This window comes from Podarcis cretensis (genome assembly GCF_951804945.1).
Source record: "Podarcis cretensis genome assembly, chromosome: 2".
In the NCBI taxonomy this organism is placed as follows: domain Eukaryota; kingdom Metazoa; phylum Chordata; class Lepidosauria; order Squamata; family Lacertidae; genus Podarcis; species Podarcis cretensis.
The window spans coordinates 128,220,709-128,445,787 of NC_137171.1; the positions used below are offsets into that span (position 1 = coordinate 128,220,709).

Sequence of the window (225,079 nt, forward strand, 5' to 3'; positions counted from 1 at the left end):
GGGCGAGGAAGAGGAAGGATGAAGGAGAAGCTGGGAGGGGGAGCAGCCATGAGGGAAACTCAGGGGGAAAACTCCCTCAGGAAACCGGGCGAAGGAGAGGAGGAGGCCCCGGGGAATCTGAAAGGGGATTGGCCAGCTGTCCAGTGGAGAGGCTTCTGATTGGTCCAGCCCTGCTCTGGGGTGGGAAATGGGGTCTCCTGCCTCCACCGGAGAAACTGGTTTTCAGGCAGGAACCTCGGGGAAAGGATGGCCGGGGTCCCTCTGGCTCTGAACTGGAGTCTGGCCCCCTCTCTCCACCAACCTGGTCTTCCCCTTTCTTTTTCAATCCTTATTATGGATTTGCCCCCCAGAGCAGCCCCCGCCCCCCTCCTGGGCTTTGCCCCCTCCTCCCCCCCCCCCGGGTCGCGTGTGCCTTTCCTTCCTGGCCTGAGACTCCTCCTCCTCCTCTGAAAAGCGGCTCCAGAAGCAGAGAAACCCGTGTTGTCGGGAGGGGAGGGGTCTCCCGGCTGGGAAACCCCCCTCCCTCCCCCCCCTGAGCTGGAGGGGGTGTTTTGGGGGGGTGTCTTGAGGGAGCCATTGCTGAGCCCACGGCACCTCCCGCCACTAGGCAGCCTTCGCCTCTTCTCCCTCCCAGCCTTTCCTCGGGATCCAGGAGCCTCGATGTTGGGGGAGGGGAGAGCCAAGCTAACCCCCCCATGGACCCCCCCCGTCTCCCTTGCAGTTCGCCTGGTGGGATGTGGGCTCCTTGGGGCAGGGGGAGGGAAGGGGGGCAGCCCCTAGGGCGCAGGCGCAGAAGCAGGAAAACTGCCGGCAGGGAGAGGGAGGGGAGGACTCGGCTTGGCAAGGGTTAAAGGGAGCCGAGCGGGATTCCTAGAGAGGACGGGGAGTGAAGGGGGAGGGGCAAGGTCCTCCAGAGCAGAAGCCCCTCCCTCCCTCCCTCCCTCCCTCCCTGCCTCCTTCCTCTCTGGCCTTTGCCTGGGTGAGTCTCCTCTCTCCTCCCCCTGAGGGTGCCATGGGGAGAAGGGGGTCCCGGGGGGCAGGGAGGGGGCGTGGGGGTCCCTGCTCAGATCATGCCTGGGGGGAGAGACCCCCAAGTCGGGGGGCGGAGAGTCAGGGCAGAGGGAAAAGGAGACGCAGCACTGAAGGGGGCGAAGGGATCCCGGGGGCCAAAGCAAGGCGGGGAAGGGGGGGGAGGGAGGGAGGCGCCCCCTGGCTCGCTGCCCCCTAGCCTGGAGGTCAGCAAGGACCTCTTCCTGCTTTAGGTACACTCGCCCCCTTGGGTGTCTGGGGGGGGGGGAATTGGGGGGCCAAGAATCCCTTGACCTGGTGCAGAAATCCCTTCCAAGGAATCCAGGAGAGGGATCCGAGGGAAGCTCCCAGTCCCTGCAAGCATTCCCCAAGGATTTCGCCCTCTGCCCAGCTGAGGAAGGGAAAAGCCCGGAATCCTCGTCGTCTCGTCTGCCTAGGCGGCATCTCTCCGGGCCAGTCTTTTTGGTCTGCCAACCCGATCATCTTTATCCCAATCACTTAGCAGATTATTTCATGCTACTCTTCTAGGGAAGACACCAGACAGAAAAAGACAAGAGTCAAGAAATTAGGAAAGAATGTACTACGGCACGGACAAAATAGGAGCTGTATTTTGTACAGACTGGACTTGGGGGTCAACTGAAAAGCTACATTTTAATATATTATGATACGATGTCGATTTTGACATTATGAGAATCTGTATCTAATTCTAGAGAAGTAGTTTCTAGTAAATAACTTTGCAATTGTTACTATACGGCCTATTACGTTTACATGCTTTTTCAACTGCAAACATTCCAGCAACAATATTGAAAGGAAATCCTCCCCACCTGCTGGATTTCTGCCTGCCAGAAGGATGAAGGATGTAGAAACCCAGCCAAAAGGGGAGAAGGGGACAGTGGGAGAGAGAGAGAGAGAAGTTCTCCTTCACTTCCTCACAGATCCGCATTAACCCCAGGGCACCTTAACAGGATGCATTTTTTGGCCTTGGTAGGCGTGCCTATAAATGAAGGAATACAGTCCACAGGTCTGCCATGATTGACTGCCTAAGAGCCAACTCCTCGGGCCGAGGTCCCTTTGGTTCCCCCCATAAAACATTTGAGCCCCCCTCCCGTTAATGGGCATTGCCATTCAAATGGTGTGTGCACACTGCATCTTGTGATCAGTTTTGCGGGGCAGGGCTTACTTGGGTCCAGGGGCGTCCAATGGGGAGAATTAAATCCTTAATTAACGGAGATTCTGCCCCCTGACATCAATCCTGGCTATGCCCATGCCTGTCCTCCCTTAATATTTTATTCAAGTTGGCACCCCTAATTGACTGCCGTTCCCTGTGCTGTTCCCTGCTGCTATTGTTGTTGTTGTTGTTGTTGTTGTTAAATTTGTATTATGCCCTTCATCCAAAGTTTACAGGGCGATTCACAACATAAAAATGCAAAATGAGAACACCAAATGCATAAAAAACAAAGGCAAACCAATGATCTCTCAGGGCGACTTTTGCATATAGCCCACAAATTCTCAATGGGATATTTGTTGTTGTTGTTGTTTAGTCGTTTAGTCGTGTCCGACTCTTCGTGACCCCATGGACCAGAGAACGCCAGGCACTCCTGTCCTCCACTGCCCCCCGCAGCTTGGTCAGACTCATGCTGGTAACCTCAAAAACACTATCCAACCATCTCGTCCTCTGTCGCCCCCTTCTCCTTGTGCCCTCCATCTTTCCCAACATCAGGGTCTTCTCCAGGGAGTCTTCTCTTCTCATGAGGTGGCCAAAGTACTGGAGCCTCAGCTTCACAATCTGTCCTTCCAGTGAGCACTCAGGGCTGATTTCCTTCAGAATGGAGAGGTTTGATCTTCTTGCAGTCCATGGGACTCTCAAGAGTCTCCTCCAGCACCATAATTCAAAAGCATCAATTCTTCGGCGATCAGCCTTCTTTATGGTCCAGCTCTCACTTCCATACATCACTACTGGGAAAACCATAGCTTTAACTATACGGACCTTTGTTGGCAAGGTGATGTCTCTACTTCTCAATGGGATATATGTCTGGGGAATTCCCTGGCCAATCAGCACCTGTATTTGCTGCTCTGTCATGAATTTCTTCACCACTTTTGGTGTGTGGTGGGGGCTAGGTCCTGCTGCAACATCCCAGTACTGTCAGGATGCTTCTTTTCCAACTCTGGAATAACTCTCTTTCGTAGAACCTCAGTATATTGGGGCGAGCGCATCATTCCTTCTATCGGCTACAGGTTCTGACACCATCATAACTGACGCATCCCCAAAACATCTTCTTTTGAGTGTGCTTGACAGACTGATCGATGTGGTGTAGACAACATGCTTTGTTTCAGTTCATTTGCACAAGGGTGCATCTTACCTCGCATGTCATGTTGCGCATGTCATCTCTTCGCTTCCCTGTGTATGCTGTTCCGTCCTTGGCACTAGCACACACAGTTTCTGCCAGATCATCCTGACGTTTACCATATTCCATCTACATGATCAGTTCACAGACATTGAGTCCATTTTGTGGTGTCTTCAGCCATCTTTCAGGTCCATGCAAGCCATGCCATTCATTACATTTGTATCTTTCCCAAACTTGTAAGAGTGATCTTCTTATATGATTGTAAATCCTTTATTTACTTTGCCTTTATCATACCTTGGCTTCTTCCCTTTCCAAATAGATTTTGAAATGTCCTTCTGTCATTTCTTGAAGCATGCTGTATTACTTATTCCCGGCACTGACTGAAATAAAAATAATACTTTTGGCAGTGCGTTCATCTTGATCGCTGCAATTCTCCCTAATAAGGACAAATTCATTCTTCCCCAAATTTCTAGATTCCTTTTTATTTCATTCAAGGTATTTTCATAATTGTCTTAAGTATTTGACTTTTCTCTGGATTTCTATTTCTAAATTTTTCTGTAATTTTTTATTTTCTCCTGCTGGATTTTTCACTAATAACTTTGTCTTATCTTTATTCAACTTAAAACCTGCCACTTGCCCATACTCCTGTATTTTTTCTAAAACTTTTGGAAGAGAGTTCTTAGGGTCTTCAACTGTAATTACAAGGTCATCTGCATATGCTTTTAATTTGCATATTCTTTTCCCCACTGTAATACCCCTGATGTTTTTGTCTGCCCTGGCTTCTTTCCTGGGAGACAATTGAAATCTAATATAAGAAACATTATAGATGATAGAATACCTGGAAGTGATAGATGCTGAAAAAAGAGTTTGATAACAGCTCATGCGAATTTATGAATAAAGTCCTTGAAGGAATGAGTTTTGGTGAAAAATTTAGTAAGGGGATTCAAGCAATATATTCGGTCTAAAAAGCCAAATTAATTGAAAATCAGGTGGTAACAGAGGAATGTAAGATACAGAAAGGAACATAACAGGAATGTCCTTTCTCACCTTTACTATTCATTCTAGGCTTAGAAGTCCTGACCAGAAACATCAGGCCAGAGTCCAAGGAGATTTGCTCTTAGGTCACTACTGTGCAGACCATGCCAGCCTTACGAAGTGGGGTGAGGAGCAAACAGGGGAAATTGGAACCACTGGAGATGATTAGAAATGGGGCTTCTGTGGGGGAGGGGCTGCCCCATTTGGGCTTCTCCAGGGGCAGGAGAATATCTAGGTCAGGAGAATCCCTGCAGGGCCTCTGAGGCTGCCTTTGCTTCTTCCTCTCTCCCAGGACCCTGCAGCTTCTTTTGGCTCCTCGACTCCTCAGGAAGGATGAAAGAGACGGATCCTGCAAAGCTAGCGAGGATGGAAGGGGGAAGATGGACGGTTGACCTGGTCCGGCTGTCTCCTGCATCCCTCCCCACAACCTCTGAGCGCTCCCTCCCAGGGACCTCAGAGAGAACTGGTGAGTCCCAGGGGAGGGGAGATGGGGACCTGGATGGATGGAGCCAGAGAGGAATTGGGGCTTCCTCAGCTAGGGGGTGGGGGGAGGCAGGCAGGCGGATGGAGATGGAGAAGGGGAGCACCTTTTCGGGCTCCCCCACCTGCCTGCCTGCCTGCCTGCACCTTGGTCTCCTGCAGGCAATTTGAGCTAGGAATAGATTACAGCTCCCCGCGCAACGCGCTGTATTGGCAGCTCAAAAGGTCTAAAACCAGTACCGTGATCTGAAAGACCTACTAATGTCAGACAACTCACTGATCCATCAGACGGCATTAGAAGCCACGACTCTTTAAAGCAACCTGATCCTGCTTTGCAGATTCATTGCTAATGGGGCTAACTTAGTACAGTGGTACCCCGCAAGACGAATGCCTCGCTAAACAAAAAACGTGCAAGACGAAAGGGTTTTCCGATTTTTTAGCCGCTTCGCAAGACGAATTTCCCTATGGGCTTGCTTTGCAAGACGAAATTTTTTTCGAGTTCTTGAGAGTTTTTTCCTTTTTCTTAAAGCCACTAAGCCGCTTATCTGCTAATTGCCGCTTATCTGCTAATCCGCTAAGCCGTTAATAGCCGCTAAGCCGCTTATCTGCTAATTGCCGCTTATCCGCTAATCCGCTAATAGCGGTGCTTCGCAAGACGAAAAAACCTGCAAGACAAAGAAACTCGCAGAACGAATTAATTTTGTCTTGCGGGGCACCACTGTATCTGCCTTCAATGACTCAGAACTCCACCCGCCAAAGCTTGCGAATCGGCATATTTCGGTCCAGCTATATGCCGACGATGCAGTAATTTTATCTAGAACCCCCATTGGACTCCAAAGAGCACTAAGAAAGCTCGCAGCATACTGTGAATCTGAATGTCTCAAAATCAACTATCAAAAGACCAAGATACTCGCTTTTGGGGAAAAACCAAAGCTTAGAAGCTGGGAACTCCAAGGCCATAAATTAGAACAAGTCACAAACTACAAGTATCTAGGAATGGTGGTACAGGCCTCAGGAACCAACAAACTACACATAAACTCCATCGGGAGTTCAGCGGAAAAAACCGCAACTTGTATCCTTAAATTCTTCAGAGCACAAGGGGGCTTCTTCGTCCCCGCAGCTCTAAAATTATACAAGGCCAAAACTTTGGCATAACTCCTTTATGGTTCCTTTTTGGGCCCGCCTTCCTCTGCTTTCTCCCCACTTGAGAGAGCTCAATCTAGACTTCTTAGAGCTCTCCTCCAAGTCCCCAGATGTGTCTCAAACGCATGGGTTAGATTGGAAATGGGGATTCCGGTCAGCGCCAGCGACAATGGCGGATTTCCTCTGATCTCTCAGGGGAACCGCTCCAGGGATTTAGGGCCTGCTGCTGCGGCAAAAGCGGAGACCCGCAAAAAACCACAGGCGGGTGAAGCCTGTGGACCTGGGATCCGGCTGGCACCTTTTGCGCCTCCCTTGCTCGTGAGGAGACCTCTTTCTGAGGCTCCGTTGCGAGGCAGGGTGAGCAGCACGGTGCTTCGGATCGATCGCTCCGTCCCCGGAGTGAAGCCGCACAGCTGTTGTCGGAGAGCGCTGATTTCTTTCTGGGACAATCTGGCTCTAAAAGTAACTACCCGTGAGTAGAACCAATTAAAAGATTTAAGACAAGGACAGAGGCTTAAAGAAATTAAATTTTAATTGGAAATCCTTAAAAAGGAAGAACTAATCTGGCTTTAAAGCAGGGAGGTCTAAACAGGAAGTCCGCCTTCCGCTTTTGTATATAGACTAGAGCAAAGATAAAGGTAAAGGTAAAGGTACCCCTGCCCGTACGGGCCAGTCTTGACAGACTCTGGGGTTGTGCGCCCATCTCACTTAAGAGGCCAGGGGCCAGCGCTGTCCGGAGACACTTCCAGGTCACGTGGCCAGCGTGACATCGCTGCTCTGGCCAGAGCCAGAGCCGCACACGGAAACGCCGTTTACCTTCCTGCTGGTAAGCGGTCCCTATTTATCTACTGGCACCCGGAGGTGCTTTCGAACTGCTAGGTTGGCAGGCGCTGGGACCGAGCAGCGGGAGCGCACCCCGCCGCAGGGATTCGAACCGCCGACCTTTCGATCGGCAAGTCCTAGGCGCTGAGGCTTTAACCCACAGCGCCACCTGCGTCCTTTCAGAGCAAAGATACTACAAGCTAAAATCTTGGAAACTTTGATCTGAAAATCTAAATATTCACTGTTTGAAGCCCCCCCCCCCTTTTGAGGAAATAGGGGGAGACTTTGAATTTGATAAATTTTTGAGATCGGAAACCCCACAGCTTTGACCTGGGAACGAGCTGCCTGGACGTTAAGGAATTACTTTTAAAAACCTTTGACAGGTGGACTTTGACAGCTAATGGAAATATACAGAATTCCCCGTACCCTTCTGTCTTAAAGATGGCGAATTGCAACCATGTTATGTCTTGGTATTTTGAAGCTGAGCTGACTTTTTTTTTTTTAAATAGATATTTATTAAGGTTTTGCAAAACAGAAACATAAGTAAAACAGACATACAACAAAAACAGATATATCAAAAAAGAAAAGAGAAAAAGAAAAGAAAAAATCCAATTTTTTAACTTCATAACTCTATAACCCTCTTTCCTGACTTCCTCACATCTCCCTTTTTTGTGTTCCCCTTTACTCAGTCAAGTTCAGCAAATTCTGACCCTCTTTCAAACCACATTTATAATTATATGTTTCAACATATTATGTCTCTAATTTTTCTTCTTTTTCCACATCATTTTTTACCTAATCTTCATATCTTAATCCCTTATACCACTTTATATACCTTTGACATAATATTACTCTGGTCTTTCCCACCTTTTCTTTTATATACCTTTGACATAATATTACTCTGGTCTTTCCCACCTTTTCTTGTTATGTCTTGGTATTTTGAAGCTGAGCTGACTTTTGGAAATTGTTAATGTTGAGAAATTGTATCCCTTTAGTGGGGGAATTTGAAACTGTTGCATGAATAATTGCCAGCTGCAGATAACAAGCCTGCGAACTAGTTTTTGACCTTCAAATAACGACGCAGGTGGCGCTGTGGGTTAAAGCCTCAGCGCCTAGGACTTGCCGATCGAAAGGTCGGCGGTTCGAATCCCCGCGGTGGGGTGCGCTCCCGCTGCTCGGTCCCAGCGCCTGCCAACCTAGCAGTTCGAAAGCACCTCCGGGTGCAAGTAGATAAATAGGGACCGCTTACCAGCGGGAAGGTAAACGGCGTTTCCATGTGCGGCTCTAGCTCGCCAGAGCAGCGATGTCACGCTGGCCACGTGACCCAGAAGTGTCTCCGGACAGCGCTGGCCCCTGGCCTCTTAAGTGAGATGGGCGCACAACCCCAGAGTCTGTCAAGACTGGCCCGTACGGGCAGGGGTACCTTTACCTTTACCTAGTGGGGGAATTTGAAACTGTTGCATGAATAATTGCCAGCTGCAGATAACAAGCCTGGGAACTAGTTTTTGACCTTCAAATAACCAAAATGCAGATCTCTGAAGCAATGATGAATGCATTGCAAAGGACAAACTTTTTGCTGGAGGAGCTCCACAGGAAGCTGGAGTTTCAGGAAATGGTTTTGTCGACACAACCGGTGGTAAAAGAAGAATTGATGGAAGAAGAATTGGTGGAGGAAGGGCAGTCGGAGCAAGAGGAAGAGGAGAAACTTAATGTAACTGAGGACTATAAATTAAGATCACTTATGGATTACAAACTAAGGCCATCTATGAGGGACTTTGGTAAAGGCCGGACTGTGATGGTTGGATCTCAGTTTGGACTGAAAGGATGGAAGGATCCCATTACATAGGGATTTATGGACTGTTGGAATATGGATATGGGGTTGGAAATGACTGAAGGTTTTGGGGCTACTGGATTTGGATGCATTGGGAAATACCTTTGGAAGGACCATCTAAAATTTAAACCTGAAAACTTGGTTGAAGGGTTTAAAAGGTGCAGCTATTATGTTAGGATGGGATTCCCCAGAGATGTGTTACTGGGAACTAAAAAGTATGAACAAAATCGCCAGAAGGGGCCTGGGGGGGACCTAAGAGCCTCCGACATCAGGTTCCCGGATTAAGGAGCTTTAGGGAATTGACGGAAAGGACTGGCAGTTTTTTGGGACCAGGGGAAGAGCTGAGGGGAGAAGACTGGAAAATTTAAAGTTTTTATTGAAATGTGTTATAAGTTTCAAGGTTATTTTAAAATAAAGTAAACTGTTGGAGAATTTGGACAATGGTGGATAGGCATCCATAGGTTTTACCAGAAATGTTGTGAGAAGTTATGTATTTATAAATTGAGAATTTAAAGGTTAATAAAGTTAAGAAAAGTATGTTACACTTATGTAAAAAATTTGGAAAGATGGAAAGGATTTGCTGAAATAACAATTGAAGCAGAATACTAAAAAGGGAGGTGTGAGGAAGTCAAAGAACTAAGCTAAAGAAAGTTATACTATTGAAGTACATTTTTGTTTTTATGTAATTTTTTCTCTTTTTTTCTTCTATGTTGTTGTTTTTGTGTGTGTGTGACTGTTTATTTCTGTTCTATTGTTGAAAATCTAATAAATATTACTTTTAATTTTTTTTTAAAAAAATAGATTGGAAATGGGGATGATGAGAGTGGAGGCTAGAATCTGCCTAACATCAATCTACAAATGGCTGACATTGAACCGGCTCCCCTGAGGGATAGCCCCATTGATCCTCTGTGACCAATTCCAGTCGGGCTGGCAGACTGCAGTCCTGAACACCCTCCGGAAACTGGGTTTTGCCCCTCAAGCCCTTCTGAGTCTGGGCTTGGGCCAGGCAAAAGCTACGGTCAGGCAAAAAATATTAGACATCGAGAGACAGCAGGACTGTGCAAGGTCCCCTGACTATAGAATTGGAGAAATTGAGAGATATACAGCCGCACCAGCAGCATATCTCTTCCTTCTCGTTTCTAGGGATGCAAGAAGGGCCTTTACACTCGCCAGAAGCTCGGCTCTTCCCTTGCTGGTGCTGGATGGAGCCTTTAGAAGGGTCCCGTATGCACCTGCCCATTGGGAGAGATAGGAAGCCTGGAACACTTGTTCTTTAGACGTCCCTTTTATGAAGAGGCACATAGTAAGATCTTGGATCCCCTACTGATGAGGCTTGCCAACCTCCCACAAAAGCAAAAAATTGACCTTTTGCTGTTAGGCAAAGATCAGAAGATAACCTGGATGGTCGCCAGATTCTGTGTACAGATCTGTAGGCGCAGACCATCGCCCTACTCAAAATAGTCCGGCATGAAAAGCCCCAAACACGGTTCCATGGGTGATTATGAGTCAGCGCCCTGGGACAGTTTATTGTTGTACATTGTTTCTAAATTTAGTGTTGTACATTGTTTTAATTGTCTGTTTTAACCATATTTGCACAGCAGTTTCTAATGTTGTGAGTGACTATTTCAGAGGCTTCTACTCTGCAACCTCTTATAGTTGTTTTAACTGCGAGTCTTTTAGTTCTTATGTTCTTACAGTTCTGTGTGTCTTTGTTTGTTTTTACTTCTTATCTGTTTTAATTATCAGTTTTTTATCCATCCATTATCCGTGTTCAATCTTGTATTTTATTCAGCTGTTTTATCCTATGCCTGTTTCCTTGTCCTCATTTGCTCTAACAATTATCAGTTAAAAAAATCCTAACTGCTATTTTATCTATATGCTTTTTTTAATCCTGGTCTGTGACCATAATAAAGTTCATTCATTCATGCAAATGGGGCCTCCGTGTGTTGCCTTTTTCTTTTTTTATAACTCTTCTTTGCTTTTAAAAACAAGGATCATAGGACTAAGAAATGATACAAATATGTAGACTGAGTCTTCTCATGTCATTTGTATATAAAATAGCAGAATAAATTTGCTGGAATATCTATAACATGTTGTCATGGTAACATATTGTCAGCAAAACTACAGTATCTATGACAAAGAATTGTTGGCAATTTTTGCGGCTTTTAAGCAGTGGAGACCCTTCCTGATTGGGGTGCAGCAGCAGATTCAGGTGCGTACAGATCACAAGAACTTGGAATACTGGCGGACCGTGCACATGCTTTTCCAGAGGCAAATCCGCTGGGTTTTTTGTTTTGTTTTTGCCAACTTTAACTTTAGGATCCAGTACATCCAGGGAGAACAGAACGTGAGGGCAGATATCTCGTTATCTCAAAAACCAGAGTACTTGGAGGAAGAAGGAACCCCCCGTGGCCAGACATATGTTCCAGGAGGACAAATGGACCTGGGGAGGAGCACTAGCAGAAGAAGCAGAACATTGTATGTACCAGGAGAGTCCCTAAGGGTCAGAGTTCTCAAACAACTCCATGACAACCCTACTCCTGGGCATTTTGGGCAACACAAGGCCATGTTGTTAGTTATGCGGGATTTTTGGTGGCCCAAAGTAAGGGAGGATGTGCAAGATTATGTGTGAGGATGCGACATGTGTCAGAGGGCAATGGGGGAGAGGGTGGCACCAGCGGGGTTGCTAGAACCCTTGCCCACACCGGGGAGGCCATGGGAGGTAGTGTCCATAGATTTCATGACAGACCTGCCCATGTCCCGAGGTAAGACGGTGGTCATGGTGGACCTACTGACCAAGATGTGTCACTTTGTGGCATGTTCCCATGCAGTGACAGTGGAGGAGACCGCCAAGTTGTTCGTGCACCACGTCTTCCTGGGGCTTCATGGCTGCATGGGGTACCTGCGAGGGTAATTTTGGACAGTGGAAGGCAGTTCACCTCGCATTTCTGACGCAAGCTCATGAGTTTGTTGCAGGTAGAGATGAGCTTCTCGACAGCAAGGCAGCCAGAAACCAACAGACAAGCCGAAAGAGCCAATGCCATTTTGCAGCAGGACTTGCACTGTCACATCAATCAGAGGCAGAATGATCGAGTGGAGAAGCTAGCACTAGCAGAGTTTGCATACAATAATGCTGAGCATGTGTCCACAGGGATGAGTCCCTTTCTTGCCAATTACGGGTGCCATCCCAGGACCAGGGGAGGAGGCTTGGAATGTGCCAGCCGCGGAGCAATTCGCGGTGGAGATGGAGGCCATACACCAACAGCTCAAGATGAACTTGGAGAGGGCCAAGGAGGCGTACAAGGAGGCCCGACAAGCATAGAAGACCAGGGGAAGTCATTCAGGTGGGGGACAAGGTGTGGTTGTCATCTCAGGCACTGCCCCTGAGGGGGAGGTGCAAGAAACTGCAGCCTAGAAGAGTGGGCCCCTTTGAGGTCATCCAGCAGGTCAATCCAGTAGCGTTTAGGCTGAAGCTGCAAGACAACATGAGGATACACCCGGTTTCCCACAGGTCCCTGCTGTTGCCTTACAGGGAGGGGCACGGCTGCCCAGAGAGGGGGCAGGAGGGATCCACCCCGCCAAACGTAGAAGAGAGGGAACAATGCAACGAAGTGATGTTGATACTTGACTCCAGGTGGAACGGACATCAACTAGAGCAGGGGTGTCAAACTCAAATTCATCGGGGGGCCGCATCAGCAGTTTGGTCACCCTCAAAGGGCCGGTTGTATCTGTAGGGCTATGTAAAGTGGAGGTTTCCTGTGTAGAACGGCCGGCGCCGCTAGAGGGCAGACGTTCTCTGGCTTGTAGGCTGCTGCGCATGCGGTGAAGAGGCGGCTTTCTTGTGTAAAAAAAAAAAGCAAGAATAAAAGGTGAAGGCTGGCGGCCGGTGGCGGCTACACGGGCCACATGACGAGGTCTGGCGGGCCGGATTTGGCCCGCGGGCCTTGTGTTTGACACCCGTGAACTAGAGTATCTAGTTGCCTTGGAGGGGGCGCCCAGTTCTGAAAATGTGTGGATTCCTGAGGGGTGCGTAACAGGAATTTCTCGTAGAGGAGTAGCACTTCATAAGGCAGTGGAGAGAGTCACGCCTCCGGCGAATCAGAGGGGGAAAGGAGGGGCGAAGTGAGGCAAAAGCTCACAGACGTTACTGTGAGCCCTAGCACCTCGCTTAGCCAGCCTGTTCATGAAACAGCCTAGTTTTCGCAAGGGGGTCAAACGTAAGGAAAGGAGGTGGAGATTTGGGGTGTCTAAGTTCTTATCCTGGGGGGAAGAGGAAGAAGCCACTCCCAGAATCTGCAAGTGACTGAGACAAACATGAACTTTGGGTTTCTGCACTGTACATAGTTTGCACTCAATAAAACCTGTAAAAAGCAGGTCTGAGCCCTGGCTGTTTACTTGTGAGCAACCACCTGCAAACAGGACACATATGGTTCATCATTAGTGGTCAGTCTATGAGTTCTGGGTTCATGAATTCCTTTCAACTCAAAGAAAAAAGGGGAAACAGTAGAGAACAGAGAACATTCAACATCGCAACGCCGAATGCCTAGTCAGGAGCTCTTGCGGCTGTTGTGCCTAGATTAATTGTGAGCAATAGTCACTATTCCTCTTTTGTCATCAATGAAACAATACCGAGTTGGTCTCCTCATGAAAATGGGAGGGGATTCAAAGTATGTTACTGTTTGTTTTTACAGACAAGGTGTGGACGTTGCTGGATCCTGACCAGAGAGTTCTGCATAAGGAAGTCAAGGAGGAGAATCGTGGCATCATGGACGCTCTTGGTAAAATTCCATTAGATCATAAGATCAGTTTTGAAATTCCATGTTGTTGTTGTTGTTGTTTAGTCGTCTTCGACTCTTCGTGACCCCCTGGACCAGAGCACGCCAGGCACTCCTGTCTCCAACTGCCTCCCACAGTTTGGTCAAACACATGCTGGTAGCTTCAAGAACACTGTCCAACCATCTTGTCCTCTGTTGTCCCCTTCTCCTTGTGCCCTCCATCTTTCCCAACATCAGGGTCTTTTCCAGGGAGTCTTCTCTTCTCATGAGGTTGAAATTCCATACATACCTCTATTTGATGAACCTCCACTATTTGGATGGAGACCAAGAGCATCTGGGATTCTAACATCTCCACTGTGAACCCTGAATGGAGGGATAACAACTTTGTTCTGTGACTGTTCTTCATCTAGTCATGCATTTTCAAACAATAACCAGGCTTGTCTGAACTACCCAGGCCTTCTTAAATGTCGGCTTCAGGACTTGAAGGGAAATTTAAGTAACTTCTGTCAGGCTTGTTTTTGTTTTGGCTTCAGTCTGCATTTGGTTGACCAAAGAGATGACTGACCTCTAAGAAAGTGGATTTCATGAGTGAGCCAAACAAAATCTATCCCAGCTAAAAACCAAGCAATGTGTCAGTTAATAGCAGCCAACAAAAGTAGGGAAAACTATAGTAAAGCCTCACATTTCTCTCTCTTCAGTTCTTCCTCTGTCACAAGCATTCATTAACTTTGTTCAATAATGGATGTGAAGCACGTCCCCTTCGCTCTGAGTGAGGTTGGGGTCCGGGGCAGCAATGCAGAGTTAGCATGACTTACGCTAACATGGCAGTGCATTGCTGGGGGAGGGGTCAGGTGGTGGAATGGATGATTTTGTGTCACCTGCGCCCCTGTCACAGTATGCTTGCAGTGTGGCCCCACCGGTTTCAAGAGAGTCAGGCGCCCCACAGGCGTGCTCAAATGCTGGGAGGGTCGAAGATGCCACACATCGACAATGACATTAAGTTAGACTTCAAGGATGTCCTCTTGAGGCCGAAACAGAGCACTCTCAAGTCTTGCAGTGAGATGGGGGGAAAACCTTGTTCAATAATACGGAGCTCCATTTCTTTTTGAGGCGCTAAGTAGTTTCTTTCTTCATTGCAGATGGTGATGAATTCAAAGGGGAGAACAAGGGAGAAGTCAACAGAATCCACATATCGGAGAAGTCTTATAAATATTCAGAGTGTGGAGAGAACATCCGTCAGAGCTCCCAGTGCACCTCCCGTCAAAGAAAGAGCTTCATTCGAAGGAATAGCCTCACTTCACACAAAAGAACACAGAGTAGGGAGAAATCGTATCAGTGCTTCGAATGTGGAAAAAGCTTCAATCGGAAAGATAGTCTCACTTCCCATCAAAGAATTCATACAGGGGAGAAACCCTATCATTGCTTCGAATGTGGAAAGAGCTTTAGTCAACGCGCACATCTCACTTCTCATCGAAGAATTCATACAGGGGAGAAACCCTATCAGTGCTTAGAATGTGGAAAGAGCTTCCAGGATGGGACTAGGCTCACTAGCCATCAGAGAATTCATACAGGGGAGAAACCTTTTCAGTGCTTGCAGTGTGGAAAGAGCTTCTGTTGGAAAGTGAGTCTCACTTCCCATCGAAGAATTCATACAGGGGAGAAACCCTATCAGTGCTTAGAATGTGGAAAGAGCTTTAGTCAAAGCGCAAATCTCGCTTCCCATCGGAGAATTCATAGAGGGGAAAAACCCTATCATTGCTTAGAATGTGGAAAGAGCTTCCAGGAGGGGGCTAAGCTCACTAACCATCAGAGAATTCATACAGGGGAGAAACCTTTTCAGTGCTTGCAGTGTGGAAACAGCTTCAATCGGAAGGATTATCTCATTGTTCATCAAAGAATTCATACAGGGGAGAAACCCTATCAGTGCTTGGAATGTGGAAAGAGCTTTAGTCAAAGCACACATCTCACTTCCCATCAAAGAATTCATAGAGGGGAGAAACCCTGTCAGTGCTTTGAATGTGGAAGGAGCTTCGCTAATAGCTACAGTCTCACCTCCCATCACAGAATTCATACGGGGGAGAAACCCTATCAGTGCTTAGAATGTGGAAAGAGCTTTAGTCAAAGCGCACATCTCACTTCCCATCAAAGAATTCATAGAGGGGAGAAACCCTGTCAGTGCTTTGAATGTGGAAAGAGCTTCCAGGACAGGGCTAAGCTCACTAGCCATCAGATAATTCATACAGGGGAGAAACCCTATCAGTGCTTGGAATGTGGAAAGAGCTTCAATCGGAAGGATTGTCTCACTGTTCATCAAAGAATTCATACAGGGGAGAAACCCTATCAGTGCTTCGAATGTGGAAAGAGCTTCAATCGAAAAGGTAGTCTCATTTGCCATCAAAGAACTCATACAGGTCAGAAACCATATTAGTGCTTGGAATGTAGGAAGAGCTTCAGTCAAGGCACTAATCTCACAAGCCATCAAAGAATTCATACAGAGGGAAAACTCAAAAATAAAAATAACAAAACAAAAATTATTAAACAACCCTTACAAAACACAATTCTATAGAAAATAGAAAGGGGGAAGAATAACTAAAAATACCTTTTATCACATTTGTATCATACATATCATTCATCAACCCATAGAAAGACAGGCTCCCCCACCTCTCCCCTAGGTGTCCCCCTCTTCTACCCGTCTCCCACCCTGAGAGATCCTTCCTTCCCTGCGTTCCTTGCAGGTCCCTCCCACCTCCAACTCTCCTTTTCCTGTGTGTGTCCTCCAAAATTCAAAATAAAGGAATCTTAATAGAAAAAAACACAAAAAATAGATGAAAAGGAAACTTCCGTCTGTCTGAAAATTATCTGTTGCAGCAATTATTCAGAATATGCACTCCAGAATAAACCCAGCTGCATTTAGTATCCAGTCTTTTTCCTCCCCTTCAACAAGATGACACTTTTCCTAATTCATCACTCTGGATGGCTTCCAACAAAACACTAAAATACAATAACCTTTTCAACATTAAAAGCTTTCCTAAACAGGGCTGCCTTCAGATGTCTTCTAAAAGTCTGGTAGTGATTTTTCTCTTTGACATCTGGTGGGAGGGCGTTCCACAGGGCGGGTGCCACTACCAAGAAGATTCCCCCCCCCACCCAGCCTTCAAATCTTAACCACTCAGACAGTTCAATATGACTCTTATAATGATTGTCTCATAATCCAAATTAGTATTTCTCCAGTTTCTAGGTCCAGTTTCTATAAAGCCTTTGAAAAACTGTTCCAACAAATCTCAGCCAAGTCACAATGGAAAATTATGGTCTCTTATAATGTTCATCCAATCCTGCTTCCTCTTCTTTCTTCTTTTCCTAATCTTTGGACATTTTAATCCACTGGGGATGGGGAAGCAGGCATCTTAATTCCCTTTCCTCAAATGAGATCACAGCTTGCCTTGTTCACCGTTTCCGGAGTTGCTTTGCATTCTCTGCCTCTCATTCCCACACCAGCTCAGCCCAACCTCCTCTTTCCCTGGGGCTCTTTCTGTCTCCTCCTGCTCTTCCCTCGCCTGTCCAACACAACCTTCTGCCTCTCCCAGCGACTCCTTTCCAACGACTCCCACCTTGTGACCCACACATTCCCCTCCGTCTCTTTTTCTGAGTCTTCAATGCCAAGGCGCTGCAGAAGCTTCTTTGGAGTGGATGCATCTGGTTCCCAATAAATCACGCAGAGGCAAAGTTCATTGGCAAAAGAACTTTCGACTACAGGCTTTTGTAGCTGACAGATTTATCTTTCTGGCTCAGTGTGACCTTGAGATAACAAAACACAAATCATAATACATCTAGCTGCCTCAGCAGAAAATAACAGAACCTTCCAGAAGGAAGCAGTATTTTCCGGTTTCTGCCCTCTAGACTTTAGCCATGACGTTTTGTCTCACTGCCAGAAAAGCATCTCTAGCTCCCTAGTTTCTGTGGCAACACGTTTTGGGATGCGGTTCTTTGCAGGCCCATTTGTATTTCAATAAAGGCCTATCTTTCCACTTGGGAAACTTCCTCCGTTTCTTCTGGGTTTCTGTGGGTAACTTCCAGTCTAGGAACCTCTTTTTGAATTTCTCCTACATATCAATGACTGGATTTAAAAAATAAATAAATCTGAAAGTGATTTATAATGAGACTGAAACACTAAAATTATTGATAGAAACATCTCTTTAAATAAATAAATCTGAAAGTGATTTATAATGAGACTGAAACACTAAAATTATTGATAGAAACATCTCATTAAAACATTCAAAACATGAATCAGCAAGAGTAGATCTAAGATTGTTTATGTACCGTATTTTCCCCTCTATAACACGCAGATTTTTTCTCCTAAAAAGGAAGGGGAAATGTCTGTGCGTGTTATAGAGCGAATGTGTGGTCCCTGGAGCCGAAAAACCAGGCAAAAATCAAATCGCGGCGCTTCACGGAGAAGGGAAATCTGAAAAGAGGAAGCGGCTGCTTTCCTGCATTCTGCCTCAGGGTCTTACTGCCCTCCCTCCACTGTTTCGTTGCTGTGTTTGCTGAAACGGAACAAAGAGCAGGGAAAGCCCCTCCCCTCCAGGCAAGCAGAGGGGAATTCCTCTCTGTGCTCCGGTGCTGCTGGGGGAGAGGGAGAGAGAGGGGGGAAGGGAGGGAGGGGGGAGGGAGAGAGAGGGGGGAGGGAGAGGGAGAGGGGGGAGGGAGAGAGAGAGGGGGAGGGAGGGAGAGAGAGAGGGAGAGAGAGAGGGGGAGAGAGAGAGAGAGAGAGAGAGAGAGAGAGAGAGAGAGAGAGAGAGAGAGATATGGCTGGCTTGGGTGGGGGGAAACATTTGCCTTTCTTTCCTCCCTCCCGTTAAATCCCTCTCCTGCATTCTTAGCCAGCTGCTTCTCTGCACACCCCTCTCATGTCCCTTCTTTGTTTTTCCTTCGCTCCCCACTTAAAATGTGGTTACAAAGCATAGATCCACATGGATCCTCAGGATCTTTGCATTGGGTCACCCCAAATTCACCATCAGATCACATAGCATGTCCATGGCTACAGCCTGGCCCCCCTCAAAATCACGGACCCACTGTTGCCTGGGGCTGCAATGGTGCAAAAACATGGTTAAAAAGCATGGATCCACATGGATCCTCAGGATCTTTGCATTGGGTCACCCCAAATTCACCATCAGATCACATAGCATGTCCATGGCTACAGCCTGCACCAAAAAAATCACGCACCCACTGTTCCCTGGGGCTGCAATGGTGCAAAAATGTGGATACAAAGCATGGATCCACAGGGATTCTCAGGATCTTTGCATTGGGTCACCCCAAATTCACCATCAGATCACAAAGCATGTCCATGGCTACAGCCTGCACCAAAAAAATCACGCACCCACTGTTGCCTGGGGCTGCAATGGTGCAAAAACGTGGTTACAAAGCATGGATCCACAGGAATTCTCAGGAATTTTGCATTGGGTCACCCCAAATTCACCATCAGATCACATGTCTGTGGCCACAGCATGAAGCCCAAAAATGATACATCCACTGTTTCATTCAGAATGTTTTTTCCCTTGTTTTCCTCCTCTAAAAACGATGTGCGTGTTATGGTCAGGTGCGTGTTATAGAGCGAAAAATACGGTATTCCACAAAGGCAGCTAGAATTTTATTTGCCCAAAAATGGAAACGGCAGGAATTACCAACTGGCAAACGAAGATGATGGAGCATGCGGAACTGTCCAGATCTGGAACCAAGACAACCAAGTGTTCCAGAGGAAGTGGAATCAATTTAGAAAATCCTTGTAAAAAAAACAACAGCAAACAAAAAACACTAGCAGGACTGAGATAGAATGAGCATTCTGTTGGAGATAAAAGTGGGGGGAAGGAAAGCCAAAGAGTGTAGATATTATGAATGTGAAAAATAAAGGAAAGACATAAGTAAACCAGAGGAAGGAGGGAGGGAAGTCGAATGCTCAGCAGAGCACAGGGTAAAAAGATGATCTATTATATTGTCATAAAACTGTTAAACGTGGGAAAATCAATAAACATATATGGGGGAAAATAAAATATACTGTATATACAAAAAATGAATTGCGAATATATTTTAAAACAAATTTCATTTCAGTTTACAGAAGGCTGTGGGGGGACAACATGCTGAAGCAGAGCTCATGTTTTTTGAGGGATCCTTATTAAATTTGGGGATCCCATCTCTACAGCTCCCATAAACAGCACAGAGGTGGCCAGAGCCAGAAAGGCTCAGGAACGCAGGCCTCAGGAATGCTTTCCCCCATGGAGATCTGGAACCCCTTCTCCTTCGGAAGGGACCTCCGAGGAGGAAGCCAGGGCGGATCAGTCCCTAGACCTGGGGGGAGATTCTGAGACTCATCAGGAAAGCGCCATTTCATGTTCCTTTCCCCACTTGCCAGGAGCCTGAGCTCCATTTGGGGTCCCTCATTCCGCACCCCAAGGTTCCCCTAAAGCCTTGGGAAAGGAAACTGAGGCAGGCTCTGCTTGCTCCCCAGGGCCCTGCAGGGGATTCAGGGTGGGGGGGCTGTGTCTTCCTCTGGCCATGGCACCCCCAGGAAGCCTTGGAAGAAAGGCAGGAGACCCTCAGCAGAGAACAGCCAAGTCCGGTTCTTCTCTGCAATGGCTTCCTCTTCTGCGAGCTCCCTCTTGTTCTTGTCTGGGCTGGACTGGGAGGACCCCAGTTCAGCCAGTTCCCCAGTCCCCCACTGGGCTCCATTGGCCCCAAGACTTCTCCTGTTGAACTACTGCCTGAGGCAGAGGAACAGACGTCTTAGCCCGTTTTGCAGGCAAGTAAGGGCCGTCCAGAAAAGGCTCCTGGGACTCCGGGGGGGCCAGCAGGGGAGTCTCCAGCCTTGTCTGGGAAGAGCCCCCTTTTCCCCATGGCCTGCGGGTTGATACGGAATGGGGGGGCATGTCTTCTTCACCTTCTTCTTCGCTACAATATATTCATTTATTTCCAATTGTCAATGTCAAAAGGGACTAAAATCTATAAAATTCATAGAAAATCAACGTGCCAATTTGCTCAATTTCTCTAGGACCCCATGACACCTCCCCTGTCCTCCATAATCCCTCAAGCAAGGTGTCAAGGCCCTAATCCTGTCAAATCACTCTGCCAAGCCTTTCCTCTGGGCAATGCCAGGTGACAGACTACGCGTACATGGACCATTGTCTCCTCATCACCGGTACTCAGGATGTGCTTATCTGTGCATATCTCCAGCTCTGCATATTTCCCCCTCCCTCCTCCATACGTTAATCCTGTGTAACCCAACCTCTTCTTAATGTATTCATGATGTAACTGGGATGTATTTTGCACTGTGTTCTGGGACATGGAGGGAAATCTCAAAAGTTCATGTCACCCCTTTCTCGCTGTTCAATCTCGCCTTGAACCTGTTGCGCAATAAACTTGGATCTTCTGCAACTTGCTCCTGTCTCCGGCTGAGCTCATTTTCCTCCGCAGGGACCCGCGGACTTAGTCCGACGAGCTGGGTGGCAGAGCAGCCTCGCACCCAGATTTTACCGTAACAGATGGCGCCTGAACAGGGACTTTGCGGTTCTCCTGTGTTGCTGACCGGGGGCCCTGAAATCTTCAGCTGGCACCGGGCCATTTTGCCTGGGAAGATCCTTTGCACCCCCAGCCATCTTCCGGGCGGTAATCGAACGCTCCAAGGGTTCTGCCAGGGAGCAAAAGGGATCCAGCCGGCTTATTCATCGATCCCGGGACCATAATTGAAGATATGTGAGTATAAGGAAAAATCCAGTGCACTGGTGGGAAAGGGGTGGAAATCTCCTGGCAACTGAATTCTCTGCCCTCCTCTCTATCGCTCCTTCTCGCCTGTCTCTTGGTCCAGTTGGTGAGAGAGACCGTGGACTGCTGCTCGACCCGAAAGGGGGGTTCTGAGCTCTATCTCTTTCTCCTCTCAAAACCCTCCAGTCAGCCGCACCAATTGGGAGCCCGAAAGTAAGACGGAGAGAGGCCTCCTCAGTGGGGCCAACATGGCGAGGAGAGAGGCTGCCCTGCGGAGGCCAAGCCATCATGGCAGGGAGGCGGCTGAGGACCAAAGGTGCCGCCCTCCTTCATCCGGGAGGAGAGACCCCGAGAGCGTGGGACCCCCGAGGCCCACAGGGGAGCCATGGCGTCTCTAGGGAAAACAAAATGGCCTTCCCGCCTTTTTCAGAAAAGGGCGGGAAACCCCTTCTCCTGGCCCTGCCGCCTCCATGTGCTCCTCCTGGGCCTGCCTGGCCATGGGGGGGGGGGTGGAGGTTATCCAGCTGCCCCAAATAATGAGGGGGGGCGAGGAAGAGGAAGGATGAAGGAGAAGCTGGGAGGGGGAGCCGCCATGAGGGAAACTCAGGGGGAAAACTCCCTCAGGAAACCGGGCGAAGGAGAGGAGGCGGCCCTGGGGTATCTGAAAGGGGATTGGCCAGCTGTCCAATGGAGAGGCCTCTGATTGGTCCAGCCCTACTCTGGGCGGGGAAATGGGGTCAGATGGTTCTGGGAGCCCAGGAGAAACGGGTTTTCTGCCAGATGTTACGGCTAAAATCTGGGTGCGGGGCTACACTGCCACCCAGCTCGTCGGACTAAGTGTCCGCGGGTCCCTGCGGAAGAAAATGAGCTCAGCCGGACAGGAGCAAAATGCGGAGATCCAAGGTTTATTGCGCAACAGGTTCAAGGCGAGATTGAACCCCGAGAAAGGGGTGACATGAACTTTTGAAACTTCCCTCCATGTCCCAGAATACAGTGCAAAATACATCCCAGTTACATCATGAATACATTAAGAAGAGGTTGGGTTACACAGGATTAACGTATGGAGGAGGGAGGGGGAATATGCAGAGCTGGAGATATGCACAGATAAGCACATCCTGAGTACCGGTGATGAGAAGACAATGGTCCATGTACGCGTAGTCTGTCACCTGGCATTGCCCGGAGGAAAGGCTTGGCAGAGTGATTTGACAGGATTAGGGCCTTGACACCTTGCTTGAGGGATTATGGAGGACAGGGGAGGTGTCATGGGGTCCTAGAGAAATTGAGCAAATTGGCACGTTGATTTTCTATGAATTTTATAGATTTTAGTCCCTTTTGACATTGACAATTGGAAATAAATGAATATATTGTAGCGAAGAAGAAGGTGAAGAAGACATGCCCCCCCATTCCGTAACACAGGAAAGGCATGGAAAGGGTGGCCGGGGTCCCTCTGGCTCTGAACTGGAGTCTGGCCCCCCCTCTCCACCAGCCTGGTCTGCCCCTTTCTTTTTCATGCGCCCCCTCCCCCCCCCGGTCGCATCTGCGTTTCCTTCCTGGCCTGAGACTCTTCCTCCTCCGTCTCTTTTCTGGGGTGAGAAGCGGCTCCAGAAGCAGAAAAACCCGCTTGACGGGGGGGGCGGGGTCTCCTGGCTGGGAAGCCCCCCTCCCTCCCCCCCCTGAGCTGGAGGGTGTTCCTGGGGGGGTTGTCTGGAGGGAGCCATTTCCTCGGGATCCAGGAGCCTCGATGTTGGGGGAGGGGAGAGCCAAGCTAACCCCCCCATGGACCCCCCCCCATCTCCCTTGCAGTTCGCCTGGTGGGATGTGGGCTCCTTGGGGCAGGGGGAGGGAAGGGGGGCAGCCCCTAGGGCGCAGGCGCAGAAGCAGGAAAACTGCCGGCAGGGAGAGGGAGGGGAGGACTCGGCTTGGCAAGGGTTAAAGGGAGCCGAGCGGGATTCCTAGAGAGGACGGGGAGTGAAGGGGGAGGGGCAAGGTCCTCCAGAGCAGAAGCCCCTCCCTCCCTCCCTCCCTGCCTGCCTGCCTCCTTCCTCTCTGGCCTTTGCCTGGGTGAGTCTCCTCTCTCCTCCCCCTGAGGGTGCCATGGGGAGAAGGGGGTCCCGGGGGGCAGGGAGGGGGCGTGGGGGTCCCTGCTCAGATCATGCCTGGGGGGAGAGACCCCCAAGTCGGGGGGCGGAGAGTCAGGGCAGAGGGAAAAGGAGACGCAGCACTGAAGGGGGCGAAGGGATCCCGGGGGCCAAAGCAAGGCGGGGAAGGGGGGGGAGGGAGGGAGGGAGGGAGGGAGGCGCCCCCTGGCTCGCTGCCCCCTAGCCTGGAGGTCAGCAAGGACCTCTTCCTGCTTTAGGTACACTCGCCCCCTTGGGTGTCTGGGGGGGGGAATTGGGGGGCCAAGAATCCCTTGGCCTGGTGCAGAAATCCCTTCCAAGGAATCCAGGAGAGGGATCCGAGGGAAGCTCCCAGTCCCTGCAAGCATTCCCCAAGGATTTCGCCCTCTGCCCAGCTGAGGAAGGGAAAAGCCCGGAATCCTCGTCGTCTCGTCTGCCTAGGCGGCATCTCTCCGGGCCAGTCTTTTTGGTCTGCCAACCCGATCATCTTTATCCCAATCACTTAGCAGATTATTTCATGCTACTCTTCTAGGGAAGACACCAGACAGAAAAAGACAAGAGTCAAGAAATTAGGAAAGAATGTACTACGGCACGGACAAAATAGGAGCTGTATTTTGTACAGACTGGACTTGGGGGTCAACTGAAAAGCTACATTTTAATATATTATGATGCCATGTCGATTTTGACATTATGAGAATCTGTATCTAATTCTAGAGAAGTAGTTTCTAGTAAATAACTTTGCAATTGTTACTATACGGCCTATTACGTTTACATGCTTTTTCAACTGCAAACATTCCAGCAACAATATTGAAAGGAAATCCTCCCCACCTGCTGGATTTCTGCCTGCCAGAAGGATGAAGGATGTAGAAACCCAGCCAAAAGGGGAGAAGGGGACAGTGGGAGAGAGAGAGAGAGAAGTTCTCCTTCACTTCCTCACAGATCCGCATTAACCCCAGGGCACCTTAACAGGATGCATTTTTTGGCCTTGGTAGGCGTGCCTATAAATGAAGGAATACAGTCCACAGGTCTGCCATGATTGACTGCCTAAGAGCCAACTCCTCGGGCCGAGGTCCCTTTGGTTCCCCCCATAAAACATTTGAGCCCCCCTCCCGTTAATGGGCATTGCCATTCAAATGGTGTGTGCACACTGCATCTTGTGATCAGTTTTGCGGGGCAGGGCTTACTTGGGTCCAGGGGCGTCCAATGGGGAGAATTAAATCCTTAATTAACGGAGATTCTGCCCCCTGACATCAATCCTGGCTATGCCCATGCCTGTCCTCCCTTAATATTTTATTCAAGTTGGCACCCCTAATTGACTGCCGTTCCCTGTGCTGTCCCCTGCTGCTATTATTATTATTATTATTATTATTATTATTATTAAATTTGTATTATGCCCTTCATCCAAAGTTTACAGGGCGATTCACAACATGAAAATGCAAAATGAGAACACCAAATGCATAATAAAACAAAGGCAGGCGAATGATCTCTCCTCCCACAAACATATTTAAGAGGTATGTCAACCGGCCAAAGGCCCAGTTATAGAGAAAGGTTTTTGCCTGGCACCTCAAGATGTCAGGAAGGTGGCAGGCGAGCCTCCCACAAATGGGGATCCACTGGAGAAAAGGCCCGTTTTTGTGTTGCTGCCACCCAGAGCTCTGGTGGAGAAGGCATGCAAAGAAGGGCCGTAGAACAGAGGCTGGATGGCCCTCGGTCAGGGATGGTCTAGTTGAGATTCCTGCATTGCCCCAGTGTGTGGGCTAGATGGCCCTCAGGGGTCCCTTCCAACTCTGCAATTCTCTGGTGCAGGATTGTGCAGAGTTTTAGGTACAAGTTGGATGCGAGGGGTGCACAGGATCCGGTCGCCGTGGAGCGCAACCCGAAAGCGCTCAACCTGAAGCGTATTCAACCCAAGGTATGACTGTCCTTCAATGGCTCCCATGCCAGGCTGGGGGCCACATTTCGAGACCGGCGACATGCAAAGATGGTGTATAAGCACAGGGAATATCGAAGAAGGAGGGGTGTATTAGTCTCATTATATTTCAAAAAATGTGGCATCACCAGCTTCTCTGCTTCCACATACAGATTTGGTCCCCATGCAACCCCAGACCGAGGGAAATACAGTGGTACCTCAGGTTACATACGCTTCAGGTTACATACACTTCAGGTTACAGACTCCCCTAACCCAGAAATAGTACCTCAGGTTAAGAACTTTGCTTCAGGATGAGAACAGAAATTACACGGCAGCAGTCGGAGGCCCCATTAGCTAAAGTGGTGCTTCAGGTTAAGAACAGTTTCAGGTTAAGAACAGACCTCTGGAACGAATTAAGTATGTAACCAGAGGTACCACTGTATGGCCACAACATCTGCCTGGCTTGCGATGAGGGAGCTCCAAGAGTGCCAACGGGGCTCTCTATACAAAGCACCTAGCATGGGGGAACCTACAGGTAATGGCTACTCATCTATTTTCTGCCCATGCTCTGGGGTTGCAGTTTTCAGGCTTGGGGACAGGATGGTGACTGGGTTTGGCACCAAGTTCTGTCCATAAGCCCCAATGAGTTCAAGGGGATGTACTCTCAGGTCACTACTATGCAGACCATGCCAGCCTTATGAAGTGGGGTGAGGAGCAAACAGGGGAAATTGGAACCACTGGAGAAGTTTAGAAATGGGGCTTCTGTTAGGGGCAGGAGAATATCTAGGGCAGGAGTTTCTCTGAGGCTCCCTTTGCTTCTTCCTCTCTCCCAGGACCCTCCAGCTTCTTTTGGCTCCTTGACTCTTCAGGAAGGATGAGTGAGATGGATCCTGTCAAGCTAGAGGAGATGGAAGAGGGAAGATGGACGCATGACCTGGTCCGGCTGTCTCCCGCATCCCTCCTCTCAACCTCTGAGCGCTCCCTCCCAGGGACCTCCGAGAGATCTGGTGAGTCCCAGGGGAGGGGAGATGGGGATGTGGAGGGATGGCGCCAGAGAGGAATTGGGGCTTCCTCAGCTAGGGGGTGGGGGGAGGCAGGCAGGCGGATGGAGATGGAGAAGGGGACCACCTTTTCGGGCTCCCCCACCTGCCTGCCTGCCTGCCTGCTCCTTTGTCATCTGCAGGCAATTTGAGCTAGGAATAGGTCACAGCTCCCCAGTCACCGCGATGCATTGGCAGCTCAAAAGGTCTAAAACCAGTTCTGTGATCTGGATGCCCTACCAGTGCCAGACAACTCACTGATCCCTCACGCAGGACAGAAGCCACGATTCTTTAATCTGATCCTGCTTTGCAGACTGAATGCAGATGGGACCACCGTGTGTTGCTTTTTTCTTTTCTTTTTGGAATAACACTTTATCTGCTTTTAAAAACAAGGATCATAGGACTAAGAAACGATACAAATATGTAGACTGAGTCTTCTCATGTCATTTTTGTATATCTCAAAAATAGCAGAATAAATTTTCAGGAATATCTATAACATATGGTTCATCATTAGTGGTCAGTGTATAAGTTCTGGGTTCATGATTTACTTTAAATTGAAACAAAAAAAAGGGGGAAACAGGAGAGAACAGAGAATGTTCAACATCGCAAAGCCGAATGCCTAGTCAGGAGCTCTTGTGGCCATTGTGCTTAGATTAATTTTGAGCAATAGTCATTATTCCTCTTCTGTCACCAATGAAACAATACAGAGTTGGTCTCCTCATGAAAATGGGAGGGAGGGCGGTTCAAAGTGAAGAAAGAGATTTACGTATAAATTTAAATTTAGAGCAACCAGATTGAGGCAACAGCTGATGGGGAGTGTTCAGGTGAAGGTCCTGCTGTTTCTTTCACAGACGAGGCGTGGACGTTGCTGGATCCTGACCAGAAAGCTCAGCATAAAGAAGTCAAGGAGGAGAATCCTGGGATCATGTACCCTCTTGGTAAAACTCCCTCTTGGATCATAAGATCAGTTGTTGTTTTTTAATTTATTTAATCATTTTTTCTATACAAACAGCAACCGCAAAAGACACTACTGTACAACAAAAACCATAATAATAACAATAATAACACAATTTGACAATTCAGATTTAAATACACTGATATACCTGTGACTGCACCCTTTTAACAAGATTTTCGCACCTCTCTCTCCACCCCCCACTTCCCACCTCTATCCACCTTATTGCTTAAATATTCATTCCAGATTTCTTCATATTTATCCATTCTTAATTTGCGTTGACATGCAATTCTCCCTGTTCCCAATATATTTGTCTTAGACTTAGTAGGCTTAACTCAATTTTTTTAGCTAGTATATTATTCAGTTCTAATGTTAGTTGTTGTATTCTTTCATATGTACACTCAGATGGATTATTTGCCATATCACCCCATAGTGTTTTTAAAGAAATTTTTAGATTATTTTATTTTAAGCTTTGCAGCTTGGCTTTGTTGGCAGAGAAGGATATTATCTTCCCTCTGATGTAAGCTTTATATCCTTCCCATTCCATCAGTCTTGACATTGAAGATTTGGAGTTATTTTTAAAATATATTTGTGTTTCTTGGCTTATATATTGAATGAAGTTTTTTTCATTTAGTAATGATATATTAAGATACCATCTCGTCATACCTTCCTGGGTTTTAGATAAATTATATTCCCGTATTACTGCTGAGTGATTAGCTATAATGGGAATATCAATGTCACATCGGCTACTAAAGGGATGTAATGCTGATGTTAGAAAAAAAATCAATTCTATGCTGGGTATTAACCTTTGTCCTTTTTTCCTGGCTACTGAGGTGGTTTCCATCTGTGGATCTAAAATTTCATTAAAGTTTCCACCCATTATCAAGTGCTGATAAGATAGAAGGGTTAATCTCTTAAAGCAGTTGTGAATAAACTTATGGTCATCAGTGTTTGGGGCATAGACATTTACTATTGCTATTTCTGTCCCTTCTGTTTTAATTACAATTATTAAGCATCCACCATCTTCCTCTCTTATTATATCTTGTATTTCAGAAGGCCAGCCTTTCCTAAATAAAATTGTGACTCCCCCAGCATTTTCGTCTGAGTTTGTTGAAATAACTTCTTTTACCCAGTTACAGATAGGTAGCCGTGTTGGTCAAAACAAAAAATTCCTTCCAGTAGCACCTTAAAGACCAACTAAGTTAGTTCTAGGTGTGAGCTTTCGTGTGCATGCACACTTCTTCAGATACACTGAAACAGAAGTCACCAGACCCTTCTATATAGTGAGAAGGTGGGGAGGGGTATTACTCAGAAGGGTGGTGGGAATGGGTGATTGGCAGATAGCTGTGATGAGCCTGTTGACGACTCTTAACGACTGCAATAGGTCTTACAGGAAAAAGCAAGGGGTGAGAAGGTGAAAAATGGCTTTGTCATGTATAATGAGATAAGAATCCAATGTCTTTGTTCAGACCAGGTCTCTCCATGGTTTTAAGTTTGGTAATAAGTTGCAATTCAGCAGCTTCTCTTTCCAGTCTATTTCTGAAATCCCTTTGTAATAGAACAGCTACTTTGAGATCTTGTATAGAATGTCCCAGGACAGTCTGCGTGCTGTTTGCTCCATTTGGTCTATGACATTTAATCAGCCACATTTAATTGTGGTTTAATCAGCCACAAGAAACACACACACAAGAAAACCTTTTTTGCTCCTTCTTCAGCCGCTGCCCTGCAAGCTCTGATAAGCTCCTCCCACAGCTAATCACCTGCCTCAACAGAAACCCTGCCCCCTCTGACCTTTGCACAGGGAGAGCAGCTAATCAGCCACAAGAAACACACACACAAGAAAACCTTTTTTGCTCCTATTTGAGTGTTAGGATTTGTTTTTTTCTTTTCTTTTAACCCCTTGACATTCATACTTATAATTCTCATTATGACTTTAATCTGTGAGCTTCCTTGTCCTCTATTTTATCTTTAGCAAAATTGTTTGGAAGGCCTAATATAGACCAAATATACTGAAAATTATTATTGCTCCAACCTGAGTCATATATTAACCGTGTGTATATTTAACATGTGGATTACGAAATATATGAGTAATTAACATTCTTGCATATCTAAATATATATGAGGCAGACTCTACCCGTTATACACACTGAAATTAACTTTAAGTATTCCCAATTAAATAATTATTATTTGAAAACATTCAAAGGAAGTAGAGAAAAAAAGAGAGAAAGGTGTAAAGTAGTTCTATCAACAGTAAAAAGGATTCTGAAAGGGTAGGTTCAAATATATACCAATAGCCAACAATTAATAATATAATATCAGCACTAACGGTAAGAAAACAAAACATAAACTACTTAATACACTCAACAATAAAACAGAGATAAATAACAAAAAAGAACAACAAAAAGGGGGGGACCAAATTCATGACTTTCGCTCTATAGGAGATGCAAACATTCACCCCTTTGAGCTCCTAGGTTCACATATGTATAATAGTCAGGAGTATGTTGCTGTTTGTTTTACAGACAAGGTGTGGACGTTTCTGGATCCTGACCAGAGAGTTCTACATAAGGAAGTAAAGGAGGAGAATTGTGGGATCATGGACCCTCTTGGTAAAATTCTGTTAGATCATAAGATCAGTTTTTAAATTCCATGCATACCTCTATATGATGAACTTCAACTCTTTGGCTGGAGACAAAGAGCGTCTGGGATTCTAACATCCCCCACCGTGAACCCAGAATGGAGGGATATCAACTGTTTCCTCTGTGAATGTTCTGCGTCTAGTCATGCCTTTTAAAACAATGACCAGGCTTTTCTGAACCACCCAGGCCTTCTTAAATGCCGGCTTCAGAGTTTTTAGGGAAGTTGATGTAAATTCTGTCAGGCGTGTTGTTTTGGCTTCTGTTTGCATTTGATTGACCAAAGACATGACTGACCTTGGAGATGGAGTGGATTCCAGGATTGAGCCAGAACAAAATCCATTCCAGATAAAAGCCAAGCAATAGGTCAGTAAATACCGGCCAACAAAGGCAGTGAAAACTATAGAGAGGACCCACATCTAACTATTTTTGTTCTTCCTCTATCACAAGCATTCATTAACTTTGTTCAATAATGGATGTGAACCACGTCCCCTTCGCTCTGAGTGGGGTTGGGGTCCGGGGCAGCGATGCAGAGTTAGCATGACTTATGCTAACATGGCAGTGCATTGATGGGGGAGGGGTGAGGTGGTGGGTTTGATGGTTCTGTGTCTGCACCCCTGTCACAGTATGCTGGCAGTGGCGCCCCACTAGTTTCAAGAGAGTCAGGCGCCCCACAGGCATGCTCAAATGCTGGGAGGGTCAAAGATGCCACACATCAACAATGACATTAAGTTAGACTTCAAGGATGTCCTCTTGAGGCCGAAACAGAGCACTCTCAAGTCTCGCAATGAGGTGTGGGGGGGAACATTGTTCAATAATACGGAACTCCATTTGTTTTTCAGGTGCTAATTAACGTCTCTCTTTATTGCAGAAGGTGATGAATTGGAAGGGGAGAACAAGGGGGAAGTCAACAGAATCCACATATCAGAGAAGTCTTATAAATATTCAGAGTGTGGAGAGAACATCGGTCAGAGCTCCCAGTCCACTTCCCATCAAAGAAAGAGCTTTGTTCAGAGGGATAGCCTCACTTCACATGAAAGAGAACAGAGTAGGGAGAAACTGTATCAGTGCAGAGAATGTGGAAAGAGCTTCAGTCGGAAGGATCATCTCACTTCCCATCAAAGAATTCATACTGGGGAGAAACCTTATCAGTGCTTCGAATGTGGAAAGAGTTTCAGAAAGAGCTCCCATCTCACTTCCCATCAAAGAATTCATACAGGGGAGAAGCCCTATCAGTGCTTTGAATGTGGAAAGAGCTTCAGCCAGGGGATCTATCTCACTTTCCATCAAAGAATTCATACAGGGGAGAAACCATATCAATGCCTCGAATGTGGAAAGAGCTTCATTTACAAGCTGAGTCTCGCTTCCCATCACAGATTTCATACAGGGGAGAAACCTTTTCAATGCCTTGAGTGTGGAAAGAGCTTCAGTCACAGGCAGGGTCTCACTTCGCATCAAAAAATTCATACAGGGGAAAAACCCTATCAGTGCTTAGAATGTGGAAAGAGCTTCGGTCACAGGCAGAGTCTCACTTCCCATCAGCGAATTCATACAGGGGAGAAACCCTATCAGTGCTTAGAATGTGGAAAGAGCTTCCGGGAGGGGACTAAGCTTTCTTCCCATCAACGAATTCATACAGGGGAGAAACCCTATCAATGCCTGGAATGTGGAAAGAGCTTTAGTCAAAGCGCGCATCTCACTTCCCATCAAAAAATTCATTCAGGGGAGAAACCATATCAGTGCTTCGAATGTGGAAAGAGATTCATTCTCAGGCCAAGTCTCACTGCCCATCAAAAAATTCATTCAGGGGAGAAACCCTATCAGTGCTTAGAATGTGGAAAGAGCTTCTTGGAGGGGACTACGCTCTCTTCCCATCAAAGAATTCATACAGGGGAGAAACCCTATCAATGCCTTGAGTGTGGAAAGAGCTTTCGTCACAATTCCAGTCTCACTTGCCATCAAAGAATTCATACCGGGACGAAACCCTATCCGTGCTTGGAATGTGGGATGAGGTTCAATCGAAAGGATAGTCTCACTTCCCATCAAAGAACACATACAGGTCAGAAACCCTATCAGTGCTTCCAATGTGGAAAGAGCTTCAGTCAAAGCTCGAATCTCAAGACCCATCAAAGAATTCATACAGGGGAGAAACGATTATGGAGGCCTCCCTCTCTGGTTACAGGACACCCATGAAGTGTTTGGCAGCAGTCCTGTTTCTCAACGACTCCTATCTGCTCATATGAGCATGCAAACAGCAGAGAAAATGAAAGTTGAGCTGTGGGAAGTATGTAGTATCGCTATTTATTGCTGTGTATCAAATCAAAACAACACAAATCATAATGTAGAATATAGCAACAGTGTGAGGAGCAGCTCACACCGACATCCTGTCTGTCTGGGAGACAGAACAAAGAGATGAAAAACAAAAGCACAAAGAACGGAAGTTCTGTGTCTTGAGTTTCCGTTCTTACACTTCCAGAAGTGTGGAATGTAAATAAGGATCACATGATCCAGAAATGGGAGAGTGAAAATACTAGCATCCTACCCCTTTTCATGACAACCATTGCCGCATATTTAGCTCATGTGCACTTTATTTATAAATAGTCAGTTGCTCTTTGTTAACAACATTTGACAACAAATCAGCAGCAATTTCTTTTCCTGGCATATAGGACATACGAGTCCTGTTTGGATACAATCTCTTGCATGAGATAACTTGATCTGCAAGTATTTGGTTCTTTGCTTATGTTAATGGAGAAATCCGAGGGCTCCTTTGGACAAAAAGCAAGGACACCAACCAGGAAAATTGGAGCAAAACAGCAGCCAGTAGGCTTGGTCTTTATTGAGACTATCGCGATAGAACTCCAACTCACTGCAAGACGAAGCAAGATGGAAGCCCCAAACAAAAGAAGACCCCACCTTTTATTAGCTACTAATCCTCCATGCTAGACCCCTAAGACTACATCAGAGCTACATCATTGATACATCACAAAAAGGAGGGGTTGAGGGAGGAGTTGTGGTGGTGACCTGAGTGTCTTGTTCCACCTGGCCAGCTCCTTCTTTCCCCCTCCCCATGAGTACATCCCAGAGGACAAAGAGGAGTTTGTGGTTTCCGGCTTCCAGAGGGAAGGGTTGGTCACTGGTTGTTAAGGCACGGGTTCCTTCTCCTAGGATGTGACCAAGGTCTTTTACTTCCCTTTGGCAATACTGTATTTTCTTTGGGGATACCTTGTGTCCTTTATGTGCTAATGCCGTGAGAAGAGCTATGGCATCCAGCTTACAATATTCTAAGTCCCACCCACATCGTAAGATGTCATCAACGTGTAGAAGGAGGGCGGACCCCTTTGGAAGGGTAACGTCTAGCAGATCCTGATTTAGTATAGCGGAAAATATTGCTGGAGATTCCACATAGTCCTGAGGTAGTCGCGTCCATGTTAATTGTCTGGTTTGCCAGGTGAAGGCATCCACTGGGATGCTGAAGAATACAGAACATAAGCCAATGACAGAGTAAACGACAGTTCCCTCCGGAATTGAGCTCAGATGGTGATGAGGATTAGCCACCACGGCATGGCAGGGAATGACAAAGGAGTTCACGAGTCTCAAGTCCTGAACCAAGCACCCTTTTACAGGGTTCGTGTGGGGCTTGCGGACAGGGAGAAAGGGGGTGTTACAAGGAGAAGCTCAGGGAACTAGAACTCCCATTTTTAAGAATTCCTCAATCATCGCAATAAGTCCTTCTATTGCTTCCTTTGGTAATGGGTATTGTTTGGTACAGGGAATCATAGAATCATAGAGTTGGAAGAGACCACAAGGGCCATCGAGTCCAACCCCCTGCCAAGCAGGAAACACCTGGGAAAAGGCAGGTCTTTCCTGTAGTTCACCTCTACTGGGGTGGCGGACTTCAGAAGTCCAACCGATGTAGATTCAGTTCCCCACAGCCAGGGGGGACCCCATTTAGGAGCTCAGGGGGAAGATCCAGATCTTTATTATCCATCTCTTGTAAGGTTCCTTGCAAGTTGAAGATGGATTCATTGGGCATATGCAGGTAAATCCCCTCCTGCCCACACTGGATGGTGGCATTTAGTTTACAAAGCAGATCCCTCCCCAAAAGGTTGACGGGGCTAGAAGTTAATAAAAAAAGTGTGCCTAACGGACAAAGGTCCAACTGACACTTTGGCAGCCTTGGAAAGGGGGCAAACTCTAAGAATCCCGTCCAGTCCCATTACAGTCCTGGTTTCTTCCCCTGGGGTCAAGTGACTGTTTGTGAGAGTGGAATAGGTGGCCTCCATGTCTAGCAGACAGTCGTAAGATTGTCCGTCTATCTGCATGGTGCAGATAGGATCCGAGGATGATAGTTGTAGAATAGGGCAAAGGAAAGGAAAAGAGGCGGGATCTGCTTCTGATTGTCAATAGTCATTTTATTCCTCCATTACCATTTCGTGGGAAGGGTTGCAGGGCGGTTTGGATGGTTGAAAGGATTGGTGTTCTTGGGGAGAGTCCTAGGTCGCGGTAAAGGAGGAGGAAGCACCCTTGGGGTCTGCATTTGGGAGGACCCATAATCGGGGGGAGTTCCCTGAGCCTGGGGTTAGCCGGTTCCCTGTATTCTGGCCTCAGTGTCCTTGCCTCTCTTATAGTCTGGTCTCCTGGGCCTGGGTTCTTGGTGTCCAGTTAATAATGGGCAGTTCCTTCTGATGTGTCCTTCCTCATTGCAATGGAAACAGACACATCTGTCTGCCTGTTCATGTCCTCTTCCCTTCTGCCTTTCCCTAGGAGGGGGAACCCCGGTTGCGTAGGCTAGCACTTGTGGGGATTCTCCCCTCTGGTCCTTCCTTTTTCGTTCATCTCTTGAATTAGAAACTGACTTGACAATAGAGAGGATCTCATTTATCATTTTCCTGTCATAGCCGAGGTGTGCGTTTAACGCCTTCTGTATGTCGGCAGTGGCTTGGTCTTTAAAGAATCCCTTAACAATAACCTCATGTTCTGGACTTTCAGGGTCGATCCCACCCCAGGTTCTGATTGCGGACACCAATTGGGTATAATAATCGGAAGGGTGTTCATCGAGTCCTTGTAGGATGGCTTGGACTTTAGTCCAGTTCACTGTTCGCTGTCCTGCAGCTTGCAAGCCATCCAAGATAGCTTTCTTAAATATTTTCAAACCCCATATACTCCCAGTTACGTTATAATCCCAGGCAGGGTCATTCAGGAGGTTTTGGGCTGTCAAAGGGGGCATATCAGTGGGTCTGTCTGCTTGATAGTCAGGTCTGCTCAAAGTTTCCTCTGTCTTCACCAGTATCTCCCTCTTCTCAGCTTCATTAAAAAGGGCTCATAACAACATGTGCACGTCAGTCCACGTTGGATTATGAGTGGAAAAGATAGTGGCTCCTTGTCGATGGCATTTATCGGAGTCATCTCGGAGGGAAGGCATTTTACCCAAACAGTTCATTAAATCGTAGGTGAGGAAAGGCTGGTGGGTGAAAACCATGCGAGGCGGGTCTCCTGCTCTTGCCGGGGGTATGGGTAGTGCTCTGAGATGTTGGGTTGAAATAAACGACAGACGAATGACAAGTGTCATATGGGAGGCACCTCTCGAGCATGTTTCGGGAAGTCCCTTTTATTGAATATTACAGCATTGCCACATATGTGCTTGTTGCTGATTGGTTAACACAAATACAATGCAAGGGTTGCATATAGGCATTAATCATCAGTAGATTAAAGGTTGGGAAAGGGAATACAGAATTGGACAGGCATGAAAACCTCCTTATTAAACTATTACTAGTGATTGATATAGCAAGACTTAAAAGAACATAACCATCGCATTCCGTAGATGTGGTCAACCATGTGTTAAGAACAGGTCAGGATGCAATGTTTCATGAACTCAGTGTGAACTAAACATTCTAGGGTGGGTGAGGAAGGAACACTTCAGCTTCATGTGCAGAAGCAAAACTTCCCATCACTGAGGGGGAGCACAGCCTCTACTTCTCCATTGACTAAGTTATTTCTGTGGCGAGTTGGCCTAGAGATCGGTTCTTCAATTTCCTCCTCTGAAGGAGCCCCCGCAGGCAAAGCATTGGGGTCGGGATTAGCTTGTTCCCCCCTCCCTCCTGGCACGTTCTGGAGAAGGTTATTCGGAGCTGGGGTTTGTAGGTTTTGGGAGAGATCGGGGGCAGGATTCCCCGGGCTGTCTACAGCTCCTGCCCCGGCTCTGGCACCGGCTCCTTGTCTGGCTGGCAGGGGTCCCATTGGTTCAGGGTAGTAAAAGCAAACCTAGACAGCATCTTAAAAAGCAGAGACATCACCTTGCCAAAAAAGGTCCATATAGTAAAAGCTATGGTTTTCCCAGTAGTGATATATGGAAATGAAAGCTGGACCATAAAGAAGGCTGATTGCTGAAGAATGGATGATTTTGAATTCTGGTGCTGGAGGAGACTCTTGAGAGTCCCATGGACTGCAAGAAGATCAAACCTCTCCATTCTGAAGGAAACCAGCCCTGAGTGCTCACTGGAAGGACAGATCGTGAAGCTGAGGCTCCAAGACTTTGGCCACCTCATGAGAAGAGAAGACTCCCTGGAAAAGACCCTGATGTTGGGAAAGATGGAGGGCACAAGGAGAAGGGGACGACAGAGGACGAGATGGTTGGACGGTGTTCTCGAAGCTACCAGCATGGGTTTGGCCAAAATGCGGGAGGCAGTGGAAGACAGGAGGGCCTGGTGTGCTCTGGTCCAGGGGGTCACGAAGAGTCGGACACGACTAAACGACTAAACAAAGTAAAAGGAAATGAGTGACCTATCTAACTGTTCCTCTTGCATCCTGATTTCATTATAAGGAGGGGGTCTGGCGGTTCCCAGTACAGCCATCTGCCGAGCGATCTGTGCTTGCTTACATTTAAAGAGTTCGCGGGCCTCCACAAAGGCATTTAGGTAGTAGATCTGTTGGGGTGTTTCATCAGCTGAGTAGGATCTAAGTGCTTGCATCTTCGTAACGTTAAAAGAGCCTTGAGGTGGCCATTGAGACCCTGCCTCTAGGTGATGGGTAAAAGCCACCCATGAAAAGTTACAAAGGTCTCTCAGTTTGGACTTGGAAGGACCCTTTCGCTCCTTTAAACTTTTCCAGTTGGAGAAGACAAACTGGAGAGGCGTATCAGAATCTTGTCTAGGGCAAAGAGGCTTCATGGAAGCCTTGTTGCCAGGAGGAGTCCAGCTATGGGGCTTGGAGAGTTGAGCTCCCATTTCCCTTTTATACCGGGGGGGGGGGGGTTGCTCAATAACAAGCTATACAAGGAGATAGACAAACAGATACAAGAGAGGGACAAAGGCGGGGGGAGAGAGAAAAAGAATGTCTGAACAGTATTCAGTCTAACACTCAGGTGCCTCTCGCAGTCCTTTCTGGGCAAACTCCGACGGATCGGACCGGAGAAATCTAAAGGCAATCCCTGCCTACAACTAAAACCACAGGCAACTGGCCTGCAAACCACGGGTCTCCTGACCCAGAAACCATGGATCCGGAATTCACTCAGTGCTGCTCACAAAACTATTCCATGGGGCTCTTTCTGTCTCCTCCTGCTCTTCCCTCGCCTGCTCAACACAACCTTCTGCCTCTCCCAGCAACTCCTTTCCAACGACTCCCACCTTGTGACCCACACATTCCCCTCCGTCTCTTTTTCTGGGTCTTCAATGCCAAGGCGCTGCAGACGCTTCTTTGGAGTGGATGCATCTGGTTCCCAGTAAATCAGGCAGAGGCAAAGTTCATTGGCAAAAGAAGAACTTTCTACTGCAGGTTTCTCAGCTGTCTTAGTGAAAAAAACTTCAGGACACTTTGCAGACATAGTATTTTCCAGTATTTTCCAGTTTCTGCCCTCAAGACTTTAGCCATGACATGTTGTCTCACTGCCAGGAAAGCATCTCTAGCTCCCTAGTTTCTGTGGCAACACGTTTTGGGATGTGGTTCTTTGCAGGCCCATTTGTATTTCTTTCCACTTAGAGACTTCATCCTTTTCTTGTGGGTAACCTCCAGTCTAGGAACCTTTTTAAAAGTTTCTACTATATATACATGACTGGATTTTAAAAGTAAATAAATCTGAAAGTGATTTATAATGAGACTGAAACACTATAATTATTGATAGAAACAACTCTTTAAAACTTTCAAAAAATTAATCGGAAACAAATTTTCATAGAATCATAGAATCCTAGAGTTGGAAGAGACCACAAGGGCCATCGAGTCCAACCCCCTGCCAAGCAGGAAACACCATCAGAGCACTCCTGACATATGGTTGTCAAGCCTCTGCTTAAAGACCTCCAAAGAAGGAGACTCCACCACACTCCTTGGCAGCAAATTCCACTGTCAAACAGCTCTTCTTCCTAATGTTTAGGTGGAATCTTCTTTCTTGTAGTTTGGATCCACTGCTCCGTGTCCGCTTCTCTGGAGCAGCAGAAAACAACCTTTCTCCCTCCTCTATGTGACATCCTTTTATATATTGGAACATGGCTATCATATCACCCCTTAACCTCCTCTTCTCCAGGCTAAACATGCCCAGCTCCCTTAGCCGTTCCTCATAAGGCATCGTTTCCAGGCCTTTGACCATTTGGGTTGCCCTCCTCTGGACACGTTCCAGTTTGTCCGTGTCCTTCTTGAACTGTGGTGCCCAGAACTGGACACAGTACTCCAGGTGAGGTCTGACCAGAGCAGAATACAGTGGCACTATTACTTCCCTTGATCTAGATGCTATACTCCTATATGTATTTTAAAACATAATGTATTTATGTATTTTAAAACATAAAATTTTATTACCGTGAAGTTGAGTGTACAGATGTGGGGGGAGGCGGATATTCCGAAGCAGAGCCCATCTTTTTCAAGGGATCCTTATTAAACTTGGGAATCCCATCCCTACAGCTACCATAAACACGGAGAAGGTGGCCGGAGCCAGAAAGGCGAAAGCCTTGGCCTCGAACGCAGGACCCCTCCTCCTTCGGAAGGGACCTCCGAGGAGGAAGTCAGGGCGGATCAGTCCCTGGAACTGGGGGGCGATTCCAAGACTCATCTGGAAAGCGCCATTTCATGTTCCTTTCCCCATTTGCCAGGACTCTGAGCTCCATTTGGGGTTCCTCCTTCCGCTCCCCAAGGTTCCTCCGAGGCCTTGGGGAAGGAAACTGAGGCAGGCTCTGCTTGCTCCCCAGGGCCCTGCAGGGGGGGGGCTGTCTCTTCCTCTGGCCATGGCACCCCCAGGAAGCCTTGGAAGAAAGGCAGGAGACCCTCAGCAGAGAACAGCCAAGTCCGGTTCTTCTCCGCAATGGCTTCCACTGGAGAGCCAATGTGGTGTAGTGGTTAAGAGGGGTGGACTCGTAATCTGGGGAACCGGGTTCGCTTCCCCGCTCCTCCACCTGCAGCTGCTGGGTGACCTTGGGCCAGTCACCTTTCTCTGACGTCTCTCAGCCCCACTCACCTCACAGAGTGTTTGTTGTGGGGGAGGAAGGGAAAGGAGAATGTGAGCCGCTTTGAGACTCCTTAAGGTAGTGAGGCAGCCCTGCTTAGGGAAGCTTTTAATGTTTCATAGGTTATTGTATTTTGGTGTTCTGTTGGAAGCTGCCCAGAGTGGCTGGGGAAACCAGCCAGATGGGCGGGGTATAAATAAATTGTTGTTGTTGTAAAGCGGGAGGACTCCCCTGCTCTGCGCCTGGGGGCCCCAGTCCTGCCACTCACCCCCTGGCCTAGGACGGGGCCTGATGGCCAGATGCTGCCGCTGGTCAGAGGGCTCTGTTTTGTTTTGTTTTTTAAGTTGCTGTTATTTTTTACCTATGTCATTTTAAACTGTGATATTAATGCTGTATTCTTAGTTTTAGATTTTGATCTATGTGGAAATTGTTTCCCATTTGGTTGTGTATGTTTTTATGTGGTTGCTTTCTTGTTTATAACTTTTGTAATTACAGTGGTACCTCAGGTTAAGTACTTAATTTGTTCCGGAGGTCTGTACTTAACCTGAAACTGTTCTTAACCTGAAGCACCACTTTAGCTAACGGGGCCTCCCGCTGCTGCCGTGCCGCCAAAGCACAATTTCTGTTCTCATCCTGAAGCAAAGTTCTTAACCAGAAGCACTATTTCTGGGTTAGCGGAGTCTGTAACCTGAAGCGTATGTAACCCGAGGTAGCACTGTATGTAAACCTTGTTATGCTGTGAGCCGCCTTGAGCCTTGTTTTTTTAACTGTGGAAAGGTGGCATACAAATAAAAAATGATGATGATGGTGATGATGATCTCAAATCCAAAGTCTTCTTCCTCTTCTGAGGGCTTCCTCTCTTTCTTGTCTGCACTGGACTGGGAGGACCCCAGTTTGGCCAGTTCCCCAGAGGCCCACAGGGATCCGGATGAGAGTAGTTCTCCTTTGGAACTACGGCCTGAGGGGGAGGAAGAGACGTCTTAGCCCCTTTTGGGGCAAGTGAGGGCCGCCCAGAAAGGGCTCCTGGGGCCCCGAGGGGCCAGCAGGGGATTCTCCAGCCTGGCCTTTCCCCTATTCCTGCGTGTGGAGCCCTTCTGCTTGCGCTGACTCTTGGGGGGACCAAGGATGCTGCTCCGGGGGTCAAACTCCCCTGAGGGAACCCTCCACCTTTGAGGGAAGAAAGCCCTTATTACTCTTCTTCTTCTTCTTCTTCCGAGACAGAGAGGGGCTTTCCCTCCTGGCCCCCTTCGCCTGTCCTGGCGCAGAACTTGGCGGACCCCCCAAGGCCGCTTGCCTGGCGTCTCCCAGCCGGGAGGAGAGACCCCGAGAGCGTGGGACCCCCCAGGCCCACAGGGGAGCCATGGCATCTCTGGGAGCGGCTGGGGCCTCCGGAAAAAAACAAAATGGCCTTCCCGCCTTTTTCGGAAAAACGCCATCTCTTGGCCCTGCTGCCTCCGTGGGCTCCTCCTGGGCCTGCCTGGCCATGGGGGGGGGGGGGAATCCATCTGCCCCCAAATAATGGGGGGGGGGAGAGAAACAGGAAGAGAAGGAAGGAGAAATGAAGGAGAAGCTGGGAGGGGGAGCCGCCATGAGGGAAACTCAGGGGGAAAACTCCCTCAGGAAACCGGGCGAAGGAGAGGACGAGATCCAGGGGAATCTGAAAGGGGATTGGCCAGCTGCCCAATGCAGAGGCTTCTGATTGGTCCAGCCCTGCTCTGGGGTGGGAAATGGGGGTCTCCTGCCTCCATGTGGTTCTGGTTTTCTGGCAGGAAACGCAGGGAAAGGATGGCAGGGGTCCCTCTGGCTTTGAAGCAGCTGTGTCCGTAACAGGGGCAAGCCAAGCTCAGCGCCACCTCCAACCCCGTCCCCACCTTAAAACCACTATTTTGAAAAGAAATACCTATCAAATACAAAGAAATCAGCACTTCCACCTGCTCAGCTTCTGCTTTTCCCCTTGGTTTTCAGGGAGGGCTTTTCTTAGCTTCTCATTCCCCCCCCCCCCAATTCAAAATAAGGGGCAGGCCAGCTGGAGACCCTTCCCCCAATACCCTTATCATTATTTAACGGCATCCCCCAAAAGTTGCTCCAGGAAGTTCTCTTCGGCCTTTGAGCCAGATTGAGCCTGGAGTGTCCTGGGGAACCTTCTGCCACTGGAGAGTCAGACTCAGGCGCTTTCTCCTGGCAGCCCATTCAGAAGACACCCCCACAAGGGAAGGCTCCCCTTGAGGTAGTTTTCAACTTTTTTTGGTGTTACTAAGTTGGTTTTTCTTTTGCTGTAAACCACTGCGGTATATTTTTCAGATGCCACTTCTATCAGTGTTAACAATCCATCTTTTGAGGCAGTTTAGGCTGAGAGACAGGGATTGACTGGCCCCACGACCCCCCTGAGCTTCTCTCTCTCATTCCCAGGTCCCGCTCTGCAGAACAGAACCCATAATCCCAGGATATCCTAAATGAATAAATGCACAGGACGGTCCACTCTGCAGATTGAACTGTTCCAAGGATATACAGGTGAAACTCAAAAAATTAGAATATCATGGGAAAGTTCATTTATTTCAGTAATTCAACTTGAAAGGTGAAACTAATATATGAGATCGACTCATGACATGCAAAGCGAGATCTGCTTCTACTTCCCAGAGGTCCAATCTTGCTCGATTTGCAATCCTTGTTTTGCTGATTTCCTTGAATATTCTAATTTTCTGAGATTGTTAATTGGGGGTTTTCATCAGCTGTACGCCATCATCATCGCAATGATAACAAACCAAGGCTTGACATATCTTGCTTTGCATGTCATGAGTCGATCTCATATATTAGTTTCACCTTTCAAGTTGGAATACGGAAACCAAGAAACTTTTCCACGCTATACTAATTTTTCAAGTTTCACCTGTATGTTTCCAACATCCAAAATGGAACGCAAGAGCATGACAGGGCGGTGTTGGGATCAGGACAGACCTGTGAGATCCCGGCTCAGGGCAACGTTGGCAAGAGGGGAGCTTCCTGCCCTGCCGCAGGGGGGTCAGACTTGGGGGTCCCACCCCACTCTACAAAGGGATCTTTCCAAGGGGAAACTGTCTTTCAGCTCATCCTCACGGGTTCGCGTGAACAAAAACCTCTGCCAAGTTTCCTTTGCTAATGCAATTTATTTCCTTCCTGGGTGATTCCTGCGTGATATGTCTTATTTTTGCAGAGAGGTACAGAAGGAGCCCCCTCTCTCAGCCTCCGCCAGCATCTTCGGGGGGGGGGGGCAGTGAACGTCTCCTCAATGGTCGGGACGGGGGGTGGCAGCCAGTTCACGTGGAGCATGAAGAGATACCTCGGGCTCTGCCGGCAAGGAGAGGGTGGAGTACATGGCCTCTGGGTGGCCCCTACCAGCTCCCCCATTCTAGACTTCTATGACTGGGGGGGACTCAGGAGGATGGAAGCCGCATTACAGGGTGCCTTAGACCCTTTTGCCTGCAGGAGATGGCCGGCCTCTGAACAGACAGGCAGAACTCCGACCGGTGCAGCAGCTCCCCTGTGTCCTTGGGCAATAGGAATGTGCTGAAGGGGTCCCCAAGGGCTCATCTAGACCAACCCCTGCAATTCAAGGAGGGAGGGGCGCATCCCACTCCCAGGTTCCTCAAGCTGGGGGGTGCAGTTGCTTTGGGGGGCAGGAAGAAGATGAGGTTGAGCGGGCGTCCTCGATGGGGGTCGCAAATAATTATTCCTGGAGTGTGGGGCTGCAGCTGAGCTCTCCCTCTGCCACTCGCCAGACTTCGTTGCGCCGGTTGAATATCTCCATGGGGCTGTGGGGGAAGGAGGCAGAAAGAGGGGTAGGTGAGCTCCAGGAAGAGGGGGGTCCGGACCCCTTCCCTCGTGCAACGAGGAGACCCAGCCCCCCCTTATCCCAGTAGGAAGTCATTGAGTCCACTCACAAGGACCCTGCCAGGGAGGCAGTGCTGGGCATCAGCGGTACCACCTGCTGAGCCCAATGGCCCCCGGAGGGTTTGAACCCTGGTCTCCTGGGAGACTGCTCTAACCACTAGGTCATCCTAGCCCTTCGGTCCTGTTTGCTCTCCCCTACCCGCAGCCAGCGGCCATTCAGAGGCCGCCCCCCTGTGGTGAAGGTCCTGTGTGAGTGTCTGGAGGCGGTTGGAAGATGGATGGCGGCTAACAGATTGAGGTTGAATCCTGACAAGATAGAAGTACTGTTTTGGGGGGACAGGGGGCGGGCAGGTGTGGGGGACTCCCTGGTCCTGAATGGGGTAACTGTGCCCCCTGAAGGACCAGGTGTGCAGCCTGGGAGTCATTTTGGACTCACAGCTGTCCATGGAGGCGCAGGTTAACTCTTGTGTCCAGGGCAGCTGTCTACCAGCTCCATCTGGTACGCAGGATGAGACCCTCCCTGCCTGCAGACTTGTCTCGCCAGAGTGGTGCATGCTCTAGTTATCTCCCGCTTGGACTACTGCAATGCGCTCTGTGTGGGGCTACCTTTGAAGGTGACCTGGAAACTGCAATTAATCCAGAATGTGGCAGCTAGACTGGGGACTGGGAGTGGCCGCCGGGACCATATAACATTGGTCTTGAAAGATCTACACTGGCTCCCAGTATGTTTCCAAGCACAAATGAAAGTGTTGGTGCTGACCTTCAAAGCCCTAAATGGCCAGTATATCTGAAGGAGCGTCTCCACCCCCATCATTCAGCCCGGACACTGAGATCCAGCGCCGAGGGCCTTCTGGCGGCTCCCTCATTGCGAAAAGTGAGGTTACAGGGAACCAGACAGAGGGCCTTCTCGGTAGTGGCGCCCGCCCTGTGGAACACCCTCCCTTCAGATGTGAAGGAAATAAGCAGCTATCTTCTCTTTAAAAGACACCTGAAGGCAGCCATGTTCAGGGAAGTGTTTAATATTTAATGCTGTATTGTGTTTAACACTCGATTGGGAGCTGCCCAGAGTGGCTGGGGAAACTCAGCCAGATGGACGGGGTATAAATAATAAATTATTATTATTATTGGACCTGATGCTGGACCGAGACCCCTCTCTCCTCCCGGCAGGCGCCCGCTATCTTGAGGCTGCGAGTTCCGCAGGTCCCTCCCCTCTCACCTGTTGTAGCCAGCGGTGTAGTGCTGGCCGGCCTGCAGAAGGTGCCCGTGGGCGCTCAGTTGCTCGTCCAGGTAGCGCAGCTGCGCCAAGCGGTTAGTGTCCGTAATCCAGCCGCCGAAGACGCGCGCAAAGACGCGCAGTTGCGGGAAGCGCTCAATGAAGACCTGGCGCCGAGGAGGGAGGAGGAAAAGCGCAGCTCAGTCTGGAGAGCAGCCGCCTGGGCAGAATAAGGGGAGCGGGGCGACCCCTGGGCCCCCCTCTTACCGTCTCCTCGGTGGGGGCGGGCGGGTCCCCCCGAAAGGCCTCCGGCAGCATGAAGTAGATCTCGAACTCGCGGCTCTCCGGGTCGTCCCGGACTCGGGTCAACACCGGGCCGGTCATGGGGATGTGGACCCCTTTGGGGAGGGGGGAAAGGGGGAGAGTCACAGAGGGAGGGGTTGCCCTGAACAAGCACGCACCCCCCTCTCTCCACCACAATCCCGGGTCCCCCACCAGGGCGGGAAGCGGCTTTGGGGGGGGGGCTTCCACATCTGCCCCCTTGAACCCCCCCCCCCCAATTGCGCAGGCGTTTCATTCATTGCATGGGACACTCCCTCATCTGTCATCGGGGAAAAGCAAGGAAAGTCTACTTGGCCTGGGGGGGGGGGCAAGCAGCCGGGGGGGGGCTTTATGAGCTGGCTGGATTTGGGGGGGGTGTCTTGAAGGAGCCATTTCTTAGTCTCTTGTCCATCCCAGCCTCTGGATGGAGGCACTATACTGGGGGAGGGGGAGAGCCGAGGTCCCCCCCCCCGCGGCCATCCCTTTGGCTCCTCCGCGACCCCCAAGCCCCATTGACAGAGCTCAGCCTCCGGCGCAGGGAAGAGTCTTCCCCTGCTTTTGCCTAATGGAGCCTCCCGTCTCCGTGGCAGTCCACCGGGGAGCCCGCCTTCTGCACACGCCCCGAGGCTCCCTTACCCGCCGCGTTCTTCCCTTGGATGTAGCGGAAGAGCCGCCAGAAGCCGTGGATCAGGGCCGGGAGGTAAGGCGAGCCGTCGCTGACGCGGGTGCCCGCCCAGACGGAGGGCGGGTAGAGCCGAGCCTGGCAAGGGGGCAGGGGGAGATGGGGGTCAGGATGCGGCCGGGGGTCCCTCCCCCCGACTGAGCAAGGGGGCGGGGGCGGGGGGGCGCTCACCTCGTAGCCGGAGCCGTTGCAGACGAGCGTGTAGGAGAAGCACTCGCGGCCCTTCTTGCAGGGAGACACTTCCCTGGAAAAGGGGGGGGGTGTTCAATGGGGGGGGGACCAGACATGGCTGGATGGCCATCTGCCAGGGATGCTGGAGCTGAGATCCCTGCCCTGAACGGGGGTGGGCTAGATGACCCCTGGGACCCCCTCCCAGCTCTGCCATTCTCTGACCCGAGGAGTCGGGACTGGAATCCAGGTCGCCAAGTGGATGACAGCGCCCCCTGGCGGGGCAAATGACTCTTGAGGTCAGGGGCCAGCAAACTTTTTCAGCAGGGGACCCGTCCACTGGCCCTCACACCTTGTCGGGGGCCGGACTATATTTAGAAGGGAAAAAATGAAGGCATTCCTCTGCCCCACAAATAACCCAGAGATGCATTTTAAATAAAAGGACCTTCTACTCATGTCAAAACAAGCTGATTCCCGGGCTGGATTGAGAAGGCGATTGGGCCGGATCCGGCCCCGGGGCCTTAGTTTGCCTACGCATGCTTTAGAAAGCTGGTCTCATGAAGCGGGGGGGGGGGGGGGGCTACGATTAGCCACGCTTCCTGCCTTGCAGGGGGCTGGACTAGATGATCCAGGGGAGTCCCTGTCAAGGATTCTGGGGGGGGGGGCGCAATACGCCAATCCCCCCCATCTAACTTACCTCTCTTCACAGGCGCCAAACCCCACCAGGAGGAGCAGCAGTGGCAGCAGCAGCAGAGGGGCAGCTTTGGTGTGCAGCATTGCTGAGATGGGGGCTAGAGAGGGAGAGAGCCCCCAATGGGTTAGGAGACCCAGCGACGGAGGCGCAGACCCAGAACCCCTTCCTCCCTAAGCAGAGCACCCCCTGGCCTTCCCTGAACCCCGACCCACCTTCCCTCAATCTGTGGGGTTTCCAGGTGACGAAGATTCAGGCAGGCTCCTCTCTCTCCTCTCGAAGATGCTCCCATCACATCCACCCCGAATTTAAGGCATTTTGTGGTCCCGCCCCAGGGAGGGGGTCGGTTATGAAACTCCCCTCCTCCTCCTCCCCCAGGATCCCCTGGCGCAATCCCAGGAATGCAGCCTTGTGTAACGGGAGAGTTTTGTAAGCTGGAAAAACAGCAACATGCTGGGGCCTGGCCTGCGCTGGGTTGGCAGAGGTTGGGGTGCTTTGGCCCAGCGGAGCCCCTATCCAGGATCACCTAAATTCGGATGTCTGTGCTCTGGTGATCTCTAGGTTGGATTACTGCAATGTGTTACATATGGGGCTGCTTCTGGAGACAGTTCGGAAATTTCAGCCGGCGCAGAATTGGGCAGGTTGCACCTCACACTGATTCTGGTCCAACTGCACTGGCCGCCCATTAGTTTCCGGGCCCAATTCAAAATTCGAAAGCCTTAAAGGCCTCAGGACTGCAACACCTCAGGGACTGCCTCCCCCAATATAATTTCAAAATCTGGACACAGTTGTGGAGCTATTTTTGCCAAAGGAGTTGATCTCACTCTTTTTTTGCAGAATCTCCCCCTTCCAAAATGAAGTTTTGGAGCTCTTTTTAAGGAAATCCACCCAAATTGATGTGGGTTGCCATAAATCTGGATTTTCGTGGACATTTAAGCCATTTCCACCCAGACACTTTTCCCGATGATCGAATCCCAGCTCTGTCCAGGAAATTCCAGACATACGGCAAACCAACCCCCATATGAAGTGGCCTGGAGGCTGTGACCATCCTCTCTCTCGTCCATGAGAGGTCCAGAGGGCGGCAACTGGAGAGCAGGGCCCTCTCTGCAACAGGCCCCCCCCCACTTCTGAGATGCTCCCCCCAGGGAGGTCCGCCTGGCGCCTTCCTTGTGCCCCTATTCTGCTTCAACCAGGCATCTGAATGATTAACAGTTTATATCCTGTCCAGTGTCCTTGTTGGAGGGGCAGCTATTGTTTTGTTTCATTCTTGTTTTTATTATGTGTTTTGTGTTTTCATCTTGTATCTTTATGCTCTGAACCGGCCTGAGAGGTATGGATGAAGGGTGGTATACAAATTTAATAAATAAGCAAAACAAGTCAAGAATCTCTATGCAGTTGTGTTATTCTTTAGCTGAGAGTCCTGCCTTCATAGAATGGCAGAATTGGGGGGGGGGCTCTACGGGGGTCGTCTAGTCCAACCTGTTGTGATGCAGGAATCTTTTGCCAAACATTTGGCTCAAACCCACAACCCTGAGATTAAGAATCTCTGCCTCTACCAAGTGAACAGCGGGTTGGGCTAGAGGACCTTTGGGGGGTCCCCCTTCCAGCTGGACAATTCTAGGGTTCTCTGAACATCAGCCTCTTGGTGGAGGTTCCCAAATGGCAGTAGGTTTTGGGGGGCTGGGAAGTTGGTGTAGAAATATACAAACCGTGGTCGGGGCCACAAAAGAGATCAATAAATATTTATAGAGAAGGTTCAGTTTCTTTGTTTTTTCTTAAAAAAAAGAGAGAGAGACTCAAACGAAGTTAAGTTACAAAAATCTCAAAGGTGAATGGAGGCAGAGAGAACAAGATGCGGAACTGGGGGGGGGGAGCAGATAAACAGCATTAACTCTGGGAAGGGCAATGCAGGGGAAAGTGTTCTGCACCCCACGTTCTCCCTAGAGGGGGGCAGAGAGGCCTCCCCCACCCCGCAATTATGACAAAGGTCCTGGTCTTCCCCCTTTCCCTGGGGGGGCAATTTGAATTTCACAGACACAGACACACACACACACACACACAAAGACATGTTGGTTGGTGGCACTCAGCTCAGAGTTGCCACCTTTCCTGACCGCTGGCTGCTCCTCTGCTTGGTTTCTGGCGGTGGGGGGGTGTCCTTGCTCAGCTGGGGACGTGAGCCCCCTCCCCCAAAGCGCCTGCTCTCCTGAGCCACGGACACCCCCTGCTCTTGACACCCACAGGAGAGACACAAGGGGGCGGGGAGAGGAAGGCTGCTGACTGCTACATGACCCCCCCAGCTGAGACATGGAAGGTGTGGGGGGGTATTTAGTGTTCAGTCCCACACGGGGTCCCTTCCAACACTACAACTCTATGGTTCCCTCCTTACAAGGTGCAAAGATGGGGGACATCGACTGACAACGGAGAAGGGTGGGGGGCTGTTTACAAGGAGCAGCAGGGAGACGGTGGCTGCAGAGGACCTGCTCCGGACGAGGTGGGGGGTCAGTCCAGTGGTGCTGTCCTGCCCACCCCCTAAAACTCAGTCTGAGGTGGGGGACTTGTGCCCAAGCTTGTCTGGGTGGGGGTCCCCAGCACAGGCCGGCTTCGGCTGCCCCCCTGCTCCCCCTCACACCTTACTGCTCCCCGCAAAGCCCAGTTCGCTGCGGGGGGACCTCCCGTTGCCCCACTCGGCCTCGGCCCCCATCCGGGAGGGCGACGCCGCCTCCTTCTTGGCGGCTGCCGGGCCGCCCCCCGCGGGGCCGCTGGCCCCCCCTCCGAGGCGGTGCCTCCTCTCGCAGTGGCCCTTGTGGCGCATGAAGCTGTCTCGCCACATGAACTTCTTGGCGCAGACGTCGCACTCGTAGGGCTTGAGGCCCGTGTGGGTCTTCATGTGCTCGGTCAGGTGGTGCTTCATCTTGAACTTCTTGTTGCAGACGGGGCAGTCGAAGGGGCGCAGGTTGAGGTGCATGTTGACGTGCCGGTCGCGCATGCTTTTGTGCGAGAAGGCCTTGCCACAGTGGCACATGAAGATCTTGTTGCCGTCGCCCGAGCCGGCCGCCAGCTGCACCGCCCCGTGCTCCACCGGGGCCTGCGGCGGGAAGACCACGATCTGGTTGCCCTGCATGTCCATGGGCAGGAGGGCGCCGCGCGGCGCAAAGGGGGCGGCCTCCTCCAGGCCCTCGTAGGCCGAGGGGAAGTCCTCAGAGGACTCGCAGAAGTTCACCTGCTCCTCCAGCTTGCCCCCCGAGCCGCCCCCGCCGGGCTCTGTCAGGGTGCGGACGTCGCTGATGCTGAGCGCTGCCTCGGGCGCCGGCCCGGCCACCTCCACGGGGTCCTCATCCTCCTCACAGGTCAGCACCAGGTCCTCCTGGGAGCGCTCCTTCTTGACGAAGACCCACTGCTTCTGGGGCATGATGCTGGGCCGCACGTAGGCCGGGCGCCGGCCCTCGCTGCTGTCGCTGACGTCGTCGTCCGTCTCCAGGACGAACTTGCTGCCGCCAGCGAAGGGGTCCGGGCAGCGCGGGGGCCCCTTTTCGGCCTGGAAGATGACCTCCTCGTCGTGGTCGTCGCGCTCTCCCGCCAGCGCCCCCCGCAGCGGGTGGAACTTGCCGTGTTCGGGGCCCTCGCCCGAGTCGCGGGGGCTGAAGTAGTTGCTGCTGCTGGGCGACTGGTTGTCGCTGGTGCGGCTGGAGTGGGCGCGGAAGGAGGAGGACGAGGAGGAGGAGGAAGGCCCCAGGAAGGCCCCCCGGCGCTCCTTCAGCAGCTCGGTGCACTTGTCCACGATGTGCCACATCTGCAGGACGCTGCCCACCGTCAGGTAGTTGACGATCTCGTCCGAGGCCATGCTCAGCTTGCCCGTGTAGGCTGAGCCCAGCACCGTCTCAAAGGCCACGGGGTCCATGACACTGGGCAGCACGATGGACGTCATGTTCTTCAGGAGCACCTGGTCGTGGAAGTAGGGCGAGGAGGCAGCCAGCACGGCCCGGTGGGCCCGGAAGACGCGGCCCTGGACGTGGATGGCGATGTCGCACAGCTTGCCCTCCACCCGCTGCTGGTTGAGGTTCTCCAGCAGGGCACTGGTGACCTCGGGGAAGTCCACGTGGACCACGGGGAGGCCGGAAGAGGCCTCCATGGCGCTGGGGAGTGGAAAAAAGGAGACGGGAAGGGAACGTGGGTTAGAAGGCTCCGAAAAGGAAGGCAGCTCAACTGATGGCTCGGAGGAGGAACCAAGAGGCCTCCAAAGCAGGTTGGGGGGATACAAATTAATGGAAAAGGAGAGGGCTGTGAACGGCTGCTAGCCAGGACGGCTCTTCTCCGCCTCCACAGTTGGTGGCAGTGTTAGAAATTTGCCAGCTGTTTCTTGCGACTGGCATGGGTTCCACTGCCCCCCGTGGAGATCTCTGGGTGCCACGTTGGCAAGGGACTTTTCCCTCTGACTGGCCACCCAGCTTTCGGAAGCAGCCAGCAGAAGAGCTTATTTCGTTGCATTTATGAAAGCATATTATCCAGTGAATCCCTACAATGACCCTGTGAGGTAGGCAAAGAGGCTGCGACTGACTCCAAGGTCCTCCGGGGAGTCTGAGTGGGGATCCGAATCCTGATCTCCTGAGTCCGACACTCTCAGCACCACACCCCCCTGGTTTCCTAAAACTCTTCTGCTATGGGGCAGCTCTATGAATTAAGTAGGTAAAATAAATACGAGGAAAGCCAAATGTCACCTAGAGAAGGATCTGAAATATTTTCCTGTGAGACTGATTTCAACAGGCAGGGAGTTCCAAAGGGTAGCTGATGCCACTCTAAAAGATTGAGTATTATGTGGGGTGAGGCGATCACAGAATCGTAGAGTTGGAAGGGACCCCCAAGCATCATCCATTCCAAGCCCCTGCAAATCAGGATCTCGTAGGTAAACTGGTCCCAAACTGCACAGATCTCCGAGGAGCAAAGACGTCCTAGGACTCACTCCCGTCAGCAATTGCACTGCAGCATCCTCCCCAAATGCAGCTTCCGGATCCGGTGTGAGGGAAGCCCCACAGAAAGAGCCTGGCATGAATGGAGCACATTTACTCAGAAGTAAGCCCCCCCCCCAGTCCATGGCGCTTGTTTCCACTTGCACGTGCAATTGTGATATAACATTATTTTATTGCACGGATTGTGATATAACATTATTTTATGTAAGTGCAGCGGAACCAGAGCTGCTTGACTTTTATAACTCCCTGGGCCGGCAGGAGGCTGTTCAGACTCTTGGCACGAGAGCCGGTGATTCATTTCGCTGGCAAGAGAGACGCTCTCGGCTCTGAGACCACCCGGAGCTCTTCGTTTTTCCCAGCCGCTACACCTATTCTATTCAGATAAAACCACCAAAGGGGGTGGGAACTTTGAACCCGCTTCTCAAAATATCCATGACAGGCCTGTGGAACTCCCTGCCTATTGACATTGCTGGGGTCTTTCTGTGGCCTCCTTAAAAAACAGTTATTTAAGCAAGCCCGGTGTTATATACTGAGTTGAATAGGATCCAAAATGCAGCAGTCTGATTGGTCCTAGAACAATGCAGCAGTCTGATTGGTCCTAGAACAATGCAGCAGTCTGATTGGTCCACAGGAGCCACCCAATCTAGCTCCAGGGGGAAGTGAATCCGCGACCTGATTGGCCTACAGGAGAATCCCAGAAAGCCAATCCGTGGGGCCCATTGTGTAAATAATGTATATAAGGCAGACATTCTGGGGGAACTTCCATTCCTCCTCACCACTATGAGCTGAATAAAGAGCATGAAATCCACACTCGACTCCGAGTATATTTCACCCATCCACACAACTTTCATTTCTTCTTAGCTGCTGTCCATTTCAAATACCTGTCTTTAACCTAGCAATTCCAGTATCTAGTTTTATATGTCAGGGGCACATATGCTTCAGCTGCAATTCCGGCACTGCAGGACGTTGGACCACACAACCCCTTGGGGTCTCTTCCAACCTTACAATACAGTTCTAGATTTTTCTAAACTGCTTATAACGGGGTGCGGCTGCTGCTGCTGCTGCTGCTGCTGCTTTTTAAACAAGCAATTGGGATGTACATTTCATTAAATTAACTAAAAAAGGGGCCTGAGTCCCAGGTAACACGACTGCCAACCCACTCCCCATGGGGTCAGGTCATTGTTTTGATCCTTTTACAGAGTTTTCTGTGTACTGCGGTATATTATGAATTGTGACTTGCTGTTCTTTTTATTGATTATATTTTGGTGATAATTTTATTGTGCATTATTACATTCTAATGGGTTATTGATTCTTAGTTTATTTGCTATAGGTAAAGTTATGTTTTTAGAAGGACCTTTTTTTGCACTGGATCCAATTGTCATAAGGCTTGTGACCTTTGCTGTATGTTTTGCCATTTCTCCCGCTCGCAAACCGCCTTGTGCATAAGAATATGGAACGGCAGCGTACAAATTAAAAAGGAAATGGAATGAAAATGGTTCTGCTGAGACGGGGCGTTGCGAACAGAGAATCAGAGGATCGCAGGCTTCGAAGGGGTGCTGTGCCGATGCTTCTGGGGGGGCCGGAGGGGGGCAGTCGAGATGCCGCCCAAATCTCAGTGTTGGAGGGCAGGAGAGGGAGGGGGCTGACCACCTTTGGGGGCAAAAGCCTTTGGGTTTGGTCTCCCTTCCTTGTCCCAGGCCTCTCACCCCACCAGAAATGACCGGTAGCAGATCTGCTGAGTCCTGGATGCCAGATCAGTCCACAATGAAACCTTGTTCATTCACGATCCGATTGTGAGTGAGCAGGCTGCTCTGGCTTGGGGGAGTCATCTGCATGGGCCTGGCCTTACCCAGCTGTGCCCGCCTGTGTTTCTGGTGCCAGGGGGCTGAAATGAGGGTGTTGCCCACCCCCTCCTTGACCAGCGAGCCTCTTGACCTTGCGATGGGCTTGGAGGGCCTGGCCTGATGCTGCACCAGAGGCGGGGGGGGGGGGGGGTTCTGCTGCTCCACTGCCCCCCTGGCGGCACCCCTGATCTGGCTGGCCGAGGCAGTGCCTGAGGGATTGTTGGACCCCAGAACGATAATCCTGGGTGACTTCAGTAACCAAGCAGAGGGCACCTCGAGGCTTCATGGGTCTCTCTCAGGTGGTCCAACACACCAGGAAAGGCCCTCTCTGGATGGGATATTTGCCCCAAATGCCACAGGGGATGGATGAAGATGAGGGAGGGCAATGCACCCCCTTGTCATGGGCGCTGGCATCCGATGCCACTGGCCATGGTCTCCTCTGGGGAATTGCGGGGGCGGCTCTGTCATGCACCAAGTCCAGAGAGCAGCATGGCGGCTGCGCTCTGGGAACTAGATCATCTCCAGTCTATTTAACATCTACATGAAGCCGCTGGCAGCAGGCAGGCATGAGGCCCCGATCTGGTGGAAGGCTCTGTCCCAAGAGACCAGGCCCTGCGGGACTTGACCTCTTTCCACAGGGCCTGCAAGACAGAGCTGTTCCGCCAGGCCTTTGGCCAAGGCGCAGTCTGACCCACTCTCTCCTTCGGTAATCCTCACAGAACTCTAGCCCAATGGTTGCCATGAATTTGATTTTGAATTGATTTTAGAATGAATTTTAACTAACTGATTGTGATTTTAGGTAAACTGTGTTACTTTTATTGTTGTTAGCTGCTCTGAGCCCGGCTTCGGCTGGGGAGGGTGGGATTTAAATAAAAAAAATTTATTATTATTATCATAGAAGGGACCCAGGGGTCATCTAGTCCAGCCCCTGCAATGCAGGAATCACAACTAAAGCATCCATGACAGATGGACATTGAACCTCCAAGGAAGGGGAGCCCACCATCTCTGGTGGGAGTCTGTTCCACTGCCAAACAGCTCTTACTGAAAGTTTTTCTGCTGTGTTCAGTCGCAATCTCCTTTCTTGTAACTTGAAGCCATGGGTTCGAGTCCTACCTTCCAGAGCAGGAGAAAACAAAGGAGCTCCATCTTCTGTGTGACAGCCCTTGAGATCGTATCTCTCCGTCTCCTCTTTTCCAGGCTAAACATTCCCAGCTCCTTCAACCGTTCCTCCTAAGGCTTGGTCTCCAGACCCTTGGTCGCCCTCCTCTGCTCATGCTCCAGCTTGTCCACATCCTTCTTAAACTGTGGTGCCCAGAATCAGACCCAGTCTTCCAGGTGGCGTCTGACCAAGGCGGAAGAGAGAGGGACTCGGACTTCCCTTGATCTGGACACTGGACTTCTGCTGATGCAGCCTAGAAGTTTCAGGAGGGGCCGCCTGTACGCTGATGACCCTCAGCTCTGTTTCTCCATAACATCTGAGTGGGGAGAGGCCACTGCTTGGACGTATGAATGAGGAAAATAAGCTGACTGGATCCTGTGGCAAGAAGCTCCCTGGCTGGGCTGAGGGAGCAGGGTTCACAGCTTGGGTGCTTCTGGATCCAGCCCTGGCCCTGGAGGCTCAGGGAGCCCCTGTGACCAGATGGGCCTCTGCGCAACTGCAAGCGGTTTGGTGGCGCTGGCGACCATTCCTGGACCAGGAAGGCCTGGCCACAGCTGCTCATGCACTGGCTACTTCAGGGCTGGATTACCGCCATGCGCTCTCCGTGGAGGATGCTGCAGCACGATTGCTGACAGGAGGGTGGCCTGGCCTGGCCAGGACTGCACACTTGTGCTCAGAGGTTTGCCCTGCTCTCCAATGTGCTGCTGGGCAGAGTTCAAAATGTTACTCTTAGCAAAGAAAGCCCTGAGCAGCTTGGGACCAGTTTACCTGAGGGCCTGCCTGACCCACATGCCCCCCTCCAATTGACCTGTTTGTCCAGGAGCTGCAGAATACCCATTTCCCGCATTTTTATGCCTAGGCTGCAGCTTTGATCCTCGCAGGGGGTGGGGCTGGATGACCCCCGGGGTCCCTTCCAACTTTGGGTGCGGCAGCAACTGCACTTTGGAACTCCCTGCCTCTTGAGATTGATCAGGTGCCTGCGAAAAGGATTCTTGCTCAGCCGAGCCGACCATCCCCCGTCTGGGCATCGGAGCTCTGGCACCTTGCAAAGCCGGGCTGCGGTCGCTTTCCTCCACGTCCCCGCTCCAGCCTTTCGGTCCAGCGACTCCCGGCTGATTCCGGAGCGGGAGCCTCCCCTCCCCTCCCCTCCCCTCCCCCCCCGGGCAGGTAGACTGCGCCTGCAGCTGGAGGCCCCCCCCCCGCCCTGGCCGCCGCTCCGCCTGGCCCCCTCCTCCGCCTGGCCCCCTCCTCCGCCTGGCCCCCCCCTCCGCTCACCCGCCTGCCTGGCTCCCTCGCTCTCGCTCTCGCTCCCGCTCTGGCCGCGGCCTCTTCCTCCGGCTCGGCTCGCCGGCGCAGCGCCCGCCTCCCGCGTCGCCTTTAAGGCGCGCGCATTGGACGCCCGACGCAAAGCGCGCTCGCGGCGGCCGAGGGGAGGCGGGGCCGCGCATGCGCGCCACCGGCGGAGGAGGAGGAGGCCAGGCGCAGGGCGGGGCCGCATTTGCATACGACTCGCCGGCGAAGCCCCTCGAAAGAAAACCCGGCGCCGGAGCCCGACGGGATCGGGGCTCCGCTGGCCAGCAGCGGGGACGGAAAAGGCGGGAGGTGATGGAGAGAAAGGGCCGAGGAATTCTGTGCGGGTCTCAATAGCGAGCTCCTACAGGTTCAGGTAGGTGGCCATGTTGGTCGGACATAGCTGAAATAAATAATTAAAAAAAGAATAATCTGGTACCTGAAGAAGGGTGCATGCACACAAAAACGTCTACCCAGAACAAACTTCGTTGGTCTCTAGGTTTCCCCATTAAAAACTATGGCAAGTTCTTAAAGAGATGGGCGTGCCTGATCACCTCCTCTGTCTCCTGGGAAACCTCTATGGGGGACAAGAAGCTACAGTTAGAACTGGATATGGAACAACTGACTGGTTCAAAATTGGGAAAGGAGTACGACAAGGCTGCATTTTGTCTCCCTGCTTATTTAACTTGTGCAAAAGGCTGGGGGGGATGAATTAAGATTGCCGGAAGAAATATCACAACCTTGATGGCAGAAAGTGAGGAGGAATTAAAGAAGCTTTTATTGAGGGTGAAAGAGGAGAGCACAAAATACGGCTTGAAGCTCAACATCAAAAAAACGAAGATCATGGCCACTGGGCCCATCACCTCCTGGCAAATAGAAGGGGAAGAAATGGAGGCAGTGAGAGATTTTGCTTTCTTGGGCTCCATGATCACTGCAGATGGTGGCAGCAGCCACGAAATTAAAAGACACCTGCTCCTTGGGAGAAAGGCGATGGCAAACCTAGACAGCAGCTTAAAAAGCAGAGACATCACCTTGCCAACAAAGGTCCGTATAGTTAAAGCCATGGTTTTCCCAGTAGTGATGTATGGAAGTGAGAGCTGTACCATCAAGAAGGCTGATCGCCGAAGAATTGATGCTTTTGAATTCTGGTGCTGGAGGAGACTCTTGAGATTCCCATGGACTGCAAGAAGATCAAACATATCCATTCTGAAGGAAATCAGCCCTGAGTGCTCACTGGAAGGACAGATCGTGAAGCTGAGGCTCCAATACTTTGGCCACCTTGTGAGAAGAGAAGACTCCCTGGAAAAGACCCTGATGTTGGGAAAGATGGGGGGCACAAGGAGAAGGGGATGTCAGAGGACAAGCTGGTGGGACAGTGTTCTCAAAGCTACCAGCATGAGTCTGACCAAACTGCGGGAGGCAGTGGAAGACAGGAGGGCCTGGCATGCTCTGGTCCATTGGGTCACGAAGAGGCGGACACGACTAAACACCAACAACCAAAAGTGCTACTGGACAATTTTTTAAATAAAAATTATATATATATTTTAAAGGATCTTTCTAAGGGATTTTAAAGGAAATTTGAAAACAGATTTTTTAAAGAAAGTTTTTCTAAAAATTAAAAAAATTATCTTTGTATTTATTTCAAGTTTATGCAGGTTAAGTCAATATTCTTAAGAAATGGAAGCTGGATTCTGACAAGAAGGGGCCGTGTGCCCCGCCTGTCCTGGGAGGACTCACTTTCTGAGAGTCTGACTGGACTAGACGGCCCTTGGGGATATCAACGCCCCAATTCCGCCCTGTGCTTGGCACCCAAAGCCCTAAGAGCATCTCCTGCCACATCAACCACCTCTGGGCCCCGCAATGAGCAGCAGGTCTCAGCTGCCCCCTAGGGGCCCGGCAGCAGGGCCTTCTTGGGGGTGGCTCCCCAGAAAGGTCTGGAAGGCACTCCCTGCCCAGGCCCCTCTGCCTCCCCTTGCTAGTAACTTCAGGTCTCCGGGTTGTGGGTTCGAGAGCCATGTGGGCTGAAAGATTCCTTCAGGGGAAACCCGGAACACTCAGTGTCTTTTTCCAGTATTGTAAAACTGTGTATGTCTCCCGTTCCTCTGAGTCCCTGGAGTAGAGCAGGATTATAAAGTGCCTTTCGTCACCAAAGTAAGGGGCTAAACCCACTCCCCACTCCCACTTGGGGGGGGGGGGAGAGAAATGATAACAACAATTATGTTGTGTGTGTGTGTATATGTATGTGTATATGTGTGTGTGTGTGAGATATATATATATATATATATATATATATATATATATATAAAAAAAAATAAAATAAAATAAAATAAAATAAAATAAAAACAAGTTTTCTAATTTAGGCCACCCACCTGACAGAGTTGTCCTAGCCACTCTGGGCTACTCCCATCAAAATATAAAAACACAAAAAAACCCCAATGGAAAGCACAGAAACAAGGAATAAACCTTCCCCCCCCCAGATGTGCTCTCCCCAAACCATCCCTTTAACAGAACTCACACTCACAGCAGCCTACAGAAAAATATTTGCCTATTTTTTATTCCCCCTGCTTTTTTTTTTTTTTTGCAAAATGAGCTCCCAAACAGAACATCAATACGCCCACCCCCTGCCACCCCCCATGGCACCCAGAAGAATACAAACACGGCAGTCCCCGCCCTTCGTCCCCCTGCCCCCTCATGCATCACGCAGAAGCCCCCCCCACCCCCCTGAGTCCATGAAGGCAGAGCCACCATCTTCCAGCAAGATTTTGTTTTTTTTTTGGGGGGGGGGGTTCCACCTGTCCTTCTGCTCCCCGCCCCTCAAAGTCTGTGCCAGATTGTGGTGAGGGGGCTAATCCGAGTCTGACAGGACGATGATCTCCTCCGGGTCGCACTGGGTCGCCACGCTGGCCTGCAGGGGTGGGGAGAGAGGGGGGGTCAGAAGAGGGGGAAACTGGTGCCCTGCACCCCCTCCCTCCCCAGAGCAGCACCCAAAGGCCTCTGGCTGCCCCAGGGACCTCCCTGAGGCAGACCAGCTGGGAGGAGGGGGGGCAAAGTTTAGGAAAACTCTTCTGGCCTGAAGAGAGAAGTTTTTCTTCCTCTCACGTCACAGCTAGAACTCGCGGGCATTCGAAGAAGTTCAACATGGGGAGATTTGAGGTGGGCAAAATAAGGTCCTCCTCAGTTGACATGTGGAACTCCCTGCCACAAGAGGCAGGCACAGCCAACCAGCTGGGTGAATGGAAAAGGATGTTCCTAGGCGTATTTGGCCACTATGAGGAGGGGAGGCTGGAGCAGCCACTGGCCCAATCCAGGATGCTCTGCTCAGGCGCTGACTCCCAGGGGAAGAAGCCGCTGAGCACCCCCAGGGCTGGTGCTGGGAGAGGAAGGAAGAGGCAATCTGGGGCTCCAGATCGGGGCTCTTGTGCCTGGGGCAAATCCACACCCCCCCGTTTAGTACCTTCCAGATGGCTGCAAGGAGGTGGCCCTGATTCTGCGGCTGGGGGCTGCCCTGGGAGCTGCTGACCAGCCCCAGGCCTGGGGAGTCGGCGCAGGTGGAGTCGGCCAAGGGGGCCGGGCTGAGGCGCCCCTCTCCGTCCTCGTCTTCCTCCTCCTCCTTCGAGCCAGTGCTGGGCACCTCAATGCAGCTGCCAGAGAAGAAACACACATTGACGGGGCGCTTGCACAGCCTGACGCCCCCCCCCCCGGCTGAGGCGGCTCAGAGCGTTTCGCAGTGTTGGAGAAGGAACCCCGAGGGATCATCCAGCCCATTCCGCCTGCCCTGAAGAAATCGCCCCTCAAGCATCTCCGACCGTTTCCAAGCGGATGTTGGGAGCCCACCTGACAGGGACCCTTGCAGGGGGTGGGCTAGATGACCCTCCGGGTCCCTTCCAACTCCACCCTTCTCCGATTCCACGACCAGCTCTCAGGGACTCCAGCACATCCCTGGGGGGGAAGAGGGCTGCCCTTCCGCCTCAGGTCTGGGCTGCTCCCGATCCGGCCACCCCAGGAAGAAGAACCCCCCACTGCAGACACACAAACGGTGTCTGGCCAGGAAACGTTCTCTGCTTTGGGGCAGAACTTGGGAAAATGCCGTTTGGGATTTGATCTGGACTTGTCCAAAGAAACCTCTGCTTAAAAACCTCCAAGGAAGCAGAGTCCAGCTCCCTCTGGACTAGGCTAAAAGATCAGACAATGAGTCAGGGCACATTTCAAAGCAGAAATTGGTATCTGGTTTGCCCCGACAGCAGCCTAGCCGTTGGTTGTCTTTGCACCTGCCAGGAAAGTAAGGCCGTAATAATAACAATAGCAATAATAACAACAACAACAACAGTAATAATACGTGGCTCCTGTCCAGGTTTGTTAGTTGTCTTACTTTAAATGTTGTGAGGATCCTATTCCCTTTTAAAAGGTGGTTTTTGGCAGGGGGGATTTGCTAGGTTGTTTTTATTTTGATTATGTATTTTGTGGTTCTATATTTTGATTTTATTCTGTGTAACACCCTGAGACCTCCAGGTATAGGACAGTATATGTAATAATAAGAGCAGTTGCAGAAAAGACCCAGAGGCGGAATTTTTAAAAACGTGCAGATGCAACAGCTCTGCAATTTACAGTGTTTACAGACATATCGAAGTAAGAAAAGGCAAAAACATTCCTCTTCCACCGGACCTTGGGCGCAAATGTGTCAGTGACCGGTATTGTGCTTTTGGTCATTATGTTCTGCATTTGCCTTTTATGTTGTCAAGAACCCTGCGCTCTTTGGATGAAGGAAAGTATATGTTAGCATTTCTTAAAAGAGGCTCTCCCTCTGAGGGCTCAGCACCCAGGCAGGTTCGGGGCAGGACCTATAGATTTCTTCTGGGCCAGCCTGGATCCCTCAGCCCCCTTGCAATCACATAACTGCACTTGGAAGGGCCAGCCAAGGGCCCTCTAGCCCCACCTGCTTGCCCCCCGCAACCATGGAGTCTCCTCTCCCCCTTACCACCTCCCAGCCCCCCGCTCACCTGTTGGAGTCCCACCTGCTCCGCTTGCTGGGGGGCTGCCCGTTCACCCCACGCAGGGGCCCCCCGCCTGCCCCGCGGAGGCTGCCGTTGTCCTGAGCTTGGCTGCGCTTGGCTGGGGGCCTCTGGGGGTGTGGCAGCTTCTGACACGACCGGAAGACGGGTGAGGCCCCCCTGCCCCCCTGGGTCTGGTGCGGGGGGGAGGGGGTGGGGGGCGGCGTCTCGCCCGCCTCCAGCGTCAGGGCCTCCTCAATCTCCAGGAGGAACTGCTGGGAGGGGGAGGTGCCCACGGCCGGAGGGGGGTCCGCAGGGGCCTGCCCCACGCGCTGTCCACGTTCCTCTCCTTGGCGCCCCTCCGGGTTGTGCTCTTCCTCGTCCTCTTCGTCCGGCTCTTCCTCCGAGGAGGATGGCACCAGCTCCGGGGCCTCCAAGTCCATGTGCTGGTCGGCCTCCACTTCCTGGACGCGGGGGTCGTCATCTGGGAGGGAGGGGAGGACAGCAGGGTTATGGTGTTTTGATTTATCGTTTGGACAATTATTTTTATTGATTTACCAAATTACTACAGATCAAACTGAATTAATTCAATTTAATGCCATTTTCTCGCCTTTGCTACAAAATATACCCCAAAGACAGAAGTACTGGTTTTTTTGGGGGGGACAGGTGTCCTGAATCCTGAATGGGGTAACTGTGCCCCTGAAGGACCAGATGCGCAGCCTGGCAGTCATTTTGGACTCACAGCTGTCCATGGAGGCACAGGTCAATTCTGTGTCCAAGGCAGCTGTCTACCAGCTCCATCTGGTATGCAGGATGAGACCTTACCTGCCCCCAGACTGTCTCGCCAGAGTGATGCATGCTCTGGTTATCTCCCGCTTGGACTACTGCAATGCGCTCTACGTGGGGCTACCTTTGAAGGTGACCCGGAAACTGCAATTAATCCAGAATGTGGCAGCTAGACTGCTGACTGGGAGCGGCCGCCAAGACCACATAACACCGGTCCTGAAAGACCTACATTGGCTCCCATTTATTTATTTGTTTGTTTGTTTATAATATGTATCCGTTCTGCTGCATCAATTCTCATTTAGTCTCTAGATGACATCACTTCACATTTGCTGATCCCATGGCATGCATTCAGCTGCTCCTTCACCACCTCATGCCGCTGCCGCCTCGTTGTTGTCCTCTGCCGCCTTGGCCAGGTTCCACAGGGTGCTGCGGAGCCCATGCAGCCGGCCTGGGTGGCAGAGGCAGCCTCCCCACCGCCACCGCCGCCTCCTCCTGCTCGGCTCTTGGACATACGCGGCCGCCTCAGCGGGAGAAGGCGTCGCCCAGAGGTGTCCATGGCTTCAGATTGGCAGCAGGAGCTTCCGGCAGCCAATCCGAAGCCGTGCCAGCGTCGCGGAAGTCAGTCCCCACGCGCCGTGCTGGTTTAGCGCGGGGTCTGACTGGGCGGGCGGCAGGGTCGGCAGGCTGGATTTATGAGCCCGGGGGGGGGGGCTGCATCCGGCCCCTGGGCCGTAGTTTGCCGCCCCCTGATCTAATCCACAAGAGCATGCGTAGCTCAATTCTGGACTCTGCGCTCCTTTGTTTTTTCTCTTTCTGCTTGTGTGTGAAATGGCAGGACCCTCACCAAAATAAGGCCCCTCGGAGTGGGCCCCCAGGGTCATGGAACTCAGCCAAAGCATCCGCACAGCCGATAGAGCCTGAGACTCTTAGGGTGGCGGGTTCGAGTCCCGTGACAGACGGCCTTCCAGCCTCTGCTTAGAAACCTCCCCAGGAGGAGGAGCCACCCCCTTCCAAAGGAGGGACAGACTCCTTCAGAAAGTGGGGGGTCCCTTCTGATGCCCCCCCAGCCCCCAGCCTACCTGGGGCAGCCCCTTCCTCCTCCTCCTCCTCCTCCTCCTCCAGGCTCTTCTGCAGCTCGGCTTCTATGTCCGACTCTGACGAAGACTCTTCCTCCTCCTCCTCTTCTTCCTCATCGTCCTCTTCCTCCTCCGCCCCTGCACTGGCCACGCTCCGGCCGGGGCTGCCCTAGGGAAGAGAGACATCAAGGGTCACCCTCTGATCCTGACAATGCCAGGGATGGACAGACCCCCCCCCAGAAAGCGCTGCGCCCCATCAAGATCCCAGAACGGTGCCCAGAGCAAATCACCCCAGAGAGACCCTTCCCCTCTAAGGAGGGGGGTCTCAAAGCAGCAGCAGCTGCCCAGGCCCCCACCTGCAGGAAGAAAGCCCCCGAACAGCCCCTCCCTGCCCACCCCTGGATCCACCCTCACAGGAGGGACCCCAGGGGCCATCTAGTCTACTCCCCTGCAATGCACACAAAAAATGCATTTATTCATTTACTATGTTAAGCATGCATGTGCATAAAGAAAATATCAGAGCCATCGGGGATCTACGTGTGATGCCTGATCATGAAGAAGAGTTACTAGCAGCAATATTAAGAGAGAAAGATAATGAACTTTTTGTAGCAGAATGGAGGCCCTTTTTTTAATGTCTGGAAAAGCACTGCAAACAAATGAAATCACGGGCAGGATCGTCAATGTATCGCAAACCTCTCTTGTACCTGCGATACATTGACGATATTTTTATCATCTGGACACATGGTCAGCAGACCCTGGACACCTTCCACCAGAAATTCAATGATTTTCACCCCACAATCAACCTAACAATGAATCAATCTATGCAAGAAATACATTTTTTGGACACTACTATAAAAATACAGGATGGGCACATAGACACCACCTTATACCGTAAACCAACTGACCGACAAACATATCTACATGCCTCTAGCTACCATCCCAAACATACCAAACAGTCCATTGTATATAGCCAGGCACTACGTTACAGCCGCATCTGTTCCAATTCTACAGACAGAGACTCTCACCTAAGAGATCTACAGCAAACCTTTTTAGAACTAAAATACCCAGCAGATGAAGTTAGACAACAGATCAACAGAGCCAGACTGATACCCAGAGAGAACTTGCTGCAAGACAGACCCAAAAAAGAAAATAACAGAACACCTCTAGTCATCACATACAGCTCCCAAGTTAAAACAGTACAACGCATCATCAGAGATCTACAACCTCTCCTGGACAATGACAGTTCTCTTTCTCAAGCTCTGGGAGGAAGACCTTTCATTGCCTACAGACAGCCACCCAATCTTAAACAACTCCTAACCCACAATAATACTACAACCAGACCTAACACGGACACTGGCACCAGAGCCTGCAATAAACCCAGATGCCAACTTTGCTGCCACATACACCCGGACAACACCATTACTGGCCCCAACAACATCACACATACCATCTCGGGACTATTTAATTGCTCATCGTCTAACATTGTGTATGCAATCAAATGCCAACAGTGTCCTTCAGCTCTCTATATTGGACAAACAGGCCAGACCTTACGCCAAAGAATAAACGGACATAAATCAGACATCAGGAATCACAAGACAGAGAAACCAGTAGGAGAACACTTCAATCTCCCAGGACATTCTATACAAGATCTCAAAGTAGCTGTTTTACTACAAAGGAATTTCAGAAATAGACTGGAAAGAGAAGCTGCTGAATTGCAACTTATCACCAAACTTAAAACCATGGAGAGTCCTGGTCTGAACAAAGACCTTGGATTCTTATCTCATTATACATGACAAAGCCATTTTTCACCTTCTCACCCCTTGCTTTTTCCTGTAAGACCTATTGCAGTCGTTAAGAGTCGTCAACAGGCTCATCACAGCTATCTGCCAATCACCCATTCCCACCACCCTTCTGAGTAATACCCCTCCCCACCTTCTCACTATATAGAAGGATCTGGAAACTTCTGTTTCAGTGTATCTGAAGAAGTGTGCATGCACACGAAAGCTCATACCAAGAACTAACTTAGTTGGTCTTTAAGGTGCTACTGGAAGGAATCTGAAGTTAGCTTGTAAAAATATAATATATATAATCTGAAGTTAGCTTGTAAAAATTTGGAAACTCAATGAAAATTACATGGGGTGGGGTGGGGAGTGTTACCGTCACAAATCTATTGCAGGAAACTGGTATCCTTAATTTCCCGGTGGAATAGGGAGGTTCTCGGCAAGCCTTTGAAGGATGGCTGGAAGATGCCTGCTGAATCTCCAGGGGCAGGGAGTTCCACAGGGCTGAGCCATCAAAACTTTATTATTATTATTATTATTTGTTGATCAACATAAAAGGCTCCGCTTCCGAGTGTTGTCTGGCTGACTCGGGGAATGGCCATCGACGCTCTTGCAGGCGGGCCCAGATGGGCTGGGAGGGTTCAGGTGCAGGGCTTTGTGAATCCACGTTGAGGACCTTGAACCCAGCCCAGCCCGAGAGGGGGTCCTTTCAAAGGAGGCAGGTGGGGAAAGGCCCCCGCCCAGAAAGACCCCCCTTTGCCGGAAGCCCAGCCTGCCGCGAGGGGCGCCATCTTTTCCCCGCCAAGCCCCCTCACCTCCTGGGGAGAGGCCGGCTCCCCCTGCTGGCGCCCGGGGGCATCGCTGGGCCCGGGCCCGTCTTTGCCACCCCGCGACTCCCTCCGGCGCCGCTGCCCCTCGTCTTCGCTCCTGTCCTGCAGCTGCGCAAACTGGGAGGTCACCTCCTCCAGGCGCTGCAGGGCCTTCTCCCGGTTCTGGCGCAGGCGCCGGGCCAGCTCAGGGTCCGACAAGGCCGGGTCCGAATCTGCAGGGGAAGAGATGGGCCGGGTGTTGCAGTGGGTTGGGATGGATGACCCCCCGGGGTCCCGCAAAGCTCCACAATGCCAAGAACCCCCTGAGCCCCTGCCTGGTCTGGAGCTTTGTCAGTAGGACAATCTAAAATACGCAGAGGTGCCACAATGGTCCGTGCGCCCGGCTTCTAACCAGAAAGGCGATGGGATGGCCGTGGGCAGGAGTCCTGCTCTCCCCCCTCAGAATGGCCTCCTTTGAGGGAAATTTTCAACATTTCCCACTATTTCCATGGTGTGTGCATGTTTCTGAACTCTGAAACATCTCTAAAGCCCTACGGGAATGATGGCCAACTCCCCCCCCCCCACGGCCTCCTCGGAGGGGAATTTCCATTTCCCCATTATTTTTATTATGTGTACCTATGCCTCTGAGGCACCTGTGTGTGTTCAAACAGGCCGAGGAGCATGGCGGCCGGCCTGTTGTGCCCCCTGCGCCCCCCGCCTCCCGCCAGTGCCCCCGGGCGCTCACTGGGCCGGTACTGGTCGGTGAGGTGGCTGCCGAAGTTGTAGACGAGGTCGAGGTGGCGGCGCTCCTGGAGGTGGTTGCCCACCTCGCGGAAGGCCTCGGCCGCCATGCTCTCCATCTGGCGCTTGGGCAGGCCCAGGCTGTGGCGGGTGCTGGCCTTCTGCACGGCCTTGAGGATGTCGGCGTAGTCGGGAAAGGCCTCGGGGCGGTTGATGAGGCGCTCAATGCGCCGGTTGACCTCTGGGTAGCGGGTGCCGCGGTAAGGGATGCGCTGCTCGATGACGCGCCCCGTCAGGCTGCTGCAGTCCTTCAGCTGGCAGAGGCGCTGGAAAATGCGCACCATGCGCCGCTTCAGCCGGCTCTCCTGCAGGTACGTCGAGTCCTCGCTGTCCAGCTCCTCCAGGTCCAGCTCCCGCTCCTGCAGCTTCCGGATCTCCACCTCGTGGAGCCGCAGCAGGTCCTCCAGGTAGCGGATCTGCCGCTTAGAGCCCTCGCCCGGAGCCTTGACAGCGGGGCCCTGAGCCTTCGCAGCAGGGCCCGGAGGGTTCGCAGGGCCAGCAGGGGCTACGCTGGGCCCAGGGGCCTCCGGCGCCGGCAGGGGCGCCTTCTTCTTCTGGCTGTGGGCCCGGAAGACGGTGCAGAGCTCGTTGATGTAGACGTAGACCTTGGTGCTGCGCGCCTGCACCCGTGCCAGGCAGCGGCCCAGGACGTTGCGGAACTCCACCGAGGAGAGGAAGGCGGGCGCTGCCTTCTGGTGCCGCCCCATCAGGTAGGGGATCACCTCCGGGTGGTCGGCCGTGTGCATGGAGCAGAACTCCACAAACTGCGGAGAAAGGAGAGGAGAGGGTCAGGGGCGCAGGGAGCCCACCCTCCCACCCAAGCCTGCACCCACGGGAGTCCCCACCAGGGACTAGAACCTTGGAGAGGCTCCCTGGAACTGGCCAAGAGAGGGGCCATTTTGAAAGGCAATCCTCTCCTGCGCCTGGGGCTTTCTGGTAGGCAGAAAAGGCAGCATAATGGAGGAAGCAGGGAGAGAAAACATTTCTTCTCTCTCTCTCTCTCTCACAACACTCGAACTCAACCTCCAAGGAAGCCAGATGTCGGGAGATTCGGGGCAGATCAAAGAAAGGACTTATCTGCGCAGCACATTGTTCAACTGTGGAACTTCCTCCCAGAGGAGGCAGGCAAGGCCACCCGTATTCCCTCCTCTGGAGCTGCCCGAGTTCTGTGATCTTCAGGCGAGGTCTCAGGCACGTTGGAACAGAAGGAAACCAAACGCATTGAGGACGGAGCCTGCCGGGGAGCGGCAGCCTTTTGACAGGCCCTGCACAGGGGAGGCTGCAACGCCCCTGGAAGACTTCCAGCATGGCTTTGAGAGAAGGCGGAGGGAATGCACAAGGGAGGAGGCCTTGTCCGTGGCGCATCCACCCTTTGCCAGCCCAAGGTCACTCCCAACCTGAACACAAGACACCAAGGGGGGCAGCTTCCAAGTCACAGAATGGTCATCTACTCCAGCCCCCGGCAAGGCAGGAATCTCAGCTCAAGCATCCAGGACAGGATGGCCGCCCAACCTCTGCTTAAAAACCTCCAAGGAAGGAGAGTCCGCTACCTTCCTGCCCTGGGCCCCCAGAACATTTTTGGCAGAGGAGGCACCTGGTTTCATTTCCCCAAAATTAGCCTCCAGAAGTGGTTTCGTCCTGCTGGCCACCTGACCTAGAAAGCTGTCTGTGGACCAAGGCTGGCTCCCTTGGCCTGAAAGCCAGATGAGCGCTGCACCCATAGTTGCTTTCAGCAAGGCATTTGACAAGGTGCCCCATGATATTCTTGTAAAGAAGCTGGTAAAATGCAGACTTGACTATGCTACCACTCAATGGATTTGTAACTGGCTGACTGACCAAACCCAAAGGATGCTCGTCAATGGTTCCTCTTCATCCTGGAGAAGAGTGACTAGTGGGGTGCCACGGGGTTCTGTCTTGGGCCCGGTCTTATTCAACATCTTTATCAACGACTTGGATGATGGACTCAAGGGCATCCTGATCAAATTTGCAGATGACACCAAACTGGGAGGGGTGGCTAACACCCCAGAGGACAGGATCACACTTCAAAACGACCTTGACAGATTAGAGAACTGGGCCAAAACAAACAAGATGAAGTGTAAAGTATTGTACTTGGGCAAAAAAAAAATGAGAGGCACAAATACAAGATGGGTGACACCTGGCTTGAGAGCAGTACATGTGAAAAAGATCTAGGAGTTTTGGTTGACCGCAAACTTGACATGAGCCAACAGTGTCACGCGGCAGCTAAAAAAGCCAATGCAATTCTGGGCTGCATCATCAAGGGAAGTAATAGTGCCACTGTATTCTGCTCTGGTCAGACCTCACCTGGAGTACCGTGTCCAGTTCTGGGCACCACAGTTCAAGAAGGACACGGACAAACTGGAACGTGTCCAGAGGAGGGCAACCAAAATGGTCAAAGGCCTGGAAACGATGCCTTATGAGGAACGGCTAAAGGAGCTGGGTATGTTTAGCCTGGAGAAGAGGAGGTTAAGGGGTGATATGATAGCCATGTTCAAATATAGAAAAGGATGTCACATAGAGGAGGGAGAAAGGCTGTTTTCTGCTGCTCCAGAGAAGCGGACACGGAGCAATGGTTCCAAACTACAAGAAAGAAGATTCCACCTAAACATTAGGAAGAACTTCCTGACAGTAAGAGCTGTTTGGAATTTGCTGCCAAGGAGTGTGGTGGAGTCTCCTTCTTTGGAGGTCTTTAAGCAGAGGCTTGACAACCATATGTCAGGAGTGCTCTGATGGTGTTTCCTGCTTGGCAGGGGGTTGGACTCGATGGCCCTTGTGGTCTCTTCCAACTCTTCTATGATTCTATGCCTTTGACTGAACTTCACCATCCTGGGGTCCTTTACCTTTTCACCTATATGCTGATTGGCTCCCTTTCACACTCTGCTTAATTGCAAACTTTGGGATGCTGGGCTCTAGGCCAGGGTCAGCAAACCTTTTCAGCAGGGGGCCAGTCCACTGTCCCTCAGACCTTGTGGGGAGCCGGACTATATGTTGCCATGATTACGACCCGCTTTTTTGGCCAAAACTCTTATTTGGACCAACCCCAACGTTACCCAAATGTGATTTGCGGGGGTGGGGCGCTGCTTCCTTTGCATTTTCGCATTGACAGTTATTATTTCTCCCATAAGGCAGGGTGGGGGGCTGAGGTAAGTGTGCCATTCTTGGATCCTTTTCCCTCTTCCCCACCCTGGAAGCAAAGATTGCAGCATGCGCATGACGGACAGAAAAGGGGCTTGTTTCAAGCAGCCGCCCACCTCGCTTTTGACCCCCAAGCCTGGATGAGTCCTAAAAAAACATCGCGCGCTGGCTATGCCAGCTGCCTGGATTCCCGGTCTGTCCGTGCGCCGGATCTAGAAGGCAATTGGGCCTGATCCAGCCCGCAAACCTTGGTTTGCCGACTCCTGCTCTAGGCCCAGAGAGGGGAGAAGCTTTGGAGAGCTGCCCGCTGAGGCCTTGCCACAGTGTTAAAAGCTCATATACAGAATATTAGCAAAGCACCAAATGCCACCTTAAACCTAGGCTGCAGTCGCCACAACAAAACATCTAGGCACCTTTTGGCAATGAAATTTAGAAACGCGTTTCTAAATGTCTGGGCAGGTTCATCTGCACAGAAATTCTTTGAGTAGGAGCCAAAAAAAGCACAGCAAACACACCACTCCTGACATCAACAGACAGGGAATCCCAGAGCTGCCGCTAAAAGACCAGTTTCTGTGACACCTTCAACATGGCTAGCAATGACCACCCTAAGAATGCCTGAGGCCTTCTTGGGGCCACGAGGGCTGGGTGCCCTGCTGCCCACCGTGGAATCCGAACCTGCAGACGACCTACACCTTTCCTCCCCCGGCAGCTTCAGGGGGGCCACCCCCAGGAGCACAGACAGACCAGCTCCCCAACTCTTCCCCAAGGAAGAGGAAAGGCCACCCCTCGCCCCCCCCACCAAAAAGCAGTTCTGAGTCACTAAGCCCAGCCGAGAAAGGACTTGGGGAAGGAAGCCCAGCGGGGGGGGGGGGACAAGAAGATCCCCCCCCCGCCTCGCTCCATCCGCAGGCCGAGCAGAGGGTCTCCCCCCATTCCCCCCAGAACTCACCTGGGCAAAGAGCCGCTGGTTCTCGGCCCTGAGGCTGGCGGGGTCCTTCCCCGGGGCGGGGGCTTTCTGCCCCGCTGGGCCGGCGGGCTGGGCCGGGGGCTGCTGAGGCCCCGGGGGGGCTTCCCTGCTGCTGGGGCTGGGGGGCTCCTCGTCCTCGTCCAGGATGATGACGCTGCTGCCGCTGGGGGAAGCCATGGCGGCGCCGGCGGGCGGGGGGTCAGCGGCGGCGGCAGGAGGGGCGGGCCGAGCGGGGGCCCCGCATCCCCGGCGGAGGGGCCAGGCAGAAGAGCACCCTCGGGCGTCCCCTGCCGGAAGGAAAGAGGAGCCTTCTTCACCTGCGATCAGGACCACACCGTGGGGGGGGGTCTCCCCTCCCCCCCCACGCGCCCCCTGCCCCGCCCACCTGGCCCAGGAGCCGAGGCCCCAGACCCGACCCGGCCCGGCCCCGAGGGCTCCCCGGCCGCGGCCCCCTCTCTCTCTCTCTCTCTCGGCGCCCCCTCGCCGCCCTCCGGCTTCGCTTTCGCTTCCCTCCTCCTCCGCGGCCCGCCAAGAAGAAATGCCTCCCTTCCTCGCGGCCCACTGCGCAGGACCGGAAGTTCCAGCCTTTCCCGCCATCTTGCCGTACGGCGAGGAGCCGGGCGCCGGAGGCGGCTTTCCCTCGCTCGCTCTGCGGCGCTTGGCGGCCCTGCTGCGGCCGGGCGTCGGGCGCTTCGCCCTCGTCTCCCCGGCTCCCGCCTTCCCGCCGCCAACGGGAGGCCTAGCCGAGGCCTCGGGGCGCCGCCACCTTGCCGTACGGAGTGGCCACTTCCGGCCACGTGACCGCCGTCACGCGCCCGCGATTCAAACTCCCAAGGAGCCGTTAGCTTGGGCAGCCCCGGCCCGGCCCGGTCCCGCCGCCGCCGCGTGAGGCCTTGCCTTAGGGGAAGAGGCCCCCTCGCCCTCCGCTCCCCGCCGCCCCGAGGAGCGCGCCGCGTCGCCGGAGGCGGGAAGGAAGCCCAGGCCGGTCAGTTCCCTCCATTCCGCGGGAATGGATTCCTTGGCTCTGAGGTGCTCGCGCATGCGCCCCGCGCCCTCTTCCTCTCGAGTTTCCTATTGGCTGCGCAGGGACTCGTCCGCGGTCGCCCTCGTTCCTCGGCCTCTGCGCATGCTCCTGTGTTCTTCCCGCTTCGTGGAGGCAGCCATCATGTTGTACGGAAGCGGAGGGGGCCGGGAGATACGAAAAGGTCGGGAAGGGCTGCTGGATTGGTGGAGACGCCGAGTCCGAGTTTTCAGGGGAAGCCCGCGGGCGAGGCGCCTCTCGCCGCCCCCAGCCAAGCTTTGGCCCGGGCAGCGGGCAGCAGACGGAGCCCGGGGTTAGGGAGGTCTTTAAGGGCTGGTCTTTTGATGTCTTTTTAATCTTTGCTGCGGAAACCCAGCCAGATGGGCGTGGTATAAGTAATATTATTTATTATTATTATTATCATTATCATCATCATCATCACCACCATCATCATTTCTGTCTGTGGACAGCCTGGCACAGAAAACTCTCCCAAAGAGAAAGAGCAGCCTCTCGACAGGCAGAAGTTCAACAGGTGGAGACACAGGAGAAGGTTCACCTGACGAGTTTCTGTCTGTCGGGAAGCTGCCGTTCTGCCCTTGGGAGAAGGGACCTTTGGGTAGCCTCCCGATGCTCAGGCGCTGACCCTAAACCCCAAGCAGCCTTGGCCCAGTAGACCCGAAGGAGCGTCTCCACCCCATCATTCAGCCCGGACACTGAGATCCAGCGCCGAGGGCCTTCTGGCGGTTCCCTCCCTGCAAGAAGTGAGGTTCCAGGGAAGCAGGCAGAGGGCCTTCTCGGTGGTGGCGCCTGCCCTGTGGAACACCCTCCCTTCAGATGTGAAGGAAATAAACAACTATCTGACTTTTAGAAAACATCTGAAGGCAGCCCTGTTGGGGGAAGTTTTTAATGACTGATGTTTTATCGTGTTTTTAATATTTTATTGGGAGCCGCCCAGAGTGAGGGGTTTAAATAGTTATTGTTAAAAGGCAAAAGATTTATACGATCTGAAGAGAAACCAGATGGTTGTCACCAATGGAAGCGAAGGCACAGAAAAAACTCAATATGGAGGCCAAATGGCCAAAATATTGGGAAATTTTGGAACAAGATGGAGACAGAGTAAAACTGCAGAGTTTTGAAAAATTAAAAAACAAAGTGCGAGATTGGCTCCATTATTACCAAATAATGGAGGCATATAATTTGGACAAAAAAGTTGGCTTCCAGGTGGAAAAATCAAAATTGGAAACAGAATTGCTAGATCCCAAAATTAAGAATTTGTCAAGAATGTATAACTTGCTGTTGAAATGGAACACTCAGGATGAAACCGTGAAATCTGCTATGATTAAATGGGCACAAGATGTTGGACATAATATTATGATGGCTGACTGAGAACAGTTATGGACCACAAGTATGAAATTTACGGCATGTAATGCCCTAAGAGAGAATTTAATGAAAATGATTTATAGGTGGTACATGACACCAGTCAAGCTTGCAAAAATTTACCATTTGCCCGAAAATAAATGTTGGAAATGTAATGAGACTGAAGGTACATTCTTTCACCTTTGGTGGACATGCCCAAGGATTAAAACATTCTGGGAGATGATATATAATGAAATGAAAAAGGTATTTAAATATACCTTCCTGAAGAAACCAGAGGCCTTTCTCCTGGGCATGGTCGGCCAATTGGTGCCAAAGAAGGATAGAACTTTCTTTATGTATGTAACAACAGCAGCAAGAATACTCATCGCAAAGTATTGGAAGACACAAGGTTTACCCACCCGGGAAGAATGGCAATTGAAGTTGTTGGACTACATGGAATTGGCGGAAATGACTGGCAGAATCTGAGACCAGGGAGAAGAGTTGGTGGAAGAAGATTGGAAGAAATTTAAAGATTACTTACAGAAACACTGTAGAATTAATGAATGTTAGAAAGATGTTGGAATGAAGTTACATGGCTTTAGCAGAAATGCTATAAAGAATTAAGTACAATAGATTGTAAATGGATTTAAGGGAAAAATAAGGTTAGAATGGGTTAAGATAAATTATAGGACAGAAAATTGAGGAAGATAGAAAGGATTTGCTGAAACAATTAATTGAAGTGGAATACAAAAGAGGGAGGTGTGAGGAGGTCGCTGAAACAAGTAAATGAAAGATAATAATATTGAAAGTATTGGGTGTGTTTTTTAATTGTTTTTGTTTTGTTCTGTTCTGTATAGGTAGTGTTTTTGTTTTAGTATTGTACTGTATTGTTTTGTTATGTTTAACTCTTTCTTTTCTTTTTTGTAATTCTTTTTTGTTTTAGTATTGTACTGTATTGTTTTGTTATGTTTAACTCTTTCTTTTCTTTTTTGTAATTCTTAAATTCTTAATAAATATTATTTAAAAAATATAAATATATATATATATATATATATATATAAATAGTTATTGTTGCCTAAGGGCGCCAGGAGAACCTGCAGCAGCTGGATTAGGCCAGAGGGGCATGCCTGCAGACAGGATCCGAGCGCGAGAGCAAGCCTCCCCTGCTGCGGTTTCCAGCCATTGTGGCTGGTAGCTCCTCCTCCGTCAACTTCAAAGCCGGGCTATCTCCTTTGGGAGGGAGTTCCATAGATTAACCGATAAGTCCTTTTTTACTGAATTCTGAATCTTGCATTGTTCAGCTTCATGGGGTGTCTTACGCTACAGGAGAGATAGAAACTTTTCTCTATCCATTTTCTTCATCCATTATATTAACCATGTCATTTGCCTTTTTACTAAACTGTGTTAGAAATATGTGTATTAGAGAGGCGGCATGCATAATGTTATTGTTATAAAAACAGAGACAGCTCTGGCCGCCCTAACAGATGATCTCCGTAGACAACTGGATCGAGGCGGGTCAGGACTGCTGATCCTTTTAGATTTGTCAGCAGCCTTTGACATGGTCGATCATGATCTTCTGGACCACCGCCTCGCAGACGTGGGGATACAGGGCATAGCCCGTAACTGGTTGTGCTCTTTTATCTCTGGTCGGGGACAGAGGGTGGCACTAGGGAGGGAAATGTTGTCGCGCCATTCATCGGTGTGTGGAGTGCCGCAGGGCGCAATTCTCTCCCCAATGCTTTTTAACATCTTTATGCGCCCCCTTGCCCAGATTATCCGGAGCTTTGGGCTGGGCTGTCACCAATATGCTGATGACACTCAGCTCTATCTGCTGATGGATGGTCACACCGACTCGGCCCCAAACACACTGACCAGATGCTTGGAAGCTGTGGCTGGATGGTTTCATGGGAGCCGATTGATACTAATCCTTCGAAGACAGAGGTCCTATGGCTGGGTCGGGATGGCATGGGGATGAGGGACCAACTCCCTTCTCTTGCGGGGGCCCAATTAGTGCCATTGCCTTCCGTTAAGAGTTTGGGTGTAATCCTTGACGCCTCCCTTTCCATGGAGGCGCAAGTTACAGCAACAGCCAAGGCAACATTTTTCCACCTTCACCGCATCAAGCAGTTAGTCCCTTACCTTTCCCGCCCCGACCTGGCTACAGTGATCCCTGCGACGGTCATCTCCAGGCTTGACTACTGTAATTCGCTCTATGCAGGGCTGCCCTTGAAGCTGTCCCAGAAACTCCAGCGGGTGCAGAATGCTGCAGCGAGGCTCCTCACGGGGTCTCTGCCATGGGAGCATATTCACCCAGTGCTTTTCCAGCTGCACTGGCTCCCGGTGGAGTACAGGGTCAGATTTAAGGTGCTGCTTTTGACCTTTAAAGCCCTTCATGGCCTAGGACCCTCGTACCTACGGGACTGCCTCTCCTGGTATGCCCCACGGAGAGCCTCAAGGTCCATAAATAGCAACACCCTAGTGGTCCCGGGCCCTAAGGAAGTTAGATTGGCTTCAACCAGAGCCAGGGCCTTTTCAACTCTGGCTCCGGCCTGGTGGAACGCTCTGCCTCATGAGACCAGGGCCCTGCAGGATCTGATTTCTTTCCGCAGGGCCTGTAAGACAGAGTTGTTCCGCCTGGCCTTTGGCTTGGAGCCAATTTGATTCCCTCCCTCCCTCTCTTTCTTTTTTCCTTTCCTTCTCCTCCTGCGATGAGGCTACATTTTAATATTTTAATGTTTCAATATTTTAATGTTGTATTTAAATTTGTTTTTAAGTTGTAATCATTCAACTTGTTTTTCTTATTGCTTGTAAGCCGCCCTGAGCCCGGCCTTGGCTGGGGAGGGCGGGGTATAAATAAAAATTATTATTATTATTATTAGAATTTTAAGGTCTCAAATATAGAATAAATATTCATAAATGCACACATATCTAAATATATGAATCATGTGTCTGAAATAGTACAGGAGAGCAATGCTGCAGCCATTTTGACTCTCCCAATGACCTCAAATATTCCTCTGCAGTAAGGGAGGCAAATAGCAAAAGCCTTCCCATTGTCTTTTTGATTTCAAATCCTGTCTTAAGGGCATATTTGTGGATGAATAGGGTGACCCTGTTACCTGGATTCAGGAACTAAAGTATTAACCATCACAAAAGAATGGCCAGGCTGCCCAGGTAAAGCAATCAGTGACCATTGTCAGGTATCCTGGCAGGCAGTATTTCTGCTGGAGACTGCCTCTTCTGTTATGTATGTATGTATGAGGTGTGGTCTTGAGCTACTGGGGGGACAATTGCAAGTCTATATATGGGCTTGCACACCACTGTTCAGAGTTCTCCTCCCTCCTGTGTGCTGAGTGGGGACGCTATTGCAACAGTTCCTTGAATAAAGATCAGGCTTACGAGCTGCTTTGTTTCTCAATATACTCTGGCTGGCCTCTGTTATTTTCTCCTACCAATAGGGAACCCACATAAGGACTCTGTACGGGCTCCGGAATACCCCATAAGGGAAAGGGAGCAGTTTTTTCTGGATACGTATATAGAAGTAGTTAAAACTGAAATTACTGCCTATGCTTAGGAGTCAGAATGGTAACAAGCCCAAACCTGCTGAAAAGGAATGATTTGAAGACGACACCTTAATAAGATAACAGGAGTTTCTAAGCAGAAAACAATTCCAAATATGGTGTGCCCAATTGGAAGGCCAGGTAGTGTGTCCGTGAGCTGCTTACGCATTGCTTTAGCCAATAATATTGCAAAAATGATATGGGCGCGAGGATTGCATGTATTTACCTGATAGAGGAGTGGCATATAAGAGCCTGAGGGCATGTACTGTGGTCAGACCATGATTGTGGCAACAGCCTTGCGGCTGACCATTCAGCGCTGTCTTAATGATGAAGAAATCTCTGTTCAGCCTACCCTGTGTACCTGACTCCTCTTTCCTTAGAGGTTTTTGGCTGTCTGCTCCAAGGAAGGAACCCTCCAAATTTTCCTAACAACTGAAAAGACCCAAACACTGCAAATGAGCAGGTGTGTGTGCGCCCCAAGGGCACATGGAATCCGGATTCCTTGAAGTACCTACTTGACGCTGCTTTAAAAACATCAGCGCTGGTGATCGCCGCTGCATCTTGTGGCAGCAAATCCCACAGTGGCCTGAAATCCCCCGCCTTTCAGCTTCGCTGGGTGCGCTCCTGCCAGGGATGCCCTTTGAAAGGGCTCAGAAAATCTCACTGGCCCAAGCTGCTGCAGCCAGATTGCTGACCAGGACCGGTTAGAGGAAGCACATGGGTCTTGCTAGAACAGCTCTGGGTGCAACCCAAAGGGATGGCTTTCATCTATAAAGCCCAACATGTCTGAAGGATCCAATTGCCTCCTGTGGAAGCTGCCCAGGCTCAGAGATCTCCAGGAGAGACCCTCGCTTGGAAGTGCTACACCCCCAAACAGGCCACTGGCCATCAGACCCCTAGGATGGGGGAACTTGGGGTTGCAGTTTCTCTGCTGCCCCCACCCCATTGCAGACAGATCAGTGTTTTGCAGTATCTCCTCCCTGGCCTGAAAACGAGATGAGTGGCGCAACCCCATCGTTGCCTTGGGCCGGGTCCTTGACCTTTTTATCTTCTCCCTGCCACCTGCAGGTGAGGCAGGGGTTGTACTGGACTCAAGAACCGACTGGATGAGAACCAATCAAGGGAAGCTCCACCCAGACAAGACTGGGACACGGCCTGCTCTTGATGGGGTCCCTCGGGAGGAGCGGGGACATAGCTTAGGGTCCTCCTGGATCCTTGGCTGGCCCTTGAGGCTCCCTGGGACTCTGCGTTCCCCATCCAAGGCCCTTCTTTGTGTGTCTCCTCTGTGAGAGATCAAGGGGGTGGCAAGACAAGAGCAGGTCCTCTTCTGCGGTGGCTCCCCATTTGCCTTCACAAGACACCTTTGGGCACCAGGCGGAAACGTCCCTCTTCAAGCAGGCCTTGGGTTGATTACACAATCTGTGGTCTTTTAAAGTGTGTGCGAGAGAGGGAGCTCCTGTTTTGTTAGTTGTTATGGTATTGTCAGGCATTTGTGTGTTTTGTCCTTTGAAGGTGGCAGGAAGAGGTTCTTGGGAAAGGGCTGGCACTTTCAAGGCAGCAGGCTTTGGAGGAACCTTTTCTATTCTCTGCCCCACCACTGATTTTCCCACGCAAGTGCTGTTTCAGCAGACCTAGAGGAGGACCCTGGCCTGTTTGTGAGGCCAGTCTGGGGTCCTTTGTCTCCTGACCTGACCTGCTGTAAAGCTGCTCTTGCGCCCGAGAGCTGCCCCAGGAGGGGGCTGGTGGCTGCTCGACTGGGGAATGGTCTCCTCAGGGAGAGGGACCCTTCTTCCATGGAGGTTTTCAAGCAGAGGCTGGGTGGCCACCTGTCAGGGATGCTTGAGCTGAGATTCCTGCATAGCAGGGGGTTGGACTAGATGACTCTCAGGGTCCCTTCCAATTCAACAATTCTATGATTCTGTGATCCACAATCTGAGTAAGCAAGCACAGAAGCACCCAAGACCCTGCCCTTGAGGAACTCCCCCCCCTCATTCCAGCCCCCCCCCCGGCTCCCTCTGCTCTGGCCCCCCAAGCAAAGCACAATGGAGAGCTTTGCATCCACCTTCCCTCCTGCTCTCAGCTGCTGCTTTTATATCTATATATATCTGGTGCTTTTGTCTTGCTGGCCATTTTTAGAATTGCACTCTTTCATGCTTGCAAGTTGCCTCGAGGTCACTTGCTGCAAATAAATAAAAGGTGAGGCCTGCAGAAGAAGTGCCACTCGGTATCTCTTGAGTTATCAGCAAGAGGAATTCAAGGGCCCAGATCCCTGCCGCTCGCCCACTTGCACCCTGCATGGCATGGCTGACAGAGCCGGACCCATGGCACTTCCCTCCCTCCGGGAGGCTGACCTTCTAGCCTTGGCTGGCCCTTCCAGCAGCAGTGTGGGTCACCCAAACCACCCCTCTCCCCATAGAGCAGGCTGTCTTTGATGGAAGACTTTGATGGAAGTGTGTGAAAACCCACCTTGCAGCTGCTCCTCTCCTAATAATAATAATAATAATTTATTATTTATACCCCGCCCATCTGGCTGGGTTTCCCCAGCCACTCTGGGCGGCTCCCAACCAAATTTGAAAAACACAATACAGCATTAAACATTAAAAACTTCCCTCAACAGGGCTGCCTTCAGATGTCTTCTGAAAGTCAGATAGTTGTTTATTTCCTTGGCATCTGGTGGGAGGGCGTTCCACAGGGCAGGCGCCACCACCAAGAAGGCCCTCTGCCTGGTTCCCTGTAACCTCACTTCTTGCAGGGAGGGAACCGCCAGAAGGCTCTGGAGCTGGACCTCAGTGGGCTGCGGTCATGGGCTGAAGATGGGGACAAGCTCCAGAGCCTCCTGGGGGCAGCAGAGGAAGGAAGGCCACCCCTCCCTCTATCTCTCCCTCCCTCCCTCCCTCCCTCGGGATGGGGGTGCTTTCGGTTGGCAGCGTAGTGGCAGGTTCAGAAGTAGAGGGTCCCTTCCCAGCCACCCCCTTGCAAGGTAATGCAACCTTCTAAGAAGATACAATCATCATTGAACTGTAGAACTGTAGAGTTGGAAGGGGTTCCAGGGTCATCTAGTCCAACCCCCTGTAATGCAAAAATTGTAGCTGAAGAATCCCTGGCAGGCAGCCACCCAACATTGGCTCTAAAACCCCCTTCCCAGGTCCCCCATCAAACAGATCTTAGGATTACACAGTGACGATGATTAGGAATGTATTGCAAGGATCAGGTTGCCTTTTGGCCGGATCAGACCCTTTCTCTGCAAATGGTCAGCTGGGCAACCATTTCCGTTGGAGACTGCAGTCAAATCTAACTAGCAAACTGAGGGCTAGTGAATGCACGAGGGTTAAGACTCCGGTGACAAAGTGAAGCTTCTTTCTTCTTTCTCTTCCGCCGCGTGAAGCTGACCAGGGACCGTGTCTCCTAAGTTCTTGCTGCTGCATGGAATAACACATGAATCTGACCTTTGGACTTTGTAAGTAAAGCATTCCAAGGGACTAACAGTGGGGCCTATTCACTGCAAGGGGGCTGGAAACAAAGCCCTGCGTATTTGAAAGGTAGAACAGCCTCTTATTCCCGCGCTTCGCTGTGCTGCGTAATTCTGCGATTCTCAACTCTGCTGGGGGCTCCCTCTTGCTGGAGGGAGCATTGAGTCCTGCGCCTCAGATCTCAGGATCCAGAGAATTCTGTTATTAATTAACCTGTCACGCGTCATATACTAACCCCACCCTTTCTTTTTCGGGTGCGCCCCCCCCAATAGAATTATGCCCGACAGAGCTTGCCCCACCTTCCCTTGAGAGTGAGGCCCTTGCACACTCACGCTCCCAAATACTTTGCTCTGGCCACCCACAACTCTAGAAGCCTTCCTTGGGGGGGGGGCAAAGAACAGTTGGGGGGCTTCTGGGTGAAGTTCTCTCTCTCAGCCTGACCTGGACACGGGCAGAAGCTGCCCCCCCCAGCAGCCGGAAACTTGCCAAGTGCCCACTGCAAGGCCGTCCACTCTCTCCTGACTGCAGGAGTGGGGAAGCCCCTGAAGCTGGGGCACTTGCCCCACAGAAGCCCCCCCCCCATCCCACCCCTCCCCCTGCCTTTATGGCTGATGTGGCATAAAAGACCAATTGCTTTTTATTAAACATTTTCGTCTGTTTTCACCACACACTCCAGAAAAAAAATGAGAAAAAAATAAATTTGACATAAAATAAACTTGAGAGCTTGAGAGAGAAAGAGAGAAGATGCCTGGGGAGGCCGGAGTGACCTGAACCCCCCCTTCCAAAGGGAGGAAATATGTACACAGGCTCTGAGTTCGAGAGAAAGAGAGAGGGGGGAAGGAGGCAGAGAGAGAGAGAGAGAGAGAGAAGGGGCAGCTCTTCATATGTACAGTACAAATCCCGCGGTAATTACACCAGGGGGGGCAAGTCCGTGGGGAGCAGGCAGCGGGGACTTCACATATGTACAATCTCTTTATATTATAATAATAATAATTCATCATCATAATAATACGTATAAATATCTACGGTGCCCGCCTGAGCCACCGTCATTGTCCGGGGGGGGGGGGGAGAAAGAAAGAGGGGTGGGGGAGGGAAGGAGAGTCCTTACAAAATAAATATGGGGGTCAAAGAGGGCGGAAATGGTCGGGTGCTCAAAGCGGGGCTGGGGGAGAGGGGCTGGGGCGATGCGCAGCGGGGAGGGGGGGAGAAAACAGCCACGACAACCACGAACTCTTGTGCCGAACACTTCTCACCCTGCAGCAGCTCAGCTCAGGAACCAAAAGCACAACGGGCAGGCGGGCGACGGACGGGGGGCCAGCAGAGCAGCAGCACCACGCCAAGTGGGGGGGTGGCCCCCGCCCCTTTGCTTCTCTCGGGGGGGGGCAGGGGGTCCCCACCCATCTCGAGGGCCCCGCTTTGGGCTGGCTGGGCAGTTCAAAAATGGCTTCTTTGAGAGACAGAGAGAAAGAGTTGGTCAGGCCCCCCCCCCGTCGGAAATGGGGGGTGGGAGCCTGGAGGGGGAGGAAAGGGAAGAAGAAAAGAGTCAACCCCCCCTTGCCCTGCCCTGCGCTGCCCCCCACAACACAGAGGAAAAGAGAGAGAGAGAGAAAGAATCCAGAATATCCAGAAACAAAGAGGGGGGGTCACTGTACAGAGCAGGCAAAGCCCTTTGTCAGAGGATGGAGAGCGCAGAATGGGGGGAGAGGGAGGCACAGCCTTGCCTGGGGGGACTGGGCAGTGCGGAGCTTTGGGGCCTGGGGGGTCCTCCCCTTCCCGCCCAGCCTTCCCTCCCCCTCCCCTCTGGAGAAGAGAATGAGCAGGTGGGGGCGCGGGGGGCAGCCCCACCCGTCATGGCAGCTGGCTGAGGCAAGTGCGCGTGGCAAGGGAATCGGGACCAGCCTCCCCCCTGCGGGCGAACTTCCTGCCCCCCCAGCCCAGGGAGGGGGGCCCAAGAGGGACCAGAGCCCTCCACCCCCCCTTGCTGGGGCTGCTGCCTTGGGGAGGAAGGTCAATGCTGCCATGGGGGGAGCGGGGGGGGGGGAGGAAGGGGATGCCACTCCTGAGAAATACCTGGGGGGAGGGAGGGAGGGAGGGAGGGAGGGAGGGAGGACCCCCACTCTGTTTGGGGGCAGAGCAGGGGAAGGCGGTGCTCTGTGGGCAGGGGTGGGGGTCAGAGAGGGTGTGATGGGGGTTAAGATTGTCGTCTGTGTCCTGCTATAAAACACCCTGAAAATGCTCCCGCCCCCTTCCTGCACCCGGAGGCAGGAGGGCCGGACCCCCGCCCCGCCCCACCCACCCCACGCCGGCTCGGAGAGGTGGGGGGAGGCAGGGGGCGGCCGCTAGTGCTCAGACACGGTGTTGCGAAACTCTCCATTTTCCGTGATCTGGAGTCGCGGGGGCGGAGGCGGTGGCCCGGAGTGGATCCCGTTCCAGGGCTGCCCCATAGCGGCGCTCAGACGCGGGTTTGCTGCACCCACGGCGGAAAGCTGCCTCTCCTGTAACAGAGGGGGGCAAGAGGGGGCACTTATTTATTAACGTTGGGGGTGCTGGCTCTCACAAGACAGCCCCTGCCCTTCCCGCTTGGGCCCCTCTACAGCCCCACCCCCAGAGGCCAATAGGAGGGGCATCCCCCCAGCAGCCCAAGGGGGTCCAAGGGCCTTCCTCCCCCCATTTGGGGGCCGCTTTGGGACTCCAGCTATGGGCTCCATGGGGCTGGCTGGGACACTCTGTGGCTCCCCCAGGGCTTGGCCTGGCAGCCAGGTCAGCCCATGGCGGATCTGTGGGGCCAGCCAGGCGTCCCCACAAGGAAGGCAGGACTGCAGCCCCCCCCATGCCCCCAAGTGGCCCCCAACAAGAGCTGAGTGCCTGAGGCTGGGCTGTGTCTTTGGCTCGGCCCCTTCTTTCAGCTCCCCATAGCAACCCCCGTTGGGTGGAGACGCCCTTTCCTGGCCCTGCCCTGAGCCCCCCAGCAGGATAGGCCCTGTTTGGGTCTCAGGAATCGGGGGGCTCCCCCTCTCCCCCTGCTTTCCCAGAGGCCTCCATCCTGCCCCCTTCCTCCCACGGGGAACTGCTCACCCCCCAGCCCAGCCACTCCCAGGGTGCTTCCAGAGAACTGGCCTTCCTGGGCATTGTGGGTGCAGCAGGCCTCCCCCCCCACTCTGATGCCCCCCATCCCCATCCCCACTGGGGTGGGGACAGGCTTCCCTCATGGCTGTGTTGGGGGTGCAACTGTCCTTCCTTCTCCAGGGCTCCCTTCCCTCAAGGGGGCAAAAGGGAGGGAGCTGTGGGGACACCCCGTGGCAAGCAGAGGGGAGCCGGACAGGCCTTTTGGAAGCCCTCAGGAATCCCCCCCCTTCTCCAGATCCCACAATTCCTTTCACATCTTCCCAGGCCAGACCCTTGTGCAGGATGAGTGCCCCCACCACCTTTGAACCACCTGCAAGGGGGGAGGAAGCTGGGCTGGACTGACCCCTGATTATGCTGAGCCCGGGGAGGGATGAGGCCGTTATCCCCCTCCCTGGTGACCCCAAAGGTGACCCCTCCCCCATCCTGGGGCTCCCTCTCTAAGGGGTGAAGTGTCCTCAGGAGGACTCCCCCCCCACGTGGCCTCTGGCATCCTCGCCCCTGCTGAACCCTGGGGGAGGGCAGCAGTCGGGCACCGAGTTCCCCAGGGACAGCGCCTCCACACACCCCAGCCCCGCATGCCGCCACTCCCACCCCCCTGGCTGGCACTAACCTCTTGGGCCAGCTGTCCACCACCACTCGCCCGGCCCCCCCTGTGCCTGGGAGCGTCCGGCCCTCTCCTTGCCAGACCGGTGGAGGGGATCCTCCCACGCCCTCCCCCCATGCCCACAGGACCCTGCCCGCCCCCCTCCAGGCACATGCACAACCCCCCTCCCGCCCGGGAACAGACAGTGCTGGGTGTCCAAGTGGAATGCGGTGCGGACAGACACAAGACAAACGGGGGTGGGGGTGGGGCAGCAGTGCGGGAGGCGGGGGCCTGGGGTCACGCTGGGGCGGGCAGCATGGGTTGGGGGGCTGAAAAGGCCCTGGGTGCCCCTGTGGTGCTTCCGGCCTCCCTAGGGGGAGGGGGGGTGTCCAAGAGGCTGCTCCTGCTGCAAGTGGACAGAACCGCCCCCTCCCTCTGACTGATGTGGGGAGGGGGCTGTTCAGGGGGGAGGGCCCCCACACCCCACCTCTCCCCCTCCCCCCATGGGCAGCAGGTACCCACTGCCAAGCTTTTGACTTGAGGACCTCCTTCCCCCCAAAAAACCAGAACCCGGAATGAGGCTGTCCTCCTACAGGTGGGCACCCAGTGGGGTCCCCCTAGAGGGTCACTCCCCACACCTATAGGGACATAAAGGAGGATCAGGAAGAGGAAAGGCAGAGGGGAGGAAAGGAGGGGGAAGAGAGGGTCTGCTCCTTACGGGGGGCAGGAGAGGGGCAAGGGGCGTGTACGGGACCCACCTGGTCGGCTACTGAGTGGCGGGTGTCCCCCCGATCCCTCCATGTGAGAAAAGCTGAGTCATACAGAGTTACCTGGTGAACAGCTAGGATGAAACGGAGAAAACACAGTGATTGGGTCAGGGACCCCCAGCAGCTGTGGGACAGGGTGGGGAGGGCCTGGGCAGGGCAAGGAGAAGGGGCAGGTGGGCCTCTCCCACAGCCCCCCGTCCATCTCTTTCCAATGCCAAGGAGGCGAACAAGGGGCTCCTGTGTGCTGGGGGGACGACCCTGTGTGCCCCCCCAGCCAGGCCAAACACCCGGCTGTAAGAAGAGTCTTATGGATGGTTCCCCAGGTGTTCCAGACAGGAGATGGGCTTCAGGGGGCAGAGACTCTGGCCCTGGGCCCCGCCTGGCTCTTCGGGCATCTGCCATGCAGACAGCAAGCCCCCTGCTGCTCTGGGGAGGGTCTCACTTTCCATCGCAGGCACTCCAACCACCCCCAGGGCCCCCCCAGAACTGAACACAGACCCTCCGGCTGGAGGAACTCCTGCTTGGCAGAGGGGGAGCACCCGGGACCAAGGGCATCCCAGGCCAGAAAAGGCCCAGCGGGCAGGAAGGCAGCCCCTCCCCTTCTGGCACCCCCTGCAGCTCAGCGCCCCTCTTCTGACCCCCACTTCCCCCACACTTGGGCAGGGCCAGGCAAAGGGACTCTGAACCCCGTTCCCCCTACCCAGTGTGTGGGGCCAGGTGTCAGCAGACGGGGAGCCCCCTCCCTCCCTGCCCAGGCCCAGCCCCCTCCCGCCATGCAGAAGGGGGGAGAGGCAGAAGCGGACTCAGGCGGTGGCAGGGTGGGGGCGGCATGCCCAGCAGGGGTGAGGGGAGCGGAGGATGGAGGGAGGGAGGGCGGGCGGGGAGACGCAGACAGGGATGGCGATGGAGACATGGGCTAGAACAATGACATTGTAATTTCCACCTGAGCGTCGAGCAGCCGCTTCCGCGTTTCGGAGGCGTCGAGGGCGACCGAGTGATCCCTGCGCAGCTCCTCCTCCACCAGCATCAACCTGCAGGGACAGGCTTCACTGGAGTCAATCCGGGCCCCCCCACCCAGCAGGCAGGCGGCGGGAGCCGGGGCCGCCAGCAGCTGCGGGAAAGGGGGGCTCCCATGGCGGCCCGGCGGGAGCCCCCCTGCCCCAGGCCCCTCCCCGCCAGGGGCCTCTCCTCCTGGGGGATCCCCTGCCCAGCTGGGGGGACCCCTGCCTTCTGCCCCCTCCCCCCGGGGCCTCCCCCTCCCCTCCGGCGGCTCCGACCTGCAGCTCACCTGCCGATGATGCTCTTGATCTGGGAGTCCTTCTCCACCTGCTGCTGCCGGAGGCGCTTCTCGCTCTGCTCCAGCCGCTGCTGGTACTGCTGGAGGATCTTGCTGGTCTGCTCCTCCTGGGTCAGCAGGCGCCGCTCGTACTCCTCCAGCTTCCGGTTGGACATGTGCAGCCGCTCCTTCAGCGAGTGGATCTCCTCCTCGTACTCTTTCACCTGCACCAGGGCCAGGGAGGGAGCAGTCTTGCAACCGAGTCCGGAAGCTGCCCCACCACCAGCCCCACGGAGCCCACGCAGGCCACTCTGCCCCAAACGTGCCCCAGTTACCCGGTCCAGCCGACTCTCGTCCATGGACTTGGAGTACTCCTTCAGCTTGTACTCCTCCCGCTCAATGTGGGAGCTCTCAATGTCTGCTGAGAGGTGGGGCATGTTGGAGACCCAGGCGACTGTCCTCTCGGAGGCCGGCATGACGGGGTTCAGCGTTGAAGGCGTGTGCGATTGCTGCAGGAGCAGAAGGGGCATGGGGGGGGGAGAGCAAGTCAGTCGGGCCTCCAACCCACCAGGCCCCATCGCTCTCATCTCTGCTGTGTTGCACAGCCCTGCTTTCTTCTGAGAGCCTGTTCACCTCCCTTGAAGCTTGGAAACAACTCTCTGAGCAAAGTGATGGTGGGAATTTGGCCTGTCCATGCAAAGAGTGGACTGGAGGACATTCAGCCTCTCCCCCCTGGACTGACAGGACCCTCAAGCCTTTTGCCTCCTCTTTCAGGGGCAGGATCCAGCCTGCCCTCCAGATCTAACTGGCAGAGCTAAGAATGACCCCTCGACCCCACTGGAGGAGAAACAGCCACGGTGACCGTGCCCAGTACAAAACATGCTGCCACAGCAGACACAGACATTAGGAACACCTCCGTTCAAAACCCTGTGAGTCCGCACTCTGTAAGACTAAGAGAATGCAGAGGAAGAAAGGGAGTTCCATTTTTGGCAGAGTGGAGCAGGATCTGCTGAGGACCTCAATGCCAAATACTAACAATCTTCTTAGTGGCCGTCAACCAAAAACAGTGTAAGATAAGGGAAAACCTTTTACTTGATACGGATTCACAAATGTATGAGAAAAGTCCAAGAGGATGTTCTGCAGCTGGCCGTCCAACCTCTGCTAAGAAACCTCCAAGGAAGGAGAGTCCACCACCTCTTGTGGGAGCCCCTTCCACTGTCAGAAAGCTCTTCCGGATGTTGAGTTGGAATCTCCTTTCCTATAACTTGAAGCCACTGGTTCGAGGCCCATCCTCCAGAGCAGCAGAAAACAAGCTTGCTCCCTCTTCCATGGTTCAGCCCTTCAGATATTTGAAGATGGCTCTCCCATCTCCTCTCAGCCTCCTCTTCTCCAGGCTCCTTCAACCATTCCTCCTAAGGCTTGAATTCTTAGAGACCCTTGATCATCTTGGTTGCCCTTCTGTGCTCACATTCCAGCTTCTCAACATCCTTCTTCAATTGTGGCACCCAGATTTGGACACAGTATTCCAGGTTTGGTCTGACTAAAGCAGAATTGAGTAGTGGGACTCACACTTCCCTTGACCTGGACACTGGACTTCTGCTATGCAGCCTAGAAGAGCATGAGCATTTTTTGCTGCTGCATCACACTGTGATCCACCAAGACCTCTAGATCCTTCTCACATGTTCTGCTAGCGAGTCAGGTGTCCTCCATCCAATATTTGTGCATCTGGTTCTTCCTGCCAACACCCAGGACCTGACATTTGTCCCTTTTGAAATTCGTTCCATTAGTTTGGGCCCAGTTCTTCAATCAGTTAAGGTCACCTTGAATCCCAAATCCGTCTTCTGTGGCATTAGCTACCCTTCCCAATGTGGTGTCATCTGCAAATGGGACGAGCATCCCCTCAGTTCCTTCTTCCAAGTGGTTTATAAAGACGTTGAACAACAACAGGCCCAGAACAGCACCCTAAGGCACCCCACTGGTCACTTTTTTCCAGGAGGACGAGGAACCATTAATGAGCGCTCTTTGTGTTCAGCCAGTCCAAGAGCTAAAAATCCACAGATCCTTCCAGCCTCTTAAGCAGTCAGGTGGAAGACGTCTGCCTGAAGATGGAAGGCTGGATCCTGATTGAGATGGTCTGGGAGCAGGGGCAGACGTCCAGGGTTCCCACATTGATAGAGTCAACAGATCTGGAAAACACAGTCTCCTGGGCCAGAATGGAGCTATTACACCCACACCCAAAAAGACGGAGCCCGGGTCAGAGAAAGAGCATGCCCAGTGGTCACCAGGACCTCCATCCCCAAACTGCCCGACTGACAAAGATGGCACCTCGTCTGCAATGATTCGGGAGGCTTTGACTATGTTAGAGAAGAATCAGACAGGGAGGGCAGAAGGTTTAAGACGCTACCTTACATGGTGGCAATGCAAAATGATCAAAAAGGTCTGGGAAAAGACATATAAAGATTTGAAGAAAATGCGGGAAATGATTCTTGTTAAAAAACATTGAAGTTCTGATACTGAGAGGCACAGGACTTGATGGATTGCTTGAGCGAAAGACCTTGTTCCGATTTGTGCGACTGGATGCCAGGCCAAGAAGAGTCAGCCCCTTCCAAAGGAAGAAGCCTCGGCCAAAGAAGATAAAGAAGAAGATTGACAAAATAAATTACCGAACTATGCAGGATAAGTTATTACAAAAATGGGCAATTGTTCAATGCATAATTTTAAAGCTTTGTGTACAGATTTTTACATTAGTATAACTTGTAAAAGTCACTTGTAATAAGATGAATGTTTTAAAATTGGATTGTTAAGTATATACGGTTTTATGGATGTGCACAAACAAGTATATTATAATGGAACTAAAGTCGACCAAAAAATGATGGCTTAATCTGTTTATGATTTTTTCTTATCTGTTTTTGTTGTTGTTCTGTTATTTTTGGGAAACAATAAATTGTTATCCAAAAGGGGGGGAAAAGAAAATGTATTATGGACACAGGTCCCACTTTACGAATATTCACCAAGCAAAAATTCAGTTATCCGAACATGAGGCTTTAGTACCGAAACCTCCCTAGACGCACCACAGAGTCCGTGGTCAGGAACACGGCAGACATTTCCCCACAAGAATCAGTGGGATTTGTTTTTTGCTATGCGAGCAGAAATTGTGGGCTAGCTACGCAAATCCTCACCGAAAACTGGAGTCTGCGGAGCGAATTTCAGGGGCCATTGAATTGAATACTTAGAGAAAAGAGAGGAAACTATTCCTTTTCCATAGCTATAGGAGATGCTCCACAAGACGACAAAAAAGACAAGCCCCTCCTGTGGTTTTGCAGGAGGCCAGTTCCAATCCATCCTCTGGAGAGTGAGGTTTTTCCAACCTTTTCCTCTGGGCCACGCTTTCAGAATAAAAATCTGCTTGCACGGTGGTGAATTTTTTTCTTCTAATCTCAGCTTGTTACATACAGTGAAGATATCAGGCAGCCTGACATCTGGCTGCTTGGTAGGGGATCAAATACTTATTTCACTTATTATAATGCACATCTATCTCTAACTTTTGTCTTCCGGGTTTCTGGGGGTTTTCCTGTTATTCTGTCTCTCACAGCTACAATAAACTTACCATTAAAATTATGATCTGGTCATTTCTTCGTCAGAGGGCAAACAGGCAAATTTAGCAGGTGATCAAATACTTTCCCCCCTCACTGTGTGTGTGTGTGTGTGTGTGTGCATTTTAATCAATGGATTGCTTGTCTTTATGCATGTTGTATTACTTATATGATGTTAGCTGCTCTGAGACCAGCTCTGGATGGGGAGGGCAGGGTAACAAATTTATTTATTTGTTTGTTTGTTTGTTTGTTTGTTTGTTTGTTTAATACTGTCCTTGAATTTTGACGCCCCCCCTTGCCCCCCCAGCCCTCCTTTTGGACTCGTGAGGGAAACGTTCCTCTCTTTCGTTTGGCATGGAGGCGACTGAGAAGGACCTTCTTGTCCTGAGGTCTCCTCTCCTGCTGCAGCACAGATGAGAGGGGAGATGGCCTTCTGAATCCTGCCGGCCTGGCGGTGGGAGAGGGAGAGGGAGAGGCCGCTCTTGGCAGGGAGACATTTGGGGCCTCCCCAGGGGAGGAAAAAGGCGGGAAAAGGCCTCAGCGAGAGAAGGGCACCCACGTCTCTGCCCGCCTTCCTCGCCTTCCTGCCTCTTCTGAGGAGAAAGATGTCTCAACTCAACACTTTTTGACTTTCAGGTAGGTAGCCGCGTTGGTCTGATGCAGTTGAAATATATAAAAATAAAAAAATTGTCCAGTAGCACTTTAGAGACCAACTAAGTTTGTTCTTGGTATAAGCTTTCATATGCATGTGCATCTGCAGGAGCACAGCTGGGTGCCTTCATCTGCCCCAGCTGCAACTGAACACGTCTCTCCCCTATCGGCTTCTGCAGCCACAGCAGGCACTGCAAACTTCCAACAGTTTGACTTCAGTTCCCAAGGCGCACTCCTCCCTTGTCTCCCAAGACAGATGGGAGTGGTCACAGTGCATTACAGGTGCAGCAAAATACAACTTAAAAAATCACCAAGAGAGAACAATCAAATGCAAGGGGAGAGATCCTGTATGATCTCGCTGTCCTAGAGGCTGAAAGCAGACTTCTCTCCCGCTCAAAGCCAACAAAAAGACAGTGAGGGCACCGGCTGATCTCTTCAGGGAGATCCTGCTTCCTGGCAAGGAGAGCTGCCCTGAACTCTGCAGGAACATTTCTGCCTTGATTGGAATTGCCTCTTTCCTCTCTCATGCAGAGACTGACGCACGGCTGTGATCCGCCCCTTCCTCCCCTCGGTCACCAAAACTGCCAGCTCATAGCACAGGAGGGAAGAAGCCAAGAGGACCCTCCTGGCGGGAAGCTGTCTCTCCATCCTCAGGGAGCACCTTGAGAGAAAGCCTTGTGCTGGCACGCGGGGCCAGGAAAAGGGAAAGACAAAACACCCAGGTTTTAAAGACCTAAGGGGAAAGGAAGCTAAAAGGAAGGGACCCCCCCCCCCGCAACCTATTATTACTACTACTATCACACAGTATAACAGGAAAGGCAAACCAGAGACACACAGAAGAGGACTTGAGGCAAGGTGAGGGTAAGAATGGTCACCGTGTCAGGGTAGGGCCCGGGAGAGACCTCGGCCCAAAGAAGCTCAGTGGGGGCCTTGGGACAAGGACCGGCTCTCAGCCCAGCCTGCCTCGCAGGTTGTTGGGAGGGCGAAGCATGCCTGCATTCTGGGGCTCCCTGGAGAAGAAATGCATGCAAGAGTCATCTTGTGACTCGCCCTGAGGTCAGTACACCAATCTAATAAATGACAGTAACGAGTAACTGCACACTTTTAAAAGGGCCTCTGGCTGGAAGCCGCACCTTGGTCCCCTCCCTCTGATCCACTCAATTCCACCTGGTTTCAAGCCTGGGCAGAGGGGCCGGGGTGGGGGGGGCGTGTTTCCAAGGGAGGCTGCTTCTGCTGCCTGCTCACCTGCTTGGTGATGGATGGCTTGAGGGCGGAGGGGGTCTCCTTGCTGACGGACTGCTGGCGGGGGCGCGCCTGGCCGTAGGTGGGCTCGGGCTGCAGGAGGTTCCCGCTGGAGGGCCGGGGCTTCTGGGCGGAGGAGACGGTCAGCTGCTGGGACTTGCCCCGCTGCAGCTGGGGCTGGGGCTGGGGCGGGGCTGTGCGCTGGGGCTGGGGCCCGATGGTGATCTGGGGGGGCGAGAGCATGTTCTGCAGGTTCTCCTGCAGGGAGAGCTGGCGTTTGGTGAACTCGGAGCCCTGGCGCGTGAACTCGTCGCTGTAGCTGTGGCTGTGGATGATGTGCTTGCTGGCCGAGAGGTCTTCGCTCTTGCTGTAGCCGTGGAAGGGGGCAAAGGCGTCCGGGTTGCCCTCCGCCGGCCGGTGCGGGTGGGCGTGGCTGTGGAGGGGGCCGCCGGCCGGCCCGTCGGAGGCCATGTGGAAGAGGGGGTTCTGGAAGGAGAGGGGGATCCTGAGCTGCTGGGCCGCCGAGGAGGAGGTGCCCCCGCCGCCCCCGTCGGCGGTGACCCCCATCTGGCTGAGGCGCAGGCCGGCAGCGATGCTGGAGCCGCTGCCCTGCGAGAGGCGGCTGTGGCGCAGGCCCAGCCCGGCTGTGATGGAGGCCTGGCTGCTGTTGAGCATGTCACCCGCGCTGTGGAGGTTGGAGATGCTGTTCATGCGGCTGTCCTGGAGGTCCAGCATGGAGACGCTCTTGTTGACGCTCAGCACCTTCTGGTCAGGCTCGGTGATGTCGGAGCTGCTGGTGCAGTAGGCCGGGGAGGAGCGGGCCAGCGGGGGGCGGGTCACAAAGAACATGTCCTTGGAGCCCCCCTTCTCGCCCTTGGTGGGCGACGGCAGGCGGGTCATGTCCATGGAGCTGCAGGGGGGGAGAGAGCAATGGGGGTTGGCGGGATGAGGCTCCTCTGTAGGAAAGGGGGCAGCGGCGGCAGCAGCAGCCCCACTGCCCTGGGGAGTGCCCCCTGCCTCTCTCGCGCTGCCTGGAGGGATGGAGGGCGGGTCCAGGAGCCCCGAAGGGGGCACAGCCAGTCCCAAAGGGGAGGGGCAGCCTGCCACCTCCCAGGGAGAGAAGCCCCCCTCTCACTCTGGGGGGCCCGCCTTCCTCTTGGGGCCTGGCCAGACTCACCTGTTCATGCCTCGCATCATGTAAGGCTGCATGTCGACAGAGCTGTGGGGGAAGAGGGAAGGTCAGGCTAGAGACCCACAAGGGGGGGGAGCTTTCCAGGTCCCTCCTGCGCCTGACCCGCAGGGCCCATTCCCACCCCGCGCAAATCCAGAGCAGGCTCAGAAGAGCCGCGTGGGCTGGGGGTCCCTGGCACCCCCTCCCTCCGCCCCCCGTGCCGCCGGCCTGACCTGTTGAGGTCTCGCATCATGTAGGTGGACTGTATGTCGGTGGAGGGTCCCCGGAGGATGACGGGCTTGGCCTGGAGTCGCTCGCCCTGGTGGCTGGGCTGGCGCTGGATGTGGGGGTTCCTGAGAGCGAGGCTGATGTCGTTGAGGAGGCGGGGCAGGGGGCCCAGCTTGATGAGGGCTTCCTGGCGGGGAAGAGAGGCGGGCCGGGGGTCAGAGGGGGGGAGGAGAAGCCGCGGGCCCCGCACCCCCTCCCCCACCCTGGGCGGGGCCAGCACCTTGCTGAGCTGAGGCATGACCTCCCAGAGGAGGGCGTGGAGGGTGGAGAGCTCCCGGCCCAGGTCGATGTAGCCCTCGAAGCTGCTGCTGTTGGTGAGGGTGTCCAGGTTGGAGATTTCGTACAGGAACTGCTGCATGCTGGACCACTCCAGCTCCAGGAACTCATTCATGAAGGCCATGTACTCCTCTTTGCTCCCAAACCTGAGGGGGGCACAGGGGAGGGGAGGGGGAAGGCAGCCATTGAGGACCCCCCTTGCACCATCAAAGGGGGGTCGTGGTCCGTGGAGCAACTCCTGCCTGCTCTCAGTTTATCCCCCCGGTGTTGTTCAGACTGGACTAGGCTACAGCAATGTGTGTGGCTTGCAAATTAACTTTTCAAATTTAATCAACATTTCTATCTTTCCATCTATATTCCTTATCTCAGTTGTCACGCTCGCTAGTTCAGCAAATTCTATTAATTTATGTAACCAATGGTCACTTGTGGAGATAGCCTCTTTTCAACTTTTTGCATAAACTATTCTTGCAGCTGCTGTTGCGTATAGGAACAAGCTTTTCGATAATCATTTTGTTTTTTTTCCTTATTAATATGGAATCCAGCAAGATTTCCAAATTTTGTTGTAACTTCTAAAGCTTTTGGGATACTCTTCAAAAGATTTTCCAGTGTCAAAACTATGTCATCCGCTAATGGTTTAAGTTTGTAATTTCGTTGTCCTACTCAAATCCCCTTGATTCCTGTGTCTACTCGGATTTTCTTGGCAAGGACTTCAAGTACCAAAATGAAGTAGCAGCAGGGACAATGGACAGCCCTGTCTTGTCCCTTTCTGTATACTACATTCTTCCATTGCTTTGCCATTAATAAGTATGTTTGCTCTTGGTGATAAATTGCTTTAATTCCACCCCCCCCCAAGTCCATGGTTTCTAAAACCTTCTCTATAAACATCCATGGAATGTTACTGATCACCTTCTCTGTATCCAGGAATAGGAATACTGCCTCTTTGTCATTCCTCCTCATCCGTCTGTCAGATAAAAAGCCTGTTTGATCTTCCTGCATGCGTACCTTCAATATTTCTCTCAGCCTTTTGGCCAGGATTGCAGTATAATTGTTGTTGTTGTTGTTTATTCGTTTAGTTGTGTCCGCCTCTTCGTGACCCCCCGGACCAGAGCACGCCAGGCACTCCTGTCTTCCACTGCCTCCCGCAGTTTGGTCAGACTCATGTTTGTAGCTTCGAGAACACCGTCCAACCATCTCGTCCTCTGTCGTTGTAGTATAATACAAGTTTATAATAATTATTTAATAAAAAGATAGGCCTAAAGTTTTTTGGGTGAGGTATAGCCAAATCTTGTTTTGGGATTAGTGTTATGAACACATTTTTCCATGACACTGGAATATTTTCACCTTTTAAAGCTCCATCCATCACTTCTTTCAGCGGGAGTACTATGACTTCCGTTAAAGTTTTGTAGTGCATAGCTGAGAACTCATCAGGTCCTGGATATTGTGCTTATTTTTGCTTGTTGAATTGCAGTGTCTATCTCCACCGTTGGAACTGGTTCCCGGAGGTCGTCTCTTTGTTCTTTAGTTGGGCAAGGAGGTTTAGATTCAGTCATGTACCTGTGTATCGTCTCCTCCTTTTCTCCTCCCTTTGTATATAATTTTGCATAATATTTCTGAAATTCCTTATTAATGTATTTTAGGTTGTAAATTATTCAATCTTCGGCTGCAATCTTGTTTATAGTGTTTAAATTTCTTCTCTTTTTTCAGTTGCCATGCTCGTAGTTTCCCAGGTTTATTTGCCAATTCAAATTGTTTCTGTTTGAGTGCTTTATAATTCTTTGCTCTACTTCACTTTGCATGATCATTGCAAATTGTGTCTGAAGTACTTTCAGTTGTCTTTTGATGGTTGAGTCTACTGGTTTTTCTGTCAATCTTTTTTCATAGATTAACATTTCCTTCATTAGTTTTTGTTTTTATTCTTCTCTTTTCTTCCTCTAGTATGAATTTTGTTGAATAAATAACCCCCTTACGATCCCCTTTACTAGCATCCCATACTATTTAGTGGTTGGTCTTGTTATTTAAATTAATATTGAAGTGTTATTTTAATAAATCAAAAGCATCCCATTGAATTGTTGTTGTTGTTTAGTCATTTCATTGTGTCCGACTCTTCGTGACCCCATGGACCAGAGCACGCCAGGCCCTCCTGTCCTCCACTGCCTCCCGCAGTTTGGTCAAACTCATGTTTGTAGCTTCGAGAACACCGTCCAACCATCTCGTCCTCTGACATCCCCTTCTCCTTGTGCCCTCCATCTTTCCCAACATCAGGGTCTTTTCCAGGGAGTCTTTTCTTCTCACAAGGTGGCCAAAGTCTTGGAGCCTCAGCTTCAGGATCTGTCCTTCAAGTGAGCACTCAGGGCTGATCTCCTTCAGAATGGATAGGTTTGATCTTCTTGCAGTCCATGGGACTCTCAAGAGTCTCCTCCAGCACCATAATTCAAAAGCATCCATTCTTCGGCAATCAGCTTTCTTGATGGTCCAGCTCTCACTTCCATACATCACTACTGGGAAAACCATGGCTTTAACTATACGGACCTTTGTTGGTAAGGTAATGTCTCTGCTTTTTAAGCTGCTGTCTAGGTTTGTCATCATCTTTCTCCCAAGAAGCAGGCGTCTTTTAATTTCGTGGCTGCTGTCACCATCTGCAGTGATCATGGAGCCCAAGAAAGTAAAATCTCTCACTGCCTCCATTTCTTCCCCTTCTATTTGCCAGGAGGTGATGGGACCAGTAGCCATGATCTTCGTTTTTTTGATGTTGAGCTTCAGACCATATTTTGCACTCTCCTCTTTCACCCTCATTAAAAGGTTCTTTAATTCCTCCTCACTTTCTGCCATCAAGGTTGTGTCATCTGCATATCTGAGGTTGTTGATATTTCTTCCGGCAATCTTAATTCTGGCTAGGGATTCATCCAGGCCAGCCTTTCGCATGATGAATTCTGCATATAAGTTAAATAAGCAGGGAGACAATATGCAGCCTTGCCGTACTCCTTTCCCAATTTTGAACCAATCAGTTGTTCCATATCCAGTTCTAATTGTAGCTTCTTCTCCCACATAGAGGTTTCTCAGGAGACAGATGAGGTGATCAGGCACTCCCATTTCTTTAAGAACTTGCCATAGTTTGCTGTGGTCGACACAGTCAAAGGCTTTTGCATAGTCAATGAAACAGAAGTAGATGTCTTTCTGGAACTCTCTAGCTTTCTCCATAATCCAGTGCATGTTTGCAATTTGGTCTCTGGTTCCTCTGCCCCTTCGAAATCCAGCTTGCACTTCTGGGAGTTCTCGGTCCACATACTGCTTAAGCCTGCCTTGTAAAATTTTAAGCATAACCTTGCTAGCGTGTGAAATGAGTGCAATTGTGCAGTAGTTGGAGCATTCTTTGGCACTGCCCTTCTTTGGGATTGGGATGTAGACTGATCTTCTCCAATCTTCTGGCCACTGCTGAGTTTTCCAAATTAGCTGGCATATTGAGTGTAGCACCTTAACAGCATCATCTTTTAAAATTTTAAATAGTTCAGCTGGAATATCATCACTTCCACTGGCCTTGTTATTAGCAGTGCTTTCTAAGGCCCATTTACTTCACTCTCCTTGATGTCTGGCTCAAGGTCAGCAACCACACTACCTGGGGTGTACGAGCCATCCATTTCTTTCTGGTATAGTTCCTCTGTGTATTCTTGCCACCTCTTCTTGATGTCTTCTGCTACTGTTAGGTCCTTTCTACTTTTGTCTTTTATTATGGAAATCTTTGTACGAAATGTTCCTTTCATATCTCCAATTTTCTTGAACAAATCTTTGGTTTTTCCCATTCTATTTTTTCTCTCTATTTCTTTGCATTGCTCGTTTAAGAAGGCTTTCTTGTCTCTCCTTGCTATTTTTTGGAAATCTGCATTCAATTTCCTATATCTTTCACTATCTCCCTCGCATTTTGCTTGCCTTCTCTCCCCCGCTATTTGTAAGGCTTCGTTGGACAGCCACTTTGCTTTCTTGCATTTCCTTTTCATTGGGATGGTTTTTGTTGCTGCCTCCTGTATAATGTTGCGAGCCTCCATCCATAGTTCTTCAGGCACTCTGTCCAGCAAATCTAAATCCTTAAACCTGTTCCTCACTTCCACTGTGTATTCATAAGGGATTTGACTTAGATTGTATCTTACCGGCCCAGTGGTTTTTCCTACTTTCTTCAGTTTAAGCTGGAATTTTGCTATAAGAAGCTGATGATCTGAGCCACAGTCAGCTCCAGGTCTTGTTTTTGCTGACTGTATAGAGCTTCTCCATCTTTGGCTGCAGAGAATATAATCGATCTAATTTCGATGCTGCCCATCTGGTGATGTCCATGTGTAGAGTCGTCTATTGTGTTGTTGGAAAAGAGTGTTTGTGATGACCAGCTTGTTCTCTTGGCAGAACTCCATTGAATTATGATCCGATAGAGTCCTTGGGTGGGTTTCTACATTTTTTATTCTTGTTTTAAGTTCTTTAGATAGCCTAACCAAAGCTATTCTGGAGTGGGGTCCATTCAAATTGGAGTAATATGTGAACCCCTGTGTGGGGGTCAGGTGGGATTGCTATGAGGAATTATGAAAATAGGGAGCAAGCCATTGTGTCCGCAATGAAAGCATGGCGTTGGCTGGGCTTGATTCATTGACAATCATTTCTGATTCAATCCCACAAGCCTCTGCATCTCTGCAATTTCCTCTACTGCCCATTTCTCTACGCCTGACAAGCACGTATAAGCATTCTAAAACACAGACTGGTTGCTTCATCCTGGGCCATAAAGAGAGTAGATAGCTTGGATGTACCTTTCCTTGGTTTTGTTAATTCGTAGGGCCAGGAAATAGACTTTCCCGTAGGAGGTGATTAAGATCCCTATCTTTCCTTGCCATCCTTCCTCTCATGTTTACTGCTTGTTTATCACCTCCAGGGTTGCTGGGTGCATTCCTCCTTTTAGTCCTGTTTTATTTACCCCAGAATGTATGCATGCTCAAATTAGCTTTTTGTAGTTTTAACATTAACTTTGTCTCCACGTGGGGTTTTTTTTAAAATGCTCAGAGGAAATCTGATTGGTTCTTACAAACACTGTGTAAACGGTTCTTTGGTTAATAAAACAGCCTGGACGAGGGAGTGGTGATACGCACTCCTCCCAGAGTCTTGCTGGTCAAGCCTCCTGTGTATTTTATTAATCAGGGTCCAATCCTTCCTTGCTTTTGGAACGCAACACTCATGTTTTATACGATTTTTGTATCTCCGTTAGGCCCATCGATTACACCATTTTGAAGAAGGTCTCTGGTAGTTTCCCTTCTTTAGCTTGGCCCCATTTGCTTATTTTATCATGTTCTAATGCTATCCCTCCACTGAAATAGCCCATTATTATTAGTTTGTCATTGTAAAACTTAGATTTGCCTTAGTCAAAGGCATTCCTTGGCCCTCTCACCATGGCTGACCCGGCCTTGAGGGCACCCTCTTTTGGGGGATGGAAAAGTGGAGGGGGGTCACTGCAGGAGGAGGAGGAGCCTGCTGGGGGCACTTGCAAGGGGGCCTGGCCCCACGGATGCTCAGCGCCCACACTTTGGAACTCCCTGCCTATTGACTTCAGGCAAGACAACTTCACTGTCCTCTTTTCAGCACCTGCTAAAAACATTTTTCTTCGGACCAGCCTACCCAGCTATGTGGCACTTGCTTTCATCTCTCTGTGGCTTCCTTTTTTCTTCAATGTTTTAGATAGCTGTTTTTAACTTTTATTCATAAGTTGTTCTGAGGTTCTTTTTACAATCCAGTGGTGCAAAATTTTCACAAAATAAATAAATCAGCTAGACTAGCCCTGCCTCCCCCCCGCCCTGCCAGCTGAACTGTGCTGGAAGCAGCCCCAAGAGCCCTGGGTCTCAGAGACAGAGCTGGGCTGGCGAGGGCTGGGCGGGCAGCCCAACCCTTTCCACAGCTTTGCCCTGCTGAGCCTGCTGCACGGATCATGGCCTGTCCGTGCTGCCCCCTCCCTCCCCGCCTCCCAGCGACTCACTTGGAGAAGTTGGCCAGGTTCTGGATGACCTTGGCGATGAGGGTAAGGGTGCGGGAGGTCTGCTCATCCGGGTACTCCTGCATGAGCCCAAAGAGGCTGGGGGACATGACGGCCGGGCACAGGAAGCGCAGGAAGAGGGAGGCGCTGATCAGGCGGTCGGCAATGTCCTCCCTGCCCCGCTCGGCGCAGCGCAGCCTCCATGACGCAAAGACCTCCTTCAGCTCCCGCGGGAACACACTGGGGGGCAGGGAGAGGGGTGAGCGGGCGGCCGGGCAGGCAGGACCATGACCCTCCCCCCTGTGGACTGCCAGTCCCTGGCACCACGATCCCCGCTTGCCCCCGCCAAACCACCCGCCCGCCCACCAGCCCTGCCCGCTCCCGGCACTGACCAATGAGAGTTGACGACCTTGCAGAGTGCCAGCTCGCAGCACATGCGCAGGTTGGCTTGGTGGTCTGCCAAGGTGGAGGCCGAGCACTTCATGGGGTCCACCTCACAGTTCTCCTCCGACTCATACAAGGCCCGGATGAACTCGCCTGCGGGGAGACGGGGCAGGTGGAGCAGTCAGGAGCCTGGGGCTGGGGGCAGCAGGCCCTCCATGGACACATGCCCCAGTTGGGGGCCCCCTCCTCCTCCACCTCCTCCTCCTCCTCCGCTCAGGCCTGCCCTCCTCAGGAGAACCCCCGCGACACTCAGACCCTGCTCCAGGGTGACTTAGAGCCTGAATGGAAGGACACTTCCTCCCCTCCCCCAACCCATCTGCCCCCTGCTCACCAATCGCATCTTTGAGGTATTTTTGTCCAATCAGCTTGAGATACTCCTCTATGGCTTTGGTGGCCAGCGTGTTCTCCCGGAAGATGAGGTGCTCCCGGTCCATGAAGCGGTCCACCTCCGTCATGGCCATGTCGGACAGGAAGTCCTGCCGGGAGAGAGGCAGAGGGAGGGGGGCGCTAGTGGCCAGGCAGGCGGCTCTCTGCCCAGGGAACCCCCCCTCCCTGCCTGAGGCCCGCTCCCCCACCCCTCCCCGGGGGGTACCTTGGCCTTCCCGGTGCTCTGGAGAATGTGGACCAGGGCGCAGGCCACCTCCTCCTTGCTCTTGACGCTGAGGACGGGCTCCAGGACGGCGCAGAGCATGCGGTAGTTGTTGGTGACGTACTCGGCGAACTCCTTGTAGAGCTCCATGGGGAGGATGCTCATGGTCTGGAAGCGGCTCTTGACGCGGATGGCCGGGCAGCAGCCCGACTTGCTCTTGCTGGCGCTGGGCTGGCTGAGCGGGTACCACTGCTCGGCAAAGTGTCTCCCCGTCACGCTGGCGATGGGGATGCTGACCATGCCCACGTAGTTGCTCTTGTCCTTCTTCCGCTTCTTGTCCGTGTCCTTGTAGAGGTGCAGCCGGATGGTCCGCACCGCCGGCAGGTTGTTGAACTCAAAGTGCTCCCCCCAGAAGACATTGTCTGTCCGCACCTTGCTGGTGGTCCGGGCATACAGCATGTCATCCAGGCACAGCTCGCAGTAGTAGCGCTTCTTGGGGGGCAGGTCCCGCGCCTCGATGATCCACAGCTTCAGGACGTTGTCCACGCGGCGGCTGTTGTCCTGGGCAGGGGGAGAGAAGGCGGGGGTCAGGCAAGTGGGAGGGCAGGCAGGAGGCACGTCCCCTAGAGGGCAGGCAGAGACCCCGGGGGCCAGCGGTGAAAGGGGCACCGCAGACTCGCGTCTCCTGCAAGAAATCCCCCTTGGACTTCCGGTCGGATCACGAGGTGGAAACAGGCGAGTTTTCCCTCGGGAGAGGGTGACCTGCTCCAAAGAGGCAAAGGGGGGTGCTACAAGGGCACCGTAGCCCCCCAAACCCACTGAAAGGAGATTCAGTGGGTCAGGATCCCAGCGCTGTCAGAAGAGCAATTCTCCCGGCCATCAGGTATCCCCTTTTAGAGGAGACGAGAACGGCGGGGCAGAAGGGCCGACAGCGGGACGCCATTGCCAGCCTCCAGGAGCGATGCCCCGAGCCTGCCCACCGGAGCAATCGGCTTTCCAAACCAAAGAAATCGAATTGGCAACTTTAAAAAAGGATTAAAAAATAGCAGATTTGGACCTAATTCGACGCAGACAAGGGACAAACAGGAGGTCAATCTTGTCTGAACTCCGAAGAATACACAGAGACTATTTACAGAGCGAACGGAACCGTGAGTACAAAACAAACGGGGATTGTTTTCGCCAAAAAGATCTATCCCCTGTGCTGATGTAAAAAACTATTTGGAAACTAAGGGTTATTCCTTTATTTCCCTTACTTCGATTGTATTCTTTTTTCTCATCTGAGAGATATATCAGAACGTTGAAAAAAGGATCCCGGGAACGGAGTACTTTACATCACTTTCGATTTCAAAAAGAACTGCGCAATGAGTTTCGAAGCTCCATTTTTAACTTATAATTTTCATCTTCACCTTTGAAAGGACATAGACAAAGAAGAGAAGAGCTATTTTTGTGTTTGATTTGGTCGGACTGTGGATTACAGTTGATTTGAGCTCTGACAACAGTAAAAGCGCTTTCTATTTTAACTTTGATGGACGGAGAAAGAAAGACCACCCCTCTTTATTCCCTCTGCTAAAGGGAACAAAGAACCGCCATTTTAAGAGACCTTTGAACATCGGGATTTGTTTTGCTTTTGCTTTTTCTCTTTTCTTCCTTGTGATTACCATCTTTTCCTGCAACAAGCTGTGGGGATTATATTCTTCTTTTTGGGAACTTATAACCTTTGTTATTGAGAGGAGAACTTGGGGCTAACTGAGGGTTGGAGATCTGAGGGTCTTGAAGATTACAATTTTGAAATTTGGATTTTTTGTTTTTGTTTCATAGTCGGAAGTGGATTACAAATATATTGGTGGAGCGGGACATAACTACAAATATACCAAATATTGGATTTGGCCATCCAAGGGGCGGGGGAAAAAGAAGAACTTAAATATACAAATTTTATGTTTTGTTTCTCTTAAGTGTTATAAAAACACCACTGCGTCAATTAACTTGGTTGGATAGGTTTTGAGCGCCCCCTGGTGGATTTTCATTGTTATAGACATCAAATCATATAATTAGTGACTATTTGATTAACTCCCCCTGGTGGATAAATCTAGTGGTACAATTTAATTTTTTCTTAGCTTTGAAATGGCGCATACACAAAAGAAAGGAGAAGGCACACCAGCAGAAAGGAAAGGTTCTAGGCAAGAATCTGATCTTAAAGGAGATTTAATAAAGATGTTTACTGAACTTAAATCTGAGCTTAAATCAGAAATACATAAAAGTGAGAAGAATATTGAGACAAAATTGGAACAAGTGGATAAAAAAAAAGATGTGACGGTGAAAAAAATAGATGAAACTATTAATGAAATTAAGGGCCAGATGAAAGATATGGTAAAAAGGACACAAAATCTGGAAGAGGGGGCTAAAAAGAATAAAACGGAGATTAAAGAAGGGGAAGGAAAAAATTAAAGCAGAGCTGTTAGAAGTTAACAAAACTCAAGAACTGTGGGATGCTATTGCAATGAATGAACTGAGACAGAGGGAGACTAATCTGAGATTCAGATTGGTCCCAGAAACACAAGGAGAAGAAATAAAGGAAAAACTGATTAAGGAAATTGCTATTTGGACAGAGATGAAAGAAGAAGATGTGGCAAAGACGGTATATAATGCTTTTAGAATTAAAGTAAGGACAAATAAAGCGAAGAAATTCCCAGGAGATTGTTTGGTAATATTTAAAGATAGAGAAATGAGAAACTTAATTTTGCAAAAAAATAGGGAGAGAAGATTGAATATTGGCGGGAATAACATAATCATCTTTAAAGATGTACCACTTCACTTGTTGAAAAAATGCAATCAAGACTTCCGGGTCAGCGCCATCGGCGAATGGTGGAGTTCCTCCGACCGGAGGAACGGGCTCCGTGAAAATTGGGTCTTCCTGCTGCGGTGAAGGCGGGGACCCGCTAGAAATCCCAGGCGGAGAAGCCTGGGAACGTGGGGTTCGGCAGAGCACCAGGAGCGCCTCCCCTACCCGCAGGGAAACCCCTCTTTGGGGCTCCAGAGCGGCGTGGGGTGAGCAGCGCGGTGCTGCGAACCGATTGCTACTTTCACGGAGGGAAGCTGCACAGCCATCGCCGGAGAGCGTTGACTTTTTCCTGATGACAATTGGACTCTAAACAAGTACCCGTGAGTAAAAACAGAAGATTTGATCAAGAAATTTATGAAAGTTATGAATTAGGCAACGAAGCGGGAAGGTCTAAACAGGAAGTCCTGCCTTCCACTTTTTGTAAATAGACTGAAGCAAAGATTTCGCAAGCTAAATAGCCTGGAAAATTGATGTAAAGATTGAAATTTCCTGCATTTATAACCAATAAAACCCCCTTGGCAGCAGGAGAAAATGGAGATTACTACCGGTTGGAATTCCCTGGAGATCCACTCCTCAAGGAGAAAGGGAAGAAACTACGAAAGAAACCAACAAGGGACAGGGAAGGGTGCAAGTATAAACAGGAACAAGAAAATCCGCAGAGGGGGCATAGAAGAGACCTAAGAGCCTCGGACATTAGAACACCAGATTGATGGACTGGATGTAGTGGTTAGAAAGGACTGACATAACCTGAGACCAGGAAGAAGGGACGTTGGATAAAATTAGAGGAAAAAAGTATATAAAAAGGAGAATTTCTTTCTATTTTTGAAATTAGTGTAATACTAATGAAATTTCAGGGAATATGCTGGAAAGGAACTAATTGGCTTTAGTAGAAAGGTTTGAAGGAGTTATGTATAAATATGGCTTAAATTTTGAAATTTTATGGTTTTTAAGGTAAGATAAGGTTAAAGAAATTAACGGTAAATTGAATAACAGAATATAGTAAAAGCTGGAAAGGATATGCTGAGTTAAAAAAAAAAGACAGATTGTTAAGATAAATTATTTAAATAAAAATTGAGAAATATGGGAAGAATTTGCTGAAATAATGAATTAAGTTAGAATACAAAAAGGGAGGTGTGAGGAGGTCCAAGAAACAAGCAAACGAAAGGATGTAATTTGGATTTGTATTTTTCTTTTGTATTTATGCTTTTTATTCTTTTTTCTCTTTTGTTGTTGTATTTTCCTGGTTTTTTTTCAATCTTTTTTATATACCTATGTATTTTTGAAATTCTGAATAAATATTATTTAAAAAAAGAAAGAAAAAATGCAATCAATACCAACAGTTAGTGCAAGCTCTCAGGAAAAACAATATTGAATTTAGATGGGAGTTCCCAGAAGGACTATCGTTTGCCTACAAAGGGAAAAGACATAGAATAACAAGACTGGATGAATTGGACAAATTTTTGAGAAGGTACAAAGAATTGGGAAGTGAGGAAACTGCACCAATGGGGGCAGGAGCTGAAGGAGAGGACTCGCAAGATTCGGAGGAGGAGAAGGCGGAGGAAGAGGAAGAAGAGGGAAAAATAAATTAAAGACTATTATTAAAAATTAATCAGAAGACATCATGGCGCTGAAATTATGGACCTGGAATATCATTGGAAAAAATGAGGAAAAAAACGGAATAAAATTCAATAATATTTGAAAAAGCAAAACTTGGACATTATTTGTTTACAAGAGACTCATGTGATGAGGAGACGTAGAAAAATTTTGGTAAATAAAAAACTAGGGAATGAATTTATCTCATCGGACAAAACTAAAAAAAGAGGAGTGGTTTTATATATAAAAAATAAAATAGAAGCTCATCAGATTTTTAAAGATGAAGAAGGCAGAATTGTGACAGTACAAGTCAAATGGCAAGGTGAAAAAATAATAATTGTCGGAGTGTATGCACCTAATGAAAACAAAATGGACCTTTTTAGAGACCTAGAAGAGAAACTATTTGAATACATCGATCAAAAGATTATAATAATGGGTGATATGAATGCAGTGGTTTCAATAGAGATGGACAGATTAAGAGCAACAGGAAAATCAAAAGAAGGGAAATTACCAAAGACTTTCTTTTCGATGGTAGAGAATTGCAATTTAATTGATATTTGGAGATTGAAACACGCATTGGAAAAACAGTTTACCTATCAATCAGAAGCAAATCAATCAATGTCAAGAATCGATCAAATATGGATAACAAATGATCTTACAACAAGAATTTTAAAGATCGAAATACAACCTAAGGTGCTTTCGGACCATAATCCAATAAAATGTACCTTAAAAGGATTTGAAGAAAAATCTTTCCGGTGGAGAATAAATGAAAACCTTTTTGATGATCAAAAAATAGTAGAGAATGCGCAAAAATATATGAGGGAGTATTTTATAAACAATATGAATCAAGGAACAAAAACAAGTATAGTTTGGGACGCTGGCAAAGCAGTTATGAGAGGTTTTTTTATACAACAGAACGCAATTAAGAACAATTACAGAGAGAAAGGGAAAAAAGAAATCTTAAAACAAATTATGGAAAATGAGAAGAAACTTATTGACAGACCTAATGATAAAAAACTGAAACTTAATATAAAAACATTGCAAGTGCAATTCTCTATGATAATAAACAAGGAAGTGGAATGGAACATCCACTTTGATGACCTGGTTAGTGGGGTAGAAGTGGAAGGATCATTAGGCGCGAGTGATCATGCTCTTCTGAAGTTTACTATACAGCGGAAAGGAGCAGCCAAGCATACTAGGACTCAATTTCTTGACTTTAAGAAAGCCGACTTCATAAAACTTAGGGAAGTGCTGGGTGAGATCCCATGGACAGTAATACTAAAAGGAAAGGGAGTTCATGATGGCTGGGAGTTTGTTAAAAGGGAGATAGTAAAAGCACAACTTCAGGCAATACCAACGAGACGGAAACATGGAAGGTGCCTAAAGAAGCCAGGGTGGTTATCTAAAGAACTTTTAACTGAGTTAAGATTAAAAAAGGATGTGTACAAAAAATGGAAAAGGGGGGAAACCACCAAAGAGGAATTCAAACAAATAGCCAGCACGTGTAGACACAAAGTCAGAAAAGCTAAAGCACAGAATGAACTCAGGCTTGCTAGAGATGTTAAAAGCAACAAAAAAGGCTTTTATGGGTATGTTCGTAGCAAAAGGAAGAACAAAGAAACAGTGGGGTCACTCAGAGGAGAAGATGGTGAAATGCAAACAGGGGACACAGAAAGGGCTGAACTCCTCAATGCCTTCTTTGCCTCAGTCTTCTCCAATAAAGAAAACAATGCCCGACCTGAAGAATTTGGAGCAAATGATTCAGCAGAGGAAACACAGCCCAGAATAACTAAGGAGATAGTACAAGAATACTTGGCTAGTCTAGATGTATTCAAGTCTCCAGGGCCAGATGAACTGCATCCAAGAGTATTAAAAGAACTGGCAGATGTGATCTCAGAACCACTGGCAGTCATCTTTGAGAATTCCTGGAGAACAGGTGAAGTCCCGGCAGACTGGAGGAGGGCAAATGTTCTCCCTATTTTCAAAAAGGGGAAAAGAGAGGACCCAAATAATTACCGCCCAGTCAGTCTGACATCAATACCAGGGAAGATTCTGGAACAGATCATTAAGCAAACAGTCTGTGAGCACCTAGAAAGGAATACTGTGATCACCAATAGTCAGCATGGATTTCTGAAAAATAAGTCATGTCAGACTAACCTGATCTCGTTTTTTGACAGAATTACAAGCCTGGTAGATGAAGGGAACGCAGTGGATGTAGCCTACCTTGATTTCAGCAAGGCATTTGACAAGGTGCCCCATGATATTCTTGTAAAGAAGCTGGTAAAATGTGGACTTGACTATGCTACCACTCAGTGGATTTGTAACTGGCTGACTGACCGAACCCAAAGGGTGCTCATCAATGGTTCCTCTTCATCCTGGAGAAGAGTGACTAGTGGGGTGCCACAGGGTTCTGTCTTGGGCCCGGTCTTATTCAACATCTTTATCAACGACTTGGATGATGGACTCAAGGGCATCCTGATCAAATTTGCAGATGACACCAAACTGGGAGGGGTGGCTAACACCCCAGACGACAGGATCACACTTCAAAATGACCTTGACAGATTAGAGAACTGGGCCAAAACAAACAAGATGAATTTTAACAGGGAGAAATGTAAAGTATTGCACTTGGGCAAAAAAAATGAGAGGCACAAATACAAGATGGGGGACACCTGGCTTGAGAGCAGTACATGTGAAAAGGATCTAGGAGTCTTGGTTGACCACAAACTTGACATGAGTCAACAGTGTGACGCGGCAGCTAAAAAAGCCAATGCAATTCTGGGCTGTCAATAGGAGTATAGCATCTAGATCAAGGGAAGTAATAGTGCCACTGTATTCTGCTCTGGTCAGACCTCACCTGGAGTACTGTGTCCAGTTCTGGGCACCACAGTTCAAGAAGGACACTGACAAACTGGAACGTGTCCAGAGGAGGGCAACCAAAATGGTCAAAGGCCTGGAAACGATGCCTTATGAGGAACGGCTAAGGGAGCTGGGCATGTTTAGCCTGGAGAAGAGGAGGTTAAGGGGTGATATGATAGCCACGTTCAAATATATAAAAGGATGTCACACAGAGGAGGGAGAAAGGTTGTTTTCTGCTGCTCCAGAGAAGCGGACACGGAGCAATGGATCCAAACTACAAGAAAGAAGATTCCACCTAAACATTAGGAAGAAGAGCTGTTTGACAGTGGAATTTGCTGCCAAGGAGTGTGGTGGAGTCTCCTTCTTTGGAGGTCTTTAAGCAGAGGCTTGACAACCATATGTCAGGAGTGCTCTGATGGTGTTTCCTGCTTGGCAGGGGGTTGGACTCAATGGCCCTTGTGGTCTCTTCCAACTCTATGATTCTATGATTCTATCAAAAGGATGAGACAAAAGAATTTCGAATATGCAAATAAATCTGGGAAATTACTAGCGTGGCAGAATAAAAAAAGGAAAGAACAAAATATGGTACATAAGATTGTGGTTGAAGACAAAGAGATTGAAGACCCGAAAGGAATAAGGAAAGGATTTGTGGACTTTTATAGACAATTATAAAAGAAGAAGAAGAAAGATAATTTAAAGAAAATAGAAAAATACTTAAAAGAGAAAGGGGTGCAGAAGATTCCGACGAAAGAGAAAAGTAAATTAAATGAGAGGATAGAAATAGAAGAAATAAGAAATGCAATTAAAGAATTAAAAAGTGGAAAGACTCCAGGGCCAGATGGATTCAGTGCAAGATTTTATAAAGAAATGAAGGACATCCTAGTTGTACCACTGAGAGAAGTAATGAATGATATATTAACAAAAAGAGAAATACCAGAAACCTGGAAAGAAGCATATATTACCTTAATACCCAAGCAAGACTCAGATTTATCTCAAGTTAAGAATTATAGGCTGATCTCGCTTCTAAATAATGATTATAAACTGTTTGCCAATATATTAGCAAATAGGATGAAAAAAGTGTTGAAGGGTTTGATACATGAAGATCAAGCAGGTTTTCTTCCTGGCAGACAAATGAAAGATAATATATGAAAGATAATATTGTTGTTGTTGTTTAGTCGTTTAGTCGTGTCCGACTCTTCGTGACCCCATGGACCAGAGCACGCCAGGCACTTCTGTCTTCCACTGCCTCCCGCAGTTTGGTCAGACTCATGTTTGTAGCTTCGAAGACACTATCCAACCATCTCGTCCTCTGTCGTCCCCTTCTCCTTGTGCCCTCCATCTTTCCCAACATCAGGGTCTTTTCCAGGGAGTCTTCTCTTCTCATGAGGTGGCCAAAGTATTGGAGCCTCAGCTTCACGATCTGTCCTTCCAGTGAGCACTCAGGGCTGATTTCCTTAAGAATGGATCGGTTTGATCTTCTTGCAGTCCATGGGACTCTCAAGAGTCTCCTCCAGCACCATAATTCAAAGGAATCAATTCTTCGGCAATCTGCCTTCTTTATGGTCCAGCTCTCACTTCCATACATCACTACTGGGAAAACCATAGCTTTTACTATACGGACCTTTGTTGGCAAGGTGATATCTCTACTTTTTAAGCTGCTGTCTAAGTTTGTCATTGCTTTCCTCCCAAGAAGCAGGCGTCTCTTAATTTCGTGGCTGCTGTCACCATCTGCAGTGATCATGGAGCCCAAGAAAGTAAAATCTCTCACTGCCTCCATTTCTTCTCCTTCTATTTGCCAGGAGGTGATGGGCCCAGTGGCCATGATCTTCGTTTTTTTGATGTTGAGCTTCAGACCATATTTTGCGCTCTCCTCTTTCACCCTCAATAAAAGCTTCTTTAATTCCTCCTCACTTTCTGCCATCAAGGTTGTGTCATCTGCATATCTGAGGTTGTTGATATTTCTTCCGGCAATCTTAATTCCGGCTTCGGATTCATCCAGCCCAGCCTTTCGCATGATGAATTCTGCATATAAGTTAAATAAGCAGGGAGACAATATACAGCCTTGTCGTACTCCTTTCCCAATTTTGAACCAATCAGTTGTTCCATATCCAGTTCTAACTGTAGCTTCTTGTCCCACATAGAGATTTCTCAGGAGACAGATGAGGTGATCAGGCACTCCCATTTCTTTAAGAGCTTGCCATAGTTTGCTGTGGTCGACAGTCAAAGGCTTTTGCATAGTCAATGAAGCAGAAGTAGATGTCTTTCTGGAACTCTCTAGCTTTCTCCATAATCCAGCGCATGTTTGCAATTTGGTCTCTGGTTCCTCTGCCTCTTCTAAATCCAGCTTGCACTTCTGGGAGTTCTCGGTCCACATACTGCTTGAGCCTTCCTTGTAGAATTTTAAGCATAACCTTGCTAGCGTGTGAAATGAGTGAAATTGTGCGGTAGTTGGAGCATTCTTTGGCACTGCCCTTCTTTGGGATTGGGATGTAGACTGATCTTCTCCAATCCTCTGGCCACTGCTGAGTTTTCCAAACTTGCTGGCATATTGAGTGTAGCACCTTAACAGCATCATCTTTTAAAATTTTAAATAGTTCAGCTGGAATACCATCACTTCCACTGGCCTTGTTATTTGCAGTGCTTTCTAAGGCCCATTTAACTTCACTCTCCAGGATGTCTGGCTCAAGGTCAGCAACCCCACTACCTGGGGTGTACGAGACAATATTAGGAATGTAATTAATATTCTGGAGTATTTGAATGCCAGGAATGATAAGCAAGCTATGTTGATATTTGTGGATGCGGAAAAGGCCTTTGATAATTTTTCTTGGGAATTTATGTTAAAAAACTTTGAAATGATGGATATTGGACAAGGATTTATGAATGGTATTAGGGCAATATATAGAGACCAAAGAGCAAAATTAATAGTTAACAATGTGGTAACAGAAAATATAAAAATAACCAAAGGTATGAGACAGGGGTGTCCGCTCTCACCACTGTTATTTATCACGGTCCTGGAAGTCTTTTTAAGAGCAATAAGAGGCAATGAACAAATAAAAGGGATAACGGTAGGAAGTATACAATATAAGGTTAAGGCCTTTGCTGACGACTTGGTATTAACTCTGGAAAATTTGACAAATACTGTAACAGAAGTTTTGAATGAAATAGAGCAGTTTGGCCAATTGGCAGGATTTATTTTGAATAAGAAAAAGACAAAAATGATTAGTAAAAATATGGATCGAGAAACTATTGACAAAGTGCAGCAACAACTAGAAATAGAAGTGGTAAAGAAAGTTAAATATTTAGGAGTTTGGTTAACCCCCAGAAGTATTGATCTGTATCAGAACAACTACATACCAACCTGGAGTAAAATCAAAAAAGACTTAGAGGTGTGGGGAAGAATGAAATTCTCATTTTCGGGAAGAATTGCAATAATAAAAATGAACGTGCTACCAAAGATGTTATTTCTGTTTCAAACCGTTCCAGTGATCAGGGGGGCAGCTATCTTTAAAAATTGGCAAAGAGAAATTTCAAGGTTTATATGGCAGGGTAAGAAGCCGAGAATAAAGTTTAAGCTATTGACTGATGCGAAAGAGAGAGGAGGCTTCGCCCTGCCAGACCTGAAATTATACTATGAAGCATCTTGCCTCTGCTGGTTGAAGGAATGGATGAAATTAGAAAACACTGATTTGCTAGATTTAGAAGGTTTTGACAATAGATTTGGGTGGCATGCTTATTTATGGTCGAGTACATAAAGGTTTCAAAAACCACATCATAAGAAGGTCTTTGATAGAGGTTTGGGGAAAGTATAAAAATCTGTTGGAAGAAATACTCCGTATTGGTTGTCACCACTAGAGGCGCTGAGTGTGAAAAAAATCAATATGAAAGGGGGATGGGCAACATATCAGAACCTAATAACAAAAACAGAAGGTAAATGGAGGCTGAAGTCGTTTGAGGTAGTTAAGGAATATGTTAATGATTGGCTGCATTATTTTCAAATCAATGAAATGTTTAAAAAAGATCTAAGATTAAGAGGCTTTGAAGATAAAGAGTCGAAATTTCAGAAATAAATAATAAATAGTGATTTTAAAGTTTTGGCTAAAATGTAGAGGTATTATTAGAATGGCATACAAAGGATGAAGAGGTAAAATCGGTTATGATTGACTGGGCCAAAGATTTTGGATATAATATACAAATGGAGGATTGGGAGAAATTATGGAAAGGTTTAAAATTCACTGCATGTACAACAATAAAAGAAAATGTGATGAAAATGATGTATTGATGGTATGTAACACCAGTGAAGTTAGCAAGGATGTATAAAGGATGTAACAAATGTTGGAAATGTAAAGAAAAAGAGGGTACATTCTATCATATGTGGTGGGAGTGTAAGAAAGTAAAAAGCTTTTGGGAAATGATATATAATGAATTGAAGAAAATGTTTAATTACACTTTTGTTAAGAAACCAGAAGCGTTCTTACTTGGTATTACAGGGAATGAGATAAATAAGAAAGAAAGGAAGCTATTTTTATATGCAGTGACTGCAGCAAGAATATTGATGGCTCAGAAATGGAAGCAAGAGGAGCTACCTACACTAGACGAATGGAGAATGAAGATGACGGACTATGCAGAACTTGATAGACTGACGGGAAGGATCCGAAACCGACGAGATCAGAGATTTATAGAAGATTGGGAAAAGTTTACAGAGTATATGCATAAATTAAGTGATAATCAAATAACGCTTGTAAGCTTCAATGAAGCTCTGTAAGAAGAAATGTTAGAATGTGAGTAAAATAAGACTTAATCTATAAAAATAATGGAAGTAAGGTTTTAGAAATGTGTAAGAAATTAAGAAGGGAAGGAGTATCAGTCAAGTTGAGGGAAGTCAAAAAGAGAATGGATATAAAAAAGATGTATGATTTGTATAAATTTTGTATTGGAAAAATTGAATAAAAATATTTTTTTAAAAAAGAAAGAAATCCCCCTTGGGGTTTCAGACCAAAAGACAGGGGAGGCGGCTGGTCTCTGGCCCCTGGGAGTGACTGGCAGGAGTCCTCCTTTCCCAGCCCTGCCTCCCTCGGGGATTGAACCTGGACATCCAAGGAAGCTGAATGTCGGAAGATTCAGGACAGTTAACAGGAAGTCCTTCTTTATGCAGCGCTGAGATAAACTAACAAGCTTGTGCTCGAATCCTGCTCCTGGGTATTCCCTCATGGGTGTCTGGGTGGCCACTGGACTAAGTGATCCATCAGGCTTGTGGTAATACACTGTTCCTGACTCAGACCTGAATGCATTAAAGGGATAAGCCTTGAGCTCAGTTGCCAGTGTGGACGGAGTTAGCAGGTGTCAGGGGCTCAGGAGCAGAGGCACAGGGAAGAGAGGAGATGGAGAGCGAAGGGGAAGAATCCGAGGGGAGCGTAGGAGAAGAGGACAGTGGACCGAGGAATTCCATGAGCCTCTCCAGCGAATCGGAAGATTCACAGAAGGGGGCGCCAGTGGCCAGGGGTAGGGGGTTCCCAAGGGGAATGCCCCAAGAGCAAGGGGGCAGCAGGGATTCCCAGAGCAGTAGCTGGAAATCAGGATCAGCTTCCCCACCAGAGCAGAGTGGGGGGGAAGAGTCCCAAGGATCGGGGCCAGTGCATTCCCCACCAGGGAGAGAAGATAAGGCAGGGCTGACCACGCCTCCATCAGAAAGTCGGACAACGGAGGAGAGGTCAGATCCGGCCAGTGTCCAGGAAGAGGGAAGCAGTGACCGAAGTACTGTAACGGTTAAGAGAAAGGTCACTGGGCTGGTGCGAGAGGCAAGTTCAAATGTACAGGAGCGCGGGACAGCAGAGAATGAGGATTGGGAACCGGGTCCTAAAGCCCGCCGGAGGGAGGGGGAGGAGCTAAGCGACTCAGCGTCGGAAGAGTCCAGAAAGGGCAATGCCCCAGCGGGCAGGAGGACCCAGAGGAGGAGAGAGCAGCGTAAAAGGTGGAGCAGGGCTAGGATCTTAAACTGGTGTCATAGGGGAGGAGACTCAGACGGGACTTCGCCGGTCTAGGGTTTAAGACGTAGAGCTGCGCGCTGCGGCTTTGAAATGGAAACTGAACCTCAATAAAGACTTTTGTACATAACGACAGCCTCGCGTTGGTCCTCTGTGAGCTGGGACCTAGGGGCAGCTCTGACAGCAGGCTTCCAGCAGGTTTTCCTTTCCTTACCCTCCACCTTCCTTGAAGATAGGAGCCATGCAGAACTGCTCCCAGTTGCAAGAAAAACCATGTGAATGGAAAATCTCTCTAAAATGAGATTTTCACAGCCTCCAACTTTGCTAACCCAAAGATTGCATGATCCTATTTCTAAGGAAACCAAGTTTTTTTTAGGTCATTTGGAAAGGTTTTCTTCTTTATTGTACTGCCAATAGTAGGAGACTTGCTTGCTGCAACTTCTGAAATTCGGTGGTTAAAAATCTTAATTTATTTGCACAGCTAATTGCCCGTGATTTATTCCAGCCTAAGTTTGTTTTGTGGGGAATGCTTATTTAAAAGCGGATAGTGGCAGATACAAATCTAACAAAGTTTTAATGTCCTTGGAATAATTGTGCCAAGTCTGCTAGGGGAGAGGAAGCGTCTCTTCCAAGCCTCTTTCTCCAACAAAGAGAGGGGTGATCTCTGTCTAATGGGCTAACTGCACTTGCAACACTCTGTGTGGTTTTAGTAGCCTCGTCTCCAAAAGGATCAAACAAGAGCAACCAGAAACCTCCAATCAGCTGGAACTGACTCCCTTCTGAGGAACAGCCACAAGGGACGGGGCCTTTTGGTCTGGGCAAGCGACTTGGGACATCCCCCCAAGTGATGCCCAGGACCTGGTACAGTATGTAAGAGCTCCTGAACTCACTGGGAATGGTGAACACAGCGCTCTAAATGGACAATGGACAAGAAAATCCAATGCTCGCCACATTTGACTTTGAAATATAAAAAGTCCCCAAAAAGAGGGGATTGAGAAAAAAGAAAGCTGAAAAGCAACATTAGCTTAATGGTTGCCATCAATTTGATTTTAATTAATTTTTATAATGAAATATTTTTAGAATGTTGCACTATTTTATTGTTGTTAGCTGCCCTGAGCCCGTCTTCGGCTGGGGAGGGCAGGATATAAATAAAAGAAATTATTATTATTATTATTATTATTATTATTATTATTATTATTATTACTAGGGTCAGATCAGAATGTTGGGGAGCTGCTTAAGGTACCGCAGATCAGGTGCATGTTCCTGATCTGAGGGCCAAGAGGAACCAGAACCATTAAAGAGCAGAGCCAAAGAAGCTGTTGGAGGCGAGAAGGATTGTCTTGTCCAAATGAAGAGAATAAAGAGCTGGAGGTGACTTGTGGAAGGAGCCAGCAGCCAGCAGCCATTCTGCTTAGCTGATATTGCCGCTTCTGAGACCTTGTGATCAAAACTCGTAAAGGGGGGCGTTTCTGAGGGTGCTGCCTCACGGTGTGCAGAGAACCAAGAGACAGGGAGGGCGAGGGACCTGCTGCAGTGACCTGCCACACCTGTGCTACGTTGGTCTTCCTGCCTGAGAAGGTGCAAAACTACACCTGCAGCAAGTGCAAGCTGGTTGCCTTCCTGGAGGACCTAGGATACAGGCTCCTCTCTGAAAGGCCGAGTCCCTCCTGCATCAAAGGACCAATGCTCAGACTCGGAATAAGGCAGCTTTCTCCAACCCTACGTTCTGTGACAGAAACAGAAAGACACAGGTATGATAGACGACGACGATGATTGATTGAATTTAAATACCAGCAGGTCTCAGATGATGCTGGGGATCTTGTTTTATGACCAGGTGCCAAACTCCAGAGGGCACCAGCACCCCACAGAATCCCTGGCTCCACAAGGTGGAAATGCGGCAAGAAAGGAGACCGCCAAACCTCTTGCCTGGTATGTAACAACACCAACGGGGGGGATGTGCATCTGTCAGACCCTTAAAAGTCTAGCGACGCCGATGTCAGGAAAGAATGTGCCCTGCCAATGCCAGAGGACCTGCTCCCGACAGCGGCTGGAGCCAAAGCGTTTCCTCCATGTGGCTCCCCAAGCAGCTTCTGGCAGACACCCGAGACAAGCCAGAGCCCTACGCTGACGGCTCTCGTCACGCCTGGCGGGAGGTTCTGTTTGCACTTTCCGTTTGGAATCACACGTGCTCCCCAGGCTTTTCAAAGGAAGATGACTGAACTCCTTGGGGACATGAAAGGAGTCCCCGTCTCCATGGATGACAGCCTAATCTACGGTACGTGAATGGGAGACCCTGACAAAACACCGGGACTCTGGGCTCAAGAGAAACAAGGAGAAAGGCACTTTTGAGGAGTGCAGAACAGATTTCTTGGGACAAATAAAACTCCCAAGGTGGGACAAAAGCTATGCTCAGGAAAGGGAAACCCTGTCAGAGAGCTGAAAGCACCAAGCAACACGACAGAAGTGGGGTGCTTTTCGCTTACCAAAATCCACCCCATTCTGGTTGGGAGGACCAGATCAGGAGGTCACCTTCAGGCAGAGAGAAGCCCCCATTTCTCCGGAAGTTGGATGGGGGTGGAATCCTACCATGACTGCCCCGCGTGGTTCAGGATGGGGGCCTGTTGCCTTCTGCTCCAGCCCTCTCCCCCACCAAGAAAGGAGTGCCTGGCGGGGGCAGTATTTGGGCATGCAAACCCTTTCACAGATACTCTTCCAGCACTACAATTCTATGACTCCATGAGGTTCGTTTTCTTGGCTGGGAGTCCTGGACGACCTTGCAGGCCTTCACCCCCCTGGCCTGGGAGGGCCCTGAATGACTCTAGCTAGAAATGCAGAGGCTGCTGAACAGGCTTTTGGGCTGAGGCATCAGTTAGGGGGGTCTGGTTGGCATCTTTAGTTTAGATGTTATTATGATCTATGTGGAAATTGTTCCCTTTGGTTGTGTATTTCTTGATGTTTATGACTATTTTTGTTCTATTGCAATTATGTGTTTTTTTCTATGCTGTAAGCTGCCTTGCGCATGGTTTCAATTATGGAAAGGTGGCATACAGCGAGGATTATCTAAGTATGCATGAATTTGGGCAGTTTTCTTTTCAGCCCCTTTCCTAAGGATCTCTCACATGGCGCTGGCCTTTGCCACGGTCCCCACGCCACCTCTTCACCAAGGTCTCCATGACCCCAAGGGTTCACTCCTGGGCCATCACCTCCCATTCAGATCCCAGGAGCTTGGGCTTGAAATTCAGATTACTAATTTTTGCTCCAAAGTTTACTTTACACTTGCTTACATTGTGCTGCATTCACCCTTTTACCCCGCATCCATGTATGTACTTTTTGTCAGATGCCTCACAGACAAAATAGAAGGGAAAGATTTGGATCAAAGATCAGGATGAGATCCAAGCCAGTCCTGGCCCTGGCCTAAGGCCCCACAGCAGAAGCAGGCGGGTTGGGGGCTGGCTGGTTTGTGAGCCCAATTCATTAGCACTCAAAGCTCTCTGAAAGGCCACTCCCTCCTTCCCCAGAGACCCCTTTGGCAGAAGCGGGCCTCCCTCTTGGTTGTCCCTCCGCCCTCAGAGGCTTGGGGGAGGGCAGCCCAGGAGAGGGCCTTCTCGGTGGGGACCTCTCAGCTGTGGAAGTCCATCCCCCCCGAGGGGCACCTGGCACCCCCCTCGCTGCGCAGCTTCCAGAGGTTGCTGGAGGTGTTCTGCACCTTATTTCTGTGATTGTAAGTTGCTTTAAACTGCTCCTAACATTGCGTTTTGATTGCTGTAATCTGCCTTGGGACCTTAAAAGCATAACTCCCTCTGGATCAGGCCAAGTGTGGATGAACTGTGCAAAGTTAGCAAGCAGAATCCGAAAGCAAGAGGCTTTTCCTCTCCTGCAGTTTCCAGCAACTGGTATTCGGAAGCACGGCTGCCTCTGGCTGGCGAGGCAGAGACCACTGCCTTGTGGCTAGTAGCCATTTGATAGCCTTCTCCTCTGTGAATTTGTCTGATCCTCTTTCAAGCCGGCTTGCTCACGTCCACAGAATGGAAGATAGCAGGATCCCCAAGGACAGGCTCTGTGGGGAGCTGTTTTACAAAGTTCTCTGCAAATGTGACATGAAGGCTGGCAACATCGACCCCGCCGTGCCTGGAGACGGGCAGGCAGGTGGTGCATTGACAGCGGTGACCAGAGGAAGGAGGAGCACAGAGAGAGAAAACGCCGGGGTGATGCCGTCACCCGCTCCAGCCCCAGCAGGTGCTGTAACCTTCCAACAGTTCAAGTTTGACTCCCCCAAGGTGCACTCCTCCATTGCCTCCCAAGACAGATGGACGCCAACAATTTCTGAAAACCATCCAACTTGGTGGCCATCACTGTGAGAGAGAGTTCCACAGATAGATAGATAAAGAGCTCCTGCTCTGCAGTCTTCTTCCAATATCTGATCAGGTGCTTCATGAGATCTGAGCAGCTGAATCGCACCCAGAGAATCTCACATGGTTCTGATGGCCCAGTTGGCTCTGCCATGCTTCCAAGTTGGGTGAACTGAGAGGCCTTGGGGTAAAAAGGAGAACTGCGGATGTATTCATGTTATCTATCTGTCCCCTGCCTTTTCCCCTGATGGGACTCAACCAAAAGAAATCCTCAGACTTCAATCACAAAGGCCTAAGCAAATGCCGTGAGGGAGCCGGCCAGAGCGCTGGCCTCCGTTCTTGGAGATGACCTCATGGCCACATCGTGGCCCACCGCCCTGAGATCTTGTGATGGGGGCAGGATATCAATCTACTGAATATAAATAAGGAACAGACAAGAAGGGGAACCTTTCATCGTGGGACACTTCCTGAGAAGAGGCCAACAGTCGACATTGGCACCGGAAGTGAAAAAACCCTTTCCCAGAAGCACAGAATCGTAGAGTCGGAAGGGACCCCAGGGTCATCTAGTCCAACCCCTGCAATGCAGGAATCACAACTAAAGCATCGCTTGGCCTCTGCTTGTAAACCTCCATGGAAGGAGAGTCCTTTGCTCGCTTTGGCGTCCCAGAGGAACCTGCGGCCGGCAGAGCAACCCAGTTCAAAACAACAAAATCATCCCTGTCCTGAAGCCTGGACACAGAACTGCAAATGGGGAGGAAAGCCAGAAAAAAGAGAGACCCCTTTCCAACCCCAGGAAAGGAGGAGGAGGAGGAGGAGGAGCGGCTCCTCGTTGCAAAGTGGCCTGACCTGGAAAAAGCTGCCACTTCAGCTTACCAGGCTAACCAAGAAGTGACAGGCGCTGCTGCTATAAGTGGCACAGTTCAGGGCAGGAGAGAGCGAGAGCGAGAGCGAGACAGGGATGCCTCACCCACAACTCTGCTTGCCCAGCCGCTTTCCCCCACAAAATGGAACAAACAGTAACCACGTTTTCTGTGGTTTGTTGCCTATTCTGATTTAGCGCTAAAGAGTAAGTTTTCTGGGGAAAGCAAAGGCAAAACCACTTGGAAAAACAGAGCTATGGAAGAGCCCAGAGAGAGATGTATGAAACTTAAGAGAAAGACGGCCCAGTTGACTCTGGCTCCCAGAGAATCATGGAGTCAGAAGGGACCCCAGGGGTCATCTAGCCCAACCCGTGAGATACGGGAATCTCAGCTCCAGCATCCATGACAGATGGCCATGCAACCTCTGCTTTGAAACCTCCAAGGAAGGAGAGTCCGCCACCTCCTGAGGGACACCCTTCCACTATCAAATAGCTCTTGCTGTCAGAAAGTTCTTCCTGATGTTTTGGTCAGAATCTCCTTTCTTGTAACTTGAAGCCATGAGTTCGAATCCAACCCTCCAGAGCAGGAGAAAACAAGTTGCAGCTTCCGTTATTTCATCTTGGGCTTTTAGCTCTCTGCTGCGAATGGCTGTTTCCGAACCACAGTCAATCTCTTTTAAATTTCAAGGCTGAGACAGCACCGTTTGGAGGCAGCTAGTGGAGCCTGGTCTCTTCTGGGGCAGGAGGTGACCCTTCCTTCACCACTACTGGCCCTCTGTGCCCCTGGCCCAAATGGAGCAGGGTGGAAACAGATGCCCCCAGGAAACCCGGGTCCCAGCAGAAGAGCTGCACAACTCAGAGATGAAGAGGAAGGTCTGCAGAAAAGCAAGTTGCCTCCCAGGGAACAAATGCAGCTCTCATACGCCGGACCCAATCCTTGCCACGCTCTGCTAGGGAGCTGGTGCGCGCGTGCACACACACACACACACACACACACACACACACCACACAGCTCGGGATGCTGAGCTGGTCCTCTCCATCTGGGAGTGAAACAGGGACGCCCCAAACAGGATCAGCAAGAAGGAGGATGCCTGCCGCCCCTGGGAGGTTTGGGGCCTGCGTGTGGTTCACGAGGGGGAATTCTCAGTGGCGACCCCAAGAATGTGGTTCTGGTACGGCCTCTGTGGCTGAAGATGCCCTTCCTCACGCCAGCCCCCAGAAGCGGAGGGGAAAGCTCTGCTGCCCTGCCTGCAAGGCTCTGTGTGGAATTATTGTTTCTGCGGTTTGGGGGAGGGGGCAGATTTATTCTCCCGTGAGAAAAGGCTGCAGCTTTGGGGATCTGGAGAGAGCGGAGGGAGGGAAAGCTTTCCTCCCTCCCTCATGACAGCCGAACTTGTGGACATCCAAGGAAGCCACAGGAAGTGAGATTCAGGACGCATAAAACAAAGGGCTTCTTTAGGCAGCGCCTAGTTAAACTGTGGGACTCCCTGACTGCAGAATCCAAGACCAGGGAGAAGAGTTGGTGGAAGAAGATTGGAAGAAATATAAAGACTATTTATTGAAACATTGTAAAATTATTGAATGTTAAAATGATGTTGGAATGAAATGAAGTGGTTTTAGCAATAATGTTAAAAGGATTATGTAAAAAGGGATTATATTAGATGAAAACATGAAACTATAATATGTGATGATAAAGAATTAAGAGAAAAAGAGAGGGTATGGATTTGCTGAATTAAATATTTGAATTGGAATACAAAAAAGGGAGGTGTGAGGAAGTCAGGAAAACAAGCAAATGAACTGCAAGATATAGAAAAAGGGATTTGTTTTTTTTTTAAATTTTTAAATGTTTTTTTAAATTGTTTTCGTTCTTTTTAGTGTTTTTAATTTTTGTGTTTTCTTTTTACCATCTTTGTAACTTTTTTTTCTTTTTCTGTGGAAACTTCAATAAATATTATTTAAAAAACACACAAAAAAACCTAAAAAAAACTGTGGAACTCCCTCCCACAGAGGGCGGCGAAGGCCAGGATGGCTTTGAAAGAGGAGAAGAAAGATTCAGAGAGGAGAAAAAGGCTGCTGATGACGGACAGCCACACCGGAGCCCGCCTGCCTCTCAATATCAGTTTCTGGGAATAGCGGGAGGGTCCCCCTATCATTTGTAGCACCGTGGGGCAAAGCAAGGGGAGGACCCCCATCCCAGAGCAAAGCAGGTGCAAAGGAAGTGACCTCACGGGAGGAAGTGGGGGCTGACTGGCTCCCTGCCCACCTGAGAGCTTTTGGTGGGATCAGGGACGGGGAAGAGGAGCAGGCTCTCAAGCCAATGGCGAGGGCTGGCAGGCGCCAGGGGGCAGTCAAGGGCCAACGGGGGGTGGGTTGTGGGGCCTACCTTGTTGGGCTTGACGGCCCTCTGCAGGTTCTCAATCCACTTGTCCCGCTCAGCAGCCGACCGGCAGGCAAAGCACTTGGTGCCCGAAGACGTGGTGACCTGGAGGGGGTGGCAGAAGGGGGTCATCTGCGCTCTGCACGTGCCCAGGCACCCGCCCTCCCTCTCTCACCCCTCCCCCCCCCCCACGTACCTCAAAGCAGAACTCCTGGCCCAGGATGCTGCTATGGACGGGCTTGATGATGGAGTCCTCGTCCAGGTTGAGCTCCAGGGCCTCAGCGGCGCTGCTGGGGCTGAGCAGGGACTCGTGGGAGTGGGACTCTTTGAAGCTCTGCATGAGGCGGGCCCTGCGAGGGGGCAAAGGGACAGGTCAGGCAGGAAGGGGGTGGGTGGGGGGCAGGCGGGGGTGCGGAGGCTGCGTCCGGAGTGCGGGGGGAGCAGAGGGAGGCGGGTCCAGGGGGTGCCAGGGAGCCTGAAGGAGGGGCGCACGTGAGGCTGCTCCTACGGGGTGGGGAGGGGGAGTGAGGGGGCAGGAGGGAGGTGCCGGTGGCGGCTGGGGCAAAGCCCACCCTCAGGCGGGGTACCTGGCGTCTGCCCCCCAGGGGGACATTTCTGCAGCTGCCAGGGGGCTCCCAGCCTGGAACGGGGTCAAGGCGGAGGAGAGAAAGAGAGAGAGAGAGAGAGATGGAGAGCAGCGTCAGCGGAGAGGCGGGCAGCATCAGCCCCGGACACGGGGGGGGGGGAGAGGAAGAGGAGGTTCCCGGGGTGGGGGGACGGCCCCCCACTCTACCCCACAGCTCCTTCTCTCTCATCCAGGGAAGCCTCTGGGAGGGAGAGAGGCAGGTGGGGGGGCAAAGGGGTCCCCCACCAGCTCCGTGTCTCCAGTCCGAGGACAGAGCTGCCCCCCGCCCTCTCAGAGGACCCCCCTGGGGCTCCCCTTGTGGGCAGCGGGTGCGAGAGGAGGCCTGTGAGCTGGCTCCTCTTGCTGGGAGGCCCCCTCCCTTCCTCAGTGGCATTTCTGCTCGGAGCTGCCGCCCCCAGGAGGATATTTTTAGCCGAGCGGCATAAGCGGAGGGAGAGCGAGAGAGAGCCCAAGCGTGTCGGGGCTGCCGTCAGAGTGGGGGGGGGCTGGGAGGAGGCTAAAAATACACGCGGGGACCCAGGGATGAGCCTCCCAGGGAGGCAGCCAAGCGCAGCCACCGCCATGGGGAGGGAGGGGGGCAGCAGGGGGATCTGGGGGTCGGGGTGGAGACCGTGCAGCAGAGGAGGGCAACCCAGTGGCAAGGATTTGGGGGGGAGGGATACGGGCCTAGCGCCCACCTGCAGGGGACGGGGCACCCCAACCTGCCTCCCCACCTGCCCCTCACTGGGAGGGGCAGCCCAGCCTCTACCTCTCGGGGGGGGGGGAGAGCCCTGGCCCTCTTCGTTGCCGTCGTCATCCCCTCACCTGTCATGGTCGGCGCTGCGGAAGCGGGGCAGCATCTGGCGGAAGCTGCTGGTGCGGTCCAGCTTGGGCTGGCTCTTGGTACGCTTGATGGAGCTCTTCAGGCGCCGGCTGAGGAATCCCTGCTGCTGGGGGGCCCCAAAGGTCGGGGGGGGGGAGACAGAGTCAGAGAGGGAGTTGCCTTTGACAAGTGCCCCACAGCCAGAAGCCTCTCAGCATGTCCCCCACCTCCATCTTTGCTTTCCTGTGGCAGGAAAGGGCCTGTCCCCACATTGGCCCATTAGGGCTGAGCAGCCGGCCCCCACTCCCTCATGCCCTAGAGTACAATGGCAGCCACTTGGAGGGATGGGGTGAGCTGGTCAGCTGCCCCCCTTCCTGTACTGGGACCCCATATCTTGCTGGGGGAGGGCTCTTGCAAGGTGGCTTCTTTGGGTGCCGGCCCCCCTTTCTCCCCCCACTGCCTTAGCTCTGGCTGCTGCCTTGCCCCCTTTGCCTCTTCTGCAGACAGGGGTCTGAGCAGCACCCAGGACAACTGGGCAGGGTCCCACGGGGAGGGGCTCCCTCCCCCAGGCCAGTCATCCCACCCTGGCCATCTGTCAGGGATTCTTTGATGGGGATTCCCACATTGCAATGGGTCAGACTCGATGACCCTCAGAGGCCCCTTGCAATTCTGCCGTTTCTATGACTGGGTGGCTTCCCCTTTGCTGGAGGGAGTAGGATGGTGGCCCCCAGGGATCCTGCAGGGGGGTTGGTCTAGATGGCCCTTGGCTTCCCCTTCTGACTCTCCCATTCCAGGATTCCTCCTCCAGTTGCATGACCCCCGGAGGTGCGTGACGGGGGGCAGGGGGTGTGTGAGAGAGAGGGTGGGGGGCCTTTGCTCACCGAGGGCCGGAAGGGCGGAGCAGGTGGGGCGTCCATGTTGATGCTGTACTGCTTCCCTCCGGGGACGCTCTTCCGACGGGAGCGGGCTGCCTGGTGCTCTGCAAAAGGAGAGGCGGCCGTCAGGTGGGGTGCCCCCTTGTCGCTGTGGGGGGTGCCCTCTGGGAGCCAGTGGAGGAGAGTGGAGGCCGCAGGGGGAGGGGGACCCGGCGGGGCCGTAGGGTCTTCTTGTAGGGATGGGGGGCGACAGCAGAACGACACAGACAGTGCCCCCCTCCGCCGAAAGGGGGGGCACCGTCCCAGCCTCCGCATGTGGTTGACAGAGAAGCGGGGGCGCCCCTTCCCCCAGCCCGGCTCTGGCCCTGGAAGAAGGGGGCTTCCTCTTCTCCCCATAGGCGACAGGGGCAGCATCATGGGGGGGGGGGGCGGAAAGAGGCTCCTGTGTGCTGCCTCCAGGGACCGCCTGGCGTGTGTGGCGCTGGGTGGTTGTGAATGAGCAGCTGGGGGGGGGGAGGGAAGAAGCACGCCGGAGGCAGCTCCTCCTCCACCTCAGGAGGGGCTGGGGGGACACACAGGAGCCTCAAATAGCAGAAAGAATTGGCGTCAGAGCTGGAAATAGCACCAAAATCTGCACAGAGGCCTGCCTGGCTATTTGCACCCCCCCCCCCACAGACACACACCAAGGCCACTTGCCACCTGCATTTGAGAGAGCACCCACCCAAGACACACACACCCCCCCCCCCAGGACCCAGGGGTCTGGGCTGATGCTGCACTCTGCCATCTCAGAAGAGGCCTGGGATTTTTTGATGGAAGGCAGTGCCCTCCCCCTTCCCATCCTGGGGCTGCCAACATTACCCCCTCACAATGGGGCTGCCCTAGAGATGCTGCACCGGTTGGGTTTCTGCCTGTGACACTGCTATCCTCTCTTGCTCCTCAACTTCCAAGTCCCTGCCCCGGACACAAACACAACTCCAGGGAGGTCCAGCCTAGCCCAGCCCAGCCTCCCCTTCTTCTCTCTGTGGGCAAGCAGGCACCCCAAAGAGAAGGGGCCCAGACGCCAGCAGGACTGGAAAGGAGTCAATGGAAGGCCCATGCCGGGATATGACAGGCCACTCAGCCAAAAACGAGTGAAAAGCAGCGTTAAAGGTAACCAAGAGCACCGAAGAAGCCGCCCTGCTGAAGCAGCACCAGCGTGGCTTCTGCAAGAGCAGGTCCCATCTCACAAATCAGCCATATAGACAGAGCTCTGGACCAAATTCCTCACCAAAGACTTCTGAGTCAGCTGAGCAGTCAAGGAACAAGAGGAGGGGTCGGTCCTCTTGCAGGATGTTTCCCAAATGGAAAGAAACGGGGGTCCCCCAAGGATCGGAACCTGAGCTTTTGAACTTGCTCATAAATGACCAAGAGTTAGGAGCCAGCAGTGAGGTGGCCAAATTTGTGGATGACGCTAAATTGTTGTTAAAGCAAAAAGAGATTGCAAAGAGCTCCAAAAGGACCTCTCCAAACTGAGGGAATGGGTGGTACAATGGCAAAGACAATTCAGGATAAATTCAGAGCAAAGTGATGTATGTTGGGGGGGCGGGCGGAATATTAACCTCACATAGACACTCCTGGGGTCTGAACAGGAGGTGACGGCCCCCCGGGAGCGAGACCTTGGGGTCACAGCAGGGACCTTGGTGAAGAGGTTGTGTGGAAGCCATGAAAAAGGCAAATGCCATACTAGGGGTCTTTGGGAAAGTGATTGAAAACAAAACTGACAATATTCCTACATATATACATAATTGTATACGTATGTCACTTTCCCACAATTGAAACCATGTGGCTTATAACGTAAAAAAATACATAACTGCAACGTAACAAAAGTACTCATAAACAATAAATGAAACATACAAAATAGAAAACCAAGCTAAGCAATTTCCACATAAATCACCTCAAAACCTAAAATGTTGATGCCATTCTACAAGTCTACAGGGCGGCCACATTTGAAGCCCTGTGTCCCTGTCTGGCCGCCTATTGCGGAGTTGGAAACGGCTGAGGAAAGGACCACCAAAGTGAAGAAAGGGACTTTCCAGAGGCACCATGGCAGAAAGAGTGGAGAGGCAGAAGTCTTCCTCCCTCTCTCATAGCATCAGAACTTGTGAGCATCCCAGGAAGCTTCATGCAGCCCACACTTGACCTCTGGAACTCCCTCCCTCCCTCCCTCCCTCCCTCCCTCCCTCCCTTCGCAGAGCAGCCCCTCCATCCCCTCCATTGTTTGGGCTGCTCGTTTCCTGAACTTCCCAGCTCTGCAACCTCCGCAGTTTCGGGCTGCAGCAGCTGGACCTGGGCAGCGCATCTCAGGGGTGCTCCTCCCTCCGTCACTCACACGGAGCTGTCACTCAGCGCAAGGCCTGCCTTGAAACCTCCGACCAACCGGGTCAGGGCACAGGAGCCCAGAGAGGGGGCCAGGGCAAGGAGCCCCCAGCCCAGAAGGGCTGCTGGAACGTGAGCCGTCCGTCAAGTGGGGGTGCTCTTTGGCACATCTGCTGAGCAGCCAGATCTTGCAGCCTCCCCCCCCCCCAATTGAGGCACATCTGCTCGGAAGCAGCTTGCCATGCTGACAGGACGGGGTGGGGTGATGGGCGCTTGACAGGCAGGCCGGGAGTAATGGGGGGGGCGCAGTGAGCGAGAGCAGGCGCCAATCAGCTAGGAAGAGCCCCACAGCAGCTGGACCTGGACCCGCCTCCAGGAGCAAGTGGGACCCGAACGCAGCCCCATCAGGCCACCTGGAGCTACCAGCCTCCCAGGAGACCAGTGCCTCTGTCTCTGCATTGCCTGGTGGGCAGGTGGCTGGGCTGATCCGGGTGGTCAGATGCAGAGGCCGGGGCTTTTTGGGGTGGCCCCTGGGGTCCCTCCTAAGCTGACTCTTGGGCCAGAGAAGGGGATGCCTGGCTGCTTCTCCCTGTCTGCAGGGGGTTCACAGGGCAGGAAGAGTCCAGGGGGCAGCTCACCTGCCCCCCACCCCCACCTTCCCTCTGCCCCACGGCTCAGCCAAGGCCAAGCTTGTGACTGGGGTGGGGAGAGGAAAGGGCAGCGTCCATGGGGCAGAAAGCCCCCCACCCCCAAGGAGGAATTTCCAAACCAAGCCAGCCTTCCCAGAGGAATGTCTCCTGTTCTGGGGGCAGTTGAGAGGGGGTGGGGGTGGGAGAAGGGGGGGGGCTGTGGCTGATGAAGAGCTGCCAAACCAGGCCCAGTGTGGGGAGCCATCCCTGGCCCCTTCCTCCCAGCATCAACACTTCCCTCTCCCCCCCTGCCCATTGATGCCCCAGTAGCAGAAGGCGGCTGCTGCCTGACCCCCAAGAAGGGAGGGGCTGTGCCCATTGCCCTCCCCCAAGCACACAGAGCGAGGGATCTGCGCCTCCTTCTCCTCCGTGGGTGAGCCATCTTTCTTTGCTGCCACCCCCAGCCAGCCACTAGTCCAACTTGGCCGGTGCTCCCAGGCCCCCTCTCCAGGCTCTGGGGCACAGGCCCCCCTCCACCCACCCCACATCTGGGTCGAGGCACCTTGAGAAAGAACTGGGCGGGGGGGGGGGGAGCAGCTGCCTCCTGCAGAGTGAGGCCACTGGTCCCTCCAGCTCAGGAGGCCTCTCCCAGCTGCCAGTGGCCCCCTGTCTTCCCAAAAGGCCCCCCATTGAAGGATGGAGCAGGCCTCCCCCTGCTCAGCTTCCCAGGCCAGACCAGGGAGAGCAGCTTCTGGGGGAGGGAGGGGTGTCTGTGGCCGGAGGGTCAGAGCCCTTCCCACTGTCCAGAGAGGGAACCACAGAGCAGCTCTCCTGCCTGCTGCCCCCCCCTCGTGTGCAGCCCCGAGGAGGAACCACATGGGCCTCACCAATGGCGGGGGGGGGGGTCTTTTGAGGCAACATCTCCTCCTCTACCCCAACACACACATTTCAAAAGCCATCGATGGGTTCCCTCTAAGCAAAGCCCACCCCCAGGCCCCACCTGCAGGTCTCCTATGGGTGCCCATTTCTGCCATGGGGTGCCAGCCCCCCCCCCACCATGTGGCTCTTGTAGTGGCTAAAAGGCAGGATGAGGGAAAGGAGGGGAAGCCACGGGAACCCTGCCCGCAAGGGGGGTCTTTGGTCTGCTGGGGCTCCCCCCCCCCTTGGCTTGCTGGCCTGCCTTCAGGGGCTGGGGGGGGGGGAGGCAAAGCCAGCCAGCAGCTTCCAGGTGAGCCTCTGCAGAGCCAGATGGACAGGTTTGTGGCACCTGCCCATGGGGGGGGGAGAGATGCTCAGCTGCTGCCCCCTCAAGGCCCCTCAGCACACCTGCGCCCAGGTCTTGTGCAGGCTGCCATGGGGCTGGGAAGGCATGCTCAGTTCTGGCCCACCCTGAGGCTCCCCAGGAGCCATGCAGCTTCTGCCTGGACTGTGGCGGGGAGAGGAAGGGGGGCTCCCAGGCCTTGCCAGCTTCCCTTTGGGGGTTCACCTGGCTGCGCTGGGCTGGGAGGAGCTGCCACCTCTGCCGCTGGGCTCCCCCGAGGTCCTCCAGAAGGGTCCGGGAGGCATCAGCGGTGGCATCTCCTCCGCTTCCCGAGCCGGTGGCTCCCTGTCCGCCCCCCTCCCCCGTCACGCAAGCAGCGACCCCCTTCCCGGGAAGCGGCCAGGCGGAGCCCCAGCTCCTCTCCCCGGCGCCACGTTCCGTGGGATCGGCCTCCGTCGGCCAAGCGCCCCGGCGCAACCTCGCCTGCCCTCGCCGGGGGCGCGCTTGCCCGCCCGCCCGCGCAGCGCCCTCCCCCCCCGCGGCGGAGCCTCCGGCCCTTACCTGCGCGCCAGAGGGGCCTCCGGGCCGCTAGGGCTCCGCCTCCTCCTCCTCCTCCTGCCCGCGGGCGCGGCCCATCGGGGGGCCGCCGGGCCCCAGCCTAGCTGGCCATGCGGCCGGACCGGCGCCCCCAGCCCGCCCGCCCGCCCGCCCGCCGGGCCGAGCTCCCCCTGGCACCCGCCGGCCCGGCGGCGGCGGCGGCGCAGCTGGCCCGCTCCTGCGCCTGCCTGCCTGCCTGCCTGCCTGCTCCTCGCCCGCCCGCCCGCCCGGTGCCCGCCGCCGCCGCCGCCTCGCCCGCTCCTCGCTCGCTCGCCCGCTCGCTCCCCGCAGCATGCCGAGCCGTTGCTAGGAGACGGGCTCGCCTGTCAGCAGCCGCTCGCGGGAGAGCCGGGAAGGGACGGGCACGGGCACGGGCAGGGCGGGCGGCGGCGGAGGGGCCCGGGACCCCGGCCGGCCCTCCCGAGCACGAGGCCGGCCCTCCCTGCGCGGCGCCCCCCCCCCCGTGGAAAAGGCCCCGTCTGCAGACCCTCCCCCCCCCTCGCTCCCTTCCTTGGGGCCAGGAAAGCGGGGCGCCCCGGAGCAGAAAGCCCCAAGCCTGGACTCTGCGCGTCTCCCCCCCCATCTCTGGGTCCGGGGGGGGGTCCCCTCCCCGCTGCGCCTGGGGCCCCTCGGCCCGAGCAGGGTCACTCGGGGTCACTCGGGGTCAGCGCGCGGGCGAGGGGGCGCCGCCGCTGGAGTTTGGCAGCGGGCCAGCAGGGGGCGCTGGAGGCCCGCGGCAAAGAGGGGGCGTCGCGTGTGCGCCTGTGTGTTGGGGGGGGGCATGTCCCCGGATTCCGCCTGTCTCCGGCTGCCTCTCCCCTTCATCTCTTCTTGGAGTTTCCATGGAAACCTTTTAAGCCAACTTCTCAGGGAGACAAAAATCTTTTTTTAAACCTCGAGCAGGAAAGGGGGGAAGGGAGGATGAAGAGGGAGCGGAGCGAAGGGCACACACACTGCCCCCTCCCCACAAGCCCCGTAGGCAAGGAGGGCCCAGGCCAGAGCCCAAAGACCCCCACCCCCCAGAGAGGGGGCCCATGGGGAGCCAGGACAGGGGACCTGGGGGAAGAAGCAGGACTCCCCATCCTCTGCTGGGGGGCCTGGAACAGAGCCCTCCACTGCAGGCTGCGGGCTCAATGCTCCCGCCCTCCCTGTTGGAGCCAGGACTCCTGGGTCCCTCGCAGCCCCACGGAGCAGCAACACCCACGGAGGCCCAGCTCTGAATAGGACTGCCTGGGAAGGCAGCCAGAGGGAGAGAGGGTTCCTATAGCAACAGTTGTCAAGCGCCCGGGAGCCGTTACCTTTCAATGGAACTCACTATTATGGGATGGGACGCGGTGGGGGGCTCTGGAGTGAATAGCTGAGAAGCTGCTGGCAGTGGGTCACGAGGGCGGGGGCTGCAGCTGAAGCCCAGCCAGGGTCCCCCAACACACTCTCCCACTCTTCCTCGGCGTGGAGCCTCCGTCAGCTTCCCCAGGAAGAAAGAGCACCCATGGGTGGCCCCAGCGATATGAGGCGGCTCCTTTGGGTGGGGATTCACCCAGAAAAAGGCTTCTGCCGCTTCACCTTCCCTTTTCTGAACAAACCAAATGCTGCTACTGCTGCTTTGGCGATCCCTCGTAGCCGAGGAAGATGGTCTTCTGTGAACAGGGTCTTAGCAGTGAGTCCGTAAGTGACGTGGAGGCCAATTCTGGATCCCCACGTCCTTCCACAGTGCCGACATTGGTTTCCGGGAAGGAGTTGAACCCGGTGAGGCTTTGCCAAGCGTGCCTTCCTCTGAGCACGTCTCTCCCTTTCGTCTTAGGCTAGTGTTTCCCAATTGTTGGTGTTTATACTACATTTTTAAAGATTTGCCTTGAGACAGTCTTTAAACCTCTTTTGTTGACCACCAGCGTTACGCTTTCCATTTTAAAGTTCGGAATAGAGTAGTTGCTTTGGAAGACAATAATCAGGCATCCGCACAACATGACCAGTCCAATTAAGTTGATGCTGAAGAATTATTGCTTCCACACTGGTGATATTTGCTTCTTCCAGTACTCTGGCATTAGTTCGCCTGTCTTCCCAAGTGATGTGTAAAATTTTCCGGAGACACCATTGATGGAATCTTTCAAGGAGCTGGAGGTGGCGTTTATAAGTGGTCTGTGTTTCACAAGCGTACAGTATGGTTGGCAGTACTTTGTTGGCAAGCCTTTTGGTTTCCCTGTAAATGTCCCAGTCCTCAAACCAAGAGGACCCACCTGGCCCAGCCCCCTGCTCTCCTCACGGTGGGCGACCAGGTGTCCCAGACAGAAGAAGCAGGACCCAGTAACTTCACAAACACCCAACCATCTCACTTCTCACTTGCCTGTTTTCTACACCAAGAGTCCCTCTCTTCACAGGGGACTGCTCCATCCCTGGGTCACTTTCCTGAACCTTTTCCAACTCTGCAATATCCTTTCTGAGCTGAGGCAACCAGAACAGGACACAGGGCTCTGCATGCAGCTGCACCATCAATTTGTATAATGGAATGGCAAGAGTGGCCCTATTCTAATGATCATAGAGGTCCCTGCTATGACCCCAAGGTCTCGCTCCTGGGCTGTCACCTCCCGTTCAGACCCCAGGAGTGTGTATGTGAAGTTAAGACCCGCCCCCCCCATACATCACTCCGTCCAAAGCTGTTTGGAAGTCCAAGGTCCCCATTATCCAAATCCCCTCTGTCTATAGAATTGGTTTTTTAAAAAATTGATTTTAGAATGCTGTGTTACTTTTATTGTTGTTAGCCACTCTGAGCCCGGCTTTGGTTGGGGAGGGTGGGTTATAAATATATTATTATTATTATTATTACTGAGCTATTGACACCCTCAAATATCTCTAATAGGTTTGTGAGATGGGACTGGCCCTTGCAGAAGCCATGCTGGTGCTGCTTCAGCAGGGCTGCTGCTTCTTCCTCTCCTCCTCCTCCTCCTCCTCCTCCTCCTCCCCCATGGTCGTGGTTATTTTGCCTCTCCAGAGACCAGATCCAAACCCCAGTCCATCCCCACAAACCACCAAGCGGCCATGGGACGAGGACACATTGCAACTCACCCTGAGCCCCTGCCGTGGGGCCAGGGCAGGGTCCTCAGGGAATACTTGGGGTCCCTTTGGGATGGGGTCTTGAAGGGCGAGACGAGGAACATATCCTGAGTCAGTCCACCTCGCTCACTCCAGCCTGCCCTGCCTGCTGGCTTTCTCTAGGATTCCAGGGAGGGGGCACAATCGGCACTGCAGAGCAGCTGTCTCCCCACCAAGCCAGGCCATGGGTTTGTCTGCCCCTATAAATGCCACGTGGCACTGAACCCGGGACTTTCTGCATGCAGAACAGACACTCTGCCCACAGGTCCTATCATGCCTGCCCTTTGACCAGAAGCCCTGGTTGTGGCTGCTCAGGGACCAGTGCTTTGTTCAGGAGCACCTTTGTCTTCCTTGTGCTGCCTATATGCCCAAAGATGTCCTTCCACCACCTCCGGACCCCCATGCGACCCCTCTCCCTGCACCCCACCACAATGCCAGTGCCCCCCACCCATCCACGTTGGAGAGATCATGTTGGGGCGCCTCAAAATCCCTTCTTTGTCTCCCACACCCTGAACAACTGGGTGTCCTCAGCTAATCTGGGGCACCCCAACTCCCTTATCTACTGCCCCCTCTCACCCCATGGTGGCACTTGTGTGGGGAGCCCAAGTGGAATCTCCATGGGGTAGCTGAGGGGGACTTTCACCCCATGGTGACCCATGCAGGGGGTGGACATGGGGAAGGAAAGGAGAGTCCCCTAAGGAACAGTGACTGGGCAGACATCACCGCAGAAGTAGGCTGTCATATCCTGAAGAGCAAAAAAGAGGACAGTCCAAACCGCTGCCAGCCTGAGCCTAATAAATAAATAAATAACCCTCCCCCCCAAAAAACCCCCAGACATTTCCTTTAAAATGTAAAATTCTCCCCAGTCAGGCATGTTGATCCCCCAAAAGAGGACGTGTCTGGGATTTTCAGGACATATGGCAACTCTACGCAGAAGGGAAAATGAGGCAGGCGCCTGTGAACACCCCCACCCCAAATTGGTCTGGATTAGTGGGGGAAAGAGAAGCTCCCTCCCTTTCCCCAATGACCCCCCCAAGAGTCATGGGAGGGGGGCTCCCGTGTGATTTCACACAAGCAGACGAAAGGGACACATCCTCTTGGCCCTGAGCCCCCTGGCCAGCCAGCCTCTGCCAGCTCAGGCCCCATTCAGGCCACAGCATTTCATTCACTATATGGGAATTTCTGCTCCTCCCTTTTCTACCCAGGGGGGCTTTTGGAGGAGGATTTGAGGGACAGAACTGATTGAAGATCCCCCCCATTCTCAACAGCCCTGCAGAGAGGCCTGGGGCACTGCCTGGCGTGAAAACGTAGGAAAAGCCCGCTGGATCAGGCCACCTAGTTCAGCACCCTCTTCTCACAGTGGCCGACCAGTTGTCCCATCCTATCAACTTCTATCCTGCCTCTTCCTCGCCTGTTCTCAAAGCTGAAACGTCCCAGCTGCTGCAACCTTTCTCCGCTCCCTCGCCTGGATCACTTAGTGGCCCTTTCCTCAACCTCTTCCATCCTTTGTGAGGCGAGGTGACCAGAACAGGACACAGGGCTCCGCATGCAGTCACACCACAGATTTGTATTACGGCATCTGTCGTTTTATTTTCAGCTCCTTTCCTAATGATCGCTAGCATGGAATTTGCCTTTATCAAAGCCACTGCACATAGTGGATCACTTGGATCAACCCCCTGTGCTGGGAGCACTTTCACCACCAAATCCCCTGGGATGCACCACCGTGGGGGGGCCTGCTCCCCCCCCCCCACACAGGGAGTTTGTCCTGACTTTGGGTTTCCAACATAGCTAGGTGCGGAGGTTGAATTTCCCTGGGGGGGGGGACCTGCATGGATTGAGATGGGGGGGTCCCAGTGGCCTGAGCACAGCACGCTGCTTTGGTGAGGGCCCTGGTGGTGCTGGAGGGGCATCTATGGGTTTGTAATCACGACCCCCACAGCACTTTTGACATGCTCCGTGTGCTCTAATGTCCCTGGAGGAAGGAGATTTTGGCTGAGGGGAGGGTGGCAGCGTCACCTGTGGATCTCAGAGACAGACCAACAGCTTTGGTACCATATTCCTCCTCCGGGGGGAGGGCAGCCCCACACACAAGTGCCACCCTGCTAGACATGGGGTGGATCCTGCCCTCAAGGTGCTCTCGGTGGCCTTGCTCTTTTCCTGCCAGTCTCCTCTGCCCCAGAGGCTGTGCTCCTCTGCGTGGAACCCAGAACCCCCTCCTTGCAGCTGAGAGGAAAAGCAGGGGCAAAAAGGTGATCTCAGAGTGTACGGCCCACCCCCTGGGGGTCCCCTACCGTGCTCTGGGTGGGGTCTCCCTTCCACAGGGACGCTGACGGTCCGGCGCAGGAGCTTGTTCCGAGCGGGATCCCGCTGGCGTTCTCGAAGGAGCAGGGGGTGGATCTGGCCCAGGAGAGAGGCAGACACAAGGGCACAAGAGATAGCAGAGGGGAAAGGAGCCCCGAGACCCACCCGCTCCACCCCACAGTCCACCCCACACCCAAGCAGCTTCGGGGGCCAACGTGGTGCTCCCAGGGGAGAAGCAGAACCAGAAGACGAGGCCCCAACTCAACAAGGGGGGGGACGGGACTCTGACCAAACCAGTGAGTCCGCGATGGGTGCCAAGGCACCGACCCTGGCCACATCCACACCAGGCATTCAAAGTACACAGCTCCCCGTGAAGAATCCTGGGAACTGTAGTTTGCTGGAAATTGCAGCTCTGTGCAAGGTGAACTACAGTTCTTTAAGGGAAGCTGTGTGCTTTGAATATCTGCTGCTGACACGTCCTCTGGCTGCTCAGGAGTGCGCGCACACACATACACCCCCCCTCCTGGGAAGAGGAGCCTTTTCTGCCCCATTGCCTACTTCTTTTGACACTCTCTCCTCTCCCCAACACCTTGTGGTAGATGACTTTCTGAGGATAAGAGGAGCTTGACAGCAGAATGGTCTCCCTCAGGAGGTGGTGGACTCTCCCTTGGTAATAATAATAACAATAACTTATTATTTATATGCCTTCCACCAAGCATTCAAAACTTCCCTGAGCAGGGCTGCCTTCGGATGTCTTCTAAAAATCAGTTGTTTATTTCCTTGAATCTGATGGGAGGATGTTTGCGGGGGCAGGTGCCACCACCAAGAAGGCCCTCTCCCTGTAACCTCACTTCTCGCAGGGAGGGAACTGCCAGAAGGTTTTTAAGCAAAGGTCGGACAGCCATATGACCCTCGGGGTTCCTTCCATCTCTGCAGTATTGTGATTCTATGACTCTATGAACCCAAGAGGAACTCGGCTTTCCTGCTGCCTCCAGCCGTGGATGGAGGGCACAGCCATGGCAGCTGGTAGCCCTCCATAGCCCTTTCCTCCACGAATTTGCCATACATCTCAGGGCAAGCAAAATACAATGCTAAGGAATGCAGAGAAATAAAGACACAGTCACACAATTCTGTATGCAAGTTCTGTAGAACTTCCCAAAGACCAAATATAAAAATAAGACCTTTATATTCCACCAAGTGTCTGTTTCTTTACATATAGCAGCGACAACCCTTACACAATGAGCAGAGTGCCTTCTCCGTTTTAAGGAACTGACTTTTCTATTTGAGTATGTGCTTTGCCGTCTTATTGTTCCATTGAGGGCCGACCGGAGGAAGACATTGGACACAGAGATTGGCATCCAGTGATCTCAGGATTTCACACAGGATTTCACGCAGTTTGAGTGACTGAGAGGATAGCTACAACACTCTCGGGGATGTGGACAGCTTTTTCTGGTGTGTGGGTTATCCTCCACCAACTTCTTCTTATTACACTTGTAGTGATTATTTTCTCTTTACTGAATGAAGGAATATTTGGATGGAGCTTTGGATTGCACCTGAATATGATTTTGGTACTGCATACATTATGTAAAAGCTATATTTAAAGAAACGGACACTTGGTGGAATATAAAGGTCTTATTTTTATATTTGGTCTTTGGGAAGTTCTATTTAATTGCATACAGAGTTGTAGGAGCTGTATGTCTCAGGGTGGCTGGGTGATGGTGGTGAGGCGCTGCCTTAAAGGCCTCTAATGGGCTCCCCCTGGTGCTCCCCTGGGAGCAAAATGCCCACCCCACCCTCCCTGTTCCCAGCGCCCCCCAGCGCCCCCTTCTCCCACGACCCGCTGGCCTCTCACCTCTTCCTCATCCAGCATCAGCAGCTGGTTTCCGGAGATGATGCAGAATCGGGGGTTCCAGGGCCGGTCGTAAGGGGAGTGCATGTACTGGGCGCGGTGCATAGGGGCTCCTCGCACATCTGCGCAAAGTGGAAAGGGAAGCATTAAGCAAAGGCCCCCACCTGCCCCCTGGGCACCCCCTTCACTCCCACCCCCACCTCTGGCCAGCCCCTCTCCCTCCTCTTGCAGATACCCGATCGGCACCATGCGCGCACACACATATACATGCTGTGGCCCAGTTCACAGATTAGGATCAGGCAGCCCCCCAAATCCAAGGCGACCCCCCCTTACCACAACACCACCCCCAAGAGAACAGCCGCCACTGCTGCTACCCCAAGGGCCAAACAGCAAGCAAAGGGACAGAGGAAGCATAAGAACGTAAGAACAGAGGGAAAGCCTGCAGGATCAGACCCAAAGGGGCCCACCTAGCCCAGGATCCTGCCCTCACAGTAGCCAAGCAGGTGCCCGTTGTGGAAACAGGCAAGCAGGAACCAAGCACAAGAGCAGTTTCCAGCAACTAGCCTTTGGAAGCATCGCCATCTCCCACTGCGGAAGCACAGCATGGCAGTCGTGGCTAGGGGACATCAAGGGCCCGCAAGAGGAGCAGCTGCTGCTGCCTTGGACCACCTCAGGCCACACTGCTCCGCCTGGCTGGCAGGTGGGTCTCACCTGGGCCCACCAGGTGATGCCAACAACACAGCTGTGGTCAGGGAAGCCCCATTTTCACAACAGTGTGTGCCGTCAAATAACAGGAGGGTGACTTTTTAAACCTAACCCTTGAAAGGACTCTCTCCCTCCCTGGGACCTTTTGTATGCAAATAAGGTGTCCTCTCCCCCCCCCCCCCATGAGCCAAGGCTCTTCCTGTAGCAGAGCAAGTGGTCTGTGCAAGGTGTTAAAAACAGGGATGGGGCAGGGCAGTTAGCCGACTCCCCAAATATCCCAAGTCCCCCCCCCCCAAGGCCAGGAGAATGAACCTGACCGTTTCTCTTCACCGTTTACACAAGCACCACACATGCAGAGGCTATAGGATTGTAGCAATAAGCAGATACCATGCATCTTACTGTTTCCTCTAACTATCCAATATAGAAAACTGTAGAAACTATCATCAAAATTCAATGGTTTGACCGATTTCCTTGGTTCCAATGGTTAATATCTCCCCTGGAAGAGGGGAATGGGGGCCCACCCGGCCTCCATAATCCCTTAAACATAAAGGTCACACTCCTTGCCCCTCCATAAGGTGTGAATAGGAGGCAGGAGGCGATCAAGGACGACAGCACATACCCCAGGCAGAAATCCAGGGATGGTGGATTGAATCCTGATACTTTCAAAGGAGCAGCACAGGAAAGCCTTGCAGCTAGGGGGATGTGTAAATACTTTTATTGTTCTTGGGAACTTAAGTCCAGGTACTTAAAAGGCGACTGGAACAAGGATGGTGAACAGAGGGTTGGGTGATGGGCTCATGTTTCTACACGCCAAACACTCCTAACTTTGTGACATTTGCGATGTATTGATGATGCTCTTGAAAAAATGTATTATGGGAAATGGGGAGGGTCTTAAAAGTCCACGCAGCCCCAGGCTCAGGGTTCTTGATCTTTGTGTGTTTGCGCCTTGTTGCAACAAATAAAGACCAGGTCTGCTGGCCGCTGTCTTGCTTCTTGAACTTGGCTGGAGACTCCTCCTTCTGCTGGCCAGAGGGACACCTGTCACCCCTGGAAGCTGGATGCCAACTGGCTAGGGGGCTGGGACAGCCTCTTCAGCCCCCTTTCCCCACAACCACCAGATGGTCTATGGCAGGGTGGGGTGGGCGACTACAGGAGGTCCCTGGCAGAGGCAGGGCTGCTGCTGCAACGACCCCCCCACCCCCTCCTGGCAGGCGGCTCTGTGGTCGGGGAGGGCTCAGGTGGAAGGACGACCAGTGGGACCTGGAAGGAGGAGGAAAAGGAGCCTCCTCTCCTTCCTTCCTTCCTTCCTGCTGCAGCTGAGCCTCCATTTGGAGAGCGTGGATGGGATCTCCATGTGGGGGTGGGGAGCAGGGGATGGGGAGTTGTATAAGGGCCTCGCCTGGCAATGTGGTGCTGCCCCCCAGTGGCGAGAAAAACCCAGCCAGGTCCTCGAAGCTAGTCCATTTATGTGTGTGCTCAGGGGCGCTTCAGCTGACAAGCAGGTCACCCCAAAAGGTGCAACTTGCAACCTGCGCATGGCTTGCCAGGCCCACCGAGAAAAGGGCGGCAGCCTCAGCCTCCAGGTGCCAAAGGACCAGAGGACCGGTTCTCTGAATGCGCAGGATATTTTTAGATCCTTAAAAGAGATGGGTGGGAATGTGGGTGAAGAAGAAGCCAAGCTCAACAAGATGGCCAGGATCTTGAGAAGCCGCTCTGAGGCTTCAGCACAGGCCAGAGTCCCAGCCCAGGGGGTGCCCTCACTGCCAGCCCCACCAGCCTCTGGAAAGGAGGGCCCCCCGCATGCCCACAGTTGAAGGTCAGCTGCCAAGGCCCCCGACACCCTTTCCATGCCCCTTCCTTCCTTCTTTCCACTGTTGCTGGTAGCAGTGTTCTGGATGCCTTGCAATTGCACACATCAAAACCAAAGCCAGAAACCAAACATTAAAACCATAACCCCTAAGGAAGGCATATAACAGCCTCCCCCCCCCAGGTGCCCCCCAGGATGTTGTTTTGGAGGCTGCTCCTGCCAGCCTCATCCGGTTGGGAGATGTTTCCCATACCACCAAGGGGGGGGGGCAGGTGCCTGGTCAGGGGAGGCAGCAGATAATTAAAAGTATGTTACAAAAACGCACAGCAGCACCAAAATTCCCACAGCTGAAGATCTGCAACTATACACCTCACAGAAAGGCATTGAGTCTGAAAAGCCAGAGAAAGCCAAAGTGGGCCTCTCTGCTGCGGGCACCCAGTCACCAGGGTGCCACCCCTGGAAAGGCCCTTCATATTCCCTCCGAGGGGAGGGAGCCATGGCAGATTTAAAAGAGGTTAGAACAAGCCACCGTCACAGAGCAAGGGCAGGCGCATGCATCAAAAGCTGACCCACGAAGATGCCAGGAGCACGGGGGGAGGGGAGCCCACAGCTAAGGGGTCACAGTGGAGAAGGCTCTCCCACGAGTCACCTACTCACCCCACACATACCAGAACAACTGTTGAGAGCCCTCCTCATTTTAATGCCCAGCAGGTCTGGGGGAAGGGGTGGTCTCTCAGAGTCCTCTGGGAGCATCTTGACTCAAGCCCAGGAACTACAGGGCAGCCAACCTTGGCAGGGGGCAGCCCTCAGCCTGTGTCCTGGCCGCAAGGGGAAGTTTGGACTTTAAAGGTCAAGAACCTAAGGCCTGCAGCCCTTCGAATTGGGTGCAGAACAGTCTGGAAGGGCAGGGCAGGCGATCCCATCTTTTTCCAGTTCAAACCTTAAAGGTAAAGGACCCCTGACAGTTAAGTCCAGTCAAAGGCGACTCGGGGTTGCGGTGCTCATCTCGCTTTACAGGCTGAGGGAGCCAGGTTGGCCGCAGTTTTTCCAGGTCATGTGGCCAGCATGACTAAGCCGCTTCTGGCGAAACCAGAGCAGCACATGGAAACGCCGTTTACCTTTCCACTGGAACAGTACCTATTTACAGTGGTGCCCCGCAAAACGAATGCCTCGCAAGACGGAAAACCCGCTAGACGAAAGGGTTTTCCGTTTTGGAGGCGCTTCGCAAAACGAATTTCCCTATGGGCTTGCTTTGCAAGACGAAAATGTCTTGCGAGTTCCTGCGGGGTTTTTTCCTTTTTTTCCCCCTTTTCCTAAACCCTAAGCCACTTATCAGCTGATCCGCTGATAAGCCGCTTATCAGCTGATCTGCTAAAAGCCGCTAAACCGCTAATAGCGCTAATCCGCTAAGCTGTCAATGGGCTTGCTTCACAAGACAAAAAAAACGCTATACGAAGAGCCTCACAGAACGGATTAATTTCGTCTTGCGAGGCACCACTGTATCTGCTTGCACTTTTGGGCGTGCTTTCGAACTGCTAGGTTGACAGGAGCAGGGACCGAGCAACGGGAGCTCACCCCATCATGGGGATTTGAACCGCTGACCTTCTGATCAGCAAGACCAAGAGGTTCAGTGGTTTAGACCACAGCGCCACCTGCGTCCCTGGTCCCCCCCCAAAAGCTTCTCTTCATCCTCCCCTTGGCTTGCCTCTGGGATCTGAGTGTCCCAGTGGTGATAAGGCCCACAAGCTGCCCCCCCCACATGGATTCCAATGAAGTAAGAGAAGCAGGTGCCCCTGGACTGAGCCAGTGCCCAACTACCCACTTCCGTCCACAACACCCCGCCCTTTGCCTGCTAGGAGATGAGCATTGCCTCTCCCTGCACAGGGATGGCCCTTAAGGACCAACCACCCGAGTCCTCTGCCTCCGTCTGGCATCTCCAAGGAGAATGCAAGCTAAGGAGCAGAAGGCATGTTGAGACTGAGGACTGGGGGGGTGGGGTGCAGCTTTCAACAAAGTATCTGACCAAAGACCAAAGACCCCCACACACCCAGTAAGCCTAGGAGTCCTGGAATCAGCGGGTCAAGGACTGGCCAAGTTAGTTGCAAGCAGAGTGTAGGAAAAAGAGGATGGGATGTAGAAAGTGGGGTTCTCCAAGGATCCAGAACAGGGCCTCTGCTTGGTGAGCAGAGAGGTGGCCACATCTGCCCTGGATATTGCAGAGCTGGAAAAGGTCTGTAAAAGGGGGCAAAAGAAATTATGGGGGGGGGGAGAAGCAGCTCCGCTATGAGGAAAGGCGGCAGCATTGGGGACTTTTTAGCTTGGGGAAAAAGTATATTATGTGTCATCCAAGGAAGTGGAGGTATTTCTTGCAGCAATGGATCTTCAAATGCATAACGCTTGGAAATGGTTTGTCAACAATTTTATCTTTTTCTGATCACCTACAATGGCCCAGTGTGTATGAACTTACTACAACCGGCTCTTCTGTCACTAGTGACTCTTCTGTTTTTTCTCCATCTGCAAAATTTTCAGAAGTATAAGCTTCCTCACAACCAACGACAGTGTTTGCTGCCTCTTCTGTGTACTTTATGCAGCATATTTGTGCTAGCCAACAGTGTGCCAGTTCTTTCTTCTGCTGTTACCCATTTCTCAGTCTGTTCCCAGAAAGAGTGAAGCCAACTCTTCTAGCATCTCCCTGTTCAAGCTGGAAGGTGTGCAGAGGAATATGATAAAGGGTCTGGAAACCAAGCCTTACACAGAACGCTGGAGGGGACTGGATGTGCTTAGCCTGGAGGAGACGGAGAGGAGATATGATGGCCATCTTCAAATATCTCAAGGGCTGCCGCATGGAAGATGGAGAAAGCCTGCTGTCTCCCGCTCTGGAGGGTAGGACTCGAACCAGGAGCTTCAAGTGACAAGGAAGGAGATTCCGAATAAACACCAGGAAGAACTTTCTGACAGCTAGTGGAACAGAGGCTTCTTAGCAGAGGTTGGGCAGCCGGCCGGACATCCACTTGGACTTTCCTCACACATTTGTGAATCAATATAAAGTAAAAGGTTTTCCTTCAGCTGACCCTGGTTTTGGCAGAAAGGCGCTTCTGACAGCAAGAGCTACTTGACAGTGGATGCGTCTCCCTCAGGAGGGGCGGGTCTCCCTCCTTGGAGCTTCTGTCAGGGATGGGAAGAATCGTGCACTGCAGGGGGCTGGACTAGATGACCCCGGGGAGCCCCTTCTCAGCTCAGCGAGATATCCCGGGGCTTAGGCATTATTCCGCCGTCAAAGCGAACCTCCTCCTGGGACCCACCAGTGACGGGGAGCTGTGGGGCTGATGAGCCCCTGGGCCTCGGGGGCGCCTCAGGCTCCTCCCCCCTCCGGCGTCAGAGGCTCCGCCCCCTCCTCGCGAGCTTCCCGCCCCTTCTTCCGAGGCCTCTTCCTCGCCCATCCCCCGCCGACCCCGCGGCCTCCTTCTCTCCCTCGCGGAAGCGCCCGGGCGGGTGGGCGTCCCCCGTTCCCGGCTCCCGGCCGCCCCGGTGGGAAGCGAAGGCGAAGGCGAAGCGGCGGCCCGGCGACCGACCTCGCGCTCCGCCTGAGGTAAACTGAGGCGGCGGCGGCGGCGGCGGCGAGGAGAGGCACTGCGGCTGCGCAGTGGAGGGGCCGAGGGGAGGAGCCTCCGCCGCCTCGCGCGCCCCTCCGGCCGGCGAAAACCCCGCCCCTCTACGTCAGCCCAGCAGCAGGGGAAGCCACGCCCACGTCCTCGCCCCGTGCGCGCAGACGCAGCGGCCGCAGGCGGGACGGCGGGACTCCTCGCCACATGACGGAGCCCCGCCGCGCTACAGGGTGAAGCGCCCCGAGACCTATGGCTATAGGGGGGGTATACAAGTTTGATTATTAATAATAGCAATAATAATAATAACATGCATACGATAGTGGGGGCAGGTAAGCCTGCCCCACATAATTGATCACAAAAATGGCAATGCCCATCAGTTTTTTTGGGGTGGCCCCCTCAAATATTTGATGGGGGGCGTTCAGCCCCTAGAGGTTGGGTACTAGGGAGTCCGGGCTGTGCTCCCAATGAAATCCACCATCCTCTGCCCTGGCCCACCCTCTGAATTTGCCCAAAGCTTAAGGCATCTGTCTTGCGAAATCGCTGTGAGGCACTTAGACGGGTGGCATTCCTACTATTACAACTAATCAGAGTAATCTTAGTCATAATCATGGCGCATGGGAGGCAGGAGTCCCCCTGTCCGGGTCCCGCCCCCCTTGTGCTCCTGCATGGCTGCGAAATTTGCCCATTTGGGGGCTGGCCCTCCGCTTTCTGAACCTTGAACTGGGGAGCCGGATGCCAACGCATGAAAGGGTAACCAGCTGAACTTAGCAGCTTTTGCCCTTTACCTACTTCCCCAAAGTATTTGACGCTATTAGGCATGGGGGGGGATCCAAATGAGGTGTGTCAATGGCGAAAGCATCCCCCTCCCCCCAAAAAATCTCAGCCTCATTGGTTCCCTGCCAGGGAAGGGGGGGACAGGTCTCTCCGGGGCCCACTTGAGGAGGGGCCCTGGGGCCACCTGGGAGGGGTGGGGGGCACAAAAGGCCGTCTTCCCTGGCCCGGAAGGGAGCCAGCAGCGCCAGCCTCCATCTTGGCAGGGGCTGCAGAAAAATATGGGCCCCGCTTGGCCTCTCCATCCAAAGGGGTCCTGAGACAGCAGGAAGGGAGAGTAGGGCAGCCCCACAACTGGGACGAGGAGGGGCTGACGCTCCCCACAAGCTCAAAATGGACTCCAAGAACCAGCCCTGGCATCACACGGGACTCGGGTGCGAGAGAGACACCCACCAGGCCACCCAGGCATGGCTTGGCCTTTGGGAAGGGCAGTTTTTCTTGGTTTTGCATCCTTTCTTGCCCCAAACTATTTTTTCTCATGGAGCGGCCCTAGATTGGCCTCTCTTGAACTACAACTCCCATCATCACCCACGTGGCCAGCCTGGCAGGGGCTGGTGAAAGCTGCCCTCCCCAAAATGGCGGGAGGGTGCCAGGCAGGGGGGCATCGCCCAGCACCCCGTCTCCCTCTCTCCATTCTATCACCCAACAGGGGCAGACCAGATGCATAGATTCCTGAGACACGCAAGGTGCCTAACCCTAACTCTGCCCTTTGGAACTCCCTGCCTCTTGAAATCCAACAGGCACCTTCATGGGACTCTCTGCAGAGCCTGCTGAAAACATTTTTGTTCAGACAAGCCTGCACAGGTGCTCAGAAAGTAGAGGTTATTTTAACCTGTTTTAGTACAAATTCTAACTTTTGTAGGGTTGTGATTTCCCCCAAATTTTGCTTGTTTTCTCTTTCTGTAAATGGCTGAGGTTTTTTTTCAATCACGTGGTGTGTAAATTTCATTAAATTTTGTGTTTTTTATATTGTATGTTTATGTTGTGAACCACCCTGATATCTACAGATGGAGGGTATAATAATAATCATAATCATAATCATAATCAGGAGTTGGGCTTCAAATGTCTCCAAGGAACCCCCACCAAGCTCCATAAATATGGGGGAGGGTCCACTCTGCCATCTCTCCCCCACCAGCAATGCCCCTTTTGCCTAACAGAGAGCCCTTTTTAAAAAACACACTAAGCAAAGTGAATTTTACACGCTGACAGCTTGTCAGATTTTGCTGAAAAATGAAAATCAGCTCTTTTTTTGAGGGGGGAGGCATCTTAGACAGTTCCCTTCCAACTTGACAATGCGATGATTCTATAATTCTACAATTTTTGCATACGGCTTGGTTCTAATAAGCCTCCTAACAAGAGTTTTACCGGAACGTTGAAACGTAAAACAGGCAGTTGAAAACAGTCGGGGAAATGCTTAAAATCGACAGCGAGCGGAAATATGAAAAGACGTGTCTGCATATTGGATGTCTGGGTGGGCTTGCCTGAATGAAAATGTTGGCAGCAGGCGCTGGAAAGAGTCCCCGAAAGGCTCTTCTTTGCTTCCTGGCCCTGAGAGCCACCAGCCTTTTCCAAGCTGCCTAAGCCAGTGGGCACCTTCTCCTCATGTGGCAAGGAGTTCCACCAGTGAACTGGGAGAAATGCTGCCTTTTCTCCCTCTGAACTTCACCCCCAGCGGCTTTTTGGGGGCAGCTGCCCTCGCACTCGCCTCCGCATGCTCCCCGCTCGTAATTTCCATCCCTTCGCTTTCAGGCGCAGCCTTGACCCACCTGCCCAAAGGCGGCCATGACAGAGAAAGGCGTTTCCCTGCAGCTTCGAGCAGCAGGCAGAAAGAGCCAGGCCCTCCTGAGACAAACACCTGGGGGGGGGGCAGCAGGTTGGCAACACAATCTTGCCCCCAGCGGGCAAAGCAATGCCAGAGATGGCCCAAGCAACCACCACCACCATTCTTATTTATTAAATTTATATCCTTGCCTTCATCCCATGTCCACAGGCAAGTAAAAATCACCCAGCGTCACCCGCCCCAGCACAGCCCAGTCCAGTCCTCCACACCCCCTAGCCAGAAACTCAGGCGCCCTCCTCGGCTGACCCTGTGTGATTGCATTCCGAAGTGCAGCAAGTGGGTTTCAGAATTGCCCCATGGCAGCGACTGAGAGAGAGAAGTTTCAGAAGGAGACAGGATTAACACTGGTTAAGAAAGTGAAATACCTAGGGGTTAACAGGACTGCTAAGAATGTGAACTTATTTAAGGATAATTATGAAAAATGTTGGATGGAAGTGAAAAAGGATTTAGAAATATGGTCAAACCTGAAGCTATCATTGCTAGGCCGAATTGCTGCGATAAAGATGAATGTATTGCCAAGGATGTTCTTTTTGTTTCAAACATTGCAAATTTTGGATAAAATGGAATGTTTCAAGAAGTGGCAGAGAGATATTTCTAGATTTGTCTGGCAGGGCAAGAAGCCTCGAATAAAATTTAAGATATTAACTGATGCTAAAGAAAGAGGTGGATTTGCCCTGCCGGACTTAAAACTTTATTATGAATCAGCCGCATTTTGCTGGCTGAGAGAATGGATGCTTCTTGAGAACACTGACGTGTTGGATTTAGAAGGTTTTAACAATGTTTTTGGGTGGCATGCATATTTGTGGTATGATAAGGTCAAAGCACATAAAGCGTTTAAAAACCATATTGTCAGAAAAGCACTGTTTAATGTTTGGATAAGATATAAGGACTTGCTTGAAAATAAAACCCCAAGGTGGCTGTCACCAATGGAAGCGAAGGCTCAGAAAAAGCTCAATATGGAGGCCAAATGGCCGAAATATTGGGAAATTTTGGAACAAGAAGGAGACAGACTAAAATTGCAGAGTTTTGAAAAATTAAAAAATAGAGTGCGAGACTGGCTTCATTATTACCAGATAATGGAGGCATATAATTTGGACAAAAAAATTGGCTTCCAGGTGGAAAAATCAAAACTGGAAACAGAATTGCTAGATCCTAAAATTAAGAACTTGTCAAGAATGTATAACTTGCTGTTGAAATGGAATACTCAGGATGAAACGGTGAAATCTGTTATGATTAAATGGGCACAAGACGTTGGACATAATATTATGATGGCTGACTGGGAACAGTACAGACTCTGACAGACCACAGGTATGAAGTTCACGGCATGTAATGCCTTAAGAGAGAATTTAATGAAAATGATATACAGGTGGTACATGACACCAGTCAAGCTTGCAAAAATCTATCATTTGTCCGATAATAAATGTTGGAAATGTAATGAGACTGAAGGTACATTCTTTCACCTCTGGTGGACGTGCCCAAGGATTAAGACTTTCTGGGAGATGATCTATAATGAAATGAAAAAGGTATTTAAATATACCTTTCTGAAGAAACCAGAGGCCTTTCTCCTGGGCATGGTCGGCCAATTGGTGCCAAAGAAGGACAGAACTTTCTTTATGTACGCTACAACAGCAACAAGAATACTTATTGCAAAGTATTGGAAGACACAAGAATTACCCACCCGGGAAGAATGGCAGATGAAGGTGATGGACTACATGGAACTGGCGGAAATGACTGGCAGAATCCGAGACCAGGGAGAAGAGTCGGTGGAGGAAGGTTGGAAGAAATTTAAAGACTATTTACAGAAACATTGTAAAATTAACAACTGTTAGAAGGATGTTGGAATAATATTATATGATTTTAGCAGAAATGATATAAAGGATTTGGGAATAATTGACTGTTAATTGGTGAAAGGAGGAAAGTAAAGTTACATTATATTAAGATAATTTACAGGATTAAAATTTTAAAAGAGGGAAAGGATTTGCTGAAATGGATAATTGACCTAGAATACAAAAAAGGGAGGTGTGAGGAGGTCAAGGAAATAAGCTAATGAAAGATAAGTAATGAGGAGATTTGATATATTTTTCTTTGTGTTTGTGTTTTTGTTTAATGGATTTTATTTTTCTGTTTTCTTATATTGTGATGTGTTGTTTTGTTTTTGTTTAATGTGGTATTTTTACTTTTTCTTTCTGTAACCTTTAAAATTTTAATAAATATTACTTTAAAAAAAAAAAACCAGAATTGCCCCACGGAAGGGGGCAGGAGGAGGGTCCACAACCTCCCAAGCAGCGTTAGAAATTAGCCAGGCGCATTTGGCAACTGGCACGGGTCCAATTCTGGCCATGTAGCGATCTCAGGATGCCAGGTGGCGACAGGGAAAAACAGAATGTCTCTTAGAGAAGGAGCTGAAATGTTTTTCTCGAAGCTTAAATTAATCTGAATTATTATTTCTGATGTTTAGAGGTGTGTCAGCCGCTTTGAGATTTGTTTGTTAAAATATAAAGCAGTATAGAAATGATGTTATTCGTAATTATGATATCATTGCTAACAACCACAACGAAAAAAGGCGCCTAGACGTTCAATTGTGGCAACCATAGTCCATTTGGCAATGAGATTATATATATCTGAGATTCTAACCCCCCTCCATGAATTGGCCTGAAGAGGTGCCCGGCTGGTGCTTGTGGCTGCCCCCCCGAGCCCCCCCCCCACGTGGCCAAAGGGAAAATCTCTCTTGCGCTCTCTCTTTCTTTGCCATTCTTTCTCCACCTGCTAGAAGGCCAATTCAGGATGGAGAAGCCTGTAAGGGGCCACCAGCTTTTGGGTGGGTGGGTGGGTGGGTGGGGGACACATAGAAGGAGGGAGGGGGCTAGGGACCTGGGTGCGAGTGGCGCTGCCTGCCCCCCCTTGCCCCCCAAGTCCAACAAGGAAGAGCCACAGGCCAGGAAATGGTGGCAGAGAGGGGAACAGCCCCCCCCCCGCAACGTAAAAATGCCAAGCTCCCACACACATTGCTTTTGTGAAAAGGACCGGCTGGCGATATGCAAATGACATGCAAATGCGAATCTGCTCCCAGCTCAAGGTGCCAATCAGATCTGGAGGCATGCAGATCCCTTCTCCACAAGCTCATTAAATCATCTTCAGGGATGCTTGCCAAAAAATCTCCCCCCCCCCCCCAGACACACATCAAGAGGGGAACATGTGGCTTCTGCCCAGGAAAAGCCAAGTTTTTTTGGGACCTCTCCAAGGAAGGCTGTTTCCCCAGCAGGCAAAAGAAAGCCCCCCACTTCTGCTGGTCACATGAGGCAGAGCCCCCACAAGGTCACCTGGACCCCCCCCCCAGGACAGGGGTGCGGATCCTGCCAAAGCACACTGTTAACCCTTCAGCTACCTGCCAGCCACCACAGAGGTGTCCCAGACCTCATCTCCCTCCTGGAGACCCCCACTCCCCCTTTCCATCCTCTTTCTGTTGCTATGCAAATGATATGCAAACGGACAGCGGCAGAAGCCACTGGGCAGCAGCATCTTGTTGGGGGGACGCAGGAAGGAGTTGCACCACTGTAGACACAACCAGAACGCCGCCCCCCCCCACCGGAAAGAAAGGCCCTGGGTGGTCTCCCAAGGAGAAAACTGGGGGCGGAAGAGAAGTGGCCACCCTCCTCTCGCCAAGTCATTCCTGGGGGATTGGGACCTGCACCCCCAAACAACAGTGCTATGGGTCAACCACAGAGTGACAGGACCGGGGGGGGGCAGCCCCAGTTCCTGGAAGTGGCAGCAGAGCCACTCGGGCAGCCCAGGACACGCCAGCAGGGGAGGGGGCTTGGGGTGCCCCTTTCCTCCTCAGGCCACCCGATGGGAAGGTGGGGGTGTGGAGAAGCCGGACCTTCCTGTCTTGGGGGGGAGAAGGAGGTCTTGGCGGGGGTGTGTGGCTGGGGGGGGGACAGCAGCTCCCTGCAGTGCAGCATCACACTCTGGGAATGTGCTTCTTGCTGAAACAGCCCCACCACCACCACCCCAGCATCCCTCTGACAGGGTTGCCTAGCAACATCACGCCCCCTCTCCTGCCACAGGAAGAGAAGGGAGGCCTCCGGGTGCCAAGCAAGGGGTCCCAGAGCCCCCCCCCCAAGAAGCCCCTTCCTCTTAAGACACAAGGACTGGGAACAGAGAGCAATAGACACACACACACCCTGGTCACTCTCTCCCCTCAAGTGGGGATTATTGGGCTCTCTCCCCGTCCCCCACATATCACTTGGTGTGGGATCCTGATACACTGCTCCCCCCGCCATGCTTTCAATGGCACAACCACAAAATACATGCATGAAAGTGTTTGCCAGGCGTACTGCGGCCCCCTCCCCACAAAATGCTGCCCCTCACCCACTTTGCCCTCCTGCCTGTGCTGGTGCTGCACTAACTCCCCCCCCCCCATGGCTGAGAGGGGGTCTGCCCCACAGGAGAGGCAGGCACAGATTGAGGCTTCTAGGCCTCTGAGCATGGGCAGAGTCGGAGTTAGGAACCTGCAGGTGCGCGGAGCAGCCTCCAGGTGGGGCAGGAGCCCCTGTTCCCTGACCACTGGTCCTGCTGGCTGCTGAGGGTCCAGCTGCGACAGGAGACAGGCTGCCACAGGAGGGGGTGGCACAGCTGGCAGTGGGAGGGGGCACTCAGGAAACCCCCAGGACCCTATTCGGACCCCCACCCCCGAGCTAGCCATTATGGTGTGCTCAGCAATTGGAGGGGGGGGCGCATTTGGCGGATGGGACCACATGGCAGTGCCAACCCTGACCCTTTGCACGGCAGGAAGTGGGATCGCCAGAGAGGGCTAGTTTTGGGGGGGGGGGCGAATTTGAGGGTTGAGGTGGAAGGAGAAGGAGAAGGAAAGACCGAGCTATGGGTCAAGCAGGGGCCTTCAAGGATGCAGGCAGGAGGAAGGGGCCCACTCTGTCAAGGGAGGCGGGGGGGGCAAGAAGAGCTATAAGACACCCCCCTTACAGGCCTCCGTCTCAGGCAGAACCCCCCGCCCAGCTCAGCATCTGCGAGGAGCAGAGGGGATCCCGGGCCTCTGGTGGTGATGGCGGGGGCCTCGCTCGGCCTCCTCTCCCCACAGAGAGGTGCTGGGGGCGGGAGGAGCTGCACTACCTGCCCCCCAAGCCACGAAGGCCTTCCCGGGAAGGTCTGGGATCCAGCGCTAGGATGGCGCCTCCCTGCCCCCTCCGCCCCACGTGGAGACCCAAGCGGGCCGCGGGCCAGACGGGGGTGGAGTGGGGGGCACCTGCCCCCCAAGTTCCAGCTGCCCCCCACCCGCCAGGCCCCAGGACGACCCCCAAGATACACAAAATAATCTCCAGCCTGCAGCCCCCACCCCCACTCCGCGCGCCCCGTCAGTCCTAGCCCACGCCAGCCTCGCTCCGGATTCACCGCTGCATCCCCCGAAAATGGGGCGCGGGCTGGGTGGACCTGGCCGGGGGCGGCGAGCTTCCCCCCCCTCACCCCCCCCCGACACACACACATCCACGCGCGCGCCCGTACCTCGGAAGGGGGCATAGGACATGGTGCCTTCAGCCTCTGCCTGCGCGCTCGCGGCTCATGGACCAGCCGGGGAGGGGGTCGGCCGGCCCGGCAGGGGAAAGAGAGCGGGAGCCGCGGGGAGGGGGCTCGGCCCGGCAGGAGGAGGAGGAGGAGGAGGCGGGCGGGGGGGGCGCCGGGCCTGCCTGCCTGCCTGCCTGCCTGCCTGCCTGCCTGCCTCCCCCGCACTGCGCCCCCGCCCGCCCGCCTGTTGGCGGCGCCTCCCCGGCTGGTCCTGATGCGAGAGGATGTCGCCGCTGGTCCTGATGCGAGAGAGGATGCGGGCGAGGATGCAGGCGGCGGCCGCGGAGGAGGATGCTGGCGCGGAGGCTGCGGCGCGCACAGGCTCCCTCTCGCCGCCGCCGCCGCCGCCGCCGCTGCTCTTCGCTCCTCCTCGCTCCTCGCCTTGCCGCCTCCTCCTCCTCCTTCCTCTTCCTCCTCCTCCTCCGGCAGCCGCCTCAGCATCACAGCCCGGCCGGCCGCGCAGAGGAGCAGCAGCAGCAGCAGCAGCAGCAGCGCATCTCCGCCGCGTCGCCGCAGGAGCGCTGCCCACTCTTAAAGGCGCTGCTGCTGCTGCTGCATTTGGAGGGGGGGCACCGGAGCCGCTGCGGAGGGCAGGAAAGGCGAGGTGGAGGGGAGAGGGGGGTGTCTCAAGGTGCCCCCCACCACGCTGGATCCACCACTCTCCGGCATGACTCCCCCTCCATCACAGGGCACCCCCAGCTTGCAATTGTTAGGTGTGGTGGGAGAAGAAGGCAGTGTCTGATGCGGGGGTTACTACTTTCAACCTTCCCCACGTGGCGACACCCCCATTCTTATCACCCAGGGTGCAAAGGCTCAGCACAGCTGCCCCCCATCCCAAGGCACATCTGGAGGGGGTGGCTTTGATAGGCCCTGCTCACTCCTTCCTCCACCTCCTGGCCCAGCCACACAGAGCAGAGGCCTGTTCCACTGGCCCCTCCATCCCCACAGCAAGCTGGAAAAGCAGGTCCCTCATGGGCCCATTTTTACAGATAGGGAGGACTGAGGCTTCTGGGGCCTCTGTGGTCATGTGCGCTCTCTTGCCAGCTGGGCCAGCCTTAGCCTACAGACAACCCTGTGGTGTAGGCCAACGCTGCAGGCGAAGCAGGACCTCTTTGCAAGAGCCATGTTTGTGATGGGGGGGGGGGCTACTGATTTCCTCAGTTCCCCAGAAAATCACCCTATGGGAGCCATGCAAGTGAGTAGTGGGTGGCTCATCTTATTTCGCCTTCTATTAGGTGGAACGGGAGGGTTCTGGGCCGAAACTATTTGATGGATAAGCAGTGGCGTAGCGTGGGGGGTGCAGGGGGCGCCGGCCGCACCGGGCACAACATCTGGGGGTTAGGGTTAGGGGGCACAAATCCACAGGTTAGGGGGCGCAAATTACTTGCCTTGCCCCGGGTGCTGACAACCCACGCTACGCCACTGTGGATAAGCAAGAGAGGATATATTAAAGTTAATTTATCTCTCACATGAGAGGTTTAGAGCCTTGGCCTTTCTGAGTTAAACTATTCCCATCCCTTTGCAGAGTAGAAACAGAAACTTGAGAGCAGGTTGCCTAGCTTTAAATGTACTTGGAGTCATGCCCTTTGCCACCTGCAAAAGTAATCAGTCTGTGTGGTAAGTACAAGAAAACACGTTTACTCACATGTAGGTCTTGCCAGGATTCAGCAAACAACATGGTACCAGGCAGACAGTGATGCTTGTAAGTGACCCTACAGACTCAAAGAACCGAGGCTGTCAAGCAGCTCAGTGACCTTTGGCTTTTGACTTAGAAGAAACAATACATTTTCTGCTCTCTGGGTTGTAGGAGGATTTTCCTAATTCCTTGACCTCCACACCCTTGCTTAAATACTGGAGAATTATGTGTGTATTATTATTTTTAAATAATATTTATTACTTTTAAACCTTACAAGAACAAAGATGAAAAGAAGAAGAAAATAAAAAAGAAAAAAGGCAAAAGAAATACAATACAATACAATATATAAACAATGCACAACACAACATTAACACATTAAACTAAACATAAAAAAACAAAAACAATTTAAATTTTTTTTAAAAAACATACATCATACCGTTTCAATGCCCTATCTTTCATTTTTTTTAATGATATTTATTAAAGTTTCCAGTAATGCACGTAGAAGCAAACAACATCACAAACATATAAACATACACAAAACAAGTATAATTTCAATCCTTTTTTTTCTTAAGCCTTATTTCGCCGACCTCCTCATACCTCCCCCTTCTGTATTATAATTTCATTATCCAATCAGCAAATCCTCTCCCTTATTTCCCATAGTTTTTGATCTTTCATTTTCTTTTCCTTAATAAACGCCACTGAAAACCATTAATTTTTAAACCCATGTCATTCTAGCCTTCATTAATTTTACAATATTTGTTAAGATAGTCTTTAAATTTCTCCCAATCTTCTTCCACTGTCTCTTTCTCCTGGTCCCGGATTCTGCCAGTCATCTCTGCCAGTCCCATGTAGTATACCATCTTCATCTGCCATTCTTCCAGGGTGGGTAGATCTTGTGTCTTCCAATACTTTGCAATGAGTATCCTTGCTGCTGTTGTAGCATACATAAAAAAAATTCTGTCCTTCTTTAACACCACATGGCTAACCATACCCAGGAGAAAGGCCTCTGGTTTCTTCAAGAAGGTATATTTAAATACCTTTTTCATTTCATTATATATCATTTCCCAGAAAGCCTTAATCCTCGGGCATGTCCACCAAAGGTGAAAGAATGTACCTTCATTTTCTTTACATTTCCAACATTTATTGTCTGATAAGTGGTAAATTTTTGCAAGCTTGACTGGGGTCATGTACCACCTATAAATCATTTTCATAATATTCTCTCTCAAGGCATTACATGCCGTGAATTTCATACCGGTGGTCCACAACCTTTCCCAGTCAGCAAACATAATGTTATGTCCAATATCTTGCGCCCACTTAATCATGACTGATTTAACCGTTTCATCCTGCGTATTCCATTTCAGCAGCAAGTTATACATTTTTGACAAATTCTTAGTCTTGGATTCTAACAACTCTGTTTCCAATTTTGATTTTTCCACCTGGAAGCCAATTTTCCTGTCAATGCCCTATCTTTCATTCCCTCGTTTCATCGACCTCCTCTCACCTCCCTTTTTGTATTCCACTTCTATTAATTATTTCAGCAATTCCTTTCCCTCTTTTTCTATTTTCTGTCATATAATTATCTTAACTTATTTTAACCTTATCTTCCATTAATACCATAATACTTATTTATACTTAACTCCTTATAACATTTCTACTAAAGCCATATAATTTCATTCCAACATTTTTCTAACACTCATTAATTTTACAGTATTTCTATAAATAAACTTTAAACTTTTTCCAATCTTCTTCCATCGTCTCTTCTCCCTGGTCTCGGATTCTGCCAGTCCTTTCCCTCTATTCCATATGGTCCATCAACCTGGTGATCTTCTGTCCGAGGCTCTTAACTCTTTTCCAAGTCCCTTCTGCAGATCTTCTTCATATTTATACATGCACTTTACTTTGACTTCTGCTGATCTTGTTCTTAATTTCCTTCCTTTGATGCCGAGGAGTAGATCTCGGGGAGGCTCCAACCTAGCAATGTTTTTATTCCTTCTCGACAGGTCAGCCAAATCTCCGTAGTTAGCACTAAAGTCCAAAAGATGTTTCAGGACGTGTTTCAAAATCCCTCCAAAACTGAAAGTCCCCACAACTCCAATCTCCTCCTGGCCCAAGTCCAAATCCCAAAGGTCAGTACATCCCTGCATGAGGGAATCTATCCAACTTTCCTTCTCAAATCCAAGCAGGGCTCCAATCCTCAAAATCTGACTTTCTCTAAATTCAGTCATAGAAGGCAACAACTTATATTCATCAAATTGCCTCTGTAAGACTGGGACTCTCTCCACTTGTATTACTCTAGGTTCAACAACAACTTTCTCCCTTGCCTTCTCAACAATTTGCCACGTCAAAGTAGATTCCTGAAACGATTCCTGAATAGTTTCTGTATAGATGTTCACTTTTTGTCCCAAATCAGTCACTTTTTGTCCCAAATTGTCAATTTTGATAGTCATCACATCCGTCTTCTTATGAAGCTGTTCCAATGAGGCACTTATCTTGCATAATGCATCCACTAAGGCTTCTTCTGTCGACATTCTTACCAAGGTCAATCCCTGGTTCTCACAGTTTTTTATCTCTGCAGCTGGTAATTCCCCCAGCTCCACTCCTGTAACAGTTTCAAAGGCTCCCTCTAGAGGGAAACAATTTCTATTTGTATCAATCCTTTTAACACAGTTCAAGCAACAAAATTAGTTTCAATTTTCAGTTACTTTTACTCCTTTTTAAACGCAGAAGGAAATAATGGAAACAATATATTTCTCTTATTTAACTATCTGTCCACATACGTTTTATTCACAGTCAATGAACTTTCCCAAAACGTCAGTCTTAGTAGCAGCCCGTTTCCAGGTTCAAAGCGGTAGAAATTTATCTTTCTTCGCTTTCTCTCCTGCAGGCTTACGCCATCCAAAATTTCCCCCCTCTTCTCCTGCTTCCAAGGGGGGGGGGGTTAATGATTTTAACCGATGGCAGTTTAATCCTTTACAGAAGACTTTCCAAGACTTTAGCTTGCAGCCTCTTTGCTTCAGTCTATTTACAAAAGGGGAAGGCGGACTTCCTGTTTTAAACATCCCCATTTCGGTGCCAAATTAAGACGTTTAAAAATCCAATTTTCCGTTCTACTCACGGGTAGTTGTTTTAAGATCAAATTGTCCACAGGAAAAAGTCAGCGCTCTCCGGCAACAACTATGCGGCTTCACTCCGTTAAAGAAGCAGTCAGTTCGAAGCACCATGCCACTCACCCCACGTCGCTCCGGATCCCGAAACCGGGTTTCCCCGCGAGTAGGGGAGGCGCAAAAGGTGCCAGCCAAATCCCATGTTCACAGGCTTCTCCCGCCTTCGCCGTGGCAGCCAAACCCTAATTTCCATGAAGCAAATTCCTCCCGATCAGAGGAATTCAGCCATTGCTGGAGGCGCCAACCCGGAAGTCCTCGTCAGCCGCCTTCCTGCCATGATGGCTTGGCCTCCGCTTGTGTAATCTTGGCCACTCTTTCTTGCAATAAGCAAGTCATCTATGAATGCCAGTACATAGGGAAAGGGCCCATTTTTGCATTTGCCGTGCAAACACATGTCTGTGTGGCTTGTGTGTGCCCTGGCTGTGTGAACATGCTGAACAATGTCTCATTCCATGCCCAGCAGCCTGTCTTAGACCACAGAGGCCCTTCTGAAGATTGTGGACTAAATGGGCTTCATTTGGTTCAACAAAACTTTTGTCCTGGCCCCACACTGCTTTTTCCTCCTGCACCCCTAGCTATGCCACTGACTACATAGATGGTGCTGATCTCTCCTGTTTTGAGGTCCAAGATTCTGTAGCCTTTGCCTCCAGAAGCATATCCTCAGGGAATTACTATTTCTGCCCTTCTTGTTATTTATAACCTCTCTTGCAAGCTTGAGCTCATTCTGAGTTTTAGCCCGCCTGATGTTTACCCTGCAACTGTTGGCTAGTTGTGTCTACTCCTCCTTTATCATTTCTCCTTTCTTCCATTTCTTACACATTCCCTTCTTAACTCTCAGCTCACCAGTTTCCTTAGCTGCCTCCCAATTTTCTTTCTTGATGGAATTGTCTGCATTTGGCCCTTCAGGATTTCACCTTTAAGAAACTCCCATCCATCTTGGACTCCCTTCTCTTTGAGTATTTCTGACCATGGGATCTCACCCAGTAGCTCCTTCAGCTTCCTGGAATTGGCCTTCTTAAAGTCCAGATTCCCTGTCGATTACCCTCAACTTTCCCTTGCCTCTGAGATGCATTTTAAATAAAAGGACACATTCTACTCATGTAAAAACACGCTGATCCCCGGACTGTCTGCAGGCTGGATTTAGAAGGTGATTGGGCCGGATCCAGCCCCTGGGCTTTAGTTTGCCTACCCATGGTTTAGCTACTCACCCTGATAGGGACCTAGTTGGTGCTATTTTTATAGAAAAAGAGGTGCCAGACCACACCCTTGAGAGATGCCGGAACTTAGTTTTGGTGAGTTCTGGCTGCAAAAAAAGCCCTGGACCTAGTGAGCTCAGACCCATTGCCATCTTGCTGTGCCTCCAAACCACCAGCCACGTCAGTTTTGTCCCAGGCTGCCCCTGTCTGCAGGGCTACGGTTAGAATTCCTGTCTCCACTAACCCAGCCAGTGCAGCGATTATGGCATTCAAACCATAAGCTTCCTTTTGAATCAATGCATTGATTCTACTAAATATTCCTTCTGATGTTTGTTTTGTCAGGAGACATTGGTGTCATGCAAAAGTTCCCCCAGCGAGGGAATTTTACTCTCTGTGATGTTATTTCCCTTGAACGTCTGTGGCAGGAAAGTTACAGCTAGGTAGCCATGTTGGTCTGCCGTGGTTGAAACAAACAAACAAACAAACAAAATTCCTTCCAGTAGCACCTTAGAGACCAACTAAGTTTGTTACTGGTATGAGCTTTCGTGTGCATCTGAAGAAGTGTGTATGCACACGAAAGCTCATACCAATAATAAACTTAGTTGGTCTCTAAGGAGCTACTGGAAGGAATTTTTTGTTTTGTTTCGACTGTGGCAGGAAACTTAGACTAAGGATTAAAATCCTCCTGGCTTCAGATCATTCTCATTTTTCATTTGCAAGCTGATAGAGACAGAGCCTTACTGTAAGTTCCCTCTCTCTCTCTGTCAAGCGCCATATTACTACTTTCAGTGAGTGGAAAGTAACCAGGGGCGTCTTACCCATAGAGGCTAGTGGCGCGGGGCGCCAGGGCGCCACGTTCTGGAAAGCGCCAGGGAAGAGGCGGAGGCTGGACGCAGCGCCCCCCGGCACCGGCACCACGGATATGCTTAAGACAGCCCTGAAAGTATCACTGCCTGCCTTGTCCTCTTCACTGTTCTTTGCTGAAGCCTGGCAAGACTTGAATGTGAGGAATCATATTTCCTTTTGCTTACTACTCAGTCTATCACCTGCTATTTTTGTAGGAGGGAAAGAGGGTGACTCCAAGAGTGCTGGGACACTCTGGAGAAGTATATCTAAGGCCAAGCAGCCTAATCTCAAGCTTCCATTTTTACTCTGCAAAGGGATGGTGGTATTTTAACACAGAAAGGCTGAGGCTGGAGACTTGCTGATGTGTGGGTGTTATGGACTGGCACCATGGGAACCCCCAAGGGAAGAAGGCTCAGAGCCGGGGGTTGTGGTGGGACCCTGGGAGCAGACTGGGAAGAGGAGGCGTCGGAAGCTGAAGAGGCATCAAGGTTTGGTGAGCAGGAAGGGGCAGAGGCTGGAAGCTGGAGAAGAAGGGGGCCAGAAAAGCAGATTGCGACTAAACATTAGGAAGAACTTTCTAAGAGCCACTCGAACCGCAGAAAATATGACCCCCTCGGGAATGAGCTGCCAGGGGACAAATGGAGTACAGAAAAATGTAGATGTTATGGGTAAGGGGGCTTCTCCTTGCCAGATTTGAAGTTATATTATGAGGCGTCCTGCCTTTGCTGGCTGCGGGAATGGATTTTGCTAAAAAATACAGATTTATTAGATCTAGAATGTCATGATAATAGGTTTGGGTGGCACACATATTTATGGTATGATAAAATTAAAGTACATAAAGGATTCCTGAACCACTTGATAAGAAAATCAATCTACAAGGTATAGGACAGGTATGAAAACTTATTAGAACGGAGAACACCATGGTGGCTCTCTCCATTGGAAGTATTTTTGGTTTAAAAAATTGTACATGAGAGGTGATTGGGCCACCTATAATGATTTGTTAAAAGAGGCAGGAGACTAACAAAAATTGAGAAATTTTGAAGATATTAGAGAATTGTTACTGGATTGGTTACAGTATCACCAATTAAATGATGTTTTTAAGGTTAATTTTAAAAAAGGTTTCGATACAATGTACAAACTACTTTTAGACTGGTACACAAAAAATGAAGAAGTTAAGGCAATGGTGATACATTGGACTAGAGATTTTGGGTATTATATTCAACTTTCATCTTGGGGAAAATTTTGGAAAGAAGAAATAAAGTTTACTGCATGCTGTCCATTGAAAGAAAATTATATGAAAATTGTTGGGATACTGCCAGGGAGACAAAGGCCATCACTGCCTCCAGCCGGACTCCGGACGTCCATCGATCTCCCGTAGACGTGCAGTATCAGCAATTAGCGACACGAAGCCTCAGAAATAGATTGCCACATTCTTAGGCTGGTGCACACTCTATCAGCAGAATTCACACAGCAAAAGTTGCACAACAGGAGAGCATATTTACAAGTTTATTCAGCGTTGGTCAGAACAAAGAAAAACATGATCGCCTGCTAGCGTGTTCAGGCACCGAGAGAGAAACGAAAGCAATAGCAAAACATAAACATCCTGTGAACAGGAAATACGCAGACTCTGTGACGCACAAAAGCCTGCTCCCTTTTAAGGTGGAACGGAAATAAAGTTTACTGCATGCTGTCCATTGAAAGAAAATTATATGAAAATGACATATTATTATCTAACACAAGTAAAATTGCTAAAATGTACAAAACAATTTCAAAACTGTCTTGGAAATGTAAAGAGAAGGAGGGTCCTTTTTACCATATGTGGTGGGCATGTATATTGGTAAAGGCTTTCTGGGAAATGATATACAATGAACTAAAGAAAATGTTTAGAAATACATTTGTTAAAAAACAGAAGCCTTTCTATTAGGAATAATAGATGAATAGCTACCAAGAGAATATAAAAGCCTTTTTATGTCTGCAACAATGGCAGCAAGAATGCTTCTAGCCCAGAGATGGAAGGAAGGAGAAGTACCAAAAAAAAAAGAAGAATGGCAGGTGAAACTGATGGATTGCGCGGAGATGGCGAGACTGACGGGGAAGATCTGAAACCAGGCAGATCAAGTATTTTCTAAAGACTGGAGAGTGAATTTGTAATTTATTTAAAAGATCACTGTAAACGGTTAAAATCTTTGACAGGCATGTGAGGACACTTGTAATGTGGAATTATTTATGTTAAATAATAAATTATTATTATTAACCCTAAGGTATCTGAAGAAGTGGACATGCACATGAAAGCTCATATCAAGAAAAAACTTAGTTGGTCTCTAAGGTGCTAGTGAATTTTTTATTTTTAATAATAATAATAATAAAATAATAATAAAATAACAACAACAACAACAACAACAACAACAACAACAACAATAATATCTGCTGGAGCTCTCTCACCAAAGAGTGTCTCTGCCCCAACCCTGAATCTAGCCATCCAGGAATACTTTTTTAATACATACCTCAACTTTTCCTTTTAACCAAATATTCCAACCAACCAAAATGAGATGGTGGGATAGAAAGGTGAGGAAATGGAGAAATACACAGGCCCTGAGAAAGCCACCAAGGGACGGAGGTTGAGAAAGGCAGCCCAAAGGCATTTCACCTCTGGAGTTGGAGTGAGCAACCTGGGCTCAGAACGTCCAGCTGCCTGCTCACATCTCCCAGGTGCTCACAAACATCCAAGGAAGCACGCAGACCTAGTGGTGTGAGGAAAAAATCCTTAAATAAGAGACACGGGGGAATGATTAATGGACTTCAATGTCTGTACACTAATGCGCAAAGCATGGGAAATAAACAAGATGAGCTTGAGCTCTTGGTACAGCAAACTAAATATGACATAATAGGCATCACTGAAACCTGGTGGGATAAGTCCCACAATTGGAATGTAATAATGGAGGGATACAATCTATTTCAGAGAAACAGACCAGACAAGAAAGGAGGAGGAGTGGCGTTATATGTCAGGGATGTGTATACCTGTGAAGAGATCCAAGATTTAGAACCTCAAAGCCAAAGTGAGAGCATTTGGGTTAAAATTAAGGGAGAGAAGAATAACAGTGACCTCATTGTGGGAGTTTACTATAGATCCCCAAGCCAAACGGAGGACATAGATGATGCCTTCCTGGAACAGATGGCCAAGCATGCAAAAGGAAGGGAGATAGTAGTAATGGGGGACTTCAATTACCCGGATATTTGTTGGATGTCAAACTCAGCCAAGAGCATAAGGTCAAACAGATTCCTCACTGGCCTTGCAGACAACTTCATTGTCCAGAAAGTGGGAGAAGCAACAAGAGGAACAGCCATTTTAGATCTGGTCCTAACCAATGTTGATGACCTGGTTAGTGGGGTAGAAGTGGAAGGATCATTAGGCGTGAGTGATCATGCTCTTTTGAAGTTTACTATACAGCGGAAAGGAGCAGCCAAGCATACTAGGACTCAATTTCTTGACTTTAAGAAAGCCGACTTCATAAAACTTAGGGAAGTGCTGGGTGAGATCCCATGGACAGTAATACTAAAAGGAAAGGGAGTTCATGATGGCTGGGAGTTTGTTAAGAGGGAGATAGTAAAAGCACAACTTCAGGCAATACCAATGAGACGGAAACATGGAAGGTGCCTAAAGAAGCCAGGGTGGCTATCTAAAGAACTTTTAAGTGAGTTAAGATTAAAAAAGGATGTGTACAAAAAATGGAAAAGGGGGGAAACCACCAAAGAGGAATTCAAACAAATAGCCCCCTGTACAAGTTACCCAAATCCTAATCAACCCCTCTCTTTCTCCCTTCTCTATCCCAGACACCCCAAAAAAGAAAAAACAACAAAAAAGCAACAATAGCAACGCAGTCAACCAAGCGTTGTGAGCCCTGCCAGTTTGATTAACTGGTGGTGTGTTTGAAGAGGCAAGGAGGCTCATAAAACCATGTGGGACCTTCCTACTAATTTCACTTAATGAAGCCAAAGGAAGCGGCCCAACTCCTTGCAATAACCAACTAAAGGATGAGAATATATATGTTTACATGTTGTCTGTTATGTGTGTTGTCTGTTAATACATATGTGAGAATATGTATGTTTACATGTTGTCTGTTATGTGTGTTGTCTGTTCCTTCTGTCTCTGACAGACTGGCTTTCTTAAGTGTGCAAATGTTTACCCCACCTCTTGCTTTGCCACAACTTTTGAGTTTGTGAGTCTACAGTCTTATTTTGGAATGTGCTGATAACCTAATGTTTCTGCTGCAAAAGCGTAGTTGAGCACAACTGCTCTCTCAAGCTAAAATGCAGTGTCTGTATTTCATTAAGCACATGCCTATGAAAATAGGCGTTCCTTCTAAGAAAATTGTTAATAAAAGGTAGAAGCTTCGATAGACAACAACTGTCTATCTATAGAGTCCAGTCCTGATATCAGTCTCTAAGATCAGCCAGGGTTTCCCGGCTTCTTATTGGAAAATGCCTTCCCCACTTGTTTCAGACTCTTTCAGGTCCCCCCCCCTCTTACTTCCGTGCCAAGTGAATTTACTCCCGAGTAAGCTTCCTTCAACAAGGGAGGGAGGCACATTCTTTGCTAAAAGTACCTGACATCTCACTTTCCTATGTATCGTTATTTAAAAAATCTTAATTAGGCGTACTATTCCTATGCAAGTTCAGAAACATTATTAACTTTTGTATCCCTTTTAAATCAAATCCAGGACTGTTTTTATTATTTGTGAGTGGTTATATCAACTGAAATAACCCTATGCTTATAAAATATTCTCTCCCAGATTCTCTTCCTATCTTATCTTAGGTAAACTGTTCTTCCTTTAAGATCATTTCTCTAGGAACTTGCACTCTTTAGTCTAAGGAAGTAAACTCTCACTCAAACTAGCTTCAAGATCTGCTAAAAGGGTTCTGTGTAAAGTTGGGTACTTTTATTTTCCTCTTCCTTAGTACATGATAGGAGCATAGATGTTTCCTTTCCCAGTTGTAAATCTGTACTTAAATGTATATGTCTCTTTAGTAGTAGAAATCTTGCTGTGAAATCTTGCTGTGAACCCTATATTTTGGAGGGTTGGACTAGATGACCCAGGGTCCCTTTCAACTCTCCCAATTTGTGGCTGTGTGGAGGGCCATGTGTCTGCAAGCATTGGAGGGTAATTCTTAAATTCTGGTGTGGTGATGGAGTTGAAATTCAGCCTAGCTTTGCTCTTTAGTTTTAAAAGGTGAGAGGTAAAGCCGTGATGTTTTTGAAGCACAACTGGTAATATCAAGCATTTGAGTGATTACAGTGTTTATCATTTTGTCTACCATTTAAAAATCAGACTTCAAAGTCAATTCAAAGTTTAAGCACATACAAATACATATGAGCCTTGACCAATCCTGTAAATAAAGGCCAGAAAATTTTTTGTCTGCAAATGGTAAGGCTGAAATGACTGAGAATGTTAAAAATCCTATGAATTCTGACTCTCTGGCCATTTTTTGCCATATATAAGGGCATGGCATTGTTCCGCAAATGACCAGATAAAATGACCAATAATATGACCAATAATGATAGCCCTTTCCTGGGGGGAAACCACCAAAGAGGAATTCAAACAAATAGCCAGCACGTGTAGACACAAAATCAGAAAAGCTAAAGCACTGAATGAACTCAGGCTTGCTAGAGAGGTTAAAAGCAACAAAAAAGGCTTTTATGGGTATGTTCGTAGCAAAAGGAAGAACAAAGAAACAGTGGGGTCACTCAGAGGAGAAGATGGTGAAATGCAAACAGGGGACACAGAAAGGGCTGAACTCCTCAATGCCTTCTTTGCCTCAGTCTTCTCCAATAAAGAAAACAATGCCCGACCTGAAGAATTTGGAGCAAATGATTCAGCAGAGGAAACACAGCCCAGAGTAACTAAGGAGATAGTACAAGAATACTTGGCTAGTTTAGATGTATTCAAGTCTCCAGGGCCAGATGAACTGCATCCAAGAGTATTAAAAGAACTGGCAGATGTGATCTCAGAACCACTGGCAGTCATCTTTGAGAATTCCTGGAGAACAGGCGAAGTCCCGGCAGACTGGAGGAGGGCAAATGTTGTCCCTATTTTCAAAAAGGGGAAAAGAGAGGACCCAAATAATTACCGCCCAGTCAGTCTGACATCAATACCAGGGAAGATTCTGGAGCAGATCATTAAGCAAACAGTTTGTGAGCACCTAGAAAGGAATACTGTGATCACCAATAGTCAGCATGGATTTCTGAAAAATAAGTCGTGTCAGACTAACCTGATCTCGTTTTTTGACAGAATTACAAGCCTGGTAGATGAAGGGAATGCAGTGGATGTAGCCTACCTTAATTTCAGCAAGGCATTTGACAAGGTGCCCCATGATATTCTTGTAAAGAAGCTGGTAAAATGTGGACTTGACTATGCTACCACTCAGTGGATTTGTAACTGGCTGACTGACCGAACCCAAAGGGTGCTCATCAATGGTTCCTCTTCATCCTGGAGAAGAGTGACTAGTGGGGTGCCACAGGGTTCTGTCTTGGGCCCGGTCTTATTCAACATCTTTATCAACGACTTGGATGATGGACTCAAGGGCATCCTGATCAAATTTGCAGATGACACCAAACTGGGAGGGGTGGCTAACACCCCAGACGACAGGATCACACTTCAAAACGACCTTGACAGATTAGAGAACTGGGCCAAAACAAACAAGATGAATTTTAACAGGGAGAAATGTAAAGTATTGCACTTGGGCAAAAAAAATGAGAGGCACAAATACAAGATGGGGGACACCTGGCTTGAGAGCAGTACATGTGAAAAGGATCTAGGAGTCTTGGTTGACCACAAACTTGACATGAGCCAACAGTGTGACGCGGCAGCTAAAAAAGCCAATGCAATTCTGGGCTGCATCAATAGGAGTATAGCATCTAGATCAAGGGAAGTAATAGTGCCACTGTATTCTGCTCTGGTCAGACCTCACCTGGAGTACTGTGTCCAGTTCTGGGCACCACAGTTCAAGAAGGACACTGACAAACTGGAACATGTCCAGAGGAGGGCAACCAAAATGGTCAAAGGCCTGGAAACGATGCCTTATGAGGAACGGCTAAGGGAGCTGGGCATGTTTAGCCTGGAGAAGAGGAGGTTAAGGGGTGATATGATAGCCATGTTCAAATATATAAAAGGATGTCACATAGAGGAGGGAGAAAGGTTGTTTTCTGCTGCTCCAGAGAAGCGGACACGGAGCAATGGATCCAAACTACAAGAAAGAAGATTCCACCTAAACATTAGGAAGAACTTCCTGACAGTAAGAGCTGTTTGACAGTGGAATTTGCTGCCAAGGAGTGTGGTGGAGTCTCCTTCTTTGGAGGTCTTTAAGCAGAGGCTTGACAACCATATGTCAGGAGTGCTCTGATGGTGTTTCCTGCTTGGCAGGGGGTTGGACTCGATGGCCCTTGTGGTCTCTTCCAACTCTATGATTCTATGATTCTATGAGAGCAGGCTATATTTAGATTAAGTCAACTGATTATCATATTTCCTTGTTCCACCTGGCACTCTGCAGAGTGCCAACCTTCCCTACCCGTTTGTTTGTTTGTTTGTTTGTTTGTTTGTTTAATGTTTTCTATACACGAAGTTCCCAGAAAGAAATTACTTCTTACTATTTCTTTCTTTCTGTTCCAGAAAACTATTTCAAATCTCTTCTATGACTTCTCTGTATCTCTTGCAGATTCAGTACTGTCTTTAAGTAACAATTGTTCTGTATTTATTTATTAATCTTGGTTTTCCCGTATAGCTGCGAAATTAATCTAACCACAACCAAGTATTATTCTTGGAACCATATTTTATCAGGTAGTTTTGAAGCAACACATATTATTATTATTTGAGATGTTTTGATTAGAATGCCAAATGAAAATGGGTGTAGATCATGTCCCAAATTTTATTTATTTATTTGAGGACACAACTACCATATGTGGAATAAGGTTCCTTCACTTTCCTTACATCTCCAACATATTATTATTATTATTGATAACAAGAAACGTTTATATGCCTTGATTTAGCAGGAATGGTCCCTTATAGAGTTAAATTGACTCATTTGGACAAGTGCCCTTTTAAAGTATGGTTTTGTTTTAACAGATTGGTTTTGAAAAGTTGAGAACCACGGGGCAAGATAAATTCAAATTGAATTGGGCAAGTGTATCCAGGCTGCAATTAGCTTTTGGTCCTTTAATGGCAAGTGAGCAACTTCCCATGAGTGCAAGACCAGAGCCTACAATAATAAAACCCCCATAGAAAGGCCAAGGCAAAGACATCTCTCTCCTGATATGTCCAAACCTGTGCCAGCTATGGTGAGTGCCAGGCGACATGGTTAAATGAAAGCCCTGAGGGGATTCAACAGGATGTGTTGCTGTATCACTATGTCGGTGTGAGACCACAGAAGAGCTAGCTTCGCACCTGAGAACACAAAAACGGTGGAGCTAAAAAAAACCAAACTGCATTTCTTTCCAGTCAGTAGTGGACCTTCCTGCTAAATGTAAAGCATAGACCACTATTAAACAAAATACAACAGGTGTTCTTTTATGTGATATCCTATATCCAGCTATCTGCACTACTATACTTGCAAATGACCTTAAGAGGCATGGCTTGCAAGTCCCTTTCAGGTTTGCACAAACCCACACATCTGGTACGGTGGATACCAAGTTATTATTTAGTGCATATCTATATAACATACACGTACATTGTATTGGTCCGTGTTGCTCCCTCCTTTGCTGCCCTGCTCAACCCACCTCCTTTTCCATTAGAGCCTATTCCCACTCTCAGGGCACCCCTACCTTCACCGAGATTTAGGGTGCGGAGAAAAGATTTGCAAGTTCTTACAGTACTTTAATGCAAATCTATCTCCGAATGGGGGACTGATACGGAAGGGGGGGGACATGTCTTCTTCACCTTCTTCTTCGCTACAATATATCCATTTATTTCCAATTGTCAATGTCAAAAGGGACTAAAATCTATAAAATTCATAGAAAATCAACGTGCCAATTTGCTCAATTTCTCTAGGACTCCATGACACCTCCCCTGTCCTCCATAATCCCTCAAGCAAGGTGTCAAGGCCCTAATCCTGTCAAATCACTCTGCCAAGCCTTTCCTCCGGGCGATGCCAGGTGACAGACTACGTGTACATGGACCATTGTCTTCTCATCACCGGTACTCAGGATGTGCTTATCTGCGCATATCTCCAGCTCTGCATATTCCCCCCTCCCTCCTCCATATGTTAATCCTGTGTAACCCAACCTCTTCTTAAAGTATTCATGATGTAACTGGGATGTATTTTGCACTGTATTCTGGGACATGGAGGGAAGTTTCAAAAGTTCATGTCACCCCTTTCTCGCTGTTCAATCTCGCCTTGAACCTGTTGCGCAATAAACTTGGATCTTCTGCCGCTTGCTCCTGTCTCCGGCTGAGCTCATTTTCGTCCACAGGGACCCGCGGACTTAGTCCGACGAGCGGGGTGGCAGAGCAGCCTCGCACCCAGATTTTACCGTAACAATATACTTATGTGTTTGCCTAGTAAATTTATGAACATTTATTACTTATATATAAGACCTTAAAATTCCTATAACACCCTATTCCAATATATGAAATAACATAACATCAAACCAGAGCCGGATTTAGGTTTGATGAGGCCCTACGCTCCCGAAGGTCGTAGGGCCCTTTATGTGTCCAGCTGTCCTGGACATATTTATTTATTTATTTGTCGATGGGATGCAGGTGGCGCTGTGGGTTAAACCACAGAGCCTAGGACTTGCCGATCAGAAGGTCGGTGGTTCAAATCCCTGCAACGGGGTGAGTTCCCGTTGCTCAGTCCCTACTCCTGCCAACCTAGCAGTTTGAAAGCACATCAAAGTGCAAGTAGATAATTAGGTACTGCTCTGGCGGGAAGGTAAACGGCGTTTCCGTGCGCTGCTCTGGTTCGCCAGAAGCAGCTCAGTCATGCTGGCCACATGACCCGGAAGCTGTACGCCAGCTCCCTTGGCCAGAGTCGGCCACGACTGGACCTAACGGTCAGGGGTCTCTTTACCTTTACCTAAGCTCCTGAAGGCCCTTGATATGTCCAGCTGTCCTTTGTCAACAACAAATTGTCACTGTTTTGTGTTGAATATATGCTATATGCTAATTTATGGACCTAAGAGGTATCTTAAAGCCATTTGCACATAACAAAATAGGAGCTGACCCAGCACAAAACACTGTTGCTGTATGTAGTTTTATTTTATTTGTTATTTATCTTATATTTTGGAAATGTGCCTCGTTTTCCCCCCTTTGGTCTTTAGGGGGCCCATGAGAGTGGGGCCCTAAGCTATATTTATCTCCTTAACCTCGAATTATGAAAAGTGAGGCCCCTCTGCCCCCCCCCATTCCTTTCCAGCAGCTTCTGCGGCCTTGGAAGGTCAGAGCAGAACCATCATAATGTTTTTTTTGTGGGGGGGCAGCCGCATTTGGGGGCCGCTGGAAGACCTCCCAGGCCGGCCGCGCAAGAGACAGGGCAAAGGGAGGACCGGACTGGGCATGCGCGCGCTTCACCGGCCGCATTCCCACCTGGCGGATGCGTCGAAAATGACGTTCGTGGGCGGGGCGATGACGTCAGAGGGCCGTGCGGAGGGCGGGGCTCGTGCCTACGTGGGGCGGACGCGACGGAGAGCAGGTAGGGGGCCCCCCGAAAAGCAGAAGCGGGGACCCTTGCAAAGAGCCCCCCAAACCCTGATCCGCGCCCCCTTCTCTGCGGCGGGACGCGGCCCCGGTTGGGTGGCTGCCTGCGCCCCCGGGAAAGGGGCGGGGGGCGGGGTCCACGCACGTCCCTCGAGGGGAGGGCTCGGGGAGACCCCCTTGCGCCCCCCACCCGCCCCCATGCCAGGCCGGGGCAGCCGAGCGCAGATGGCCCGAGGCGCCTGCGGTGTAAGTAGCTGGAGTGGGGCCCCCCAGACACCCCCCTGCCCCCATCACCGCCGCCTGGCTGGGGGGGTAATGGGCTCCCTGCCACGCCCCCCAGGTCCTTCTCCTGGCGCTGCTGATGCTCCCTCTGCTGCGCCCGGCCTGCCAGCTCTTCTCCTCCATGGCCGCCTCCGCCGGGGCCCCCTACGTCCCCGGGACCCTCTCGGCCGCCTTCGTCACCTGCCCCAACCAGACCGTCGCCAGGGAGATTGCCAGGTGAGCCCCGCCTGGGGGGTTGGGATGGATGACCCCCGGGGGTCCCTCTCCCATCGGCTGCTGCTCTGGCCGGCCCTGAGGGTCTCTCTCTCCCTCCGTCTGCCCACCCCGCAGGGCCATCGTGGAGAAGAAGCTGGCAGCCTGCGTCAACATCGTCCCCCAGATCACCTCCATGTGAGTGAGTGAGGAGGCCTGGGCCAAGCTGGGGCTGCGAGGTGGCAGGGCACCCCAGAGAAGGGGGGCGGGGGGACACCACCCACCCACCTCCCCAAACCCAGGCTGAGGGCTGGGGTTGGACTAGATGGCCCCTTCCAGGATTTTGGGGGTTTCCTTCCTGTGCAATTTCATTTCGTTATTATATTTACATACATTTTTATTATTATATACATTTCAATTCTTCCCACCAGGAGCTCTGCAAGGGGGGGGGCTGGACCCGGGTCCCTTTGCACCCTCTGCAAAAGGGCTCCCCCCTTCCTGGGGGGCATCACAAGCCACACCCCCTTTTATATCATCACATCCTTCCTGGGTGCCATATGTGGTTCTGCTGCCCCTCACAACGGCCCTGTGAGGCAGGCCATGGCCAAGAAGGGGCTCCCAGGCTCCCTCGCCAGCTGCTCTAACCACTGCCCCACCGCTGCCTCCCCATCTCTCTCTTGCAGCTACGAGTGGAAGGGCAAGATTGAGGAGGACTCGGAGGTGCTGCTGGTGAGTCCCTCGGCCCCCGGCTGCCCCTATAGGTCCACAGAGGCGAGGGGGAAAGCGGCCTCCAAACGCCCAGCTGCACCGCCTGGTCCTTGGACTGCTCCACTGTGCTGGGGGGCAGGGAAGCCCCCCATTAAGGAAGTGCTGTGTTGGGCACCTGGGAGGGATTTCTGGCCTGGTGCCCCCCAGGCCAGGAGGGGGCAGAAGCAGCCCAGAATACATTGGGAGGCTGCTCAGAGCATCCCCTCTAACCATTGGGTGACACTTCCAGTCGATGAACGCTTTGCATTCAGATCCTGCCTCTCCCCCCAACAGATGATCAAGACGCGCAGCTCTCGTGCCTCGGCCCTCGCAGAGTTTGTGCGGTGAGTTGCCTGGGGGTGAGGATGGCCGGGGGGGACACACATTGAAGGACCCCCACTCCAGCCCCGCTGAGGTGACGCCCCCTTTTCTGCCCCTGCAGGTCGGTGCACCCTTACGAAGTGGCGGAGGTGATCGCTGTCCCCATCCAACAGGGGAACCCTCCCTACCTCCAGTGGGTCGAGGAGACTGTCCCAGAGTGAAGCGGAGGGGCTGGGGGGCGCCCCACGGCCAAGAAGGAGGTTTTAGGAGGAGAGCAGAAATAAACACCTCTCCGCCCCTGCCTGGTGGGGAGAAAGCCAAGGTGGTGTGGTCTGAATCTGTCCCGGGGGGGCAGGAGGTGGGGGTCTGGGGAGGGGTCTCTGCCAGGCAGGCTTCGGCCTGCAAACTGCCCTGATCTCTCGAAACTGGACCCGCGAAGCAGCTGCGCCAAGATCAGGTTTCGGGAATGATGCGACGTCCCTCCTCCGCTGGCCCTCCTAAATGGGCTCTTGTCCAGCCCTAGGCAGGGCTCCCCACCCCACAGCCAGCCAGGCGGGATCCTGGCCCCCTGGGCTCTGCCTCCGAAAGGCAGCCCTTCCTCAAGCAGCAGAGTTAACCTGCGGAACTCCCTCCCACTGGAGCCAGTGATGGCGGGCACGCTCCGCCTCCTCAGTCGTCGGCAGCCAATTCTTCCGATCGCCAGTTGCTGGAAAACACAGGAGGAGCAAGTTCTTCTTGTGCCCGGATCATAGAAGCGTGGGCTGGCAGAGCTGGCAGAGCCCCTGGGGGTCATCTAACCCAACCCCCTGCAATGCCCCAGCGCGGGGCTCAAACCCGCAACCCTGAGATTCAGAGCCTCGTCCTCTCCTGACCCAGCCACCCCAGCAGTCGTGCCTGTGGGCTGCCTTTGGCCTGCCAATGGAGCCTCCAGGCCCAGCAGCAGTCTATCTCGAGTCCTTGGGGTTTTTGCCCAGGAGGATGGGCTGGATGGGCCTGATCCGGCAGGTGCTTCTGATGCTTTTAGGTGGTTTTTTTGGGGGGGGTCTTGGGCCCCAGGAAGCAGCTGCAGGCGGCAAAGTCTTGCCCATAAGCTCTTTTATTTGGAAGTGCTTTGTACAACAGTCAGTCTAGCAGCAGCAGAGGCAGGACTACAGGCGCAAGGGGGGCTGTGTGTGTTTGGGGGGCAGCCGAGAGGGGGGCGCTCTCTCTCTCTCCCACTCAGGCCTCTTTAAATAATACCTTTAACCAACAAACAGTAAAAAAATAAGCAGGACTCAAACTCTTTTTGGGGTCCAAGACGACGATATGGGGGGTGGGGAGCAGCGGCAGCAGCAAATAGAAGAAACTTGGGGGTCTCCTGCCCCCCCAAAAGCAAGAAACGGCACAGTCCACATTCCTCAAGCGGGTAGGGGGAGCCGCCCCACGGCCTGCCCCCCAGAATTGCACTTGTTGCTCTCTCCTTGGCCAGGCACATTGGGGGCCCCTCTGGGTCCCGCTTTGGGGCCCCTAAAACATGCTGCCCCCCTCCCACTCCACCAGGTACTGCACGGTGCCCTCGGTGGTGACGCGGCGAGCCAGGATGCGCACCGCCTCCCCCCGCGCCAGCCGGCCCATGGGTCCAAAATAGCCCGAGCTGGCAGGGCCGCCGGGGGCCACGCAGAGGGCCGAGGGGGCCGGGGCAGCCTGCGGGGGCCGCTTGGGGGCCGGCGGCGCGGAGTGGTGGCGCAGGAGTGTCCGGGGGGCAGGACCGTCATCCGCCGGAGATCGCTCTGGGCTGCCCCGCTCCGCAGGGGCGGCGTCACCGGGGTCAAGGGGGGCTCTGCTGCTGGTGCTGCAGAAGGAAAGGGGGGTCACTTGCTGCAGCCAAAGTCACCCCGAACCTCCGTTTGCCCCCCGCTTGCCCTGGACGACCAGCGCTGCAACTCCCAGCAGCGCCTGCAGTGCGGGAAGCAGGAACTCGAGGGTCCCTGATAGACGGCCGTCCAATCTCTGGGGAAGGAGAGGCACCCCCCCTCTCCTCCTGTCTCCCCTTGCCTCCCCACAACAACCCAGTGAGGTAGGCTAGAGGAATGATAGCTGACTTCAAGGCTGCCTGGTCCGCTTCACAGTTGAGTAGGGATTTGAACCCTGGGCTCTCCCAGGTCCTAATCCGATGCTCTAACTGGAAGAGGGTGGGGCTCACAGGGGCTGCCCTGACCTGGCAGAGGTCGGTGTCTCAGAAGGGGCACCTTGTCTGACGCCAAGGGGGTGGACCGGATGATCCTTGGCGTTCCCTCCCTATCAGGGTCAAATAGCCATTCATGAGGCCGCTCACCCCACAGGATGGAGAGCTGCCTCTTGGGGGTTTTGGGCTGGCGGGGGGCAGGGGGCTGTGCTGGACTGGGCTTCCCCTAGAGTGGTGGTGGTGGGGCCAGTGAAGCCCCCCACTTCCATCCAAGCCCCCCGGGGAAGGTGGGGCGCACCCCTCCCTCCGTCCTGCTCACCTCAAGGTCCCTGCAGTGTTGGCCGAGGGATGGAAGGAGGCGAACATCCGGATCGGGGCGCTGCAGGATGGGGGAGAGAGAGGCAGGCCGTCAGTGTGGGGCGGGAAACGCCTCCCCCCCCCCCCGCTGTGGGGCTGCCTTGCTTGCCCCCTCACCTCTCCTGGCAGCGGGCGTCGGTGCGGCGGAAGTTGTAGGAGCTGGAAGTGCCGCCGTAGCCGCTGTAGCTCTGGTTAGCGCTGACTGGGTGCTGCACCACCTCCTGGGGGCGGAGAGAGGGGAGGGGGGCTCTTGAGCGGGACGCAGCAGGGCCCCCCGCCGGCCTGCCCCCCGCCCTTCCTGGCCCCCAGCCTACCTGAGTGAGGGCCCTCTCCAGACGCTCCCTCTCCCGGGTGCTCCGCTGCTGCTGCTCCTCCTCCTGCTGCTCCTCCTGCTCCTGCTGCTGCGCCCACTGCCCCCCGCTGCCACTCGGGGCTGGCGGCTGCCCCCTGCGCCGGCGCTGTGGCTGCTGCCGCGGCTGCCCCCGCCGCCCGGCCCTCGGGCGCTCCAGCCCCTTCCCACGCCTGCCCTGCCCTGAAAGGAAGCTGTAAGAGACCCTCCTTATCTGCACGGCACGGAGGGGGGTGCCGGAGGAGCAAAGGCGGGGGGAGGCCGCTGCCCCCTTTCCCACCCCCTCGGGGTGGGGGAGACCCCCGGCTCACCTGCTTCCTGCGATGAAGGGGGTCCTGGGCGCGTCCCCGGAGCCGTCGGCCCCCTGGGGGACGGGTGGGGGGACGCGGCAGTGCAGCCCAAAGAGGCCCTTGCGCTTCTTGATCTCCTTCCCAGAGATGAACCTGCAGAGGAGGCAGCTGTGATGGGGCGGCTCTTGAACCCGGCACCAGCAGCCCCCCCCCCCGGGGTCCCACGGCCCACACCAGGCCTGCCACCCCCTCACCTGTCCTTGTGTCCCGTCAGGGCGTTCAGCAGCTGGCTGTAGCGCTCTCCCTTCGGGGTGTCCGAGAGCTGTGGGGAAAGGGGCAGCGTCAGACCCCCACCACCCGCCTCTCTCTCGGGGGAGGCGCAGACCAGGGTGCCCCACCCTGAGGCTCCTCCTTCATGGGGGGGCGGATCCTGCCTTCTGGCCCACACTGCCAATCCCCAACATTAAAGGGATCATAGACTTTTACCAGGTCCCATCCCCTGCAGTTCAAGAATGTTTTGCCCCGCATGGGACTCGAACCCGCAACCCTGAGATTCAGAGTTTGGTGCCCCCCCGCTCTTCTCCTCCCGCCCCCAGGATCCCTTCCCCCACCGGCCTCTCACCTCGCCCAGCAGGAGGCTGTCCCAGTTCTCGCTGGCGAAGGGCAGGATCTCGCGCTCAAAGTCAAAGTACTTCTTCTTGCAGCAGATGCTGAGGTGGTAGAGGATGAGGTGGGCCACGTCCACCCTGCGGGGGGGGGGGCAGGCGGGAATCCCTCAGCGCAGCCAGCGCAGCCCCCCTCCCTCCCGGCCCCCCACTCACTCCCGGTGCCTCCTGGCCCTTGAGGTGGCAGCTTCCTTCGCTCTGGCGCCAAAACCTCCTTCCCCGTTCTGCTCTCTCTTTGATTTCTAGATCAGCTGCTTAATTCGGATGGACTTATTCTAAGTTACCAAGCGTGTCCCAATTATCCCAAGCGGCGTATTTGGAAATCAAGAGATGAGCAGGAAGCTGTTAATTAAAGGGCCCAAGTGGATCAGGATACACTCCAGATGTGGTTTTTTTAAGGACCCACCTTCCTTTGGCTCTCTTTAAACTGCTTTTATATGGAATCACTGTTGGCAGGGACCCCGAGGGTCATCCAGTCCAAACCCCCAAGATGCAGGGACATCCTGCCCAATGGGGGCTCGATCCCGTGACCGAGTCTGGGCTGGGGCCAGGCAGGCCTCCCTGACGCCAGGCCGCTGCATTGCTTTCTTGTGCTTATGCCCCACTGCCGCCCCAAAGCGCCCCCTCACCATCTCAGGGGGAGACGCCGGACGCTCTCTGGGCCTCCCGTGCAGACGCAGCACTCAAAGACGTAGAACCTGCCGGGTGGAGCCGGGGGGGGTCAGTCACAAGATGCCCTTGCCCTCTGACCCCCACCCTCCCCCTGCCCAGGGCTGCCCCTCACCTGTCCCCGTAGAGCAGCGGCTTGCTCAGGCACTGGGTACAGGCCTCGTGGAACCACTGGGCGCAGCAGCGGCACTGCAGCATCTTCAGGTTCCACCTGAGGCAGAGGAAGAGAGGGGGCCGGTCAGCTGAGCGCCCCCCAGCACACAGCCCCCGGTTCCAGAGGCGCCCTCCCTCCTCCCCGCAAGCCCTCCTCTTCCGCCACCCCCTGCCGGGGGGGGGGCAGACTCACTCTCCGGGGCCCCCGCAGTAGCAGTAGCACTGCTGGCGGTTGGCGAGGTGCTCAGCGTCCCACTCCAGGGCCTTCAGCTGGTAGGGCAGCACGAGCTTCATGCCCAGCATGGCCTTGGCGTAGGGCCCCTTCTTGAGGGCGCCGCCCCGCTGCGGAAGGAGGAAAGCCGTGGGGCAGAGTCAGTGCGCGGGGCACAGAAGAGGGCCCCACCCCATGCAGTTTCTCACCAGAGCAGGCTGGTCTACAGCAGAGGGAGAGCCGTGGGGCTGGGGCAGAGGACCTCTGTGGGGCAGAGAAGGCCACTCTTACCTTGGTGGCCACAGCAAAGACACACTGCCGGCACGTCCAGGCCCCATCGCTCAGCACCCGGGGCAGGTGGCATTCCTGGTGGTAGGCTGCGGGGGGGGGGGGGAGAGGAAGGAGGGTCATCAGTGGGGCAACGGGGGAGGGGGACAGGGCACCAGGGGCAGCTTGTGGGGCTCCTTTGGCGGACTTACCGTGGCTGCATTTCTCGCACCGCACCAGCCGGTTGTCTGGGCTCACGGCCTCCGAGTGGCACACGCAGCAGGACTGCTCCTCCCCAGGCACTGCCGCTAGGAGAAAAGGCGGGGGGGGGGGCGTGAGGGGCCAGTCCCCCCCCCAAGGGCAGCTGGGTTCCTGCCCCAAGAGCCTCGGAAGCAAGATAGACTGCCTCTGGAGTTGGAGGCTCCATTGGGAAATAATAAGTGTCTGCTGGATGGGGCCAAAGGGGGTTCTCCTCTGATCCAGCCTCCCCTTCTCACCGTGGGCAGCCAGGGAACGCCCTCCCCCAAGCGGCTTCCAGGAAGCGGCATTCAGAACCATCCTGGTAGGAGCCACTGATATCTGGGCAGTGGGAAGGAGTTCCACAGGTGAACTGTGCACTGGGGTCATCCCTACAGAACAAGAGGGGTGGGGAGCCAGGCCTGCAGGGAGTGGAGACTGTGGGGGACCCCAAAGAGGAGGCCCAGGGTGGCGGGGGGGGGGTGTTAGCCAGGGGGTGGGGGGCATCTCCCACTGACCTGGGCTGATGTCCTTCCAGAGCACAAGGAACTGGGAGTCGTCCTCAAACTGCACCAGGCACACCTGCCGGAGGGGGTCCACCTGCAGGGGGGGAGGGGGTGAGCAGAGACTCCCAGCGGGGGGGACGGGACCCCCTGATCCCCGAGGGGAGGGGCAGCCACTGACCTTCTTGATGGTGCCCAGGTAGAGGAGGCCGTCGGTCCAGCGCGCCAGGACATCCTGGCCCTCCCAGAAGCGGGGCCAGCCGGGAGGGGCTGCGCTGGGCCCCCCGGGCGCCGGCGGGGAGCAGGGCGAGGGGGGCGCCCCTCCGCTGCCGGCCGCCGGCCGCTTCCAGGGCCCCGAGGTCAGGCGGGCGCTCGTCCGGGTCAGCCGGGCCGAGGCGGGGGTGGCGAGAGGCTCACTCGCCATCACATTGCGCCCCACCTGCATCGGGGGGGGGGAGAGACGGGGGTCAGGCTCCGCCCGCAGAGACACCCCGGAGTCCTGCCCCCCACCTGGGCGTGCGGGGGTCTCCTGCGGGGGAGGGGCGGGGGCGCCCCTTGCCGGCTCCGCTCTCGGGGTCCCTCTCGCCCGCGCCCCTTACCCGCGGGGGGTGGGGGTCCCTCCCCGGTGGGCCGGGGGTCTCAGGGGCGGCGGAGCGGGACCCTCTGCGGCTCCATCCTCCCGCCGAGCGCCAGTGACGCAGCAGCCGGAGCGGGGGGCCGCGAGGGGGGATGCCGAGGGCCGGGCGGCCGAGCGCCCCCAGCGCCCCCACCCGGACCCGCACGCCCCCGCCGGCAGGGGGGGCGAGGGAGGGGAAAGGACGCGGGGAGGGGGCGGCCCGCCTCTCCCCGCCCCCAGCAGCGCCTGGGGGTCCCCCCAATGCCAGGACCCCCGCCCCCCTCCAAGGGGATCGCCCTGCTGCAGCGGGGCCCCCCTCCCTGGAATGGGAGGGGGAGCTGGCCTGGGGCCCTGTGTGCCCCCACCTGCTTCAGGCTCCGAACCCCCTTCGTGGGGGGCTGACCCCCCCAGCTGCATGGCGGGGGAGAGAAAAGGGGGCCAGGGTCCCTAGGGGTATTCTTGAGATTGGGGGTCCCTCCTCTCCAGGCCCCGCCCCCTCGGATACCCCCCCCCCGCCCCACCTGCGCAGAGGGGCAGGCGGGCGTTCAAGCGGGGAAGCTGCTCCCCCTCGCGCAGGCGGCTGCACCTGTGGAATAGCTGCCGCCTGTTGCTAAGGCGCGCTCCGCGGCCTCCCCTGGGGGGGCCCCTCCGGTTGGTTTGTTTGTTTGTGTGTGTGTGTCTCTCCCTCTCTCTCTCTCTACATTGAGCTCTCTCTCCCCATAGATCTCCCTGGCCCCGCCCCTCCACAGGCCCCGCCCCCGCCAGCCCGCTTCCTGCGCGCCTCGGCCGTTGCCATGGAGGGGCGTGGCCGCCTGCGGCACGCGCACGCGCGCGCACACCCACGCTCGCCCTCCCGCCGACGCTCCTTCCGGCGGTGGCGGTCTCGGGCTCCTTCTTTGGCGGCGCGCGTGCGCAGTGCGTCGTCCGCTCGGGCCGCGCGCCAAGGCGCGACTTAGGGGCGGAGCCGGCGCGAGGTTATGCGGCGACGCGGCCTGGTCGTTGGCGTAATACGAAGAGGGCGGGTCCGGCCCGCGTGAGGGGCGACCGCGGATTGGTCTCCTCCTTTCGCCGCCTCGCCATTGGCTGCCGGGGCGGCGCCGCGGGGGAGGACGGGAGCTGCCCGTTTGAATCCGACGGCGGTTGGGTCGGAGAGGGAAAAGGACGGCGAGGAGGAGCAGCAGCCGCAGCAGCCGCAGCAGCCGCAGCCGGGGCGTCGAGCGCGGCGCCGGTGAGGCCTCTGGGCGCGGGCGGGAGGGACCGGCCAAGCGCACGGGGCGCTTCCGTCTCTGCCCAGCCCCCGCAGCGGCGCTCTTCCTGGAGATCAGGGGGAGGCAACCTGAGGCAAGCGGGGGCCGGATCCGGCCCAGTCGCCTTCTCAACGCGGCCCGCGGAGGGGCCGGCAATCGGCGTGCTTTGACATGCGTAGAATGGGTCATTTCCTTTCAAATGCATCTCTGGGTTCTTCGTGGGGCAGAGGAATTGGTTCTCCCCCCTCCTCTTCTAGTCCGGCCCCCCCCCCCAGGTCTGCGGGACAGTGGACCGGCCCCCTGCTGAAAAGGTTTGCTGACCCCTGTAGAGCCTCCAGGCCCAGAGGCGGCCCATCTCGATGCCTTGGTGCGGGGGCATTGGGCCACTGGCAGCAGGATGCTGGACTAGCTGGGCCCCTTTGACCTTGCAGGCTCGGCTCCATTTCTTTGGCCTCCCACTGGCGTCCTGGCGGCTGAAGGTGTCTTGCTTCTCCCAGAAGGCCTGGCCTGGAGCTGATGGATGGTCCACCTCCCGTGAGTCACTTCCGGGGGTCTGGGGGCTTCTCTGTCTCGCCTGCCTCGGGCTTCGACACCCCCCTCACCCTGCTTTTGTGATTCTTGCATTGCAGGGAGTGGGGGCCCCTTCCAACTCAACGACCCTCGTTTCTCTCTCTCTCTCCCCACCTCAGTTACCACTCAGGGAGCAGAAGATGAACTCTGAGGAAAAAAGTTTCCTGCTGCCGAAAGGTCCCTCCCGGCTCCCTGTGTCTGGGCTGCGCCTCAAGCGCCCGGCCAGCGATGAGAATGAGCCCCCCAAGGTGGACCGGGTGAGTTCTCAAGCCCCTCCCTCCTGCTGCATGGGGTGTCTGAATGGAGCATTGCCATTTCCAGCAGAGAGGGACATTGAATAGAATCAGTGAGGTGGTCAGGGACCCCTGCAGGTCATCCAGCCTGGCCCTGGAGAATAACAAACAGTTCTGCCCTTTCCTTCCTCCCAGAAACGGGCTCGGGGTCCCCTGGACCCTACCAAGCGGGGAGGACCTGTGACAGCAGCCCCCTCCTTTCCGAAGCCTCCGCCAGCGGCCCCTGGGCTCCGAAGCCACCGCCAGGCAGGTAAGCTCTGATCGGGGGGCGGGGCAGAACCTGGGGAGCCCTTCTGGACTTTGCTGTAACACAGCTTTCTTGGCAGGGGGGCGCCGCCGCTCGAGCACTCGGACACGGGGGACTGCGGGTGTGGCAGGGCCGTCCATCACAGGTAGGCAGCGGGCTGCAGAAGTGTCCCTGTTAAGGGTGCCATATGATACCTGTAAGGAATTGATCGTTTAGAGGAGCAGCACCCATCGTGTTATTTTTCAAAAACATTATAAATATTGCTGTATTGATTTCCATTACAGTGGTACCTTGCTTCTCAAACGGCTTAGTTGTTGAACAAATTGGCTCCTGAACGCCGGAAACCTGGAAGTAAGCGTTCCAGTTTGCGAATGTTTTTTAGAAGCTGAGCATCCGACACAGCTTCCGAATGAGTGCAGGATGCTCCTGCAGCCAATCGGAAGCCGTCCCTTGGTTTGCGAATGGTTTCTGGAGTCTTGGAGCCACCACTGTATAAAAAACAATGGCATTGCATAGCTAGCCTATGGAACTTCCTCCCACAGCAGGTAGTGATAGCTACTAACTTGGATGGCTTTACAAGAGGATTAAACAGATGCACGTCCGAGAGGGCAGTCAATGGCTGCTTGCTGTGATGTCTGCTCTGCTTCTGTGGTTGGAGGCAGAAATGCTTCTGGATACCTGTTGCTCGAAGCCACAAAGGGGGAGGGGGCTCTTGGGCTTGAATCCTGCTCTCTGGTTTCCCACAGGAAACTTTGGCCACTGAGAACAGGATGCTGGACTAGACAGGCCCCTTGGGCCTGATGCAGTTATGTTCTTTGCTGGACTCTTTTTGGCACCTGCTGAAGCCATTTTGGTTTTGGCAAGCTGATTCAGACGTGTAGAATGTGGGTGCTCCGTAATCCTGCATCTGGTGCCCCTTTAACTTGTGTGCATTCAGTGTAGGAAACAATATAAAAAGGAGAGGGGCTGTGGAAAATGCTCTGGCAATCCTGCCCACCATTAAATCCAGCATATTTCAGCTATACGTGATTTTGACTTTAGGCGCAATCCGTGGAATGGAACCCCCACATATGTTGCTTTAGTCTGTCGAGTTCCTTGCTGATTTTATGTTTTGAAGTAGTATTATTGTTTGGAGATATTTCATGAAGCAATGGAGGGGAGACAGGGTCCCCTTGGGAATCCTTTCACTGCTTCATGTCTCATTCCTTCTTTCCCAGCAGGATCCCGTCGGACGGTGGCTGCGGCAGCCCCTAAGCCAGGTAAGGCCTAGAGAAGGGAGGGAGGTGCCCCTCTCCTGTGCCATCCTTGAGCCGCCACCGGGACCGTCACACTGTCCTCTCTATCCCTCTCCCCTTGGCAGCTGCTGCTCCTGCCGCTGCTGGCGGGGGTGAGAAGAAGCGGGCCCCCTGGGACTTGAAGGGGCAAGTGAGCGACTTGCGGGCCAAAGTGGGGACCTACAAGGAGAAGGCCCAGGGGCTAGCCGGGGAGAATGAGGCCCTGAGGCAGCGGCTGAACCAGCTGGAGGGGGAGCTGAAGCAGGCGACGGCCCGCAACCAGCAGCTGGAGGGGCAGAACAGGTGAGCGAGCAGCAGCCTGAGAAGGGCATGGCGGGCTCCTTCTGCTACTCCTGCTGCAGGATCTGACCTCTGCCCTGCCCTCTCTTTGCAGTGTCTTGGCCTTGGAGCTGCAGACCTGCCAAGCGCAGGCCACAGAGAGCCTGCAGAGGGTGGAGCAGCTGGTGGAGCAGGAGCAGCAGCTGCAGGAGACCATCAAGAGCCAGAGCCAGACGATCCGGGAGCTGGAAAGCGCTGGCCGCAAAGCCAGGGAGGCCAAGGAGGATTTGGCTGCCCAGCTGGAGGCCAGAGAGGTGAGCGGGGGCTGGGGACCCTTCTACCCACCCTTTAAGGGAGAGACTGTCGGCCTCCATGAGGAATCCTTGGGACTAGCCAACATCTGCTTGTGACTCCTGCATCGCAGCAGGTTGGACTAGGTGTCCCTTAGGTACCCTTCTGGTTCCACAATGCCAGAATCAATATCAAAGTTAAGGGGTGGGTCCTCAGCCTCAGAAGAGGGACCTGGATATTTGTCTGCTGTGTCTGTTCCTGCTGGTGCTTTTCCTTTCCCAGCTGAGGAAGCCTGTGTTTGCCTCCTCCTCCCTGAATGAGCCTGTGGCGCTCCTAATCTGCTGCCTGGCTGAGAGGGCAGGTGGGCGGCTCTGGGTTTGAGGTGGCCCGTCCCTCACTGCCCCTGGGGTTTCTCTGATGCAGGCGGAACTGCGCCTGGCGCAGGAGAGCCTGGCCCGGCAGGCGCAGGAGAATGAGGCGCTGGCAGCACGCAAGACCCAGCTGGAGCAGAAGCTGCACGAGTCGGAGATGGAGCGGCGCTCCCTGCACAACGCCGTCCAGGAACTGAAGGTAGGCCAGTGGTCGTGGTGGCGCTGGCGCTGGGGGTCTCTTTGTGGGGCTGGGTGCTGACGAGTCCCCGCTCCCTCCAGGGCAACATCCGTGTCTTCTGCCGCGTGCGCCCCCTGCTGGGCAGCGAGAAAGAGGCACAGAAACAGGGGGTGAGCCACCTGCGTTTCCCGCCAGACGACAGCAAGAGCCTTGTCTTATCCAAGGCGGAGGAGGTCAGTCTGGGCTGGGGGGACAAGGTGGTTGTCTTGGGCTGTCACAGTTGCCAGGGGACGCCAGGAAGTCTCAACCTGCTGCAAAGCCTGCCGAGAGCCAGTGTGGTGTAGTGGTTCAGAACGGTGGACTCGTAATCTGGGGAACCGGGTTCGCGTCTCTGCTCCTCCACATGCAGCTGCTGGGTGACCTTGGGTCAGTCACACTTCTCTGAAGTCTCTCAGCCCCACTCACCTCACAGAGTGTTTGTTGTGGGGGAGGAAGGGAAAAAGCGATAAAGCGGGATATCAAATCCAAACTCCTCTTCTTCTTCAAATAAGCCAGTGTTGTTCCTGCAATGACCTTTTACAGCAGGGTGGTGCAGGAGCAGGAGAAACCCAAATGTTGATGGCCAGCCCAAGGCCAACAGACCCAATGCCAGCTGAAGGATGTGTGTGTGTGTGTGTGTGAGAGAGAGAGAGAGAGAGAGCATTGTGGCCCCGGGAGAGCTGGCCAAGGGGGAATACGGCCCCTGTCACCGCTTAGTCAGTAGGGCATGAGGGTCATAATCTTAGAGTTGTGGGTTCAAGTCTTGCTTGGGGGGGTGGACTAGATGAATCTCGTGGGTCCTTCCAACTCTGCAATTCTTTGATTCTCTGCCAGTCCCACGTTGGCCGGGAGCGAAAAGAGGACATTGTCTATGAATTCAACTTTGACCAGGTCTTCCCTCCGTCCAGCTCCCAGGAGGAGGTCTTTGAGGAGATCTCTCTGCTTGTGCAGGTAAGGAAAAGCATTTTATTCTGTGAACCACCCTGAGATCTTTTAATGAAGAAGAGCACATAAATCAATTCAATCAATCAATCAATCAATAAATAAATATATAAAATCAATACATAAAGGGGGGAAGCGGCCCAGTTCTTCTAGTTTGTTATTATGTTGAGTATAGTACAGTCGTATCTTGGCCCTCAAACGCCTTGGTACTCGTACAGTTTGGCTCCTGAACGCTGAAAACCTGGAAGTAAGTGTTCCAATTAGTTTTTGAACGGACTCAGTTTGACAACCAAGGTGCCACTGTATGATGATGATGATGGTGATGATGACCCTGCTGATTTGGCTGGTTTGTCCTGTGAGCCTTGGCTGGAGGATGGTCTGGAAGTTTCATATAGAGTGGCTGTCCCCCTCCGGGGGCAGGTAGGGTCTGGTGGACGCCAGCTTGACGGCTTCCCTTCCTCCCCGCAGTCGGCCTTGGACGGCTACCACGTCTGCATCTTTGCCTACGGGCAGACGGGGAGCGGCAAGACGTACACCATGGAGGGCCCCGACTGCCAGGACCCTTCCACGGCCGGCATGATCCCCCGCGCAGTGCAGCAGATCTTCAGGAAAGCCCGGGAGATGGAGGCCAAAGGCTGGAAGGTGGGGGGCAGAGAGGGAAAGCGGTTGCAGGTGTCCAAAGGGGGTGGAGGGGTGAGGAAGCCCCAGGAGACACCCGCTGCATTCACTTGCCATGCTGTAATTCCCAGGGTGGTTTCACACTGGGCATGGGAACTCCCAGAGAGGGCGCTGCTGAGAGAGGTTCTCCCAAAGCCCTCTGCGCACTCGGGGAGGGGCTGCCTCTTTCACCCTCACCCGCCCCACAGGATGGTGAGACCGCCAGTGTTTTTCCGCAGGGCCTTCCGTTCAGCCTCACAAGATCCCCTGAGCACCCGAGGGCTGGCCTGTCTGAACTCCTAGGCCTCACCTTGGAAGCCTCCTCTGCAGGCCATCTTGGAATAGCCATGCCAGTTAGTCCCTGAGTCTGAGCCGGGAGCGATGTGCCGGCTGGGCACGCGCCACCCCAGCCGCCTTCCCTGGTATGATCCTGCCCCTCTGCCTGTCTCCTCCCAGTACCATTTCACTGCCAACTTCCTGGAGATCTACAATGAGTCTCTGCGGGACCTGCTGGTGTTGCGCCCTGAGCGGGGCTCCGAGCTGGAGATCCGGAGAGTGAGCCAGTGCACGGAGGAACTGCATGTCCCCAACCTCTGCTACGTCCCCGTTGCTTCGGAGCAAGAGGTACCGGGGGGGGGGCAGCTGTCTGGGATTTTCCAGGGGGGGTTCCAGCGGTGCAGGGGGTTGGGTAGATGACCTCTGGGGTCCCCTTCCAGCACTACTATTCTTCCGCTCTCTGCACTGTGTCCGGCCTCCAGCCTAGATGACCCTGGGGGCTCCCCTCCAACTTTGCAGTTCTCTGAGAGGCTTCTGTCTCCTGCTGTTGTATGAAGGCAGGCAATGGTAGAAACTCCAATATAGAAGCTAGGCACCAAGCAGCTCCTTAAACCAAGGTTAAACTCACCCAAATGGAATGTCTAGTTGCCATTTTGGGGCCAGGCGGTTCTAAAGTCTTATTTTTCAAATGATGGACTGATTGACTGATTCTCAGTTAAACGTCTGGCTAGTTCAGATGACCACCTTGAACTGGGATTGGGGCAGTCCACATATCTTGGCCTATTCCAACTTCTTTTTCTTAACGGTACATTCAGAATATAAGAATTCTTCGCAACTGAGAGTGGGGCAGTGGGGGCGGGGGAGTGAAGTCAAGTGAGAACAATGAACTGACATTGTTCACTGCTCCTGCTCAGGCTGCTGAGAGAAACCATTTTGATTCCTGATACTCATTCTGATTGTGCAGCTAAAATGTAACGGATAGAATTCTACAGGATGAGGTAGGAGTGTGTGGAAACAGTCTCGCTCCAAGGTTTCCCAGGCTTGCCCCTCCAGGTGGTGATGTCCAGCGCCATAGCCAGGTGGAAAAGGTGCCCGGCTAGCCTCTTCACGCTGTTTGCCGGGGGCTGGCTAGGGCCAGATGATCTCAGGGATCCCTTCCGACTGCCGGTCTCCGCTTCCTGCCCCCTGCTTGCCCCTTCAGGTGCTGAAGCTGCTCCAGAGGGCCAAAGCCAACCGCTCGGTGGCCAAGACCAATCTCAACGAGCGCTCCTCCCGCAGCCACAGCCTCTTCCAGCTGCGCATCGAGGGCCACAACGCCAACCGGGAGCTGCACACCTCCTGTGAGTGTAGCCGGCCCCACGATCCCCTACCGAAACCCTTGGCCCAGAGGCGCTCCCTCTTCTAGGCCAGGCACTCTGTCCCTGGTCCCCAGCACCCCTCAGGGGGAGACGGGGGGCACCCACCCTCCACCCTCACCCTCACCCCTCCCTTGTCCCCCTGGCAGCCGTGCTGAGCTTGGTGGACCTGGCTGGCAGCGAGCGCCTGGATAAGTCCCTCTCCACAGGCGACCGCCTCAAGGAGACCCAGGCCATCAACAGCAGCCTCTCCAACCTGGGCCTGGTCATCACCGCCCTCAGCAACAAGGTAGGCGGGAGAGGGGGGTCGCGTGGGCCTCCGGGTGGGAGAGTCCCGGCCAGCCCGCCTCCCGCAGCGCACTGGTCTTCTGCCAGGGTGAGGATGTGGCGTCCACCGCTGTCTCACGTCTGGGGTGCCCACCTGTCAGGGGCTCTACAGCTGTGATTCCTTCCAACTCTACAATTCGATCAGGAATGGGACAGCCTCACGATGCTGGCGGAACCGGCCTGCCCTAAGTGGGGAGGAGGGGGCCCCAAACATTTCCCCTTCCTGCACCCATTCTTGTCCGCTTCCTTTGCCCCCTTGCAGGAGGCCCATGTGCCCTACCGGAACAGCAAGCTGACCTACCTCCTCCAGAACTCCTTAGGCGGCAATTCCAAGATGTGAGTCGGCAAGGAGGGAGTTTATGGCTCCCCCTCCCCTTTGATGCCTGGTCTGCACTGTGCTGCCAGGAACGCAGGGGACTGGGCTAGATGACCCCTTTCAACCCAGACGTCTCTGACAGGGGTGCCATGCATCCCCCTTGAGGCACCCTCTGTTTCTCCTCACTGTCTCCTCCTGCCTTTCCCCCCAGGCTGATGTTCGTTAACATCTCGCCCTCGGAGGAGAACTTTGCAGAGTCCCTCAATTCCCTTCGCTTTGCCAGAAAGGTAAGTGGCTGCGGGGCAGGGAGGTCCCTTTCTCTGGGCTGCTTGCAGAATCTCCTCTGCGAAAGGTGCATCCTGACTGTAGCTGGATGGAGGAGGTGGCGACAGCAGCAGCAGCAGCTGTGGGGACCACTTTCTGGCCCCCAAAATCTGCCCGGTCTTGCCTTGCAGGTCAATGAATGTGTCATAGGCACAGCGTCAAATCGGAAGTGAGGGCGGCAGAGGCGGCTGGACTTTCTGCTTCTCGGATAGCGACCCCCATTCTTACTCTTTTGTCTTTTAAAGTCTTGATACTTTTTTTGTAATAAATGTTTATATTTCTGAATTTATATTCTGAAATTTTCTTCTTCCACTGCTGAATTTGGCTTTTCTGCTGTAATCTGGTGAACCGGGTTCGCATCTCCGCTCCTCCATATGCAGCTGCTGGGTGACCTTGCAGCCCCACTCACCTCACAGAGTGTTGTGGGGGAGGAAGGGAAAGGAGATTGTTAGCCACTTTGAGACTCCTTCGGGTAGTGATAAAGCAGGATATCAAATCCAAAATCCTCCTCCTCCTTCAGGGGTAAGGGAAATAGGTGGCTTGAGCTTGAGTTTGGCCCTTCTGGAACGGATCCTGTGGCAACGGGAGGACTTTAACTGTGGCTGCAGCAGGAAAGCTGCAGCCATGATAGCTAGCATTGGGAGCCTCGTAGGTAACCGTAAGACCCTTGTCTTCCACGGCTCTCAGCAACCAACTCTTGCATGATGTGGCTTTGCTAGCAAGGCCAAAACATGGCAGAAATGACCCGCCAGGAAAGTTGGGCTACTCCTGTTGAACTCCTTCCTGCAAAAAGCTGTCACAGCACCTCGCCAAAGACTCCTGAACAGGCTATTATGTTCTTATGTACGAAGAGATAAAAGTTTAGCTGTGTTTCAGAGGAGAAAAACATGCTGGTTGTGTCAGGGCTTCTTTGTGAGTTGGGGGGTTCATCCGAGCAAAAATACACACCATAGTAATGATACGGAAGGAAGGGGGGGGCACCTTTCCTCACCTCCTCCTCTTTGAAAGGGGGCCCGAGGCGATGACCTCGACGGCGCCCAGCTCCTGAAACCTCACACTGCTGCACAAGCACCACACTATACCCCTTAACTTTATAAAATTATATTCTTCCCTCCGGACTCCATGATGCTACCCTCAGCGCCATAATCCTCGAACCGACAGGTCACGTACACAGGAAAACCTTAATTCTGTCAGATGGTCCAGTCAAGCCCTTCCTCCGGGCAATGCTAGGTAACGGGCGATGCATATCTGCCATTGTCTTGCCATCACCTGTACTCAGGAAACGTTTATGCATATCTCTTTACTCTATGCAACCCCTACCTTACTGAAGTGCTGATCTATGCAACCCCTACCTTACTGAAGTGCTGATCTATGCAACCCCTACCTTACTGAAGTGCTGATCTATGCAACCCCTACCTTACTGAAGTGCTGATCTGCGCGACCCCTACCTTACTGAAGTAATGATCTTTGTAAACCCCCACCCACTTTCCTGAAGTGCTGATCTGTGTAATCCCACCTCTTGTGATGTATTCGTGACGTTTTCTGCACTGTATTCTGGGACATGGAGGGAGTTTCAAAAACTCATGTCACCCCTTTCTCACTGTTCAATCTCGCCTTGAACCTGTTGCGCAATAAACTTGGATCTACTGCTGTTTGCTCCTGTCTCCGGCTGAGCTCATTTTCCTCCGCAGGGACCCACGGACTTAGTCCGATGAGCTGGGTGGCAGAGCAGCCTCGCACCCAGATTTTGCCGTAACAGTAACAAACAACATAAAGGTAAAGGTAAAGGTACCCCTGCCCATACGGGCCAGTCTTGACAGACTCTGGGGTTGTGCGCCCATCTCACTCAAGAGGCCAGGGGCCAACGCTGTCCGGAGACACTTCCGGGTCACGTGGCCAGCGTGACATCGCTGCTCTGGCGAGCCAGAGCCGCACACGGAAACGCCGTTTACCTTCCCGCTGGTAAGCGGTCCCTATTTATCTACTTGCACCCGGAGGTGCTTTCGAACTGCTAGGTTGGCAGGCGCTGGGACCGAGCAGCGGGAGCGCACCCCACCGCAGGGATTCGAACCGCCGACCTTTCGATCGGCAAGTCCTAGGCGCTGAGGCTTTAACCCACAACGCCACCTGCGTCCCTTAACAAACAACATACTGCTACGGAAAAATCTAGGTGCGAGGCTGCTCAGTCACCCAGCTGGTCGGGCAGAGCCCGCGCGTCCCTGCGGAATAAAGGAAGAAGTCCAGCCCCCAACTGGAGCAAATAGCTGTAGACCAAAGTTTATTGCGCAATAGGCTCAAAGAGGAATTTTGAACCCCAAGGATGGGGTGACAAGGACTTTTAAAAATTTCCCACCATATCCCAGAATACAGTTTACACAGCATCATTGCTACATCCCTGACATGTCACCAAAGGGGAGGGGTAGACAGGGGTTACACTAGTTTAACCTTGGCAAACATGTCCAGACAAGTCCTTGGTACAACATTAGCATAAGCAGACATGGCAGGGCAAGACCCAGGTGTTAGATTAGCATAGGCAAACACTTCTGAAGTCCCACCACCCAAAGTACAACAGAACTTTCTTTGCATGTCTGGCCCCTTGGCAAGTTTGGTGATGGGCTTAGGCTCTCCTTGGTCAACAATCAGCTCAGCAATTGTCACCTCTGGGCACTTCCTGGAGTCCCTTTTCCAAGGGCAAAATAGCATTGGAATAGAGGAAAATGGCAAAGGAGTTGATTTTATGATTTTTTAAATCTAGGTAACTTACCTAAGCTGTCAAGTTGAAAGAATACATTCAGGCATAATATTTGTAACATTTAACAACTTTAAAGATGTGCCCCCCCCATAATTTCTATAACAATATGTCCAGCCAATATGTCCATCCTATGTCAATAACAAATTGTTGCTGTTTTTTGGTTGAATATATGGTATATGGACCTAAGAGGTATCTAAAGCCATTTGCACATAACATTTGCCGCAACCCTGTAATAGGAATTTTATGCTCTTAAATATATGATAATGTTCATAAGTGTACCAACCAAGCACATGTATAGATCAGCACAGGAAGTCCAACCTGCAACCTTTTTGATTCCTAAACTGAACAAATGTTTTCTCTGCAAGGTCAAACTGGAAAAGACTCCCCATTGTCTTTTCCTTCACAAATCCTGTCTTAAGGGTATGTCTCATGTTTGAATAGGGTGTGAGCCTGTGACCTGGCCCAGGAACTAAGTATTTATCATTACAAAAGACTGACCAGGCTACCCAGGCAATCCAATCAAGTAACCTGCCAGCCAGGAGATAAACAAAAAAAGGAGAAAAACAGTATTAAAATTTCTATTTTGGACCGCCTTTTCTGTGATGTAGGTGTGATGTATCTGAGGGGTGGTCTTGGGTTACACCCCTTCTGTGATGCATGTATGATGTTTCTGGGGGGTGGTCTTGATCAACAGGGTGGCAATTTCAAAAGTTTTTATAAGGCCTTGCACACCATTTTTCTGGGTCCCTCCTCTCCCCTGCAAGTGAGGGGAACACCCTGTTGCAACAGATCAATAAAGGCCAAGCCTACAGGCTGCTGATTTGCTCCAAGTAATCCTGGTTGGTGTCTTTGTTTTTGTCCAAGGGAGCCCTCGGATTTGTCCGTTAACACCCCAGAGTCAGCCACGACTGGACCAAATGGTCAGGGGTCCCTTTACCTTTACAAAGCTTTTGTGTTTTCCTTTTGCTTTCAAATCGCCCCTGTGATGTTTGGATGAGGGGGGTCTAGAGATGTAATAAACACCACAACTACTAGTAAATAGTCCTAAGAGTCCTAATCTCCTTTCGATGTGCTTTGACTCGCTCCGGGAGCCCCCCCTCTCTCCGCAGCCAACCTCCTTCGCTCTCGCTGAGGACTAGAAGGCTGCGCAGGCGACCAGGAAGGGCCGCCGCGTCCAATGGGAAGGCGCAGCGCTTCTCCCGGTCCCGCCTCTGCGCTGCTTGTTTGCCTAATTGAAGGACAAACTCATCAAAGCAGCTCCCGCCTAAGTCGAAGAGCGCAGCCAATCAGAGTTCAGATCCGCATCCGGGTCCTGTTCTTCCGGCTGACGGGAGAGGCGGGCCGACAGTACAAGGGGCGGGACTCGACCACCTCCCCGGTTGGCTAAACTGCCCGGAGGGGGCGGGGCGTCCGAGCCGGGCGCCAATCCGAGCCAGCGGCCTCGCAGCTTCCGATTGGGCGCGGAGGAGGCCCGAGGGCGGAGCGCCTCTCTCTCCGGCTCAGCCGCTTCCGTCGGGCGGAAGGAAGGAAGGAAGGCGGAAGGAAGGGAAGAGGCGGCGGCGGGCGAGGTGAGGCGGCGGCGGGGAGGCGGAGGGGGGGAGGACCCCGGGAGCCTCTGGCCCCGCCCCTTGGCGCGCCGCGTCATCCTCCCAGGGGGAGGGGCAGGAGCGAGGGCGCCCCTGAGCACGCGCAGAGTGCCAGCCGCTGAGCCGAGGGCGCTCCGGAGGGCGCAGCCAATCAATAAAGAGAATGGCCCCCTCCGGACTGGAAGGAGGACTATGTGGGGGGGGAGACTGTCCCCCACCTGCGCAGATATGAACTCGCATAATTGGCTCCCAAGTCGCCTGCTGGCTGAAGGTCTATGCGCTGCCCAATTTCACGGTAACAGTAAATAGTGGAAATGCAAAGAAAGAAGGGGGGCAGCATATAGGCACATTAAGTCGCAGAGATTCCCCTTGAAATGTGGGGCGAGAAGAGAGAAGCAAAGACTCCGCGAACAGAGACAACAGTCCCAAAGGCGCCTCCGTCTCTGATGGGCAAGGTCCTTTTATTATTAATATTATTACAGTGGAACCTCGGTTGTGGAACGCCTCCATTGTCGTGCGTACACTCCTGAATTAAAATAAATACATTAAGATCTCAGGGTGTTTCACATAATAATATGCAAGATGAAAACAAGTAAATAAGTAAACAGCAAAAGAAGACCCCTCCCCTTATTCTATTCTGGACTCAGTCTGGCTGGTTCTGCTCCTGCCCCTTCCTGCTTCAGTGGCTGGAGAGATCGTGGAGCTTCACCTGAGGCCAGGCAGCAGCAGCAGCAGCAGCAGAGGAGCGTAGAAATGTAGGGTCGGAAGGGACCCTGAAGTTTATCTAGGGGGCTGGACAAGATAATAACAATTTTATTACTTATGTGCCTCCCATCTGACATGGTTGCCCCAGCCACTCTGGGCGGCTTGCAGTAAAATATTTTAAAAGATGACCCTCGAGGTCCCTACCAAGTCCTCTCTCTGTGTAAATTATTGAATGTGCGTACATGCCATTTTTTTGTTTATTGAAAGCTCAAAGCAGCTTACTTTAACAGAAATAAACAAAGCACATTGTTGCAAATCACAAAACACAATTAGGAGCACTGTGAAATATCAGCAACAGTGCTGTAAAACAGACAAATGAACCCACAAATCAGCACTAGAAAATGAACAGACTCAAAGAGGCTCCAAAATTTGTCCAGCCAGAAGCCTCTGAAAGAGAAATATGATTTCTGTCAAACAGGGAACTCCTGGCCAAACTTGTGGCTGTCTGTGGCCACCTAAAGAAGGGAGCGTTCCCAAATGGGGGCATCACAATGTTGTTTTATGGTTTTTTATCCCAACACCTTGTATCATTAGGAATCCCTGGTGGGCGGCTGCCCAGGCTTCTGAGACAAGGCAGAGGAGACAGAAAGGTTTGGAAAGGAACCCAGTCCCCTGCAATACAGTTCATAAAGCAAGCCTCTTGTGGCCCCTAATCTCTAGGTTGCAGATTGGACAAAAGATTCCTGCATTTCAGGGGGTTGGGCTAGATGACCCTTGGGCTCCCTTTCCCCTCTGTGGAGTCCCCTGTGCCCTCTCCTCCCCCGTTGGCCCCTCACCCTCTCTCTCCTCCTTGCAGCTGCGCCCGTTTCCCCCGTGGCCATGGAGCCCGAGACGCGCAGCGTGCAGATTGAGTTCCCTCACTACGCCGCCGTCCTGCTGGAGTCGCTCAACAAACACCGCCTGGAGGGCAAGTTCTGCGACATCACCATCCACGTACAGGGCCGCGTCTTCCAGGCACACAAGAGCGTCCTGGCCGCCTCCTCGCCCTACTTCCACGACAAGCTGCTCCTGCACGACACCAACTGCATCGTGCTGCCCGGCGTCATCGAGCCGGACGCCTTCGAGAACCTCCTGCAGCTCATCTACTCGGGGCGCCTCAAGCTGCTCCTGGAGGCCCTGCCCAGCCACCTCCTGGTGGCCAGTGGGCTCCAGATGTGGCAGGTGGTGGACCAGTGCTCGGGCATCCTCAAGGAGCTGGAGGGCGGCGCCTGCCGGCCTTGGTCCAGCCGCGCCAGCGAGAGCCAGTCGCCCAGCAGCAGCAACTACTTTGGCTCCAGGGACGAGGCCGAAGCCGAGGCTCCTGGGCGGCGGCGGCGCACCTGCCCCGACGGCGAGGTCCTGAAGATCCGCGTGCCACCTGACGAGGAGGAGGACGAGGACGAGGAGGAGGAGGAGCACCAGGCGCAGATCTGCAGCGGCTCCACCGACGGGCCGGCGAAGGCCGAGGAGAGCCGAGCCAAGGAGCCACCCTTTGCCTCGGCGCACGAGGCCCCCAAGGTCTTCTACATCAAGCAGGAGCGCTTTGACGCCGAGGAGGCGGCCACCTCGGCCTCGGTGCTGGGCGGGACCGGCAGCAGCTCGTGCCTGTCGGAGGCTGGCTTCTTCAAGTCTCTGGGCAGGCCGCTCGGCGTGCCAGGGCTGTGCCCGGCCGAGATCCAGGAGAGTGGCGAGGTCAGCTACCTGCTCCCTGGCGCCCCGGCGGCATCCTCGTCCAGCGGCCCCGGTGGCGGCTTCTCAGCAAAGGCGGACTCGGTGGCCTTCCCCGAGAGCTCGTGGAAGCCTGTGGACCTCCACGGCAATGAGATCCTGGCGCACGCCGTGCACGGGCAGGTGGTTCACGCGCCCGTCAAGCTGATGTCTGCGCCCGACGGCAAGAAGTTTGGCTGCCTGTGCGGGAAGCGCTTTGCGGTCAAGCCGAAGCGGGACCGCCACATCATGCTGACCTTCAGCCTGCGCCCCTTTGGCTGCTCCGTCTGCAACAAGAAGTTCAAGCTCAAGCACCACCTGACCGAGCACATGAAGACGCACGACGGCAACCTGTACGCCTGCGAGGACTGCGGGCGCAAGTTCCGCGTCCAGAGCTGCTTCCTCAAGCACAAGGAGATCTGCAAGGGACAGGGATGGGCCACTGCTTGCTGGACCTACAAGTAGAAGCAGGGGGGACAGGCCCACCCAGAGATGGATGGAGGGATGGGAATCCCTGTGGACCCTCTTGGGGGCACAGAGGCGGGTTTGGGGGTCAGGGGGCCAGAGTACGTGTGGTGGGCAGGGCACCTCACCCTGTGCTGGGGGGCGATGTCATGGACATGCCCAAAGACCCCCCTTCGCCAGCCCCACCACTTTGGGGATCAGGCTGGCATGAAAGGCAGGGAGCGAAGGGCTAAGCCCCAGGTGCTGGGGAGGGGGGGCTCCGTCAAGAGGGCTCTCCCCTTCCTGGACAGTCAACTGGCACCTGGCTGCTCCCCCCCCCCCCCCAGGCATGTAAGCTGTGGGGCCTCGTACAGGCCTGCTCTTCCTGCTCCACCGTCTTTGGGGGGGGGGGAGTCTCTGCTGCCCCCAGGTGGCGTCTGTGCATCCCCCACTTCTCTGCCTCTGTCTGGACACCATTTAAAACCCAATTCAATGCACAATATAAAAATCGACATTAAAATCTCACCATTGACACAAACTGGCTGCTGGATGAGGACGTGGAAGGCTGCTCTCGTTCAGCCCCTCCAACGGCTCCAGGGGGGAGATGGGGGGCCGAGAGAGGCCTCCCCGGCTGCTGCCCTCCCTGGTCTTCCGGTGGACTGGCTCTGGACGTGGAGGCTCCATTGTGGCCTCGCCCTGCTCTTCCTCTTCCTCCGTCACATCCATTTTGGTTGTCGGCCTGCACCACGGCCCTGTGACCCCACCTCGCTGTGCCCCAAAGCGCATCTGTCGCAGATTCCTGGGGGCCCTGGCTGCAACACCCCCCCCCCCGCTGTTCTGCCCTCAGTTGGTGGGGCGGGACTGGGGGGCTGTGCCAGTGGCGGTTGCGTGACACTACTCCCCCCTTTCCACAGCCTGACGTGGTCTCCCCCCCCCCCCCCCCGGACTCTGGCCAGAGCTCCCTGTGCTGTTTTTGATTCCTGCATTTCAGAGGGCTGGACTAGAAGAGGCTTGTCCAACCTGGTCCTTGGATTTCCCCACGTAATAATGAGCTGCCTAGCCTTTCTGGAAGCTGCTTCTGAGAGGACCTGGGCAGGAGTGGTTTGGCTGGGGAAGGGCTTGGTGGTGAGAAGAGGAGCCCCTCGGGTTCCTCCTGGCCCTCCTGCTGCCGGCCCAGGGGTCTGGCACTTGGGTCTGCAGGGAGGGCAGCAGGCAGCCAGGGAATCACAACATTTCAGGGGGTCTCCAGGGCCCTTTCCCCAGAAGAGCCGGCAGGCTGCAGGTGCCCCACAGGCCCCACAGCTGTGTGCAGAGGGACAGGAAGGGGAGGTGCCCTCTCAGTGGGAACCGCAGGACCATAGTGTGGCAGCAGACGCTCAGTCCCCAGCATCTCCTGCTCCCAGGTCCAAAATCCAGCAGAGCTGCTGCCAGCTAGTGTCAGCAGCCCTGGGTTCACCAGACCCAATGGCCTTGACTTTGTCTAGGGTGGTTTCTCATCCCCCCCCCCATGTTCATAAGCTGGGATAACTCAGTCAGTGGAGCACGAGATTCTTGCTCTCGGGATCATGGGTTCGAGTCCCATGTTGGTCAAAAAAGGATTCTTGGGCTGGGCTGGGCTGCGTGACCCTGATGGTCCCTTCTGACTCTGTGATACTATGCTAACTTCCAAAGCTTCCCAGAACTGCAGAGGGGGAAACTGAGACTGGATGTAGAAATAATACTAACTATGCTTATTATTTTATTCTGTATACCCCGCCCATCTGGCTGGGTTGCCCCATCCACTCTGGGCAGCTTCCAAGAGAGATGAAAGCAGAACCAAACATCACAAGTTGAAAACTTCCCTGCACAGGCAGCCCCAAAGCTGTTTTTGCTATTAAAGTTGTGGAGTGGAGATTGGTAGGGAGGAGAGATCCTGGAGACGGGGCAGGAAGAGGCAGGACAGGAGAGAGAGAGAGAGAGAGAGAGAGAAGTGAAAAATGTTGTTGTTGTTGTTTAGTCGTTTAGTCGTGTCCGACTCTTCGTGACCCCATGGACCAGAGAACGCCAGGCACTCCTGTCCTCCACTGCCCCCCGCAGCTTGGTCAGACTCATGCTGGTAACCTCGAAAACACTATCCAACCATCTCGTCCTCTGTCGCCCCCTTCTCCTTGTGCCCTCCATCTTTCCCAACATCAGGGTCTTCTCCAGGGAGTCTTCTCTTCTCATGAGGTGGCCAAAGTGAAAAATACAAGGACACAAAAACCACGGGAGAGGACCCTCTCCCACGAAATGAGGTTCAAACCCAAGGAGAAGATTCCCAACAATATAACGCAACAATCACGAAGGAGCCCCTTCCAGCAGGGGCCGTCTTTTTGAGAAATGCCAAAGCTTCAGAGGCACAGAGGACCCCTGCAGCCGGATCAGGCCAGTGGCTCTTCTGGGTCAGCATCCTGCTCGCATTGCGGCGAAGCACGTGCCCCAAAGGGAAGGAGCCCCAGAGCAGCGCCAGACTGCTGCAACCCTCTCCCTTCAGACCCAGAGCTCCTGGCCACAGACGGAGAAATGAGCCATTGGGGGGGGTGGCCCCGATCTTCCGTTAATTTGCCTAATTCGTGTCTCTTGTGGGAGCCAGTCCCATGGTTTACACACATCTGCCCTGTATCTTCCGGCATTCAGCCTTTTCAGATGTCGCCGGCAGGTTCTAGAGGGAAATACAGGCAGATGAAGCCAGTCGCCCCTTTACTGCTCCCTGGCCGCCTCTGTCCCTGGAGGGCTTCTCTTGCTGGGGGCGGCTCACTTTCACCATCCAAAGGCAGACACAGTTGAGGAAGGCGCCTCCCCTGGAGAGGCTTTTTGCCTTGCAGGCGGTTGGACTAGATGACCCTTGGAGTCCCTTCCAGCTCCGTGATTCTAAAAGCAGGGCAAAAGCAACACCTTGAATGGTGCCAAGGAGCCCTGGCTTCTGGCCGCCATTGTTCCATGGAGGTGGCAGCGAAAGTGTGGGTCTTCGTGTTGGTTGCAAACCCCACCCCCAGGTACCTGGGCTTTCATTGCAGGGCGTTGGCCTGGATGACCCTTGGGAGTCCTTTACAACTCTCCGATTCCATGAGAACTCACCTCCTTCCCAAGGAATCGCTTCCACAGTCAGAAAGCTCTTCTTGCTGTTTATTTGGGATCTCCTATGTCGCCCCCCTGCGACCTAGCTTTTTATGGCGGCCTAGGTATGGCTGGTGTGGGACGCGGGTGGCACTGTGGTCTAAACCACAGAGCCTAGGACTTGCCGATCAGAAGGTCGGCGGTTTGAATCCCTGCAATGGGGTGAGTTCCCAGCTCCTGCCAACCTAGCAGCTGCACATCAAAGTGCAAGTAGATAAATAGGTACCGCTCTGGCGGGAAGGCAGACGGCGTTTCCGTGCGCTGCTCTGGTTTGCCAGAAGCGGCTTAGTCATGCTGGCCACATGATCTGGAAGCTGTACGCCGGCTCCCTCAGCCAGTAAAGCGAGATGAGCGCTGCAACCCCAGAGTTGTCCGCGACTGGACCTAACGGTCAGAGGTCCCTTTACCTTTAGATATGGCTGGACAGTACAGGAAAAGCCTGATAAGACTTAATTCTTCCATGGTGGGGGGTTTATGGCAGGTGGAGAAATTCAGGGCCCTGCTGTTTCTTCAACCTCTCCGTTCTGAGCAGGAGCAGCATAGATGTCAAAAAAGGAGAAAGGTTTTTTGGAAGTCTGCAGGAGGCGGAAGCTGCCCAGGGCATGCAGATTTATTTAAAATAAAATAAGATGAGGGTGCACTCAGTTCTGGTGCTAAAACTGGTTTTCTGTGTTTCAGCTAGATACCTTTCTGCATCGCGTATTGCTTCTCTCACTGCCTGCTAGAACATCCAGTGCCATCAGCAGCAGAACCAAAGCAATGAGAAGCAAATGCTGGGGGAGACGGACCCGGTATTTTAATGAAAGTGGGGGAGCAAAATGACAAAGAGTCAGTAGCTGTGGAATGGCCAGAGGCGGTGGGGTGGGTCAGGTATCCCAGAGGCCCACGAGGAGCAAGCCCATCCTGTGGGGGGGGGGTCTTCATGGCAGATCTCGCTTGGAGCAAATAAACACGCTTCCAGTCGCATTGTCTGACAATCCTTTATTGGTTTATAAAAATATTTATATGCCGCTTTATCCTAAAGTGGTTTACAGCAATGTAAGAACACAAAACCCAAACATAAAATTGTAATGAGTGAAAAAAAGAGAGAAATTAAAAACCTCCAAAGACCGTGTATTCTTAGCTGCCTGCGTAGGCCTGGTTGAACAGTCTTTGGGAGGCGTTTTAAAAGTCAGCCCAGAAGGCGTCTGTTGAATCTACAGTGGCAGAGAATTCCATATGACTAGGCCAGTGACAAGAACATTTGCGGAGTCTCGCAAACCTGATGAGGAGAGCTTTAAACTAGATCTTGAGGGGGAAGGAGATGATATTGCAGAAGCAGAACAACACCTGGTACTGGGGATGGTAGCCTCATTGATGCACAGGAAACTGAGGCGATGCTCCAGAAACCCAATAAGGGCAAGAAACTACACTGGTATCTCTGGATGCAAACGGGATCTGTTCCGGAGCCCCGTTTGCAACCTGAAGCAAACGCAACCCGCGTCTGCGTGTGCATGGGTCACGATTTGCTGCTTCTGCGAATGTGTGTGACGTCATTTTGAGCGTCTGCACATGTGTGAGCGGCAAAACCCGGAAGTAACGTGTTCCGTTACTTCTGGGTCGCTGCGAAGCGCAACCTGAAAACTCTCAACCTGTACAAGAAGGAAGCAGCTGGAGGGAGCGACTCATGGTTTCAGTTCAGCAAGACAAATTGGAGCTTCCACTACAGGGTGGCAAATATGACTCAGTAGGCATCACTGAAACCTGCTGGGATGAATATTAAAGGTTCGTTACACTTTCTCTGCTCGTAGATACTTGTGTGAAGGCACCTCAGTAACATGCTTTCAAATGTTTAGAAGAGTTTTTCCTCGGTGTCAGGGGCTCAGAAGCAGAGGCACAGGGAAGAGAGGAGATGGAGAGCGAAGGGGAAGAATTCGAGGGGAGCGTAGGAGAAGAGGACAGTGGACCGAGGGATTCCATGAGCCTCTCCAGCGAATCGGAAGATTCACAGAAGGGGGCGCCAGTGGCCAGGGGTAGGGGGTTCCCAAGGGGAACGCCCCAGGAGCAAAGGGGCAGCAGGGACTCCCAGAGCAGTAGTTGGAAATCAGGACCAGCTTCCCCACCAGAGCAGAGTGGGGGGGAAGAGTCCCAAGGATCGGGGCCAGTGCATTCCCCACCAGGGAGAGAAGATAAGGCAGGGCTGACCACACCTCCATCGGAGAGTCAGACAACGGAGGGGAGGTCAGATCCGGCCAGTATCCCGGAAGAGGGAAGCAGTGACAGAAGTAGTGTAACGGTCAGGAGGAAGGTCACTGGGTTGGCGCGAGAGGCAAGTTCAAATGTACAGGAGCGCGGGACAGCAGAGAATGAGGATTGGGAACCGGGTCCTAAAGCCCGCCGGAGGGAGGGGGAGGAGTTAAGCGACTCAGCGTCAGAAGAGTCCAGAAAGGGGGATGCCCCAGCGGGCAGGAGGACCCAGAGGAGGAGAAAGCAGCGGAAAAGGTGGAGCCGGGCTAGGATCTTAAACTGGTGTCAGAGGGGAGGAGACTCAGACGGTACTTCGCCGGTCTAGGCTTTAAGACGTAGAGCTGCGCGCTGCGGCTTTGAAATGGAAACTGAACCTCAATAAAGACTTTTGTACATAGCGACAGCCTCGCGTTGGTCCTCTGTGAGCTGGGACCTAGGGGCAGCTCTGACACTCGGAAACAGTGAACAGTAACTGAAGTTATTCTTAGAGATGAATCACTCACAGACTCTGAAAGCAAACCGCTCTAATGGCATGCTTTGAGTTAAAATTGTCTCTCTTTCTCTCCAGCAACGGCGTCCATCAGCAGTCCCAGCAAAGCAGAATTTACAGGCAGCACTCGTTGGGTAGACATTTGCCGTCTGCAAAAACGAAACTGATAGTTCCTCTTTCTTATTGGCACTACCAGCCAGAGCCATGCATGCTTAGAGTGCCACTCCTATATATAAATGAATTTTCTGGAACCTCCTCTGTTTCTGGCAGAATGTTTCCCTAACAATGAAACTCAAGACTGGAACATGGAAACTGAAGGGTACAGCCTGTTCAAAAGGAACAGACCAAACTGGAAGGGAGTAGTACAGTGGTACCTCGGGTTAAGCACTTACCGTCTTTTTCGCTCTATAGGGCGCACCGGACTATAAGGCGCACCTAGTTGCTGGGGGTTTTTTTTGGGGGGGGAATAAAAAAAAAATTATCACCTGGACTGGACTGCTAGCTGCCACAGCAGTCCCCAGGTCATCTTCCATATGGGGTAAACCTGTTTGTACATTTGTAACTTTAAGCTTTAAGCCTGCCTTCAGGGATCATATTGTGCTCTGCCTGATCGTAAGTAAAACTACTTTTTGTTACAGGTAGGTAGCCGTGTCGATCTGCCGTAGTTGAAACAAGATAAAAAAATTCCTTCCAGTAGCACCTTAGAGACCAGCCAAGTTTGCTATTGGCATGAGCTTTCGTGTGCATGCACACTTCTTCAGCTAGACTGAAACAGGTCACCAGACCCTTCTATATAGTGAGAGGGTGGGGAGGGGTATTACTCAGAAGGGTGGTGGGAATGGGGGATTGGCTGGTAGGTGTGGTACACCTGTTGACAGCTGTTAACGTCTGACATTGAGATATTGCATTCTTATCTCATTATACATGATAAAACTATTTTTGGCCATCTCACCCCTTGCTTTATCCTGTAAGACCAATTGCAGTCATTAACAGCTCATACCAATAACAAACTTAGTTGGTCTCGAAGGTGCTACTGGAAGGAATTTTTTTACTTTTTGTTACTTATGAATAAGACTGTGGCGTCTCTATTCTTTTAGGAGGGATTTAAAAGGGGATCTTACCAGGAATAGTAGAACATATTTCAATCTGGGCAAGCCAGATTGAATTGCTTATTGCCTTAAGAAACTCACACAAGTTTGCAACCAGGTTTCTGCTGCATCAGAAGATGAATGCACTCTGCTAAGTTAGGAAGGATATTGATAATCAATATATCCTCTCCTGCCACCCTCAACATTCCCACACAATTACACTCCGCTTCCCCTTGCCTCTGTATCATGAAACCCAGGAGAACATGATCACTTCCTCCCAAGTTTCCCAGTACCTCTACTCCTGCTGGTGAGGACCAGGTCCAGGTGAGCCATCTGTCTCCCTTGTCTTGAGAGACAATGGAAGAGCGTGTCATTGAGGAAAAACCATTGTGGTTGCAGAGACCAATGTGGGGGAGACATGTTTTGCTGCATCTGGGCAGATTAAGGCCTGAAATTCTTTGGCACTGATACGGTTTCTCGTGTGAGTTTGGGGGTTTTTGCCAGTGCTCTGCAGGTTTTTGGGTTTTTGGTATAATACTTTTTTATTAGCTTTTCAAATAAGAATACAATGTCAAAACCATTTCAAAACAATACACCTCAGGTTCACTAGAACCTTTCGACTTCCCTCCCTCCCTCCATGGTTCTTCAAATAAACATAAATTCTCTGCATCTTTTAGTTTTCCAACTGTTAAAGTATACTAAAAATAAATTATCAAAATTAATTTCACATTACAAGTCTTTACACAAACATGCTAGTGTTTTAAACTGTTTGCAGTGATCTTTTAAATAATACACAAATTTACTCCAATCCTTCTCCAATACTTGATCTTCCTGATTTCGGTCTTCCCCGTCAGCTTTGCCATCTCTGGATGTTTCATCTGCTATTCTTCTTTTGTTGGCACATCTCCTTGCTTGCATTTTTGGGCTAGTAAGATTCTTGCTGCTGCTGTTGCATACATAAAATGTTTTCTTTTTTAAAAAATATTTTCTGGGAATCTGTTCACCTATTATACCTAAAAAGTCATGGTTTTTCCACAAATGTATATTTAAACATTTTATTTAATTCATTATATATCCTTTCCCAGAAATCCCTTACCTGCCTTGCCCCTTTGTACCTGGGCAGGTAAGGTCCTGCCCACCTCTAGTCACATGCAGAGGAAGTTTGTTCCAGCCCAGGAGGAAACAGGAAGTTTACAACTGGCTGGTCCAATCATTCCTATTTATGTCTACTCTAGGAATGTTGTACTTGACAGCTAGGTGTTTCACACCCTCCAGTCTGAAACCGGCTATTTGGCCAAATTCACATAACCTATCCAGCACTTTGTAGGGACACGGGTGGCGCTGTGGGTAAAAGCCTCAGCGCCTAGGGCTTGCCGATCGAAAGGTTGGCGGTTCGAATCCCCGTGGTGGGGTGCGCTCCCGCTGCTCGGTCCCAGCGCCTGCCAACCTAGCAGTTCGAAAGCACCCTTAAGTGCAAGTAGATAAATAGGTACCGCTTTATAGCGGGAAGGTAAACGGCGTTTCCGTGTGCTGCGCTGGCTCGCCAGATGCAGCTTTGTCACGCTGGCTACGTGACCCGGAAGTGTCTCCGGACAGCGCTGGCCCCCGGCCTCTTGAGTGAGATGGGCGCACCAACCCCAGAGTCTGTCAAGACTGGCCCGTATGGGCAGGGGTACCTTTACCTTTACCTTTATCCAGCACTTTAGGTACATTGGAAAGGGGATCTTCCACCGTTATTACTAAGTCGCCTGCAAAGGCTTTTAATTTGTAATAATAATAATAATAATAATAATAATAATAATAATTTATACCCCACCCATCTTTATGTCCTACTCTTATGCCTTGAATATCTTGATCTAATCTTAGGACTTTTGCCAGAACTTCCAAAACAGTTATAATTACCAATGGTGATAGAGGACAACCCTGTCTGTGTTGAGATTCGCAGGATACTGAGTAAGTCTGCAGGCTTCCACAGGATGATGCAATACTCTGTGAAGTGCTGGGTCAGAGTGACTCAGCAGGAGTGTGATTAAGGTGATTGGCTATCACCTGTTTTCAAAGGAATGCCTGTTCAACAGTAATTGTGGTTGTGCTGTGGTGTGGTGGTGCTGTGGTGGAGAGTATTCGTTTGCCTTAAGGAGCAGGTACTCTGTATGGACTGTTTTTGTCAATACCTGTATATAGCTCACATTAAAAAGACTGCACTGGAAAAACCTGGGACTCTGAGCGTTTCTGCTAAAAGCGCTGCGAGGAATTCGCAACAGTCTGGTAGCTTTTGTAATATCACAAGTTTCCGTTAAAGTGTTGTTAACAATCAGTTTGGCTTTCTGTTCATCTCCGCCAAGCTAAGGAGTTCGCTCCTTACCTCTCGCCCTGACCTAGCCACCGTGATCCACGCGACCTTTGGCCAAGGCACAGTCTGACCCCCCTCTCTCCTTCTGTAATCTTCATAGAACTCTAGCCCAATGGTTGCCATTAATTCGATTCTGAACTGTGATTTTATGTAAATTGTGCTATTTTTACTGGTGTTAGCCACTCTGAGCCTGGATTTGGCTGGGGAGGGCGGGATATAAATAAATTGTTGTTGTTGTTATAAATAGCTCCCAGTCCCGTATGGAAAGGTTGACCAAAGTCCATCATCTCTAAAATTCTTTTTCATAAAGTTCCATGAAATATTGTCAAAGGGCTTTTGTTGTTGTTGTTTAGTCGTTTAGTCGTGTCCGACTCTTCGTGACCCCATGGACCAGAGAACGCCAGGCACTTCTGTCTTCCACTGCCTCCCGCAGTTTGGTCAGACTCATGCTGGTAGCTTCGAGAACACCATCCAACCATCTTGTCCTCTGTCGTCCCCTTCTCCTTGTGCCCTCCATCTTTCCCAACATCAGGGTCTTTTCCAGGGAGTCTTCTCTTCTCATGAGGTGGCCAAAGTCTTGGAGCCTCAGCTTCATGACCTGTCCTTCCAGTGAGCACTCAGGGCTGATTTCCTTAAGAATGGATAGGTTTGATCTTCTTGCAGTCCATGGGACTCTCAAGAGTCTCCTCCAGCACCATAATTCAAAAGCATTAATTCTTCAGCAATCAGCCTTCTTTATTGTCCAGCTTTCACTTCCATACATCACTACTGGGAAAACCATAGCTTTTACTATACCGGCTGTCAGGGGCTCAGGAGCAGAGGCACAGGGGAGAGAGGAAATGGAGAGCGAAGGGGAAGAATCTGAGGGCAGCGTAGGGGAGTATGACAGTGGCACGAGAGATTCCATGAGCTTCTCCAGCGAATCAGAAGATTCCCAGAGGGGGGCGCCGATGGCCAGGGCAAGGGGGGTCCCAGGGGGGATGCACCAGAAGCAAGGGGCCAGCGGGGACTCTCAAAGCAGCAGCGGGAGATCAGGACCAGCTCCCCCACCAGAGCGTAGTGGGGGGGAAGAGTCCCATGTATCAGGGCCAGCGTCTCCTCCAGTGGGGAGAGAAGATGAGGCAGGGCTGACCACGCCTCTATCGGAGAGTGAGGGAACGGAGGGGAAGTCAGGTCCAGGTAGCCTCTCCGAAGGGGGAAGCAGTGACAGGAGCAGTGTAACGGTCAGGAGGAAGGTTGCCGGCTGGGCGCGCGCGCCAAGTTCAAATGTACAGGCGCGCGGGACAGCAGAAAACCTGGATTGGGAACCAGGTCCTAAAGCCCGCCGGAGGCAGGGGGAAGACTCAGGGGACTCAGCGTCAGAAGAGTCTAGAAAGGGCAAGACCCCAGCAGACAGGCGGACCCAGAGGAGGAAAGAGCAAAGGAAGAGGTAGAGCAAGGCTAGAGTCTTAAACTGGTGTCTGGGGGGAGGAGATTCAGACGGAGCTTCAGCGGTCTAGAGTTTGAGACGTAGAGCTGCGCGCCGCGGGTTTGAAATCGAAACTGAACTTCAATAAAGACTTTTGTATATAACAACGAACTGGCATTGGTCCTTTGTGAGCTGGGACCTCGGGCAGCTCTGACACGGACCTTTGTTGGCAAGGTGATGTCTCTACTTTTTAAGATGCTGTCTAGGTTTGTCATTGCTTTTCTCCCAAGAAGCAGGCGTCTTTTAATTTCGTGGCTGCTGTCACCATCTGCAGTGATCATGGAGCCCAATAAAGTAAAATCTCTCACTACCTCCATTTCTTCCCCTTCTATTTGCCAGGAGGTGATGGGACCAGTGGCCATGATCTTCGTTTTTTTGATGTTGAGCTTCAGACCATATTTTGCACTCTCCTCTTTCACCCTCAATAAAAGGTTCTTTAATTCCTCCTCACTTTCTGCCATCAAGGTTGTGTCATCTGCATATCTGAGGTTGTTGATATTTCTTCCGGCAATCTTAATTCCGGCTAGGGATTCATCCAGCTCAGCCTTTCGCATGATGAAAGCTGCATATAAGTTAAATAAGCAGGGAGACAATATACAGCCTTGTCGTACTCCTTTCCCAATTTTGAACCAATCAGTTGTTCCATATCAAGTTCTAACTGTAGCTTCTTGTCCTACATAGAGATTTCTCAGGAGACAGATTAGGTGATCAGGCACACAGTCAAAGGCTTTTGCATAGTCAATGAAGCAGAAGTAGATGTCTTTCTGGAACTCTCTAGCTTTCTCCATAATCTAGCGCATGTTTGCAATTTGGTCTCTGGTTCCTCTGCCCCTTCGAAATCCAGCTTGCACTTCTGGGAGTTCTCGGTCCACATACTGCTTGAGCCTTCCTTGTAGAATTTTAAGCATAACCTTGCTAGCGTGTGAAATGAGTGCAATTGTGCAGTAGTTGGAGCATTCTTTGGCACTGCCCTTCTTTGGGATTGGGATGTAGACTGATCTTCTCCAATCCTCTGGCCACTGCTGAGTTTTCCAAACTTGCTGGCATATTGAGTGTAACACCTTAACAGTATCATCTTTTAAAATTTTAAATAGTTCAGCTGGAATACCATCACTTCCACTGGCCTTGTTATTTGCAGTGCTTTCTAAGGCCCATTTGACTTCACTCTCCAGGATGTCTGGCTCAAGGTCAGTAACCACACTACCTGGGCTGTACGAGACATCCATATGTTTCTGGTATAATTCCTCTGTGTATTCTTGCCACCTCTTCTTGATGTCTTCTGCTTCTGTTAGGTCCTTACGACTTTTGTCCTTTATTACGGTAATCTTTGTACGAAATGTTCCTTTCATATCTTCAATTTTTCATATTTCCAATTGGCTTTTATGCATCTATAAATATTAAAGCTGCTTGCTTGGTATTCCAGGTCTCCAAATATTCTATTATGCCTACCATATTTCTTACATTGTCTTTCATATGTCAACCAGGAAGGAAGCCCGCTTGATCTTCATGAATTACTTCTGTCATCATTTCTTTTAACCTATTTGCTAAAATGTTAGCAAAAAGTTTATAATCATTATTTAATAACGAAATTAGCCTATAATTTTTCACCATAAATGGATCAGCACCTTGTTTTGGAATGCTGCTGAATTGCAACTTATTACCAAACTTAAAACCATGGAGAGACCTGGTCTGAACAAAGACATTGGATTCTTATCTCATTATACATGACAAAGCCATTTTTCAGCTTCTCACCCCTTGCTTTTTCCTGTAAGACCTATTGCAGTCGTTAAGAGTCGTCAACAGGCTCATCACAGCTATTTGCCAATCACCCAATCCCACCACCCTTCTGAGTAATACCCCTCCCCACCTTCTCACTATATAGAAGGGTCTGGTGACTTCTGTTTCAGTGTATCTGAAGAAGTGTGCATGCACACGAAAGCTCATACCAAGAACTAACTTAGTTGGTCTTTAAGGTGCTACTGGAAGGAATTTTTTTATTTTGTTTATTCTTCAATGGCTGATTCATGGCCCCTGCCCAGAGAGGCTTCCCTTGGGGCTCTGGGCTCGAGACCTGAGCTGATCTGGCCCCATTTCAAGGGGGATTCTGGCCATTCCCCCCAACCCCCCACCCCCGCTTGGCAGAGAGGATGGGTGGGCAGCAGGACCCTCTGCTCCCAGACTTGGGGGTCTCCCCTGCCATTCAGAAGCAGAAACCCCCCCCCTGCAGCCCTGGGACCCCCTTCTCCCCCAGGCACCCCAAGGGGGAAGAGAGAGGAGACTCACCGGATTCTTCCCAGGAGGGAAACAGAGGCAGCACGTGGAGGAGACAGACAAGAGATGCCGGAAGGGGCTGGGCACGGAGGGCGGGGACTCTGCTCTGGAGGACCTGCCGCCTGCTGTCTCTACTTCCTGTCCTCTCTAGGACTACAGCTCTGTTCGATTTAACCCTTTGCAAGCTGAGCGCAGCCAGCAGGCCGCTCTCCCTCCCTCCCTCCCAGAACCCGGATGGTCCAGGGCATGTGCAGAGTTCTCTGTGATTCTGGGCTCAGAGGCCATCAAGACAGCAGCCTCGTGCCCTGCCCCCAGATGTGCGGGCGGGGTATAAATAATGTATTAGTATCATTATTATATTTCACCTGCTCAGTAGCCGACTGAAAGTCTCTTGCAATATTAGGAGGGTCCCTGAGAGAGACGCCGGTCCCTTTGGAGGAAGTGACTCCGTTGGTAATGCAGGAGACTCTCGAGCTCCGGGTCGTGGGTTCGAGGGGGTTGGGCTGGATGACCCTCGGGGTCCCTTCTGTGAATCTCTTCAGTGAAAGAGAACTCGGTCCCACCTGAGCAAGTGACCTTCCCGAGGGACGCATCTCCGATGGGGCGCCCCCAGCTCGCCGCTCTGCCTCCCGCCTCCTTCCCCAATTCTCCAGCTGGTTTCCTGCTGCTGTTTCCACTTTTCTCGTCCCTCCTCCGGCCAGGCCAGAATCAGCATCTCCCGCGGGAGACCCCTTAGGGTGCCGGGGGGGGCAGGGAGAGGGGTCCCCTCCCCCCTCCTGCCCCGCCCTCCTTCCGGGGCTCCGAAATCGAAAGGGGAAGCGCGGACGGAGTCTCCGCCATCGCCGCTCGCCGCCTCTCCTTGCTCTCTCCCTGCGGAGCCTCATGGCTGCCCAACCCGCTCCGCTCCGCGCCAAGGGGCTCCCGCTGCTGCTGCTGCTGCTGCTGGGTAGGTCGAGGCCGGACGCCTGGGTCCCCCCCTCTCCTCGCAGGGCGCGGGAGGAGGAGAGCTCGGGGCCGGACGCCTGGGTTCCCTCCGAGGGGGGGGGCGGAGGAGGAGGAGGAGGCATCCACTCTCCCCCTGCAAGGCAGAAACCCAGCGGGTGCAGGAAGGGGCTGGCGGGGGAAACTTCTCCGGTGGGATTTCTGCCTGTCGCAAAGCGGGGCGGGGCGGGGGGGATTTGGCCCGGGATAGTCCCTCTTTCGCTTTCGCTTTCCGTTCCCTGGCAGAGTCCCGAATCCGGCCCCGCTGCTTCCTCTTCTTCCCCGCTGCGTCCCAATGGAGCCTCCATGGACAGAGCCAGTCTACCTTGCCCTGCTCCGGATCCAGCAGGGCTCTTCCGGTGGAGCCTCCCGGCCCAGAGGCAGTCTACCCAGATTGGGCTTGGAGGCTGGGCTAGGGGGGAGGGGTCCCCTTGGTCCGGACCCAGATGCTGCTGCTGCGGCTGCTTTGGGGTCCCCAGGGGCATCTGGTCCACCCCCTTCTTCTTCTTCTTCTTCTTCTTCCTCTTCCTCTTCCTCTTCCTCTTCCTCTCCTCGCAGGAGCGTCCTTCGGCAGATCCTCGCCTCCGCTGGCCAAGCGGGGCTGCTGGTTCCTGGAGGAGGCTGGGGGCGGAGGCTCAGGCATGTCCAGCGCCCCCAAGCCGCGCCCCGCCATCTTGTTCCTGCCCCCACCCGGGAGACGCCTGGAAGAAGCTGCCCTGGAGTCCGAGTTGCCCCCGGAGGTGGAGGCCGGCCTGGCCTTCCAGGTCCTGGGTATGGAGACCCCCCCCATAGGACACCCCCACCTGTCCCCTGGCTCCCATCCCTGGAGGGACTTGAAGCACCTCGGAGACCCATTTCACAGGCGCCACAACTGAGGCTGGGAAACTTAAATGATTCTCTGGATCTTCAGTGTCGGCAAACACTCCTTCCCCAATCTCCGTTTTTAAACCTCCAGGGACAGAGTTGCTTTCCTTGGAGGTTTTCCAAACAGAGGCTGGAGGGCCAAATGTCAGGGATTCTTGAGCTAAGATTCCTGCATTGCAGGGGGTGAGACTAGATGTCCCTCGGGGTCCAACCTACAGGTGTTTACTTTTTTAATTTTAAACATTTTTTCTTTTTAAAACATCAGTGTGATTGAACAACACTAAATAATAATAAAATAATAATAATAATAATAATACTCTATATCACTATAAGAGTTAACAATTCCAATTCCATATATACTTATCTAATGTCATCCACTCCAACCCCCTGCGATGTAGGTTGGGGGGTCCGGCAGTGGAGAGACAAGGCTCATCATCCCCCCCCCTTAGACACTGGTTCACCTCCCCCCGCTTTGTCCCCCCCCCCGGCAGACCCCTCTGGGGCCCTGTGGGGCGGTCAGGCCTCGGCCACCCCCCCGCCCTGGCTGAGTCCGGATGCCAGCGAGGCTGAATCCTCCTGCGAGATCAACGCGTACGCGCCGCAAGAGTCCCACGTCGCCTGGGCGGAGGGTCTGGCGGGCGGAGGGGGCTGCCCCCGCGCCCTGGAGAGGGGCAAGTGGCTCATCGCCAGCATCCAGGCCCCCGACGCCGAGTTCGGGGTCAGCAGCGTCCTGCACACCGAGGAGGCCCCGCCTTGGAAGCAGCAGGATGGGGTCAGCAGCGTCACCACCACCGCAGGTACCACCTGGCGAGCGGAAGGGGAGCAGCGCGGCCTAGCGGCTAGAGCCCTGCGCCAGCAGCCTGGGAGGGAGGGACCGAGGGCCAGTCAGTGCTTCTCAGGCAGGCCTACCTGGCAGGGTCAGCGCGGGGGAATGGCAGGGGAAGGGGAGGGAGGCCGCCTTGAGCCCCTGGGAGGAGAAGGCGGGGCAGAAAAGCAGTTGTTTAAATTAGGAGTGTCCAAAGTCATTGGTTACACCCTCATGGGGGGTGGGGGGCACCGTGGGCCAATTGGAAAGCAGAAATCCGTGGATCAAATGCATCTGCTGGGTTGAACTACTTGGAGTAGTTTGAAGTGGATTTTGAGTCATTTGGCAACTAATTGTTGCTGTTTCAAATCTTGCTTTCATCTTACTGGGTCGTGCAAACAGTTGTTCCAAACCATGCCTCTTTTAGGGCACTGGCTGAAAGAGAGAGCGTTTATGGGGGTCACCCCCAAATTTGAGAACCACAAAATTAAATGAATAAATCAAATAGGTTGTGGGTTTGTTCAGAGCCGTCTTTCCCATAGGGCTTAGTGATGCGTCGCGCCAGGGCGCTGGCCTCTCGGGGGATCGCTCTCCTGCATTGGCATGGGGGAGAGTTGCGCCCCTCACAATGGCTGGCAGTGCGCAGCTACGGCCACCCCAACACTATCACTGGTAATTTGGGGGTCCTGGGCAGACATTTGCAGCCTGGTGCCGCATCTGCTAAACACGGCCCTGGGTTTGTTGTTTTGGCAGGCTGGGTTTGGGTTGTTCCCTTCTGGGATTCCTCCCTTGCACGGGGGGTTGGTCTAGATGACCACTGGGGATCTCTCCTGCTCACCTCGCCCTCCTCCCTCCTTGCGCAGTGGTGCTGTCGGTCTTCACGCGGACGCCGCGCCTGGAGTCCCGCCTCGGGCGCCCGGCGGTCCTGCACTGCGGCTTCTCGGCGCCGGCCTCGGCCTTCTCGGTGGAGTGGCGCCATCAGTTCCGGGGGGCCGGGAAGGTGGTGCTGGCCTTCGACGGAGCCACGCGGGGGGTGTCGGTGGCCGAGGAGGGGGCCGAGCTGCTGCTGGACACTGAGGCCGGCGGCGCCTCCCTGCGGCTGCGGAGCGTGGCCGTCCGCCATGAGGGCACCTACATCTGCACCGTCTACCTGCCCCACCTGCACGCCCAGCAGGCGCTCGAGTTCAAGGTGGTGGGTGAGTGAGCGACCAGTGGGGGGTCTCCCTCGCAGGGAGGGCGGAGGGAAGGGGAAAGGGGGGTCCACTGCCCAAAGGGACCCCCATGGAGCCAGCATCTTGTATTCTCACAGTCCAAATGCCGGCCAGGACCTAGGGATCCAGATAGACTGCTCCTGGGCCCGGAGGTTCCAAAAGAACATAGGGAGAGTGCTTAAACCTCGCAGTGGCCAAATTGCCCTGAGATCCCTGCCTGGCAGGGGTTGGTCTAGATGACCCTTGCAGGTCCTTTCCACTTCTGCAATTCTAGGCTTCTAAGAACCAAGCGATCCAGAGAGACTGCCCCTGGACTGGGAGGCTCCTTAAGAAGCGTCTGGCCACTTGATCAAGCCAAAGGGGACCCTGACTTCCTCAGGATTCGAATCCAAGAGCCCCCCTCGCCTGCAGCGCTCCTGGTTGTCAGCAGGGGGCCCTCTGCTCATTCCCTCTCGCCCTCTCGCCCTGCAGAGCCCCCCCAGGTGACGCTGCGCCCCACAACGCTCTCGGTGCCCCCCGGCGCCCGGCCCCAGCTGGCCTGCGAGGTCTCCGGCTTCTTCCCTCTGGGTGCCTCGGTCAGCTGGAAGCGGAGGGGGTCCGGCGCCCCCCAGGACGCCTTCCTGGAGATCGGGGACTCGGGGCATCGCCAGGCTCCCGACGGCACCTTCAGCTTCACCAGCTTCGCCCGCCTGCTGCCCGTCCCGACCGAGGACCACGGGGTCTCCTACGTCTGCCACGTGGGCCATGCCGGGCTGGGCGAGGCGGGGGTCAAGAAGGCGGTCGTGCTCCATGTGGCAGGTGGGGGTCTGCACTTGGGGGTCTGTGCCGGGGTCCCCTGGGGGCTGGGTAGCAAGGCCCAGAAGACCGGCTGCGGGTTTGATTCCTGACTGGCGGAGGTTGGGGGGTCGTCCGTCCTGTGTGATTTAGCTGGGATTCCTCCCTTGAAGGGGGTTGGGCTAGATGACCGCCGGGGTGCCCTCCCAACTAGGATTCTGTGAATTGGCACTGATCAAGTCGGGCATGGGGTGAAGGATATGCGGGGTGGGGCGAAGGTGCAGCTTTGGGACCTGCAATGGGTGGCCAAGGCAGGGTGGCCCTCTTCTCCCTCGCCCCTCTTCTCCCTCTTCTCCCTCGCTGACGCCCCTCTTCTCCCTCACTGACGCCCCCCTTCTGCCTCTGCCCCTTCTCCCCCCACCCAGGGTCCCTGGGCCCCTCCCTGGAGGACGCCATCGGCTTGTTCCTGGTCGCCATTGTGCTCCTGGGGGTCTTGCGGTCCTTCTTCCGATGGGGTAAGGTTGTTCCCACCCACCCCTTCTGTACTGTTATTTTTGTTATCGATATGGTCCTATTTTGTCATTTGGTCTATATTTTTAGGGGATACTTTGGTTGAGATTCCTGCCTTGTAGGGGTTGGGCTAGATGACCCTCTGGGTCCCTTCCGATTCTACAATTCTAGGATTCTATAAACATGCACAGCACCCTCCTTTTCTGGATCTCCAGGCAGTTTGTAGCATAAAAATGCACAATGAAAACACAACGTACATAATAAAAATGAGAACCAAAACAAATAACCCAGCCTACCTCAAGTCTAATTATTATAATGAAAAATAGAAATATTAATTATATCCCACCCTATTTCCCTGGCGGAGACAATTCAGAATCTCTTAAGACCATGCAAATATTGACAGTAAAAGCAGTTGAGAACCCTTCCACCACCACCTGACGCCTTTGATTGGCGGAACTGGCGCTGGCCAATTGACTCCCCTTTTCCACAGCTGCCAGTACAAGAAGAGCCTGAGACTCTCAGCTGGGAGAGCCTGAGACTCTTGATTTCAGTGTTGTTGGTTCAAGCCCCACCTTGGGGAAAAGATTCCTGCCTTGCGGGGGGGGGGTTGGACTAGATGACCCTCAGGGTCCCTTCTGGCTCCAAGATCCTTTGGAACTCCCTGCCTCTTGATACTAACCAGGCGCCTTGGCCAGATTCTCTTTGGTCGCCTGCTAAAAACATCCCTGCCCAGTGGCTCAGAAATATTGATTTCCGTTTTAGCTTTCTGCATGCTTTCAAGTATTCCTGTCCATTTCCCTGGGTTTTCTGGTCATTAACCTTTCCCTGCTTCATTTTCCTCCTTTTCAGCTTCTGAAGAAAAACCCAAATCGGAGAAGCCCAAATCCGAGGTCAGTGTCTGTCAGGGACTCAGCGGGAGTGCAGGGAGGAGAGGAGATGGAGAGCGAGGGGGAGCAATCCGAGGGCAGCGTAGGAGAGGATGACAGCAGCCCAATAGATTCCGTGAGCCTCTCCAGCGAATCGGAAGATTCACAGAAGGGAGCGCCGATGGGCAGGGCAAGGGGGGACCCAAGGGGGACACCCTAGAAGCAAGGGGCCAGCGGGGACTCCCAGAGCAGCAGTTGGAAATCAGGACCAGCTTCCCCACCAGAGCGTAGTGGGGGGGAGGAGTCCCAGGTATCAGAGCCCACATATGCACCACCAGCGAGAGAAGATGAGTCAGGGTTGGCCACGCCTCCATCGGAGAGCGAGGGAACGGTTAAGAGGAAAGTTGCAGGCTGGGCGCGCGCGCCAAGTTCAAAGGTACAGTCGAGCGGCACAGAAGGTAGCTCGGATAGGGAACCAGGTCCTAAAGCCCGCCGGATGGAGGGGGAAGAATCATCAGGGTCAGCGTCAGAGGAGTCCAGGAAGGATGAAACCCTAGCGGGCAGGAGGGCCCAGAGGAGAAAGGAACTTAGGAAGAGGTGGAGCAAAGCGAGAGTCTTAAACTGGTGTGGAGGCGGAGGAGACTCAGACGGGACTTCGCCGGTCTAAGGTCGAGACGTAGAGCTGCACGCTGCGGCTTTAAAATGGAGACTGAACCTCAATAAAGACTTTTGTACATAACTACAGCCTAGCGTTGGTCCTCTGTGAGCTGGGACCTGGAGGCAGCTCTGACAGTGCCCAAGATTCTCCCAAGACTGCCAAGTTCTTTCGATTCCTCATTTTTCTATTTTTTAAAAAATATATCTCTATGCCACTCACTGAGAGGCAGTGCGGTGCAGTGGTGAGAGGGCCAGACTAGGCCCTGGCAGAGAGATCTGGGTTCAAATCCCCAGTCCCTGGCCATGATGAAGCTCGCAGGGGGGCCGGGGGGGGGCAGGATCCAGTCTGCCTGCTTCACAGGGTTGTTGTGGAGCATTTCCTGCAATTGCAACCCCCAGCCAGCTAATGTTTCCTCTCCAAATTGGGTCAAAATCTCACAGATTTCTCTTCTTTCTGCAGTAACGGACTTTGGGCAGCCCAGCTCCCGGCTTGGTTTGTTGCCTGTCTCCGGATCCCGTTGAAAGGGTGAAGTGGATCGTAGGCCCCCGGACTCCTGGGTCCCTCCTCTTTGGCTGCCCAGTCTTGCTCCTCCGGTCCCTTGTTGGAAGCCCCCTTCCCCTTCCTTTTTGGGGTCAGGGGTCTGCTTGGCTTCGCATCCTGCAGATTCACAGCTGTGATTTTAAGGAGGGGGCCAGATCTGTGCATAGCAAAAGCCCCCCTTTCTGGCAGTCCCTGCCCCTCCTCACTTCCGTGCTGTGAAATGATAGAAGTGTAGAATTAGGAGGGGTCCCTGAGGGTCATCTAGTCCAATCCCCCGCAAGGCAGGAATTGCATCAAAAGCAACCCTAAGGTCCTGGGCCGCAGACTCTGCACATGCTCTGGGAGACTCTTGACGGGGGCCTGTGATGTCTTTGGGATTGTGGGAGAGAACCTTTTTGGAGTAGGGGAGACTGACTTGAGCAAGATTGGCATATCCCTCCCCCCCCCCCAAATAAATCAATCAGGGATCCTCCACTTACAGAATGTGGGTCATCAGGTGTCCCTTTACCTCCCCCTCCGGGGGACCTGAAGTGGTACAGTCCAGACCCAAGTTTATCCCCTCTAGAGACCTGGGTGCAAAAGGAGCCTGTTTCCCCACAACGTCCCTGCAGAGATGGCCAGGCAGAGCAGCTCGGCCCTCTCTCTCGATACGGACTAGGACCTGCCCCCCCTTCCCTCCCCCCAGAGCCCAAAACTCGCCCCCCCTCCCCATTCTGTGTAGATACTGCTGTAGACTGTAAGCCCTGTGGGGCAGAGCCAACCTAGAGAATAAACCCATGTTGAAAAGAAATGCATGCCGTGTGTCTCTTTTTTCCTTCCAGGGCTGCAGGAGAGGTGAGGGTGGCCAAGTTTGATAAACAGTAGTAATAAATGGTTGGAGGAAAAGTCTGGGAAGGGGCGAGAGCCCCTCCCTGCCCCCCTCAAGGCTCCTCTCAGATTCATCAAGGGTCCAAAGCCTCCTCCATTTTGGGGGGCCAGGAAGTGAGTGGTCCCTGCAGCTTCGCCTGCTGGAAAGGGGGCGACATGCAAGAGGCCAGCCTGGCAGGGTTGTTGTGGAAGGGGGAGCTCCTGGGACGGCCTCCTGGGCCTCCTCCCCAGCTTCACTTCTGGGGCAGTCGCGATTGGAGGGGAGCAGGGTGCTCTGGGCATGGCGATTGGGTGAGGGCAAGAGAGAACCCGAAAGTGGGTGGATTGAGCTGGGTAGAGAGGAGAGCAGCTGTCGGGGGGGGCTCATTGAATCGGCCCCCCCATCTATTGATTTTGGCTGCCTAGCCGTCAGCCCCCAAAGAAGGCATCCATTTGGAGCCCATCCTCTCCTCTGCCTCACGAAAAGGATTCTGGGACGCGTAGTTTATCCTCCCCAGCCAAAGACACCTTTGTCACCCCAAGAGTCAGCGCTAGGAGAAGGGCTCCACCTGCAGGAATAGGGGAAAGCCCAGGCTGGAGAATCCCCTTCTTGCCTCTCGAACTCGGGGTCCCAGGAGCCCTTTCTGGATGGCCCTCGCCCCCCAAAATGGGCCAAGACATCTGTCCCACCCCCTCAGGCAGTAGTTGAACAGGAGAGGTCGCTCCCACTCCTGATCCCTGTGGGTCTCAGGAGGCAGTGGGGGGACTCTAGGGAACTGGCTGAACTGGGGTCCTCCCAGTCCAGCCCAGACAAGAAAGAGAGGTTGCTCTCAGAAGAGGAAGCCATTGCGGAGAAGAACCGGACTTGGCTGTTCTCTGCTGAGGGTCTCCTGCCTTTCTTCCAAGGCTTCCTGGGGGTGCCATGGCCAGAGGAAGACACAGCCCCCCCCCGAAGGTCCCTGGGGAGCAAGCAGAGCCTGCCTCAGTTTCCTTCCCCAAGAGGGACCCCAAATGGAGCTCAGGCTCCTGGCAAGTGGGGAAAGGAACTTTATATCCGCCCTGGCTTCCTCCTCGGAGGTCCGTTCCAAAGGAGAAGGGGTCCCAGCTCTCCATGGGGGAAACAGGGGAAGCATCCCTGAATCCTGCATTCGAGGCCAAGGCTTTCACCTTTCAGGCTCTGGCCCCCTTCTCCGTGGTGTTTATGTGAGCTGTAGAGATGGGGTCACATGCAGACATTCCCAAGTTTAAGAAGTGTTACGGAAAAATCTAGGTGCAAGGCTGCTCAGTCCCCCAGCTGGTTGGGCAGAGCCTGTGGGTCCCTGCGGAATAAAGGAAGGAGTCCAGCCACCAACCGGAGCAAATAGCTGTAGACCAAAGTTTATTGCGCAACAGGTTCAAAGGAATTTGGACCCCGAGGATGGGGTGACAAGGACTTTTAAAAGTTTCCATCTTATCCCAGCATACAGTTCATTAAGCATCATCGCCACATCATCGCTACTTCAGAAAACGGGAGGGTTATACATGATCGACATAGGAGAAATGTGTTGGGGCAACAGGCGGATACAGGATATGTGTTGGGAAGTACATTCTAAGCACCTACTAGAAAGGGACAATAGAACTTGGGTTTACATAGTCAGCAGCTTTCCTGTTAAGTATTTTAGGTCAAGAATTGCCGAAATCAAAATGGAAATTATTTCTTCTCTTCTTTGGCGATCACTTGTAGCCGAGTAAGATTGTCTCCCATAAACACAGTTTTAACAATGAGTCCATAAGTGACCGTGGAGGCCAATTCTGGATCCCCACGTGCTTCCACAGTGGGGACATTGGTTTCCGGATGGGAGTGGATCACATGTGCCTTCCTCTTAGCACATTTCTCCCTTGCGCCCTGAGTTTGAGTGTCTTCAAAGCCCATGACACCTTTGGTAAATGTATGCTACAACAGCGGCAAGAATTTTAAAAGCTCAAAACTGGAAGACTGGAGAAGTACCATCAAAAGTATAACGGCAAGAAAAACTGATGAACTATGCAGAACTAGCAAAGTTAACGGACAAATTGTGTGAAAAAGACAATAGTGAATTTAAAAAAGAATGGGAACCTTTTACAATATATTTGCAGAAAGAACAAAAAGAAATGGACACATTGGCTGGATTTAAATAAACATTTACAACTTCCTTTAACGAGAAGAAGAATAACAATGTGACAACATTTTATGGTATATAAACAGCAGAATGTATCATTTAATGTTACTTAATGCTGCACTAACTTATGCAGCTACGGTTACCTAAAAATGGGGGAGTGCATTAGGATTTTTATCCATCCGAGCTGCTCCAGCAAGTGGTACTATGATTTGTATACATCATGTGAATGTCTGAGAGAGTGTGAGAAAGGAAGTCCGTGTTATCTCTTTCTTCTGAGTATGATTGGAAGTTAGTTTCACTTCTGTGTGTGTCGCAGTTCTGTACTGATGTTGTACTGATGGAGTTTGAGTCTTTCTTCTGCTATGATATGCCAGAAGACTGGCGTGCTCTTTTCAGGAGAGAAGAGTTGCTTATTACCAGCTGCTCTGGACTGAAGAAGATTTACAGCCAGAGAAAGAAGCAACCAGGGAACGCTCTGGAGACTTGGGGAAGTTTGCAGCCTTCCCAGGGCGTTTTCCAACACTTTCTGATAGTAAAAGCGAACTGTGAAAAGGAATCCCCTCATAAAGGGATGGAATATCCTTCATTGGGGTTTTTTAAGAAGAAGTTGGATTATTTGGTGGGCCAAATTCCAGACACTAAGACTTTTCCTCTCTAGTATGAATTATTTCATGGTGTCAGGGGTACAGGAGCGCGGGACAGCAGAGAATGAGGATTGGGAACCGGGTCCTAAAGCCCGCCGGAGGCAGGGGGAGGAGCTAAGCGACTCAGCGTCAGAGGAGTCCAGAAAGGGGGATGCCCCAGCAGGCAGGAGGACCCAGAGGAGGAGAGAGCAGCGTAAAAGGTGGAGCAGAGCTAGGATCTTAAACTGGTGTCATAGGGGAGGAGACTCAGACGGGACTTCGCCGGTCTAGGGTGTAAGACGTAGAGCTGCGCGCTGCGGCTTTGAAATGGAAACTGAACCTCAATAAAGACTTTTGTACATAACGACAGCCTAGCGTTGGTCCTCTGTGAGCTGGGACCTAGAGGCAGCTTTGACAGTAAGTACCGTCTCCCTAAAAACCTCGCAACGTGAGTGGACGCAGCGAGGGGCGAAGATTGGTACTTCGCGAGCTCACGAAAGCAGCACAAGATGACTACCGAAGAACAAATGGCAGCCCTGCAAAACGCAGTGACACAACTTAACGCAGAAATACGAGCGTCCAGGAGGAGAGAAGAGGAAGCAGCTGCTGTCTGCAAGGATCTGCAAGACAGGTTGGAAATGTTGACTAAACAGGGGCTACCGGGAGCCAGACCAGAGGGGATTGGGCTGAGAAAGAGAGGAGGCAGCCTGGTGTCTCATTTCGATGGGAGTCTGCAGCACTATCCTAACTTCAGAGCAGACGTGGTTTTTGCGCTAAAGTTACTGGAGAAGGACTTTAGAGATGAGCAGGAGAAAGTAGGCTTCATACTAACGCATCTCCATGGAGAAGCTAAAGCGTGGTTGCGCAATCTGTGGAGAGATAATGATCCAGCCCTCCAAAACGCGAATGCCTTCATTAAGGCAATGGATGCTTGTTTTTTATCTGCGACTGTCAGGGACTCAGCGGGAGCGCAGGGAGGAGAGGAGATGGAAAGCGAGGGGGAGCAATCCGAGGGCAGCGTAGGAGATTATGACAGCAGCCCGATAGATTCCATGAGCCTCTCCAGCGAATCGGAAGATTCACAGAAGAGGGCGCCGATGGGCAGGGCAAGGGGCGACCCAAGGGGGACACCCCAGAAGCAAGGGGCCAGCGGGGACTCCCAGAGCAGCAGTTGGAAATCAGGACCAGCTTCCCCACCAGAGCGTAGTGGGGGGGAGGAGTCCCAGGTGTCAGAGCCCACATATGCACCACCAGCGAGAGAAGATGAGTCAGGGTTGACCACGCCTCCATCGGAGAGCGAGTTAACGGTTAAGAGGAAAGTTGCAGGCTGGGCGCGCGCGCCAAGTTCAAAGGTACAGGCGAGCGGCACAGAAGGTAGCCCGGATAGGGAACCAGGTCCTAAAGCCCGCCGGATGGAGGGGGAAGAATCATCAGGGTCAGCGTCAGAGGAGTCCAGGAAGGATGAGACCCTAGCGGGCAGGAGGGCCCAGAGGAGAAAGGAACTTAGGAAGAGGTGGAGCAAAGCGAGAGTCTTAAACTGGTGTGGAGGCGGAGGAGACTCAGACGGGACTTCGCCGGTCTAAGGTCGAGACGTAGAGCTGCACGCTGCGGCTTTAAAATGGAGACTGAACCTCAATAAAGACTTTTGTACATAACTACAGCCTAGCGTTGGTCCTCTGTGAGCTGGGACCTGGAGGCAGCTCTGACAGCGACAGATGTAGATGTCGCTAGAAGAGAGATACATGGATTGAAACAAGGCAGAGCCACTGTGAGGCAATATCACTCCCGCTTTTTTGCATTGGTCAACGCGCTGGGATGGGAAAGATTCAGCGGCCGTCAGGGACCTGTTCTGGGAGGGGCTGAACGGGGCTGTGAAAGACGAAATCGCAAGGGGGGAGAGACCCCAGAGCACTCAAGAAGTTGTCCAGAGAGCGCTGATGATTGGGGTGCATCTGGAAGAACGTCCCTGGAGCAAGGACGAAGGACGTTGGGGACGCACACCAGCGAGAGCACCTCCTTTCTTTCCCAGGGACTCAGCGCGCGCTCAATCCACGCCTCCACTGGGAGGGGGAGAGGAGCCGATGGAGATAGGTGGTGCCAAGGTTCAGTCAGCAACCAGAGCCCTAACACCGGGAGCAGCCAAAGTGAAGCCTCCTAGAGGGAACAGGAAGTGTTACATCTGCGACAGTGCTCAGCATATGGCAAAAGAGTGCCCCCAGAGGCTCCACAAGCACACTGCAGCCTCAGCAACAGTAACAGAAGCAGTTCAGCAGAGAGAACCACAGCAGGGAAACGACGAAGTCTGGCTGGAAGCAGAGCCACTGGGGCCCAGCCAGACGAGTCAGTGAAGCAGTCCCCAGGAATCTTACAGCCCACAGACCCCTCCCGCCCAAACCCGTGGTGCAGCTCACCGCAGCACTCCAGCTTCCCAATGGGCTCACCATGGAAGTCCCTATTACCATTGACTCTGGTAGCAATGCAGACTTTATAGGAGTGGATTTCATCAAGCAACATAGCATAGCGCTCCTGCCGGCCACGATGCCCCTAAAAGTAGTGACAGTCGATGGAAGAGAATTGCTGGGGGGACAGGTGGTACAGCAAACGCCGCCAATGGTGATGCGGATTGGAAATCACCGGGAAGTCATCAGCTTCAATGTCACCCACCTGTCAGACACGCCCATAGTATTGGGCATGAGCTGGTTGGACAGGCACAGCCCGGCATTGGCATGGTACCAGCGTAAATTGACCTTCTGCTCCTCCTACTGCGCAGAACATTGCATCATGACTAACCAGGAAGACAAGGGGCAAGAGGATGACCCACAGCTACAACTGGGCATGCTGCAAGCGGTACCCGACAAGTACAAGGCGTTTTTGGAGGTCTTCTGCGAGAAGGAAGCGGACAAGCTGCCTCCCCACAGACCCTACGACTGCAAGATTGACCTCCTGCCGGGGGCGATGCTGCCGACGGGAAAACTGTATTCCATGTCTGAAGACGAACTGCAAGAGCTCAGGGAGTTCATAGATCACAACTTGAAGCGGGGATTCATCCGGGAATCCAAAGCAGTGGGGGGCAGTCCTGTGTTCTTCGTGAAGAAAAAAGACACGCCCCAAAAGAGGTTGGTAGTTGATTTCAGAATCTTGAACTCGAAAACCAAGCCCACGGCTTTCCCGATGCCTACGATCGACGACTTGCTCGCGACGGTGAGGAAGGGACGCATCTTCACCAAGTTGGATCTACGAGCAGCGTACAATCTTATACGCATGCGGGAGGGCGACGAGTGGAAGACGGCCATGTTTACGCCCTTGGGCACCTATGAATATAGGGTTATGCCGTTTGGTTTACAAAATGGCTCCCACTGCTTCCAAGCCTTCATGCATCACGTGTTAGCGGGGCTCCTCTACAAGAAGTGCGTCTGCTTCCTGGACGACATTCTGATCTTCTCGGAATCGCAGGAGGTTCACGAGAGAGATGTCAAGGAAGTCCTGCAGAGACTACGGGAGCACAGACTGTACGCCAAACTGGAGAAGTGCCAGTTCGACATGACGGAGGTGGATTTCCTGTGCTACAAGCTGTCCGACAAGGGAATCGCCATGGACAGCGCCAAGGTACGCTCGGTACTGGACTGCAAAAGCCCGCACAATCGGAAGGAGGTCCAGAAGTTTGTCGGCTTTGCCAACTTTTATCGCAAGTTTATCAAGGGTTTCGCTATGCAGACGGCGGCCATCACGGACACCCTCAGCTCCAAGAAGAAGAAGTTCATCTGGACGGAGCAGGCGGAGCAGTCCTTTCAGAAACTCAAGCGTCTCTTCGCTTCCGAAGAACAACTGCTACATGTGAACCCCAGCAAACCCATGAGGGTGGAGACGGATGCCTCCAACAGAGCCGTGGGGGCAGTCCTGTTGCAGCAAGACCCGCAAGGGGATTGGAGGCCGTGCGCTTTCTACTCCAGGAAACTCAGCAAGTCGGAGCAGAACTACACCATCTGGGACAGAGAGTTGCTGGCCATTCATGCAGCCTTCAAGGCGTGGCGGCACTTCCTCGTCGGAGCCAAACACACGGTGCAAGTTCGCACGGACCATAAGAACCTGGAATACTGGCGCACGGCGCGGTTCCTGAACCAGAGAAAAATCCGCTGGGCGGAGTTCTTTGCGGATTTCGACTTCAGGATAGAATATATCCCCGGAGACAACAACATCATGGCTGATGCGCTATCCAGGAAGCCGCAGTATCTGGAGGAAGCAGCACCGGTAGCGGCCAAACACATTTTCACACCTAAGGCGTGGGCATGCGCTTCGGCCACCGTGGACCTGGAAGCAATACGGCGCGAGATGCAAACGGATTCCTTCGCACGATCCAAGATGGAGGAGGTGCGCAGCGGCACAGTGAAGGACGACGAGTTCCAGATATGCGACGGACTGCTCCTCCGCAAAGGGGCCATCTACGTGCCGGGAGATGAACTCCGCGCGAGAGTACTGCAACAGCTACACGACGCACCCAGCGCCGGACATTTCGGCAAAGACAAGACGGTGGAATTAGTAGCCAGAGACTTTTGGTGGCCCAAGATGCGGGGAGAAGTCGCGGATTACGTCACGAGGTGCGACACATGCCAAAGGGCCAAGCCAGTACACAGACCGCCGGCGGGACTGTTGGAACCGCTATAGACCCCGTCCAAACCGTGGGAGAGGGTGGCCTTGGACTTTGTCACTGATCTGCCCAGCTCGAGGGGCAAAACAGCAGTACTCGTGGTAGTCGACATGTTCACCAAGATGGCGCACTTCATTCCTTGCGCGAAGGTGGCCACAGTGGAACAGACAGCCAAGCTGTTCATAGACCACGTGTTCAAGGTGCACGGCCTGCCACGGTCTATCCTGTCCGACCGGGGGCGCCAGTTCATCTCGAGTTTCTGGCAGAAGCTGATGGGGATCCTGAACGTCAAGGTCAACCTAGCGTCGGCAAGACACCCGCAGACCAACGGACAAGCGGAGAGGGTCAACGCCATCATGCAGCAGTACCTGAGATGCTACGCGAACCAGCAGCCCTCGACCTGGGTGGACTACGTACCGCTGGCCGGGTTTGCCTACAACAACACGAAACACGTGTCCACGGGGTGACACCGTTTTTCGCCAACAATGGGCGACATCCCAGGACCTTCCCGGGCTTAGAGAAAGAGGGGGAGGGGGAGCCGCAGGGAGCAGAGGCATTGGCAGAGGAGTTACAGGAGGTCCATGAACAGCTCCGAAGGCAGTTGGAGCTAGCTAAACACGTGTACAAGATGCAGACAGACAGACACAGGAGAGTTGGGGAGGACATACGGGTAGGGGACTGGGTCTGGTTAGCAGCCCAGGCAGTGCTGGCCAGATCCTTAGCTAAGAAGAAGCTCGGACACAAGCAGCTAGGCCCTTACCAAGTCAAGGCACAGATCAACCCAGTGGTCTTCCGGTTGACACTACCGGAGGGATCCAGAATGCACCCGGTCTTTCATAGATCGGTGCTCACGCCCTACAAGGCACCTCACAGGTTTCAGGCGCCAGGGACAGCTCCTAGCCCGCTTAGAGACGCACCCATGACAGGGGGGTCGCCAAGGGCGGGGCCGCTCAACGAGGTCACGGAGATTTTGGACTCAAGATGGGGGGAAGAGGGGGTTGAATATCTCCTCGCCAGGGAAGGTACCCCGGCCAGCGCCAACAGCTGGGTACCGTACTATGCGGCGGAGGAGCACTACCTCAAAGACGAGTTCCACGCACTCTTCCCACACAGGCCCATGCCGGAGGATTATTTTGATGAATATCTTTTCACACCCACACTTTCAGCCAGCACGTTCCGGGGGTTCTCTTCAGAGGAGGACACGGCGCCGGAGACTAGCTCCCCAGAGGGGTCCCTCTCAGGGTTTGGCACAGGCGGCTCTTATTGGTGGGAAGATCAACCTGTGGCGGGGTGGCGCACAGAACTGCCAAGCGGGCCCGCGCACGCAGCGTTATCCCAGGCGACAGGGGGAGAGGGGGTCATGGACGTGTTGGGGGAGGATCCGGGGTTCGAACACACCGGCAGAGAGATGGAAGCGGAGGAGATCGACGTCGACGAGCCCGTTGAGGACTGGCCGGATCTACCCGGCTGGAGGCACACCACGGGGGAAGAACTGTATCCTGCACTCACCCCCACAACATTGGAGCACCCAGAACCCACGCCAGAAGAGGGGGAGGGGGAAGGGGGGGCTTCGAGGGGGGGATGGATGTCAGGGGTACAGGAGCGCGGGACAGCAGAGAATGAGGATTGGGAACCGGGTCCTAAAGCCCGCCGGAGGGAGGGGGAGGAGCAAAGCGACTCAGCGTCGGAAGAGTCCAGAAAGGGCAATGCCCCAGCGGGCAGGAGGACCCAGAGGAGGAGAGAGCAGCGTAAAAGGTGGAGCAGGGCTAGGATCTTAAACTGGTGTCATAGGGGAGGAGACTCAGACGGTACTTCGCCGGTCTAGGGTGTAAGACGTAGAGCTGCGCGCTGCGGCTTTGAAATGGAAACTGAACCTCAATAAAGACTTTTGTACATAACGACAGCCTAGCGTTGGTCCTCTGTGAGCTGGGACCTAGAGGCAGCTTTGACACATGGGAAGCGAGATTCGGTCTGTGACTGAAGCTCTTTCCACATTCCAAGCACTGATAGGGTTTCTCCCCTGTATGAATTCTCTGATGGATTCTGAGATTGATATTCTGGGACTTCCGGGTTAGCGCCATCGGCAATGGCGGAATTCCTCTGATCCAGAGGAACCCGCTCGGCGAAAATTGGGTCTTGCCGCGGCGGCGAAGGCGGAGACCCTTTAAAAATCCCAGGCGGAGGAAGCCTGGGAACGTGGGATTCGGCTGACACCAGGAGCGCCCCCCCTACACGCAAGGAAACCCCTTTTTCGGGGACCTGAAGCGACGTGGGGTGAGCGGCGCGGTGTCCGCCTTCCGCTTTTGTAAAGAGTCTGAAGCAAAAATCGTGCAAGCCAAAGTCTGGAAGGTTGTACATAAAGGTTTTAAATTCCTCCTGTTTTGATCATCTAAACCCCTCTTGGAAGCAGGAGTAAAGAGGGGAAATTTGACTGTTCAAGCCTGCAGGAGAGAGAGTAAAGAAAGATAAATTTCCACCGTCTCAAACCTGGGAATGGGGTGTCAGAGACGGAGATTTTTGGTGAAGTTCATTGACTGTGAATGGAACATCTTTTGACAGTTAGTTGAAGAAGAGAAACAAATTGATTCCAATGTTGCTGTCAGGGACTCAGCGGGAGCGCAGGGAGGAGAGGAGATGGAGAGCGAGGGGGAGCAATCCGAGGGCAGCGTAGGAGAAGATGACAGCAGCCCGATAGATTCCATGAGCCTCTCCAGCGAATCGGAAGATTCACAGAAGGGGGCGCCGATGGGCAGGGCAAGGGGGGACCCAAGGGGGACACCCCAGAAGGAAGGGGCCAGCGGGGACTCCCAGAGCAGCAGTTGGAAATCAGGACCAGCTTCCCCACCAGAGCGTAGTGGGGGGGAGGAGTCCCAGGTATCAGAGCCCACATATGCACCACCAGCGAGAGAAGATGAGTCAGGGTTGGCCACGCCTCCATCGGAGAGCGAGGGAACGGTCAAGAGGAAAGTTGCAGGCTGGGCGCGCGCGCCAAGTTCAAATGTACAGGCGAGCGGCACAGAAGGTAGCCTGGATAGGGAACCAGGTCCTAAAGCCGCCGGAAGGAGGGGGAAGAATCATCAGGGTCAGCGTCAGAGGAGTCCAGAAAGGATGAAACCCTAGCGGGCAGGAGGGCCCAGAGGAGAAAGGAACTTAGGAAGAGGTGGAGCAAAGCGAGAGTGTTAAACTGGTGTGGAAGGGGCGGAGACTCAGACGGGACTTCGCCGGTCTAAGGTCGAGACGTAGAGCTGCACGCTGCGGCTTTAAAATGGAGACTGAACCTCAATAAAGACTTTTGTACATAACTACAGCCTAGCGTTGGTCCTCTGTGAGCTGGGACCTGGCTCATGTGAGCTGAGAGGCTCATGGAATCTATCGGGCTGCTGTCATATTCTCCTACGCTGCCCTCAGATTGCTCCCCCTAGCTTTCCATCTCCTCTCCTCCCTGCGCTCTTGCTGAGTCCCTGACAGGATCCAAAGGGAGAAAAGAGCTGAGGACCTCCTGCGAACTCGCCCCCGCCTTGGCTTGGCAGAGAGGACAAGGAAGGACCCTCTGCTCCCTTACTTGGGGGTCTCCCCCCAAAGCATGATATGAATAGGGACCCCCTTCTCCCTATTGCACCCTCAGGGGTGTTACGGCAAAATCTGAGTGCGAGGCTGCTCTGCCACCCAGCTCATCGGACTAAGTCCGTGGGTCCCTGCGGAGGAAAATGAGCTCAGCCGGAGACAGGAGCAAACAGCAGAAGATCCAAGTTTATTGCGCAACAGGTTCAAGGCGAGATTGAACAGTGAGAAAGGGGTGACATGAGTTTTTGAAACTCCCTCCATGTCCCAGAATACAGTGCAAAACACGTCATGAATACATTAAAGAGAGGTTTGGTTACACAGATTACATCATGAATATATTAAAGGGAGGTTGGGTTACACAGATTAACATATGGAGGAGGGAGGGGGGAATATGCAGAGTCGGAGATAAGCGCAGATAAACACTTCCTGAGTATTGGGGATGAGAAGACAATGGTCCAGTCTGCCACCTGACATTGCCTGGAGGAAAGGCTGATCAGAGCGATTTGACAGGATTAGGGTCTTGACACCTTGAGGGATTATGGAGGACAGGGGAGGGGTGATGGAGTCCTAGAGAAATTGAGCAAATATATTGTAGCGAAGAAGGTGAAGAAGACATGCCCCCCCCCTTCCGTAACAGGGGGAAGAGAGAGGAGACTCCCTGGATTCCAGGAGCGGTACCAAGGAAGGTTTTGCAAAGGAGAGAGAAGCAAGCAGCCTCCTCTCTGCTTGTAGGAAGGGATGTGGGAGGGAAGGAATTTAGCCATGGAGGGGCGGACCTTTACTCCCCCTTCCTGTCCTCTCTTGGAATGCAGCTCTGCTCATATAATAATAACAATAATAATAATAATAAATTATTTATACCCTGCCCATCTGGCTGAGTTTCCGCAGCCACTCTGGGCGGTTCCCAATCGAATGTTAAAAACAATACAGCATTAAGTTTTAAAAAATTCCCTAAACAGGGCTGCCTTCAGATGTCTTTTAAAGATAGGATAGCTGTTTATTTCCTTTACATCTGAAGGGAGGGCGTTCCATAGGGTGGGCGTCACTAACCTTTGCAAAGCCAAGAGCACTGAGCCCATCCCTCCTTCTCCCTTCCTGCTTCTGCCCCTGCGTTTAGGGGCTGCCCTCCCTCCCCCCTCCTCCATCTGTGCCAAGGACTCTGCCCCAAGAAGCCCAAATCTAATCCAGAATAACTGCAAGGGAGACGGGGGTTCCCCACTAGTATTCTGCCACATACGCATGAATCCATACTATGAAACAGCTACATATTGTTATACTTTAGAAATTCACAAGAAGTCACATCATTGTGAATCTTCTCAGTTCCAATGGCATTTAGGACTCAGGGAAGTGAGGCATAATGGGAGGGGTGAGTGAGCCCACCATAATCCAGAGATGTACAGGGACTTCCCAAGGAGTCATGACCGGTGAGATCCTCCCCCAAGAGTGGCAAACAGATAATCTAAATCACAATGCCTACCCACTCTATAGTGGGACGAAGCCCAGAGAAGACCAAGGGGTGTATTTGAACTGTCCATGATTTCCTTTGCAATGTGATGGAGTACATTTGATTGACGGGTCCATGCCAGGAGCTCAGTTTCTACCTGAGACCACACCTTTTCTGTGACAGATCTATGATGTCTTGAGGATGCTTCCGGAAACGTATTATGGGAAACCCTAATCGCAGAGGGGACCATCAGAGAAGTATTGGAGACGGGGGGGGGGGGGTGGAAGGGAGAGGCTCCATGGGGGCCTCTTACATTTTTAAAAAAGAGTATTATTCATGTGTTCTGTATAGATTGTCTTAATTCCCTTCAGAAAAGTCTCTCCAAACTCCATTGTTTTCTAATACACGGGAAGCTCACTCTGGGATCCGAGAGGGAAAAGTTTGTAGACCTGCCACCTAGAGCCCCCTCCTTCTCCTCCCTGCGTTGCCCCATCCCCTGAAGGACAAGACTCTGGAGTCCTTAAAGCGCCTTTCCATCCTCTCCCGTCAAGCAATGCAGCTCCGTTCCTTTGAAACCTTCTCCACGGGGAGCAGCAGCCCAGGAGGAGCCCCAGGCGTGGCCCCTGCCCAGAGAGGCTTTCCTTGGGGCTCTTGGCTGGAGGACGATCCGGCAGGGGCTCCCCCATTTCAAGCAGGATTCTGGCGATCCCCCCCAGACTCCTCCCTCTTTCCACAAGGAGAAAGCAGTGCGTGGATGCAAAGGAGGAGCAGAGAAGCAGACCTCCTGGAAACTCGCTCCCTCCCTGGTTTGGCAGAGAGGAATGGGGGGCAGCAGGACCCTCTGCTCCCAGACTTAGGGGTCTCCCCCTGCAGCCGTGGGACCCCCTTATCCTGCAGGCACCCCAAAGGGAAGAGCGAAGAGACTCGCCGGACTCTCCCCAGGAG

The 225,079-nt window shown here is 52.3% G+C and overlaps 11 protein-coding genes and 1 long non-coding RNA gene across 31 annotated transcripts; 7 read left to right on the forward strand and 5 right to left on the reverse strand.

Moving 5' to 3' along the window:
- Window positions 1-11,003: 11,003 nt before the first annotated feature.
- LOC307209535 (uncharacterized protein) lies at window positions 11,004-18,107 on the forward strand. The gene is made up of 3 exons (XM_079964713.1): window positions 11,004-11,160; window positions 13,374-13,460; window positions 14,597-18,107. The coding sequence occupies exons 1-3, from the start codon at window positions 11,103-11,105 to the stop codon at window positions 15,883-15,885; spliced, it is 1,434 nt and encodes a 477-aa protein (XP_079820839.1). The 5' UTR covers window positions 11,004-11,102; the 3' UTR covers window positions 15,886-18,107.
- A 38-nt stretch (window positions 18,108-18,145) lies between these two features.
- LOC307209552 lies at window positions 18,146-40,088 on the forward strand. The gene is made up of 3 exons (XR_013835635.1): window positions 18,146-18,643; window positions 18,812-19,673; window positions 38,761-40,088. It is a non-coding gene; the product is annotated as an uncharacterized lncRNA (long non-coding RNA).
- LOC307209531 (uncharacterized protein) lies at window positions 26,111-38,022 on the forward strand. Of its 3 annotated transcripts, XM_079964706.1 has the most exons (4): window positions 26,111-26,242; window positions 27,127-27,213; window positions 29,747-29,833; window positions 30,732-38,022. In XM_079964706.1, the coding sequence occupies exons 1-4, from the start codon at window positions 26,119-26,121 to the stop codon at window positions 32,051-32,053; spliced, it is 1,620 nt and encodes a 539-aa protein (XP_079820832.1). In that variant the 5' UTR covers window positions 26,111-26,118; the 3' UTR covers window positions 32,054-38,022. The 3 variants fall into 3 exon arrangements, with proteins under 3 accessions (XP_079820832.1, XP_079820833.1, XP_079820834.1); XM_079964707.1 differs by lacking the exon at window positions 27,127-27,213; XM_079964708.1 differs by lacking the exons at window positions 27,127-27,213; window positions 29,747-29,833.
- A 2,314-nt stretch (window positions 40,089-42,402) lies between the features above and the next one.
- LOC307209544 (heme-binding protein 2-like) lies at window positions 42,403-46,580 on the reverse strand. Its single transcript, XM_079964724.1, has 7 exons — window positions 46,437-46,580; window positions 46,228-46,321; window positions 45,534-45,606; window positions 45,317-45,440; window positions 44,627-44,757; window positions 44,363-44,526; window positions 42,403-43,067 (listed from the first exon to the last, which is right to left on the reverse strand). The coding sequence occupies exons 2-7, from the start codon at window positions 46,305-46,307 to the stop codon at window positions 42,983-42,985; spliced, it is 657 nt and encodes a 218-aa protein (XP_079820850.1). The 5' UTR covers window positions 46,308-46,321; window positions 46,437-46,580; the 3' UTR covers window positions 42,403-42,982.
- A 1,368-nt stretch (window positions 46,581-47,948) lies between these two features.
- On the reverse strand, window positions 47,949-55,554 carry ZBTB22 (zinc finger and BTB domain containing 22). 2 transcript variants are annotated; one of them, XM_079964711.1, is made up of 2 exons: window positions 55,464-55,554; window positions 47,949-50,354 (listed from the first exon to the last, which is right to left on the reverse strand). In XM_079964711.1, the coding sequence occupies exon 2, from the start codon at window positions 50,348-50,350 to the stop codon at window positions 48,845-48,847; it is 1,506 nt and encodes a 501-aa protein (XP_079820837.1). In that variant the 5' UTR covers window positions 50,351-50,354; window positions 55,464-55,554; the 3' UTR covers window positions 47,949-48,844. The 2 variants fall into 2 exon arrangements, with proteins under 2 accessions (XP_079820837.1, XP_079820836.1); XM_079964710.1 differs by lacking the exon at window positions 55,464-55,554 and adding an exon at window positions 54,072-54,529.
- Window positions 55,555-58,257: 2,703 nt separating this feature from the next.
- Window positions 58,258-70,105, reverse strand: DAXX (death domain associated protein). Its single transcript, XM_079964652.1, has 7 exons — window positions 69,822-70,105; window positions 65,664-66,483; window positions 64,925-65,151; window positions 62,332-62,497; window positions 60,476-60,950; window positions 58,933-59,119; window positions 58,258-58,383 (listed from the first exon to the last, which is right to left on the reverse strand). Exons 1-7 carry the CDS (start codon window positions 70,014-70,016, stop codon window positions 58,324-58,326), a joined length of 2,130 nt encoding a protein of 709 aa, XP_079820778.1. The 5' UTR covers window positions 70,017-70,105; the 3' UTR covers window positions 58,258-58,323.
- A 9,757-nt stretch (window positions 70,106-79,862) lies between these two features.
- SYNGAP1 (synaptic Ras GTPase activating protein 1) lies at window positions 79,863-148,952 on the reverse strand. Of its 9 annotated transcripts, none has more exons than XM_079964611.1 (20): window positions 148,806-148,952; window positions 134,504-134,622; window positions 132,642-132,747; window positions 122,428-122,525; window positions 121,549-121,670; window positions 120,295-120,448; window positions 120,105-120,203; window positions 99,248-99,805; window positions 98,987-99,131; window positions 98,604-98,748; window positions 98,215-98,451; window positions 92,161-92,362; window positions 91,886-92,067; window positions 91,659-91,700; window positions 90,485-91,391; window positions 85,331-85,504; window positions 85,008-85,219; window positions 84,663-84,763; window positions 83,711-83,793; window positions 79,863-81,738 (listed from the first exon to the last, which is right to left on the reverse strand). In XM_079964611.1, exons 1-20 carry the CDS (start codon window positions 148,825-148,827, stop codon window positions 81,583-81,585), a joined length of 3,864 nt encoding a protein of 1,287 aa, XP_079820737.1. In that variant the 5' UTR covers window positions 148,828-148,952; the 3' UTR covers window positions 79,863-81,582. The 9 variants fall into 9 exon arrangements, 8 of the variants coding, with proteins under 8 accessions (XP_079820737.1, XP_079820736.1, XP_079820738.1 ...); XM_079964610.1 differs by having other exon boundaries at window positions 121,549-121,673; window positions 148,806-148,951; XM_079964612.1 differs by lacking the exon at window positions 148,806-148,952 and adding an exon at window positions 139,480-140,163 and having other exon boundaries at window positions 121,549-121,673.
- Window positions 148,953-166,284: 17,332 nt separating this feature from the next.
- On the forward strand, window positions 166,285-168,255 carry CUTA (cutA divalent cation tolerance homolog). The gene is given in 7 exon segments (XM_079965262.1): window positions 166,285-166,341; window positions 166,343-166,387; window positions 166,733-166,890; window positions 167,005-167,064; window positions 167,550-167,595; window positions 167,908-167,957; window positions 168,056-168,255. Coding segments are annotated over 7 exon segments (501 nt in total). The 5' UTR covers window positions 166,285-166,299; the 3' UTR covers window positions 168,156-168,255.
- A 757-nt stretch (window positions 168,256-169,012) lies between these two features.
- On the reverse strand, window positions 169,013-175,131 carry PHF1 (PHD finger protein 1). 3 transcript variants are annotated; one of them, XM_079965260.1, is made up of 15 exons: window positions 175,002-175,131; window positions 173,981-174,238; window positions 173,815-173,896; window positions 173,272-173,367; window positions 173,084-173,169; window positions 172,775-172,923; window positions 172,544-172,639; window positions 172,389-172,457; window positions 171,717-171,840; window positions 171,349-171,416; window positions 171,116-171,247; window positions 170,770-170,998; window positions 170,573-170,676; window positions 170,418-170,477; window positions 169,013-169,765 (listed from the first exon to the last, which is right to left on the reverse strand). In XM_079965260.1, exons 2-15 carry the CDS (start codon window positions 174,221-174,223, stop codon window positions 169,441-169,443), a joined length of 1,863 nt encoding a protein of 620 aa, XP_079821386.1. In that variant the 5' UTR covers window positions 174,224-174,238; window positions 175,002-175,131; the 3' UTR covers window positions 169,013-169,440. The 3 variants fall into 3 exon arrangements, with proteins under 3 accessions (XP_079821386.1, XP_079821385.1, XP_079821387.1); XM_079965259.1 differs by having other exon boundaries at window positions 174,937-175,084; XM_079965261.1 differs by lacking the exon at window positions 175,002-175,131 and adding an exon at window positions 174,399-174,535.
- A 339-nt stretch (window positions 175,132-175,470) lies between these two features.
- KIFC1 (kinesin family member C1) lies at window positions 175,471-183,690 on the forward strand. 5 transcript variants are annotated; one of them, XM_079964672.1, is made up of 18 exons: window positions 175,471-175,643; window positions 176,094-176,196; window positions 176,352-176,489; window positions 176,661-176,775; window positions 176,852-176,917; window positions 177,990-178,031; window positions 178,133-178,349; window positions 178,441-178,639; window positions 179,040-179,186; window positions 179,267-179,398; window positions 180,039-180,155; window positions 180,615-180,788; window positions 181,260-181,427; window positions 182,281-182,419; window positions 182,584-182,723; window positions 183,024-183,097; window positions 183,289-183,364; window positions 183,533-183,690. In XM_079964672.1, the coding sequence occupies exons 2-18, from the start codon at window positions 176,179-176,181 to the stop codon at window positions 183,572-183,574; spliced, it is 2,004 nt and encodes a 667-aa protein (XP_079820798.1). In that variant the 5' UTR covers window positions 175,471-175,643; window positions 176,094-176,178; the 3' UTR covers window positions 183,575-183,690. The 5 variants fall into 5 exon arrangements, with proteins under 5 accessions (XP_079820798.1, XP_079820799.1, XP_079820801.1 ...); XM_079964673.1 differs by having other exon boundaries at window positions 175,472-175,643; window positions 177,993-178,031; XM_079964675.1 differs by lacking the exon at window positions 176,852-176,917 and having other exon boundaries at window positions 175,472-175,643.
- Window positions 183,691-187,668: 3,978 nt separating this feature from the next.
- ZBTB9 (zinc finger and BTB domain containing 9) lies at window positions 187,669-194,879 on the forward strand. Of its 2 annotated transcripts, none has more exons than XM_079967062.1 (2): window positions 187,669-187,721; window positions 189,301-194,879. In XM_079967062.1, exon 2 carries the CDS (start codon window positions 189,324-189,326, stop codon window positions 190,653-190,655), a length of 1,332 nt encoding a protein of 443 aa, XP_079823188.1. In that variant the 5' UTR covers window positions 187,669-187,721; window positions 189,301-189,323; the 3' UTR covers window positions 190,656-194,879. The 2 variants fall into 2 exon arrangements, with proteins under 2 accessions (XP_079823188.1, XP_079823187.1); XM_079967061.1 differs by lacking the exon at window positions 187,669-187,721 and adding an exon at window positions 187,869-188,034.
- Window positions 194,880-204,437: 9,558 nt separating this feature from the next.
- LOC307210620 (tapasin-like) lies at window positions 204,438-211,320 on the forward strand. Of its 2 annotated transcripts, none has more exons than XM_079966618.1 (8): window positions 204,438-204,611; window positions 205,205-205,417; window positions 206,002-206,307; window positions 207,179-207,511; window positions 207,998-208,324; window positions 208,726-208,815; window positions 209,660-209,700; window positions 210,794-211,320. In XM_079966618.1, exons 1-8 carry the CDS (start codon window positions 204,548-204,550, stop codon window positions 210,794-210,796), a joined length of 1,377 nt encoding a protein of 458 aa, XP_079822744.1. In that variant the 5' UTR covers window positions 204,438-204,547; the 3' UTR covers window positions 210,797-211,320. The 2 variants fall into 2 exon arrangements, with proteins under 2 accessions (XP_079822744.1, XP_079822745.1); XM_079966619.1 differs by having other exon boundaries at window positions 205,208-205,417.
- Window positions 211,321-225,079: the final 13,759 nt, after the last annotated feature.

Bases quoted from the DNA above. Each gene is read 5' to 3' on its own strand.
- LOC307209535 (XM_079964713.1), top strand. From the start codon at position 11,103: ATGTTCCAGGAGGACAAATGGACCTGGGGAGGAGCACTAGCAGAAGAA. The intron at 11,161-13,373 runs GTATGTACCAGG...TTGTTTTTACAG, and splicing joins AGCAGAAGAAGCAGAACATT to ACAAGGTGTGGACGTTGCTG. The intron at 13,461-14,596 runs GTAAAATTCCAT...TCTTCATTGCAG, and splicing joins TGGCATCATGGACGCTCTTG to ATGGTGATGAATTCAAAGGG.
- LOC307209531 (XM_079964706.1), top strand. From the start codon at position 26,119: ATGGATCCTGTCAAGCTAGAGGAGATGGAAGAGGGAAGATGGACGCAT. The intron at 26,243-27,126 runs GTGAGTCCCAGG...TTTCTTTCACAG, and splicing joins AGGGACCTCCGAGAGATCTG to ACGAGGCGTGGACGTTGCTG. The intron at 29,834-30,731 runs GTAAAATTCTGT...TCTTTATTGCAG, and splicing joins TGGGATCATGGACCCTCTTG to AAGGTGATGAATTGGAAGGG.
- LOC307209544 (XM_079964724.1), bottom strand. From the start codon at position 46,307: ATGCTGCACACCAAAGCTGCCCCTCTGCTGCTGCTGCCACTGCTGCTC. The intron at 45,441-45,533 runs GTGAGCGCCCCC...CCCCCTTGCCAG, and splicing joins GCAACGGCTCCGGCTACGAG to GCTCGGCTCTACCCGCCCTC. The intron at 44,758-45,316 runs GTAAGGGAGCCT...CCCTCCCCAAAG, and splicing joins CCAAGGGAAGAACGCGGCGG to GGGTCCACATCCCCATGACC.
- ZBTB22 (XM_079964711.1), bottom strand. From the start codon at position 50,350: ATGGAGGCCTCTTCCGGCCTCCCCGTGGTCCACGTGGACTTCCCCGAG.
- DAXX (XM_079964652.1), bottom strand. From the start codon at position 70,016: ATGGCTTCCCCCAGCGGCAGCAGCGTCATCATCCTGGACGAGGACGAG. The intron at 60,951-62,331 runs GTAGGCTGGGGG...CCTCCCTCCCAG, and splicing joins GGAGGAAGGGGCTGCCCCAG to ATGACGACCCCCGCGTCCAG. The intron at 58,384-58,932 runs GTACTAAACGGG...CCACCCCTGCAG, and splicing joins TCCTTGCAGCCATCTGGAAG to GCCAGCGTGGCGACCCAGTG.
- SYNGAP1 (XM_079964610.1), bottom strand. From the start codon at position 148,827: ATGTCCTATGCCCCCTTCCGAG. The intron at 99,806-120,104 runs GTAGGCCCCACA...CCCCCTGCCCAG, and splicing joins GGGCCGTCAAGCCCAACAAG to GACAACAGCCGCCGCGTGGA. The intron at 92,363-98,214 runs GTGAGTCGCTGG...TGCCCCCCTCAG, and splicing joins AACCTGGCCAACTTCTCCAA to GTTTGGGAGCAAAGAGGAGT.
- PHF1 (XM_079965260.1), bottom strand. From the start codon at position 174,223: ATGGCGAGTGAGCCTCTCGCCACCCCCGCCTCGGCCCGGCTGACCCGG. The intron at 173,170-173,271 runs GTAAGTCCGCCA...CCCCCCCCGCAG, and splicing joins GTGCGAGAAATGCAGCCACG to CCTACCACCAGGAATGCCAC. The intron at 172,458-172,543 runs GTGAGGGGCAGC...TCCACCCGGCAG, and splicing joins CCGCTGCTCTACGGGGACAG to GTTCTACGTCTTTGAGTGCT.
- KIFC1 (XM_079964672.1), top strand. The intron at 176,776-176,851 runs GTAAGCTCTGAT...CTTTCTTGGCAG, and splicing joins CCGAAGCCACCGCCAGGCAG to GGGGGCGCCGCCGCTCGAGC. The intron at 178,032-178,132 runs GTAAGGCCTAGA...TCCCCTTGGCAG, and splicing joins TGCGGCAGCCCCTAAGCCAG to CTGCTGCTCCTGCCGCTGCT.
- ZBTB9 (XM_079967061.1), top strand. From the start codon at position 187,932: ATGTGGGGGGGGAGACTGTCCCCCACCTGCGCAGATATGAACTCGCAT. The intron at 188,035-189,300 runs GTAACAGTAAAT...TCCTCCTTGCAG, and splicing joins ATGCGCTGCCCAATTTCACG to CTGCGCCCGTTTCCCCCGTG.
- LOC307210620 (XM_079966618.1), top strand. From the start codon at position 204,548: ATGGCTGCCCAACCCGCTCCGCTCCGCGCCAAGGGGCTCCCGCTGCTG. The intron at 204,612-205,204 runs GTAGGTCGAGGC...CTCTCCTCGCAG, and splicing joins GCTGCTGCTGCTGCTGCTGG to GAGCGTCCTTCGGCAGATCC. The intron at 208,816-209,659 runs GTAAGGTTGTTC...CCTCCTTTTCAG, and splicing joins GCGGTCCTTCTTCCGATGGG to CTTCTGAAGAAAAACCCAAA.